Source organism: Mobula hypostoma, unplaced genomic scaffold (assembly GCF_963921235.1).
Source record: "Mobula hypostoma unplaced genomic scaffold, sMobHyp1.1 scaffold_36, whole genome shotgun sequence".
In the NCBI taxonomy this organism is placed as follows: domain Eukaryota; kingdom Metazoa; phylum Chordata; class Chondrichthyes; order Myliobatiformes; family Myliobatidae; genus Mobula; species Mobula hypostoma.
The window spans coordinates 6,072,305-6,342,304 of NW_026948187.1; the positions used below are offsets into that span (position 1 = coordinate 6,072,305).

General features: G+C 56.3%; 5 protein-coding genes across 6 annotated transcripts; all 5 read right to left on the minus strand.

The window, feature by feature from the left end:
• Positions 1-6,945: 6,945 nt before the first annotated feature.
• On the minus strand, positions 6,946-24,486 carry LOC134341596 (B-cell differentiation antigen CD72-like). Its single transcript, XM_063039457.1, has 8 exons — positions 23,973-24,486; positions 22,523-22,594; positions 21,168-21,287; positions 13,627-13,743; positions 12,686-13,057; positions 10,196-10,338; positions 7,680-7,744; positions 6,946-7,149 (listed from the first exon to the last, which is right to left on the minus strand). Exons 1-8 carry the CDS (start codon positions 24,037-24,039, stop codon positions 6,951-6,953), a joined length of 1,155 nt encoding a protein of 384 aa, XP_062895527.1. The 5' UTR covers positions 24,040-24,486; the 3' UTR covers positions 6,946-6,950.
• Positions 24,487-38,767: 14,281 nt separating this feature from the next.
• On the minus strand, positions 38,768-171,631 carry LOC134341645 (B-cell differentiation antigen CD72-like). Of its 2 annotated transcripts, none has more exons than XM_063039539.1 (8): positions 171,505-171,631; positions 60,975-61,040; positions 49,996-50,109; positions 46,840-46,956; positions 46,301-46,612; positions 40,805-40,947; positions 39,598-39,659; positions 38,768-39,029 (listed from the first exon to the last, which is right to left on the minus strand). In XM_063039539.1, the coding sequence occupies exons 1-8, from the start codon at positions 171,569-171,571 to the stop codon at positions 38,858-38,860; spliced, it is 1,053 nt and encodes a 350-aa protein (XP_062895609.1). In that variant the 5' UTR covers positions 171,572-171,631; the 3' UTR covers positions 38,768-38,857. The 2 variants fall into 2 exon arrangements, with proteins under 2 accessions (XP_062895609.1, XP_062895608.1); XM_063039538.1 differs by having other exon boundaries at positions 40,805-40,953.
• Positions 171,632-180,746: 9,115 nt separating this feature from the next.
• Positions 180,747-214,417, minus strand: LOC134341563 (mucin-2-like). Its single transcript, XM_063039429.1, has 6 exons — positions 214,345-214,417; positions 193,690-194,286; positions 188,274-188,558; positions 186,675-186,950; positions 181,824-186,443; positions 180,747-180,799 (listed from the first exon to the last, which is right to left on the minus strand). The coding sequence occupies exons 1-6, from the start codon at positions 214,415-214,417 to the stop codon at positions 180,753-180,755; spliced, it is 5,898 nt and encodes a 1,965-aa protein (XP_062895499.1). The 3' UTR covers positions 180,747-180,752.
• Positions 214,418-228,671: 14,254 nt separating this feature from the next.
• LOC134341565 (uncharacterized) lies at positions 228,672-229,707 on the minus strand. Its single transcript, XM_063039430.1, has one exon. The coding sequence runs from the start codon at positions 229,692-229,694 to the stop codon at positions 228,672-228,674; it is 1,023 nt and encodes a 340-aa protein (XP_062895500.1). The 5' UTR covers positions 229,695-229,707.
• A 5-nt stretch (positions 229,708-229,712) lies between these two features.
• On the minus strand, positions 229,713-268,752 carry LOC134341688 (synaptobrevin). The gene is made up of 5 exons (XM_063039614.1): positions 268,598-268,752; positions 252,561-252,696; positions 232,250-232,408; positions 230,449-230,500; positions 229,713-229,949 (listed from the first exon to the last, which is right to left on the minus strand). Coding segments are annotated over exons 1-5 (366 nt in total). The 5' UTR covers positions 268,600-268,752; the 3' UTR covers positions 229,713-229,932.
• Positions 268,753-270,000: the final 1,248 nt, after the last annotated feature.

The window sequence follows — 270,000 nt, forward strand, 5'->3', positions numbered from 1 at the left end:
AGAGAATTCCACAGATTCACCACTCTCTGTGTGAAGAAGTTTTTCCTCATCTCAGTCCTAAAAGGCTTCCCCTCTATCCTCAAACTGTGGCCCCTCGTTCTGGACTTCCCCAACATCGGGAACAATCTTCCTGCATCTAGCCTGTCCAATCCCTTTAGGATCTTATACGTTTCAATCAGATCCCCCCTCAATCTTCTAAATTCCAACGAGTACAAGCCCAGTTCATCCAGTCTTTCTTCATATGAAAGTCCTGCCATCCCAGGAATCAATCTGGTGAACCTTCTTTGTACTCCCTCAATGGCAAGGATGTCTTTCCTCAGATTAGGGGACCAAAACTGCACACAATACTCCAGGTGTGGTCTCACCAAGCTTTGTACAACTGCAGTAGTACCTCCCTGCTCCTGTACTCGAATCCTCTCGCTATAAATGCCAGCATACCATTCGCCTTTTTTCCGTCTGCCACTTCTCAGCCCAGTTTTGCTTCCTATCAATGTCCCACTGTAACCTCTGACAGCCCTCCACACTATCCACAAGATCTCCTACCCACTTCAGGCCCTGGGATCTTTGAATGTCACCATAACCTACAATCGACCGCAACAGAGCTTGCCTTCTGCCGTGTGAACACTAGGGGGCAGCACAGACAGCAGGCCGCGTCACTCCGCCCCCACGTTGTGTAGCTCCTTCATTTCCCTCTGCCAGCGAGCAACTCTCTCTGTGTACACCGGAACTGGAGTGGAACTAATATCCCAGCGGGAAGTTTGCTATTAGAAAGTGGGAGTGGCGGTGTTTAAACTCCAGCTTCAGGGGTATGAAAACCAGAATGCGTTAACAGATACCAGAGTGGTTGTTGGGATAGATATTGTTAAGACCTCAGACCAAGTCAGAAAGCAAAGGGTTGAGTCTGCTGGGACTCATGTTCTGAGCTGCGTACATTTCAATGCAGGAAGTATTGTACGAAAGGCAGATGAGCTCAGTGCAGGGGCCAACGACTGGAGTCATGATATTTTAGCCGTTAGTGAGAGCTGGTTTGAAGAAGGCCAGGTCCGTTAGCTCGATATTCCGGTTTGCCATTTCTTTTGTTTTTTTCTGTCGTGCTAATGCGGAAATATATTAGGGCGTGGGGCTGCTTTACAAGTCGTTGGAAATATGACGGGTGTGCTCAGTTCGGACAGACTGGAGAACTTGTCTAGGTGAGGCTTTAAAGGTGGAACTGAGTATTAAGAAATGTATGAACTCGTTCATGGGGCTACATTATCGACCACGGAACATTCCCGGGGGATCAGCGAAACAAATCTGTGGAGATATCGCAGACAGTTGCAATAAATATAAGGTCGTGACAGTGGTTGATTTTAACTTTCTAGATATTGACTCTGAGTCTCAGACTGTTAAAGAAGTAGTGGGATAGTTTGTCAAATGTTTTCATGAAAGTTACCTTAATAATAGGTAGAAAGCCCCCAACGAGAGAGTGCAATACTTGATCTCATCCGGCCGAATAGGACAAGGGAGGGGACAGAGATTTGTGTGTGGGACCGCTTTGCATCCAGTGATGGTAATGCTATTAGATACAAGGTAATTAGGGAAATGGATAGGTCTGACCTCGGCGTCAGTTTCGTATTCAGGTTTATATCAATGCGAGACGCAGATAGACCAGATAGCGTGTATCTTTCACCCCCAGGGTGAAAATATCTAATGCCAGAGGGCCCGGATTAAGGTGAGAGGGGGTAGGTTCAAAGGAGATGAGTTTGGCATTTTTTTTTTTAACAGAGATGGCTTTGTGATTGGAACGTGTTACCAGCGCTGGTGTTGGAGGGAGATTCATAGAAGCGTTCAAGTGGATCTTTAACAAGCATTTGAGTATGCAGAGAATGGAGAGAGATGGACATCGTGTCGGCAGAAGGAATCTGTTTAATTGGTATATCACAAACTTTGGGCCGATGACTCTGTTCTGTTGTGTGATTTATGTGTTCTGCTCTGTACACAGAGCAGAGTCTGATTTTAGCTCATCAGGTGGGAAGAGCAGGGGGTTGGGAAGAACACGGAACTTGAGGATTTATGGACAAACAAAGGAAACGAGCAGTTCACAGACGCCATAAACAGTGAACAAGACACACAACGACATCGTCTTCAAAGCGACACTGAAAGACCATAAGACCATAACACCATAAGACAAAGGAGCAGAAGTCGGCCATTCAGCCCATCGAGTCTGCTCCGCCATCTTATCATGAGCTGATCCATTCTCCCATTTAGTCCCACTCCCCCGCCTGATCACCATAACCTTTGATGCCCTGGCTACTCAGATACCTATCAATCTCTGCCTTAAATGCACCCAATGACTTCGCCTCCACTGCTGCCCGTGGCAACAAATTCCATTGATTCACCACCCTCTGGCGAAAACAACATCACATCTCTGTTCTGAATCGGCGCCCCTCAATTCTTAAGTCACGCCCTCTCATCCTAGACTCCCCCATCATGGGAAACAACTTTGCCACATCCACTCTGTCCATGCCTTTCAATATTCGAAATGTTTCTATGAGGTCTCCCCTCATTCTTCTAAACTCCAAGGAATAAAGTCCAAAAGCGGACAAACGTTCCTCATATGTTAACCCTCTCATTCCCGGAATCATTCCAATGAATCTTCTCTCTACCCTCTCCAAAGTCAGCACATCCTTTCTTAAATAAGGAGACCAAAACTGCCAGCAGTACTCCAAGTGAGGTGTTACCGGTGCCTGATACAGCCTCAACATCACATCCCTGCTCCTATAATCTATTCCTCTAGAAATTAATGCCAACATTGCATTCGCCTTCTTCACCACCGACTCAACCTGGAGGTTAACCATAAGGGTATCCTGCACGATGACTCTCAAGTCCCATGGCATCTCACAACTTTGAATTCTATCCACATTTAAATAATTGGCTGCCAGTTTATTTCTGCTATCAAAGTGCATAAACATACACTTTCTAACATTGTATTTCATTTGCCACTTCTTTGCCCATTCTTCCAATCTATCCAAGTCTCTCTGCAGACTTTATGTTTCCTCAGCCCTACCGGCCCCTCCGCCTACCTTTGTAGCATCAGCGAAGTTAGCCACAACCCCATCTATTCCATAATCCACATCCTTGTTGTACAAAGTAAAGAGAAGCGGCCCCATCAGGGACCCCTGCGGAACACCACTGCTAACCGACAGCCAGCCAGAATGGGATCCCTTTATTCGGACTCTCTGTTTCCTGCCAATCAGCCAACGCTCTATCCACGTATCCAGCTTTCCCGTATTTCTATGGTCTCTTCTTGTTCAGCAGCCTCATGTGCGGCAGCTGGTCAAAGGCCTTCAGAAAATCCAAATACACAACATCCACTGCATCTCCTTTGTCTAGCCTACTGGTAATTTCCTCAGAAAATTGCAATAAGTTTGTCAGGGAGGATTTTCCTTTAAGGAAATCATGCTGAGTTTTGCTTATCTTGTCATGTGCCTCCAGGTACTCTGTAACCTCATCCTTGACAATCGACTGCAACAACTTCCCAACCACCGATGTTAAGCTAACAGGTCTATAATTTCTTTTTTTGCTTCCTTGCCCCCTTCTTAAATAGCGGAGTGACATTTGCAATCTTCCAGTCCTGCGCAACCATGTCAGAATCTATCGACTTTTGAAAGATCATCGCTAATGCCTCCGCAATCTCCACAGCTACTTCCTGCAGAACAGAAGGGTGCATTCCATCTATTCCGGGAGATTTATCGACCCTTAGAGTATTCAACTTACTGAGTACTTTCTGTGTCGTAATTGTGACTGTGCACACTTCTCTTCCCTGCCACCCTTGAGTGTCCGGTATACTGCTGATGTCTTCCTCAGTGAAGACTGATGCAAAATACTCGTTCAGTTCTTACTCAATTATCTCCCTATCTCCCATTACAATTTCTCCAGCATCATTTTCTATAGGTCCTATATCTACTCTCACCTGTCTTTTACTCCTTACATACTTGAACAAGCGTTTGATATCCTCTTTGATATTATTTTCTAGCTTCCTTTCATAGTTCACAATTTCTCCATTCACAAATTCTTCGTTTCCATTTGTAAGCTTTTAAAACCTTCCCAATCCTCTGTCTTCCAACTAATTTTTGCTTCCTTGTATGCCCTCTCCTTTGTTTTAACTTTGGCTTTGACTTCTCTCGTCAACCACGTTTGCAGCCTTTTTCCATTCGAAAATTTCTTCTTTTTTGGAATATACCTGTCTTGCACCTTCCTCACTTCTTTCATAAACTCCAGCCACTGCTGCTCTGCCGTCCTTCCCGCTGGTGTCCCGTTCCAGTCATCGTTTGTCATTTCCTCTCTTATGCCACTGTAATTTCCTTTACTCCACTGAAATACCGACACATCAGATTTCAGCTTCTCTTTTTTAAATTTCACAGTGAACTCAATCATGTTATGATCACTGCCTCCTGAGAGCTCCTTCACCTCAATCTCTCTACACAATACCCAATCCAGTACAGTCGATCCCCTGGTGAGCTCAACAACAAGCTGTTCTAAAAATCCATCTCGCAGACATTCTACAAATTCTCTCTCTTGAGATCCAGTGCCGACCTAATTTTCCCAATCCACTCGCATGTTAAATTCCCCACAATTATCATAACACTGCCCTTCTGACAAGCCTTTTCTATTTCCTGTTGTAATTTGTAGTCCACATCACTGCAGCTGTTAGGAGGCCTGTATATAACTGCCATCAGGGTCCTTTTACCCCTGCGATTTCTCAGCTCAACCCATAAGATTCTGCACCTTCCGACCCTATATCACCTCTTTCTAATGATTTAATGCCATTTATTACCAATAAAGCCACGCCACCCCCTCTGCCTACCTTCCTATCCTTCCGATACACCATGTATCCTTGGACGTTCAGCTCCCAGAGACATACATCCTTTAGCCAGGTCTCAGTGATGGCCACAATATCATACCTGCCAATCTGTAGCGGCACGAGAAGAACATCCACCTTATTCCTTATGCTGAGTGCATTTAAGTACAACACCTTAAAACCAGTATTTGGTACTTTTGTTTTGATTTCACTGTAACTTTATTGCACTGCAACTCATCCCAATGCCTGCACATTTGCCCCATCACCTGCCTGTCTTTCCTGACATCTTTACTGCTCACTATCTTAGAGTTACTTCTGTTTCCCCTTCCTCCGCTCTATCATTCCGGTTCCCATCCCCTGCCAAAGGAGTTTAAACCCTCCCTCACAGCTCTATTAAACCTTCCCGCCAGAATACTGGTCCCCTTCGGGTTCAGGTACAAAACGTCCTTTTTGAACAGGTCATACATCCCACAGTAGAGATCCCAATGATCCCAGAATCCGAAGCCATGTCCCCTGCCCCACTCTCTCAGGCACGCATTCATCTGCCTGATTTTACTATTCTTCCCTCGCTAGCTCGTGGCACAGGTAGCAATCCTGAGATTACTACCCAGGAGGTCCTGCTTCTCAGCTTCCTTCCTAACTCCCAGAAATCTCTCTTTAGGACCTCCTCGATTTTACTATTTATGTCATTGGTACCAAGACAGCTGGCTGCTCGCCCTCTCCCTTCGGAATTTTCTGGAACTGATCATGACATCCCGTCCCCTGGCACTTAGGAGGAAAAACATAATTCCCCGGAGTGTGGTTAGCTGTCACCTTCCCTTTAAGACTCAGACTGCCAATTATTGCCGGTCAACATTGCTTCATGGAATGTCTGTCCATGAAGGCCTCGTGCCGAGCACTCAGTGCTCAACCGTAGGAGATCCAGTTCTAGTACTACTGTTTGTGATTTAGTCTCTGGACTTCTTCACTGTCCTCTTGTTTATTTCAAGTCTGAGTCGGAGTGTATTCTAGACCTTACTCGGCAATTGCCTTCACCATCATTCATACCTCTCTCGTTACAAAAGGGATTACTGCGTTAGGAGTGTGAGGAGATGTGGTCTCTCATTGAAGCCTCGTATCTTTCTCGGGATGTACGGTGGAGAGCATTCTGACTTGTCGCATGGCCGTCTGGTGTGGAGGCTGCAACGCAGAGGGTCGCCACGGACTACAGAAGGTTCTAGACTCAGCCAGCTCCATCACGGGCACAACCCACCCGTCCATCGAGGACATGTTCAGGAGGAATGTCTCGGGAAGACCGCATCCATCAGTGAGGGTCCTCTCCCGCCGGGAAATGCCCTGTGCTCATCGGTACCATCGGGGAGGGGTACAGGAGCCGGGAAACTCAACAATTTACAAGCAGTTGCTTCCCCTCCGACATCAGATTGCGAACGCTCCCTGAACAATTAAACACTCCCTCGGTATTCACCGTTTTTTTTGCAGTATTTATTAATTTTCCCAATTTACGTTAATTTTACATCTTTGCACCGCACTGAGGTCACGTTGTAGTTGTACAAAAGGTCGGTGAGGCCGCGCTGGGAGTTCGGTGTTCAGTTCTGGTCGCGCTGCTGTAGGAAAGATGTCACTGAGCTGGAAAGAGCGCAGAGGGAGATTTACGAGGATGTTGCCGGGACTCGAGGGTCTGAGTTATGGAGAGAAGGCAAGAAGGATGGGACTTTGTTCCTTGGAGCGTAGGTATGAAGCCAGGAGAGGCACAGATAGGGTGAAAATGCACAGTCTTTTTCCCCCTTCATGGTGAACTGAGGGCCAGCGTGCACAGAATTGAGGCGAGAGTGGGTGGAGGGAAACGACAGAAGAGAGGGAGAAAAGCTGAATGAGTTGGGGATAAGAGGGACAGAGAGAGAAGAGGGGTGGAAAGGGGGAATTAATGTGGGGAGCGGAGCCCGGAGGGGACAAGTGTGGTCCAGATGGGGAGAGGGGAAGTAGTGGGGGAGAATGGGGATGCGAGCAGAGGAGGCGATTGGGGTCGGTGTTAGGGCAGAGAGGGTGGGAGGGGATGAAAGGATGGGGGAGTGAGAGTGGGTTAAATTGAATGGGGGGAAGTGGGATGTAGTCATTTGATTAAATCCGGCCCCACGGGCTGTTGACAAAGACCTTGGATCACCTCAGCAATATCCGGGTATAAATATGCAGACTTCTCGCAGATGAATCCGTATTTACTTTTGCAATTGTAGCTCCTTGAATTCGAATAACACGTACTGCAGATGGGCGGTCTATAGTGCATCTTGAACAGAAGATTAGAGGCCACATTCCTATCAAAGAGGGTCAGACATTTCAAAAGAGACAAAACAGATCCAGCGACAACCGGAGACCAAACTAATCTCACTAATCCGCATTCTCTCCACAGACCCTTGTCAGCTTCTAAACTAGTCCCATGACACCACGCTCTCTCCGCATCCCCGGGTTTTTGGCCGTATGAATCCCACTACAGCGCTCTCCCCTGCAATCCCAAATCAGTTCACACACTGCACCACCCTCTCCCGAGAACACTGTGTCAGTCAGCAGAATAATCCCACTGACCCACTCTCCACACACCCCTGTGTCAGTCTCCAAATTTATCCCACTGACCCACTCTCTCCCCACAGATCTGTGTCAGTCTCCAAACTAATCCCACTGCCCGACTCCCTCCTCACGGCCCTGTGTCAGTCTCCAAACTTATCCCACCGACCCACACTCTCCCCACGGCCTCGTGTCTGACTGAAAACTAATCCCACTGTCCGACTCTCTCCCCACGGCCTCGTGTCACTCCCACACCACCGACCTGCAACAGTCCAAACCTCACCCGTCTCTGCATTTTCCAATCCAGTAAGTTCTGTCTGCATAGCCGATAGAGCTGGAAACAAAATCCTGTGAAATTAAATACCTTCGATTAATGTGCATGTAACGCCCTGGGAAATGTTCCACTGCTAATGTAATGGTTTCTCTGCAGCAGCGGTGTGTTTGGGTTATGACCAGAGATAACGGGGGCCTTGTGAATGTGTGGCGTCCCATGATGGGATGGGTTTTCTTTCTTGTGTGCCCGAGAGCGTGGGATTCGCGGGCTTTTGTTCGAGAAAAAATGCAAAGACAAGATGCCAGAACGGGGAACTCGTAGAATGCAGGTCTGAGCGGACTTGGAATGGGGTCGGGAGTGAACGACGCCCCGGGGGAAATCGATAGAGAACGAACGGACGGGATAACAATGAGCGACAAGGAGCACATTGGACTCTTTCGTTAAAATGGGACCTTTTTCTATTTGTTTTCGATGCTAACCAGACAGACAAATTAAGAATCATAAAGCTCAGTCGTTTAATTGCATATGGTGTACTGCTCGTTATTTCAGGGGATTGATTTGTAACCGGGCAACACATCACCCAACGTCCACACAAAAGAGATTTCTCAGTTGGGCCGGGCCCGAGGCAGTATTACCCCCGACCCCCAGACAAACGCATGCTGGTCGAACCTGAGAGTTGCATTTATCCTCTCTCCATGCCTGACCACGGGGAAAAGTGAAGACATGCACTGAGATGGAATCACCCAGTGTCTGATCCCGGGAGTGTGCAATGGGACGGTGTGGAGGGAACTTCACTCTGTGTCTGACCCTGAGTGTGTGATGGGTCGGTATGGAGGGAGATTCACTCCCTGTCTGACTCTGCGAGGGTGTGATGGCACTGTATGGAGGGAGATTCACTCTGTGACTGAACCCGGGAGTGTGTGATGGGACGGTATGGAGGGAGCTTCACTCCGTGTCTGACCCCGGGAGAGTGTGATGGGACAGTATGGAGGGAGATTCACTCCATGTCTGACCCCGGGAGTGTGTGATGGGATGGGATGGAGGGAGATTCACTCTGTGTCTGACCCCGGGAGTGTGTGATGGGACGGTGTGGAGGGAGATTCACTCTCTGTGTCTGACCCCGGGAGTGTGTGATGGGACGGTGTGGAGGGAGATTCACTCTGTGTCTGACCCCGGGAGTGTGTGATGGGACGGTGTGGAGGGAGATTCACTCTGTGTCTGACCGCGGGAATGTGTGATGGGACGGTGTGGAGGGAGATTCACTCTGTGTGTCTGACCACGGGAGTGTGTGATGGGACGGTGTGGAGGGAGATTCACTCTGTGTCTGACCCCGGGAGTGTGTGATGGGACCGTGTGGAGGGAGATTCACTCTGTGTCTGACCCCGGGAGTGTGTGATGGGACGGTGCGGATGGAGATTCACTCTGTGTCTGACCCCGGGAGTGTGTGATGGGTCGGTGTGGAGGGAGATTCACTCTGTGTCTGACCCCGGGAGTGTGTGATGGGACGGTGCGGATGGAGATTCACTCTGTGTCTGACCCCGGGAGTGTGTGATGGGTCGGTGTGGAGGGAGATTCACTCTGTGTCTGACCCCGGGAGTGTGTGATGGGACGGTGTGGAGGGAGCTTCACTCTGTGTCTGACCCTGTCCCCGGGAGTGTGTGATGGGACGGTGTGGAGGGAGCTTCACTCTGTGACTGAACCTGGGAGTGTGTGATGGGACGGTGTGGAGGGAGCTTCACTCTGTGACTGAACCTGGGAGTGTGTGATGGGACGGTGTGGAGGGACTTCATTCTGTCAGACTCAAAAACCTGTATAGTTGTACCGTGGAGAGCATTCTGACAGGCTGCATCACTGTCTGTTATGGAGGGGCTACTGCACAGGTCCGAAAGAAGCTGCAGAAGGTTGTAAATCTATTCGGCTCCATCTTGGGCACTCGCCGACAAAGTACCTAGAGCATCTTCGGGGAGCGGTGACTCAGAAAGGCAGCGTCCATTATTAAGGACGTCCACCACCCAGGGCATGGCCTTTTCTCACTGTCACCATCAGGTAAGAGGTACAGAGCCTGAAGACACACACTCAGCGATTCAGGAACAGCTTCTTCCCCTCTGCCATCCGATTTCTGAATGGACTTTGAAGCTTTGGACACTACCTCACTTTTTAAAAAATATACAGTATTCCTGTTTTACACTTTTATAATAATCTATTCAATATACGTAATTGATTTACTTATTTATTCGTTGTTCTCTCTCGCTCCCTGTCTCTCTCTGTCTCTCTCTCTCTCTATCCATCCCTCTCTGTCTCTCTCTGCTGGATTATGTATTGCATTGAACTGCCGTTGCTAAGTTAAATTTTTCACGTCACATGCCGGTGATAATAACCTGATTCTGATTCTGATTCTAGAGGGAGTTTCACTCTGTGTCTATCCCCGGGAGTGTGTGATGGGACGGCGTGGAATGATTGAATCTATGTTAGACCCGGGAGTGTGAGATTGTTGTTCATATCTCCTCTCACGGGGTGACACTTACCATTTCCCTGTCTGAATTTATTTCGAGGAGCCTTGCATAGAATTTTGAACACTGTTCCCTCGCTCCATCATAAGTATTCCCCACACTGGATCTGAAATAACACCGATCTTCATTCTCCATCCAGCCCTGAGGACACGATTGCTCTGCAAATCAGGAACAAAAAACACTGAATCTCCCTCCATACGTCCAATTGCACCGGTTGCGAGCTGAAGAAAGTCAACCTCCATCTACAACGTCCCATCCCAGATTCAGACAGCAGGTGTCGCTGCCTTCACACCGTCCCGTCACACACTCCCGGGGTCAGACACAGAGTGAATCTCCCTCCTCACCGTCCCGTCACACACTCCCGGGGTCAGACACTGAGTGAATCTCCCTCCGCACCGTCCCATCACACACTCCCGGGGTCAGACACAGAGTGAATCTCCCTCCACACCGTCCCATCGCACTCTCCCGGGGTCAGACACAGAGTGAATCTCCCTCCACACCGTCCCATCGCACTCTCCCGGGGTCAGACACAGAGTGAATCTCCCTCCACACCGTCCCATCACACACTCCCGGGGTCAGACACAGAGTGAATCTCCCTCCTCACCGTCCCATCACACACTCCCGGGGTCAGACACAGAGTGAATCTCCCTCCTCACCGTCCCATCACACATTCCCGGGGTCAGACACAGAATGAATCTCCCTCCACACAGTCTCATCACACACTCCCGGGGTCAGACAAAAAGTGAATCTCCCTCTTCACCGTCTCATCACACACTCCCGGGGTCAGACACAAAGTGAGTCTCCCTCCACACCATCCCATCGCACACTCCCGGGGTCAGACACAGAGTGAATATCCCTCCACGCCATCCCATCACACACTCCCGGGGTCAGACACACAGAGTGAAGCCCCCTCCACACCGTCCCATCACACAGTCGCGTGGTCAGAGACAGAGTGAAGCACCCTCCGCACCGTCCCATCACACTCTCCCGGGGTCAGACACAGAGTGAATCTCCCTCCACGCCGTCCCATCACACACTCCCAGGGTCAGGTACAAAGTGAATCTCCCTCCACACCGTCCCATAACACACTCCCGGGGTCAGACACAGAATGAAGCCCCCTCAACACCGTCCCATCACACACTCCCGGGGTCAGACACATAGAGTGAAACTCACTCCACACAGTTCCATCACACACTCCCGGGGCCAGACACAGAGTGAAGCTCCCTCCACAATGACCTTCACGCACTCCCGGGGTCAGACACTGAGTGAAACTGCCTCCACACCGTCCCTTCACATACTCATGGGGTCAGACACAGAGTGAATCTTCATCCACATAATCCCATCACACACTCCCGGGGTTAGACACAGAGTGAGTCTCACTCCACACCGTCCAATCACACACTCCCGGCGTCAGACACAGAGTGAAGCTCCCTCCACACGATCCCATCACACACTCCCGGGTCAGAAACAGAGTAAAGATTCCTCCACACCGTCACACCACACACTCCCGGGTTCAGACACACAGAGTGAAGCCCCCTCCACACCGTCCCATCACACACTCCCGCGGTCAGACACAGAGTGAATCTCCCTCCACACCGTCCCATCACACAATCCCGGGGTCGGACACAAAGTGAATCTCCCTCCACACCGTCCCATCACACACTCCCGGGGTCAGACACAGAATGAAGCCCCCTCAACACCGTCCCATCACACACTCCCGGGGTCAGACACATAGAGTGAAACTCACTCCACACAGTTCCATCACACACTCCCGGGGCCAGACACAGAGTGAAGCTCCCTCCACAATGACCTTCACGCACTCCCGGGGTCAGACACTGAGTGAAACTGCCTCCACACCGTCCCTTCACATACTCATGGGGTCAGACACAGAGTGAATCTTCATCCACATAATCCCATCACACACTCCCGGGGTTAGACACAGAGTGAGTCTCACTCCACACCGTCCAATCACACACTCCCGGCGTCAGACACAGAGTGAAGCTCCCTCCACACGATCCCATCACACACTCCCGGGTCAGAAACAGAGTAAAGATTCCTCCACACCGTCACACCACACACTCCCGGGTTCAGACACACAGAGTGAAGCCCCCTCCACACCGTCCCATCACACACTCCCGCGGTCAGACACAGAGTGAATCTCCCTCCACACCGTCCCATCACACAATCCCGGGGTCGGACACAAAGTGAATCTCCCTCCACACCGTCCCATCACACACTCCCGGGGTCAGACACAGAGTGAATCTGCCTCCACACCGTCCCATCACACACTCCCGGGGTCAGACACAGAGTGAATCTCACTCCACACCGCCCCATCACACAGTGCCGGGGTGGGAAACAGAGTGAAACTCCCTCCAGCCTATCCCATCACACACGCCCGGCATAAGAGACGGAGTGAAGCTCTCAACCTCCTCCCTCCCCCTCTCTCACCCCCCACCCCCATCCTCCTGTGATGAGAAGCATGAGCAGCGGGGGATGTCGTCTCACCTCTTCTGCTGGTGAGATACTGGCAAATCTGAACTTTGTTTTTGGAGATGGTTTTGTACATCGTTTCGAGCTGATTGAATTGACGATGGAGATCGGTGTGTGTTTGATTCAGCTCTGAGAGTTCGGAGTTGAGGACGGTAATGTTGTTTTCGAGATTGGATAGGTTGTTGTTGAGGGCGGAAATATTCTTCAGACAGTTTCTCTGGGAGAGGTCCATGCGGGAATTCTCAGATGTCCTGGATGCAAGGGTTGAGTTCAACTCACGGACTTGCTGCTGACATTGGCGTTGGGTCCTGTTCATCTCCTGATGTTGTTCCCAAAGTCTCCGGTAGTTTCGGTCGGAGGTGATCAGAGACTGACGAGTCCGTGATACTGAGGGTGATAGTAAGGGGTGTGTCAGTGACACGGTGTGAGGAGTGTCGGTGTCACAGTGAGGGTTGTGTGCGTCACAGTGAGCGGTGTATCAGTGTGACGGAGAGGGTTGTGTCGGTGTCACAGTGAGTGAAGTGTCGGTGTCACGGTAAACGGAGTGTCATTGTTCCGGTGTGGCGTGTGTAAGTGTGACGGTGAAGAGAGCGGCGGTGTCACAGTGAGGTGGAGTGTCCGTGACACACTGAGGGGCGTGACGATGTCACGGTGTGGGGCCTGTCGGTGTCACGGTGAAGGGCGTGACTGTGTCCCTGTGAGGGGAGAGTCAGTCTTATGATGTGGGGTGTGTCGGTGTAACTGTGGGGGACGTGTCGGTGTCACGGTGTGAAGCCTGTCGGTGTCACGGTAAAAGGCATACTGTGCCCCTGTGAGGAGAGAGTCTGTCTTATGATGTGGGGTGTGTTAGTGTCACTGTGTGGGACGTGTCGGTGTCACGGTGAGGTTATGCGCTAACATTTCATTCCAATCTGTTACTTTACGGTCTGACTCCACCCGGAGCCCGTTCGACTCACCATGGATCGAGAGCCCGGCCACTATCGCGATGAGGATGGACGTAACGAGGCAGAGTAGGCAGATCTTACGGTACGATCTGTTTCCGATTTTCTCTTTCGACTCCTGTTTATGTGGACCTGTAGAGAGAATATTCAGAGTGCGTGGATTCAGCCGTGACTCCCACTGGGACTCCCTTCCACCCACATACGCGCACTCTCCTTCCACCACAATCAACTCCCCCTCTCTCAATCTCATCTACTTTCAGCCGTCATCGCTGAGAGTCCAAATTCCTTGACTTGGGAAAGGCTGACAGGTGTCTGACGGATTCCAGAGATCAGTCAGATCTCCCCTGAGCCTCCTTCGCTCCAGAGAAAGCAACCCATGTGACAGACCACTCGCTGTAACTCATGCCATGGAAACCAGGCAGCATTCTGTTAAACCCTTCGGGGGCTACCCAACACCTTGATATCCTTCCGATGATGTGGTGACCAGAACAGTATACGGAACGCCTGATTCACACTGACTGGAGATTTTGTTCATAAAGTTGCAACATAACTCCTTGACATTTGTGTTCAATGCCCCGACTAATAAAGACAAGAATGCCTTAGGCCTTCTTGAAGGGCAGATCGTATCTAACAAGCCTGATAGAGTTCTTTGAGAAGGTGACCGGGCATATAGATGAGGGTAGCGATGTGGAGGTGATCTACATGGATTTTAGTAAGACATTTGACAAGGTTCCACACGGCAGGCTTATTGAGAAAGTCAGAAGGCATGGGATCCAGGGAGGTTTGGCCAGGTGGATGTTCAATTGGCTTGTCTACAGAAGGCAGAGGGTGGTGGTGGAGGGAGTACATTCAGATTGGAGGATTGTGACGAGTGGTGTCCCACAAGGATCGGTTCTGGGACCTCTACTTTTCGTGACTTTTATTAACGACCTAGATGTGGTTGTAGAAGGGTGGGTTGGCAAGTTTGCAGACGTCACAAAGGTTGGTGGTGTTATGGGTAGTGTAGAGGATTGTCGAAGATTGTAGAGGCACCTTGATAGGATGCAGAAGTGGGCTGAGAAGTGGCAGATGGAGTTCAACCCGGAGAAGTGTGAGGTGGGACACTTTGGAAGGACAAACTCCAAGGCAGAGTACAAAGTAAATGGCAGGATACTTGGTAGTGTGGAGGAGCAGAGGGATCTGGGGGTACATGTCCACAGATCCCTGAAAGTTGCCTCACAAGTGGATAGGGTAGTTAAGAAAGCTGATGGGGTTGTTAGCTTTCATAAGTCGAGGGATAGAGTTCAAGAGTCGCGATGTAATGATGCAGCTCTATAAAACTCTGGTTAGGCCACACTTGGAGTACTGTGTCCAGTTCTGGTCACATCACTATAGGAAGGATGTGGAAGCGTTGGAAAGGGTACAGAGGAGATTTACCAGGATGCTGCCTGGTTTAGAAAGTATGGATTATGATCAGAGTTTAAGAGAGCTAGGGCTTTACTCTTTGGAGAGAAGGAGGATGAGAGGAGACATGATAGAGGTGTACAAGATAATAACAGGAATAGATAGAGTGGATAGCCAGCGCCTCCTCCATAGGGAACTACTGCTCAATACAAGAGGACATGGCTTTAAGGTAAGGGGTGGGAAGTTCAAGGGGGATATTAGAGGAAGGTTTTTTACTCAGAGAGTGGTTGGTGCGTGGAATGCACTGCCTGAGTCAGTGGTGGAGGCAGATACACTAGTGAAATTTAAGAGACTACTGGACATGGTATATGGAGGAATTTAAGGTGGAGGTTTATAAGGGAGACAGGGTTTAAGGGTCGGCACAAAATTGTGGGCCGAAGGGCCTGTACTGTGTTGTGCTATTCTATGTTCTATGTTCTATCACCATCCCATCAAACTGTGCAGCCACGTTCAGGGAGCTATGAACATGAACCTCAAGTTCCTATGCCCATCTAGAGTAAGGTACAGCATTGTGGGCCAAAGGGCCTGTATTGTGCTAAGGTTTTAGCAATAGAGTGAGGAGGTCCTGGAGAGTGAGTATAGAGAGCTTGGTAGGAAGTTGAAAAGCAGGATCTCAAGGGTGGTAATCTCAGGATTGCTACCTGTGCTCGGTGCCAGTGAGGGTAGGAATAGGACGCTCTGGAGGAGGAACAAGTGGCTGAGGAACTGGTGTAGGGGGCAGGGTTTCACATTTCAGGATCATTGGGACCTCTTCTGGGGCAGGTGGGACCTCTACAAGCGAGATGGATTACACTTGATCTACAGGGGGACCAATATCCTTTCAGGGAGGTTTGTTAGTGCTGTTGGGGAGGCTTTAAACTAGATTTTCAGGGGGATGGGAACCAGAGTACAAGAGCTAACGGTCTGGCTGGGGTGAAAATAAATGAGGTTAAAAGTTCAAGCAAATAGAAAAGGTGTGAGTGGTGGTAAAAATCTTCTGAGGTGTAAGGTGGACGAGTTGAAGGCGTGGATTGACACGTGGAATTATGATGTTGTAGCAATTAGTGAAACTTGGCTACAGGAGGGGCAGGACTGGCAGCTTAATATTCCAGGGTTCCGATGTTTCAGATGTGATCGAGGCAGAGGAATGAAAGGTGGTGGAGTAGCATTGCTTGTTAGGGAAAACATTACATCAGTGCTCAGGCAGGACAGATTAGAGGGTTTGTCTACTGAGTCCTTATGGGTGGAGCAGAGAAACAGGAAAGGTAGGGCCACATTAGTGGGATTGTATTAGAGACCACCCAATAGTCAACGAGAATTGGAAGAGCAAATCTGCAGAGAGATAGCAGGCAACTGCCGGAAGCATAAAGTTGTGGTGGTAGGGGATTTCAATTTTCCATATATTGATTAGGATACCCATACTGTTAGGGGTCTAGATGGTTTAGAGTTTGTAAAATGTGTTCAGGAAAGTTTTCTAAATCAATATAGAGGGACCAACTAGAGGGGATGCAATATTGGATTTCCTGTTAGGAAACGAGTCAGGACAAGTGTCGGAAGTCTGTGTAGGGGAGCACTTTGGTTCCAGTAATCATAACACCATTAGTTTCAATTTGATCATGGACAAGGATAGATCTGGTCCTAGGGCTGAGGTTCTGAACTGGAAGAAGGCTAAATTTGAAGAAATGAGAAAGGATCTAAAAAGCGTGGATTGGGACAGGTTGTTCTCTGGAAAAGATGTGATCGGTAGGTGGGAAGCCTTCAAAGGAGAAATTCTGAGATTGCAGAGTTTGTATGTTCCTGTCGGGATTAAAGGCAAAGTGAATAGGAATAAGGAACCTTGGTTCTCAAGTGATATTTTAACTCTGATAAAGAAGAAGAGGGAGTTGTATGACATGTGTAGGAAACAGGGAGTAAATAAGGTGCTTGAGGAGTGTACGAAGTGCAAGAAAATACTTAAGAAAGAAATCAGGAGGGCTAAAAGAAGACATGAGGTTGCCTTGGCAGTCAAAGTGAAGGATAACCCAAAGAGCTTTTACAGGAATATTAAGAGCAAAAGGATTGTAAGGGATAAAATTGGTCCTCTTGAAGATCAGAGTGGTCGGCTATGTGTGGAACCAAAGGAAATGGGGGAGATCTGAAATAGTTTTTTTTTTTTTTTGCGTCTGTGTTTACTAAGGAAGCTGGCATGAAATCTATGGAATTAAGGGAAAAAAGCAGTGAGATCATGGAAACTGTACAGAATGAAAAGGAGGAGGTGCTTGCTGTCTTGAGGATAATTAAAGTGGACAAATCCCCGGGACCTGACAGGGTGTTCCCTCGGACCTTGAAGGAGACTAGTGTTGAAATTGCGGGGACCCTGGCAGAAATATTTAAAATGTCGCTGTCCACAGGTGAGGTGCCGGAGGATTAGAGAGTGGCTCATGTTGTTCCATTGTGTAAAAAAGGATAGAAAAGTAATCCGGGAAATTATAGGTCGGTAAGTTTAACGTCGGTAGTAGGTAAGTTATTGGAGGGAGTACTAAGAGACAGAATCTACAAGCATTTGGATAGACAGGAGCTTATTAGGAAGAGTCAACATGGCTTTGTGCGTGGTAGGTCATGTTTGACCAATCTATTGGAGTTTTTCGAAGAGGTTATCAGGAAAGTGGATGAAGGGAAGACAGTGGATATTGTCTAAATGGACTTCAGTAAGGCCTTTGACAAGGTCCCGCATGGGAGGTTAGTTAGGAAAATTCAGTCGCTAGGTATACATGGAGAGGTGGTAAGTTGGATTAGACATTGGCTCAATGGGAGAAGCCAGAGAGTGGTGGTAGAGAATTGCTTCTCTGAGTGGAGGCCTGTGACTAGTGGTGTGCCACAGGGATCAGTGCTGGGTCCATTGTTATGTGTCATCTCTATCAATGATCTGGATGATAATGTGGTAAATTGGATCAGCAAATTTGCTGATGATACAAAGATTGGAGTAGACAATGAGGAAGGTTGTCAGAGCCTGCAGAGGGACTTGGACCAGCTGGGAAAAATGGGCTGAAAAATTGCAGACGGAGTTTAATACAGACAAGTGTGAGGTATTGCACGTTGGAAGGACAAACCAAGGTAGAACAAACAGGGTTAATGGTAAGGCACTGAGGAGTGCAGTAGAACAGAGGGATCTGGGAATACAGATACAAAATTCCCTAAAAGTGTCGTCACAGGTAGATAGGGTCGTAAAGAGAGCTTTTGTTACATTGGCCTTTATTAATCAAAGTATTGAGTATAAGAGCTAAAATGTTATGATGAGGTTGTATAAGGCATTGGTGAGGCCGATTCTGGAGTATTGTGTTCCGTTTTGGTCACCAAATTACAGGAAGGATATAAATAAGGTTGAAAGAGTGCAGAGAAGGTTTACAAGGATGTTGCCGGGACTTGAGAAACTCAGTTTCAGAGAAAGGTTCAATAGGTTAGGACATCATTCCCTGGCGCGTAGAAGTGAGGAGAGATTTGATGGAGGTATATAAAATTATGATGGGTATGGATAGAGTGAATGCAAGCAGGCTTTTTCCACTGAGGCAAGGGGAGAGAAAAAAAACAGAGGTCGTGGGTTAATGGTCAGGGGGGAAAGTTTAAAGGGAATATTAAGGGGGTTTCTTTAACAGATTTGACATTGTGGCCCCTGCCCATCCCCCACATGAGTCATCTATTGTCGGCCCCCAACCAATACAGATTCTACTGCCCCTCCTACCCCTCCTCACAGTCCACAACCCTGCTCTCATGACTATATCCCTTCCCACACGAAACCACCACGGTGGGCTTCACAGCTCTACAGGTGAGAAGACAGCTGAAATGTCTCAACCCAAGCAAGGCTGCAGGACCGGATGGTGTCAGTACCAGAGTGCTCAAACCCTGTGCCCATCAGCTATGTAGAGTACTTCGCCATGTATTCAACCTGAGCCTGAGGCTCCGGAGGGTTCTTGTGCTGTGGAAGACGTCCTGCCTCGTCCCTGTGCCGAAGACGCCGAGCCCCAGCGGCCTCAGTGACTACAGACCGGTGGCATTGACTTCCCACATCATGAAGACCCTGGAGAGACTTGTTCTGGAGCTGCTCCGGCCTATGGTCAGGCCACACTTAGATCCCCTCCAGTTCGCCGACCTGCCCCGACTAGGAGTTGGGGATGCCATCGTCTACCTGCTGAACCGTGTCTACGCCCACCTGGACAAGCCAGCGAGCACTGTGAGGGTCATGTTTTTTGACTTCTCCAGTGCGTTCAACACCATCCGCCCTGCTCTGCTGGGGGAGAAGCTGACAACGATGCAGGTGGATGCTTTCCTGGTGTCATGGATTATTGATTACCTGACTGGCAGACCACAGTACGTGTGCTTGCAACACTGTGTGTCCGACAGAGTGGTCAGCAGCACTGGGGCTCCACAGGGGATTGTCTTGTCTCCCTTTCTCTTCGCCACTTACACCTCGGACTTCAACTACTGCACAGAATTATGTCATCTTCAGAAGTTTTCTGATGACTCTGCCATAGTTGGATGCATCAGCAAGGGAGATGAGGCTGAGTACAGGGCTATGGTAGGAAACTTTGTCACATGGTGTGAGCAGAATTATCTGCAGCTTAATGTGAAAAAGACTAAGGAGCTGGTGGTAGACCTGAGGGGAGCCAAGGTACCGGTGACCCCTGTTTCCATCCAGGGGGTCAGTGTGGACATGGTGGAGGATTACAAATGCCTGGGGATACGAATTGACAATAAACTGGACTGGTCAAAGAGCACTGAGGCTGTCTACAAGAAGGGTCAGAGCCGTCTCTATTTCCTTAGGAGACTGAGGTCCTTTAACATCTGCCGGACGATGCTGAGGATGTTCTACGAGTCTGTGGTGGCCAGTGCGATCATGTTTGCTGTTGTGTGCTGGGGCAGCAGGCTGAGGGTAGCAGACACCAACAGAATCAACAAACTATTTCGTAAGGCCAGTGATGTTGTGGGGAAGGAACTGGACTCTCTGATGTTGATATCTGAAAAGAGGATGCTGTCCAAGTTGCATCCCATCTTGGACAATGTCTCCCATCCACTACATAATGTACTGGGTGGGCACAGGAGTACATTCAGCCAGAGACTCATTCCACCGAGATGCAACACAGAGCGTCATAGGAAGTCATTCCTGCCCGTGGCCATCAAACTTTACAACTCCTCCCTTGGAGGGTCAGACACCCTGAGCCATTAGGCTGGTCCTGGACTTATTTCCTGGCATAATTTACATATTACTATTCAACTATTTATGGTTTCATTACTATTTATTTTTTATGGTGCAACTGTAACGAAAATCAATTTCCCCCGGGATCAACAGAGTATGACTATGACTATAACTATGACTATTTAAGAGCCGCGATGTAATGTTACAGCTATATAGGACCCCGGTCAGACCCCACTTGAGGTACAATGCCCAATTCGGGTCGCCTCACTATAGGAAGGACGTGGAAACCACAGAAAGGGTGCAGAGAAGATTACAAGGACGTTGCCTGGATTGGGGAGCGTGCCTTATGAGAACAGGTTGAGGGAACTCGTCCTTTTCTCCTTGGAGCGACGGAGGACGAGAGGTGTATAAGATAATGAGAGGCATTGATCCTGTGGATAGTCAGAGGCTTTTCCCCAGGGCTGAAATGGCTAACACGAGAGAGCATAGATTTAAAGTGCTTGGAAGTAGGTACAGAGGAGATGTCGGGGTACAATTTTTACGCAGAGAGTGGTGAGTGCGTGGTGCCGGCGGCGGTGGTGGAGGTGGAATCGATAGGGTCTTTTAAGGGACTCGCGGATGGCGAGACGGAGCTTAGAAAAATAGAAGGCTATGGGTAAACCAGGCAGGTCTCAGGTAAGGAGATGTTCGGCAAGGCTTTCTTGGCCGAAGGGCCTGTATTATGATGTATGCGTTCTATGTTTCTATGTTTGTAACCCACCCATTTACAATTTCGTCCAGATCATTGATGCATATTACAGACAGGGATTTAACTGGGGAGCCGAGTAACAACCTTTTATTACCCAGATGGTGCTCAGTCTGTGGGACGAGCCGACAGAGGGAGCAGATGCGTCAGAAACTCGGTCACGTGGGAGTATGACACGTGACCCCCCCTCCAAAAGACGTCATCTCTGCGAACTCTGACCTGTTTGCGCCGTGGTTGGCAGCCCGCCGGGTCCCGAGGCAATGGGAGGATCCTCGTCCTCATCGATGCGGGGTTCCTCTTTCCGAAAGTTCAGCTCTGAGTAGGTGGAGTTCAGACCGTCTGGGAGAGAGAGTCGGACAGGCAGATTAGGAAGAGAGTGAGAGCGGAGTACAATGGGGGAGGGTGTCGGAGAGAGAGAGCGAAGAGAGGGGGAGAAAAAAAGAGAAAGAGGTGCCAGTGAGGGGGAGAGAGATGGTGAGACAGCAAGAGAGCGATGGGAGACAGAGGAGAGACACAGGCAGACAGAAGAGGAGAGCGATGGACGGTATAGGGGAGACAGCGATGGGGGCGATGATGCGAGAGAAAGAATGGGGAGGGAGAACAGGGTGAGAAAGGCAGAGACAGTGGGAGAGAGAGGGGAGAGTCGGGAACAATGAGATGACAGAGAGTGGTATGAGAGAGTGCGAAAGAGAGGGGGATTGAGAAGGGCGAGTGAGAGGAAGAGAAAAATGGGAGAGGGATGAGGAAGAGATTTTGACAGAGAGAGGAAAGAGCAAGGGGTGAGAGCGTCGGGGAAAGGAAGGAAGGCGTGGATAGAGAGGAAGTGAAGGCGCAAGGGGAGATGAGCGGCAAATTTAGGGACAGAGAGAGGTGGGAAGGCCGGGAGGGGTGGACGGGGGGCGGGGATGAGCAGAGAGAGACGGGAGATCGCGAGGGGGAGACCGAGAGTGATAAAGACGGTGACTTTGATAGAGGAGAGATGGGAGGCAGAGGGGACAATGAGAGAGGGCGAAGAGAAGGAGTCAGTGGGAGACAGCAGGCAAAACAGGGAGAGAGGAGGGGAGAGAGGGAGAGAGAGGGAGAAAGGAGAGTGTGGGAGGAGGTGAGGGGAGGGAGAGAAGGGGAAAGAGGGAAAAGAGAGTGGGGTTAAGAAAAGGGAGAAAGTGGTTAAGGCTTTAGACCGCGCTCCCCCCTCACCGTCTCTCCCACTGTGTCCCTCCTCACCTACACGGTGTGCACTCATCTCCGCCTCCTCACCACCACCACTCCCACCTCCCGCCAAGAGAGCTTGCTCCTCGTTGCCCCTTCCTCCACACGGCACATCCAATGCTATCTCTCCTCACCGACCCTCGCACAGCACTCTCGCCTCAGACTAACCCATGGCGCTCCCTCAGTTCGGCCCCTCCCTCAAACATCCACACCCCTCCACCACCCCATCGTCTCTCCCACGCGTTCCCTCCGTCTGATGCTCAAACAGGGAATCATAAGGGTCAACTGCGCGTTTGCCCTGAGATCTCTCGACAGGATTGGACACATCAGCTGGACACAGTCAAACCAACAAAGATAAAACTGACCTCGATCTGTCCGGACCCGGGGCGCCGAGAGGGTCTTGACATTAAGTTCCGCGTACGATACATCAGGTTCAGCTGGGGACAGAACAGTGAGAGGCTGAAACAGGGTGAGGCTCCCTTCACACCGTCCCATCACACACTCCCGGGGTCAGACACAGAGTGAATCTCCCTCCACACCGTCCCATCACACACTCCCGGGGTCAGACACAGAGTGAATCTCCCTCCACACCGTCCCATCACACACTCCCGGGGTCAGACACACAGATTGAATCTCCCTCCACACCGTCCCATCACACAATCCCGGGGTCAGACACAGAGTGAATCTCCCTCCACACCGTCCCATCACACACTCCCGGGGTCAGTCACAGAGTGAATCTCCCTCCACACCGTCCCATCACACACTCCCGGGGTCAGACACAAAGTGAATGAATCTCCCTCCACACCGTCCCATCACACACTCCCGGGGTCAGACACACAGAGTTAATCTCCCTCCACACCGCCCCATCACACACTCCCGGTGTCAGGAACAGAGTGAATCTCCCTCCACACCGTCCCATCACACACTCCCGGGGTCAGACACAGAGTGAATCTCCCTCCACACCGTCTCATCAGACACTCCTGGGGTCATACACAGAGTGAATCTCCCTCCACACCGTCCCATCACACACTCCCGTGGTCAGACACAGAGTGAATCTCCCACCGCACCGTCCCATCACACAGTCACAGGGTCAGACACAGAGTGAATCTCCCTCCACACCGTCCCATCACACACTCCCGGGGTCAGACACAGAGTGAATCTCCCTCCACACCGTCCCATCACACACTCCCGGGGTCAGACACAGAGTGAATCTCCCTCCACACCGTCCCATCACACACTCCCGGGGTCAGACACAGAGTGAATCTCCCTCCTCACCGTCCCATCACACACTCCTAGGGTCAGACACAAAGTGAGGCGCCCTCCACACCGTCTCATCAGACACTCCCGGGGTCAGACACAGAGTGAATCTCCCACCGCACCGTCCCATCACACAGTCACAGGGTCAGACACAGAGTGAATCTCCCTCCACACCGTCCCATCACAAATTCCCAGGGTCAGACACAGAGTGAAGCTCCCTCCACACCGTCCCATCACACACGCTCGGGGTCAGACACACAGAGTGAATCTCCCTCCACACCGTCCCATCACACACTCCCGGGGTCAGACACAGAGTGAATGTCCCTCCACACCGTCCCATCACACACTCCCGGGGTCAGACACAGAGTGAATCTCCCTCCACACCGTCCCATCACACACTCCCGGGGTCAGACACAGAGTGAATCTCCCTCCACACCGTCCCATCACACACGCTCGGGGTCAGACATAGAGTGAAACTCGCTCCCTCTGTCCTATGCCGTACTCCCATGGTCAGACACAGAGCGAAGCTCCCTCCCTCCGTCTCTCTGCCCCCCTCACCTGGGGAAAGAGACTGTGCGTCCGTCTTTGTGAAATTCACATTCATGTAAGTCTCGCTGTCATCCATCCTGTCGAGGGTCCTCTGCGTCTCTGAGCTCAGAAAGGGGAAGCAACCGTTGTCAGAGGAAGCCCGTGTTGACAAGCGCGTCCGACCGAACAGTAACAAACAACAGATGAGCAGCTGAAAAGGAGAGGAACCGAGAACAGGTGGAGGAAGTGCGGGGAGGAGAGAGAATGAGCTATTTCGAGAAAGTGTTTAGAGCAGCGGGGAGGAGTAGTGAAAGTGGGGAGAAAGAGGGGGAAGGGAGAGAGAGAGGGGAGGAAGATGTTTAGTGGAGAGAGTGAAGCGGGTGACAGGGAGTATTGGGAGAGAGCGAACTGAGAGAGATAGAGACGGGGAAAGGAGGGAGGGAGAAAGGAGAGAAATAGAGAGGGGGAGATTCGGAGAGAGATTGGGAGAGAGACGGAGAAAAGAGAGGGCGAGCAAACGGGGTGAAGAGAGGGAGACAGAGATAGAATGAGAGGGAGCGGAGAGGAGGATAGGGAGGAGAGAGTGAGCGATATAGAAAGGAAAGGAGTGCAGGAAGGGGATGGATGAGGGAGAAGGAATGTTAACTATGGAGGGAGAGAGGAATCGGAGGGGCAGAGAGGGGAAAGGAAAGGAAGGAGGGAAGGAGAGGAAGTGGGCGGGAGATGGGAAGGAGGGAATGTCGGATGGATTTGTGTCACTCGTACCGAGCCTTTCTTGTCCGGGAGATTTGCACCCCCTGGTTGGTTCCTGGTTTACGTGTTGGACGCTCCCACAGCTCCGGACCATCGCCGGGGCTTCAGACACTCTGTCTGGGAGAAACCACGGCCCCGGGACGAAGCCCCATCATCCACGGAGGTGAATGAGCCCTCTCCCTCGGAGTGAGGTGAGCAGCTCCCCTCGAAACTCGTTCCTCGACTTCCTTGTTCCGTGGCACTCTCTCTCTCTCTCTCTCTCTCTCTCACACACACACACACACACACACACACACACACACACACACACACACACACTTTCTCTCTCAGCTCTTCCTCTCTCTCCATCTCCCCCTCTGTCTGCCCCACCGTCCTCCCTTCCCCTCCGCCTCATCCCGTCTCTCCCTTCCCTCCACTCCATTCTCTCCCACCTCCATCATTACCTGACCCTATTCTCTCACCCACATGCCCCGCACCGATTCTCCTCTCTAACACCCCCACTCCCACCCCACCCGTCGAATTGACCCAGAGATATCCGGGCCCGCCCAACTATTCCGCCCCGACCAGGAAGCTCCCCGCTTTTTCGGTTCTGTCCCTTCCGCCTTTCCAGCGATGGGGGGTCGGGGAGAGATTAGACACCATTTGGCCCGGACAGCCCGCTTCTCTCCACTGCTCCCTCCTGTCTCCAAATCTGCCAATAACCGCCATCCCCGCTCCCTCAGTCGTGTCTTCTCTCCACCCCCAACCCAAACCCTCCACACCAGCGGAACACACGCTCCCGGGGTCAGACACAGAGTTAATCCCCCTCCACACTGTCCCATCACACAGTCCCGGGGTCAGACACAAAGTGAATCTCCTTCCACACTGTCCCATCACACAGTCCCGGGGTCAGACACAGAGTAAATCTCCTTCCACACCGTCGTATCACACAATTCCGGGGTCAGACACAGAATGAAGCTCCGTCCATGCTGTCCCATCACAAACTCCCGGGGTCGGAGACAGAGTGAATCTCCCTCCACACCGTCCTATCACACACTCCCGGGGTTCAGACACAGAGTGAAGCTCCCTCCATACTGTCCCAGCACAAACTCCCGGGGTCAGACACAGAGTGAATTTCCTTCCACACCGTCCCATCACACACTCCCGGGGTCGGACACAGAGTGAATCTCCCTCCGCACTGTCCCATCACACACTCCCGGGGTCGGACACAGAGTGAATCTCCCTCCACACGGTCCCACCAGATACTCCAGGGGTCAGACACAGAGTGAATCTCCCTCCACACCGTCCCATCACACAATCCCGGGGTCAGACACAGAGTGAATCTCCCTCCACACTGTCCCATCACACAGTCCCGGGGTCAGGCACAGACTGAATCTCCCTCCACACCGTCGTATTACACAATTCCGGGGTCAGACACAGAGTGAATCTCCCTCCGCACCGTCCCATCACACACTCCCGGGGTCAAATACAGAGTGAATCTCCCCCCACACCGTCCCATCACAAACTCACGGGGTCAGACACAGAGTGAATTTCCCTCCGCACCGTCCCATCACACACTCCCGGGGTCGGACACAGAGTGAATCTCCCTCCGCACTGTCCCATCACACACTCCCGGGGTCGGACACAGAGTGAATCTCCCTCCACACTGTCCCATCACACACTCCCGGGGTCAGACACAGAGTGAATCTCCCTCCACACCGTCCCATCACACAATCCCGGGGTCAGACACAGAGTGAATCTCCCTCCACACCGTCCCATTACACACTCCCGGGGTCAGACACGGGTTGAATCTCCCTCCACACCGTCCCATCGCACACTCCCGGGAGTTAGACACATAGTGAATCTCCCTCCACACCGTCCCATCACAAACTCCCGGGGTCAGACAGAGTGAAGCTCCCTCCACAGCGCCTCATCACAAACTCACGGGGTCAGACACAGAGTGAATTTCCCTCCGCACCGTCCCATCACACACTCCCGGGGTCGGACACAGAGTGAAGCTCCCTCCACACAGTCCCATCACACACTTCCGGGGTCAGACACAGAGTGAATCTCCCTCCACACCGTACCATCACACACTCCCGGGGTCAGACACAGAGTGAATCTCCCTCCGCACCGTCCCATCACACACTCCCGGGGTCAGACACAGAGTGAATCTCCCTCCACACCGTCCCATCGCACATTCCCGGGGTCACACACAGAGTGAATCTCCCTCCACACCGTCCCATCGCACACTCCCGGGAGTTAGACACAGAGTGAAGCCCCCTCCACACCGTCCTGTTGTTTCACGTTCTTTGTCAATGAAAAGTATACTTTTCTCGGGGTGCAGGCTCATAGTTTTAAGGCCCTTGGAATATGGTACAAGGGGTTGCCGGAGGTATGTTTTTCACACAGACAGTGGTGGGTTGCCACAGAGCGAGAATACACTTCCAGCTATGGTGGTCGAGGAGGAATCAATGGGGTCTTTTAAGAAACACTTAGAAGGGAACTTTTTTCTATGATTTTGTTAATGGAATTGACCCCGACTCTTACTTTCCACAAAGCCATCTGTACCACAAAATCATTGACAAGCAATGAGATAAGTAGCAGTCCCAATACTGACTCCCTGACGAACACTGGTAGTCACTGACAGCCAACTAGAGAACGCCCCTTACATTCCCACTGGCTGCCTCCTGCCTGCCACACATATGTCAGAGTCATTCCTGTAACGCCATCGGGTTTTAGCTTGTTAAGCAGCCTCAGGCATGGCACTTTATCAAATGCCTTCTGGAATGCCCGTAAATGACATCAGCTGCCTGTGCTTTGTCCAATCTGCTGGTTACCTCCTCAAATAACTCGAACAGATTTGTCAGGCAAGATTTTCCACGACAGAAACCAAGCTGACTTATTCCGTCTGGGTAGCCTCCAACCTGAGGGCATGAACATCGACTTCTCTAACTTCCGCTAAGGCCCCACCTCCCCCTCGTACCCCATCTGTTACTTATTTTTATGCACAGATTCTTTCTCTCACTCTCCTTTTTCTCCCTCTGTCCCTCTGAATATACCTCTTGCCCATCCTCTGGGTCCTCCCCCCTTGTCTTTCTTCCCGGACCTCCTGTCCCATGATCTTCTCGTATCCCCTTTTGCCTATCACCTGTCCAGCTCTCGGCTCTATCCCTCCCCCTCCTGACTTCTCCTATCATTTTGCATCTCCCCCTCCCCCTCCAGCTTTCAAATCCCTTACTCACTCTTCCTTCAGTTAGTCCTGACGAAGGGTCTCGGCCTGAAACGTCGACTGCGCCTCTTCCTATAGATGCTACCTGGCCTGCTGCGTTCACCAGCAACTTTGATGTGTGTTGCTTGAATTTCCAGCATCTGCAGAATTCCTGTTGTTTGACTTTGACTTATTTTGTCATTAGTCACCAAGTGCCTCACAACCTCAAATTTATTAATAGACTCCAGCACTTCCCCAAACATTGACTTCGGGCTAACTGGCTGATAATTTCTTTTCTTTGGCCTTCCTCATTTCCTAAAGTGTGCAGTGAAAATTTGCAATCTTCTGGTCTACCGGGACCATGCCAGAATCAAGTGATTTTTGAAAGATCATGACCAATGAATCTGTTATCTCTTCAACAGCCTCTCTCAGGACTCTGGGATGTAGTCCATCTGGCCCAGGTGAATTCTCCACCTGAAGACCTTTGAGTTTGCCTGGCACTTTTAAACTTTGTAATCGCAGCGGCAATCACTCCTGCACCCTGACACGCACGGACCACTGGCAAACTGCTCGTGTCTTCCACAGTGAAGACTGATGGAAAGTAGCCATTAGGTTCATCTGCCATTTCCTTGTCCCCCGTTACTACCTCACCACACTCCAAGGCAGAGTACAAAGTAAACGGCAGGATACTTGGTAGTGTGGAGGAGCAGAGGGATCTGGGGGGTACATGTCCACAGATCCCTGAAAGTTGCCTCACAGGTGGATAGGGTAGTTAAGAAAGCTTATGGGGTGTTAGCTTTCATAAGTCGAGGGATAGAGTTTAAGAGTCGCGATGTAATGATGCAGCTCTATAAAACTCTGGTTAGGCCACACTTGGAGTATTGTGTCCAGTTCTGGTCACCTCACTAAAGGAAGGATGTGGAAGCATTGGAAAGGGTACAGAGGAGATTTACCAGGATGCTGCCTGGTTTAGAGAGTATGCATTATGATCAGAGATTAAGGGAGCTAGGGCTTAACTCTTTGGAGAGAAGGAGGATGAGAGGAGACATGATAGAGGTGTACACGATAATAAGAGGAATAGATAGAGTGGATAGCCAGCGCCTCTTCCCCAGGGCACCACTGCTCAATACAAGATGACATGGCTTTAAGGTAAGGGGTGGGAAGTTCAAGGGGGATATTAGAGGAAGGTTTTTTACTCAGAGAGTGGTTGGTGCGTGGAATGCACTGCCTGAGTCAGTGGTGGAGGCAGATACAATAGTGAAATTTAAGAGACTACTAGACAGGTATATGGAGGAATTTAAGGTGGGGGCTTATATGGGAGGCAGGGTTTGAGGGTCGGCACAACATTGTGGGCCGAAGGGCCTGTACTGTGCTGTACTATTCTATGTCGATGTCTATGTCTATTTTGCAGTGGTTCAATATTAACTCGCAACTCCCCATTACTCTTCATATAACTTAAAACAACTGTTAGTATCCTGCTTTATGTTATTGGCTTGTTTGCCCTCATATTTCATTATTTCCCTTCTTATAGGTTTTTAGTTGCCTTTTGTTGGATTTTAAAAGGGTCACAATCATCCAGCTTCGCACTCACTTTTGCTACCTTCTACGTCCTTTCCTTGACTTTGATGCAGTCCTTAACTTCCTTTGTCAACCACGGTTGCCCACCCCAGCCGTTTGAGAACAACTGCTTCTGTGGGACACATCCGCCCTGCGCCTTATGAACTATAGAACACAGAACATAGAATAGTACAGCACAGTACAGGCCTTTCGGCCCACAATGCTGTGCCGACCCTCAAACCCTGTCTCCCATATAACCCCCAACCTTAAATTTCTCCTTATACCTGTCTTAAACTTCACTAGTGTATCTGCCTCCACCACTGACTCAGGCAGGGTATTCCACGCACCAACCACTCTCTAAGTAAAAAAACCTTCCTCTAATTTCACCTTGAACTTCCCAACCCTTACGGCAAATCCATGTCCCCCGAACTATTCCCGGAAATTTCAGCCATCTCTGCTCTGCCGTCATCCCCCCCAGTATGCTCCTCCAATCCCCCTGGGCAATCTCCTCTCTCATGCCTCTGCAATTCCCTTTATTGCATTGTGCTACTGATACACGTGACTTACGCTTCAAATTGCAATAGGAATTCAATGATATTGTGATCACTGCCTCCTAAGGGTTCCTTTGCATTAAGCTCCCTAATTAGATATGCGTCATTACTCAACACCCAATCTGCGATAGCCTTTCCCAAGTAGTCTCAAGCACGAGCTGCTCAAAAAAGGCTTCTCCTGGGCATTGACCAAATTCCCTTTCTTGCGATTTGGCACCAACCTGATTTTCCCAATCCCTTGCATATTGAAGCCTCCCACCCCCGCCCATTACAGTTGTGTCATTACCCTTATTGGTTGTCGGTGCCTGCAGGTTTATGGCTGGGCAGTTTCTCCCTTTCTGCTATCGGGGACTATAGGAGTCGATCAGGACTTGAGACTTTTTTTTTACCGTGCCCATGGTCTGTTCTTTATCAAATTGTGGTATCGTTTTGCACTGCTGTAACTATATTTTATAATTATGTGGTTCTGTCAGTGTTAGTCTTTGGTTTGTCCTGTTTTTGTGTTATATTACTCTGGAGGAACATTGTATCATTTCTTAATGCATGCATTTCTAAGTGACAATCAACGAGGACTGAATGTCCTCATAATCTAATCTAATCTACATTCCTTTTTCAGCTCCCTTTGCAGTCTCAACCCCAAATCTTGGCTACAATTTGGAAGCCTGCATGTGATTCCCATCATGTTTTTTTTTTAACCCTGGCAGTTTCTTAACTCCACCCGCAGAGGTTCAACATTCTCTGACCCTACGTCACCCTTTTCTCAAAATGATTCTGGGACGATTCCGGAAGACGGGAAAATAGCAAGTGTCACTCTACTCTACAAGAAGGGAGAGTGATGCAGAAGAAAGGAAGTGATAGGCCTGTTGGCCTGTCCTCAGTGGTTGGGAAGATGTTGGCATTAGTTGTTATCGGTGAGGTTTCGGGTGACTTTGAGGCACATGATGGCATGGCCGCAGTCAGCGTGGTTCCTCAGAGGAAAATCTTGCCTGACAAATCTGTTGGAATTATTTGAGGAGATAATGTCCTGTTTTGATGTGTCCTACCAAAGTGTGAGGTGCTACATTTTGGTAGGATTAATCAAAACAGGACATACACGGTAAATAGAAACATAGAAACATAGAAAATAGGTGCAGGAGTAGGCCATTCGGCCCTTCGAGCCTGCACCGCCATTTATTATGATCATGGCTGATCATCCAACTCAGAACCCCGCCCCAGCCCTCCCTCCATACCCCCTGACCCCTGTAGCCACAAGGGCCATATCTAACTTCCTTTTAAACATAGCCAATGAACTGGCCTCAACTGTTTCCTGTGGCAGAGAATTCCACAGATTCACCACTCTCTGTGTGAAGAAGTTTTTCCTAATCTCGGTCCTAAAAGGCTTCCCCTTTATCCTCAAACTGTGGCCCCTCGTTCTGGACTTCCCCCACATCGGGAACAATCTTCCCGCATCTAGCCTGTCCAATCCCTTTAGGATCTTATATGTTTCAATCAGATCCCCCCTCAATCTTCTAAATTCCAACGAGTACAAGCCCAGTTCATCCAGTCTTTCTTCATATGAAAGACCTGCCATCCCAGGAATCAATCTGGTGAACCTTCTTTGTACTCCCTCTATGGCAAGAATGTCTTTCCTCAGATTAGGAGACCAAAACTGCACACAATACTCCAGGTGTGGTCTCACCAAGGCCTTGTACAACTGCAGTAGTACCTCCCTGCTCCTGTACTCGAATCCTCTCGCTATAAATGCCAGCATACCGTTCGCCTTTTTCACCGCCTGCTGTACCGGCATGCCCACTTTCAATGACTGGTGTATAATGACACCCAGGTCTCGTTGCACCTCCCCTTTTCCTAATCGGCCACCATTCAGATAATAATCTGTTTTCCTATTTTTGCCACCAAATAATCTGTTTTCCTATTTTTGCCACCAAATAATCTGTTTTCCTATTTTTGCCACCAATAATCTGTTTTCCTATTTTTGCCACCAAAAATAGGGCATTGAGGAATGCAGTAGAACAGAGGGATCTAGGAATAATGGTGCATAGTTCCCTGAAGAGGGAATCTCATGTGGATAGGGTGGTGAAGAAAGCTTTTGGTATGCTGGCCTTTATAAATCAGAGCATTGAGTATAGGAGTTGGGATGTAATGTTAAAATTGTACCAGGCTTTGGTGAGGCCAAATTTGGAGTATTGTGTACAGTTCTCGTCACCGAATTATGGGAAAGTAGAGAGCGTACAGAGAGGATTTACGAGAATTTTACCTGGGTTTCATCTCCTAAGTTAAAAGGTTGAACAAGTTAGGTCTTTATTCTTTGGAGCGTAGAAAGTTGAAGGGGGGACTTGATAGAGGTGTTTAAAATTATGAGGGGGAGAGATAGAGTTGACGTGGATAGGCTTTTTACACTGAGAGTGAGGGAGATTCAAACAAGAGGACATGAGTTGAGAGTTAAGGGGCAAGAGTTTAGGGGTAACACGAGGGGGGACTTCTTTACTCAGAGAGTGGTAGCTGTGTGGAACGAGCTTCCAGCAGAAGTGGTCGAGGCAGGTTCGTTTTTGTCATTTAAAACAAAATTGGACAGATATATGGACAGGAAAGGAATGGAGGGTTATGGGCTGAATGCAGGGAGATGGTCGGTGAGAGTAAGCGTTCGGCCGGACCAGAAAGGCCGAGATGCCCTGTTTCCGTGCGGTAGACGTTATATGGTTATATGGTTATATAGATTACAAGCAGGATAGACAAAGGAGAATCGGTTGCTGTCGTGTACTTTGATTTTCAGAAGACCTTTGACATGGTGCCACACGAGAGGCTGATTAACAAACTACGAGCCAATGTTATTACTGGAGAGATTCCAGCATGGTGTGGAGGAAGATTAGCTCAGCGTCTGACGCCGGGAGTGTGTCACCTCCATCCCATTCCCTCCCCCTCTCTCCCTCCACTCTCTACCCCTTCTCCTACCCCAATCCCCTCTCTGTCTCTCTTCCCCTTCCTCTCCCCCTCCCTCTCCCCTTTCCCATCTCATCTCTCTCTCTCTCTCTCTCTCTATCTATCTATCTATCTCTGTCCCCCTATCCCTGCCTGTCGTCCACTTTCTTGCCTCTCAGTCCCTGTCTAATCCCTCACTCCAGCGTCTCTCATCCCCTATGGACGTGAATCTACCGATCCCTCTGTTCCCCCTCACTGCCAAGAACCCTGCCCTTAACCCTGAATTCTGCCTTCAAGTTCGACCTCCCAAGGTGAACCCCCCTCACCCTTTACTTGAACGCCATCTGCCTCTTCCCTGCCCAGCTCTGTAACCCGTCAATGTCCCAGGACAACCCAACATACTTTGCCCAACACCAGCAGTTTTTGGTGTCATCTGCAAACTCACTACCCGACTCTTCCAGTCTTCTTACAGGTCAATTAAATAAAAAGGTAGGGTAGGGCGGCAATGTGGTGTCGTGGTTAGCATGACGCTTTACAGTTCTGGTGACCCGGGTTCAATTCCGGCTACTGCCGGTAAGGAGGTCTCCCTGCGACCGCGTGGGTTTCGTCTGGCTGACCCGGTTCCCTCCCACATTCCAAAGACGTGCCCGGTGGTCAGTTGGATGGTCATTGTAAACCGTCCCGCGATCAGACCAGGGTTGAATTGGGGAACATACATGAAAGTTGCTGGTGAACGCAGCATCTGTAGGAAGAGGTGCAGTCGACGTTTCAGGCCGAGACCCTTCGTCAGGACTAACTGAAGGAAGAGTGAGTAAGGGATTTGAAAGTTGGAGGGGGAGGGGGAGATCCAAAATGATAGGAGAAGACAGGAGGGTCAGAATGCAGGATCTCCCAGTGGCTACCCATTTTAATTCCACGTCCCATTCCCATTCTGACATGTCTATCCACGGCCTCCTCTACTGTAAAGATGAAGCCACACTCAGGGTGGAGGAACAACACCTTATATTCCGTCTGGGTAGCCTCCAACCTGATGGCATGAACATCGACTTCTCTAACTTCCGCTAATGCCCCACCTCCCCCTCGTACCCCATCCGTTATTTATTCATATACACACATTCTTTCTCTCACTCTCCTTTTTCTCCCTCTATCCCTCTGACTGTACCCCTTACCCATCCTCTGGGTTTTCCCACCTCCCCCTTTTCCTTCTCCCTGGGCCTCCTGTCCCATGATCCTCTCATACCCCCTTTGCCAATCACCTGTCCAACCCTTGGCTCCATCCCTCCCCCTCCTGTCTTCTCCTATCATTTTGGATCTCCCCATAACCCTCCCACTTTCAAATCTCTTACTAACTCTTCCTTCAGTTAGTCCTGACGAAGGGTCTCGGCCCGAAACGTCGACTGTACCTCTTCCTACAGATGCTGCCTGGCCTGCTGCGTTCACCAGCAACTTTGATGTGTGCAGCTTGAATTTCCAGCAGAATCCCTCGTGTTTGCACTGATGAGGGAAAGGGAGAAGTGGAGAGTCCGTCATCCCGCCCGACGCCGGCCCCCTAGGCCTGAGTCGACGTCGTAGTAGTGGCGTTGAGGATAATCGAAGCGATGATACTGATTCGGATCTGATGGTCAGGGGGGCACGGGTTGAGAAAGTTAGAGCTTAATCCGGATAAGCACAATTCACACAGCGAAACACGGCCGTGCTTTCGCAGTGAACGGCCCTGAGGTCGGAGGGACTCGGGGGAACAGGTACATGGTTCCCTGAAATGGCGGCGAAGAGCGCCCTTGGCACGCTGGCGGTCGTCGGTCAGAGCACTGAGTACGGGATATCGGGAAATCACCTCGCAGTCGTGGGGGGACGGCCGCACTACGTTCGTCTCTGGTCTCCCCCTTCTCTTCTCGGACCCCTGTCTCGCAGGCTGATGTCAGGACATGTCTCAGGGGCGTCGGATCCCGGTGGTGTGCCTGGCAGGGGGGCTGAAACGCCGAGCCGCAGTCGGGGGGTTGGGGGGGGGGCGCACATCGTCAATCTCTCTCACTGCCGCAGTCGGAGATTCGCGTCCGCTTGGAGAGGGCGTCGGTCCGGAGCGGATCAGAGCAGGCGGCCTCGGCGCCTCCCGTCCGCTAGCGCTCGCAGCTACAGCGATGAGGTGCGTCGAGGGGTTGGTCACGGCCGGAATCAACCCGTGCCTCAGACAGGAGCCGGGCTCGCTGCGGTCTCTCTGTCCGCACGGTCGGTCTCCAGCGGGTGCGATTTTACTTGCTCCCCCACTGGGCCTTGGACCAGCTGGTGAACAGCTGTACCTACGTCAGGCTGCGGGTGACCGGCTCGGAGCTCGGCCCCCTTTCATACACTCAGTTCTGGCCCACAGGCGCCAGACCCTGGGCCTCTGTACCTCCCTGCGCAGTTGGACCCGTCACCTCCTCGCCGGGAGACCGCAATCCGAAACAGCATCTCTCCCTCGACGGCAGTCAACACTGGCGCGCCTGAAGGTTGTCTGCTTAGCCGGCTGCCCTGCTCTCTCTATCTGTCCCCCCTACACCCATGCCTGTGTGGCTGGGACGCCGCCTGTCAGTTCACCGCCTCCGCGGCTGACGTCGGCAGAGCGTCAGACGGCGACGGGGAGATGCAAGCGAGCGAGACAGATCTCCCAAGTTGGCCAAATTCTCTCTTTCGGACGCCCTAACAGTTTCCCTGCTTGTGTCGGTGGTGCCGACGCGTGGCAAGAATTCTGTCTGTTCGACCTCCCCTCTTTAGGACCCGAAGGATGGCCGGGGCGGGCGGGTTGTTCTCATCGAAACCTTATGTTGAAAGGCCTGGACAGAGAGGATGTGGAAGGGATATTTCCCAAGGTGGGGGAGTCTAGGACATGAGGGCACAGCCTCGGGATAGAGGGGCGCCCTTTCAAAATACGGAGGCGGAGAAATTTCTTCAGGCAGGGGGTCGGGAATTAGTGGAATTCGTCGCCACACGTAGCTCGGCGTATTTTAGACAGAGATCGACAGGTTCTTGATTGGACACGGCATCGGGGGTTACGGGGAGGAGGAGGAGGAGGAGGGGGGAAAAAAGGATCAGCAATGATTGAATGGCGGAGCAGACTCGATGGGACTAATTCTGCTCCTGTGTCCTAGGTCTTTATGGTCTTACCATTCCAGCACCGGTGAGGTCGTTCCCCTACTCCACCCAACAAGATCCAATGGGGTATTCTGGTTATTGGCGTTGGCGCGTGACCAAGTGGTTGAGGCGTCGGTCTAGTGATCTGAAGGTCGCCGGTTCGAGCCTCGGCCGAGGCGGCGTGTTGAGTCCTTGAGCGAGGCACTTAACCACACACACGCACTGCTCTGCGACGACACCGCATGGGCCCTAGTGCCCTTCCCTTGGACAACATCGGTGTCGTGGAGAGGGGAGACTTGCAGCATGGGCAACTGCCGGTCTTCCATACAACCTTGCCCAGGCCTGCGCCCTGGAAAACCTTCCAAGGCGCAAATCCATGGTCTCATGAGACAAATGGATAATAATAATATTAATAATATTCACGTTACTGAGAGGAAAGGCTGCAGGTGTATTCTCCACTAGCTGTGTATTGCCTTTTCCGCTCCTGACAGTCGGACAGACGCCTGCCTCAACTCAGGGGTGATTGCCTCCCTGGATTGGGGAGCATGCCTTATGAGAATAGGTTGAGTGAACTCGAGCTTTTCTCCTCGGAGCGACGGAGGATGAGAGGTGACCTGACAGGGGTGTATAAGATGATGGGGGTCGTGTGGATAGTCAGAGGCTTATTCCCGGGGCTGTGATGAGCGGGCACAATTTTAAGGTAACACACCTCAAATTTGCCGGTGAACGCAGCAGGCCAGGCAGCATCTCCAGGAAGAGGTACGGTCGACGTTTCAGGCCGAGACCCTTCGTCAGGACTCACGGAAGGAAGAGCTAGTAAGAGATTTGAAAGCGGGAGGGGGAGGGGGAGATCCAAAATGATAGGAGAAGACAGGAGGGGAAGGGATGGAGCCAAGAGCTGGACAGGTGATTGGCAAAGGGAATATGAGAGGCTCATGGGACAGGAGGCCCTGGGAGAAGGAAAAGGGGGAGGGGTGAAAACCCAGAGGATGGGCAAGGGGTATAGTCAGAGGGACACAGGGAGAAAAAGGAGAGAGAGAGAAAGAATGTGTGTTTATAAATAAATAACGGATGGAGTACGGGGGGGAGGTGGGGCATTCGCGGAAGTTAGAGAAGTCAATGCTCATGCCATCAGGTTCGAGGTGCTTCGAAGTAGGTACAGAGGAGATGCCGGGGTAATTTTTCCAGGCGGAGAGTGGTGAGAGCGTGGAATGGGCTGCCGGGGGCCGTGGTAGAGGAGGATACGATAGGGTCTTTTAAGAGACTCCTGGGTAGGTACATAGAGCTCAGAAAAATAGAGGGCTATGGGTAACCCTAGGTAATTTCAAAGGTAAATACATGTCGACACAGGCCTGTATAGTGTTGTAGGTTTTCTTTGTTTCTATCCCATCTATCACCTCCTCGCGGTTTTTTTTTTCCCGGAATATCGGGTATACGTTCGTAAATGCGCTTTCAACTTTAAACTTGAAATTGCTTCGCCCCCCTGTAAAGGGATCTAGAATGCCTCCCATACAGATCGTGTCAGCGAGTCGCTAAACTGCACGTGGTAATTTGCAAAGGTCTCGGCCGCGTACAGTTCATATCGGGTTCAGACTTTCGCGCCCAAGTGTATTTGCCAGCGCGGCGCGGAGAGGGTGGCTTTGTCGATCTGGCGGGAGCAAAGAATCTGGGAACGGCGAGGGTGGAGCGCCGCGGGTGGGGCGTGAGACGAGGGGGCGGGGGACGGACACAGCCAGCCCTGAGACACCAGGGCAAGGTCATTTGATCCCAACCAATTGGATTATTGATCACGACTGAATCGCGGCCCGTGCATCGGTTCTTCGGCCCACTCGTCCAGTTCTGCCCCTCGCCGCCACGGGGCACAGGCAGCAATCCGGAGATTGCCACACGGGGCAAAAGAGGGGTGGGGAGGGGAGGCGGGAGATTGGATTCGGTCATCCGGACGCTCAGTCCTCGTTTATTGTCATTTAGAAACGCATGCGTTAAAAAAAAATGATACAATGTTCCTCCAGAAAGAGGGGAGAGGGGAGGGATAGAGGGGAGATAAAGAGGGGGAGAAGGGGAGGAGCAGAAGGGAGAGAGAGGGAGATAGAGGAGAGGAGAGAGCAGGGAAAGGGGGAGGGGAGGAAGTGGGGGAGACGGGGAGAGGGGGAAGAGAGGGGCAGAGAGAGAGGGAGTGGAGGGAGAGGGTGAGGGAGTAGAGGGAGAGGGGTGGAGGGGGGAGGATAGAGGGAAGGAGAGAGTAAGTGAGAGAGGAGGTAGGGGTGGAGAGAGGGGGAAGAAAGGGGCGAGGCAGGGAGGGGTGGGAGACATTGGAGAGAGGGGGAGAGAGGCGAGAGGAAGGTTGGGAGAGGCGGGGAGAGGGGATGAGGAGGGTAGAGGGGAGAAGAGGGAGGGGAATGAGAGAGAGGAGAGAGAGAAGGGAGAGAGTGGGAAAGAGAGAGTGGCAGAGACGGGGAGAGAGAGACGGAGGGGTGGAGAGGGGAAGATAGAGGGAAGAGGAGAGTAAATGAGGGAGGGGGTAGAGGTGGAGGGGAGAAAGAAAGGCGCGAGGCAGGGAGGGGTGGGAGACTTTGGAAAGAGGGTCGAGAGAGGGAGTGAGAGGGAGAGAGAGGGCAGAAAGGCAGGGTGAGGGGATGAGAGAGAGAGGGGAGAGGGAGGGGGAGAGGAGGTGGAGAGGTAGGGGAAAGAGAGGCGGATAGGGAGGAGGGGAGAGCAAGAGGGGAGGTGGAGAGAGGTGGAGAGGGAAAGACCGGGAGAGGGAGGGGAAAAGGGGGAGTGTGGGGGAGGGACGGGGAAGGGGGAAAGAGAGGAGAGATGGGGTGAGAGGGGAGCAGAATCTAATTCGGGCCTGGCGAATTTTGACAGAGTCCCCAGGTCTCACTTGGAATCGCAGGCTTCTTGCAGATGAAATAATTCTCCCCAGAGCAAACGGCAGGAGCAGAGTCGGATGCACAACTCTTGCAGACTGGTTCCACCATTTTGTACAGCAAACTGCATTCTGCTGTCCCACTGTAAAATGGAACAGGAAAGGTAACAGGCCATTTTCTCCTCACAGCCCCACACCAGTTCCCTTCAGCCCTGCATCAGTCCCCACCCGATCCCACACACCCCTCTCTCCCCCACAGCCACGTCTCGTCTCCAGACTCATCCCACTGCCCCGCTTTCAACCCACCGAGCCGCCGCTCTGTCCCAAGAATAATCCCACTGTCCCAAGCCCGCTGTCAGTTCCCAAACTGATTCCACTGCCCCACTACCTCACCAGAGCCCCGTGTCTGTTCCCAAACTAATCCCACCGCCCACTGTCTCGCTACAGCTCCGTGTCGGACACCACACTAAGCGCACTGGCCCGTTTTTTCCTCCGGAGCGTAGTGTCAGTCGCCAAACTAGTCCCACTCTCCACCTTCCATCCTGTATGAGCCATAAGACTAATACCACTGCCCTACCATCTCCCCGCAGCCCCACGTCAGTTCCCAAACGAATCGCACCGCCACACGCCCTCACCACAGCACCCTGCAGCTCTCCAACCTAAACACACAAGCACGCTCTCGCCACAGCCAATAGTCATTCCAAATCTCACCTGCCGAGGCATTTTCCAATCCAGTAATAGCCGTTTCCATTTACAGTGTTGACAACAAATTTCTGTTAAATAAAATTTCTTTCGTAAGTTCTCTGCATGGAACATTGCTTTTGGCTCCTGGAGTGTACAATGCGTTGGAGCAGAGGGAACTTCACACTCTTTCTGACCCCGGGGAGAGTGTGATGGGACGCTGTGGAGGGTGCTTCACTCTGTGTCTGACCCCAGGAGTGTGTGATGGGACGGTATGGAGGGAGCCTCACTCTGTGTCTCACCCCGGGAGTGTGTCATGGGACAGTGTGGAGGGAGATTCACCATGTGTCTGACCCCGGGAGTGTGTGATGGGACGGTGCGGGGGGAGCTTCACCTGGTGTCTAACCCTGGGAGTGTGTGATCGGATGGTGTTTGGGGAGATAGCTTGTCGCCCGTAAGTGTGTGATGGGACGGTGTGGAGGGAGATTTACTCTGTGTCTGACACCGGGAGTGTGTGATGGAACTGTGTGGAGGGAGATTCACTCCGTGTCTGACCCCGGGAGTGTGTGATGGGACGGTGTGGAGGGAGATTCACTCTGTGTCCGACCCCGGGAGTGTGTGATGGGACGGTGGGGAGGGAGATTCACTCTGTGTCTGGCCCTGGGAGTGTGTGATGGGACGGTGTGGAGGGAGATTCACTCTGTGTCTGGCCCTGGGAGTGTGTGATGGGACGGTCTGGAGGGAGATTCACTCTGTGTCTGACCCCGGGAATGTGCGATGGGACGGTGCATAGGGAGATTCACTCTGTGTGTCTGACCCCGGGAGTGTGTGATGGGACGGTGTGGAGGGAGATTCACTCTGTGTCTGACCCCGGGAGTGTGTGATGGGACAGTGTGGAGGGAGATTCACTCTGTGTCAGATCCCGGGAGTGTGTGATGGGACGGTGTGGAGGGAGATTCACTCTGTGTCTGATCCGGGAGTGTGTGATGGGACGGTGTGGAGGGAGATTCACTCTGTGTCTGACCCCGGGACTGTGTGATGGGACGGTGTGGAGGGAGATTCACTCTGTGTCTGATCCGGGAGTGTGTGATGGGACGGTGTGGAGGGAGATTCACTCTGTGTCTGACCCCGGGAGTGTGTGATGGGACGGTGTGGAGGGAGATTCACTCTGTGTGTCTGACCCCGGGAGTGTGTGATGGGACGGTGCGGAGGGAGATTCACTCTTTCAGGCATATACCTCTTCAGCCATGGAGCTAATTTCCAGCAGCGTTGAAGCATTGTTTGAACATTCTTGCTTCGCCTCAGCGTGAGATTTTGCCACCGTTGATATGAAATAGCAAGCGCCTGTCCTGTTGACCCATCCCTGGGAACACGTCTCTTCTGTAACTGGGGAACAGAGAACAGTCAGTGACGATATTGAGTTTTGCTGACCGAGGAACTCTGAACCCACAGGGAGACTTCTTGTCGTTTCTGACATAAATAGTCACGAGTACACTCACTGAAGGGAGATTACCCTGCAACCATCCATTCTTTGGAGATTCGCTCACTGTCAATAACTCGCTTCACACCCAAAGTTCAGCAACAGTTATTACCCCTCAATCATCAGGAAGGAGGTACAGGAGCCTCAGGACCCACACCACCAGGTTCAGGGACAGTATTACCCCTCAACCATCAGGAAGGACGTACAGGAGCCTCAGGACCCACACCAACAGGTTCAGGGACAGTTATCACCCCTCAACCATCAGGAAGTAGGTACAGGAGCCTCTGGTCCCACACCACCAGGTTCAGGGACAGTTATCACCCCTCAACCATCAGGAAGGAGGTACAGGAGCCTCAGGACCCACACCACCAGGTTCAGGGACAGTTATAACCCCTCAACCATCAGGAAGGAGGTACAGGAGCCTCAGTACCCACACCACTGGGTTCAGGAACAGCTATTATCCCTCAACCATCAGGAAGGACGTACAGGAGCCTCAGGCCTCGCACCACGAGGTTCGGAAAGAGTTACTACCCCTCAACAAGGCCTTGGTGAGATCACAACAGGAGTATTGTGTGCAGTTTTGATCGCCTAATCTGAGGGACATTCTTGCCATAGAGGGAGTACAAAGAAGGTTCACCAAATTGATTCCTGGGATGGCAGGACTTTCATATGATGGAAGACTGGATCGACTAGGCTTATACTCTCTGGAATTTAGAAGATTGAGGGGGGGGTCATACTGAAACGTATAAAATCCTAAAGGGATTGGACAGGCGAGATTCAGGAAGATTATTCCCGATGTTGGGGAAGTCCAGAACGAGGGGACACAGCTTGAAGATAAAGGGGAAGCCTTTCAGGACACAGATGAGGAAAAACTTCTTCACAGAGAGTGGTGAATCTGTAAAATTCTCTAACAGGAAATACTTGCGGCCAGTTCATTGGCTATATTTAAGAGGGAGTTAGATATGGCCGTTGTGGCTAAAAGGATCGGGGGTACGGAGAGAAGGCTGGTACAGGGTTCTCAGTTGGATGATCAGCCTTGATCATACCGAATGGCGGTGCAGGCTCGAAGGGCCGAATGGCCTACTCCTGCACCTATTTTCTATGTTTCCATGTTTCAACCATCTGGAAGGAGGTACTGGAGGCTCAGGACTCAAACCACCATGTTCGGGAACAGTTAGCACCCCTCAACCATCAGGAAGGAGGTACAGGAGCCTCAGGACTCACATCACCAGGTTCAGGAACAGCTATTATCCCTCAGCCATCAGGAAGGACGTACAGGAGCCTCAGGACCCACACCACCAGGTTCAGGAACAGCTATTATCCCTCAACCATTAGGAAGGACGTACAGGAGCCTCAGGACCCACACCACCAGGTTCAGGGACAGTTATCACCCCTCAACCATCAGGAAGAAGGTACAGGAGCCTCAGGACCCACACCACCAGGTTCAGGAACAGTTATCACCCCTCAACCATCAGGAAGGAGGTACAGGAGCCTCAGGACTCACACCACCAGGTTCAGGGACAGTTATCACCCCTCAACCATTAAGAAGGAGGTACAGGAGCCTCGGGACTCACACCACCAGGTTCAGGAACAGTTATCACCCCTCAACCATCAGGAAGGAGGTACAGGAGCCTCAGGACTCACACCACCAGGTTCAGGGACAGTTATCACCCCTCAACCATCAGGAAGGAGGTACAGGAGCCTCAGGACTCACACCACCAGGGTCAGGAACAGTTATCACCCCTCAACCATCAGGAAGGAGGTACAGGAGCCTCGGGACTCACACCACCAGGATCAGGGACAGTTATCACCCCTCAACCATCAGGAAGGAGGTACAGGAGCCTCGGGACTCACACCACCAGGTTCAGTAACAGTTATCACCCCTCAACCATCAGGAAGGAGGTACAGGAGCCTCAGGACTCACACCACCAGGTTCAGGGACAGTTATCACCCCTCAACCATCAGGAAGGAGGTACAGGAGCCTCAGGACTCACACCACCAGGTTCAGGGACAGTTATCACCCCTCAACCATCAGGAAGGAGGTACAGGAGCCTCAGGACCGACACCACCAGGTTCAGGGATAGTTATCACCCCTCAACCATCAGGAAGGAGGTACAGGAGCCTCAGGACTCACACCACCAGGTTCAGGGACAGTTATCACCCCTCAACCATCAGGAAGGAGGTACAGGAGCCTCAGGACCGACACCACCAGGTTCAGGGACAGTTATCACCCCTCAACCATTAGGAAGAAGGTACAGGAGCCTCAGGACTCTCACCACCAGGTTCAGGGACAGTTATCACCCCTCAACCATCAGGAAGGACGTACAGGAGCCTCAGGCCTCGCACCACGAGGTTCAGAAAGAGTTACTACCCCTCAACAAGGCCTTGGTGAGATCACAACAGGAGTATTGTGTGCAGTTTTGGTCCCCTAATCTGAGGAAAGACATCCTTGCCATAGAGGGAGATCAAAGAAGGTTCACCAAATTGATTCCTGGGATGGCAGGACTTTCATATGATGGAAGACTGGATCGACTAGGCTTATACTCTCTGCAATTTAGAAGATTGAGGGGGGATCTTATTGAAACGTATAAAATCCTAAAGGGATTGGACAGGCTAGATGCAGGAAGATTGTTCCCGATGTTGGGGAAGTCCAGAACGAGGGGACACAGCTTGAAGATAAAGGGGAAGCCTTTCAGGACACAGATGAGGAAAAACTTCTTCACAGAGAGTGGTGAATCTGTAAAATTCTCTAACAGGAAATACTTGCGGCCAGTTCATGGGCTATACTTAAGAGGGAGTTAGATATGGCCCTTGTGGCTAAAAGGATCGGGGGTACGGAGAGAAGGCTGGTACAGGGTTCTCAGTTGGATGATCAGCCTTGATCATACCGAATGGCGGTGCAGGCTCAAAGGGCTGAATGGCCTACTCCTGCACCTATTTTCTATGTTTCCATGTTTCAACCAACTGGAAGGAGGTACTGGAGGCTCAGGACTCAAACCACCATGTTCGGGAACAGTTAGCCCCCATCAACCATCAGGAAGGAGGTACAGGAGCCTCAGGCCTCACACCACCAGTTTCAGGGACAGTTATTACCCCTCAGCCATCAGGAAGGAGGTACAGGAGCCTCAGGACCCACTCCACCAGGTTCAGGGACAGTTATCACCCCTCAACCATCAGGAAGGAGGTACAGGAGCCCCAGGACCCACGCCACCAGGTTCAGGAATAGTTATTACCCCCTCAACCATCAGGAAGGAGGTACAGGAGCCTCAGGACTCACACCACCAGGTTCAGGGACAGTTATTACCCCTCAACCATCAGGAAGGGAGTACAGGAGCCTCAGGACCCGCACCACCAGGTTCAGGGACAGTTATCACCCTCAACCATCAGGAAGCAGGTACAGGAGCCTCAGGACTCACACCACCAGGTTCAGGGATCGTTGTTACCCCTCAACCATCAGGAAGGAGGTACAGGAGCCCCAGGACCCACGCCACCAGGTTCAGGAATAGTTATTACCCCCTCAACCATCAGGAAGGAGGTACAGGAGCCTCAGGACTCACACCACCAGGTTCAGGGACAGTTATTACCCCTCAACCATCAGGAAGGGAGTACAGGAGCCTCAGGACCCGCACCACCAGGTTCAGGGACAGTTATCACCCTCAACCATCAGGAAGCAGGTACAGGAGCCTCAGGACTCACACCACCAGGTTCAGGGATCGTTGTTACCCCTCAGCCATCAGGAAGGAGGTACAGGAGCCTCAGGACTCACACCAGCAGGTTCAGGAACAGTTATTACCCCTCAACCATCAGGAAGGAGGTACAGGAGCCTCAGGGCTCACACCACCAGGTTCAGGGACAGTTATCACCCCTCAACCATCAGGAAGGAGGTACAGGAGCCTCAGGACTCGCACCAGCAGGTTCAGGAACAGTTATTACCCCTCAACCATTAGGAAGAAGGTACAGGAGCCTCAGGCCTCGCAGCACGAGGTTCGGAAAGAGTTACTACCCCTCAACAAGGCCTTGGTGAGATCACAACAGGAGTATTGTGCGCAGTTTTTGTCCCCTAATCTGAGGAAACACATTCTTGCCATAGAGGGAGTACAAAGAAGGTTCACCAAATTGATTCCTGGGATGGCAGGACTTTCATATGATGGAAGACTGGATCGACTAGGCTTATACTCTCTGGAATTTAGAAGATTGAGGGGGGATCTTATTGAAACGTATAAAATCCTAAATGGATTGGACAGGCTAGATGCAGGAAGATTGTTCCCGATGTTGGGGAAGTCCAGAACGAGGGGACACAGCTGGAAGATAAAGGGGAAGCCTTTCAGGACACAGATAAGGAAAAACTTCTTCACAGAGAGTGGTGAATCTGTAAAATTCTCTAACAGGAAATACTTGCGGCCAGTTCATTGGCTATATTTAAGAGGGAGTTAGATATGGCCGTTGTGGCTGAAAGGATCTGGGGTACGGAGAGAAGGCTGGTACAGGGTTCTCAGTTGGATGATCAGCCTTGGTCATACCGAATGGCGGTGCAGGCTCGAAGGGCCGAATGGCCTACTCCTGCACCTATTTTCTATGTTTCCATGTTTCAACCATCTGGAAGGAGGTACTGGAGGCTCAGGACTCAATTCAAAAGTCCCATCAGACACTCCCGGGGTCAGACACAGAGTGAAGCTCCCTCCACACCGTCCCATCACACACTTCCGGGGTCAGACACAGAGTGAACCTCCCTCCACACCGTCCCATCACACACTCCCGGGGTCAGACACAGAGTGAATCTCCCTCCACACTGTCCCATCAGACACTCCCGGGGTCAGACACAGAGTGAACCTCCCTCCACACCGTCCCATCACACAGTCCTGGGGTCAGACACAGAGTGAATCTCCCTCCACACCGTCCCATCACACACTCCCGGGGTCAGACACAGAGTGAATCTCCCTCCACACCGTCCCATCACACACTCCCGGGGTCAGACACAGAGTGAAGCTCCCTCCACACAGTCCCATCACACCCTCCCGGGGTCAGACACAGAGTGAAGCTCCCTCCACACTGTCCTTCGCACGGTTCCGGGGTCAGACACAGAGTGAAGCTCTCTCCACACTGTCCTTTGCACGGTTCCAGGGTCAGACACAGAGTGATTATCCCTCCACACCGTCCCATCACACACTCCCGATGTCAAGCACAGAGTGATGCTTCCTCTCTCTATACCGCCCTGTGATGAAGAGCGGGTTAAAGAGGGGGATGATGCCTCACCTGTTCTGCTGGTCAACAATTCACAGATTCGAGCCTTGGTTTCGTTGACAGTTTTGAACTTAGTTTCCATCACGTTGAACTGCTGAAGGAGATCTTCGTTCCTTCGTTTAAGAACGGACAGTTGAGAGTTGAGCGCAGAAAGATTCTTGCGACTCAGCTGGATATACTCGGATGTCCCAGATTCAAAGGTCGAGTTCAACTCGTGGATCTGTTGAGGATATTGGCGCTGGGTCTTGTTCGGCTCCTGATCTTGTTTCGAAAGTCTCCAGTGGTTTCGTTCACAGATGACCAGAGACTGATAAGTCTGAAACACTGAGAGTTACAGTGAGGGTGTGTGTCAGTGACACGGTGTTGTCGGGGTGGGGCGGTGAGGTTAGTGTGCGTTTCACGTCGCGGGGCATCTTGGTGTCGCGTTGAGGGTTGCGTCGGAGTCGCGTGGAGGGGCGCGTCGGAGTTACCGCGGGGTTTTTTTTTGCGCCAAACTCCACCCCGCTCTGTTGGTTTCCGGTCTGACTCCGTCCGGAACCCGTTCAACTCACCATAGACCGAGAGCCCGACGACTGTCGCAATGAGGGCGAGTGTAACCAGGCCGAGCAGCCAGATCCTCCAGCTTGATCCACTTCCGACATTCTCTTTCAGTTCCTGCGTCTGCGGGTCTGTGGAGAGCCCGTTCAGCGTGCGTGTGTGTGTGTGTGTGTGAATTCAGCCGTGTCCCCACCTCCCGGGACTCCCTTCCACCCACCATCCGCGCTCGCTCCTTTCCGCCACGATCTTCCCCCCCGCCCCCACCCCTCCCGTCTCCCAGCCACGTCCCCACTTCTGGCCCTCAGCGCTGAGAGTCCAGGTGCTACCTGGTGGCGAAAGCGGGGGTCGGCGCCCCGCTGGTCGGCGACCCATGAAGGCAGTGACGAGGATGTCAGGCCGCCCGGTCTGCGGCACATGCGCGTTGGCCGCCCGGATTCGGAGCTGGCCCCACCCACAGAGGACAGGGGGCGGTGGGTGATGGGAATGTTCTGACTGGGGGGGGCGGGGGTCTGTGATGATTGGCGTTCCGTCGGGGTCCGGACCGGGACCGCCGGTGTCTGTGACGTGTACAGGTGATAATGTAGAGGGGCGGGTTCGGAGGACTGGTCAGTCCGCATCTGGAGGACTGAATTCGGTTCCGGTCGCCCCGTTACTCTGGGGAGGGAAGGGGGAGGGCAGACCCGACCGAGGTTTATAAGAGTCGGCAGCCGGGATGGTATTTGGAAAGCGTCGAGGTGGCTGATACCAGCGGGCAGGTGTTGAAAGGTGAGACGGGGTAAGGGCGCAGGGCATGTGCAAGGCGAAGTGCCGGGGGGCGGTGGCGACGGCAGAGACGACAGAGGCGTTAAGGAGGTGTGGGTTGCACTTCCGAAGGACAAACCAAAGTAGAACATCCAAGGAAAATGGTAGGGAACTGAGGAGTGCAGTACAACAGAGGGATCTGGGAATACAGACACAAAATTCCCTAAAAGTGGCGTCACAGGTAGATAGTGTCGTAAAGAGAGCTTTTGGTACATTGGCCTTTATTAATCAAAGTATTGAGTATAAGAGCTGGAATGTTATGATGAGGTTGTATAAGGCATTGTTGAGGCCGAATCTGGAGTATTGTGTTCAGTTTTGGTCCACCAAATTACAGGAAGGATATAAATAAGGTTGAAAGAGTGCAGTGAAGGTTTACAAGGATGTTGCCGGGATGTGAGAAACTCAGTTACAGAGAAAGGTTGAATAGGTTTGGACTTTATTCTCTGGAGCGTAGAGGAATGAGGGGAGATTTGATAGAGGTATATAAAATTATGATGGGTCTAGATAGAATGAATGCAAGCAGGCTTTTTCCACTGAGGCAAGGGGAGAAAAAAACCAGAGGACATGGGTTAAGGGTGTGGGGGGGGGAATTTAAAGGGAATATTGGGGGGGGGTTCTTCACACAGAGAGTGGTGGGAGTATGGAATGAGCTGCCAGACGAGGTGGTAAATGCGGGTTGCTTTTTAACATTTAAGAATAAATTGGGCAGATACATGGATGGGAGGTGTATGGAGGGATATGGTCCGTGTGCAGGTCAGTGGGACTAGGCAGAAAATGGTTCGGCACAGCCAAGAAGGGCCAAAAGGCCTGTTTCTGTGATGTAATGTTCTATGGTTCTATGGGAGTGCAGGGAACGGAGGTGGATGGGCCGTGTGCGTGCAAGCTAAGGGCTTGATAATATCATTAGTGGGGAGCTCAAAGCAGATTTTTTTTTAAATAAATTACAAGAAGATCAGAGAGACTGGACACTCTGGTGAAAGTGGAGTTACAGAGACCCTGGGGAGTGTTGTAGAACGGAGAGACCCAGGGGTACAGGGACAGGGTTCCCTGAAAGTGGAGTAACAGGTAGACAGGGACCCTGGGGAGTGTTGTGGAGCAGAGGGACCCAGGGGTACAGGGACACGGTTCCCTGAAAGTGGAGTCACAGGCAGACAGGGACCCTGGGGACTGTTGTAGAACAGAGGGACCCATTGGGTACAGGGACACGGTTCTCTGAAAGTGGAGTCACAGGTAGACAGGGACCCTGGGGAGTGTTGTAGAACAGACGGCCCCAGGGGTACAGGGACACGGTTCCCTGAAAGTGGAGTCACAGGCAGACAGGGACCCTGGGGAGTGTTGTAGAACAGACGGTCCCAGGGGTACAGGGACACGGTTCCCTGAAAGGGAAGTCACACTAGACAGTGACTCCGGGGAGTGTTGTAGAACGGAGTGACCCAGGGGTCCAGGGATACGGTTCCCTAAAAGTGGAGACACGGTTAATCAGGGACCCTGGGGAGTGTTGTAGAACAGAGGGACCCAGGGGTACGGGTACAAATTTCCCTGAAAATAGAGTCACAGGTAGACAAGGACCCTGGGGTGTGTTGTAGAACAGAGGGACCCAAGGGTACAGGGACACGGTTCCATGAAAGTGGAGCCACGGGTAGACGAGGACCCCGGGGAGTGCTGTGGAACAGAGGGACCCAGGGGTACAGGGACAGGGTTCCCGGAAAGTGGAGACACAGTTAAGCAGGGACCCTGGGAAGTGTTGTAGAACAGGTAGACAAGGAACCTGGGGAGTGTTGTAGAACAGCGGGACCCAGGGGTACAGGGACACGATTCCCTGAAAGTGGAGTCACGGGTAGACGGGACGGTGAAGAAGGCGTTCGACACGCTGGCCTTCATCAGTCAGGACACTGAGTACGGGAGTCGGGTGGTCACGTCCCAGGTTGTACGAGACGTCGACGAGGCCGCGCCGGGAGCACGGTGCTCGGTTTTGGTCGCCCCCGCTGTCGGAAAGATGCCGCCGAGCTGGAGAGAGTGCGGAGGGTGATTTACGAGGATGTCGCCGGGACCAGAGGGTCTGATCTTTGGAGACCGGTCGGGCAGGTGATGCGCAGCACCGTGGGACACAGATGGAGTAAATGCGCCCAGACCCCTCCCCCTCTCACCCAATCACCGCCACCCCCCCCCCCCCCCCCCCAGGGCTGGGGAAGCAAGATGGGACAGGTTTGCGTTGAAAAGGCAAAGAGATTTAATAGATCTCCCAGAGGTAGCCCTTTCGCCCGGAGGGTGATCCGGGGATGGGGAAGGGTACAGCCGGGGACGCGAACACACGTGGGGAGTTGACGCGTGCACCCTTCCCCAGTGACGTTGCGACGGTGAACTCTGACCTGTCCGGCAAGGGGCTGGCCGGTCCCCGCCTCCCGAGGAAGTGGGGAAACCCTCGTCGACGGAGGGGTCCGGATTCCTGAATTTCAGCTCCGAGTAGGTAGTTGACAGGTTGCCTGATAAAGGTAGATGGGAGGGGAAGGGAGCGGGGCGTGAGTTGGGGAGAGAGGGGTGGAAGATGGGGGAGGGGGAGAAAGAGGGGCGAGACAGGGGAAGAGAGAGCGGGACAGAGGAGGTGAGAGAGAGGGCGGAGTGGGAGGGGAGGGAGGGAAGAGCGAGAAGCGAGAGGGGCGAAGGGGAGGGGGTAGTGGAGAGAGAAGGGGAGGCAGGTTGAAGGGAGAAGGTGGGAGAGAGCGCGGGGAGAGGGAGGGGAGGAGGGAGAGGCCGGGGAAGAGAAGATGGAGAAGCGGAGTGTGGGGGGAGCAGTGGAGGAGAGGGGTAAGAGGGAGGGAGAGACGAGGGGGAAAGGTGGGAGAGTGGGGGGGGAGCGAGAAGCAAGAGGAGGGAGGGGAGAGAGAGAGGAGAGGGTGAGGAGAGAGAAGGGGAGGTATAGGGGCGAGACAGTGAGGGAGAGGAAGAGGGCAGACATGGAGGGTGGGAGAGATTGCGGGAAGAAAGAGAGTTTGATAGGAGAGGAGAGAGATCGGGGAGGGAGAGAATTCATCATATTGAACACTGAGGATCACAGAACACATGATATAAAATAGCATTGTACAGGCCATTCGGCCCACAATGTTGTGCCGACCCTTAAACCTATTCTAATACCAATCTAAGGCTTCCTCCTACATAACCATGTTTGTATCGCCCAAGGATCTCTGAAATGTCCCTGATGTATCTGCCACCCCTGACAGCGCGTTCCACACACCCACCCCTATCTGCGTAAAAAAAAAACGACCTCTGACATCCCCCCCTATGGTTTCCTCCAATCACCGAGAAATTGCGCCCCCGCTATTAGCCATTTCCACCCTCCCTCGGGGAAAAGTCTCTGGCCGTCCACTCGATCTACTCCTCTACTCATTTTCTACGCCTCTATCGCGTCAACCCTCAACCTCCTTCACCCCAAAGAGAAAAGCCCGAGGACGCTCAGCCGCTCCTCATTAAACATGCCCTCTAATGCAGGCAACATCATGGTCAATCTCCTCTGCACCCTCTCAAATCCAGGCAGCATCCCGGTGAATATCCTCTGCACTCTCTCTAATCCAGGCAGCATCCTGGTGAATCTCATCTGCACCCTCTCTAATCCAGACAGCATCCTGGTGAATCTCATCTGCACCCTCTCTAATCCAGACAGCGTCCTGATCAATCTCCTCTGCACCCTCTCTAATCCAGGCAGCATCTTGGTGAATATCCTCTGCACCCTCTCTAATCCAGGCAGCATCCTGGTGAATCTCCCCTGCACGCTCTCTAATCCAGGCAGCATCCTGGTGAATCTCCTCTCCACCCTCTCTAATCCAGGTAGCACCCTGTTGAATCTCCTCTGCACCCTCTCTAATCCAGACAGCGTCCCGGTGAATCTCCTCTGCACTCTCTCTAATCCAGGCAGCATCCTGGTGAATCTCCTCTCCACCCTCTCTAATCCGGACAGCATACTGGAGAATCTCCTCTGCACCCTCTCTAATCCAGGCAGCATCCTTGTGAATCTCCTCTGCAACCCATCTAATCCGGGCAGCATCTTTGTTAATCTCCTCTGCACCCTCTCTCACTCAGACAGCACCCTGGTGAATCTCCTCTGCACCCTCTCTAACCCAGGCAACATCCTGGTGAATCTCCTCTGCACCCTCTCTAATTCATGCAACATCCAGGTAAATCTCCTCTGCGCCCTCTTTCATCCAGACAGCGTCCTGATCAATCTCCTCTGCACCCTCTCTAATCCAGACAGCATCTTGGTGAATCTCATCTGCACCCTCTCTAATCCGGGAAGCATTCTGGTAAAGCTCCTCTGCACCCTCTCTAATCGGGACAGCATACTGGATAATCTCCTCTGCACCATCTGTAATCCAGGCAGCATCCTTGTGAATCTCCTCTGCACCCTCTCTCATCCAGACAGCATCCTGATCAATCCCCTCTGCACCCTCTCTAACTCAGACAGCATCCTGGTGAGTCTACTCTGCACTCTCTCGAATCCAGTCAGCATCCTGTTGAATCTCCTCTGCACCCTCTCTAATCCAGGTAGCGTCCCGGTGAATCTCCTCTGCACCCTCTCTAATCCAGGCAGCATCCTGGTGAATCTCCTCTCCACCCTCTCTAATCCAGGCAGCATCCTTGTGAATCTCCTCTGCACCCTCTCTAATCCAGGCAGCATCCTGGTGAATCTCCTCTCCACCCTCTCTAATCCAGGCAGCATCCTGGTGAATTTCCTCTGCACCCTCTCTAATCCAGGCAGCATCCCGGTGAATCTCCTCTGCACCCTCTCTAATCCAGGCAGCATCCTGGTGAATCTCCTCTCCACCCTCTCTAATCCGTGCAGCATTCTGGTAAAGCTCCTCTGCACCCTCCCTAATCCAGGCAGCATCCTGGTGAATCTCCTCTGCACCCTCTCTAATCCAGGCAGCGTCCCGGTGAATCTCCTCTGCACCCTTTCTAATCCAGACAGCATCCTGGTGAATCTCCTCTGCACCCTCTCCAATCCAGCCAACATCCTGGTAAATCTACTCTGCACCCTCTCTAATCCAGGCAGCAACCCGGTGAATCTACTCTGCACCCTCTCTAATCCAGGCAGCATCCTGGTGTATCTCCTCTGCATCCTCTCTAATCCAGGCAACATCCTGGTCAATCTCCTCAGCACCCGATCTAATCCAGGCAGCATCCTGGTGAATCTCCTCGTAACCCTCTCTAATCCAGGCAGTATCCGGTTGAATCTCCTCTGCACCCTCTCTAATCCAGGCAGCATCCCGGTGAATCTCCTCTGCACCCTCTCTAATCCAGGCAGCATCCTGGTGAATCTCCTCTCCACCCTCTCTAATCCGTGCAGCATTCTGGTAAAGCTCCTCTGCACCCTCCCTAATCCAGGCAGCATCCTGGTGAATCTCCTCTGCACCCTCTCTAATCCAGGCAGCGTCCCGGTGAATCTCCTCTGCACCCTCTCTAATCCAGGCAGCATCCTGGTGTATCTCCTCTGCATCCTCTCTAATCCAGGCAACATCCTGGTCAATCTCCTCAGCACCCGATCTAATGCAGGCAGCATCCTGGTGAATCTCCTCGTAACCCTCTCTAATCCAGGCAGTATCCGGTTGAATCTCCTCTGCACCCTCTCTAATCCAGGCAGCATCCTGGTGAATCTCCTCGTACCCCTCTCTAATCCGGGCATCATCCTGTTGAATCTTCTCTGCACACGCTCTAATCCAGGCAGCATCCTGGTGAATCTCCTCGTACCCCTCTCTAATCCGGGCATCATCCTGTTGAATCTTCTCTGCACACGCTCTAATCCAGGCAGCATCCTGGTGAATCTCCTCGTACCCCTCTCTAATCCAGGCTGCATCCTGGTCAATCTGCTCTGCACCCTCTCTAATCCAGGCAGCTTCCTGGTGGATCTCCTCTGCACCCTCTCTAATCCGGGCAGCATCCTGGTGAATCTCCTCTGCACCCTCTCTAATCTAGGCAGCATCCTGGTAAATCTCCTCTGCACCCTCTCTAATCCAGGCAGCATCCTGGTGAATCTCCTCTGCACCCTCTCTAATCCAGGCAGCATCCTGGTGAATCTCCTCTGCACCCTCTCTAATCCAGGCAGCATCCTGGTGAATCTCCTCTGCACCCTCTCTAATCTAGGCAGCATCCTGGTAAATCTCCTCTGCACCCTCTCTAATCCGGGCAGCATCCTGGTGAATCTCCTCTGCACCCTCTCTAATCCAGGCAGCATCCTGGTGAATCTCCTCTGCACCCTCTCTAATCTAGGCAGCATCCTGGTAAATCTCCTCTGCACCCTCTCTAATCCGGGCAGCATCCTGGTGAATCTCCTCTGCACCCTCTCTAATCCGGGCAGCATCCTGGTGAATCTCCTCTGCACCCTCTCTAATCTAGGCAGCATCCTGGTAAATCTCCTCTGCACCCTCTCTCACTCAGACAGCACCCTGATGAATCTCCGCTGCACCCTCCCTAATCCAGGCAGCATCCTGGTCAATCTCCTCTGCACCTTCTCTAATCCAGGCAGCATCCTGGTAAATCTCCTCTGCACCCTCTCTAATCCAGGCAGCATCCTGGTGAATCTCCTCTGCACCCTCTCTCACTCAGACAGCACCCTGGTGAATCTCCTCTGCACCCTCTCTCACTCAGACAGCACCCCGATGAATCTCCGCTGCACCCGCCCTAATCCAGGCAGCATCCTGGTGAATCTCCTCTCCACCCTCTCTAATCCGTGCAGCATTCTGGTAAAGCTCCTCTGCACCCTCCCTAATCCAGGCAGCATCCTGGTGAATCTCCTCTGCACCCTCTCTAATCCAGGCAGCGTCCCGGTGAATCTCCTCTGCACCCTTTCTAATCCAGACAGCATCCTGGTGAATCTCCTCTGCACCCTCTCCAATCCAGCCAACATCCTGGTAAATCTACTCTGCACCCTCTCTAATCCAGGCAGCAACCCGGTGAGTCTACTCTGCACCCTCTCTAATCCAGGCAGCATCCTGGTGTATCTCCTCTGCATCCTCTCTAATCCAGGCAACATCCTGGTCAATCTCCTCAGCACCCGATCTAATGCAGGCAGCATCCTGGTGAATCTCCTCGTAACCCTCTCTAATCCAGGCAGTATCCGGTTGAATCTCCTCTGCACCCTCTCTAATCCAGGCAGCATCCTGGTGAATCTCCTCGTACCCCTCTCTAATCCGGGCATCATCCTGTTGAATCTTCTCTGCACACGCTCTAATCCAGGCAGCATCCTGGTGAATCTCCTCGTACCCCTCTCTAATCCGGGCATCATCCTGTTGAATCTTCTCTGCACACGCTCTAATCCAGGCAGCATCCTGGTGAATCTCCTCGTACCCCTCTCTAATCCAGGCTGCATCCTGGTCAATCTGCTCTGCACCCTCTCTAATCCAGGCAGCATCCTGGTGAATCTCCTCTGCACCCTCTCTAATCCGGGCAGCATCCTGGTGAATCTCCTCTGCACCCTCTCTAATCCAGGCAGCATCCTGGTGAATCTCCTCTGCACCCTCTCTAATCCGGGCAGCATCCTGGTGAATCTCCTCTGCACCCTCTCTAATCTAGGCAGCATCCTGGTAAATCTCCTCTGCACCCTCTCTAATCCAGGCAGCATCCTGGTGAATCTCCTCTGCACCCTCTCTAATCCAGGCACCATCCTGGTGAATCTCCTCTGCACCCTCTCTAATCCAGGCAGCATCCTGGTGAATCTCCTCTGCACCCTCTCTAATCTAGGCAGCATCCTGGTAAATCTCCTCTGCACCCTCTCTAATCCGGGCAGCATCCTGGTGAATCTCCTCTGCACCCTCTCTAATCCGGGCAGCATCCTGGTGAATCTCCTCTGCACCCTCTCTAATCTAGGCAGCATCCTGGTAAATCTCCTCTGCACCCTCTCTAATCTAGGCAGCATCCTGGTAAATCTCCTCTGCACCCTCTCTAATCCAGGCAGCATCCTGGTGAATCTCCTCTGCACCCTCTCTAATCCAGGCAGCATCCTGGTAAATCTCCTCTGCACCCTCTCTAATCCAGGCAGCATCCTGGTGAATCTCCTCTGCACCCTCTCTCACTCAGACAGCACCCTGGTGAATCTCCTCTGCACCCTCTCTCACTCAGACAGCACCCTGGTGAATCTCCTCTGCACCCTCTCTCACTCAGACAGCACCCTGATGAATCTTCGCTGCACCCTCCCTAATCCAGGCAGCATCCTGGTAAATCTCCTCTGCACTCTCTCTAATCCAGGCAGTATCCTGGTGAATCTCCTCTGCACCCTCTCTCACTCAGACAGCATCCTGGTGAATCTCCTCTGCACCCACCCTAAAGCTCCCACATCCCTCCTATAATGAGGCGGCCAGAGCTGAACACAATACCCCAAGTGTGGGTCTGATCAGGGTTTTTTATTGACCTCCGATATTACCTCGCGGCTCTCCAACCAATGGAGGTCAACACACCGTATGCTGTCTTAACCACCCTGTCAACTTGATCGACGACACTGAGTGACCTGGGGACGCGGACCCCGAGATCCCTCTGTGTCTCCTCAATGCCCTTAACCCTGAACTCTGCCTCAAATCCGACCATCCCAAAGTAGTTTGGAGAGGGAGGGTGGGAGGGAGGGAATGTCGACTCAGACCATGAGAGGCCTGCGTCGGGCATTTTCATGCCTTACAAGGCGCATACTGGAAGTCCGTGTGGGGCGCCACTCGTCGCACAGACACGAGAGCAATGTGTGATTAAGTGACACAAACACGCAGCCACAGCTGAGGCTCGAACCAGCGACCTTCAGATCACCAGACGAACGCCTTAACCACTTGGACACGTGCCCAACACGAAGTGGGTTACGTCACACGAATCGGGTCTGAACTCCATCCGCCACATATCAGCCCATCCCGGCATCAAGTTGCAGCCGGCGGCAACCTCTCCACTATCCTCAACACTCGACCCTAATGCGCCACTTTGAGGGATCTGAGGACGCGGGGGCGCCCGAGGTCCCTGTCGTCCTCCACACTACCAGGAATCCCGTCGAGCCTCCCGTACTTCATCACGTCACACTCTTGCGACTGAAGTTGGCTTTGAGGTTGGCACGGCTCAAATTGTACACAGTACCCCCTCCTCGCGTTCCCCACCGCGGCCAACACAGGTACCGGTCTCCCTGCAGACAGACAGCGCACCCGCCCCTTCCCAACAACGCCTCACCTCACAGACCGAAATTCAGAGCTCCTTCCAGACCATTCCTGTTACACCACAACATCACGTCCTCAACAGACTGCGTCTCCCACTGCGTCCCCTCCTCACAGCCGTTCCCTCAGCGCGCCCTGCCAACACAGCGCTCGCTCCTCACCCCCTCCCACAGAGTTCCCTCATGGCCCCTCACACAGCGTTCCCTTATCACACCCCTCCCACACCGTTCCCACCTCCTCCCTCCCACACGGCTCCCTCCTCACCCCCTCCCACAGCGTTCCATCCTCACCCCCTCCCACAGTGTTCCCTCCTCACCCCCTCCCAGACCGTTCCTTCCTCAACCCCTCCCACCGCATTCCCTCCTCACCCCCGCCCACAGCGTTTCCTCCTTATCCCCTCCCACAGCGTTCCCTCCTCACTCCCGCCCACAGTGTTTCCTCCTCACCGTCCTCTCCCACAGTGTTCCCTCCTCACCCCCTCCCATACCGTTCCCTCCTCACCCCCTCCCACAGAGTTCCCTCCTCACCCCTTCCACAGCATTCCCTCCTCACCCTCTCACACAACATTCCCTCCACCCCCTCCCACAGCGTTCCCTCCTCACCCGCTCACACAGAGATCCCTCCTCACCCCCTCCCACACCGTTCCCTCCGTAATCCCTCCCACTGCATTCCCTCCTCACCCCCTCCCACAGCGTTCCCTCCTCAACCCCTCCCACACCGTTCCCTCCTCACCCTCTCCCACAGCTTTCCCTCCTCACTCCCGCCCACAGCCTTCCCTCCTCACCCGCTCCCACATTGTTCCCTCCTCAACCCCTCCCACACTGTCCCCACCTCACCCCCTCCCACAGTGTTCCTCCCAGTGTTCCCTCATCACCACTCCCACAGCCTTCCCACCTCAGCCCCTCCCACAGCGTTCCCTACTCACCCCCTCCCACAGCATTCCCTCCTCACTCCCTCCCACAGCGTTCCCACATCACTCCCTCCCAAAACGCTCCCTCCTCATCCCTTACCACAGCGTTCCCTCCTCACCCCCCACACCGTTCGCTCCTCCCCACTCCCATAACCGTCCCACAGTGTTCCCTCCTCACTCCCTTACACAGTGTTCCCTCCTCACCGTCCTCTCCCACAGTGTTCCCTCCTCACCCCCTCCCACAGCACTCCCTCCTCACCCCCTCCCGCAGTGTTCCCTCCTCACCCCCCACAGTGCTCCGTCCTCACTTCCTCCCACAACGTTCCCTCCTCACCCCCTCCCACACCGTTCCCTCCTCACACCCTCCCACACCGTTCCCTCCTCACCCCTCCCACAGTGTTCCCTCCTCACCCCCTCCCACAGTGTTCCCTCCTCACCCCCTCCCACAGTGTCCGCTCCTCACCCCCTCCCACACCTTTCCCTCCTCACCCTCTCCCACAGTGTTCCCTCCTCACCCCCCACAGTGCTCCCTCCTCACTTCCTCCAACAACGTTCCCTCCTCACCCCCTCCCACAGCATTCCCTCCTCACCCCCTCCCACAGTGTTCCTTCCTCACCGTCCTCTCCCAGTGTTCCCTCCTCACCCCCTCCCACAGCACTCCCTCCTCACCCCCTCCCACAGCATTCCCTCCTCACTTCCTCCCACAACGTTCCCTCCTCACCCCCTCCAAGTGTTCCCTCCTCACCCCCCACAGTGTTCCCTCCTCACCCCCCCCCCCACAGTGTCCGCTCCTCACCCCCTCCCGCAGTGTTCCCTCCTCACCCCCCACAGTGCTCCGTCCTCACTTCCTCCCACAACGTTCCCTCCTCACCCCCTCCCACACCGTTCCCTCCTCACACCCTCCCACACCGTTCCCTCCTCACCCCTCCCACAGTGTTCCCTCCTCACCCCCTCCCACAGTGTCCGCTCCTCACCCCCTCCCACACCTTTCCCTCCTCACCCTCTCCCACAGTGTTCCCTCCTCACCCCCTCCCACAGTGTTCCCTCCTCACCCCCCACAGTGCTCCCTCCTCACTTCCTCCAACAACGTTCCCTCCTCACCCCCTCCCACAGCATTCCCTCCTCACCCCCTCCCACAGTGTTCCTTCCTCACCGTCCTCTCCCAGTGTTCCCTCCTCACCCCCTCCCACAGCACTCCCTCCTCACCCCCTCCCACAGCATTCCCTCCTCACTTCCTCCCACAACGTTCCCTCCTCACCCCCTCCAAGTGTTCCCTCCTCACCCCCCACAGTGTTCCCTCCTCACCCCCCCCCACAGTGTCCGCTCCTCACCCCCTCCCACACCGTTCCCTCCTCACCCCTCCCACAGTGTTCCCTCCTCACCCCCTCCCACACCTTTCCCTCCTCACCCTCTCCCACAGTGTTCCCTCCTCACCCCCTCCCACAGTGTTCCCTCCTCACCCCCCACAGTGCTCCCTCCTCACTTCCTCCAACAACGTTCCCTCCTCACCCCCTCCCACAGCATTCCCTCCTCACCCCCTCCCGCAGTGTTCCTTCCTCACCGTCCTCTCCCAGTGTTCCCTCCTCACCCCCTCCCACAGCACTCCCTCCTCACCCCCTCCCACAGCATTCCCTCCTCACTTCCTCCCACAACTTTCCCTCCTCACCCCCTCCAAGTGTTCCCTCCTCACCCCCCCACAGTGTTCCCTCCTCACCCCCCCCCACAGTGTCCGCTCCTCACCCCCTCCCACACCTTTCCCTCCTCACCCCCTCCTACAGCATTCCCTCCTCACCCCCTTCTGCAGTGTTCCCTCCTCACCGTCCTCTCCCACAGCGTTCCCTCCTCACCCCCGCCCACAGCATTCCCTCCTCACCCCCTCCCACACCTTTCCCTCCTCACCCCTCCCACAGTGTTCCCTCCTCACCCCCTCCCACACCTTTCCCTCCTCACCCCCTCCCACACCTTTCCCTCCTCACCCTCTCCCACAGTTCCCTCCTCACCCCCTCCCACAGCGTTCCCTTCTCTCCCCCTCCCACAGTATTCCCTCCTCTCCCCCTCCCACAGTATTCCCTCCTCAACCCCTCCCACACCGTTCCCTCCTCACCCCCTCCCACACCACTCCCTCCTCACCCTCCCACAGTGTTCCCTCCTCAACGCCTCCCGCACAGTTCCCTCCTCAACCCCTCCCAAAGCGTTCCCTCCTCACCCCCTCCCACAGCGTTCCCTTCTCTCCCCCTCCCACATTCTTCCCTCCTCACCCCCTCCCAGCGTTCCCTCCTCACCCCCTCCCACACCACTCCCTCCTCACCCTCCCACAGTGTTCCCTCCTCAACCCCTCCCGCACCGTTCCCTCCTCAACCGCTCCCAAAGCGTTCCCTCTTCTCCCCCTCACACAGTGTTCCCTCATCACCACCTCCCAAAGCGTTCCCTCATCACCCACCCCCACGCGTTCCCTCATCACCCTCCCACAGTGTTCCCTCCTCACCCCCTCCCACACCGCTCCCTCCTCACCCTCCCACAGTGTTCCCTCCTCACCCCCTCCCACAGCGTTCCCTTCTCTCCCCCTCCCACATTCATCCCTCCTCACCCCCTCCCAAAGCGTTCCCTCCTCACACCCTCCCACACCACTCCCTCCTCGCCCTCCCACAGTGTTCCCTCCTCAACCCCTCCCGCACCGTTCCCTCCTCAACCGTTCCCAAAGCGTTCCCTCCTCTCCCCCCACACAGCGTTCCCTCATCACCACCTCCCAAAGCGTTCCCTCATCACCCACCCCCACGCGTTCCCTCCTCTCCCCCCCCACACCGTTCCCTCCTCACCCCCTCCCACACCGCTCCCTCCTCACCCTCCCAGTGTTCCCTCCTCAACCCCTCCCGCACCGTTCCCTCCTCACCCCCTCCCACACCGTTCCCTCCTCACCCCCTGCCACAACGTTCCCTCCTCTCCCCCTCACACAGCGTTCCCTCATCACTACCTTCCAAAGCGTTCCCTCATCACCCCCTCCCACACCGTTCCCTCCTCACCCTCCCACAGTGTTCCCTCCTCAACCTCTCCCGCACCGTTCACTCCTCACTCCCTCCCACAGCTGTCCCTCCTCATAATCGCACTTAGGGCGCAGTCTCGTCACCGCCCCACCCTTCGGGTGTCCCTGACGCATTCTGAAAGAGGGAATCGGTCGGGTGACGAGCGCCCCTTGCCCTGAGACCCTCTCGGCAGGACCGGACACGTCACCTGAAACACCGTCAAAGCAACAGAGACAAAACTCAAACTCTACCTGTAGGGATGCGAGGCTCAGGGACCGGCTTGAATTTCAGTTCCAGGTACGTCACGTTCGGTTCAGCTGCGGACAGAACAGTGAGGGTCAGTCAGAGAGTGAATCTTCCTCCACACCGTCCCATCACACACTCCCGGGGTCAGTCAGAGAGTGAATCTCCCTCCACACCGTCCCATCACACACTCCCGGGGTCAGACACAGAGTGAATCTCCCTCCACACCGTCCCATCACACACTCCCGTGGTCAGACACAAAGAGTGAATCTCCCTCCACACCGTCCCATCACACACTCCCGGGGTCAGAAACAGAGTGAATCTCCATCCGCACCGTCCCTTCACACAGTCCCGGGGTCAGACACACAGAGTGAATCTCCCTCCACACCGTCCCATCACACACTCCCGGGGTCAGACACAGAGTGAATCTCCCTCCACAACGTCCCATCACACACTCCCGGGGTCAGACACACAGAGTGAATCTCCCTCCACACCGTCCCATCACACACTCCCGGGGTCAGACACAGAGTGAATCTCCCTCCACACCGTCCCATCACACACTCCCGGGGTCAGACACAGAGTGAATCTCCCTCCACACCGTCCCATCACACACTCCCAGGGTCAGACACAGAGTGAAACTCCCTCCACACCGTCCCATCACACACTCCCAGGGTCAGACACAGAGTGAATCTCCATCTGCACCGTCCCATCACACACTCCCGGGGTCAGACACAGAGTGAATCTCCCTCCACACCGTCCCATCACACACTCCCGGGGTCAGACAGAAAGTAAATCTCCCTCCACACTGTCCCATCACACACTCCCGGGGTCAGACACAGAGTGAATATCCCTCCACACCGTCCCATCTCACGCTCCCGGGGTCAGACACAGTTTGGATCTGTTCCGATTTAGCTGGGATAAATCGAGGAAAATCTGCTGCATAAAGTCCGTGAGGTTGGAGTGGTTGCGAAGGGTCTCTTGGAGAATCTCGGGGTGTGGCCGGTCATCGTGAAGGCTCGTTTCGGAGTTCTGCCAGTTTGGACTGGGTTTGTTAGCGGCTGCTCACTGCGGCCGCTGCCGACTCGCCTGGAACCCGTCTCGCTCCGAAAACAGGTAGTCAATCACCGTGTTTTTTCGCAGACTAACATCGGGGCAACATCCCGCCTCCTTCGTCGTCGTGATTCTTGCTTGGTGTCGGAGCCGGGACGTTTTATTGGCCTCGACCCAGCCTGTCTAATAATCTTAAATTTCACGAGTGTATCTGCCTCCACCACTGACTCAGGCACCAACCACTCTCTGAGTAAAAAACCTTCCTCTAATATTCCCCTTGAACTTCCCACCCCTTACCTTAAAGCCATGTCCTCTTGTATTGAGCAGTGGTGCCCTGGGGAAGAGGCGCTGGCTATCCATTCTATCTATTCCTCTTATTATCTTGTACACCTCTATCATGTCTCCTCTCATCCTCCTTCTCTCCAAAGAGTAAAGCCCTAGCTCCCTTAATCTCTGATCATAATGCATACTCTCTGAACCAGGCAGCACCCTGGTAAATCTCCTCTGTACCCTTTCCAATGCTTCCACATCCTTCCTACAGTGAGGTGACCAGAACTGGACACAGTACTCCAAGTGTGGCCTAACCAGAGTTTTATAGAGCTGCATCATTACATCGCGACTCTTAAACTCTATCCCTCGACTTATGAAAGCTAACACCCCATAAGCTTTCTTAACTACCCTATCCACCTGTGAGGCAACTTTCAGGGATCTGTGGACATGTACCCCCAGATCCCTCTGCTCCTCCACACTACCAAGTATCCTGCCATTTACTTTGTACTCTGCCTTGGAGTTTGTCCTTCCAAAGTGTACCACCTCACACTTCTCCGGGTTGAACTCCATCCGCTACTTCTCAGCCCACTTCTGCATCCTATCAATGTCTCTCTGCAATCTTTGACAATCCCCTACACTATCCACAACACCACCAACCTTTGTGTCGTCTGCAAACTTGCCAACCAACCTTTCCTGGAATTTTGCGGCGTGGAATCGCTCTGGAAAAGTGCGCGGAGGCCTTGGAGGACCTGGTTGGGGCGGGGGGGGGGATGGTATTTTGGCTACCGGGAAACAGTTCGGGGAGGCAGAGTTTTATCTGGGGAATGATGAGTTGGTGCATCGTGCTCTCAGTAGGGGGATTCACGGTGGGGAGCATCTTTTCACAGATGGGGCTGGTGGCAACGCACCGTCCTCGGTCACGTCAGGCCTTTCGTCCCCAGCGAGGTTCTGCTTCCCCATTTCGCCCTCTTGGGACAACATGTAAGGTCGGAGATAACTGCCATCAGACACAGGTTTAAGAGGCGCGCCTCCCGTACCGTAATCTCTTTCCGGCGCCAGGTGTTCGTGTAGCTGGCACGGGAGGACGAGTCTGAGGGCCGGTTTACTGTCTGGCACAAGGGGGTAGACCATCGGCTGCGCTTGGAGCTCCGAGCGCCCACGCTGCCATGCGTGCGGGGAGGTGGGGTGGGGGCACTTTCGGAGGGACCGTCCCAACACGCGAAACCCCAGGGAGTCCGCTTTTGGCACCAAGTGCCCCCTATCGATCTTCACGCGCCTCTATCAGCCCCTGCGGCTCCGGTTGAGAGATCTTGAGGCTACGTGCAGGGGTGGTCCGGCAGGGGACGAGGGGTGGGGGGGGGGGAGCGCGGAGGAGCCTCCGAGAGGCAATAAAGCGAAGAGGAAACGTAAGACAAAATAAAACCTACAGCGCAATACAGGCCCTTGGTCCCGCAGAGAAATCCAGACACGCCGAGAACGCAGAGTTCGCGCCCACTCCTGCGTTCTGCGCCCAGCCACCCAGCTGCCCCCCGACCCCTCCACCCGAGAGGAGGGGCGGGAGGCCCGGGGGAGTGCGCGGGCGGACGGGTCGGTGGAAGCGGCGAGAGTGAAAGGGGAGACCTTCCGCCGAGAGGGCAGGGAATGTAGACGCGTGGAGAGTCCCCGGAAGGGGCGGGAACCTATGGTGGGAAGGGGGGGGGTCGGTCCTACACCTGAACCCCCAGATGTGGCCTCCACCCGCCCAGTCCTGTGTTGGGTGGACTGTTTGTGCGGGAAGGTTCGCGGAACTGAGACCGCCCTGGAGTCCTCCGCCCAGGGCTTAGTGCCTCCCGGGACGCAGGGGCCTCAAACAATGCCAGCGGAGCGGAGGCCAGCCTCTCCCACTCCCAGGATCGCGCTCCCGGTGAACGCCTGGAACCGGAGTTGGCCTGGCGCCCGGGGCCGTCTGGGAGGTCCGGCGGCAGCGACGACGACGTGAAGTGACGCGTCTGGTGAGACCGAAGCCGGAAGTGGGGTAGCGCAGATCGGGCACGTTGCGGCCACGGGAGGGTCGGGGTCGGGGTGCAGGAGTAGGCCGTTCGGCCCTTCGAGCCAGCACCGTCATTCACCGTGATCGTGGTTGATCATCCACAATCAGTACTCCGTTCCTGTCTTCTCCCCATATCCTTTGACTCCACTATCTTTAAAAGCTCTATCTGACTCTTCCTTGAAAGCATCCAGAGAACTGGCCTCCTCTGCCTTCTGGGGCAGAGCATTCCACAGATCCACAACTCTCCGGGTGAAAAAGTTTTTCCTCAACTCCGTTCTAAACGGCCTATCCCTTATTCTTAAACTGTGGTCTCTGGTTCTGGACTCATCCATCAGTGGGAACATGCTTCCTGCCTCCAGCGTGTCCAGTCCTTAGTAATCTTATATGTTTCAATCAGATCCCCTCTCATCCCTCTAATTTCCAGAGTACACAAGCCCAGTCGCTCCAATCTTTCAACATATGACAGTCCCACCATGCTGGGAATTAACCTTGTGAACCTACGCTGCACTCCCTCAATAGCAAGAATGTCCCCCCTCAAATTTGGAGACCAAAACTACACACAGTACTCCAGGCGTGGTCTCACCAGGGCCCTGTACAACTGCAGAAGGACCTCTTTGCTCTTAGACTCAACTCCCCTTGTTATGAAGGCCAGCATACCATTAGCTTTCTTCACTGCCCGCTACAGCAAGCGGTCTCTCCTTGTCCTCCTGGGGCTCCTTCCCGCCGCTGCCCTACCAGAGTGCCTTTGTCGACTCCCGGGCGCCAGGTGTAGCGGTCTTTGGCCAGCGGCCTCCCGACGAGTCACTGGGATATTGCATATGCCTTCAGGGGCACCTCCACATAGTCTTTGTCTGGGGCCTCCTTGCTATCCGGCGCCGCGGGACAGCTCGGAAAACAGCGTCGTTCTTTGGAAGGCGGCGGGCACGCGTCCCGCCCATCACAAGCCGAGATCCTTCGTGATCTCCGTGCCGGAGCTCTCGGCCCCTTCGTGGCACTTCTGTGGTCTTGCCACGCGGTGCCCGTGATCTCGCGAAGGCACGGCGGGAGGGACTGGTCACGCAGCCGGATGGGCCTGCGGTTCGGGGTCCGCGTTCCACGGCCAGACAGCAGAGACCGCTCTGTACGACTGCCATCTTAGTTCTCTCCGCACGCGTGTCCATCGCCTGCCAGAGGATGCACCCCAGCTTTCGCAGGTCTGTCTGAGACCCCTGGATCTGGACTGCGGGCGAAAGGGGAGGCAGCCTCCCAGGTCGGTGAAGGCGTTGAGCTGTGCGCCTTCGCTCTCGGTTCCTGGTTCCGCCGGGCCGGTATGCGGTGCGGGCTTGGGCGGCACTTGCGGCTCCTGCAGGCCGCACGGTCCGGCCGAACTCCCGTGCGGCCGCCGCGGGTCCCTTTCGCGGTGCGCAGTGCTCCGCAAAGCGGAATTCTCCTGCTACGGCTCCCAGCACTTTGGCCTTGGCCTTGAGGCGCCGCATGTCGAAGATGTGTCCTGTCGTGAATTGTTATCCCCGCCATCGGTCTGTGAGAGAGCAGAGAACAGCGGGCTGGACAGAGCAGGCGGGAGGACATAGCCCTGCTGGACACCATTAGTTACTAAGAAGGGGTCAGAGATATAACCATATAACAATTACAGCACGGAAACAGGCCATCTCGGCCCTTCTAGTCCGTGCCGAACTCCTACTCTCACCTAGTCCCGCCGACCTGCACTCAGCCCATAACCCTCCATTCCTTTCCTGTCCATATAGCTGTCCAGTTTAACCTTAAACGACAACATCGAACCTTCCTCAACCACTTCTGCTGTAAGCTTGTTCCACACAGCCACCACTCTCTGTGAAGAAGTTCCCCCTCATGTTACCCCTAAACTTTTGCCCCCTAACTCTCAACTCGTGTCCTCTTGTTTGAATCTCTCCCACTCTCAATGGAAAAAGCCTATCCACGTCAACTCTATCTACCCCTCTCATAATTTTAAACACCTCTATCAAGTCCCCCCTCAACCTTCTACGCTCCAAAGAATAAAGACACAACTTGTTCAACCTTTCTCTGTAACTTAGGTGCTGAAACCCAGGTAACATTCTAGTAAATCTCCTCTGTACTCTCTCAATTTTGTTGACATCTTTCCCATAATTCGGTGACCAGAACTGTACACAATACTCCAAATTTGGCCTCACCAATGCCTTGTACAATTTCAACACTACATCCCAACTCCTATACTCAATGCTCTGATTTATAAAGGCCAGCATATCAAAAGCTTTCTTCACCACCCTATCCACATGAGATTCCACCTTCAGGGAACTATGCACCATTATTCTTAGATCCCTCTGTTCTACTGCATTCTTCAATACCCTACCATTTACCATGTATGTCCTATTTTGATTCGTCTACCAAAATGCAGCATTGTGGTAAATTGGATCAGAAAATTTGCTGATGATACAAAGATTGGAGGTGTAGTAGACAGTGAGGAAGGTTTTCAGAGCCTGCAGAGGGACTTGGACCAGCTGGAAAAATGGGCTGAAAAATGGCAGATGGAGTTTAATACTGACAAGTGTGAGGTATTGCACGTTGGAAGGACAAACCAAGGTAGAACATACAGGGTTAATGGTAAGGCACTGAGGAGTGCAGTGGAACAGAGGGATCTGGAAATACAGATACAAAATTCCCTAAAAGTGGCGTCACAGGTAGATAGGGTCGTAAAGAGAGCTTTTGGTACATTGGCCTTTATTAATCAAAGTACTGAGTATAAGAGCTGGAATGTTAGGATGAGGTTGTATAAGGCATTGGTGAGGCCGAATCTGGAGTATTGTGTTCAGTTTTGGTCACCAAATTACAGGAAGGATATAAATAAGGTTGAAAGAGTGCAGAGAAGGTTTACAAGGATGTTGCCAGGACTTGAGAAAATCAGTTACAGAGAAAGGTTGAATAGGTTAGGACTTTATTCCCTGGAGAGTAGAAGAATGAGGGGAGATTTGATAGAGGTATATAAAATTATGATGGGTATAGATAGAGTGAATGCAAGCAGGATTTTTCCACTGAGGCAAGGGGAGAAAAAAACCAGAGGACATGGGTTAAGGGTGAGGGTGGGAAAAGTTTAAAGGGAACATTAAGGGGGGCTTCTTCACACAGAGAGTGGTGGGAGTATGGAATGAGCTGCCAGACGAGGTGGTAAATGCGGGTTCTTTTTTAACATTTAAGAAAAACGTGGACAGATACATGGATGGGAGGTGTATGGAGGGATATGGTCCGTGTGCAGGTCAGTGGGACTGGGCAGAAAATGGTTCGGCACAGCCAAGAAGGGCCAAAAGGCCTGTTTCTGTGCTGTAGTTTCTATGATTTCTATGGTTTCTCACTTTTGTCAGCATTAAACTCCATCTGCCATCTTTCAGCCCACTCTTCTAACTGGCCTCAATCTCTCTGCAAGCTTTGGAAAGTCGTTTTCGATGACCCATCATTCCACCGTGAAATGACCCGACAATGCTGACCAACCCGGGGGCAGCCAAAGTTGGCAAGGATGCGTCCAAAGGAATCGGCTGGCAGAGGGGAAGAAGCTGTTCCTAAACTGCTGAGTGTGTGTGCCTTCAGGCTTCTGTACCTCCTACCCGATGGTGACAGTGAGAAAAGGTTGCTTGAGGTTCCTTAATAATGGACGCTGCCTTTCTGAGACGCCGCTCCCTGAAGATGACCCGGGTACTTTGCAGGCTAGTACCCAAGATGGGGCTGACTAGATTTACAACCTTCTGCTCCTACTTCGATGCAATGGTTCTCTCAGGTGATGTAATGTCTTAGTTTGGAGAAATTCAGAAGTCGAATTTCCGATCCTCGATTTGATTTTGAGAAAAGGTGGGATTCATTTGCCCGCTGCTATAATCTGATTTGAGTTAATTAATATGGTTTCCTTCCGATATTTTTCTTCAAATGGATTTGAGTTGGTGGATTTGATGTTTTTCTTGTATGACGTATAGCTCCGGGATTGTGTTCCCAGTTGGGGTTTTTTTTTAGTTAGTTGGGTTTTTTCCCCTCTTAGTTATTAGGGGTTCTTTTTTTTTTCTTTTAAAAAAAATATTCTTAACTCTTCATTTTTTTTCTTATGATTATTGCTTGGCTCTGTTGGCATGTGGCCAAGTGGTTAAGGCGTCGGTCTAGTTATCTGAAGGTCGCCAGTTCGAGCCTTGGCTGAGGCAGCGTGTTGTGTCCTTGAGCAAGGCACCTAACCACACACATTGCTCTGCGACAACACCGGTGCCAAGCTGTATGGGTCCTAATGCCCTTCCCTTGGACAACATCGGTGGCGTGAAGAGGGGAGACTTGCAGCATGGGAAACTGCCGGTCTTCCATACAACCTTGACCAGGCCTGCGCCCTTGAAACCCCCAATGTTCCCTTTAAACTTTCCCCCCTCACCCTTAACCCATGTCCTCTGGTTTTTTTCTCCCCTTGCCTCAGTGGAAAAAGCCTGCTTGCATTCACTCTGTCTATACCCATCATAATTTTATATACCTCTATCAAATCTCCCCTCATTCTTCTACTCTCCAGGGAATAAAGTCCTAACCTATTCAACCTTTCTCTGTAACTGAGTTTCTCAAGTCCCGGCAACATCCTTGTAAACCTTCTCTGCACTCTTTCAACCTTATTTATATCCTTCCTTTAATTTGGTGACCAAAACTGAACACAATACTCCAGATTCGGCCTCACCAATGCCTTATACAACCTCATCATAACATTCCAGCTCTTATACTCAATACTTTGATTAATAAAGGCCAATGTACCAAAAGCTCTCTTTATGACCCTATCTACCTGTGACGCCATTTTTAGGGAATTTTGTATCTGTATTCCCAGATCCCTCTGTTCTACTGCACTCCTCAGTGCCTTACCATTAACCCTGTATGTTCTACCTTGGTTTGTCCTTCCAACGTGCAATACCTCACACTTGTCTGTATTAAACTCCATCTGCCATTTTTCAGCCCATTTTTCCAGCTGGTCCAAGTCCCTCTGCAGGCTCTGAAAACCTTCCTCACTGTCTACTACACCTCCAATCTTTGATATAATACTCTATATTAATATAATACTCTATATTAAAAAAAAAGTGAGTTAGTGTCCAAAGATTCGGTGTCCATTCAGAAATCGGATGGCAGAGGGGAAAGAAGCTGTTCCTGAATCGCTGAGTGTGTGGAGGTTTCTGTACCTCCTACCTGATGGTAACAGTGAGAAAAGGCCATGCCCTGGGTGCTGGAGGGTCCTTAATAATGGACGCAGCCTTTCTGAGACACCGCTCCCTGAAGATGTCCTGGGTACTTTGTAGGCTAGTGCCCAAGATGGAGCTGACTAGATTTACAACCTTCTGCAGCTTCTTTCGGTCCTGTGCAGTAGCCCCTCCATACCAGGCAGTGATGCAGCCGGTCAGAATGCCCTCCACGGTACAACTATAGAGGTTTGTGAGTGTATTTGTGGACGTGCCAAATCTCTTTCAAACTCCTAATAAAAGTACAGCCGCTGTCTTGCCTTCTTTATGACTACAGCGATATGTTGGGGCCCGGTTAGATCCTCAGAGATCTTGACGCCCGGGGACTTGAAGCTGGTCAGTCTCTCCGCTTCTGATCCCCCTGTGAGGATTGGTATGTGTTCCTTCGTCTTGCCCTTCCTGAAGTCCGCAATCAGCTCTTCGGTCTGACTGGCGTTGAGCGCCAGGCTGTCGCTGCGGTATCGCTCCACTAGGTGGCACCCCTGGCCCCCGAGCGCCCTCGCCGTCGTCGGCTCCCCACCAGGAGATTCCCGGTTCTGTTCCGGGCGCTTCTCCCAGACCCTGCCGGAGGGTTCTCGGCCCGAAGCGTCGGCTGTACTCTTCTCCGGCGCTGCTGCCTGGCCCGCTGAGTTCCTCCGGCATTTTTCTGTGTGTGTGCGCGGCTCGGACTTCCAGCGCCTGTAGATCTTCCCTGGATCCGTGTGACCAAAAGAAGAAGAAGAGGATCCGGTCCACTGTCCTCCTGTTGGATCTGAACCCCCGTTGGCCCTCTCTCTCCCTCTCTCAGATCAGGTCGAGGAGGTCAGAGGTCGCCCTGTCCGGTGTGGTGCGGGCCCCCGGTCTCCCCCGGCGATGCTCCGGAGAGAGATGCCTCCGTCGTTGTCACAGGATGTCCCGTCCCGTCCGGGCGGGTGATGTTTGCGCCCCTGGAGGCCTCCGGCGCACAGGCTTTCTCCCGGAACTCCCGAGTGATCTCTGTCGGCCTCTGCCTCCCTCCCTGGAGGCTGCCCGTTCCGGGCCGGGGGCCTTGCCGGCCTGCAAAGGGTCGGCCGCCTTCCTAGCTTCTACCACCGTGGTGAGGGAGGCGGGGAGGGGGGCGGATGTGGTGGATCATCAAGGGGCCTGCAAGTCCAGGCGCTCGGGCACGCCTTCGATGGGCCGGTCGCCGATCTGGGATAGCCCGGGTGAAAGCGTGGGGCGCGGCCGCCTTTGTCGGTGTGAGGAGAGCTCCGTCCAAGCAGCGGGCCGGTGCCTTCAGACCATCAAGGTACAAAAGAAAAACTCCTTCGCCCTGTGCTGGTCTTCACTCTGTCCTCGGCCTTCCGCCTTCGGCAGCTCAGCCTGGGCCTGACTGCCGCGGGGAGCTTCGGGCGGTCACGTCCGGAGGGTGAGGGCTGGTCGCTTGGAGGAGGCTCCCTGCTCCCGCCGGAGAAGGGTGACGATGCCGGAGTTGCGCTCGTCCAGCCAGATCTGATGCGTCCCCTTTTGGGGCGGGGGGTGCCCGAGAACGGCACCTGGCGGCCCGTCCGAGGACAGCCCGGCCCGCTGCTTCCCCGGGCAGTTCTTCCGCTCGTTACCCCCGTCCCAGCTTTGCCGATCGGTTCTTCCGCCTGCAGCGGTTGTCAGGGAGCCGTCGAATAAGTACGGCTTCGGCTGGGGGGGTCGCCCCCTGGCACCTCGCGGTCACGTGGTCGGTTCCCGGGGGGGGGGTGTCGTGGTCACGTGATCGGTCCCGGGAGACCCAGCGGTCACGTGATCGGTCCCCCGGGAGCCCAGCGGTCACCTGATCGGGCCCCCCCACCCCCACCCCCCACGGGCGCCGGCGCTGGGGGGCGCGGCCGCAACGGGATCGCCTTGTGCGAGATTCCCCGGAGCGGGGAGAAGGCTCCGGGTGAGGGTCGGCCCGATTCTCTGCGCAGAGGGCTCTCGCCGTCCGTGCGGAGACAGCGTGGCAGCTGGCCGAGTCGATGGTCGGCCGCAACCGGCTGCGCCCCACCACCGTCAGCAACTCGGAGGCTCGCCACAGAGCCGTCAACAATCGCCTGGGGTTAATGAGGCTGCCTCGGAAAGCCGAGACTCACATCCTTCTAAACAAATCCTCCGCACGCACCGTGACCCGAGGTCAGTCACAGACCAAACATCGCGCTACACCGTCCCATCACACACTCGCAGGGTTAGACACAGAGTGAATCTCCCTCCGCACCGTCCCATCACACACACCCGGGGTCAGACACAGAGTGAATCTCCCTCCACACCGTCCCATCACACACTCCCGGGGTCAGACACAGAGTGAATCTCCCAGCCCACCGTCCCATCACACACTCCCTGGGTCAGACACAGAGTGAATCTCCCTCCACACCGTCCCATCACACACTCCCGGGGTCAGACACAGAGTCAATCTCCCTCCACACCGTCCCATCACACATTCCAGGGATCAAACACAGAGTGAATCTCCCCCCACACCGTCCCATCACACACTCCCGGGATGAGACCGAGAGTGAACCTCCCTCCACACCGTCCCATCACACATTCCCGGGGTCAGACACAGAGTGAATCTCCCTCCACACAGTCCCATCACACACTCCCGGGGTCAGACACACAGAGTGAATCTCCCTCCACACCGTCCCATCACACACTCCCGGGGTCAGACACAGAGTGAACCTCCCTCCACACCATCCCATCACACACTCCCGGGGTCAGACACAGAGTGAATCTCCCTCCACACCGTCCCATCACACATTCCAGGGATCAAACACAGAGTGAATCTCCCCCCACACCGTCCCATCACACACTCCCGGGATAAGACCGAGAGTGAACCTCGCTCCACACCGTCCCATCACACACTCCCGAAGTCAGACACAGAGTGAATCTCCCTCCACAACATCCCATCACACACTCCTAGGGTCAGACACACAGAGTGAATCTCCCTCCACACCGTCCCATCACACACTCCCGGGGTCAGACACAGCGTGAATCTCCCTCCACACCCTCCCAACACACACTCCTGAGGTCAGACACAGAGTGAATCTCCCTCCACAACATCCCATCACACACTACCGGGGTCAGACACAGAGTGAATCTCCCTCCACACCGTCCCATCACACACTCCCAGGGCCCGACACAGACTGAATCTCCCTCCACGCCGTCCCATCACACACTCCCAGGGTTCAGACGCAGAGTGAATCTCCCTCCACACCGTCCCATCACACACTCCCGGGATAAGACCAAGAGTGAACCTCCCTCCACACCGTCCCATCACACACTCCCGGGATAAGACAGAGAGTGAACCTCCCTCCACACCGTCCCATCACACACTCCCGGGGTCAGACACAGAGTGAATCTCCCTCCACACCGTCCCATCACACACTCCTAGGGTCAGACACACAGAGTGAATCTCCCTCCACACCGTCCCATCACACACTCCCGGGGTCAGAAACAGAGTGAATCTCCTTCCACACCGTCCCATCACACACTCCCGGGATTGGACACAGAGTGAAGCTCCCTCTACACCGTCCCATCACACACTCCCGGAGGTCTGACACGGACTAAAGCTCCCTCCGCACGGTCCCATCACACACTCCCAGTACCAGACACAGAGTGAAACTACCTCCGCACCAGCCCATCACACACTCCCGGGGTCAGAAACAGAGTGAAACTAGCTCCACGCCATCGCATCACACACTCCGGGGGTCAGACACAGAGTGACGCTCCCTCCACACCGTCACATCACACACTCCCGGGGTCAGACACAGAGTGACGCTCCCTCCACACCGTCACATCACACACTCACGTGGTCAGACACAGAGTTAATCTGTCTCCACATCGTCCCATCACACACTCCCAGGGACAAACAGAAAGTGAAGCCCCCTCCACGCTGTCCCATCACACACTCATGTGGTCAGACACAGAGTGAATCTCCTTCCACACCGTCCCATCACAGACACACATGGGCAGACACAGAGTTAACCTCTTTCCACACTGTCCCATCACACACTCCCGGGGTCGGACACAGAGTGAATCTCCCTCCACAACATCACATCAAACATTCCTGTTCTCAGACACTAAGAGAATCTCCCCCCGCACCATCACATCACACACTCACGTGGTCAGACACAGAGTTAATCTGTCTCCACATCGTCCCATCGCACACTCCCAGGGACAGACAGAAAGTGAAGCTCCCGCCACACTGTCCCATCACACACTCATGAGGTCAGACACAGAGTGAATCTCCCTCCACACCGTCCCATCACACACTCCCGGGGTCAGACAGAAAGTGAAGCTCCCGCCACACTGTCCCATCACACACTCATGTGGTCAGACACAGAGTGAATCTCCTTCCACACAGTCCCATCACACACTCCCGGGATTGGACACAGAGTGAATCTCCCTCCACACCTTCCCATCACACACTCCCGGGGCCAGAGACAGAGTGAATCTCCCTCCACAACGTCCCATCACACACTCCCGGGGTCAGACACAGAGTGAATCTCCCTCCACACCATCTCATCACACACTCCCGGGGTCAGACACAGAGTGAAGCTCCCTCCGCACCGTCCCATTACACACTCCCGGAGTCAGACACACAGAGTGAATCTCCCTCCACACCGTCGCATCACACACTCCCGGGGTCAGACACACAGAGTGAATCTCCCTCCACACCGTCGCATCACCCACTCTTGGGGTCAGACACACAGAGTGAATCTCCCTCCACACCGTCGCATCACACACTCCCGGGGTCAGACACAGGGTGAATCTCCCTCCACACCGTCCCATCACACACTCCCGGGGTCAGACACAGACTGAATCTCCCTCCACACCGTCCCATCACACACTCCCGGGGTCAGACACAGAGTGAAGCTCCCTCCACACAGTCCCATCACACCCACCCGGGTTCAGACACAGAGCGAATCTCCCTCCAAACCGTCCCATCACACACTCTCGGGGTCACACACAGAGTGAATCTCCCTCCAAATCATCCCATCACACACTCCCGGGGTCAGACACAGAGTAAAACTACTTCCACACCATCACAGAACACACTCCGGGGGTCAGTCACAGAGTGAATCTCCCTCCACACCGTCCCTTCACACACTCCCGGCGTCAGACACAGAGTGAATCTCCCTCCACACCGTCCCATCACACACTCCTGGGGACAGACACAGAGTGAATCTCCTTCCGCACCGTCCCATCACACACTCACAGGGTCAGACAGAGAGTGAAGCTCCCTCCACACAGTCCCATCACACCCACCCGGGTTCAGGCACAGGGTGAAGCTCCCTCCACACCGTCCCATCAAACACTCCCGGGGACAGACACAGAGTGAATCTCCTTCCGCACCGTCCCATCGCACACTCACAGGGTCACACACAGAGTGAAGCTCCCTCCACACAGTCCCATCACACCCACCCGGGTTCGGACACAGAGCGTATCTCCCTCCAAACCGTCCCATCACACACTCTCGGGGTCAGACACAGAGTGAATCTCGAACCAAACCATCCCATCACACACTCCCGGGGTCAGACACAGAGTGAAACTACCTCCACGCCATCCCAGAACACACTCCGGGGGTCAGACACAGAGTGATGCTCCCTCCACACCGTCCCTTCACACACTCCCGGGTTCAGACACAGAGTGAATCTCCCTCCACACCGTTCCATCACACACTCCGGGGGTCATACACAGAGTGAAGCTCCCTCCACACAGTCCCATCACACACTCCCGGGGTCAGACACACAGAGTGAATCTCGCTCCAAACCGTCCCATCACACCCACCCGGGTTCAGAGACAGAGTGAATCTCCCTCCACACCGTCCCATCACACCCTCCCGGGGTCAGGCACAGGGTGAATCTCCTTCCACACAGTCCCACCACACCCTCCCGGGGTCAGACACACAGAGTGTGTCTCCATCCAAACAGTCCCATAACACACTCACAGGGTCAAGCACAAAGTGAAGCTCCCTCCACACAGTCCCATCACACACTCCTGGGGTCAGACACAGAGTGAAACTACCTCCACACCATCCCAGAAAACACTCCGGGGGTCAGACACAGAGTGAAGCTCCCTCCACACTGTCTAATAGCACACTCCCGCGGACAGACACAGAGTGAATCTCCTTCCGCACCATCCCATCACACACTCCCGGGGTCAGACACAGAGTAAATCTCCTTCCGCACCGGCCCATCACACACTCCCGGGGACAGACACAGAGTGAATCTCCCTCCACACTGTCCCATCACACACTCCCGGGGTCAGACACAGAGTGAATCTCCCTCCGCACCGTCCCATCACACACTCCCGGGGTGAGACACAGAGTGAATCTCCTTCCGCACCGGCCCATCACACACTCCCGGGGACAGACACAGAGTGAAGCTCCCTCCACACAGTCCCATCACACACTGCTGGGGTCAGATACAGAGTGAAACTACCTCCACACCATCCCAGAACACACTCCAGCGGACAGACACAGAGTGAATCTCCTTCCACACCGTCCCATCACACACTCCCGGGGTCAGACACAGAGTGAATCTCCCTCCACACCGTCCCATCACACACTGCCGGGATGAGATACAGAATGAATCTCCTTCCGCACCGCCCCATCACACACTCCCGGGGTCAGACACCGAGTGAATCTCCCTCCAACCGTCCCTTCACACATTCCCGGGGTCAGACACAGAGTGAATCTCCCTCCAAACCGTACCATCACACACTCCCGGGGTCAGAAACAGAGTGAATCTCCCTCCACACTGTCCCATCAAACACTCCCGGGGACAGACACAGAGTGAATCTCCTTCCGCACCGTCCCATCGCACACTCACAGGGTCACACACAGAGTGATGCTCCCTCCACACAGTCCCATCACACCCACCCGGGTTCAGACACAGAGCGTATCTCCCTCCAAACCGTCCCATCACACACTCTCGGGGGCAGACACAGAGTGAATCTCGAACCAAACCATCCCATCACACACTCCCGGGGTCAGACACAGAGTGAAACTACCTCCACACCATCCCAGAACACACTCCGGGGGTCAGACACAGAGTGATGCTCCCTCCACACAGTCCCATCACACCCACCCGGGTTCAGACACAGAGCGAATCTCCCTCCAAACCGTCCCATCACACACTCCCGGTGTCAGACACAGAGTGAATCTCCCTCCACACAGTCCCATCACACCCTCCCAGGGTCAGGCACAGGGTGAAGCTCCCTCCACACCGTCCCATCAAACACTCCCGGGGACAGACACAGAGTGAATCTCCCTCCACACCGTCCCATCACACACTCCCGGGATTGGACACAGAGTGAAGCTCCCTCTGCACCGTCCCATCACACACTCCCGGAGGTCTGACACGGACTAAAGCTCCCTCCGCACGGTCCCATCACACACTCCCAGTACCAGACACAGAGTGAAACTACCTCCGCACCAGCCCATCACACACTCCTGGGGTCAGAAACAGAGTGAAACTAGCTCCACGCCATCGCATCACACACTCCGGGGGTCAGACACAGAGTGACGCTCCCTCCACACCGTCACATCACACACTCCCGGGGTCAGACACAGAGTGGCGCTCCCTCCACACCGTCACATCACACACTCACGTGGTCAGACACAGAGTTAATCTGTCTCCACATCGTCCCATCACACACTCCCAGGGACAAACAGAAAGTGAAGCCCCCTCCACGCTGTCCCATCACACACTCATGTGGTCAGACACAGAGTGAATCTCGTTCCACATCGTCCCATCACAGACACACGTGGGCAGACACAGAGTTAACCTCTTTCCACACTGTCCCATCACACACTCCCGGGGTCGGACACAGAGTGAATCTCCCTCCACAACATCACATCAAACATTCCTGTTCTCAGACACTAAGAGAATCTCCCCCCGCACCATCACATCACACACTCACGTGGTCAGACACAGAGTTAATCTGTCTCCACATCGTCCCATCGCACACTCCCAGGGACAGACAGAAAGTGAAGCTCCCGCCACACTGTCCCATCACACACTCATGTGGTCAGACACAGAGTGAATCTCCCTCCACACCGTCCCATCACACACTCCCGGGGTCAGACAGAAAGTGAAGCTCCCGCCACACTGTCCCATCACACACTCATGTGGTCAGACACAGAGTGAATCTCCTTCCACACAGTCCCATCACACACTCCCGGGATTGGACACAGAGTGAATCTCCCTCCACACCTTCCCATCACACACTCCCGGGGCCAGAGACAGAGTGAATCTCCCTCCACAACGTCCCATCACACACTCCCGGGGTCAGACACAGAGTGAATCTCCCTCCACACCATCTCATCACACACTCCCGGGGTCAGACACAGAGTGAAGCTCCCTCCGCACCGTCCCATTACACACTCCCGGAGTCAGACACACAGAGTGAATCTCCCTCCACACCGTCGCATCACACACTCCCGGGGTCAGACACACAGAGTGAATCTCCCTCCACACCGTCGCATCACACACTCCCGGGGTCAGACACAGGGTGAATCTCCCTCCACACCGTCGCATCACACACTCTTGGGGTCAGACACACAGAGTGAATCTCCCTCCACACCGTCGCATCACACACTCCCGGGGTCAGACACAGGGTGAATCTCCCTCCACACCGTCCCATCACACACTCCCGGGGTCAGGCACAGGGTGAATCTCCCTCCACACCGTCCCATCACACACTCCCGGGGTCAGACACAGACTGAATCTCCCTCCACACCGTCCCATCACACACTCCCGGGGTCAGACACAGAGTGAAGCTCCCTCCACACAGTCCCATCACACCCACCCGGGTTCAGACACAGAGCGAATCTCCCTCCAAACCGTCCCATCACACACTCTCGGGGTCACACACAGAGTGAATCTCCCTCCAAATCATCCCATCACACACTCCCGGGGTCAGACACAGAGTGAAACTACTTCCACACCATCCCAGAACACACTCCGGGGGTCAGTCACAGAGTGAATCTCCCTCCACACCGTCCCTTCACACACTCCCGGGGTCAGACACAGAGTGCATCTCCCTCCACACCGTCCCATCACACACTCCCGGGGACAGACACAGAGTGAATCTCCTTCCGCACCGTCCCATCACACACTCACAGGGTCAGACAGAGAGTGAAGCTCCCTCCACACAGTCCCATCACACCCACCCGGGTTCAGACACAGAGCGAATCTCCCTCCAAACCGTCCCATCACACACTCCCGGTGTCAGACACAGAGTGAATCTCCCTCCACACAGTCCCATCACACCCTCCCGGGGTCAGGCACAGGGTGAAGCTCCCTCCACACCGTCCCATCAAACACTCCCGGGGACAGACACAGAGTGAATCTCCTTCCGCACCGTCCCATCGCACACTCACAGGGTCACACACAGAGTGAAGCTCCCTCCACACAGTCCCATCACACCCACCCGCGTTCGGACACAGAGCGTATCTCCCTCCAAACCGTCCCATCACACACTCTCGGGGTCAGACACAGAGTGAATCTCGAACCAAACCATCCCATCACACACTCCCGGGGTCAGACACAGAGTGAAACCACCTCCACACCATCCCAGAACACACTCCGGGGGTCAGACACAGAGTGATGCTCCCTCCACACCGTCCCTTCACACACTCCCGGGTTCAGACACAGAGTGAATCTCCCTCCACACCGTTCCATCACACACTCCGGGGGTCATACACAGAGTGAAGCTCCCTCCACACAGTCCCATCACACACTCCCGGGGTCAGACACACAGAGTGAATCTCGCTCCAAACCGTCCCATCACACCCACCCGGGTTCAGAGACAGAGTAAATCTCCCTCCACACCGTCCCATCACACCCTCCCGGGGTCAGGTACAGGGTGAATCTCCTTCCACACAGTCCCATCACACCCTCCCGGGGTCAGACACAGAGTGAAACTACCTCCACACCATCCCAGAACACACTCCGGGGGTCAGACACAGAGTGAAGCTCCCTCCACACCGTCTAATAGCACACTCCCGCGGACAGACACAGAGTGAATCTCCTTCCGCACCGTCCCATCACACACTCCCGGGGTCAGACACAGAGTAAATCTCCTTCCGCACCGGCCCATCACACACTCCCGGGGACAGACACAGAGTGAATCTCCCTCCACACTGTCCCATCACACACTCCCGGGGTCAGACACAGAGTGAATCTCCCTCCGCACCGTCCCATCACACACTCCCGGGGTGAGACACAGAGTGAATCTCCTTCCGCACCGGCCCATCACACACTCCCGGGGACAGACACAGAGTGAAGCTCCCTCCACACAGTCCCATCACACACTGCTGGGGTCAGATACAGAGTGAAACTACCTCCACACCATCCCAGAACACACTCCAGCGGACAGACACAGAGTGAATCTCCTTCCACACCGTCCCATCACACACTCCCGGGGTCAGACACAGAGTGAATCTCCCTCCACACCGTCCCATCACACACTGCCGAGATGAGATACAGAATGAATCTCCTTCCGCACCGTCCCATCACACACTCCCGGGGTCAGACACCGAGTGAATCTCCCTCCAACCGTCCCTTCACACATTCCCGGGGTCAGACACAGAGTGAATCTCCCTCCAAACCGTACCATCACACACTCCCGGGGTCAGAAACAGAGTGAATCTCCCTCCACACTGTCCCATCAAACACTCCCGGGGACAGACACAGAGTGAATCTCCTTCCGCACCGTCCCATCGCACACTCACAGGGTCACACACAGAGTGATGCTCCCTCCACACAGTCCCATCACACCCACCCGGGTTCAGACACAGAGCGTATCTCCCTCCAAACCGTCCCATCACACACTCTCGGGGGCAGACACAGAGTGAATCTCGAACCAAACCATCCCATCACACACTTCCGGGGTCAGACACAGAGTGAAACTACCTCCACACCATCCCAGAACACACTCCGGGGGTCAGACACAGAGTGATGCTCCCTCCACACAGTCCCATCACACCCACCCGGGTTCAGACACAGAGCGAATCTCCCTCCAAACCGTCCCATCACACACTCCCGGTGTCAGACACAGAGTGAATCTCCCTCCACACAGTCCCATCACACCCTCCCAGGGTCAGGCACAGGGTGAAGCTCCCTCCACACCGTCCCATCAAACACTCCCGGGGACAGACACAGAGTGAATCTCCCTCCACACCGTTCCATCACACACTCCGGGGGTCAGACACAGAGTGAAGCTCCCTCCACACAGTCCCATCACACAATCCCGGGGTCAGACACACAGAGTGAATCTCGCTCCAAACCGTCCCATCACACCCACCCGGGTTCAGAGACAGAGTGAATCTCCCTCCACACCGTCCCATCACACCCTCCCGGGGTCAGACACACAGAGTGTGTCTCCATCCAAACAGTCCCATAACACACTCACAGGGTCAAGCACAAAGTGAAGCTCCCTCCACACAGTCCCATCATACACTCCTGGGGTCAGACACAGAGTGAAACTACCTCCACACCATCCCAGAACACATTCCGGGGGTCAGACACAGAGTGAAGCTCCCTCCACACCGTCAAATAGCACACTCCCGCGGACAGACACAGAGTGAATCTCCTTCCGCACCGTCCCATCACACACTCCCGGGGTCAGACACAGAGTAAATCTCCTTCCGCACCGGCCCATCACACACTCCCGGGGACAGACACAGAGTGAATCTCCCTCCACACTGTCCCATCACACACTCCCGGGGTCAGACACAGAGTGAATCTCCCTCCGCACCGTCCCATCACACACTCCCGGGGTGAGACACAGAGTAAATCTCCTTCCGCACCGGCCCATCACACACTCCCGGGGACAGACACAGAGTGAAGCTCCCTCCACACAGTCCCATCACACACTGCTGGGGTCAGATACAGAGTGAAACTACCTCCACACCATCCCAGAACACACTCTGGGGGTCAGACACAGAGTGACTCTCCTTCCACACCGTCCCATCACACACTCCCGGGGTCAGATACAGAGTGAATCTCCCTCCCCACTGTCCCATCACTCACACCTGGGGTCAGACACAGAGTGAATCTCCCTCCGCACCGTCCCATCACAGACTGCCGGGATGAGATACAGAATGAATCTCCTTCCGCACCGTCCCATCACACACTCCCGGGGTCAGACACCGAGTGTATCTCCCTCCAACCGTCCCTTCACACATTCCCGGGGTCAGTCACAGAGTGAATCTCCCTCCAAACCGTACCATCACACACTCCCGGGGTCAGACACAGAGTGAATCTCCCTCCACACTGTCCCATCAAACACTCCTGGGGACAGACACAGAGTGAATCTCCTTCCGCACCGTCCCATCGCACACTCACAGGGTCACACACAGAGTGAAGCTCCCTCCACACAGTCCCATCACACCCACCCGGGTTCAGACACAGAGCGTATCTCCCTCCAAACCGTCCCATCACACACTCTCGGGGTCAGACACAGAGTAAATCTCCTTCCGCACCGGCCCATCACACACTCCCGGGGACAGACACAGAGTGAAGCTCCCTCCACACAGTCCCATCACACACTGCTGGGGTCAGATACAGAGTGAAACTACCTCCACACCATCCCAGAACACACTCCGGGGGTCAGACACAGAGTGAAGCTCCCTCCACACTGTCTAAAAACACACTCCCGGGGTCAGACACACAGAGTGAATCTCCCTCCACACCGTCGCATCACACACTCCCGGGGTCAGACACACAGAGTGAATCTCCCTCCACACCGTCGCATCACACACTCTTGGGGTCAGACACAGATTGAAGCTCCCTCCACACCATCCCATCACACACTCCCGGGGTCAGACACACAGAGTGAATCTCCCTCCACACCGTCCCATCACACACTCCCGGGGTCAGACACACAGAGTGAATCTCCCTCCACAACGTCCCATCACACACTCCCGGGGTGAGACACACAGAGTGAATCTCCCTCCACACCGTCCCATCACACACTCCCGGGGTCAGACACAGAGTGAAGCTCCCTCCACACAGTCCCATCACACCCACCCGGGTTCAGACACAGAGCGAATCTCCCTCCAAACCGTCCCATCACACACTCTCGGGGTCACACACAGAGTGAATCTCCCTCCAAATGATCCCATCACACACTCCCGGGGTCAGACACAGAGTGAAACTACTTCCACACCATCCCAGAACACACTCCGGGGGTCAATCACAGAGTCAATCTCCCTCCACACCGTCCCTTCACACACTCCGGGGGTCAGACACAGAGTGAAGCTCCCTCCACACCGTCTTATAGCACACTCCCGCGGACATACACAGAGTGAATCTCCTTCCGCACCGTCCCATCACACACTCCCGGGGTCAGACACAGAGTAAATCTCCTTCCGCACCGGCCCATCACACACTCCCGGGGACAGACACAGAGTGAATCTCCCTCCACACTGTCCCATCACACACTCCCGGGGTCAGACACAGAGTGAATCTCCCTCCGCACCGTCCCATCACACACTCCCGGGGTGAGACACAGAGTAAATCTCCTTCCGCACCGGCCCATCACACACTCCCGGGGACAGACACAGAGTGAAGTTCCCTCCACACAGTCCCATCACACACTGCTGGGGTCAGATACAGAGTGAAACTACCTCCACACCATCCCAGAACACACTCCGGGGGTCAGACACAGAGTGAAGCTTCCTCCACACTGTCTAATAACACGCTCCAGCGGACAGACACAGAGTGAATCTCCTTCCACACCGTCCCATCACACACTCCCGGGGTCAGATACAGAGTGAATCTCCCTCCACACCGTCCCTTCACACACTCCCGGGGTCAGACACAGAGAGGAGCTGGGCTGACTGAGCTGGGAGAAATCGAAGGAAAACTACTGGATAAAGTTCGTGGAATACTTTGTAGGTGGCTCTAAAAGTCTCTTGGACAACTGAGTGAGTGACGGCGTTGGCGTGGAAGCTCGGTGTGGAGTTTTTGCTGCCGGTTTGGACTGGGTTTGTTGGCGGCTGCTTACTGTGTAGCTCCCAGCTGCGGCCGCTGGCAACTCGCCAGTAAGCCGGTTCGCTCCAAAACCGGAGGCAAACGCTGTCGTTTTCCCCCCATTGACATCGGGGCAACGTTCCTCCTCCATTGTTTTCCTGATTTTTCGTCCGGTGTCGGTGCCGGTGCCGGAGCATCTGGAAGGACGTTTCGGCCTCTCCCGGCCTGGGTCTCTGCAAGTCCGACGGAGCCTTTCCTGGCGCCGAGCCAGCGAGGAACTGTCGACTGCAAACTTTCCCGGCCAGTTACTCGATTCGCTCCAGGACTTCTAACTGGCACCGCCGCAAAATTCTCGGACTGGAAAGAGCGCCAGCATGCCGGACCGGTCTCCAGGGAGTCGCGGGCCTTCGGGGAGTTACGCAAGGGCGGCTGCCTCCCCGGCCTCGGACAACGCCCTGTTTCGGTCGGTGAAGGTGGAACGTGGGGTGCAATGTATTTTGCGCCCTGGAATGACACTAGAAAAGTGTACGGAGGCAATGGAGGACCTTGTGGGGAAAGGTGGTATTCTGGCCACCGAGAAGGAGTTCGGAAAGGCGGTGTGCTATCTGGTGAATGAAGAGCTAGTGCACCGGGCCCTAAGCAGGGGAGTCACGGTGGACACCATCTTTTTACCTATGGAGCTGGTGACGGCCCCCACGCAACGTATCGTGCTTGGGCATGTTAAGCCTTTCATTCCAAATGAGGACTTGCTTCCCCCACTGGCCCGTTTAGGGCAAGTAAGGTCGGAGATTACTGCCATCCGACACAAATTTAAGAGACGCACCCTCCGCACCGTAATCTCTTTCCGGCGTCAGGTTTTCATGCAGCTGGAAAGGGAGGACGATGTTGAGGGCCGCTTTACTGTCCGGCACGAGGGAGTAGATTATCAGGTGTATTGGAGCTCCGAGCGCCCACGGTGCCATGCGTGCAGGGAGGTGGGGCACTTTCGGAGGGACTGTCCTGCCGCCCGGAACCCGAGGGAGCCCACTTCGGGCACCAGTGCCGCAGCTACCTCTGCCCCTGATCCTACTCCTGCGCGTGCGCCTGCACCTGCATCTGACCCTGCCCCAGCCCCTTACCCTGCCCCTACCCCTACTTCTACGGTTGGGTCGGTCCCTGCTCCTCTCCCTGTAGTTCAGGTGGGGGACGGGGTGGAGTCTGTGCGGAGTAAGAAGGCAAAGGGGAAATCCAAACATAGTAAGAAGCGGGCCTTTGAGGCCGCAGAGCTCACACCCATTTCGTCTGAAGTGGAGCGTGGGGCTCGGGGAGGTGCGCAAGCAGACGGGGCGATGGAAACAGAAGGCGCCGCCCCATCGGTGAAGCCTGCACCTGTGTGCTCCTCCAGCGTGAAGAGGAGAAGGGAACGTTCCCGCAAGAGGGCAGGGGATGTAGATGCGGGGGAGTCCCAGGAAGGGGTGGGAATCCGGGTAGGGGTTGGTTCTAAACCTGAGTCCTCAGATGTAGCCACCAGTCCTGGGGTAGATGGTGTGGTTGTGCAAAAAGCTTGTGATAGGCCTGTTTGCACAAATGAGGCAGCCCTGGAGGCCTCCACCCAGGACCTACAAGTCAGCGCCTCTCTGGAGGCCAGTGTACCGAATAGTGTAAGAGGAGACGAGGCAAAGCTCTCTCATTCTCAGCACCAGGCGGCTTATGAATCCCTTGGACCAAAGGTGCCGGGTTCCCCTCTATGCCTGCCCCCTAGGGAGGACGATATTCTGTGCACATCGACCCCAGCAATAAATGACTTGCAGGGAGTCCCTGGGGATTGTCTCTCCACTGTCGCAAATGTGGATGAGGCTGATGCGACGGTGGAGAAGGCAGGTAAGAGCGAGGTGCCCGCTGCGCGGTGTGGGTCGCAGGCGCAGCCATCTGTTGGAACATGCGGGGAGGCCGATGGGGAATCTGTCCGCAGTGACGGGTTGGAGGGGGACTCCTTCGATAGTGAAACAATGGACATCCTCACCCCTCCTGAGAAATCCCCATTGATACCTGTAGAGGAAATTAAGCATTTCATTCTCACCTCTGAGGGTGCCAAGCGCCGGCCTCAACTAGCCTCGCTTCGCTGGCCCAGCATGCCGAGGCTGGTGAGGTCCCTGCGAGTCATCCTCAGACGAAAGGGAAAGGGAAAGAGGAATGCGGTGGTGGGGAACGACAGACGGCAACTAAAATCTTTCCTGGATGACCTAGTAAGGGACATCAGAGGGAGAAGCAGCCTCGCTCCTACGGGGGATGGCGGGTCACAGGGTGTCGCTGGTACCGCTCGAGCCCGGAAAGCAAAAGGTATCCTTGCTTTCTTTCGGGACAGTGTGGTGGAGGGCGCCTCCGCTCTCACCGGAATGGGCACAGCTGCTGAGACCTAGTGTGCTCCCGCCATGAAGCTTACCATAGCTAGTCTCAATGTAAACGGCAGCAGGGGTCCTCTTCGCAGGCATAACAATCTCTCAGTCCTCAGGAATGGGCGGTATACGGTGAGTTTCCTGCAGGAAACCCATACCATCCCTGGGGACGAGTCTGCTTGGCTCCTGGAGTGGCGGGGCGGGGTCTACATGAGCCACCTCAGCTCCATTTCTAGCGGGGTGGCGATCCTGTTGGCCCCGACCTTCCAGCCAGTAATTGAAAGAGTCCAAGACGTTGTGCCCGGCCGTCTGCTCCACCTGGTTGTGCGCCTGGATGGCGTACCATTGCATTTTATCAATGTGTACGCTCCCAGGCGCGGTGTGATGCAGACGCGCCTATTCTGTCAGCTGTCCACCCTGCTGAGCTCCATCGATCCCGGGGACTGCGTAATCCTCGGGGGAGATTTCAATTGTACCCTCGAGGTGGAGGACCGTTCGGGCCTCCAACGCGACCCAGCATCAGCAAAAAAGTTAAAGGAGCTAGTCGGCTCCTTTGACTTGGTGGACAGCTGGCGGAATTTTCACCCCAACTCTAGCGCCTTCTCGAGAAGGTCTAGAGAAGGAGGTTCCAGGATAGACCGCATGTACATCTCTCGGGCCTACGCCTCCCGCGTGTCGGCGTCCTCCATGCGGCCAGTGTCGTGCTCGGATCATCACCTTGTGTGGATGGAATTTATTCCACTACACCCTCGGGTGGGATCCGGGTATTGGCATTTTAACAACCGGCTGCTGGAGGACAGCCGTTTCCGGGATTCGTTCCGAGCGTTCTGGGTCTCCTGGAAGGAGAGGCGGAGAGAGTTCTGCTCCCTACGGCTATGGTGGGATGTGGGCAAAGCCCACATCCGGTTTTTATGTCGGGAGTACACTAGGGGGTCGACCAAAGGGCGGGGCTCTGAGATTGAGCGGCTTGAGAGAGCGTTGCTTGACCTGGAGTCCCGCCTCGGTCCGACCACTGGAGACCAGCAGCTGTGGCAGGAATACCAGGAGAAGAAGGACGCACTAAGGGACTTGCAGCTTCAGCAGTCCCGAGGTGCGTACGTGAGGTCACGGATCCAAATGCTGCAGGATTTGGACCGTGGCTCACCCTTCTTCTACTCGTTGGAGAGGTGGCGGGGAGTTCAAAAGCAGCTAGTGGAATTGCTGGCTGCCGATGGCTCCTCCATCACGGACCCTGATGGAATTAACAACGAGGTCCGTTCATTCTATCGGTCCTTATTCTCGCCTGATCCGTCAAATGCGGAGGCGTGCAATGAGGTCTGGAAGGATTTGCCTAAGGTCAGTCCAGAGGATGCAGTGCGTCTGGATGCCCCCCTGACTCGGGAGGAGCTGTCCACTGCCCTTCGGCAACTCCGGAGGGGCAAGTCCCCTGGTTTGGATGGACTGAGTGTTGAGTTTTATCAGGCTTTTTGGGATGTCCTGGGGGATGATTACAGCCTTGTCCTAGGGGAGAGCCTAGCCACCGGAGAAATGCCCCTCTCATGGCGAAGAGCTGTTGTGGTCCTACTGCCCAAGAAGGGAGACCTCCGCCTGCTAAAGAACTGGCGGCCGGTCTCCCTCTTGTGCGCGGACTACAAGATCTTCGCCCGGGCAATGGCCAACCGTCTGGGTTCGGTAATTGGACAGGTGGTCCATCCTGACCAATCTTACACGGTCCCGGGCCGCTCCATCCAGGACAATGTCCACCTAGTACGGAACCTGATCCACCTGCTCCAGGAGACTGGGACCCCGGCAGCGTTTCTTTCTCTTGACCAGGAGAAGGCGTTTGACCGGGTGGACCACAGTTTCCTGCTGGGCACCCTGCAGGCTTTTGGGCTCGGACCACACTTTGTGGCCCGAGTTCGGCTCCTGTACTCTGCCGCAGAGTGCCTAGTTAAGATCAACGGATCACTGACAGGACCTATCCACTTCCGAAGAGGAGTGCGTCAAGGGTGCCCCATGTCCGGTCAACTGTATGCGATCTGTGTCGAGCCATTCCTCGGCCTTCTTCGGCGAAGGCTGACAGGTCTGGTTCTGCGCGAACCGGACATGAGGGTCGTCCTCTCGGCCTACGCCGATGACGTACTCCTCATGATGACAGAGCCCTGTGACCTGCGGAGGATGCGCAAGTGCCAAGATGTTTTCTCGGCGGCATCCTCCGCCAGGATCAACTGGGCGAAATGTTCCGGACTCTTAGTAGGCCAGTGGCAGGTGGACTCACTGCCGGAGGAGATGAGAGCTTTTGAGTGGAGCACCAGACGCCTTCTCTATCTGGGAGTCTACCTGAGTCCTTCTGGGGAGACCTGGCTGGCAAACTGGCAGGACCTGGAGACAAAGGTCATGGCCCGGCTAGGGCGCTGGTCAGGCCTTCTCAGGGTGCTTTCCTATCGAGGCAGGGTGGTGGTCATAAACCAGCTGGTGGCCTCCATGTTGTGGTACCGGATGGTCACCTTGGCCCCCCCTGCCCCTTTTGTTGCGAGAATGCAGAGGAAGCTGGTGGACTTCTTCTGGGGAAACAGGAAACACTGGGTCTCTGCAGCGGTTCTGAGTCTCCCAGTAGGAGAGGGCGGACAGTCGCTGGTGTGTGTACGCACACGACTGGCGGCTCTCCGCCTCAGGACTCTGCAGAGATTCCTGTACGCCCAGCACCCTCCCAGGTGGCACATGTTGGCGTCTTTCTTCCTCCGGAGGGGCTGCTGCCTTCACGAAGATATGCAGCTGCCTCCGGCAGGTGTCAGCCGTGCGGCTTTGCAGAGGCTGCCCGGCTTCTATCAGGACCTACTGAGAGTCTGGAACATGGTTGCCTCAGGCCGGGAATCCCCTCCTCTGGCAGAGGGCGGGGTCCTGGCCGACCCTTGCCCTGCCTCAGCGGATGTCGGTGCGGCTCAGGTGTGTGGATCGACTCAAGCTGAGCTGCTCGTCGGGCCCAGGCCCCGCAGCCTTACCCGAGAGACGAATCCACACAACTTGAGCCGTCTTTCATCGACACCCACAATCCCATTCAGGGATGCAGGCAGGAGGTACCTTTATGGGCTGCTGCTCCACACCCTCCACTTCCTAGCCTTTGTCCACCGTCCCGACACGCCATGGCGGTCGGTCTTTCCACCTGGAGGTGAGGGGGGTCCCCAATGGAAGTCCCTTTACAAGGGAGTCCTCCCCATGCACCTTGGGGATCTCGGCTGGAGAGTGCTGCATAAAGCGGTGCCCTGCAATAAGTTCTTCAGTCTGTACACGGATCTCCCAGCCGCGTGTCACTTCTGCGGGCTGGAGGAGACCGTGTACCACATGTACGTGGAGTGTGTGAGGCTGCAGCCCCTTTTCGCGTTTTTGCGTGGGCTGCTTCTCGCCTTCTGGTTGCATTTCAGTCCCACCCTATTTATATATGGTCATCCAGTAAGGAGGGGGGCACAGAGGGATGAGGATGTCCTTGTCAACTTGCTCCTGGGGCTGGCGAAAATTGCCATCCGTGGCTCCTGGAAAAGGGTGGCAGGAGGTTCTCCCCGGGCGGACTGCCTGGCTATGTTTAGGGGGTATGTTCGTGCCCGGGTGAACATTGAAAAGGAATACGCACAGTCCACGGCGACCGTAGAGGTGTTCCGGGACCGTTGGGCTCCGCGGGGTGTAAATGCCATCATTGATGAGGATGGCAATATATTGGTTTAAGATGTATTGTCTGTTTGTAGTGTAGTAAATATGTTAGTCACTGGGTTTGTAAATATTCTATAGCACCGACATTTGTAATAAAGAATTTTGTAAAAAGAAAAAAAAAAAAAGGGGTCAGACACAGAGTGAATCTCCTTCCGCACCGTCCCATCACACACTCACAGGGTCAGACACACAGTGAAGCTCCCTCCACACAGTCCCATCACACCCACCCGGGTTCAGACACAGAGCGAATCTCACTCCACACCGTCCCATCACACACTGCCGGGATGAGATACAGAATGAATCTCCTTCCGCACCGTCCCATCACACACTCCCGGGGTCAGACCCACAGTGAATCTCCCTCCAAACCGTCCCTTCACACACTCCCGGGGTCAGACACAGAGTGAATCTCCCTCCACACCGTCCCATCAAACACTCCCGGGGACAGACACAGAGTGAATCTCCTTCTCCACTGTCACATTGCACTCTCAGAGGGTCACACACAGAGTGAAGCTCCCTCCACACAGTCCCATCACACACTACCGGGGTCAGAAACAGAGTGAATCTCCCTCCACACCGTCCCATCACACACTCCGGGGGTCATACACAGAGTGAAGCTCCCTCCACACCGTCCCATCACACACTCCCGGGGACAGACACAGAGTAAATCTCCTTCCGCACCGTCCCATCACACCCACCCGGGTTCAGACAGAGAGGGAATCTCCCTCCAAATCGTCCCATCACACACTCCCGGTGTCAGACACAGAGTGAATCTCCCTCCAAACCATCCCATCACACACTCCCGGGGTCAGACACAGAGTGAAACTACCTCCACACCATCCCAGAACACACTCCGGGGGTCAGTCACAGAGTGAAGCTCCCTCCACACCGTCCCTTCACACACTCCCGGTGTCAGACACAGAGTGAATCTCCCTCCACACCGTCCCATCACACACTCCGGGGGTCAGACACAGAGTGAAGCTCCCTCCACACAGTCCCATCACACCCACCCGGGTTCAGACACAGAGCGAATCTCCCTCCAAACCGTCCCTTCACTCACTCCCGGGGTCAGACACAGAGTAAATCTCCCTCCAACCGTCCCTTCACACATTCCCGGGGTAAGACACAGAGTGAATCTCCCTCCAAACTGTCCCATCACACACTCCGGGGACAGACACAGAGTAAATCTCCTTCCGCACCGTCCCATCACACCCACCCGGATTCAGACAGAGAGCGAATCTCCCTCCACACCGTCAGATCACACACTTCCGGTGTCAGACACAGAGTGAATCTCCCTCCAAACCATCCCATCACACACTCACGGGGTCAGACACAGAGTGAAACTACCTCCACACCATCCCAGAACACACTCCGGGGGTCAGACACAGAGTGAAGCTCACTCCACACCGTCCCTTCACTCACTCCCGGGGTCAGACACAGAGTAAATCTCCCTCCAACAGTCCCTTCACACATTCCCGGGGTAAGACACAGAGTGAATCTCCCTCCAAACCGTCCCATCACACACTCCCGGTGTCAGAAACAGAGTGAATCTCCCTCCACACTGTCCCTCACACACTTCCGGGGTCAGAAACAGACTGAATCTCCCTCCACACCGTCCCATCACACACTCCCGGGGTCAGACACAGAGTGAAGCTCCCTCCACACAGTCCCATCACACCCACCCAGGTTCAGACACAGAGCGAATCTCCCTCCAAACCGTCCCATCACACACTCTCGGGGTCAGACACAGAGTGAATCTCCCTCCAAACCATCCCATCACACACTCCCGGGGTCAGACACAGAGTGAAACTACCTCCACACCATCCCAGAACACACTCCGGGGGTCAGACACAGAGTGAAGCTCCCTCCACACCGTCCCTTCACACACTCCCGGGGTCAGACACAGAGTGAATCTCACTCCACACCGTCCCATCACACACTCCGGGGGTCAGACACAGAGTTAAGCTCCCTCCACACCGTCCCATCACACACTCCCGGGGACAGACACAGAGTGAATCTCGTTCCGCACCGTCCCATCACACACTCACAGGGTCAGACACACAGTGAAGCTCCCTCCACACCGTCCCTTCATACAATCCCGGGGTCAGAGACAGAGTGAATCTCCCTCCACACCGTCCCATCACACACTCCCGGGGACAGACACAGAGTGCATCTCCTTCCGCACCGTCCCATCACACACTCACAGGGTCAGACACACAGTGAAGCTCCCTCCACACAGTCCCATCACACCCACCCGGGTTCAGACACAGAGCGAATCTCCCTCCACACCGTCCCATTACACACTGCCGGGATGAGATAAAGAATGAATCTCCTTCCGCACCGTCCCATCACACACTCCCGGGGTCAGACACAGAGTGATGCTCCCTCCACACCATCCCTCACACACTCCCGGGGTCAGTCACAGAGTGAATCTCCCTCCACACCGTCCCATCATACACTCCCGGGGACAGACACAGAGTGAATCTCCTTCCGCACCGTCCCATCACACCCACCCGGGTTCAGACAGAGAGCGAATCTCCCTCCAAACCGTCCCATCACACACTCCCGGTGTCAGACACAGAGTGAATCTCACTCCAAACCATCCCATCACACACTCCCGGGGTCAGACACACAGTGAATCTCCCTCCAAACCGTCCCATCACACACTCCCGGGGTCAGACACAGAGTTAAACTACCTCCACACCATCCCAGAACACACTCAGGGGGTCAGACACAGACCGAAGCTCCCTCCACACCATCCCTTCACACACTCCCGGGGTCAGACACAAAGTGAATCTCCCTCCACACGCTCCCAGCACACACTCCGGGGGTCAGACACAGAGTAAAGCTCCCTCCACACGCTCCCAGCACACACTCCCGGGGACAGACACAGAGTAAATCTCCTTCCACACCGTCCCATCACACACTCCCGGGGTCAGACACAGAGTGAATCTCCCTCCAAACAATCCCATCACACACTCCGGGGATCAGACACAGAGTGAAGCTCCCTCCACACCGTCCCTTCACACACTCCCGGGGTCAGACACAGAGTGAATCTCCCTCCACACGGTCCCATCACACACTCCGGGGGTCAGACACAGAGTGAAGCTCCCTCCACACGGTCCCATCACACACTCCCGGGGACAGACACAGAGTGAATCTCCTTCCGCACCGTCCCATCACACACTCACAGGGTCAGACACAGAGTGAAGCTCCCTCCACACAGTCCCATCACACCCACCCGGGTTCAGACACAGAGCGAATCTCCCTCCAAACCGTCCCATCACACACTCTCGGGGTCAGACACAGAGTGAATCTCCCTCCAAACCATCCCATCACACACTCCCAGGGTCAGACACAGAGTGAAACTACCTCCACACCATCCCAGAACACACTCCGGGGGTCAGACACAGAGTGATGGTCCCTCCACACCGTCCCTCACACACTCCCGGGGTCAGTCACAGAGTGAATCTCCCTCCACACCGTCCCATCATACACTCCAGGGGTCAGACACAGAGTGAAGCTCCCTCCACACCGTCCCATCATACACTCCCGGGGACAGACACAGAGTGAATCTCCTTCCGCACCGTCCCATCACACCCACCCGGTTTCAGACAGAGAGCGAATCTCCCTCCAAACCGTCCCATCACACACTCCCGGTGTCAGACACAGAGTGAATCTCACTCCAAACCATCCCATCACACACTCCCGGGGTCAGACACAGAGTGAAACTACCTCCACAACATCCCAGAACTCACTCCGGGGTTCAAACACAGAGTGAAGCTCCCTCCACACCGTCCCATCACACACTCCCGGGGACAGACACAGAGTGCATCTCCTTCCGCACCGTCCCATCACACACTCACAGGGTCAGACACACAGTGAAGCTCCCTCCACACAGTCCCATCACACCCACCCGGGTTCAGACACAGAGTGAATCTCCCTCCAAACCGTCCCATCACACACTCCCGGGGTCAGACACAGAGTGAATCTCCCTCCACACCGTCCCATCACACACTCCGGGGTTCAAACACAGAGTGAAGCTCCCTCCACACCGTCCCATCACACACTCCCGGGGACAGACACAGAGTGCATCTCCTTCCGCACCGTCCCATCACACACTCACAGGGTCAGACACACAGTGAAGCTCCCTCCACACAGTCCCATCACACCCACCCGGGTTCAGACACAGAGCGAGTCTCCCTCCACACCGTCCCATCACACACTGCCGGGATGAGATACAGAATGAATCTCCTTCCGCACCGTCCCATCACACACTCCCGGGGTCAGACACCGAGTGAATCTCCCTCCAAACCGTCCCATCACACACTGCCGGGATGAGATACAGAATGAATCTCCTTCCGCACCGTCCCATCACACACTCCTGGGGTCAGACACAGAGTGAATCTCCCTCCAAACCGTCCCATCACACACTCCCGGGGTCAGAAACAGAGTGAATCTCCCTCCACACTGTCCCATCACACACTCCCGGGGTCAGACACAGAGTGAATCTCCCTCCACACCGTCCCATCACACACTCCCGGGGTCAGACACAGAGTGAATCTCCCTCCACACCGTCCCATCACACCCACCCGAATTCAAACACAGAGTGAATCTCCCTCCAAACCGTCCCATCACACACGCCCGGGTTCAGAATCACAGTGAATCTCCCTCCAAACCGTCCCATCACACACTCCCGGGGTCAGAAACAGTGTGAAACTACCTCCACACCATCCCAGAACACACTCCACGGGTCAGACACAGAGTGAAGCTCCCTCCACACCGTCCCTTCACACACTCCCGGGATCAGACACAGAGTGAATCTCCCTCCACACCATCCCATCACACACACCCGGGGTCGGACACACAGTGAATCTGCCTCCACACCGTCCCAGCAGACACTCCGGGGGTCAGACACAGAGTGAAGCTCCCTCCACACCGTCCCATCAAACACTCCCGGGGACAGACACAGAGTGAATCTCCTTCCGCACCTTCCCATCGCACACTCACAGGGTCACACACAGAGTGATGCTCCCTCCACACAGTCCCTTCACACACTCCCGGGGTCAGACACAGAGTGAATCTCCCTCCACACCGTCCCATCACACACTCCCGGTGTCAGACACAGAGTGAATCTCCCTCCAAACCATCCCATCACACACTCCCGGGGTCAGACACAGAGTGAAAATACCTCCACAACATCCCAGAACACACTCCGGGTGTCAGAATCAGAGTGAAGCTCCCGACACACCGTCCCTTCACACACTCCCGGGGTCAGACACAGAGTGAATCTCCCTCCACACCGTCCCATCACACACTCTTGGGGTCAGACACAGAGTGAAGCTCCCTCCACACCGTCCCATCACACACTCCCGGGGACAGACACAGAGTGAATCTCCTTCCGCACCGTCCCATCGCACACTCACAGGGTCAGACACAGAGTGAAGCTCCCTCCACACAGTCCCATCACACACTCCCGGGGACAGACACAGAGTGAATCTCCTTCCGCACCGTCCCATCACACCCACCCGGGTTCAGACAGAGAGCGAATCTCCCTCCAAACCGTCCCATCGCACACTCCCGGTGTCAGACACAGAGTGAATCTCCCTCCACACCATCCCATCACACACTCCCGGTGTCAGACACAGAGTGAATCTCCCTCCAAACCATCCCATCACACACTCCCAGGGTCAGACACAGAGTGAAACTACCTCCACAACATCCCAGAACACACTCCGGGGGTCAGACACAGAGTGAAGCTCCCTCCACACCGTCCCTTCACACACTCTGGGGGTCAGACACAGAGTGAAGCTCCCTCCACACCGTCTAATAACACACTCCCGCGAACAGACACAGAGTGAATCTCCTTCCGCACCATCCCATCACACACTCCCGGTGTCAGACACAGAGTGAATCTCCCTCCACACCGTCCCATCACTCACTCCTGGGGTCAGACACAAAGTGAATCTCCCTCCACACTGTCCCATCACACACTCCCGGGGTCAGACACAGAGCGAATCTCCTTCCGCACCGGCCCATCCCACACTCCCGGGGACAGACACAGACTGAAGCTCCCTCCACACCATCCCATCACACACTCACAGGGTCAAACACAAAGTGAATCTCCCTCCACACAGTCCCATCACACACTCCTGGGGTCAGACACAGAGTGAATCTCCTTCCGCACCGTCCCATCACACACTCCCGGGGTCAGACACAGAGTGAATCTCCCTCCACACTGTCCCATCAATCACTCCTGGGGTCAGACACAGAGTGAATCTCCCTCCACACCGTCCCATCACACACTGCCGGGATGAGATACAGAATCAATCTCCTTCCGCACCGTCCCATCACACACTCCCGGGGTCAGACACCGAGTGAATCTCCCTCCTACCGTCCCTTCACACATTCCCGGGGTCAGACACCGAGTGAAGCTCCCTCCAACCGTCCCTTCACACGGCCCCAGGGTCAGACACAGAGTCAATCACCCTCCAAACCGTCCCATCACACACTCCCGGTGTCAGACACACAGTGAATCCCCCTCCACACCGTCCCATCACACACTCCCGGGGTCAGACACAGAGTGAATCTCCCTCCACACCGTCCCATCACACCCTCCCGGGGTCAGTCACAGGGTGAATCTCCCTCCACACAGTCCCATCACACCATCCCGGGGTCAGACACACAGAGTGAGTCTCCCTCCAAACCGTCCCATCACACACTCCTGGGGTCAGACACAGAGTGAAACTACCTCCACACCATCCCAGAATACACTCCGGGGGTCAGACACAGAGTGAAGCTCCCTCCACACCGTCTAATAACACACTCCCGCGAACAGACACAGAGTGAATCTCCTTCCGCACCGTCCCATCACACACTCCCGGTGTCAGACACAGAGTAAATCACCCTAAACACCCTCCCATCACACTCTTCCGGGGTCAGACACAGAGTGAATCTCCCTCCACACCGTCCCATCACTCACTCCTGGGGTCAGACACAAAGTGAATCTCCCTCTACACTGTCCCATCACACACTCCCGGGGTCAGACAGAGAGTGAAGCTCCCTCCACACCATCCCATCACACACTCCCGGGGACAGACACAGAGTGAATCTCCTTCCGCACCGTCCCATCGCACACTCACAGGGTCAGACACAGAGTGAATCCCCCTCCACACCGTCCCATCACACACTCCCGGGGTCAGACACAGAGTGAATCTCCCTCCACACCGTCCCATCACACCCTCCCGGGGTCAGTCACAGGGTGAATCTCCCTCCACACAGTCCCATCACACCATCCCGGGGTCAGACACACAGAGTGAGTCTCCCTCCAAACCGTCCCATCACACACTCCTGGGGTCAGACACAGAGTGAAACTACCTCACACCATCCCAGAATACACTCCGGGGGTCAGACACAGAGTGAAGCTCCCTCCACACCGTCTAATAACACACTCCCGCGAACAGACACAGAGTGAATCTCCTTCCGCACCGTCCCATCACACACTCCCGGTGTCAGACACAGAGTGAATCTCCCTAAACACCGTCCCATCACACACTTCCGGGGTCAGACACAGAGTGAATCTCCCTCCACACCGTCCCATAACTCACTCCTGGGGTCAGACACAAAGTGAATCTCCCTCTACACTGTCCCATCACACACTCCCGGGGTCAGACACAGAGTGAATCTCCTTCCGCACCGGCCCATCACACACTCCCGGGGACAGACACAGACTGAAGCTCCATCCACACCGTCCCATCACACACTCACAGGGTCAGACACAGAGTGAATCTCCCTCCACACCGTCCCATCACTCACTCCTGGGGTCAGACACAAAGTGAATCTCCCTCTACACTGTCGCATCACACACTCCCGGGGTCAGACACAGAGTGACTCTCCTTCCGCACCGGCCCATCACACACTCCCGGGGACAGACACAGACTGAAGCTCCATCCACACCGTCCCATCACACACTCACAGGGTCAAACACAAAGTGAATCTCCCTCCACACAGTCCCATCACACACTCCTGTGGTCAGATACAGAGTTAAACTACCTCCACACCATCCCAGAACAAACTCCGGGGGTCAGACACAGAGTGAAGCTCCCTCCACACTGTCTAAAAACACAGTACCCGCGGACAGACACAGAGTGAATCTCCTTCCGCACCGTCCCATCACTCACTCCCGGGGTCAGACACAGAGTGAATCTCCCTCCACACTGTCCCATCACTCACTCCTGGGGTCAGACACAGAGTGAATCTCCCTCCACACCGTCCCATCACACATTGCCGGGATGAGATACAGAATGAATCTCCTTCCGCACCGTCCCATCACACACTCCCGGGGTCAGACACCGAGTGAATCTCCCTCCATCCGTCCCTTCACACATTCCCGGGGTCAGACACCGAGTGAAGCTCCATCCAACCGTCCCATCACACACTCCCGGGGACAGACACAGAGTGCATCTCCTTCTGCACCGTCCCATCACACACTCCGGGGGTCAGACACAGAGTGAAGCTTCCTCCACACCGTCCCATCAAACACTCCCGGGGACAGACACAGAGTGAATGTCATTCCGCACCGTCCCGTCGCACACTCACAGTGTCAGACACAGAGTGATGCTCCCTCCACACCGTCCCTTCACACACTCCCGGGGTCAGACACAGAGTGAATCTCCCTCAACACCGTCCCATCACACATTCCGGGGGTCAGAAACAGAGTGAAGCTCCCTCCACACCATCCCATCACACACTCCCGGGGACAGACACAGAGTGAATCTCCTTCCGCACCGTCCCATCACACCCACCCGGGTTTAGACAGAGAGCGAATCTCCCTGCAAACCATCCCATCACACACTCCCGGGGTCAGACACAGAGTGAATCTCACTCCAAACCATCCCATCACACACTCCCGGGGTCAGACACACAGTGAATCTCCCTCCAAACCGTCCCATCACACACTCCCGGGGTCAGACACAGAGTTAAACTACCTCCACACCATCCCAGAACACACTCAGGGGGTCAGACACAGACCGAAGCTCCCTCCACACCATCCCTTCACACACTCCCGGGGTCAGACACAAAGTGAATCTCCCTCCACACGCTCCCAGCACACACTCCGGGGGTCAGACACAGAGTAAAGCTCCCTCCACACACTCCCGGGGACAGACACAGAGTAAATCTCCTTCCACACCGTCCCATCACACACTCCCGGGGTCAGACACAGAGTGAATCTCCCTCCAAACAATCCCATCACACACTCCGGGGATCAGACACAGAGTGAAGCTCCCTCCACACCGTCCCTTCACACACTCCCGGGGTCAGACACAGAGTGAATCTCCCTCCACACGGTCCCATCACACACTCCGGGGGTCAGACACAGACTGAAGCTCCCTCCACACGGTCCCATCACACACTCCCGGGGACAGACACAGAGTGAATCTCCTTCCGCACCGTCCCATCACACACTCACAGGGTCAGACACAGAGTGAAGCTCCCTCCACACAGTCCCATCACACCCACCCGGGTTCAGACACAGAGCGAATCTCCCTCCAAACCGTCCCATCACACACTCTCGGGGTCAGAGACAGAGTGAATCTCCCTCCAAACCATCCCATCACACACTCCCGGGGTCAGACACAGAGTGAAACTACCTCCACACCATCCCAGAACACACTCCGGGGGTCAGACACAGAGTGATGCTCCCTCCACACCGTCCCTCACACACTCCCGGGGTCAGTCACAGAGTGAATCTCCCTCCACACCGTCCCATCATACACTCCAGGGGTCAGACACAGAGTGAAGCTCCCTCCACACCGTCCCATCATACACTCCCGGGGACAGACACAGAGTGAATCTCCTTCCGCACCGTCCCATCACACCCACCCGGTTTCAGACAGAGAGCGAATCTCCCTCCAAACCGTCCCATCACACACTCCCGGTGTCAGACACAGAGTGAATCTCACTCCAAACCATCCCATCACACACTCCCGGGGTCAGACACAGAGTGAAACTACCTCCACAACATCCCAGAACTCACTCCGGGGTTCAAACACAGAGTGAAGCTCCCTCCACACCGTCCCATCACACACTCCCGGGGACAGACACAGAGTGCATCTCCTTCCGCACCGTCCCATCACACACTCACAGGGTCAGACACACAGTGAAGCTCCCTCCACACAGTCCCATCACACCCACCCGGGTTCAGACACAGAGCGAGTCTCCCTCCACACCGTCCCATCACACACTGCCGGGATGAGATACAGAATGAATCTCCTTCCGCACCGTCCCATCACACACTCCCGGGGTCAGACACCGAGTGAATCTCCCTCCACACCGTCCCATCACACACTGCCGGGATGAGATACAGAATGAATCTCCTTCCGCACCGTCCCATCACACACTCCTGGGGTCAGACACAGAGTGAATCTCCCTCCAAACCGTCCCATCACACACTCCCGGGGTCAGAAACAGAGTGAATCTCCCTCCACACTGTCCCATCACACACTCCCGGGGTCAGACACAGAGTGAATCTCCCTCCACACCGTCCCATCACACACTCCCGGGGTCAGACACAGAGTGAATCTCCCTCCACACCGTCCCATCACACCCACCCGAATTCAAACACAGAGTGAATCTCCCTCCAAACCGTCCCATCACACACGCCCGGGTTCAGAATCACAGTGAATCTCCCTCCAAACCGTCCCATCACACACTCCCGGGGTCAGAAACAGTGTGAAACTACCTCCACACCATCCCAGAACACACTCCAGGGGTCAGACACAGAGTGAAGCTCCCTCCACACCGTCCCTTCACACACTCCCGGGATCAGACACAGAGTGAATCTCCCTCCACACCATCCCATCACACACACCCGGGGTCGGACACACAGTGAATCTCCCTCCACACCGTCCCAGCAGACACTCCGGGGGTCAGACACAGAGTGAAGCTCCCTCCACACCGTCCCATCAAACACTCCCGGGGACAGACACAGAGTGAATCTCCTTCCGCACCTTCCCATCGCACACTCACAGGGTCACACACAGAGTGATGCTCCCTCCACACAGTCCCTTCACACACTCCCGGGGTCAGACACAGAGTGAATCTCCCTCCACACCGTCCCATCACACACTCCCGGTGTCAGACACAGAGTGAATCTCCCTCCAAACCATCCCATCACACACTCCCGGGGTCAGACACAGAGTGAAAATACCTCCACAACATCCCAGAACACACTCCGGGTGTCAGAATCAGAGTGAAGCTCCCGACACACCGTCCCTTCACACACTCCCGGGGTCAGACACAGAGTGAATCTCCCTCCACACCGTCCCATCACACACTCTTGGGGTCAGACACAGAGTGAAGCTCCCTCCACACCGTCCCATCACACACTCCCGGGGACAGACACAGAGTGAATCTCCTTCCGCACCGTCCCATCGCACACTCACAGGGTCAGACACAGAGTGAAGCTCCCTCCACACAGTCCCATCACACACTCCCGGGGACAGACACAGAGTGAATCTCCTTCCGCACCGTCCCATCACACCCACCCGGGTTCAGACAGAGAGCGAATCTCCCTCCAAACCGTCCCATCGCACACTCCCGGTGTCAGACACAGAGTGAATCTCCCTCCACACCATCCCATCACACACTCCCGGTGTCAGACACAGAGTGAATCTCCCTCCAAACCATCCCATCACACACTCCCAGGGTCAGACACAGAGTGAAACTACCTCCACAACATCCCAGAACACACTCCGGGGGTCAGACACAGAGTGAAGCTCCCTCCACACCGTCCCTTCACACACTCTGGGGGTCAGACACAGAGTGAAGCTCCCTCCACACCGTCTAATAACACACTCCCGCGAACAGACACAGAGTGAATCTCCTTCCGCACCATCCCATCACACACTCCCGGTGTCAGACACAGAGTGAATCTCCCTCCACACCGTCCCATCACTCACTCCTGGGGTCAGACACAAAGTGAATCTCCCTCCACACTGTCCCATCACACACTCCCGGGGTCAGACACAGAGCGAATCTCCTTCCGCACCGGCCCATCCCACACTCCCGGGGACAGACACAGACTGAAGCTCCCTCCACACCATCCCATCACACACTCACAGGGTCAAACACAAAGTGAATCTCCCTCCACACAGTCCCATCACACACTCCTGGGGTCAGACACAGAGTGAATCTCCTTCCGCACCGTCCCATCACACACTCCCGGGGTCAGACACAGAGTGAATCTCCCTCCACACTGTCCCATCAATCACTCCTGGGGTCATACACAGAGTGAATCTCCCTCCACACCGTCCCATCACACACTGCCGGGATGAGATACAGAATCAATCTCCTTCCGCACCGTCCCATCACACACTCCCGGGGTCAGACACCGAGTGAATCTCCCTCCTACCGTCCCTTCACACATTCCCGGGGTCAGACACCGAGTGAAGCTCCCTCCAACCGTCCCTTCACACGGCCCCAGGGTCAGACACAGAGTCAATCACCCTCCAAACCGTCCCATCACACTCTTCCGGGGTCAGACACAGAGTGAATCTCCCTCCACACCGTCCCATCACTCACTCCTGGGGTCAGACACAAAGTGAATCTCCCTCTACACTGTCCCATCACACACTCCCGGGGTCAGACAGAGAGTGAAGCTCCCTCCACACCATCCCATCACACACTCCCGGGGACAGACACAGAGTGAATCTCCTTCCGCACCGTCCCATCGCACACTCACAGGGTCAGACACAGAGTGAATCCCCCTCCACACCGTCCCATCACACACTCCCGGGGTCAGACACAGAGTGAATCTCCCTCCACACCGTCCCATCACACCCTCCCGGGGTCAGTCACAGGGTGAATCTCCCTCCACACAGTCCCATCACACCATCCCGGGGTCAGACACACAGAGTGAGTCTCCCTCCAAACCGTCCCATCACACACTCCTGGGGTCAGACACAGAGTGAAACTACCTCACACCATCCCAGAATACACTCCGGGGGTCAGACACAGAGTGAAGCTCCCTCCACACCGTCTAATAACACACTCCCGCGAACAGACACAGAGTGAATCTCCTTCCGCACCGTCCCATCACACACTCCCGGTGTCAGACACAGAGTGAATCTCCCTAAACACCGTCCCATCACACACTTCCGGGGTCAGACACAGAGTGAATCTCCCTCCACACCGTCCCATAACTCACTCCTGGGGTCAGACACAAAGTGAATCTCCCTCTACACTGTCCCATCACACACTCCCGGGGTCAGACACAGAGTGAATCTCCTTCCGCACCGGCCCATCACACACTCCCGGGGACAGACACAGACTGAAGCTCCATCCACACCGTCCCATCACACACTCACAGGGTCAGACACAGAGTGAATCTCCCTCCACACCGTCCCATCACTCACTCCTGGGGTCAGACACAAAGTGAATCTCCCTCTACACTGTCGCATCACACACTCCCGGGGTCAGACACAGAGTGACTCTCCTTCCGCACCGGCCCATCACACACTCCCGGGGACAGACACAGACTGAAGCTCCATCCACACCGTCCCATCACACACTCACAGGGTCAAACACAAAGTGAATCTCCCTCCACACAGTCCCATCACACACTCCTGTGGTCAGATACAGAGTTAAACTACCTCCACACCATCCCAGAACAAACTCCGGGGGTCAGACACAGAGTGAAGCTCCCTCCACACTGTCTAAAAACACAGTACCCGCGGACAGACACAGAGTGAATCTCCTTCCGCACCGTCCCATCACTCACTCCCGGGGTCAGACACAGAGTGAATCTCCCTCCACACTGTCCCATCACTCACTCCTGGGGTCAGACACAGAGTGAATCTCCCTCCACACCGTCCCATCACACATTGCCGGGATGAGATACAGAATGAATCTCCTTCCGCACCGTCCCATCACACACTCCCGGGGTCAGACACCGAGTGAATCTCCCTCCATCCGTCCCTTCACACATTCCCGGGGTCAGACACCGAGTGAAGCTCCATCCAACCGTCCCATCACACACTCCCGGGGACAGACACAGAGTGCATCTCCTTCTGCACCGTCCCATCACACACTCCGGGGGTCAGACACAGAGTGAAGCTTCCTCCACACCGTCCCATCAAACACTCCCGGGGACAGACACAGAGTGAATGTCATTCCGCACCGTCCCGTCGCACACTCACAGTGTCAGACACAGAGTGATGCTCCCTCCACACCGTCCCTTCACACACTCCCGGGGTCAGACACAGAGTGAATCTCCCTCAACACCGTCCCATCACACATTCCGGGGGTCAGAAACAGAGTGAAGCTCCCTCCACACCATCCCATCACACACTCCCGGGGACAGACACAGAGTGAATCTCCTTCCGCACCGTCCCATCACACCCACCCGGGTTTAGACAGAGAGCGAATCTCCCTGCAAACCATCCCATCACACACTCCCGGGGTCAGACACAGAGTGAATCTCACTCCAAACCATCCCATCACACACTCCCGGGGTCAGACACACAGTGAATCTCCCTCCAAACCGTCCCATCACACACTCCCGGGGTCAGACACAGAGTTAAACTACCTCCACACCATCCCAGAACACACTCAGGGGGTCAGACACAGACCGAAGCTCCCTCCACACCATCCCTTCACACACTCCCGGGGTCAGACACAAAGTGAATCTCCCTCCACACGCTCCCAGCACACACTCCGGGGGTCAGACACAGAGTAAAGCTCCCTCCACACACTCCCGGGGACAGACACAGAGTAAATCTCCTTCCACACCGTCCCATCACACACTCCCGGGGTCAGACACAGAGTGAATCTCCCTCCAAACAATCCCATCACACACTCCGGGGATCAGACACAGAGTGAAGCTCCCTCCACACCGTCCCTTCACACACTCCCGGGGTCAGACACAGAGTGAATCTCCCTCCACACGGTCCCATCACACACTCCGGGGGTCAGACACAGACTGAAGCTCCCTCCACACGGTCCCATCACACACTCCCGGGGACAGACACAGAGTGAATCTCCTTCCGCACCGTCCCATCACACACTCACAGGGTCAGACACAGAGTGAAGCTCCCTCCACACAGTCCCATCACACCCACCCGGGTTCAGACACAGAGCGAATCTCCCTCCAAACCGTCCCATCACACACTCTCGGGGTCAGAGACAGAGTGAATCTCCCTCCAAACCATCCCATCACACACTCCCGGGGTCAGACACAGAGTGAAACTACCTCCACACCATCCCAGAACACACTCCGGGGGTCAGACACAGAGTGATGCTCCCTCCACACCGTCCCTCACACACTCCCGGGGTCAGTCACAGAGTGAATCTCCCTCCACACCGTCCCATCATACACTCCAGGGGTCAGACACAGAGTGAAGCTCCCTCCACACCGTCCCATCATACACTCCCGGGGACAGACACAGAGTGAATCTCCTTCCGCACCGTCCCATCACACCCACCCGGTTTCAGACAGAGAGCGAATCTCCCTCCAAACCGTCCCATCACACACTCCCGGTGTCAGACACAGAGTGAATCTCACTCCAAACCATCCCATCACACACTCCCGGGGTCAGACACAGAGTGAAACTACCTCCACAACATCCCAGAACTCACTCCGGGGTTCAAACACAGAGTGAAGCTCCCTCCACACCGTCCCATCACACACTCCCGGGGACAGACACAGAGTGCATCTCCTTCCGCACCGTCCCATCACACACTCACAGGGTCAGACACACAGTGAAGCTCCCTCCACACAGTCCCATCACACCCACCCGGGTTCAGACACAGAGCGAGTCTCCCTCCACACCGTCCCATCACACACTGCCGGGATGAGATACAGAATGAATCTCCTTCCGCACCGTCCCATCACACACTCCCGGGGTCAGACACCGAGTGAATCTCCCTCCACACCGTCCCATCACACACTGCCGGGATGAGATACAGAATGAATCTCCTTCCGCACCGTCCCATCACACACTCCTGGGGTCAGACACAGAGTGAATCTCCCTCCAAACCGTCCCATCACACACTCCCGGGGTCAGAAACAGAGTGAATCTCCCTCCACACTGTCCCATCACACACTCCCGGGGTCAGACACAGAGTGAATCTCCCTCCACACCGTCCCATCACACACTCCCGGGGTCAGACACAGAGTGAATCTCCCTCCACACCGTCCCATCACACCCACCCGAATTCAAACACAGAGTGAATCTCCCTCCAAACCGTCCCATCACACACGCCCGGGTTCAGAATCACAGTGAATCTCCCTCCAAACCGTCCCATCACACACTCCCGGGGTCAGAAACAGTGTGAAACTACCTCCACACCATCCCAGAACACACTCCAGGGGTCAGACACAGAGTGAAGCTCCCTCCACACCGTCCCTTCACACACTCCCGGGATCAGACACAGAGTGAATCTCCCTCCACACCATCCCATCACACACACCCGGGGTCGGACACACAGTGAATCTCCCTCCACACCGTCCCAGCAGACACTCCGGGGGTCAGACACAGAGTGAAGCTCCCTCCACACCGTCCCATCAAACACTCCCGGGGACAGACACAGAGTGAATCTCCTTCCGCACCTTCCCATCGCACACTCACAGGGTCACACACAGAGTGATGCTCCCTCCACACAGTCCCTTCACACACTCCCGGGGTCAGACACAGAGTGAATCTCCCTCCACACCGTCCCATCACACACTCCCGGTGTCAGACACAGAGTGAATCTCCCTCCAAACCATCCCATCACACACTCCCGGGGTCAGACACAGAGTGAAAATACCTCCACAACATCCCAGAACACACTCCGGGTGTCAGAATCAGAGTGAAGCTCCCGACACACCGTCCCTTCACACACTCCCGGGGTCAGACACAGAGTGAATCTCCCTCCACACCGTCCCATCACACACTCTTGGGGTCAGACACAGAGTGAAGCTCCCTCCACACCGTCCCATCACACACTCCCGGGGACAGACACAGAGTGAATCTCCTTCCGCACCGTCCCATCGCACACTCACAGGGTCAGACACAGAGTGAAGCTCCCTCCACACAGTCCCATCACACACTCCCGGGGACAGACACAGAGTGAATCTCCTTCCGCACCGTCCCATCACACCCACCCGGGTTCAGACAGAGAGCGAATCTCCCTCCAAACCGTCCCATCGCACACTCCCGGTGTCAGACACAGAGTGAATCTCCCTCCACACCATCCCATCACACACTCCCGGTGTCAGACACAGAGTGAATCTCCCTCCAAACCATCCCATCACACACTCCCAGGGTCAGACACAGAGTGAAACTACCTCCACAACATCCCAGAACACACTCCGGGGGTCAGACACAGAGTGAAGCTCCCTCCACACCGTCCCTTCACACACTCTGGGGGTCAGACACAGAGTGAAGCTCCCTCCACACCGTCTAATAACACACTCCCGCGAACAGACACAGAGTGAATCTCCTTCCGCACCATCCCATCACACACTCCCGGTGTCAGACACAGAGTGAATCTCCCTCCACACCGTCCCATCACTCACTCCTGGGGTCAGACACAAAGTGAATCTCCCTCCACACTGTCCCATCACACACTCCCGGGGTCAGACACAGAGCGAATCTCCTTCCGCACCGGCCCATCCCACACTCCCGGGGACAGACACAGACTGAAGCTCCCTCCACACCATCCCATCACACACTCACAGGGTCAAACACAAAGTGAATCTCCCTCCACACAGTCCCATCACACACTCCTGGGGTCAGACACAGAGTGAATCTCCTTCCGCACCGTCCCATCACACACTCCCGGGGTCAGACACAGAGTGAATCTCCCTCCACACTGTCCCATCAATCACTCCTGGGGTCATACACAGAGTGAATCTCCCTCCACACCGTCCCATCACACACTGCCGGGATGAGATACAGAATCAATCTCCTTCCGCACCGTCCCATCACACACTCCCGGGGTCAGACACCGAGTGAATCTCCCTCCTACCGTCCCTTCACACATTCCCGGGGTCAGACACCGAGTGAAGCTCCCTCCAACCGTCCCTTCACACGGCCCCAGGGTCAGACACAGAGTCAATCACCCTCCAAACCGTCCCATCACACACTCCCGGTGTCAGACACAGAGTGAATCCCCCTCCACACCGTCCCATCACACACTCCCGGGGTCAGACACAGAGTGAATCTCCCTCCACACCGTCCCATCACACCCTCCCGGGGTCAGTCACAGGGTGAATCTCCCTCCACACAGTCCCATCACACCATCCCGGGGTCAGACACACAGAGTGAGTCTCCCTCCAAACCGTCCCATCACACACTCCTGGGGTCAGACACAGAGTGAAACTACCTCACACCATCCCAGAATACACTCCGGGGGTCAGACACAGAGTGAAGCTCCCTCCACACCGTCTAATAACACACTCCCGCGAACAGACACAGAGTGAATCTCCTTCCGCACCGTCCCATCACACACTCCCGGTGTCAGACACAGAGTGAATCTCCCTAAACACCGTCCCATCACACACTTCCGGGGTCAGACACAGAGTGAATCTCCCTCCACACCGTCCCATAACTCACTCCTGGGGTCAGACACAAAGTGAATCTCCCTCTACACTGTCCCATCACACACTCCCGGGGTCAGACACAGAGTGAATCTCCTTCCGCACCGGCCCATCACACACTCCCGGGGACAGACACAGACTGAAGCTCCATCCACACCGTCCCATCACACACTCACAGGGTCAGACACAGAGTGAATCTCCCTCCACACCGTCCCATCACTCACTCCTGGGGTCAGACACAAAGTGAATCTCCCTCTACACTGTCGCATCACACACTCCCGGGGTCAGACACAGAGTGACTCTCCTTCCGCACCGGCCCATCACACACTCCCGGGGACAGACACAGACTGAAGCTCCATCCACACCGTCCCATCACACACTCACAGGGTCAAACACAAAGTGAATCTCCCTCCACACAGTCCCATCACACACTCCTGTGGTCAGATACAGAGTTAAACTACCTCCACACCATCCCAGAACAAACTCCGGGGGTCAGACACAGAGTGAAGCTCCCTCCACACTGTCTAAAAACACAGTACCCGCGGACAGACACAGAGTGAATCTCCTTCCGCACCGTCCCATCACTCACTCCCGGGGTCAGACACAGAGTGAATCTCCCTCCACACTGTCCCATCACTCACTCCTGGGGTCAGACACAGAGTGAATCTCCCTCCACACCGTCCCATCACACATTGCCGGGATGAGATACAGAATGAATCTCCTTCCGCACCGTCCCATCACACACTCCCGGGGTCAGACACCGAGTGAATCTCCCTCCATCCGTCCCTTCACACATTCCCGGGGTCAGACACCGAGTGAAGCTCCATCCAACCGTCCCATCACACACTCCCGGGGACAGACACAGAGTGCATCTCCTTCTGCACCGTCCCATCACACACTCCGGGGGTCAGACACAGAGTGAAGCTTCCTCCACACCGTCCCATCAAACACTCCCGGGGACAGACACAGAGTGAATCTCATTCCGCACCGTCCCGTCGCACACTCACAGTGTCAGACACAGAGTGATGCTCCCTCCACACCGTCCCTTCACACACTCCCGGGGTCAGACACAGAGTGAATCTCCCTCAACACCGTCCCATCACACATTCCGGGGGTCAGAAACAGAGTGAAGCTCCCTCCACACCATCCCATCACACACTCCCGGGGACAGACACAGAGTGAATCTCCTTCCGCACCGTCCCATCACACCCACCCGGGTTTAGACAGAGAGCGAATCTCCCTGCAAACCATCCCATCACACACTCCCGGGGTCAGACACAGAGTGAAACTACCTCCACAACATCCCAGAACACACTCCGGGGGTCAGACACAGTGTGAAGCTCCCTCCACACCGTCCCTTCACACACTCGCGGGGACAGACACAGAGTGCATCTCCTTCCGCACCGTCCCATCACACACTCACAGGGTCAGACACACACTGAAGCTCCCTTCACACAGTCCCATCACACCCACCCGGGTTCAGACACAGAGCGAGTCTCCCTCCACACCATCCCATCACACACTGCCGGGATGAGATACAGAATGAATCTCCTTCCGCACCGTCCCATCACACACTCCCGGGGTCAGACACACAGTGAATCTCCCTCCAAACCGTCCCATCACACACTCCCGGGGTCAGAAACAGAGTGAATCTCCCTCCACACTGTCCCATCACACACTCCCGGGGTCAGACACAGAGTGAATCTCCCTCCACACCGTCCCATCACACACTCCCGGGGTCAGACACAGAGTGAATCTCCCTCCACACCGTCCCATCACACCCACCCGAATTCAGACACAGAGCGAATCTCCCTCCAAACCGTCCCATCACACACTCCCGGGGTCAGACACACAGTGAATCTCCCTCCAAACCGTCCCATCACACACTCCCGGGGTCAGACACAGAGTGAACCTCCCTCCAAACCGTCCCATCACACACTCCGGGGGTCAGACACAGAGTGAAGCTCCCTCCACACCATCCCATCACACACTCACAGGGTCAAACACAAAGTGAATCTCCCTCCACACAGTCCCATCACACACTCCTGGGGTCAGACACAGAGTGAATCTCCTTCCGCACCGTCCCATCACACACTCCCGGGGTCAGACACAGAGTGAATCTCCCTCCACACTGTCCCATCAATCACTCCTGGGGTCAGACACAGAGTGAATCTCCCTCCACACCGTCCCATCACACACTGCCGGGATGAGATACAGAATCAATCTCCTTCCGCACCGTCCCATCACACACTCCCGCGTTCAGACACCGAGTGAATCTCCCTCCTACCGTCCCTTCACACATTCCCGGGGTCAGACACCGAGTGAAGCTCCCTCCAACCGTCCCTTCACACGGCCCCAGGGTCAGACACAGAGTGAATCTCCCTCCACACCGTCCCATCACTCACTCCTGGGGTCAGACACAAAGTGAATCTCCCTCTACACTGTCCCATCACACACTCCCGGGGTCAGACACAGAGTGACTCTCCTTCCGCACCGGCCCATCACACACTCCCGGGGACAGACACAGACTGAAGCTCCATCCACACCGTCCCATCACACACTCACAGGGTCAAACACAAAGTGAATCTCCCTCCACACAGTCCCATCACACACTCCTGGGGTCAGATACAGAGTTAAACTACCTCCACACCATCCCAGAACACACTCCGGGGGTCAGACACAGAGTGAAGCTCCCTCCACACTGTCTAAAAACACAGTACCCGCGGACAGACACAGAGTGAATCTCCTTCCGCACCGTCCCATCACTCACTCCCGGGGTCAGACACAGAGTGAATCTCCCTCCACACTGTCCCATCACTCACTCCTGGGGTCAGACACAGAGTGAATCTCCCTCCACACCGTCCCATCACACATTGCCGGGATGAGATACAGAATGAATCTCCTTCCGCACCGTCCCATCACACACTCCCGGGGTCAGACACCGAGTGAATCTCCCTCCAACCGTCCCTTCACACATTCCCGGGGTCAGACACCGAGTGAAGCTCCCTCCAACCGTCCCATCACACACTCCCGGGGACAGACACAGAGTGCATCTACTTCTGCACCGTCCCATCACACACTCCGGGGGTCAGACACAGAGTGAAGCTCCCTCCACACGGTCCCATCACACACTCCCGGGGACAGACACAGAGTGAATCTCCTTCCGCACCGTCCCATCACACACTCACAGGGTCAGACACAGAGTGAAGCTCCCTCCACACAGTCCCATCACACCCACCCGGGTTCAGACACAGAGCGAATCTCCCTCCAAACCGTCCCATCACACACTCTCGGGGTCAGACACAGAGTGAATCTCCCTCCAAACCATCCCATCACACACTCCCGGGGTCAGACACAGAGTGAAACTACCTCCACACTATCCCAGAACACACTCCGGGGGTCAGACACAGAGTGATGCTCCCTCCACAGCGTCCCTCACACACTCCCGGGGTCAGTCACAGAGTGAATCTCCCTCCACACCGTCCCATCATACACTCCAGGGGTCAGACACAGAGTGAAGCTCCCTCCACACCGTCCCATCATACACTCCCGGGGACAGACACAGAGTGAATCTCCTTCCGCACCGTCCCATCACACCCACCCGGTTTCAGACAGAGAGCGAATCTCCCTCCAAACCGTCCCATCACACACTCCCGGTGTCAGACACAGAGTGAATCTCACTCCAAACCATCCCATCACACACTCCCGGGGTCAGACACAGAGTGAAACTACCTCCACAACATCCCAGAACTCACTCCGGGGTTCAAACACAGAGTGAAGCTCCCTCCACACCGTCCCATCACACACTCCCGGGGACAGACACAGAGTGCATCTCCTTCCGCACCGTCCCATCACACACTCACAGGGTCAGACACACAGTGAAGCTCCCTCCACACAGTCCCATCACACCCACCCGGGTTCAGACACAGAGCGAGTCTCCCTCCACACCGTCCCATCACACACTGCCGGGATGAGATACAGAATGAATCTCCTTCCGCACCGTCCCATCACACACTCCCGGGGTCAGACACCGAGTGAATCTCCCTCCACACCGTCCCATCACACACTGCCGGGATGAGATACAGAATGAATCTCCTTCCGCACCGTCCCAGCACACACTCCTGGGGTCAGACACAGAGTGAATCTCCCTCCAAACCGTCCCATCACACACTCCCGGGGTCAGAAACAGAGTGAATCTCCCTCCACACTGTCCCATCACACACTCCCGGGGTCAGACACAGAGTGAATCTCCCTCCACACCGTCCCATCACACACTCCCGGGGTCAGACACAGAGTGAATCTCCCTCCACACCGTCCCATCACACCCACCCGAATTCAAACACAGAGTGAATCTCCCTCCAAACCGTCCCATCACACACGCCCGGGTTCAGAAACACAGTGAATCTCCCTCCAAACCGTCCCATCACACACTCCCGGGGTCAGAAACAGTGTGAAACTACCTCCACACCATCCCAGAACACACTCCAGGGGTCAGACACAGAGTGAAGCTCCCTCCACACCGTCCCTTCACACACTCCCGGGATCAGACACAGAGTGAATCTCCCTCCACACCGTCCCATCACACATTCCGGGGGTCAGAAACAGAGGGAAGCTCCCTCCACACCATCCCATCACACACTCCCGGGGACAGACACAGAGTGAATCTCCTTCCGCACCGTCCCATCACACCCACCCGGGTTTAGACAGAGAGCGAATCTCCCTGCAAACCATCCCATCACACACTCCCGGGGTCAGACACAGAGTGAAACTACCTCCACAACATCCCAGAACACACTCCGGGGGTCAGACACAGTGTGAAGCTCCCTCCACACCGTCCCTTCACACACTCGCGGGGACAGACACAGAGTGCATCTCCTTCCGCACCGTCCCATCACACACTCACAGGGTCAGACACACAGTGAAGCTCCCTTCACACAGTCCCATCACACCCACCCGGGTTCAGACACAGAGCGAGTCTCCCTCCACACCATCCCATCACACACTGCCGGGATGAGATACAGAATGAATCTCCTTCCGCACCGTCCCATCACACACTCCCGGGGTCAGACACAGAGTGAATCTCCCTCCACACCGTCCCATCACACACTGCCGGGATGAGATACAGAATGAATCTCCTTCCGCACCGTCCCATCACACACTCCCGGGGTCAGACACAGAGTGAATCTCCCTCCAAACCGTCCCATCACACACTCCCGGGGTCAGAAACAGAGTGAATCTCCCTCCACACTGTCCCATCACACACTCCCGGGGTCAGACACAGAGTGAATCTCCCTCCACACCGTCCCATCACACACTCCCGGGGTCAGACACAGAGTGAATCTCCCTCCACACCGTCCCATCACACCCACCCGAATTCAGACACAGAGCGAATCTCCCTCCAAACCATCCCATCACACACTCGCGGGGTCAGACACACAGTGAATCTCCCTCCAAACCGTCCCATCACACACTCCCGGGGACAGACACAGAGTGAACCTCCCTCCAAACCGTCCCATCACACACTCCGGGGGTCAGACACAGAGTGAAGCTCCCTCCACACCATCCCATCACACACTCACAGGGTCAAACACAAAGTGAATCTCCCTCCACACAGTCCCATCACACACTCCTGGGGTCAGACACAGAGTGAATCTCCTTCCGCACCGTCCCATCACACACTCCCGGGGTCAGACACAGAGTGAATCTCCCTCCACACTGTCCCATCAATCACTCCTGGGGTCAGACACAGAGTGAATCTCCCTCCACACCGTCCCATCACACACTGCCGGGATGAGATACAGAATCAATCTCCTTCCGCACCGTCCCATCACACACTCCCGGGGTCAGACACCGAGTGAATCTCCCTCCTACCGTCCCTTCACACATTCCCGGGGTCAGACACCGAGTGAAGCTCCCTCCAACCGTCCCTTCACACGGCCCCAGGGTCAGACACAGAGTCAATCACCCTCCAAACCGTCCCATCACACACTCCCGGTGTCAGAAACACAGTAAATCCCCCTCCACACCGTCCCATCACACACTCCCGGGGTCAGACACAGAGTGAAGCTTCCTCCACACCGTCCCATCAAACACTCCCGGGGACAGACACAGACTGAATGTCATTCCGCACCGTCCCGTCGCACACTCACAGTGTCAGACACAGAGTGATGCTCCCTCCACACCGTCCCTTCACACACTCCCGGGGTCAGACACAGAGTGAATCTCACTCAACACCGTCCCATCACACATTCCGGGGGTCAGAAACAGAGTGAAGCTCCCTCCACACCATCCCATCACACACTCCCGGGGACAGACACAGAGTGAATCTCCTTCCGCACCGTCCCATCACACCCACCTGGGTTTAGACAGAGAGCGAATCTCCCTGCAAACCATCCCATCACACACTCTCGGGGTCAGACACAGAGTGAAACTACCTCCACAACATCCCAGAACACACTCCGGGGGTCAGACACAGTGTGAAGCTCCCTCCACACCGTCCCTTCACACACTCGCGGGGACAGACACAGAGTGCATCTCCTTCCGCACCGTCCCATCACACACTCACAGGGTCAGACACACAGTGAAGCTCCCTTCACACAGTCCCATCACACCCACCCGGGTTCAGACACAGAGCGAGTCTCCCTCCACACCATCCCATCACACACTGCCGGGATGAGATACAGAATGAATCTCCTTCCGCACCGTCCCATCACACACTCCCGGGGTCAGACACCGAGTGAATCTCCCTCCACACCGTCCCATCACACACTGCCGGAATGAGATACAGAATGAATCTCCTTCCGCACCGTCCCATCACACACTCCCGGGGTCAGACACAGAGTGAATCTCCCTCCAAACCGTCCCATCACACACTCCCGGGGTCAGAAACAGAGTGAATCTCCCTCCACACTGTCCCATCACACACTCCCGGGGTCAGACACAGAGTGAATCTCCCTCCACACCGTCCCATCACACACTCCCGGGGTCAGACACAGAGTTAATCTCCCTCCACACCGTCCCATCACACCCCCCCGAATTCAGACACAGAGCGAATCTCCCTCCAAACCGTCCCATCACACACTCCCGGGGTCAGACACACAGTGAATCTCCCTCCAAACCGTCCCATCACACACTCCGGGGGTCAGACACAGAGTGAAGCTCCCTCCACACCGTCCCTTCACACACTCCCGGCGTCAGACACAGAGTGAATCTCCCTCCACACCGTCCCATGACACACTCGCAGGGTCAGACACAAAGTGAAGCTCCCTCCACACAGTCCCATCACACACTCCCGGGGACAGACACAGAGTGAATCTCCTTCCGCACCGTCCCATCACACCCACCCGGGTTCAGACAGAGAGCGAATCTCCCTCCAAACTGTCCAATCGCACACTCCCGATTTCAGACACAGAGTGAATCTCCCTCCACACCGTCCCATCACACACTCCCGGTGTCAGACACAGAGTGAATCTCCCTCCAAACCATCCCATCACACACTCCCGGGGTCAGACACAGAGTGAAACTACCTCCACAACATCCCAGAACACACTCCGGGGGTCAGACACAGAGTGAAGCTCCCTCCACACCGTCCCATCACACACTCCCGGGGACAGACACAGAGTGAATCTCTTTCCGCACCGTCCCATCACACACTCGAAGGGTCAGACACAGAGTGAAGCTCCCTCCACACAGTCCCATCACACACTCCCGGGGACAGACACAGAGTGAATCTCCTTCCGCACCGTCCCATCACACCCACCCGGGTTCAGACAGAGAGCGAATCTCCCTCCAAACTGTCCCATCGCACACTCCCGGTTTCAGACACAGAGTGAATCTCCCTCCAAACCATCCGATCACACACTCCCGGTGTCAGACACAGAGTGAATCTCCCTCCAAACCATCCCATCACGCACTCCCGGGGTCAGACGCAGAGTGAAACTACCTCCACAACATCCCAGAACACACTCCGGGGGTCAGACACAGAGTGAATCTCCCTCCACACCGTCCCATCACACACTCCGGGGGTCAGACACAGAGTGAATCTCCCTCCACACCGTCCCATCACACACTCGCGGGGACAGACACAGAGTGAATCTCCTTCCGCACTGTCCCATCACACACTCACAGGGTCAGACACAGAGTGAAGCTCCCTCCACACAGTCCCATCACACACTGCCAGGGACAGACACAGAGTGAATCTCCTTCCGCACCGTCCCATCACACCCACCCGGGTTCAGACAGAGAGTGAATCTCCCTCCAAACCATCCCATCACGCACTCCCGGTGTCAGACACAGAGTGAATCTCCCTCCAAACCATCCCATCACACACTCCCAGGGTCAGACACAGAGTGAAGCTCCCTCCACACCGTCCCTTCACACACTCCCGGGGTCAGACACAGCGTGAATCTCGCACCACACCGTCGCATCACACACTCCCGGGGACAGACACAGAATGAATCTCCCGCCACACCGTCCCATCACACACTCCCGGGGTCAGACACACAGAGTGAATCTCCTTCCGCACCGTCCCATCACACACTCACAGGGTCAGACACAGAGTGAAGGTCCCTCCACACAGTCCCATCACACCCACCCGGGTTCAGACAGAGAGCGAATCTCCCTCCAAACCGTCCCATCACACACTCCCGGGGTCAGACACAGAGTGAAGCTCCCTCCAAACCGTCCCATCACACACTCCCGGGGTCAGACACAGAGTGAATCTCCCTCCACACCGTCCCTTCACACACTCCCGGGGTCAGACACAGAGTGAATCTCCCTCCACACCGTCCCATCACACACTGCCGGAGACAGACACAGAGTGAATCTCCCTCCACACCGTCCCATCACACACTCCCGGGGTCAGACACAGAGTGAATCTCCCTCCACAACGTCCCATCACACACTCACAGGGTCAGACACACAGTGAAGCTCCCTCCACACATTCCCATCACACCCACCCAGGTTCAGTCACAGAGCGAATCTCCCTCCAAACCGTCCCATCACACACTCCCGGTATCAGACACAGAGTGAATCTCCCTCCACACCGTCCCATCACACACTCCCGGGGTCAGACACAGAGTGAATCTCCCTCCACACCGTCCCATCACACCCTCCCGGGGTCAGACACACAGAGTGAGTCTTCCTCCAAACCGTCCCATCACACACTCACAGGGTCAAACACAAAGTGAAGCTCCCACCACACAGTCCCATCACACACTCTGGGGGTCAGACACAGAGTGAAGCTCCCTCCACACCGTCTAATAACACACTCCCGCGAACAGACACAGAGTGAATCTCCTTCCGCACCGTCCCATCACACTCTCCCGGGGTCAGACATAGAGTGAATCTCCTTCCACACCGGCCCATGCCACACTCCCGGGGACAGACACAGACTGAAGCTCCCTCCACACCGTCCCATCACACACTCACAGGGCCAAACACAAAGTGAATCTCCCTCCACACATTCCCATCACACACTCCTGGGGTCAGATACAGAGTGAAACTACCTCCACACCATCCCAGAACACACTCCGGGGGTCAGACACAGAGTGAAGCTCCCTCCACACTGTCTAAAAACACACTCCCGCGGACAGACACAGAGTGAATCTCCTTCCGCACCGTCCTATCACACACTCCCGGGGTCAGGGACAGAGTGAATCTCCCTCCACACTGTCCCATCACACACTCCCGGGGTCAGACACAGAGTGAATCTCCCTCCACACTGTCCCATCACTCACTCCTGGGGTCAGACACAGAGTGAATCTCCCTCCACACCGTCCCATCACACACTGCCGGGATGAGATACAGAATGAATGTCCTTCCGCACCATCCCATCACACACTCCCGGGGTCAGACACTGAGTGAATCTCCCTCCAACCGTCCCTTCACACGGCCCCAGGGTCAGACACAGAGTCAATCACCCTCCGCACCGTCCCATCACACACTCACAGTGTCAGACACACAGTGAAGCTCCCTCCAAACAGTCCCATCACACCCACCCGAGTTCAGACACAGAGCGAATCTCCCTCCAAACCGTCCCATCACACACTCCCGGGGTCAGACACAGAGTGAATCTCCCTCCACACCGTCCCATCACACCCTCCCGGGGTCAGTCACAGGATGAATCTCCCTCCACACCGTCCCATCACACACTCCCGGGGTGAGACAAAGAGTGAATCTCCCTCCACACCGTCCCATCACACACTCCCGGGGTCAGACACACAGAGTGAATCTCACTCCACACCGTCCCATCACACCCTCCCGGGGTCAGACACAGAGTGAATCTCCCTCCACACTGTCCCATCACTCACTCCTGGGGTCAGACACAGAGTGAATCTCCCTCCACACGGTCCCATCACACACTGCCGGGATGAGATACAGAATGAATTTCCTTCCGCACCGACCCATCACACACTCACGGGGTCAGACACAGAGTGAATCTCCCTCCAACCGTCCCATCACACACTCCCGGGGACAGACACAGAGTGCATCTCCTTCCACACCGTCCCATCACACACTCCCGGGGACAGACACAGAGTGAATGTCATTCCGCACCGTCCCGTCGCACACTCACAGTGTCAGACACAGAGTGATGCTCCCTCCACACCGTCCCTTCACACACTCCCGGGGTCAGACACAGAGTGAATCTCCCTCAACACCGTCCCATCACACATTCCGGGGGTCAGAAACAGAGTGAAGCTCCCTCCACACCATCCCATCACACACTCCCGGGGACAGACACAGAGTGAATCTCCTTCCGCACCGTCCCATCACACCCACCCGGGTTTAGACAGAGAGCGAATCTCCCTGCAAACCATCCCATCACACACTCCCGGGGTCAGACACAGAGTGAAACTACCTCCACAACATCCCAGAACACACTCCGGGGGTCAGACACAGAGTGAAGCTCCCTCCACACCGTCTATTCACACACTCGCGGGGACAGACACAGAGTGCATCTCCTTCCGCACCGTCCCATCACACACTCACAGGGTCAGACACACAGTGAAGCTCCCTCCACACAGTCCCATCACACCCACCCGGGTTCAGACACAGAGAGAGTCTCCCTCCACACCATCCCATCACACACTGCCGGGATGAGATACAGAATGAATCTCCTTCCGCACCGTCCCATCACACACTCCCGGGGTCAGACACCGAGTGAATCTCTCTCCACACCGTCCCATCACACACTGCCGGGATGAGATACAGAATGAATCTCCTTACGCACCGTCCCATCACACACTCCCGGGGTCAGACACAGAGTGAATCTCCCTCCAAACCGTCCCATCACACACTCCCGGGGTCAGACACCGAGTGAATCTCTCTCCACACCGTCCCATCACACACTGCCGGGATGAGATACAGAATGAATCTCCTTACGCACCGTCCCATCACACACTCCCGGGGTCAGACACAGAGTGAATCTCCCTCCAAACCGTCCCATCACACACTCCCCGGGTCAGAAACAGAGTGAATCTCCCTCCACACTGTCCCATCACACACTCCCGGGGTCAGACACAGAGTGAATCTCCCTCCACACCGTCCCATCACACACTCCCGGGGTCAGACACAGAGTGAATCTCCCTCCACACCGTCCCATCACACCCACCCGAATTCAGACACAGAGCGAATCTCCCTCCAAACCGTCCCATCACACACTCCCGGGGTCAGACACACATTGAATCTCCCTCCAAACCGTCCCATCACACACTCCCGGGGTCAGACACAGAGTGAACCTCCCTCCACACCGTCCCATCACACACTCCGGGGGTCAGACACAGAGTGAAGCTCCCTCCACACCGTCCCTTCACACACTCCCGGCGTCAGACACAGAGTGAATCTCCCTCCACACCGTCCCATTACACACTCGCAGGGTCAGACACAGAGTGAAGCTCCCTCCACACAGTCCCATCACACACTCCCGGGGACAGACACAGAGTGAATCTCCTTCCGCACCGTCCCATCACACCCACCCGGGTTCAGACAGAGAGCGAATCTCCCTCCAAACTGTCCCATCGCACACTCCCGATTTCAGACACAGAGTGAATCTCCCTCCACACCGTCCCATCACACACTCCCGGTGTCAGACACAGAGTGAATCTCCCTCCAAACCATCCCATCACACACTCCCGGGGTCAGACACAGAGTGAAACTACCTCCACAACATCCCAGAACACACTCCGGGGGTCAGACACAGAGTAAAGCTCCCGACACACCGTCCCTTCACACACTCCCGGGGTCAGACACAGAGTGAATCTCCCTCCACACCGTCCCATCACACACTCCGGGGGTCAGACCCAGAGTGAAGCTCCCTCCACACCGTCCCATCACACACTCCCGGGGACAGACACAGAGTGAATCTCTTTCCGCACCGTCCCATCACACACTGCCGGGATGAGATACAGAATGAATCTCCTTCCGCACCGTCCCATCACACACTCCCGGGGTCAGACACCGAGTGAATCTCCCTCCACACCGTCCCATCACACACTGACGGGATGAGATACAGAATGAATCTCCTTCCGCACCGTCCCATCACACACTCCCGGGGTCAGACACAGAGTGAATCTCCCTCCAAACCGTCCCATCACACACTCCCGGGGTCAGAAACAGAGTGAATCTCCCTCCACACTGTCCCATCACACACTCCCGGGGTCAGACACAGAGTGAATCTCCCTCCACACCGTCCCATCACACACTCCCGGGGTCTGACACAGAGTGAATCTCCCTCCACACCGTCCCATCACACCCACCCGAATTCAGACACAGAGCGAATCTCCCTCCAAACCGTCCCATCACACACTCCCGGGGTCAGACACAGAGTGAATCTCCCTCCACACCGTCCCATCACACACTCCCGGGGACAGACACAGAGTGAAGCTCCCTCCACACCGTCCCATCACACACTCCCGGGGACAGACACAGAGTGAATCTCTTTCTGCACCGTCCCATCACACACTCGCAGGGTCAGACACAGAGTGAAGCTCCCTCCACACAGTCCCATCACACACTCCCGGGGACAGACACAGAGTGAATCTCCTTCCGCACCGTACCATCACACCCACCCGGGTTCAGACAGAGAGCGAATCACCCTCCAAACTGTCCCATCGCACACTCCCGGTTTCAGACACAGAGTGAATCTCCCTCCACACCATCCCATCACACACTCCCGGTGTCAGACACAGAGTGAATCTCCCTCCAAACCATCCCATCACGCACTCCCGGGGTCAGACGCAGAGTGAAACTACCTCCACAACATCCCAGAACACACTCCGGGGGTGAGATACAGAGTGAATCTCCCTCCACACTGTCCCATCACACACTCCGGGGGTCAGACACAGAGTGAATCTCCCTCCACACCGTCCCATCACACACTCCCGGGGACAGACACAGAGTGAATCTCCTTCCGCACTGTCCCATCACACACTCACAGGGTCAGACACAGAGTGAATCTCCTTCCGCACCGTCCCATCACACCCACCCGGGTTCAGACAGAGAGTGAATCTCCCTCCAAACCATCCCATCACGCACTCCCGGTGTCAGACACAGAGTGAATCTCCCTCCAAACCATCCCATCACACACTCCCAGGGTCAGACACAGAGTGAAGCTCCCTCCACACCGTCCCTTCACACACTCCCGGGGTCAGACACAGAGTGAATCTCCCACCACACCATCCCATCACACACTCCCGGGGACAGACACAGAATGAATCTCCCGCCACACCGTCCCATCACACACTCCCGGGGTCAGACACACAGAGTGAATCTCCTTCCGCACCGTCCCATCACACACTCACAGGGTCAGACACAGAGTGAATCTCCCTCCACACAGTCCCATCACACCCACCCGGGTTCAGACAGAGAGCGAATCTCCCTCCAAACTGTCCCATCGCACACTCCCGATTTCAGACACAGAGTGAATCTCCCTCCACACCGTCCCATCACACACTCCCGGTGTCAGACACAGAGTGAATCTCCCTCCAAACCATCCCATCACACACTCCCGGGGTCAGACACAGAGTGAAACTACCTCCACAACATCCCAGAACACACTCCGGGGGTCAGACACAGAGTAAAGCTCCCGACACACCGTCCCTTCACACACTCCCGGGGTCAGACACAGAGTGAATCTCACTCCACACCGTCCCATCACACACTCCGGGGGTCAGACCCAGAGTGAAGCTCCCTCCACACCGTCCCATCACACACTCCCGGGGACAGACACAGAGTGAATCTCTTTCCGCACCGTCCCATCACACACTGCCGGGATGAGATACAGAATGAATCTCCCTCCACACCGTCCCTTCACACACTCCCGGGGTCAGACACAGAGTGAATCTCCCTCAACACCGTCCCATCACACATTCCGGGGGTCAGAAACAGAGTGAAGCTCCCTCCACACCATCCCATCACACACTCCCGGGGACAGACACAGAGTGAATCTCCTTCCGCACCGTCCCATCACACCCACCCGGGTTTAGACAGAGAGCGAATCTCCCTGCAAACCATCCCATCACACACTCCCGGGGTCAGACACAGAGTGAAACTACCTCCACAACATCCCAGAACACACTCCGGGGGTCAGACACAGAGTGAAGCTCCCTCCACACCGTCTATTCACACACTCGCGGGGACAGACACAGAGTGCATCTCCTTCCGCACCGTCCCATCACACACTCACAGGGTCAGACACACAGTGAAGCTCCCTCCACACAGTCCCATCACACCCACCCGGGTTCAGACACAGAGAGAGTCTCCCTCCACACCATCCCATCACACACTGCCGGGATGAGATACAGAATGAATCTCCTTCCGCACCGTCCCATCACACACTCCCGGGGTCAGACACCGAGTGAATCTCTCTCCACACCGTCCCATCACACACTGCCGGGATGAGATACAGAATGAATCTCCTTACGCACCGTCCCATCACACACTCCCGGGGTCAGACACAGAGTGAATCTCCCTCCAAACCGTCCCATCACACACTCCCGGGGTCAGAAACAGAGTGAATCTCCCTCCACACTGTCCCATCACACACTCCCGGGGTCAGACACAGAGTGAATCTCCCTCCACACCGTCCCATCACACACTCCCGGGGTCAGACACAGAGTGAATCTCCCTCCACACCGTCCCATCACACCCACCCGAATTCAGACACAGAGCGAATCTCCCTCCAAACCGTCCCATCACACACTCCCGGGGTCAGACACAGATTGAATCTCCCTCCAAACCGTCCCATCACACACTCCCGGGGTCAGACACAGAGTGAACCTCCCTCCAAACCGTCCCATCACACACTCCGGGGGTCAGACACAGAGTGAAGCTCCCTCCACACCGTCCCTTCACACACTCCCGGCGTCAGACACAGAGTGAATCTCCCTCCACACCGTCCCATTACACACTCGCAGGGTCAGACACAGAGTGAAGCTCCCTCCACACAGTCCCATCACACACTCCCGGGGACAGACACAGATTGAATCTCCTTCCGCACCGTCCCATCACACCCACCCGGGTTCAGACAGAGAGCGAATCTCCCTCCAAACTGTCCCATCGCACACTCCCGATTTCAGACACAGAGTGAATCTCCCTCCACACCGTCCCATCACACACTCCCGGTGTCAGACACAGAGTGAATCTCCCTCCAAACCATCCCATCACACACTCCCGGGGTCAGACACAGAGTGAAACTACCTCCACAACATCCCAGAACACACTCCGGGGGTCAGACACAGAGTAAAGCTCCCGACACACCGTCCCTTCACACACTCCCGGGGTCAGACACAGAGTGAATCTCCCTCCACACCGTCCCATCACACACTCCGGGGGTCAGACCCAGAGTGAAGCTCCCTCCACACCGTCCCATCACACACTCCCGGGGACAGACACAGAGTGAATCTCTTTCCGCACCGTCCCATCACACACTGCCGGGATGAGATACAGAATGAATCTCCTTCCGCACCGTCCCATCACACACTCCCGGGGTCAGACACCGAGTGAATCTCCCTCCACACCGTCCCATCACACACTGACGGGATGAGATACAGAATGAATCTCCTTCCGCACCGTCCCATCACACACTCCCGGGGTCAGACACAGAGTGAATCTCCCTCCAAACCGTCCCATCACACACTCCCGGGGTCAGAAACAGAGTGAATCTCCCTCCACACTGTCCCATCACACACTCCCGGGGTCAGACACAGAGTGAATCTCCCTCCACACCGTCCCATCACACACTCCCGGGGTCTGACACAGAGTGAATCTCCCTCCACACCGTCCCATCACACCCACCCGAATTCAGACACAGAGCGAATCTCCCTCCAAACCGTCCCATCACACACTCCCGGGATCAGACACACAGTGAATCTCCCTCCAAACCGTCCCATCACACACTCCCGGGGTCAGACACAGAGTGAACCTCCCTCCAAACCGTCCCATCACACAATCCGGGGGTCAGACACAGAGTGAAGCTCCCTCCACACCGTCCCTTCACACACTCCCGGCGTCAGACACAGAGTGAATCTCCCTCCACACCGTCCCATCACACACTCGCAGGGTCAGACACAGAGTGAAGCTCCCTCCACACAGTCCCATCACACACTCCCGGGGACAGACACAGAGTGAATCTCCTTCCGCACCGTCCCATCACACCCACCCGGGTTCAGACAGAGAGCGAATCTCCCTCCAAACTGTCCCATCGCACACTCCCGATTTCAGACACAGAGTGAATCTCCCTCCACACCGTCCCATCACACACTCCCGGTGTCAGACACAGAGTGAATCTCCCTCCAAACCATCCCATCACACACTCCCGGGGTCAGACACAGAGTGAAACTACCTCCACAACATCCCAGAACACACTCCGGGGGTCAGACACAGAGTAAAGCTCCCGACACACCGTCCCTTCACACACTCCCGGGGTCAGACACAGAGTGAATCTCCCTCCACACCGTCCCATCACACACTCCGGGGGTCAGACACAGAGTGAATCTCCCTCCACACCGTCCCATCACACACTCCCGGGGACAGACACAGAGTGAAGCTCCCTCCACACCGTCCCATCACACACTCCCGGGGACAGACACAGAGTGAATCTCTTTCTGCACCGTCCCATCACACACTCGCAGGGTCAGACACAGAGTGAAGCTCCCTCCACACAGTCCCATCACACACTCCCGGGGACAGACACAGAGTGAATCTCCTTCCGCACCGTACCATCACACCCACCCGGGTTCAGACAGAGAGCGAATCACCCTCCACACTGTCCCATCGCACACTCCCGGTTTCAGACACAGAGTGAATCTCCCTCCACACCATCCCATCACACACTCCCGGTGTCAGACACAGAGTGAATCTCCCTCCAAACCATCCCATCACGCACTCCCGGGGTCAGACGCAGAGTGAAACTACCTCCACAACATCCCAGAACACACTCCGGGGGTGAGATACAGAGTGAATCTCCCTCCACACTGTCCCATCACACACTCCGGGGGTCAGACACAGAGTGAATCTCCCTCCACACCGTCCCATCACACACTCCCGGGGACAGACACAGAGTGAATCTCCTTCCGCACTGTCCCATCACACACTCACAGGGTCAGACACAGAGTGAATCTCCTTCCGCACCGTCCCATCACACACACCCGGGTTCAGACAGAGAGTGAATCTCCCTCCAAACCATCCCATCACGCACTCCCGGTGTCAGACACAGAGTGAATCTCCCTCCAAACCATCCCATCACACACTCCCAGGGTCAGACACAGAGTGAAGCTCCCTCCACACCGTCCCTTCACACACTCCCGGGGTCAGACACAGAGTGAATCTCCCACCACACCATCCCATCACACACTCCCGGGGACAGACACAGAATGAATCTCCCGCCACACCGTCCCATCACACACTCCCGGGGTCAGACACACAGAGTGAATCTCCTTCCGCACCGTCCCATCACACACTCACAGGGTCAGACACAGAGTGAATCTCCCTCCACACAGTCCCATCACACCCACCCGGGTTCAGACAGAGAGCGAATCTCCCTCCACACCGTCCCATCACACACTCCCGGGGTCAGACACAGAGTGAAGCTCCCTCCAAACCGTCCCATCACACACTCCCGGGGTCAGACACAGAGTGAATCTCCCTCCACTCCGTCCCTTCACACACTCCCGGGGTCAGACACAGAGTGAATCTCCCTCCACACCGTCCCATCACACACTCCCGGAGACAGACACAGAGTGCATCTCCTTCCGCACCGTCCCATCACACACTCACAGGGTCAGACTCACAGTGAAGCTCCCTCCACACATTCCCATCACACCCACCCAGGTTCAGTCACAGAGCGAATCTCCCTCCAAACCGTCCCATCACACACTCCCGGTATCAGACACAGAGTGAATCTCCCTCCACACCGTCCCATTACACACTCCCGGGGTCAGACACAGAGTGAATCTCCCTCCACACCGTCCCATCACACCCACCCGGGGTCAGGCACAGGGTGAATCTCCCTCCACACAGTCCCATCACACCCTCCCGGGGTCAGACACACAGAGTGAGTCTTCCTCCAAACCGTCCCATCACACACTCACAGGGTCAAACACAAAGTGAAGCTCCCTCCACACAGTCCCATCACACACTCTGGGGGTCAGACACAGAGTGAAGCTCCCTCCACACCGTCTAATAACACACTCCCGCGAACAAACACAGAGTGAATCTCCTTCCGCACCGTCCCATCACACACTCCCGGGGTCAGACATAGAGTGAATCTCCTTCCACACCGGCCCATCCCACACTCCCGGGGACAGACACAGACTGAAGCTCCCTCCACACCGTCCCATCACACACTCACAGGGCCAAACACAAAGTGAATCTCCCTCCACACATTCCCATCACACACTCCTGGGGTCAGATACAGAGTGAAACTACCTCCACACCGTCCCATCACACACTCCCGCGGACAGACACAGAGTGAATCTCCTTCCGCACCGTCCCATCACACACTCCCGGGGTCAGACACAGAGTGAATCTCCCTCCACACTATCCCATCACTCACTCCTGGGGTCAGACACAGAGTGAATCTCCCTCCACACCGTCCCATCACACACTGCCGGGATGAGATACAGAATGAATGTCCTTCCGCACCATCCCATCACACTCTCCCGTGGTCAGACACTGAGTGAATCTCCCTCCAACCGTCCCTTCACACGGCCCCAGGGTCAGACACAGAGTCAATCACCCTCCGCACCGTCCCATCACACACTCACAGTGTCAGACACACAGTGAAGCTCCCTCCAAACAGTCCCATCACACCCACCCAAGTTCAGACACAGAGCGAATCTCCCTCCAAACCGTCCCATCACACACTCCCGGGGTCAGACACAGAGTGAATCTCCCTCCACACAGTCCCATCACACCCTCCCGGGGTCAGTCACAGGATGAATCTCCCTCCACACCGTCCCATCACACACTCCCGGGGTGAGACACAGAGTGAATCTCCCTCCACACCGTCCCATCACACACTCCCGGGGTCAGACACACAGAGTGAATCTCACTCCACACCGTCCCATCACACCCTCCCGGGGTCAGACACAGAGTGAATCTCCCTCCACACTGTCCCATCACTCACTCCTGGGGTCAGACACAGAGTGAATCTCCCTCCACACCGTCCCATCACACACTGCCGGGATGAGATACAGAATGAATTTCCTTCCGCACCGTCCCATCACACACTTCCGGGGTCAGACACAGAGTGAATCTCCCTCCAACCGTCCCTTCACACACTCCCGGGGACAGACACAGAGTACATCTCCTTCCGCACCGTCCCATCACACACTCACAGTGTCAGACACAGAGTGAAGCTCCCTGCACACAGTCCCATCACACCTACCTGGGTTCAGACACAGAGCGAATCTCCCTCCAAACCGTCCCAACACACACTCCCGGGGTCAGACACAGAGTGAATCTCCCTCCAACCCGTCCCATCACACACTCCGGGGGTCAGACACAGAGTGAAGCTCCCTCCACACCGTCCCATCAAACACTCCCGGGGACAGACACAGAGTGAATGTCATTCCGCACCGTCCCGTCGCACACTCACAGGGTCACACAGAGAGTGAAGCTCCCTCCACACAATCCCATCACACCCACCCGGGTTCAGACACAGAGCGAATCTCCCTCCAAACCGTCCCATCACGCACGCTCGGGGTCAGACACAGAGTGATGCTCCCTCCACACCGTCGCTTCACACACTCCCGGGGTCAGACACAGAGTGAATCTCCCTCAACACCGTCCCATCACACACTCCGGGGGTCAGACACAGAGTGAAGCTCCCTCCACACCATCCCATCACACACTCCCGGGGTCGGACACACAGTGAATCTCCCTCCACACCGTCCCAGCAGACACTCCGGGGGTCAGACACAGAGTGAAGCTCCCTCCACACCGTCCCATCAAACACTCCCGGGGACAGACACAGAGTGAATCTCCTTCCGCACCGTCCCATCGCACAGTCACAGGGTCACACACAGAGTGATGCTCCCTCCACACAGTCCCTTCACACACTCCCGGGGTCAGACACAGACTGAATCTCCCTCCACACTGTCCCATCACTCACTCCTGGGGTCAGACACAGAGTGAATCTCCCTCCACACCGGCCCATCACACACTGCCGGGATGAGATACAGAATGAATGTCTTTCCGCACCGTCCCATCACACACTCCCGGGGTCAGACACTGAGTGAATCTCCCTCCAACCGTCCCTTCACACAGCCCCAGGGTCAGACACAGAGTCAATCACCCTCCGCACCGTCCCATCACACACTCACAGTGTCAGACACACAGTGAAGCTCCCTCCAAACAGTCCCATCACACCCACCCGAGTTCAGACACTGAGCGAATCTCCCTCCAAACCGTCCCATCACACACTCCCGGGGTCAGACACAGAGTGAATATCCCTCCACACCGTCCCATCACACACTCCCGGTGTCAGACACAGAGTGAATCTCCCTCCAAACCATCCCATCACACACTCCCGGGGTCAGACACAGAGTGAAACTACCTCCACAACATCCCAGAACACACTCCGGGGGTCAGACACAGAGTGAAGCTCCCGACACACCGTCCCTTCACACACTCCCGGCGTCAGACACAGAGTGAATCTCCCTCCACACCGTCCCATCACACACTCGCAGGGTCAGACACAGAGTGAAGCTCCCTCCACACAGTCCCATCACACACTCCCGGGGACAGACACAGAGTGATTCTCCTTCCGCACCGTCCCATCACACCCACCCGGGTTCAGACAGAGAGCGAATCTCCCTCCAAACTGTCCCATCGCACACTCCCGGTTTCAGACACAGAGTGAATCTCCCTCCACACCGTCCCATCACACACTCACGGTGTCAGACACAGAGTGAATCTCCCTCCAAACCAGCCCATCACACACTCCCGGGGTCAGACACAGAGTGAAACTACCTCCACAACATCCCAGAACACACTCCGGGGGTCAGACACAGAGTAAAGCTCCCGACACACCGTCACTTCACACACTCCCGGGGTCAGACACAGAGTGAATCTCCCTCCACACCGTCCCATCACACACTCCGGGGGTCAGACACAGAGTGAAGCTCCCTCCACACCGTCCCATCACACACTCCCGGGGACAGACACAGAGTGAATCTCTTTCCGCACCGTCCCATCACACACTCGCAGGGTGAGACACAGAGTGAAGCTCCCTCCACACAGTCCCATCACACACTCCCGGGGACAGACACAGAGTGAATCTCCTTCCGCACCGTCCCATCACACCCACCCGGGTTCAGACATAGACCGAATCTCCCTCCAAACTGTCCCATCGCACACTCCCGGTTTCAGACACAGAGTGAATCTCCCTCCAAACTATCCCATCACACACTCCCGGTGTCAGACACAGAGTGAATCTCCCTCCAAACCATCCCATCATGCACTCCCGGGGTCAGACGCAGAGTGAAACTACCTCCACAACATCCCAGAACACACTCCGGGGGTCAGACACAGAGTGAAGCTCCCGACACACCGTCCCTTCACACACTCCCGGCGTCAGACACAGAGTGAATCTCCCTCCACACCGTCCCATCACACACTCGCAGGGTCAGACACAGAGTGAAGCTCCCTCCACACAGTCCCATCACACACTCCCGGGGACAGACACAGAGTGATTCTCCTTCCGCACCGTCCCATCACACCCACCCGGGTTCAGACAGAGAGCGAATCTCCCTCCAAACTGTCCCATCGCACACTCCCGGTTTCAGACACAGAGTGAATCTCCCTCCACACCGTCCCATCACACACTCACGGTGTCAGACACAGAGTGAATCTCCCTCCAAACCAGCCCATCACACACTCCCGGGGTCAGACACAGAGTGAAACTACCTCCACAACATCCCAGAACACACTCCGGGGGTCAGACACAGAGTAAAGCTCCCGACACACCGTCACTTCACACACTCCCGGGGTCAGACACAGAGTGAATCTCCCTCCACACCGTCCCATCACACACTCCGGGGGTCAGACACAGAGTGAAGCTCCCTCCACACCGTCCCATCACACACTCCCGGGGACAGACACAGAGTGAATCTCTTTCCGCACCGTCCCATCACACACTCGCAGGGTGAGACACAGAGTGAAGCTCCCTCCACACAGTCCCATCACACACTCCCGGGGACAGACACAGAGTGAATCTCCTTCCGCACCGTCCCATCACACCCACCCGGGTTCAGACATAGACCGAATCTCCCTCCAAACTGTCCCATCGCACACTCCCGGTTTCAGACACAGAGTGAATCTCCCTCCAAACTATCCCATCACACACTCCCGGTGTCAGACACAGAGTGAATCTCCCTCCAAACCATCCCATCATGCACTCCCGGGGTCAGACGCAGAGTGAAACTACCTCCACAACATCCCAGAACACACTCCGGGGGTCAGACACAGAGTGAAACTCCCGACACACCGTCCCTTCACACACTCCCGGGGTCAGACGCAGAGTGAATCTCCCTCCACACCGTCCCATCACACACTCCGGGGGTCAGACACAGAGTGAATCTCCCTCCACACCGTCCCATCACACACTCCCGGGGACAGACACAGAGTGAATCTCCTTCCGCACTGTCCCATCACACACTCACAGGGTCAGACACAGAGTGAAGCTCCCTCCACACAGTCCCATCACACTCTCCCAGGGACAGACACAGAGTGAATCTCCTTCCCCACCGTCCCATCACACATACCCGGGTTCAGACAGAGAGCGAATCTCCCTCCAAACCGTCCCATCGCACACTCCCGGTGTCAGACACAGAGTGAATCTCCCTCCAAACCATCCCATCACGCACTCCCGGTGTCAGACACAGAGTGAATCTCCCTCCAAACCATCCCATCACACACTCCCAGGGTCAGACACAGAGTGAAGCTCCCTCCACACCGTCCCTTCACACACTCCCGGGGTCAGACACAGAGTGAATCTCCCACCACACCGTCCCATCACACACTCCCGGGGACAGACACAGAATGAATCTCCCGCCACACCGTCCCATCACACACTCCCGGGGTCAGACACACTGAGTGAATCTCCTTCCGCACCGTCCCATCACACACTCACAGGGTCAGACACAGAGTGAAGGTCCCTCCACACAGTCCCATCACACCCACCCGGGTTCAGACAGAGAGCGAATCTCCCTCCAAACCGTCCCATCACACACTCCCGGGGTCAGACACAGAGTGAAGCTCCCTCCAAACCGTCCCATCACACACTCCCGGGGTCAGATACAGAGTGAAACTACCTCCACACCATCCCAGAACACACTCCGGGGGTCAAACACAGAGTGAAACTACCTCCACACCATCCCAGAACACACTCCGGGGGTCAGACACAGAGTGAAGCTCCCTCCACACCGTCCCATCACACACTCCCGGAGACAGACACAGAGTGCATCTCCTTCCGCACCGTCCCATCACACACTCACAGGGTCAGACACACAGTGAAGCTCCCTCCACACATTCCCATCACACCCACCCAGGTTCAGTCACAGAGCGAATCTCCCTCCAAACCGTCCCATCACACACTCCCGGTATTAGACACAGAGTGAATCTCCCTCCACACCGTCCCATCACACACTCCCGGGGTCAGACACAGAGTGAATCTCCCTCCACACCGTCCCATCACACCCACCCGGGGTCAGGCACAGGGTGAATCTCCCTCCACACAGTCCCATCACACACTCCCGGGGTCAGACACACAGAGTGAGTCTTCCTCCAAACGGTCCCATCACACACTCACAGGGTCAAACACAAAGTGAAGCTCCCTCCACACAGTCCCATCACACACTCCTGGGGTCAGACACAGAGTGAAGCTCCCTCCACACCGTCCCATCACACACTCCCGGGGTCAGACATAGAGTGAATCTCCTTCCACACCGGCCCATCCCACACTCCTGGGGACAGACACAGACTGAAGCTCCCTCCACACCGTCCCATCACACACTCACAGGGTCAAACACAAAGTGAATCTCCCTCCACACAGTCCCATCACACACTCCTGGGGTCAGATACAGAGTGAAACTACCTCCACACCATCCCAGAACAAACTCCGGGGGTCAGACACAGAGTGAAGCTCCCTCCACACTGTCTAAAAACACACTCCCGGGGTCAGACACAGAGTGAATCTCCCTCCACACCATCCCATCACACACTCCCGTGGACAGACACAGAGTGAATCTCCTTCCGCACCGTCCCATCACACACTCCCGGGGTCAGACACAGAGTGAATCTCCCTCCACACTGTCCCATCACTCACTCCTGGGGTCAGACACCGAGTGAATCTCCCTCCAACCGTCCCTTCACAGATTCCCGGGGTCAGACACCGAGTGAAGCTCCCTCCAACCGTCCCTTCACACGGCCCCAGGGTCAGACACAGAGTCAATCACCCTCCGCACCGTCCCATCACACACTCACAGTTTCAGACACACAGTGAAGCTCCCTCCACACAGTCCCATCACACCCACCCGAGTTCAGACACAGAGCGAATCTCCCTCCAAACCGTCCCATCACACACTCCCGGGGTCAGGCACAGAGTGAATCTCCCTCCATACTATCCCATCACACACTCCCGGGGACAGACACAGAGTACATCTCCTTCCGCACCGTCCCATCACACACTCACAGTGTCAGACACAGAGTGAATCTCCCTCAACACCGTCCCATCACACACTCCGGCGGTCAGACACAGAGTGAAGCTCCCTCCACACCATCCCATCACACACTCCCGGGGACAGACACAGAGTGAATCTCCTTCCGCACCGTCCCAGCACACCCACCCGGGTTCAGACAGTGAGCGAATCTCCCTGCAAACCATCCCATCACACACTCCCGGGGTCAGACACAGAGTGAAACTACCTCCACAACATCCCAGAACACACCCCGGGGGTCAGACACAGTGTGAAGCTCCCTCCACACCGTCCCTTCACACACTCCCGGGGTCAGACACAGAGTGAAGCTCCCTCCACACCGTCCCATCACACACTCCCGGGGACAGACACAGAGTGCATCTCCTTCCGCACCGTCCCATCACACACTCACAGGGTCAGACACACAGTGAAGCTCCCTCCACACCGTCCCTTCACACACTCCCGGGGTCAGACACAGAGTGAATCTCCCACCACACCGTCCCATCACACACTCCCGGGGACAGACACAGAGTGAATCTCCCTCCACACCGTCCCATCACACACTCCCGGGGTCAGACACACAGAGTGAATCTCCTTCCGCACCGTCCCATCACACACTCCCGGGGTCAGACACAGAGTGAATCTCCCTCCACAGCGTCCCATCACACACTCCCGGGGTCAGACACAGAGTGAAGGTCCCTCCACACAGTCCCATCACACCCACCCGGGTTCAGACAGAGAGCGAATCTCCCTCCAAACCGTCCCATCACACACTCCCGGGGTCAGACACAGGGTGAATCTCCCTCCAGACAGTCCCATCACACCCTCCCGGGGTCAGACACCCAGTGTGAGTCTTCCTCCAAACCGTCCCATCACACACTCACAGGGTCAAACACAAAGTGAAGCTCCCTCCACACAGTCCCATCACACACTCTGGGGGTCAGACACAGAGTGAAGCTCCCTCCACACCGTCTAATAACACACTCCCGCGAACAGACACAGAGTGAATCTCCTTCCACACCGGCCCATCCCACACTCCCGGGGACAGACACAGACTGAAGCTCCCTCCACACCGTCCCATCACACACTCACAGGGTCAAACACAAAGTGAATCTCCCTCCACACAGTCCCATCACACACTCCTGGGGTCAGATACAGAGTGAAACTACCTCCACACCATCCCAGAACACACTCCGGGGGTCAGACACAGAGTGAAGCTCCCTCCACACCGTCCCTTCACACACTCCCGGGGTCAGACACAGAGTGAATCTCCCTCCACACTGTCCCATCACTCACTCCTGGGGTCAGGCACAGAGTGAATCTCCCTCCACACCGTCCCATCACACACTGCCGGGATGAGATACAGAATGAATGTGCTTCCGCACCGTCCCATCACACACTCCCGGGGTCAGACACCGAGTGAATCTCCCTCCAACCGTCCCTTCACACATTCCCGGGGTCAGACACCGAGTGAATCTCCCTCCAACCGTCCCTTCACATATTCCGGGGGTCAGACACCGAGTGAATCTCCCTCCAACCGTCCCTTCACACATTCCCGGGGTCAGACACCGAGTGAATCTCCCTCCAACCGTCCCTTCACACATTCCCGGGGTCAGACACCGAGTGAAGCTCCCTCCAACCGTCCCTTCACACGGCCCCAGGGTCAGACACAGAGTCAATCACCCTCCGCACCGTCCCATCACACACTCACAGTGTCAGACACACAGTGAAGCTCCCTCCACACAGTCCCATCACACCCTCCCGGGGTCAGTCACAGGGTGAATCTCCCTCCACACAGTCCCATCACACCCTCCCGGGGTCAGACACACAGAGTGAGTCTCCCTCCAAACCGTCCCATCACACACTCACAGGGTCAAACACAAAGTGAAGCTCCCTCCACACAGTCCCATCACACACTCCTGGGGTCAGATACAGAGTTAAACTACCTCCACACCATCCCAGAACACACTCCGGGGGTCAGACACAGAGTGAAGCTCCCTCCACACCGTCCCATCACACACTCCCGGGGTCAGACACAGAGTGAATCTCCCTCCAAACCATCCCATCACACACTCCCGGGGTCAGACACAGAGTGAAACTACCTCCACAACATCCCAGAACACACTCCGGGGGTCAGACACAGAGTGAAGCTCCCGACACACCGTCCCTTCAAACACGCCCGGGGTCAGACACAGAGTGAATCTCCCTCCACACCGTCCCATCACACACTCCCGGGGACAGACTCAGAGTGAATCTCCTTCCGCACTGTCCCATCACACACTCACAGGGTCAGACACAGAGTGAATCTCCCTCCACACCGTCCCATCACACACTCCGGGGGTCAGACACAGAGTGAAGCTCCCTCCACACCGTCCCATCACACACTCCCGGGGACAGACTCAGAGTGAATCTCCTTCCGCACTGTCCCATCACACACTCACAGGGTCAGACACAGAGTGAATCTCCTTCCGCACCGTCCCATCACACCCACCCGGGTTCAGACAGAGAGCGAATCTCCCTCCAAACAGTCCCATCGCACACTCCCGGTGTCAGACACAGAGTGAATCTCCCTCCAAACCATCCCATCACACACTCCCAGGGTCAGACACAGAGTGAAGCTCCCTCCACACCGTCCCTTCACACACTCCCGGGGTCAGACACAGAGTGAATCTCCCACCACACCGTCCCATCACACACTCCCGGGGACAGACACAGAGTGAATCTCCCTCCACACCTTCCCATCACACACTCCCGGGGTCAGACACACAGAGTGAATCTCCTTCCGCACCGTCCCATCACACACTCACAGGGTCAGACACACAGTGAAGCTCCCTCCACACATTCCCATCACACCCACCCGGGTTCAGTCACAGAACGAATCTCCCTCCAAACCGTCCCATCACACACTCCCGGGGTCAGGCACAGGGTGAATCTCCCTCCACACAGTCCCATCACACCCTCCCGGGGTCAGACACACAGAGTGAGTCTTCCTCCACACCGTCCCATCACACACTCCCGGGGACAGACACAGAGTGAATCTCCTTCCGCACTTCCCCATCACACACTCAGAGGGTCAGACACAGAGTGAAGCTCCCCCCACACAGTCCCATCACACACTCCCGGGGACAGACACAGAGTGAATCTCCTTCCGCACCGTCCCATCACACCCACCCGGGTTCAGATAGAGAGCGAATCTCCCTCCAAACCGTCCCATCGCACACTCCCGGTCTCAGACACAGAGTGAAGCTCCCTCCAAACCGTCCCTTCACACACTCCCGGGGTCAGACACAGAGTGAATCTCCCACCACACCGTCCCATCACACACTCCCGGGGACAGACACAGAGTGAATCTCCCTCCACACCGTCCCATAACACACTCCCGGGGTCAGACACACAGAGTGAATCTCCTTCCGCACCGTCCAATCACACACTCACAGGGTCAGACACAGAGTGAAGGTCCCTCCACCCAGTCCCATCACACCCACCCGGCTTCAGACAGAGAGCGAATCTCCCTCCAAACCGTCCCATCACACACTCCCGGGGTCAGACACAGAGTGAAGCTCCCTCCAAACCGTCCCATCACACACTCCCGGGGTCAGACACAGAGAGAAACTACCTCCACACCATCCCAGAACACACTCCCGGGGTCAGACACAGAGTGAATCTCCCTCCACACCGTCCCTTCACACACTCCCGGGGTCAGACACAGAGTGAATCTCCCTCCACACCGACCCATCACACACTCCCGGGGTCAGACACAGAGTGAAACTACCTCTACACCATCCCAGAACACACTCCGGGGGTCAGACACAGAGTGAAGCTCCCTCCACACCGTCCCTTCACACACTCCCGGGGTCAGACACAGAGTGAAACTACCTCCACAACATCCCAGAACACACTCCGGGGGTCAGACACAGAGTGAAGCTCCCGACACACCGTCCCTTCACACACTCCCGGGGTCAGACACAGAGTGAATTTCCATCCACACCGTCCCATCACACACTCCGGGGGTCAGACACAGACTGAAGCTCCCCCCACACCGTCCCATCACACACTCCCGGGGACAGACACAGAGTGAATCTCCTTCCGCACTGTCCCATCACACACTCACAGGGTCAGACACAGAGTGAAGCTCCCTCCACACAGTCCCATCACACACTCCCGGGGACAGACACAGAGTGAATCTCCTTCCGCACCGTCCCATCACACCCACCCGGGTTCAGACAGAGAGCGAATCTCCCTCCAAACCGTCCCATCGCACACTCCCGGTGTCAGACACAGAGTGAATCTCCCTCCAAACCATCCCATCACACACTCCCGGTGTCAGACACAGAGTGAATCTCCCTCCAAACCATCCCATCACACACTCCCAGGGTCAGACACAGAGTGAAGCTCCCTCCACACCGTCCCTTCACACACTCCCGGGGTCAGACACAGAGTGAATCTCCCACCACACCGTCCCATCACACACTCCCGGGGACAGACACAGAGTGAATCTCCCTCCACACCGTCCCATCACACACTCCCAGGGTCAGACACACAGAGTGAATCTCCTTCCGCACCGTCCCATCACACACTCACAGGGTCAGACACAGAGTGAAGGTCCCTCCACACAGTCCCATCACACACACCCGGGTTCAGACAGAGAGCGAATCTCCCTCCAAACCGTCCCATCACACACTCCCGGGGTCAGACACAGAGTGAAGCTCCCTCCAAACCGTCCCATCACACACTCCCGGGGTCAGACACAGAGTGAAACTACCTCCACACCATCCCAGAACACACTCCGGGGGTCAGACACAGAGTGAAGCTCCCTCCACACCGTCCCATCACACACTCCCGGGGTCAGACACAGAGTGAAACTACCTCCACACCATCCCAGAACACACTCCGGGGGTCAGACACAGAGTGAAGCTCCCTCCACACCGTCCCATCACACACTCACAGGGTCAGACACACAGTGAAGCTCCCTCCACACATTCCCATCACACCCACCCAGGTTCAGTCACAGAGCGAATCTCCCTCCAAACCGTCCCATCACACACTCCCGGTATTAGACACAGAGTGAATCTCCCTCCACACCGTCCCATCACACACTCCCGGGGTCAGACACAGAGTGAATCTCCCTCCACACCGTCCCATCACGCACTCTGGGGGTCAGACACAGAGTGAAGCTCCCTCCACACCGTCTAATAACACACTCCCGCGATCAGACACAGAGTGAATCTCTTTCCGCACCGTCCCATCACACACTCCCGGTGTCAGACACAGAGTGAATCTTCCTCCACACCGTCCCATCACACACTCCCGGGGACAGACACAGAGTGAATCTCCCTCCACACCGTCCCATCACTCACTCCTGGGGTTAGACACAAAGTGAATCTCCCTCTACACTGTCCCATCACACACTCCCGGGGTCAGACACAGAGTGAATCTCCCTCCACACCGTCCCATCACACACTCCCGGGGTCAGACACAGAGTGAAGCTCCCTCCACACCATCCCATCACACACTCCCGGGGACAGACACAGAGTGAATCTCCTTCCGCACCGTCCCATCACACCCACCCGGGTTCAGACAGAGAGCGAATCTCCCTGCAAACCATCCCATCACACACTCCCGGGGTCAGACACAGAGTGAAACTACCTCCACAACATCCCAAAACACACTCCGGGGGTCAGACACAGTGTGAAGCTCCCTCCACACCGTCACTTCACACACTCCCGGGTTCAGACACAGAGTGAATCTCCCTCCACACCGTCCCTTCACACACTCCCGGGGTCAGACACAGAGTGAATCTCCCACCACACCGTCCCATCACACACTCCCGGGGACAGACACAGAGTGAATCTCCCTCCACACCTTCCCATCACACACTCCCGGGGTCAGACACACAGAGTGAATCTCCTTCCGCACCGTCCCATCACACACTCACAGGGTCAGACACAGAGTGAAGGTCCCTCCACACAGTCCCATCACACCCACCCGGGTTCAGACAGAGAGCGAATCTCCCTCCAAACCGTCCCATCACACACTCCCGGGGTCAGACACAGAGTGAAGCTCCCTCCAAACCGTCCCATCGCACACTCCCTGTGTCAGACACAGAGTGAAGCTCCCTCCAAACCGTCCCTTCACACACTCCCGGGGTCAGACACAGAGTGAATCTCCCACCACACCGTCCCATCACACACTCCCGGGGACAGACACAGAGTGAATCTCCCTCCACACCGTCCCATCACACACTCCCGGGGTCAGACACACAGAGTGAATCTCCTTCCGCACCGTCCCATCACACACTCACAGGGTCAGACACAGAGTGAAGGTCCCTCCACACAGTCCCATCACACCCACCCGGGTTCAGACAGAGAGCGAATCTCCCTCCAAACCGTCCCATCACACACTCCTGGGGTCAGACACAGAGTGAAGCTCCCTCCAAACCGTCCCATCACACACTCCCGGGGTCAGACACAGAGTGAAACTACCTCCACACCATCCCAGAACACACTCCGGGGGTCAGACACAGAGTGAGGCTCCCTCCACACCGTCCCTTCACACACTCCCGGGGTCAGACACCGAGTGAATCTCCCTCCAACCGTCCCTTCACACATTCCCGGGGTCAGACACCGAGTGAATCTCCCTCCAACCGTCCCTTCACACATTCCCGGGGTCAGACACCGAGTGAATCTCCCTCCAACCGTCCCTTCACACATTCCCGGGGTCAGACACCGAGTGAATCTCCCTCCAACCGTCCCTTCACACATTCCCGGGGTCAGACACCGAGTGAAGCTCCCTCCAACCGTCCCTTCACACGGCCCCAGGGTCAGACACAGAGTCAATCACCCTCCGCACCGTCCCATCACACACTCACAGTGTCAGACACACAGTGAAGCTCCCTCCACACAGTCCCATCACACCCTCCCGGGGTCAGTCACAGGGTGAATCTCCCTCCACACAGTCCCATCACACCCTCCCGGGGTCAGACACACAGAGTGAGTCTCCCTCCAAACCGTCCCATCACACACTCACAGAGTCAAACACAAAGTGAAGCTCCCTCCACACAGTCCCATCACACACTCCTGGGGTCAGATACAGAGTTAAACTACCTCCACACCATCCCAGAACACACTCCGGGGGTCAGACACAGAGTGAAGCTCCCTACACACCGTCCCATCACACACTCCCGGGGTCAGACACAGAGTGAATCTCCCTCCAAACCATCCCATCACACACTCCCGGGGTCAGACACAGAGTGAAACTACCTCCACAACATCCCAGAACACACTCCGGGGGTCAGACACAGAGTGAAGCTCCCGACACACCGTCCCTTCAAACACGCCCGGGGTCAGACACAGAGTGAATCTCCCTCCACACCGTCCCATCACACACTCCCGGGGACAGACTCAGAGTGAATCTCCTTCCGCACTGTCCCATCACACACTCACAGGGTCAGACACAGAGTGAATCTCCCTCCACACCGTCCCATCACACACTCCGGGGGTCAGACACAGAGTGAAGCTCCCTCCACACCGTCCCATCACACACTCCCGGGGACAGACTCAGAGTGAATCTCCTTCCGCACTGTCCCATCACACACTCACAGGGTCAGACACAGAGTGAATCTCCTTCCGCACCGTCCCATCACACCCACCCGGGTTCAGACAGAGAGCGAATCTCCCTCCAAACAGTCCCATCGCACACTCCCGGTGTCAGACACAGAGTGAATCTCCCTCCAAACCATCCCATCACACACTCCCAGGGTCAGACACAGAGTGAAGCTCCCTCCACACCGTCCCTTCACACACTCCCGGGGTCAGACACAGAGTGAATCTCCCACCACACCGTCCCATCACACACTCCCGGGGACAGACACAGAGTGAATCTCCCTCCACACCTTCCCATCACACACTCCCGGGGTCAGACACACAGAGTGAATCTCCTTCCGCACCGTCCCATCACACACTCACAGGGTCAGACACAGAGTGAAGGTCCCTCCACACAGTCCCATCACACCCACCCGGGTTCAGACAGAGAGCGAATCTCCCTCCAAACCGTCCCATCACACACTCCCGGGGTCAGACACAGAGTGAAGCTGCCTCCAAACCGTCCCATCACACACTCCCGGGGTCAGACACAGAGTGAAACTACCTCCACACCATCCAAGAACACACTCCCGGGGTCAGACACAGAGTGAAGCTCCCTCCACACCGTCCCTTCACACACTCCCGGGGTCAGACACAGAGTGAAGCTCCCTCCACACCGTCCCTTCACACACTCCCGGGGTCAGACACAGAGTGAATCTCCCTCCACACCGTCCCATCACACACTCCCGGAGACAGACACAGAGTGCATCTCCTTCCGCACCGTCCCATCACACACTCACAGGGTCAGACACACAGTGAAGCTCCCTCCACACATTCCCATCACACCCACCCGGGTTCAGTCACAGAACGAATCTCCCTCCAAACCGTCCCATCACACACTCCCGGTATCAGACACAGAGTGAATCTCCCTCTACACCGTCCCATCACACACTCCCGGGGTCAGGCACAGGGTGAATCTCCCTCCACACAGTCCCATCACACCCTCCCGGGGTCAGACACACAGAGTGAGTCTTCCTCCACACCGTCCCATCACACACTCCCGGGGACAGACACAGAGTGAATCTCCTTCCGCACTTTCCCATCACACACTCAGAGGGTCAGACACAGAGTGAAGCTCCCCCCACACAGTCCCATCACACACTCCCGGGGACAGACACAGAGTGAATCTCCTTCCGCACCGTCCCATCACACCCACCCGGGTTCAGATAGAGAGCGAATCTCCCTCCAAACCGTCCCATCGCACACTCCCGGTCTCAGACACAGAGTGAAGCTCCCTCCAAACCGTCCCTTCACACACTCCCGGGGTCAGACACAGAGTGAATCTCCCACCACACCGTCCCATCACACACTCCCGGGGACAGACACAGAGTGAATCTCCCTCCACACCGTCCCATAACACACTCCCGGGGTCAGACACACAGAGTGAATCTCCTTCCGCACCGTCCAATCACACACTCACAGGGTCAGACACAGAGTGAAGGTCCCTCCACCCAGTCCCATCACACCCACCCGGCTTCAGACAGAGAGCGAATCTCCCTCCAAACCGTCCCATCACACACTCCCGGGGTCAGACACAGAGTGAAGCTCCCTCCAAACCGTCCCATCACACACTCCCGGGGTCAGACACAGAGAGAAACTACCTCCACACCATCCCAGAACACACTCCCGGGGTCAGACACAGAGTGAATCTCCCTCCACACCGTCCCTTCACACACTCCCGGGGTCAGACACAGAGTGAATCTCCCTCCACACCGACCCATCACACACTCCCGGGGTCAGACACAGAGTGAAACTACCTCTACACCATCCCAGAACACACTCCGGGGGTCAGACACAGAGTGAAGCTCCCTCCACACCGTCCCTTCACACACTCCCGGGGTCAGACACAGAGTGAAACTACCTCCACAACATCCCAGAACACACTCCGGGGGTCAGACACAGAGTGAAGCTCCCGACACACCGTCCCTTCACACACTCCCGGGGTCAGACACAGAGTGAATTTCCATCCACACCGTCCCATCACACACTCCGGGGGTCAGACACAGACTGAAGCTCCCCCCACACCGTCCCATCACACACTCCCGGGGACAGACACAGAGTGAATCTCCATCCGCACTGTCCCATCACACACTCCCAGGGTCAGACACAGAGTGAAGCTCCCTCCACACAGTCCCATCACACACTCCCGGGGACAGACACAGAGTGAATCTCCTTCCGCACCGTCCCATCACACCCACCCGGGTTCAGACAGAGAGCGAATCTCCCTCCAAACCGTCCCATCGCACACTCCCGGTGTCAGACACAGAGTGAATCTCCCTCCAAACCATCCCATCACACACTCCCGGTTTCAGACACAGAGTGAATCTCCCTCCAAACCATCCCATCACACACTCCCAGGGTCAGACACAGAGTGAAGCTCCCTCCACACCGTCCCTTCACACACTCCCGGGGTCAGACACAGAGTGAATCTCCCACCACACCGTCCCATCACACACTCCCGGGGACAGACACAGAGTGAATCTCCCTCCACACCGTCCCATCACACACTCCCAGGGTCAGACACACAGAGTGAATCTCCTTCCGCACCGTCCCATCACACACTCACAGGGTCAGACACAGAGTGAAGGTCCCTCCACACAGTCCCATCACACCCACCCGGGTTCAGACAGAGAGCGAATCTCCCTCCAAACCGTCCCATCACACACTCCCGGGGTCAGACACAGAGTGAAGCTCCCTCCAAACCGTCCCATCACACACTCCCGGGGTCAGACACAGAGTGAAACTACCTCCACACCATCCCAGAACACACTCCGGGGGTCAGACACAGAGTGAAGCTCCCTCCACACCGTCCCATCACACACTCCCGGGGTCAGACACAGAGTGAAACTACCTCCACACCGTCCCAGAACACACTCCGGGGGTCAGACACAGAGTGAAGCTCCCTCCACACCGTCCCATCACACACTCACAGGGTCAGACACACAGTGAAGCTCCCTCCACACATTCCCATCACACCCACCCAGGTTCAGTCACAGAGCGAATCTCCCTCCAAACCGTCCCATCACACACTCCCGGTATTAGACACAGAGTGAATCTCCCTCCACACCGTCCCATCACACACTCCCGGGGTCAGACACAGAGTGAATCTACCTCCACACCGTCCCATCACGCACTCTGGGGGTCAGACACAGAGTGAAGCTCCCTCCACACCGTCTAATAACACACTCCCGCGATCAGACACAGAGTGAATCTCTTTCCGCACCGTCCCATCACACACTCCCGGTGTCAGACACAGAGTGAATCTTCCTCCACACCGTCCCATCACACACTCCCGGGGACAGACACAGAGTGAATCTCCCTCCACACCGTCCCATCACTCACTCCTGGGGTTAGACACAAAGTGAATCTCCCTCTACACTGTCCCATCACACACTCCCGGGGTCAGACACAGAGTGAAACTACCTCCACACCGTCCCATCACACACTCCCGGGGTCAGACACAGAGTGAAGCTCCCTCCACACCATCCCATCACACACTCCCGGGGACAGACACAGAGTGAATCTCCTTCCGCACCGTCCCATCACACCCACCCGGGTTCAGACAGAGAGCGAATCTCCCTGCAAACCATCCCATCACACACTCCCGGGGTCAGACACAGAGTGAAACTACCTCCACAACATCCCAAAACACACTCCGGGGGTCAGACACAGTGTGAAGCTCCCTCCACACCGTCACTTCACACACTCCCGGGGACAGACACAGAGTGAATCTCCTTCCGCACTTTCCCATCACACACTCACAGGGTCAGACACAGAGTGAAGCTCCCTCCACACAGTCCCATCACACACTCCCGGGGACAGACACAGAGTGAATCTCCTTCCGCACCGTCCCATCACACCCACCCGGGTTCAGACAGAGAGCGAATCTCCCTCCAAACCGTCCCATCGCACACTCCCTGTGTCAGACACAGAGTGAAGCTCCCTCCAAACCGTCCCTTCACACACTCCCGGGGTCAGACACAGAGTGAATCTCCCACCACACCGTCCCATCACACACTCCCGGGGACAGACACAGAGTGAATCTCCCTCCACACCGTCCCATCACACACTCCCGGGGTCAGACACACAGAGTGAATCTCCTTCCGCACCGTCCCATCACACACTCACAGGGTCAGACACAGAGTGAAGGTCCCTCCACACAGTCCCATCACACCCACCCGGGTTCAGACAGAGAGCGAATCTCCCTCCAAACCGTCCCATCACACACTCCTGGGGTCAGACACAGAGTGAAGCTCCCTCCAAACCGTCCCATCACACACTCCCGGGGTCAGACACAGAGTGAAACTACCTCCACACCATCCCAGAACACACTCCGGGGGTCAGACACAGAGTGAGGCTCCCTCCACACCGTCCCTTCACACACTCCCGGGGTCAGACACAGAGTGAATCTCCCTCAACACCGTCCCATCACACACTCCTGGGGTCAGACACAGAGTGAAACTACCTCCACACCATCCCAGAACACACTCTGGGGGTCAGACACAGAGTGAAGCTCCCTCCACACCGTCCCTTCACACACTCCCGGGGTCAGACACAGAGTGAATCTCCCTCCACACCGTCCCATCACACTCTCCCGGAGACAGACACAGAGTGCATCTCCTTCCGCACCGTCCCATCACACACTCGCAGGGTCAGGCACAGAGTGAATCTCCTTCCGCACCGTCCCATCGCACACTCCCTGTGTCAGACACAGAGTGAATCTCCCGCCAAACCATCCCATCACACACTCCCGGTGTCAGACACAGAGTGAATCTCCCTCCAAGCCATCCCATCACAATCCCGGGGTCAGACACAGAGTGAAACTACCTCCACAACATCCCAGAACACACTCCGGGGGTCAGACACAGAGTGAAGCTCCCGACACACCGTCCCTTCACACACTCCCGGGGTCAGACACAGAGTGAATTTCCCTCCACACTGTCCCATCACACACTCCGGGGGTCAGACACAGAGTGAAGCTCCCTCCACACCGTCCCATCACACACTCCCGGGGACAGACACAGAGTGAATCTCCTTCCGCACTGTCCCATCACACACTCACAGGGTCAGTCACAGAGTGAAGCTCCCTCCACACAGTCCCATCACACACTCCCGGGGACAGACACAGAGTGAATCTCCTTCCGCACCGTCCCATCACACCCACCCGGGTACAGACAGAGAGCAAATCTCCCTCCAAACCGTCCCATCGCACACTCCCGGTGTCAGACACAGAGTGAATCTCCCTCCAAACCATCCCATCACACACTCCCGGTGTCAGACACAGAGTGAATCTCCCTCCACACCGTCCCATCACACACTCCCAGGGTCAGACACACAGAGTGAATCTCCTTCCGCACCGTCCCATCACACACTCACAGGGTCAGACACAGAGTGAAGGTACCTCCACACAGTCCCATCACACCCACCCGGGTTCAGACAGAGAGCGAATCTCCCTCGAAACCGTCCCATCACACACTACCAGGGTCAGACACAGAGTGAAGCTCCCTCCACACCGTCCCTTCACACACTCCCGGGGTCAGACACAGAGTGAATCTCCCACCACACCGTCCCATCACACACTCCCGGGGACAGACACAGAGTGAATCTCCCTCCACACCGTCCCATCACACACTCCCAGGGTCAGACACACAGAGTGAATCTCCTTCCGCACCGTCCCATCACACACTCACAGGGTCAGACACAGAGTGAAGGTACCTCCACACAGTCCCATCACACCCACCCGGGTTCAGACAGAGAGCGAATCTCCCTCGAAACCGTCCCATCACACACTCCCGGGGTCAGACACACAGAGTGTGTCTTCCTCCAAACCGACCCATCACACACTCACAGGGTCAAACACAAAGTGAAGCTCCCTCCACACAGTCCCATCACGCACTCTGGGGGTCAGTCACAGAGTGAAGCTCCCTCCACACCGTCTAATAGCACACTCCCGCGATCAGACACAGAGTGAATCTCTTTCCGCACCGTCCCATCACACACTCCCGGTGTCAGACACAGAGTGAATCTCCCTCCACACCGTCCCATCACACACTCCCGGGGACAGACACAGAGTGAATCTCCCTCCACACCGTCCCATCACTCACTCCTGGGGTTAGACACAAAGTGAATCTCCCTCTACACTGTCCCATCACACACTCCCGGGGTCAGACACAGAGCGAATCTCCCTGCAAACCATCCCATCACACACTCCCGGGGTCAGACACAGAGTGAAACTACCTCCACAACATCCCAAAACACACTCCGGGGGTCAGACACAGTGTGAAGCTCCCTCCACACCGTCCCTTCACACACTCCCGGGGTCAGACACAGAGTGAATCTCCCTCCAAACCGTCCCATCACTCACTCCCGGGGTCAGACACAGAGTGAAATTACCTCCACACCATCCCAGAACACACTCCAGGGTTCAAACACAGAGTGAAGCTCCCTCCACACCGTCCCATCACACACTCCCGGGGACAGACACAGAGTGCATCTCCTTCCGCACCGTCCCATCACAGACTCACAGGGTCAGACACACAGTGAAGCTCCCTCCACACAGTCCCATCACACCCACCCGGGTTCAGACACAGAGCGAGTCTCCCTCCACACCAACCCTTCACACACTGCCGGGATGAGATACAGAATGAATCTCCTTCCGCACCGTCCCATCACACACTCCCGGGGTCAGACACCGAGTGAATCTCCCTCCAATCCGTCCCATCACACACTGCCGGGATGAGATACAGAATGAATCTCCTTCCGCACCGTCCCATCACACACTCCCGGGGTCAGACACAGAGTGAATCTCCCTCCAAACCGTCCCATCACACACTCCCGGGGTCAGAAACAGAGTGAATCTCCCTCCACACTGTCCCATCACACACTCCCGGGGTCAGAAACAGTGTGAAACTACCTCCACACCATCCCAGAACACACTCCGGGGGTCAGTTACAGAGTGAAACTCCCTCCACACCGTCCCTTCACACACTCCCGGGGTGAGAAACAGAGTGAATCTCCCTCCACACCATCCCATCACACACACACGGGGTCGGACACACAGTGAATCTCCCTCCACACCGTCCCAGCAGACACTCCGGGGGTCAGACACAGAGTGAAGCTCCCTCCACACCGTCCCATCAAACACTCCCGGGGACAGACACAGAGTGAATCTCCTTCCGCACCGTCCCATCGCACACTCACAGGGTCACACACACAGTGATGCTCCCTCCACACAGTCCCTTCACACACTCCCGGGGTCAGACACAGAGTGAATCTCCCTCCACACGGTCCCATCACACACTCTGGGGGTCAGACACAGAGTGAAGCTCCCTCCACACCGTCCCATCACACACTCCCGTGGACAGACACAGAGTGAATCTCTTTCCGCACCGTCCCATCACACACTCGCAGGGTCAGACACAGAGTGAAGCTCCCTCCACACAGTCCCATCACACACTCCCGGGGACAGACACAGAGTGAATCTCCTTCCGCACCGTCCCATCACACCCACCCGGGTTCAGACAGAGAGCGAATCTCCCTCCAAACCGTCCCATCGCACACTCCCTGTGTCAGACACAGAGTGAATCTCCCTCCAAACCATCCCATCACACACTCCCGGTGTCAGACACAGAGTGAATCTCCCTCCAAACCATCCCATCACACACTCCCGGGGTCAGACACAGAGTGAAGCTCCCTCCACACCGTCCCTTCACACACTCCCGGGGTCAGACACAGAGTGAATCTCCCACCACACCGTCCCATCACACACTCCCGGGGACAGACACAGAGTGAATCTCCCTCCACACCGTCCCATCACACACTCCCGGGGTCAGACACACAGAGTGAATCTCCTTCCGCACCGTCCCATCACACACTCACAGGGTCAGACACAGAGTGAAGGTCCCTCCACACAGTCCCATCACACCCACCCGGGTTCAGACAGAGAGCGAATCTCCCTCCAAACCGTCCCATCACACACTCCCGGGGTCAGACACAGAGTGAAGCTCCCTCCAAACCGTCCCATCACACACTCCCGGGGTCAGACACAGAGTGAAACTACCTCCACACCATCCCAGAACACACTCGGGGGGTCAGACACAGAGTGAAGCTCCCTCCACTCCGTCCCTTCACACACTCCCGGGGTCAGACACAGAGTGAAACTCCCTCCACACCGTCCCATCACACACTCCCGGAGACAGACACAGAGTGCATCTCCCTCCACACCGTCCCATGACACACTCACAGGGTCAGACACACAGTGAAGCTCCCTCCACACATTCCCATCACACCCACCCGGGTTCAGTAACAGAGCGAATCTCCCTCCAAACCGTCCCATCACACACTCCCGGTATCAGACACAGAGTGAATCTCCCTCCACACCGTCCCATCACACACTCCCGGGGTCAGACACAGAGTGAATCTCCCTCCACACCGTCCCATCACACCCACCCGGGGTCAGGCACAGTGTGAATCTCCCTCCACACAGTCCCATCACACCCTCCCGGGGTCAGACACACAGAGTGAGTCTTCCTCCAAACCGTCCCATCACACACTCACAGGGTCAAACACAAAGTGAAGCTCCCTCCACACAGTCCCATCACAAACTCTGGGGGTCAGACACAGAGTGAAGCTCCCTCCACACCGTCCCTTCACACACTCCCGGGGTCAGACACAGAGTGAATCTCCAACCACACCGTCCCATCACACACTCCCGGGGACAGACACAGAGTGAATCTCCCTCCACACCGTCCCATCACACACTCCGGGGGTCAGACACAGAGTGAATCTCCCTCCACACTGTCCCATCACTCACCCCTGGGGTCAGACACAGAGTGAATCTCCCTCCACACCGTCCCATCACACACTGCCGGGATGAGATACAGAATCAATCTCCTTCCGAACCGTCCCATCACACACTCCCAGGGTCAGACACCGAGTGAATCTCCCTCCAACCGTCCCATCACACGGCCCCAGGGTCAGACACAGAGTCAATCACCCTCCGCACCGTCCCAACACACACTCACAGTGTCAGACACACAGTGAAGCTCCCTCCACACAGTCCCATCACACCCACCCGGGTTCAGACACAGAGCGAATCTCCCTCCAAACCGTCCCATCACACACTCCCGGTGTCAGACACAGAGTGAATCTCCCTCCACACCGTCCCATCACACACTCCCGGGGTCAGACACAGAGTGAATCTCCCTCCACACCGTCCCATCACACCCTCCCGGGGTCAGTCACAGGGTGAATCTCCCTCCACGCAGTCCCATCACACCCTCCCGGGGTCAGACACACAGAGTGAGTCTCCCTCCAAACCGTCCCATCACACACTCACAGGGTCAAACACAAAGTGAAGCTCCCTCCACACAGTCCCATCACACACTCCTGGGGTCAGACACAGAGTGAAACTACCTCCACACCATCCCAGAATACACTCCGGGGGTCAGACACAGAGTGAAGCTCCCTCCACACCGTCTAATAACACACTCCCGCGAACAGACACAGAGTGAATCTCCTTCCGCACCGTCCCATCACACACTCACAGTGTCAGACACACAGTGAAGCTCCCTCCACACAGTCCCATCACACCCACCCGGGTTCAGACACAGAGCGAATCTCCCTCCAAACCGTCCCATCTCACACTCCCGGTGTCAGACACAGAGTGAATCTCCCTCCACACCGTCCCATCACACACTCCCGGGGTCAGACACAGAGTGAATCTCCCTCCACACCGTCCCATCACACCCTCCCGGGGTCAGGCACAGGGTGAATCTCCCTCCACACAGTCCCATCACACCCTCCCGAGGTCAGACACACAGAGTGAGTCTCCCTCCAAACCGTCCCATCACACACTCACAGGGTCAAACACAAAGTGAAGCTCCCTCCACACCTTCTAATAACACACTCCCGCGGACAGACATAGAGTGAATCTCTTTCCGCACCGTCCCATCACACACTCCCGGGGTCAGACACAGAGTGAATCTCCCTCCACAGCGTCCAATCACACACTCTCGGGGTCAGACACACAGAGTGAATCTCCCTCCACACCGTCCCATACACACTCCCGGGGTCAGACACACAGAGTGAATCTCCCTCCACACTATCCCATTACACACTCCCGGGGTCAGACACAGAGTGAATCTCCTTCCGCACCGGCCCGTCACACACTCCCGGGCTCAGACACAGAGTGAATCTCCCTCCACACCGTCCAATCACACACTCTCGGGGTCAGACACACAGAGTGAATCTCCCTCCACACCGTCCCATACACACTCCCGGGGTCAGACACACAGAGTGAATCTCCCTCCACACTATCCCATTACACACTCCAGGGGTCAGACACAGAGTGAATCTCCTTCCGCACCGGCCCGTCACACACTCCCGGGGACAGACACAGAGTGAATCTCCTTCCGCACCGTCCCATCACACACTCACAGGGTCAAACACAAAGTGAAGCTCCCTCCACACAGTCCCATCACACACTCCTGGGGTCAGATACAGAGTGAAACTACCTCCACACCATCCCATCACACACTCTCGGGGTCAGACACAGAGTGAATCTCCTTCCGCACCGTCCCATTACACACTCCCGGGGTCAGACACAGAGTGAATCTCCCTCCACACGGTCCCATCACTCACTCCTGGGGTCAGACACAGAGTGAATCTCCCTCCACACCGTCCCATCACACACTGCCGGGATGAGATACAGAATGAATCTCCTTCCGCACCGTCCCATCACACACTCCCGGGGTCAGACACCAAGTGAATCTCCCTCCAACCGTCCCTTCACACATTCCCGGGGTCAGACACAGACTGAATCTCCCTCCAAACCGTCCCATCACACACTCCCGGGGCCAGACACAGAGTGAATCTCCTTCCGCACCGTCCCATCACACACTCCCAGGGTCAGACACAGAGTGAATCTCCCTCCACACTGTCCCATCACTCACTCCTGGGGTCAGACACAGAGTGAATCTCCCTCCACACCGTCCCATCACACACTGCCGGGATGAGATACAGAATGAATCTCCTTCCGCACCGTCCCATCACACACTCCCGGGGTCAGACACTGAGTGAATCTCCCTCCAACCGTCCCTTCACACATTCCCGGGGTCAGACACAGACTGAATCTCCCTCCAAACCGTCCCATCACACACTCCCGGGGTCAGAAACAGATTGAATCTCCCTCCACACTGTCCCATCACACACTCCCGCGGTCAGACACAGAGTGAATCTCCCTCCACACCGTCCCATCACACACTCCCGGGGTCAGACAAACAGTGAATCCCCCTCCAAACCGTCCCATCACACACTCCCGGGGTCAGACACAGAGTGAAACTACCTCCACACCGTCCCAGAACACACTCCGCGGGTCAGACACAGAGTGAAGCTCCCTCCACACCGTCCCTTCACACACTCCCGGGGTCAGACACAGAGTGAATCTCCCTCCACACCATTCCATCACACACTCCGGGGGTCAGACACAGAGTGAAGCTCCCTCCACACCGTCCCATCACACACTCCCGGGGACAGACACAGAGTGAATGTCCTTCCGCACTGTCCCATCGCACACTCACAGGGTCACACACAGAGTGAAGCTCCCTCCACACGGTCCCATCACACCCACTCGGGTTCAGACACAGAGCGAATCTCCCTCCAAACCGTCCCATCACACACTCTCGGGGTCAGACAGAGAGTGAATCTCCCTCCAAGCCATCCCATCACACACTCCCGGGGTCAGACACAGAGTGAAACTACCTCCACACCATCCCAGAACACACTCCGGGGGTCAAACACAGAGTGAAGCTCCCTCCACACCGTCCCATCACACACTCCCAGGGACAGACCCAGAGTGAATCTCCTTCCGCACCGTCCCATCACACACTCACAGGGTCAGACACAGAGTGAAGCTCCCTCCACACAATCCCATCACACCCACCCGGGTTCAGACACAGAGCGAATCTCCCTCCAAACCGTCCCATCACACACTCCCGGGGTCAGACACAGAGTGAATCTCCCTCCAAACCGTCCCATCACACACTCCCGGGGTCAGACACAGAGCGAATCTCCCTCCAAACCGTCCCATCACACACTCCCGGGGTCAGACACAGAGTGAAGCTCCCTCCACACCGTCCCTTCACACACTCCCGGTGTCAGACACAGAGTGAATCTCCCTCCACACCGTCCCATCACACCATCCCGGGGTCAGGCACAGGGTGAATCTCCTTCCACACAGTCCCATCACACCCTCCCGGGGTCAGACACACAGTGTGAGTCTCCCTCCAAACAGTCCCATCACACACTCACAGGGTCAAACATGAAGTGAAGCTCCCTCCACACCGTCCCATCACACACTCCCGCGGACAGACACAGAGTGAATCTCCCTCCACACCGTCCCATCACACACTCCCGCGGACAGACACAGAGTGAATCTCGTTCCGCACTGTCCCATAACACACTCCCGGGGTCAGACACAGAGTGAATCTCCCTCCACACTGTCCCATCACTCACTCCTGGGGTCAGACACAAAGTGAATCTCCCTCCACACTGTCACATCACACACTCCCGGGGTCAGACACAGAGTGAATCTCCTTCCGCAGCGGCCCATCACACCCACCCGGATTCAGACACAGAGCGAATCTCCCTCCAAACCGTCCCATCACACACTCCCGGGGTCAGACAAACAGTGAATCTCCCTCCAAACCGTCCCATCACACACTCCCGGGGTCAGACACAGAGTGAAACTACCTCCACACCATCCCAGAACACACTCCGGGGGTCAGACACAGAGTGAAGCTCCCTCCAGACCGTCCCTTCACACACTCCCGGGGTCAGACACAGAGTGAATCTTCCTCCACACCATCCCATCACACACTCCGGGGGTCAGACACAGAGTGAAGCTCCCTCCACACCGTCCCATCACACACTCCCGGGGACAGACACAGAGTGAATGTCCTTCCGCACCGTCCCATCGCACACTCACAGGGTCAGACACAGAGTGAAGCTCCCTCCTCAAAGTCCCATCACACCCACCCGGGTTCAGACACAGAGCGAACCTCCCTCCAAACCGTCCCATCACACACTCTCGGGGTCAGACACAGAGTGAAACTACCTCCACACCATCCCAGAACACACTCCGGGGGTCAGACACAGAGTGATGCTCCGTCCACACCGTCCCTTCACACACTCCCGGGGTCAGACACAGAGTGAATCTCCCTCCACACCGTCCCATCACACACTCAGGGGGTCAGACACAGATTAAAGCTCCCTCCACACCGTCCCATCACACACTCCCGGGGTCAGACAAACCGTGTATCTCCCTCCAAACCGTCCCATCACACACTCCCGGGGTCAGACACAGAGTGAAACTACCTCCACACCATCCCAGAACACACTCCCGGGGACAGACACAGAGTGAATCTCCTTCCGCACTATCCCATCACACACTCACAGGGTCAGACACAGAGTGAAGCTCCCTCCACACTGTCCCATCACTCACTCCTGGGGTCAGACACAAAGTGAATCTCCCCCGACACTGTCCCATCACACACTCCCGGGGTCAGACACAGAGTGAATCTCCTTCCGCACCGGCCCATCACACACTCACAGGGTCAAACACAAGGTGAAGCTCCCTCCACACCGTCCCATCACACACTCTTGGGGTCAGATACAGAGTGAAACTACCTCCACACCATCCCAGAACACACTCCGGGTGTCAGACACAGAGTGAAGCTCCCTCCACACTGTCTAAAAACACACTCCCGTGGACAGACACAGAGTGAATCTCCTTCCGCACCGTCTCATTACACACTCCCGGGGTCAGACACAGAGTGAATCTCCCTCCACACTGTCCCATCATTCACTCCTGGGGTCAGACACAGACTGAATCTCCCTCCACACCGTCCCATCACACACTGCTGGGATGAGATACAGAATGAATCTCCTTCCGCACCGTCCCATCACACACTCCCATGGTCAGACACCGAGTGAATCTCCCTCCAACCGTCCCTTCACACAATCCCGGGGTCAGACACCGAGTGAAGCTCCCTCCAACCGTCCCTTCACACGGCCCCAGGGTCAGACACAGAGTGAATCACCCTCTGCACCGTCCCATCACACACTCCCGGGGTCAGACACAGAGTGAATTTCCTTCCCCACTGTCCCATCACACACTCCTGGGGTCAGACACAGAGTGAATCTCCCTCCGCACTGTCCCATCACACACTTACTTTGACAGACAACATGTGAATCTGCCTCCGCACTATCACATTACACACTCACGTGGTCAGACGCAGAAGGAATCTCCCTCCACACCGTCCCATCACACACACACGTGGTAAGACACAGAGGGAATCTCCCTCCACACCGTCCCATCAGACACTCCTGGGGTCAGACACAGAGTGAATCTCCCTACACACCGACCCATCACACACACCCGGGGTCAGACACAGAGTGAAGCCCCCTCCACACCGTCCCATCACACACTCCCGGGGTTCAGACACAGAGTGAAGCCCCCTACATACCGCCCGATCACAAACTCCAGGGGTCAGACACAGAGTGAATCTCCCTCCACACCTTCCCATCACACACTCACGTGGTCAGACATGGAGTGAATCTCCCTCGACACCGTCCCATCACACACGGCCAGGGTAAAACACAGAGTAAATCTCCCTCCACACTGTTTCATCACACACTCCCGGGGTCAGACACAGAGTGAATCTTCCTGCACACCGTCCCACCACGCATTCCCGGGGTCAGACACAGAGTAATTCTCCCTCCATACCGTCCCATCAAACACTCCCGGGGTCAGACACAGAGTGAACCTCCCTCCACACCGTCCCATCAAACACTCAAGGGGTTCAGACACAGAGTGAAGCCCCCTCCACACCGTCCCATCACACACTCCCGGGGTCATTCACAGAGTGAATCTCTCTCCACAACATCACATCAAACATTCCTGATCTCAGACATCGAGTGAATCTCCCTACGCACCATCATATCACACACTCACGTGTCAGACACAGAGGTAATCTGTCTCCACATCGTCCCATCACACAGTCATGTGGTCAGACACAGAGTGAAGCTCCCTCCACACCGTCCCACCACACACTCCTGGGGTCAGACACAGAGTGAAGCTCCCTCCACACCGTCCCATCTCACACTCCCGGGGTCAGAGACAGACTGAATCTCCCTCCACAACATCACATGAAACATTCCTGTTCTCAGACACCGTGTGAATCTCCCTCCGCACTATCACATCACACACTCCCGGGTTCAGACACAAAGTGAATCTCCCTCAACACCGTCCCATCACACACTCCCGGGGTCAGACACAGAGTGAATTTCCCTCCACACCGTCCCATCACACACTCCCGGGGTCAGACACAGAGTGAATATCCCTCCACACCGTCCCATCACATACTCCCGGGGTCAGTCACAGAGTGAATTTCCCTCCACACCGTCCCATCACACACTCCTGGGGTCAAACACAGAGTAAATCTCCCTCCACACCGTCCCATCACGCACTCCTGGGGTCGGACACAGAATGAATATACCTCCGCACCACACTATCACACACTTCCTGGATCAGACACATAGAGTAAATCTCCCTCCACACTGTCCCATCACACACTCCCGGGGACAGACACAGAGTGAATCTCCTTCCGCACCGTCCCATCACACACTCCTGGGGTCAGACACAGAGTGAATCTCCCTCCACACTGTCCCATCACTCACTCCTGGGGTCAGACACCGAGTGAATCTCCTTCCGCACCGGCCCATCACACACTCCCGGGGACAGACACAGAGTGAATCTCCCTCCGCACCACCCTATCATACACTGCCGGGATCAGACACACAGAGTAAATCTCCCTCCACACTGTCCCATCACACACTCCCGGGGACAGTCACACAGAGTGAATCTCACTCCACACTGTCCCAGCACATACTCCCGGGGTCAGACACAGAGTGAATCTCCCTCCACACCGTCCCATCACACACTGCCGGGATGAGACACAGAGTGAATCACCCTCCGCACCGTCCCATCACACACTCCCGGGGTCAGACACAGAGTGAATCTCCCTCCACACCGTCCCATCAGACACTCCTGGGGTCAGACACAGAGTGAATCTCCTTCCGCACCGTCCCATCACACACTCCTGGGGTCAGACACAGAGTGAATCTCCCTCCACACTGTCCCATCACTCACTCCTGGGGTCAGACACAGAGTGAATCTCCCTCCGCACCGTCCCATCACACATTCCCGTGGTTCAGACACAGAGTGAATCTCCCTCCACACCGTCCCATCACACACTCCCGGGGTCAGACACACAGAGTGAATCTCCCTCCACACCGTCCCATCACACACTCCCAGGGTCAGATACACAGAGTGAAACTCCCTCCACACCGTCCCATCACACACTCCGGGCGTCAGACACAGAGTGAATCTCCCTCGACACCGTCCCATCACACACGGCCAGGGTAAAACACAGAGTAAATCTCCCTCCACACTGTTTCATCACGCACTCCCGGGGTCAGACACAGAGTGAACCTCCCTCCACACCGTCCCATCAAACACTCAAGGGGTTCAGACACAGAGTTAAGCCCCCTCCACACTGTCCCATCACACACTCCCGGGGTCAGGCACATGGTGAATCTCCCTCCACAACATCACATCAAACATTCCTGTTCTCAGACATCGAGTGAATCTCCCTACGCACCATCATATCACACACTCACGTGGTCAGACACAGAGGTAATCTGTCTCCACATCGTCCCATCACACAGTCATGTGGTCAGACACAGAGTGAAGCTCCCTCCACACCGTCCCATCTCACACTCCCGGGGTCAGACACAGACTGAATCTCCCTCCACAACTTCACATGAAACATTCCTGTTCTCAGACACCGAGTGAATCTCCCTCCGCACCATCACATCACACACTCCCGGGGTCAGACACTGAGTGAATTTCCCTCCACACCATCCCATCACACACTCCTGGGGTCAAACACAGAGTAAACCTCCCTCCACACCGTCCCATCACGCACTCCTGGGGTCGGACACAGAGTGAATATACCTCCGCACCACCCTATCACACACTTCCTGGATCAGACACATAGAGTAAATCTCCCTCCACACTGTCCCATCACACACTCCCGGGGACAGACACACAGAGTGAATCGCCCTCCACACTGTCCCATCACACACTCCCGGGGTCAGACACAGACTGAATCTACCTCCACACCGTCCCATCTCACACTGCCGGGATGAGATACAGAGTGAATCTCCTTCCGCACTGTCCCATCACACACTCCCGGGGTCAGACCCCGAGTGAATCTCCCTGCAACCGTCCCTTCACACGGCCCCAGGGTCAGACACAGAGTGAATCTCCCTCCCCACTGTCCCATCACACACTCCCGGGGTCAGACACAGAGTGAATCTCCCTCCACACCGTCCCATCACACACTCACGTGGTGAGACATGGAGTGAATCTTCCTCCACTCTGTCCCATTACACACTCCCGGGGTCAGACACAGAGTGAATCTCCTTGCACGCCGTCCCATCACACACTCCCGGGGTCAGACACACAGAGTGAATCTCCCTCCGCACCGTCTCATCACACACTCCCGGGGTCAGAAACAGAGTGAATCTCCCTCCAAACCGTCCCATCACACACTGACGTGGTGAGACATGGAGTGAATCTTCCTCCACTCTGTCCCATCACACACTCCCGGGTCAGACACAGAGTGAATCTCCTTGCACGCCGTCCCATCACACACTCCCGGGGTCAGACACAGAGTGAATCTCCCTCCACACCGTCCCATCACACACTCCCGGGGTCAGACACACAGAGTGAATCTCCCTCCAAACCGTCCCATCAGACACTTCTGGGGTCAGACACAGAGTGAAGCTCCCATTCACACCGTCCCACTACGCACTCCCGGGGTCAGACACAGAGTGAATCTCCCTCCACACCGTCCCATCACACACTCCCGGGGTCAGACACAGAGTGAATCTCCCTCCACACCGTCCCATCACACACTCCCGGGGCCCGCCACAGAGTGAATCTCCCTCCACACCGTCCCATCACACACTCCCGGGGTCAGACACAGAGTGAATCTTCCTCCACACCATCTCAACACACACTCACGTGGTCAGACACAGAGTGAATCTCCCTCCGCACCGTCCCATCACACACTCCCGGGGTCAGATACAGAGTGAAGTTCCCTCCACACCGTCCCACCACGCACTCCCGGGGTCAGACACAGAGTGAATCTCCCTCCACACCGTCCCATCACACACTTCCGGGGTCAGACACAGAGTGAATCTCCCTCCACACCGTCCCATCACACACTCCCGGGGCCCGCCACAGAGTGAATCTCCCTCCACACCGTCCCATCACACACTCCCGGGGTCAGACACAGAGTGAATCTTCCTCCACACCATCTCAACACACACTCACGTGGTCAGACACAGAGTGAATCTCCCTCCGCACCGTCCCATCACACACTCCCGGGGTCAGATACAGAGTGAAGTTCCCTCCACACCGTTCCACCACGCACTCCCGGGGTCAGACACAGAGTGAATCTCCCTCCACACCATCCCATCACACACACACGGTGTCGGACACACAGTGAATCTCCCTCCACACCGTCCCAGCAGACACTCCGGGGGTCAGACACAGAGTGAAGCTCCCTCCACACCGTCCCATCAAACACTCCCGGGGACAGACACAGAGTGAATCTCCTTCCGCACCGTCCCATCGCACACTCACAGGGTCACACACACAGTGATGCTCCCTCCACACAGTCCCTTCACACACTCCCGGGGTCAGACACAGAGTGAATCTCCCTCCACACTGTCCCATCACACACTCTGGGGGTCAGACACAGAGTGAAGCTCCCTCCACACCGTCCCATCACACACTCCCGTGGACAGACACAGAGTGAATCTCTTTCCGCACCGTCCCATCACACACTCGCAGGGTCAGACACAGAGTGAAGCTCCCTCCACACAGTCCCATCACACACTCCCGGGGACAGACACAGAGTGAATCTCCTTCCGCACCGTCCCATCACACCCACCCGGGTTCAGACAGAGAGCGAATCTCCCTCCAAACCGTCCCATCGCACACTCCCTGTGTCAGACACAGAGTGAATCTCCCTCCAAACCATCCCATCACACACTCCCGGTGTCAGACACAGAGTGAATCTCCCTCCAAACCATCCCATCACACACTCCCGGGGTCAGACACAGAGTGAAGCTCCCTCCACACCGTCCCTTCACACACTCCCGGGGTCAGACACAGAGTGAATCTCCCACCACACCGTCCCATCACACACTCCCGGGGACAGACACAGAGTGAATCTCCCTCCACACCGTCCCATCACACACTCCCGGGGTCAGACACACAGAGTGAATCTCCTTCCGCACCGTCCCATCACACACTCACAGGGTCAGACACAGAGTGAAGGTCCCTCCACACAGTCCCATCACACCCACCCGGGTTCAGACAGAGAGCGAATCTCCCTCCAAACCGTCCCATCACACACTCCCGGGGTCAGACACAGAGTGAAGCTCCCTCCAAACCGTCCCATCACACACTCCCGGGGTCAGACACAGAGTGAAACTACCTCCACACCATCCCAGAACACACTCGGGGGGTCAGACACAGAGTGAAGCTCCCTCCACTCCGTCCCTTCACACACTCCCGGGGTCAGACACAGAGTGAAACTCCCTCCACACCGTCCCATCACACACTCCCGGAGACAGACACAGAGTGCATCTCCCTCCACACCGTCCCATGACACACTCACAGGGTCAGACACACAGTGAAGCTCCCTCCACACATTCCCATCACACCCACCCGGGTTCAGTAACAGAGCGAATCTCCCTCCAAACCGTCCCATCACACACTCCCGGTATCAGACACAGAGTGAATCTCCCTCCACACCGTCCCATCACACACTCCCGGGGTCAGACACAGAGTGAATCTCCCTCCACACCGTCCCATCACACCCACCCGGGGTCAGGCACAGTGTGAATCTCCCTCCACACAGTCCCATCACACCCTCCCGGGGTCAGACACACAGAGTGAGTCTTCCTCCAAACCGTCCCATCACACACTCACAGGGTCAAACACAAAGTGAAGCTCCCTCCACACAGTCCCATCACAAACTCTGGGGGTCAGACACAGAGTGAAGCTCCCTCCACACCGTCCCTTCACACACTCCCGGGGTCAGACACAGAGTGAATCTCCAACCACACCGTCCCATCACACACTCCCGGGGACAGACACAGAGTGAATCTCCCTCCACACCGTCCCATCACACACTCCGGGGGTCAGACACAGAGTGAATCTCCCTCCACACTGTCCCATCACTCACCCCTGGGGTCAGACACAGAGTGAATCTCCCTCCACACCGTCCCATCACACACTGCCGGGATGAGATACAGAATCAATCTCCTTCCGAACCGTCCCATCACACACTCCCAGGGTCAGACACCGAGTGAATCTCCCTCCAACCGTCCCATCACACGGCCCCAGGGTCAGACACAGAGTCAATCACCCTCCGCACCGTCCCAACACACACTCACAGTGTCAGACACACAGTGAAGCTCCCTCCACACAGTCCCATCACACCCACCCGGGTTCAGACACAGAGCGAATCTCCCTCCAAACCGTCCCATCACACACTCCCGGTGTCAGACACAGAGTGAATCTCCCTCCACACCGTCCCATCACACACTCCCGGGGTCAGACACAGAGTGAATCTCCCTCCACACCGTCCCATCACACCCTCCCGGGGTCAGTCACAGGGTGAATCTCCCTCCACGCAGTCCCATCACACCCTCCCGGGGTCAGACACACAGAGTGAGTCTCCCTCCAAACCGTCCCATCACACACTCACAGGGTCAAACACAAAGTGAAGCTCCCTCCACACAGTCCCATCACACACTCCTGGGGTCAGACACAGAGTGAAACTACCTCCACACCATCCCAGAATACACTCCGGGGGTCAGACACAGAGTGAAGCTCCCTCCACACCGTCTAATAACACACTCCCGCGAACAGACACAGAGTGAATCTCCTTCCGCACCGTCCCATCACACACTCACAGTGTCAGACACACAGTGAAGCTCCCTCCACACAGTCCCATCACACCCACCCGGGTTCAGACACAGAGCGAATCTCCCTCCAAACCGTCCCATCTCACACTCCCGGTGTCAGACACAGAGTGAATCTCCCTCCACACCGTCCCATCACACACTCCCGGGGTCAGACACAGAGTGAATCTCCCTCCACACCGTCCCATCACACCCTCCCGGGGTCAGGCACAGGGTGAATCTCCCTCCACACAGTCCCATCACACCCTCCCGAGGTCAGACACACAGAGTGAGTCTCCCTCCAAACCGTCCCATCACACACTCACAGGGTCAAACACAAAGTGAAGCTCCCTCCACACCTTCTAATAACACACTCCCGCGGACAGACATAGAGTGAATCTCTTTCCGCACCGTCCCATCACACACTCCCGGGGTCAGACACAGAGTGAATCTCCCTCCACAGCGTCCAATCACACACTCTCGGGGTCAGACACACAGAGTGAATCTCCCTCCACACCGTCCCATACACACTCCCGGGGTCAGACACACAGAGTGAATCTCCCTCCACACTATCCCATTACACACTCCCGGGGTCAGACACAGAGTGAATCTCCTTCCGCACCGGCCCGTCACACACTCCCGGGCTCAGACACAGAGTGAATCTCCCTCCACACCGTCCAATCACACACTCTCGGGGTCAGACACACAGAGTGAATCTCCCTCCACACCGTCCCATACACACTCCCGGGGTCAGACACACAGAGTGAATCTCCCTCCACACTATCCCATTACACACTCCAGGGGTCAGACACAGAGTGAATCTCCTTCCGCACCGGCCCGTCACACACTCCCGGGGACAGACACAGAGTGAATCTCCTTCCGCACCGTCCCATCACACACTCACAGGGTCAAACACAAAGTGAAGCTCCCTCCACACAGTCCCATCACACACTCCTGGGGTCAGATACAGAGTGAAACTACCTCCACACCATCCCATCACACACTCTCGGGGTCAGACACAGAGTGAATCTCCTTCCGCACCGTCCCATTACACACTCCCGGGGTCAGACACAGAGTGAATCTCCCTCCACACGGTCCCATCACTCACTCCTGGGGTCAGACACAGAGTGAATCTCCCTCCACACCGTCCCATCACACACTGCCGGGATGAGATACAGAATGAATCTCCTTCCGCACCGTCCCATCACACACTCCCGGGGTCAGACACCAAGTGAATCTCCCTCCAACCGTCCCTTCACACATTCCCGGGGTCAGACACAGACTGAATCTCCCTCCAAACCGTCCCATCACACACTCCCGGGGCCAGACACAGAGTGAATCTCCTTCCGCACCGTCCCATCACACACTCCCAGGGTCAGACACAGAGTGAATCTCCCTCCACACTGTCCCATCACTCACTCCTGGGGTCAGACACAGAGTGAATCTCCCTCCACACCGTCCCATCACACACTGCCGGGATGAGATACAGAATGAATCTCCTTCCGCACCGTCCCATCACACACTCCCGGGGTCAGACACTGAGTGAATCTCCCTCCAACCGTCCCTTCACACATTCCCGGGGTCAGACACAGACTGAATCTCCCTCCAAACCGTCCCATCACACACTCCCGGGGTCAGAAACAGATTGAATCTCCCTCCACACTGTCCCATCACACACTCCCGCGGTCAGACACAGAGTGAATCTCCCTCCACACCGTCCCATCACACACTCCCGGGGTCAGACAAACAGTGAATCCCCCTCCAAACCGTCCCATCACACACTCCCGGGGTCAGACACAGAGTGAAACTACCTCCACACCGTCCCAGAACACACTCCGCGGGTCAGACACAGAGTGAAGCTCCCTCCACACCGTCCCTTCACACACTCCCGGGGTCAGACACAGAGTGAATCTCCCTCCACACCATTCCATCACACACTCCGGGGGTCAGACACAGAGTGAAGCTCCCTCCACACCGTCCCATCACACACTCCCGGGGACAGACACAGAGTGAATGTCCTTCCGCACTGTCCCATCGCACACTCACAGGGTCACACACAGAGTGAAGCTCCCTCCACACGGTCCCATCACACCCACTCGGGTTCAGACACAGAGCGAATCTCCCTCCAAACCGTCCCATCACACACTCTCGGGGTCAGACAGAGAGTGAATCTCCCTCCAAGCCATCCCATCACACACTCCCGGGGTCAGACACAGAGTGAAACTACCTCCACACCATCCCAGAACACACTCCGGGGGTCAAACACAGAGTGAAGCTCCCTCCACACCGTCCCATCACACACTCCCAGGGACAGACACAGAGTGAATCTCCTTCCGCACCGTCCCATCACACACTCACAGGGTCAGACACAGAGTGAAGCTCCCTCCACACAATCCCATCACACCCACCCGGGTTCAGACACAGAGCGAATCTCCCTCCAAACCGTCCCATCACACACTCCCGGGGTCAGACACAGAGTGAATCTCCCTCCAAACCGTCCCATCACACACTCCCGGGGTCAGACACAGAGCGAATCTCCCTCCAAACCGTCCCATCACACACTCCCGGGGTCAGACACAGAGTGAAGCTCCCTCCACACCGTCCCTTCACACACTCCCGGTGTCAGACACAGAGTGAATCTCCCTCCACACCGTCCCATCACACCATCCCGGGGTCAGGCACAGGGTGAATCTCCTTCCACACAGTCCCATCACACCCTCCCGGGGTCAGACACACAGTGTGAGTCTCCCTCCAAACAGTCCCATCACACACTCACAGGGTCAAACATGAAGTGAAGCTCCCTCCACACCGTCCCATCACACACTCCCGCGGACAGACACAGAGTGAATCTCCCTCCACACCGTCCCATCACACACTCCCGCGGACAGACACAGAGTGAATCTCGTTCCGCACTGTCCCATAACACACTCCCGGGGTCAGACACAGAGTGAATCTCCCTCCACACTGTCCCATCACTCACTCCTGGGGTCAGACACAAAGTGAATCTCCCTCCACACTGTCACATCACACACTCCCGGGGTCAGACACAGAGTGAATCTCCTTCCGCAGCGGCCCATCACACCCACCCGGATTCAGACACAGAGCGAATCTCCCTCCAAACCGTCCCATCACACACTCCCGGGGTCAGACAAACAGTGAATCTCCCTCCAAACCGTCCCATCACACACTCCCGGGGTCAGACACAGAGTGAAACTACCTCCACACCATCCCAGAACACACTCCGGGGGTCAGACACAGAGTGAAGCTCCCTCCAGACCGTCCCTTCACACACTCCCGGGGTCAGACACAGAGTGAATCTTCCTCCACACCATCCCATCACACACTCCGGGGGTCAGACACAGAGTGAAGCTCCCTCCACACCGTCCCATCACACACTCCCGGGGACAGACACAGAGTGAATGTCCTTCCGCACCGTCCCATCGCACACTCACAGGGTCAGACACAGAGTGAAGCTCCCTCCTCAAAGTCCCATCACACCCACCCGGGTTCAGACACAGAGCGAACCTCCCTCCAAACCGTCCCATCACACACTCTCGGGGTCAGACACAGAGTGAAACTACCTCCACACCATCCCAGAACACACTCCGGGGGTCAGACACAGAGTGATGCTCCGTCCACACCGTCCCTTCACACACTCCCGGGGTCAGACACAGAGTGAATCTCCCTCCACACCGTCCCATCACACACTCAGGGGGTCAGACACAGATTAAAGCTCCCTCCACACCGTCCCATCACACACTCCCGGGGTCAGACAAACCGTGTATCTCCCTCCAAACCGTCCCATCACACACTCCCGGGGTCAGACACAGAGTGAAACTACCTCCACACCATCCCAGAACACACTCCCGGGGACAGACACAGAGTGAATCTCCTTCCGCACTATCCCATCACACACTCACAGGGTCAGACACAGAGTGAAGCTCCCTCCACACTGTCCCATCACTCACTCCTGGGGTCAGACACAAAGTGAATCTCCCCCGACACTGTCCCATCACACACTCCCGGGGTCAGACACAGAGTGAATCTCCTTCCGCACCGGCCCATCACACACTCACAGGGTCAAACACAAGGTGAAGCTCCCTCCACACCGTCCCATCACACACTCTTGGGGTCAGATACAGAGTGAAACTACCTCCACACCATCCCAGAACACACTCCGGGTGTCAGACACAGAGTGAAGCTCCCTCCACACTGTCTAAAAACACACTCCCGTGGACAGACACAGAGTGAATCTCCTTCCGCACCGTCTCATTACACACTCCCGGGGTCAGACACAGAGTGAATCTCCCTCCACACTGTCCCATCATTCACTCCTGGGGTCAGACACAGACTGAATCTCCCTCCACACCGTCCCATCACACACTGCTGGGATGAGATACAGAATGAATCTCCTTCCGCACCGTCCCATCACACACTCCCATGGTCAGACACCGAGTGAATCTCCCTCCAACCGTCCCTTCACACAATCCCGGGGTCAGACACCGAGTGAAGCTCCCTCCAACCGTCCCTTCACACGGCCCCAGGGTCAGACACAGAGTGAATCACCCTCTGCACCGTCCCATCACACACTCCCGGGGTCAGACACAGAGTGAATTTCCTTCCCCACTGTCCCATCACACACTCCTGGGGTCAGACACAGAGTGAATCTCCCTCCGCACTGTCCCATCACACACTTACTTTGACAGACAACATGTGAATCTGCCTCCGCACTATCACATTACACACTCACGTGGTCAGACGCAGAAGGAATCTCCCTCCACACCGTCCCATCACACACACACGTGGTAAGACACAGAGGGAATCTCCCTCCACACCGTCCCATCAGACACTCCTGGGGTCAGACACAGAGTGAATCTCCCTACACACCGACCCATCACACACACCCGGGGTCAGACACAGAGTGAAGCCCCCTCCACACCGTCCCATCACACACTCCCGGGGTTCAGACACAGAGTGAAGCCCCCTACATACCGCCCGATCACAAACTCCAGGGGTCAGACACAGAGTGAATCTCCCTCCACACCTTCCCATCACACACTCACGTGGTCAGACATGGAGTGAATCTCCCTCGACACCGTCCCATCACACACGGCCAGGGTAAAACACAGAGTAAATCTCCCTCCACACTGTTTCATCACACACTCCCGGGGTCAGACACAGAGTGAATCTTCCTGCACACCGTCCCACCACGCATTCCCGGGGTCAGACACAGAGTAATTCTCCCTCCATACCGTCCCATCAAACACTCCCGGGGTCAGACACAGAGTGAACCTCCCTCCACACCGTCCCATCAAACACTCAAGGGGTTCAGACACAGAGTGAAGCCCCCTCCACACCGTCCCATCACACACTCCCGGGGTCATTCACAGAGTGAATCTCTCTCCACAACATCACATCAAACATTCCTGATCTCAGACATCGAGTGAATCTCCCTACGCACCATCATATCACACACTCACGTGTCAGACACAGAGGTAATCTGTCTCCACATCGTCCCATCACACAGTCATGTGGTCAGACACAGAGTGAAGCTCCCTCCACACCGTCCCACCACACACTCCTGGGGTCAGACACAGAGTGAAGCTCCCTCCACACCGTCCCATCTCACACTCCCGGGGTCAGAGACAGACTGAATCTCCCTCCACAACATCACATGAAACATTCCTGTTCTCAGACACCGTGTGAATCTCCCTCCGCACTATCACATCACACACTCCCGGGTTCAGACACAAAGTGAATCTCCCTCAACACCGTCCCATCACACACTCCCGGGGTCAGACACAGAGTGAATTTCCCTCCACACCGTCCCATCACACACTCCCGGGGTCAGACACAGAGTGAATATCCCTCCACACCGTCCCATCACATACTCCCGGGGTCAGTCACAGAGTGAATTTCCCTCCACACCGTCCCATCACACACTCCTGGGGTCAAACACAGAGTAAATCTCCCTCCACACCGTCCCATCACGCACTCCTGGGGTCGGACACAGAATGAATATACCTCCGCACCACACTATCACACACTTCCTGGATCAGACACATAGAGTAAATCTCCCTCCACACTGTCCCATCACACACTCCCGGGGACAGACACAGAGTGAATCTCCTTCCGCACCGTCCCATCACACACTCCTGGGGTCAGACACAGAGTGAATCTCCCTCCACACTGTCCCATCACTCACTCCTGGGGTCAGACACCGAGTGAATCTCCTTCCGCACCGGCCCATCACACACTCCCGGGGACAGACACAGAGTGAATCTCCCTCCGCACCACCCTATCATACACTGCCGGGATCAGACACACAGAGTAAATCTCCCTCCACACTGTCCCATCACACACTCCCGGGGACAGTCACACAGAGTGAATCTCACTCCACACTGTCCCAGCACATACTCCCGGGGTCAGACACAGAGTGAATCTCCCTCCACACCGTCCCATCACACACTGCCGGGATGAGACACAGAGTGAATCACCCTCCGCACCGTCCCATCACACACTCCCGGGGTCAGACACAGAGTGAATCTCCCTCCACACCGTCCCATCAGACACTCCTGGGGTCAGACACAGAGTGAATCTCCTTCCGCACCGTCCCATCACACACTCCTGGGGTCAGACACAGAGTGAATCTCCCTCCACACTGTCCCATCACTCACTCCTGGGGTCAGACACAGAGTGAATCTCCCTCCGCACCGTCCCATCACACATTCCCGTGGTTCAGACACAGAGTGAATCTCCCTCCACACCGTCCCATCACACACTCCCGGGGTCAGACACACAGAGTGAATCTCCCTCCACACCGTCCCATCACACACTCCCAGGGTCAGATACACAGAGTGAAACTCCCTCCACACCGTCCCATCACACACTCCGGGCGTCAGACACAGAGTGAATCTCCCTCGACACCGTCCCATCACACACGGCCAGGGTAAAACACAGAGTAAATCTCCCTCCACACTGTTTCATCACGCACTCCCGGGGTCAGACACAGAGTGAACCTCCCTCCACACCGTCCCATCAAACACTCAAGGGGTTCAGACACAGAGTTAAGCCCCCTCCACACTGTCCCATCACACACTCCCGGGGTCAGGCACATGGTGAATCTCCCTCCACAACATCACATCAAACATTCCTGTTCTCAGACATCGAGTGAATCTCCCTACGCACCATCATATCACACACTCACGTGGTCAGACACAGAGGTAATCTGTCTCCACATCGTCCCATCACACAGTCATGTGGTCAGACACAGAGTGAAGCTCCCTCCACACCGTCCCATCTCACACTCCCGGGGTCAGACACAGACTGAATCTCCCTCCACAACTTCACATGAAACATTCCTGTTCTCAGACACCGAGTGAATCTCCCTCCGCACCATCACATCACACACTCCCGGGGTCAGACACTGAGTGAATTTCCCTCCACACCATCCCATCACACACTCCTGGGGTCAAACACAGAGTAAACCTCCCTCCACACCGTCCCATCACGCACTCCTGGGGTCGGACACAGAGTGAATATACCTCCGCACCACCCTATCACACACTTCCTGGATCAGACACATAGAGTAAATCTCCCTCCACACTGTCCCATCACACACTCCCGGGGACAGACACACAGAGTGAATCGCCCTCCACACTGTCCCATCACACACTCCCGGGGTCAGACACAGACTGAATCTACCTCCACACCGTCCCATCTCACACTGCCGGGATGAGATACAGAGTGAATCTCCTTCCGCACTGTCCCATCACACACTCCCGGGGTCAGACCCCGAGTGAATCTCCCTGCAACCGTCCCTTCACACGGCCCCAGGGTCAGACACAGAGTGAATCTCCCTCCCCACTGTCCCATCACACACTCCCGGGGTCAGACACAGAGTGAATCTCCCTCCACACCGTCCCATCACACACTCACGTGGTGAGACATGGAGTGAATCTTCCTCCACTCTGTCCCATTACACACTCCCGGGGTCAGACACAGAGTGAATCTCCTTGCACGCCGTCCCATCACACACTCCCGGGGTCAGACACACAGAGTGAATCTCCCTCCGCACCGTCTCATCACACACTCCCGGGGTCAGAAACAGAGTGAATCTCCCTCCAAACCGTCCCATCACACACTGACGTGGTGAGACATGGAGTGAATCTTCCTCCACTCTGTCCCATCACACACTCCCGGGTCAGACACAGAGTGAATCTCCTTGCACGCCGTCCCATCACACACTCCCGGGGTCAGACACAGAGTGAATCTCCCTCCACACCGTCCCATCACACACTCCCGGGGTCAGACACACAGAGTGAATCTCCCTCCAAACCGTCCCATCAGACACTTCTGGGGTCAGACACAGAGTGAAGCTCCCATTCACACCGTCCCACTACGCACTCCCGGGGTCAGACACAGAGTGAATCTCCCTCCACACCGTCCCATCACACACTCCCGGGGTCAGACACAGAGTGAATCTCCCTCCACACCGTCCCATCACACACTCCCGGGGCCCGCCACAGAGTGAATCTCCCTCCACACCGTCCCATCACACACTCCCGGGGTCAGACACAGAGTGAATCTTCCTCCACACCATCTCAACACACACTCACGTGGTCAGACACAGAGTGAATCTCCCTCCGCACCGTCCCATCACACACTCCCGGGGTCAGATACAGAGTGAAGTTCCCTCCACACCGTCCCACCACGCACTCCCGGGGTCAGACACAGAGTGAATCTCCCTCCACACCGTCCCATCACACACTTCCGGGGTCAGACACAGAGTGAATCTCCCTCCACACCGTCCCATCACACACTCCCGGGGCCCGCCACAGAGTGAATCTCCCTCCACACCGTCCCATCACACACTCCCGGGGTCAGACACAGAGTGAATCTTCCTCCACACCATCTCAACACACACTCACGTGGTCAGACACAGAGTGAATCTCCCTCCGCACCGTCCCATCACACACTCCCGGGGTCAGATACAGAGTGAAGTTCCCTCCACACCGTTCCACCACGCACTCCCGGGGTCAGACACAGAGTGAATCTCCCTCCACACCGTCCCATCACACACTCCCGGGGTCAGACACTGAGTGAATCTCCCTCCACACTGTCCCATCACACACTCCCGGTGTCAGACCCAGAGTGAATCTCCCTCCGCACCATCCTATCACACACTCCCGGGGTCAGACACAGAGCGTGAATCTCCCTCCACACCGTCCCATCACACACTCCCGGGGTCAGACACAGAGTGAATCTCCCTCCACACCGTCCCATCACACACTCCCGGTGTCAGACCCAGAGTGAATCTCCCTCCGCACCATCCCATCACACACTCCTGGGGTCAGACGCAGAGTGAAGCTCCTTTCCGCCCACCCTGTCTCTGACCCGCTCACTCACCCCTGGATGGCATCTGGGAGCCCCTCGCTGCAAATTTCAGGTTGGCGTAGGTCTTTTTGTCTGCCATGGTGCCTGCAAGTCCCAGGGGCCTCTGATCTCAGTCTGCAGCCGGCAGGGCAGAGGAAGCCAGTGCCAGTTAGGGAGGTCGACTGAAACCAACAAACACCAGGTGTCGAACTGACTGAGAGGGGAACCGAGAGCAGGGGCAGGAAGTGCGGAGGGAGGGGCAGGAAGGGTGACGGTGGGGGCTGGGACGTGGGGGGGAGGAAGGCTGAACGGCGGTGTTGTAGAGTGTGAGAGGGGGGGAAGGTGCGAGAGGGAGGGGCTGTGTGGTCGAGGAGAGAGGTGGTGCGGGCGGGCAGAGAGCAGCAGAGAGAGGGGGGAAAGAGGGTTGTGTGTGAGGTTGGAGACAGAGAGAGGAGCGAGCGAGGGCGGGGGAGCTGGGGGGGGGAGAGTGGTGAGAGGGAGTGGGTAACGAGGGGACAGGGAGAGAGCCGGGCAGAGGCCGGGGAAGGGAGTGGGGAGAGACAGGGGAGTGAGCAGGAGAGACAGAGAGGTAGAGTGGTGGGGGAGAGAGGGATCAGAGTGAGAGGGCGTGCTGGGTGAACGAGTGGGTCGAGAGAATGTGTCTGACCCCAGGAGTGTGTGATGGGACGGTGCGGAGGGAGATTCACTCTGTGTCTGACCCCGGGAGTGTGTGATGGGACGGTGTGGAGGGAGATTCACTCTGTGTCCGACCCGGGGAGTGTGTGATGGGACAGTGTGGAGGGAGATTCACTCTGTGTCTGACCCCGGGAGTGTGTGATGGGACGGTGTGGTGGGAGATTCACTCTGTGTGTCTGACCCCAGGAGTGTGTGATGGGACAGTGTGGAGGGAGATTCACTCTGTGTCTGACCCTGGGAGTGTGTGATGGGACGGTGTGGAGGGAGATTCACTCTGTGTGTCTGACCCCGGGAGTGTGTGATGGGACGGTGTGGTGGGAGATTCACTCTGTGTCTGACCCCGGGAGTGTGTGATGGGACGGTGTGGTGGGAGATTCACTCTGTGTCTGACCCCGGGAGTGTGTGATGGGACGGTGTGGAGGGAGATTCACTCTGTGTCTGACCCCGGGAGTGTGTGATGGGACGGTGTGGAGGGAGATTCACTCTGTGTCTGACCCCGGGAGTGTGTGATGGGACGGTGTGGAGGGAGCTTCACTCTGTGTCTGACCCCGGGAGTGTGTGATGGGACGGTGTGGAGGGAGATTCACTCTGTGCCTGACCCCGGGAGTGTGTGATGGGACGGTGTGGAGGGAGATTCACTCTGTGTCTGACCCCGGGAGTGTGTGATGGGACGGTGTGGAGGGAGATTCACTCTGTGTGTCTGACCCCGGGAGTGTGTGATGGGACGTTGTGGAGGGAGATTCACTCTGTGTTTGATCCTAGAGCTGCCGATTCCCATCCCTCTCTGGGGATTGGACTCCGGAACGCTGTAACCTGAAATCGCGGCGAACTTTCACTCCGTTCCCGCGGCGCCCGAGAGTTTTAATTTCAATTTTAGAGCAGCTTAATTTTTATTTTGATTTGTTTTACCTGATTTTTGATATTTATTGAGCTTGGTTTATCACAATGACATTTGTAACTTTTTCAAATTCTGTAGTTTCCATTGTATTTAATTGAGAGTTACCGCCGGTGTCTATACAAGGCTTTGGAAGCCCCCCTGGAATGCTGGGATATTCCTCCTCCATGACTCCACTGAATTTGGGGTGCTTTTCCGGAATGGGCAGATTATGTCTGCTCTTCCGCTGCGGCCCCCACCCCAGCAACCCTCCCCCAGGTTCACTCCTCCCCGTCTGCTTAACCCCCGCCCTCTCCTATATCTCCCCCCCCGTCTCCCTCACCCCCTCCCTCCCCTACACCCCTCCCCATCTCCATCACCCCCTCCCTCCCCTACACCCCTCCCCATCTCCATCACCCCCTCCCTCCCCTGCACCCCTCCCAGTATCCGTCACCCCCTCCGTTCCCTACGCCCCTCACCGTCTCCGTCACACCCTCCCTCCCCTACACACCTCCCCGTCTCCGTCACCCCCTCCCTCCCCTACACCCCTCCCCGTCTCCGTCACTCCCTCCCTCCCCTACACCACTCCCCGTTTCCATCAGCACCTCCCTCCCCTACGCCCTTCCCCGTCTCCGTCACCCCCTCCCTCCCCTACGCTCCTCCCCGTCTCCGTCACCCCCTCCCTCCCCTACACCCCTCCCCGTCTCCGTTACCCCCTCCCTCCCCTGCACCCCTCCCCGTCTCCGTCACCCCCTCTCTCCCCTACGCCCCTCCCCGTCTCCGTCACCCCCTCCCTCCCCTACACCCCTCCCCGTCTCCGTCACCCCCTCCCTCCCCTACACCCCTCCCCGTCTCCGTCACCCCCTCCCTCCCACACACCCCTCCCCGTCCCCGTCACCCCCTCCCTCCCCTACACCCCTCCCCGTCTCCGTCACCCCCTCCCTCCCCTACACCCCTCCCCGTCTCGGTCACCCCCTCCCTCCCACACACCCCTCCCCTACACCCCTCCCCGTCTGTGTCACCCCTCCCTCCTCTACACCCCTCCCCGTTTCCATCACCACCTCCCTCCCCTACACCCCTCCCCGTCTCCATCACCCCCTCCCTCCCCCGACAGCCCTCCTCGTCTCTGTCACCCCCTCCCTCCCCTACGCCCCTCCCCTTCTCCCTCTACACCTCCCTCCCCTACACCCCTCCTGTCTCTGTCACCCCCTCCCTCCCCTACACCCCTCCCCGTCTCTGTCACCTCCTCCCTCCCCTACACCCCTCCCCGTCTCCGTCACCCCCTCCCTCCCCTACGCCCCTCACCGTCTCCGTCACCACCTCCCTCACCTACGCCCCTCACCGTCTCCGTCACCACCTCCCTCCCCTACACCCCTCCCAGTCTCCGTCACCCCCTCCCTCGCCTACACCCCTCCCCATCTCCGTCGACCCCTCCCTCCCCTACACTCCTCCCCATCTCCGTCACCCCCTCCCCTACGCCCCTCACCATCTCCGTCACCCCCTCCCTCCGCTGTACCCATCCCCATCCGCAACCCCTCTCCCTCCCCGTCCCCCTCCCCTACCCATCGCCATCTCCATCACCATCCTTTCCTCCTCCCCTCCCCCGCACTCATCTCCTTCCCTCCTCGTCTCCTTCTCCCCTCCCCTGCCCCGCAAACCCTTTCCCTCCCATCCCCTCCAGCTCTCCTCCACATCCCCTCCACCTCCCTCTCCCCCTCCCTACCCATCACGATCCTTTCCTCCGCCCATCCCCCTCCCCCCCCTCCACGTCCCAGCCCGCCCCCCCTCCTCCCGCCAATCCTTCTTCCACCCCGGCCTTCCCCAGCGCCGTAATTCCCCTCCACTCCCAACCCCTCCCGTCGGCCAGCGTGACTCCGTGTCCACACTACGTTAAATATTTGTTTGATATTTATTGAGCTTTACATTATTCCGGTAGAAATGTGAAACATTCATTGCGTCTAATCATTTGCACAGTTAATTGTCGCGATGGTCCGCTGGTGTAGGTAGAGGGCTTTCTGCCTTGCCTCTGGAATGCTGGGATATCCGTCCTCCATCATTCTTGCAGGTTAAGCCTCTCTCACCATCTCCGACCTCCTTCCTGTCCTGCGTCTCTCCACGTCTCCGTCACCCCCTCCCTCCCCCACATGCCTCCCCGTCTCCGTCACCCCCTCCCTCCCCGTCTCCGTCACCCACTCCCTCCCCAACACCCCTCCACATCTTCATCACCCCTCACTTCCCTACACCCCTCCCCGTGTCCGTCACCCCTTCCCTCCCCTACACCCCTCCCCGTCTCCGTCACCCCTCCCTCCCCGTCTCCCTCACCCCCTCCCTCCACTACACCCCTCCCCGTCTCCGTCACCCCCTCCCTCCCCAACACCCCTCCCGTCTCCGTCAACCCGCTCCCCTACACCCCTCCTCGCTTTCGTCACCCCTCCCTCCCCTACAACCCTCCCCGTCTCCGTCACCCCCTCCCTCCCCTACACCCCTCCCCGTCTCCGTCACTCCTCCCTCTCCTACACCCCTTCTGTCTCTGTGACCCCCTCCCTCACATACACGCCTCCCCATCTCTGTCACCCCCTCCCTCCCCTTCACTCCCCATTGTCTCTGTCACCCCCACAATCTCCATCACCCCCTCCCAACACTACACCCCTCCCCGTCTCCGTCACCCCTCCCTCCCCTACACCCCTCCCCGTCTCCGTCACTCCTCCCTCTCCTACACCCCTTCTGTCTCTGTGACCCCCTCCCTCACATACACGCCTCCCCATCTCTGTCACCCCCTCCCTCCCCTTCACTCCCCATCGTCTCTGTCACCCCCACAATCTCCATCACCCCCTCCCAACACTACACCCCTCCCAACACTACACCCCTCTCCGTCTCCGTCACCCCTCCCTCCCCTACACCCCTCCCCGTCTCCTTCACCCCCTCCCTCCCCTACACCCCTCCCCGTCTCCGTCACCCCTTCCCTCCCCTACACCCCTCCCCGTCTCCGTCACCCCCTCCCTGCCCTACACCCCTCCCCGTCTCCGTCACCCCCTCCCTCCCCTACACCCCTCCCCGTCTCCGTCACCCCTTCCCTCCCCTACAACCCTCCCCGTCTCCGTCACCCCCTCCCTCCCCTACACCCCTCCCCGTCTCCGTCACCTCCTCCCAATACTACACCCCTCCCCGTCTCCGTCACCTCCTCCCAGCACTACACCCTCCCCATTTCTGTCACCCCTCCCCGTCTCCGTCACCCCTCCCCGTCTCCGTCACCCCTTCCCTCCCCTACACCCTTCCCCGTCTCCGTCACCCCCTCCCTCCCCTTCACTCCCCATCGTCTCTGTCACCCCCACAATCTCCATCACCCCCTCCCAACACTACACCCCTCCCAACACTGCACCCCTCCCCGTCTCCGTCACCCCTTCCCTCCCCTACACCCTCCCCGTCTCCGTCACCCCCTCCCTCCCCTACACCCCTCCCCGTCTCCGTCACCTCCTCCCAATACTACACCCCTCCCCGTCTCCGTCACCTCCTCCCAGCACTACACCCTCCCCATTTCTGTCACCCCTCCCCGTCTCCGTCACCCCTCCCCGTCTCCGTCACCCCCTCCCTCCCCTACACCCTTCCCCGTCTCCGTCACCCCCTCCCTCCCCGACACTCCTCCTGCGCCACGCCCCTCCCCGTTCCTGTAACACCACCTCCCTCAGCGCCCGTTCTTCCGCCCGCTCTATTTTTAGCAGGCGAATTTCCGTTTCAAGTGTCTGGTCGATGCTGGTGGAGCTTTTGGGTTGCTCCAGTAAGTTGTAAGAACATTCATAACGTTTAAATATTTGCATAGTTTATAGTTGAGATATCTGTACTGGGGTATATATTGATGTATGGGAGGTGGGGCGGGGGGCTTTCTGTCCCCAATGGAATGATGGGATATCCGGCTGCCATCATCCCTCTTCTGCCCACATGTTTTGCGGTCCAGGGAGTACTATACCTCACAGATACAGGCCTTTCGGCCCTCGTAGTCCCCGCGGGACCCGTCTTCTGCCTATTTACGTCCACCTGTGCCGGGCTCGAACCATCCCATCCAAAACTTCCCTTCAGTGTTGAAATCGGACGGGTGTCCGCCACTGCCGGGGGTGTCCGCCACACCCGCTGGGGCGAAGGAGCTCCCCGGAAGTATTGACCCCCAAACCCACGCTGTTGAGGTCGAATCTCACACACCTCCTCAGTGGGGAAACAACGTTTATTATTCATCCTCTCTATGCCCGTCGCCGTTTTTTTTCTAATACAGATCTCTCCTCATTGTCTTGCGCTGCCGTCAACAAGGGTCCTGCCCTGTAACTCAGACTGTCGAAGCCCGGCAGCTTCCGTGCGAATCCGCCCACACACACACACACACACACACACGCACACCACCCCGCATCGCGGTTATCGCCCAAGTAGCGGGAAGGGCCGAGCGGCCTCAAGTTCCCGGGCGTCGGCGTCTCCGGGGATCCGGCTCCGGGCCCAAACACGCTGACGCCGAGGAGCGGGTCACCCCAGACGCCGCAGCAAGTCTCTGCCAACGCATCTGTGTTCGCGTCCTGACTGGTTGGATCGCCGCCCGGCACGGGGCCCCCACTGTTATACGGGGCCCCCACTGTCGTACAGGGCCGCAAGGGACTTGCCGCCACGAAGGGGCCTCATCGTCCAGAGTCGGGGCCTCAAGAAGGCGGCCTCCGTCATTGAGGACCCCCGTTGAGGACCGCCGGGGAGCCGAAGGACCGGCTCTACCCCCACAGAACAACGCAATTAACCGCCTCAGCCGCCGGAACGCCGACTCTCCGTGATTTTTATAAATGATCTGGATGAGGAAGTGGAGGGATGGGTTAGTAAGTTTGCTGATGACAGAAAGGTTTGGGGGGGTGTTGTGGATAGTGGGGAGGGCTGTCAGAGGTTACAGCGGGACACTGACGGGATGCAAAACGGGGCTGAGAAGTGGCAGCTGGAGTTCAACCCAGATAAGTGTGAAGTGGTTCATTTTTGGTAGGTCAGATATGATGGCAGAATATAGTATTAATGGTAAGACTCTTGGCAGTGTGGAGGATCAGAGGGATCTCGGGGTCCGAGTCCATAGGACACTCAAAACAGCTGCGCAGGTTGACTCTGTGGTTAAGAAGGTGTACGGTGTATTGGCCCTCATCAACTGTGGGATTGAGTTTAGGAGCCGAGAGGTAATGTTGCAGCTATTTAGGACCCTGGTCAGACCCCACTTGGAGTACTGTGCTCAGTTCTGGTCACCTCACTACGGGAAGGACGTGGAAACCATGGAAAGGGTGCAGAGGAGATTTACAAGGATGTTGCCTGGATTGGGGAGCCTTCCCTATGAAAACAGGTTGAGTGAACTCGGCCTTTTCTCCTTGGAGCGACGGAGGATGAGAGGTGACCTGATAGAGGTGTATAAGATGATGAGAGGCATTGATCGTGTGGATAGTCAGAGGCTTTTTCCCCAGGGCTGAAATGGCTGCCGCAACAGGGCACAGTTTTAAGGTGCTTGGAAGTAGGTGCAGAGGAGATGTCAGGGGTAAGTTATTTTTTTCACAGTGAGTGGTGAGTGCGTGGAATGGGCTGACGGCCACGGTGGTGGAGGCGGATACGATAGGGTCTTTTAAGAGACTCTTAGGTACGTGGAGCGCAGAAAAATAGAGGGCTATGCGCTCGGGGAAATATAGTCAATCTCTAGATTAGGTTGCATGGTCAGCACAACAATGTGGGCCGAAGGGCCTGTACAGTGCGGTGGATTTCTATGTTCTAACCCACAAACACTAACGTTATGTTACACTCTTTTAACATTATTTTTATGTATGATATATATATATATCTATATATGCTATTTCTCCCTGTAACTTATAGTATCCTTATGTATTGCACGCTATCGAAAAACAGTAAACATTCTGTTTCCCACCCCACCCCCCGTAGTCTTTTTCCGAGCCCACCACCTCCCCGCAACCCCAGCCACCGCTCCCCTCCCGCCGGCCCCTGAGACGCGCCAACCGTCCGGGGTCTGCCGGCACTCTGTGCGCGTCGTTACAAGCGGGCTGGGGGGTCGGGGGCAGTCGTGAGCAGTGAGCCGCACCTCGCACCCCGTCCCTGCACCCCACCCCACCCTTTCCCGAGGCAGCTATATGGGGTAGTCAGCAGTCACTGCCCCTTTCCCACAGTCACCCCGGATACGATAAAGCACCTACACCCCCCCGCCCCCGCCCCCGCTTCAGCACTCTCGCCCTCTCCCGTCCCGAGCGGCGCCAGGAGGTGCACCCTCCTACCGTTCCACCCTCCCCTCCCGTCCCACGTCACCCCGTCGCCCTCACCCCTCTTTATCCCAACCTTTCTCCCCCTACTCTATCCCCATTCTCTCTTCCCCTGCCCGTTCTCTCTCTCTTCCACCCCTCTCCCCGCCACCTCCCTCTCATTTCCCAGCCCCACCTCGCTCACCCCTCTCTCCCTCTCTCAACCCCCTCACCCCTCCCCCTTCTCCCCCTCGCCCTCAACCCCCCTCCATTCCCACACTCTCTCTCTCCCCCCCACTCTCCATCTCCCTCCCCCTGTTGCGCACTCTCTCCCCCTCCCACTCTTTCTCCCCTCCCTTACCCCTCTCTCTCTCTCCCCCTTCTTTCTCCGTCTCCCTCCCCCCTCTCTTTCGCCCCTCTCCCTTCCCCTTCTCTGAACCCCCCGTCTCCTCTCACTCCCTCCCATTCTCACTCCTCTTGGCCTCCTTACCCTCCCGCCCTCTTCCCCCCCACCCCGCTTCCCACTCCCACCTCGCCTCACTGCCCCCAAGCCCTTCCCCCTCCCCCACGTCCGTTCCCCGTTCCCAGTCTCCCCCCTTCCCACTCCGCCGCTCTCCCCCCGGCCCCGCTCCCTCAGCCTCCCAATCATCGGAACAACTCGTCCGTCCTCCGTTCCCCCTCGCAGTGCGCCCCGTCCTCGCCTCTCGCCCCCACCCCCCGTCTCCCGCAGGACCCATGCAGAAAGGGCGAGCGAGGCACAGAGGGGCGGTGGGGAGGGAGGGGGGGAGACAGGAAGAGAGGGAGAGGGACGGGGTAAGGGGGGAGGAGCGGAGAAGGAAAGGATTTGGGAGGGAAGGACGCGGAGGAAGGGAGCGAGTGGGGGTAAGGAGAGGGAGGTGCGGGAGGGGGAGAGGGGAGACGGGGATCGGGTGGAAGAGAAGGGAGAAAAGAGGCGGGTGGGGGGAGGGAAGGACGGGGCAGGAGGAAGAGAGGGAGGGGCAGGGAGAAGAGTGGGACTGGGGAAAGTCAGGACAGAATTCAGAGAACACATTCTACTCCTCCCGTCCCCCTTTCCAACCCCGACTTCACCCGTCCCGCCTGCCCCTCCCTGAACCCCGAGATACCCACTTTCATCCCCCACCATCTCACTCTCCCGCCTCCCCCCCCCCGCCCCACACACACACACAGCCCACCTCGCCATCTCTCCGACCCCACCTCCCTCCCCACGAACCCCGGGACAGAGCGGCTGGTGTGGGGGGGGGGAGGGAGGGGGTGGTATCTCCAAGGGGCAGATGTCTCCCCTCCGCTCCGATCTCCGACGCCCCTCTGCAGCTGTCCCGCGGCCTCCAGTACCGCCGCCGCCACCCCTCCCCGCCCCTCAGTGCTTGCGGAGGGCGTGAGATTCCGCTGTTGGCGGGGCGCGGTGACCCCCACCCCACCCCCTCCCCGTCGCTGCCCCCATCCCGAGCTCAGAGCCGGAAGAAGCGGGAGCAGGCGTTCCAGATTAGGGGCTTTCCTGTGGAGTAGAAACAGAGATTCAGTCCGCCAACCCTAATCCTAACCCCGCTGCCCCCCCCCCCCCGGAATTAACCCATCTCCCTCACTCTCCCTGATAGACTAGTTCCCCCAACCGCAAAGGTGTGGGGGTTAACCCCGTCTTTTATCCCCTCTCTCCCTATGGAATTAACCCCTTCCTCACCCGGTATTAACCCCTTCCCCAATTCCTCTGACAGAGCCTTACCCGGCCTGGGAAGGGAGGCGGGCGGCGGATGGGGTGGGGGTTATTATTTCTCCGTCACCCGAGATTAACCCCATCGGACCACCTCTGACGGACTCGTGACCACCCCTCCGCCCCCCGCACCCACCCACCCCCGGCCGGGAAGACGGTATTTACCTTCTCTCCCCTCGGGGAATTAACCCCTTCCGACTGACACTTCCAGCGGTCGGCAGCGGTGGTGGGGAAGAGGGAGGTGAGGGAGGGGATTAACTTCCTCTTCCTCGTATTAACCCCCTCTCCATCCCGCATTAACCCCTCCCTCGCCCGCGATTAACCCAATCCCAGCACCCCTTGACCCGGCTCTAAGGGGTATTAACCCCCTCTCTGCCCACGGGCAAAAAAAACGCTCCCGTAATTAACGGCACCCCCCCCCAATTAACCCCCCCCACCACCACCTAGCAATTAACCCTTTCTCTCCCATCATTAACTCTCTCTCGCTCCTGTAAGTAAACCATTCCCGTCCATCAGTAACCCATTGCCTCCCGTACTGAAGTGGGCCTCTTCCTTAATAAACCCTCTCTCTTGCAATTAATCCGTTCCGGGGATTAACTCTGTAGTTGCCGCGGCTTCTTTTTAAATTTCCACAGCTGAACTCCTCTCCCATAATTAATTCCCTCTCTCTCTCTCTCTCTCCTCATTTAAATAAATTCGCTCGATAGTTAACCCGCTCCCCACCGCCCCCACCCAAAAAGCCGGTGGCAGGGTTAACCCCTTCCCCGCCCGGACGCCCGATTCACCCAGCAACACCGGCAGTGTCTCTCACCTGACGGTAACCGTGCCCTGGCGCAGACGGACTGGCTGACCCCGCGGGCGTAGCGGGTCCTGAGGCAGACATGCTGCCGGCTGCCCCTCTTCAGGTGTCGGAAGGTGACGCGGTGAATGCGGGGCGGCAGCCACACCTCCGTCCACTGGCCCGAGCCCTGCACGGACTGCCTCAGCAGGTAGCCCTCGACCCGGCCGTGGCCCCGCGACGGGGTCCACGACGCCACCATGGAGGTGGGCGCCAGCTCGGTCAACCGCAGCCCCGAGGGGCGGGGCGGCGCCGTGCGCTGGGAGGCCGTGCCGGTCGGAGGGGAGGGAGCGAGGGACGGCGAGGGTGGAAGGGCGGTAGCGCGTTTTGCCTGCCACCCGAGAGGCCCTCTGGTCGGAGTGACCGTCCCGGGGCGCCCGACGTCTGGATCGCTCGCCGGCTGGGTCCCGGCGGCTCCCAGACCTGGATCGTCCGGTGGCGGGGCGAGTGGGTCTTTCGTTGCTTGGACGGGGGCGGGCCCGGGCTCACTCTGCGTTTGGGTGGCCCCAGCGTCTGGATAGATCTCAGTCCCCCCGGCTGCCCGCTGCTCCGCCGATCGGGTCTCGGCATCCGGCTGCCCCGGCAGTGGGGCTCCGCCGGGCCGAGTATCTGGATTGCCCGCAGGTTGGCTGGAGCTGGCCACCAGATCAGTGGGCCTGACTTTTGGATCTCCCGATGGCTGGGAGACTCCCACATCTGGATCTTCGGCCGGCCGGGATACAACACCCGGAGACCCCGTGCGCTGGGTGGGCCCTCCGTCCGGGCCTTGCCTTCTCCGGATGGGCCTAGCATCTGGGCTCTCCGTTGGCTCCGTCCCTGCGCGCCGGACCTCCGCGCTGGGGGGTTCCGTGGACCGTCGGTCTGCGGGCTCCGGTGTCCCGGCTCCGAGTTGCGCGTCGCAGGGGAAGCCGGCCGGGGTCGGCTGGGCGGCCGTCCCGGCCTCCGGGGTCGGCCCTCCCGCATCCGCAGAGGCCACTGTTTGGGTCTCCCGGGACCGAGCTCCTGGACGCACTTCCGTGGAGCCGAGACGTGGAGTGGTGGCTTGTCCGGGCCCATCCCTCGGCAACGGCTGGGCCTCTGCGGGCCCGGAGGTTTGGGCTGCCCCCGACCCATGATCTGGCTTCGTCACTGACTGGCCCGGCGTTGACGCGTCTTTGGGCAGTGGTGGAGTTTCGGTAGGTTTGAGACTGGGGGGCGCTCTAGGCCCGTCACCTTGACTATTCGCCCTTGGCGTTGCTGTGGGACCAAATTCTGTGGACCCATTATGTCGTTGGTCAGCTTCCGTAGACCGAATATCTGGACGTTCTCCTGGCTGGGTAGAAACATCTGGATGCTCTACTGATTGAGTTTCAGTTGATCCAACATATGGGCCTTCTGCACCTTGGCTATCTGTAGGCCCGGGTAGTGGTGTTTTTGTAGACCCGAAATTCGGACGTCCCACCGGTCGCGTAGGGTCGACGTGCGACGCCGTCGCCGGCTGGGTCTCCGCAGCCGCAAAATCTGGATGTTCCACCCGTCGCACAGGTTCGACGTCTGCGTGCGTCGCTGGTCGGTCTACTATCGGCGCCGCGTCGGTCACTCGCAGTTTCCGGGCCTCTCCCGTCCCAGCCTCTGGCAGCGCCGCCTCGGTCGGCCCAGCGGCTGGCTGGGGCTCCGGAGTGGCCACGGCGGGGCGGCCAGCCGGTTGGGTCGGACCAACAGTTGGAGATGTCACCAGGAGGGTTACCGCAGACCCGACACCTTGGACTTCTATAGGCGCGCCTGTTGGGACGGGTCGGCCTTCCCCAGTTGGCTGGCTCGCCGTGGACCTCACATCTGGATTTTCCGAATCTTGTGCCTCCGTGGGACGGATATCCGCATGTCCCGAACTTTGGGCATCGGTGGACTTGCCATCCGAACTTCCCGATCCGTGGATTCCGGTAGACGGAGCACCTCTGGACCCAGCTTGGGTTATTCCAGCATCGGGGTGTCCGGTCGGTTGGACAGGAACATCTGGGCGGGTTCCTGTAGAGCCGGCGCCAGAGTGAGTTGCCGCAGGGTGAACAGCTGGACGTCCGGACGGCTGGGTGGGAACATCTGGACGCAGCGCGGGCTGGGTTGCTGCGTGTGCAACATCTGGCCGGGTGCCTGTTGAGCTGACGCCCGGACGTTCAGTGGGCCGGGTAGGAAGCACGTCTGGATCTCCCGCTGGTCGGCTAGCTCCGGCCCCTGAAGGCCCCGCTAGCTGGGATTGTGTGGATCCGACAGCCGGGCTCCCCAGTCCGTGGTGATCTGTCGGACCCGCGTCTGTTGGCCCGGCTGGCAGAGTCGGTGAAACATCCGAACGGTCCTCTGGAGAGACGGCACCTGGTTGCCCGGCTGGTTGGGTGGTCGCCTCTGGAAGTTCTGCTGGTTGGCCTTCTGTACGTCCGGCATCTGACCGACTCTCTGTAGACCCGGCCTCTGCAATTCCCAATGTTTTGGTTTCTTGTGTCGCCCCAACATCTGGATGGCTTCCCGTGGACGCGACATCTGGAATTCGCAATGTTTTGGTTTCCTGGGTCGCACCAACATCTGGCTGGGTTCCCGTGGACCCGACATCTGGAATTCCCAATGTTTTGATTTCTTGCGTCGCCCCAGCATCTACTTGTATTCCTGTGGACCCGACATCTGGAATTCCCAATGTTCTGGTTTCCTGGGTCGCACCAACATCTGGATAGATTCCCGTGGACCCGACATCTGGAAATACCAATGTTTTGGTTTCTGGGGTCGCCCCAACATCTGCTTGTGTTCCCGTGGACCCGACATCTGGAAATCCCAATGTTTTGGTTTCCTGGGTCGCACCAACATCTGGATGGATTCCCGTGGACCCGACATCTGGAATTCCAGATGTTTTGGTTTCCTGGGTCGTCCTAACATCTGGCTGGGTTCCCTTGGACCCGATATCTGGAATTCCCAATGTTTTGGTTTCTGGGGTTGCCCTGACATCTAGTTGGATTCCCGTGGACACGACATCTGGAATTCCCAATGTTTTGGTTTCTGGGATTGCCCTAACATCTGGATGGATTCCCGTGGACACGATATCTGGAATTCCCAATGTTTTGGTTTCCTTGGTCGCCCTAATATCTGGATGGATTCCCGTGGACCCGACATCTAGCACTCCCAATGTTTTGGATTCTGGGGTTTCCCCAACATCCGGATGGATTCCCGTGGACACGACATCTGGAGTTCCCAATGTTTTGGATTCCTGGGTCGCACCAACATCTGGATGGGTTCCCGTGGATCCGACATCTGGAATTCCCAATGTTTTGGTTTCCTGGGTCGCCCCAACATCTGGATGGATTCCCGTGGACCCGACATCTGGCATTCCCAATGTTTTGGTTTCTGGGGTTGCCCTGACATCTAGTTGGATTCCCGTGGACACGACATCTGGAATTCCCAATGTTTTGGTTTCTGGGATTGCCCTAACATCTGGATGGATTCCGGTGGACACGATATCTGGAATTCCCAATGTTTTGGTTTCCTTGGTCGCCCTAACATCTGGATGGATTCCCGTGGACCCGATATCTGGAATTCCCGATGTTTTTGTTTCCTGGGTCGCCCCAACATCTGGATGGATTCCCGTGGACACGACATCTGGAATTCCCAATGTTTTGGTTTCTGGGATTGCCCTAACATCTGGATGGATTCCCGTGGACACGATATCTGGAATTCCCAATGTTTTGGTTTCCTTGGTCGCCCTAATATCTGGATGGATTCCCGTGGACCCGACATCTGGCACTCCCAATGTTTTGGATTCTGGGGTTTCCCCAACATCTGGATGGATTCCCGTGGACACGACATCTGGAGTTCCCAATGTTTTGGATTCCTGGGTCGCACCAACATCTGGATGGGTTCCCGTGGATCCGACATCTGGAATTCCCAATGTTTTGGTTTCCTGGGTCGCCCCAACATCTGGATGGATTCCCGTGGACATGACATCTGGAATTCCCGATGTTTTGGTCTCTGGGTTTGCCCTAACATCAGGTTTGGTTCCCGTGGACATGACATCTGGAATTCCCGATGTTTTGGTTTCTGCAGTTGCCCTAAGATCGGGATGGATTCCCGTGGACACGACATCTGGAATTCCCGATGTTTTGGTTTCCTGGGTCGCACCAACATCTGGATGGGTTCCCGTGGACCTGACATTTGGAATTGCCAACGTTTTGGTTTCTGGAGTCGCCCCAACATCTGGGTGCGCAACCGGCCGGGTTGGAACATCTGTCTGCGCCCCTGAATCATCGACGGGGCGGGTAGGCCCAGCAATCCCCGGTGGCTGGGTGGCCGGGCGTCCAGCCCGGCGGGCGTCTTCAGAAGCAACGCCTGCGGGCTCCGGCCGGGGCGCCGCGCTCCCCGCGTCTGGCGGCCCTCCCGTCCTGGCCGCGGGCCCCACGGGAGCGGGTGTCAGGCCGGCAGGGGCAGGCGGGGACGAGGATGGAGTGACGGCGCGGGGCTCGGAACCCCGCGCGCCGGGCCGAGGCGGCGTCCGGGAAAGGTCAGCGGTCCACCCAGGGGTGGTGGCATAGGAAGATCCCGCAACCCAAGGCAGCTGGAATCCGGTGGTATTCAGTCCATCTGCAGGGGGTCGTGAAGAGGGAAGATTAGTTGGCCTCTGTGGCTACCTCCGTCCCTCCTCGTCCCTGCCACCTCCGTCAGTCCGTCCCTCCAACCCCGTCCTCCCCGTCTCCCCCCACCGCCCCGCACAAGTGCCCGTCTCCATCACCCTCTCCCTCCCATCTCCGTAATCCGCTCACCCCACCCCCGTCATCCACCCTCCCCACTCCACTACCCGACGTCCCTCGTTACCTGGGAGGGTTTGCCCCCGCAAGGCGAAGGTCCGCTTCTGCCCCGAGGCGTACAAGGCGGAGAGGGTGACGAGGTACTCGGTCTGCGGGCTCAGCCCCTCGAGCAGCACCCCCTTCTGGGTCCGGTCGAGCCGGAGAGTGTGCACCTCGCCCCGCCCCTCCAGCGGCCCGTAGATGACCCCGTAGCCGGTGACGCCGTCCGGGTTGGAGGTCCAGTCGAGTCCCAGGCTGTGGGGGGAGAGGGGGAAAAGAGAGAGCTCGATGGGGCCGTTCTCCTCTGGGGCGGGTAAGTGGGGGGAGAGGAGAGAGAGAGGGGGCGGGGGAAGAGGCGGTAGATGTTAGGAAGCCATTGTTGTTCCTCTCTCCCACTCCAGCATCTCCTCCCCCCTGTCCCCTCTCTCCAACAATTTCTCTGGCCTCATCTCACTCTCTCTTTTCCCTCGCTGTCTCCCCCACCTCCCTCTCTCTCCTAAGTGAGGTGGTACACTTTGGAAGGACAAATCCAAGGCAGAGTACAAAGTAAATGGCAGGATACTTGGTAATGTGGAGGAGCAGAGGGATCTCGGGGTACATGTCCGCAGATCCCTGAAAGTTGCCTCACAGGTGGATAGGGTAGTTAAGAAAGCTTATGGGGTGTTAGCTTTCCATAAGTCGAGGGATAGAGTTTAAGGGTCGCGATGTAATGATGCAGCTCTATAAAACTCTGGTTAGGCCACACTTGGAGTACTGTGTCCAGTTCTGGTCGCCTCACTATAGGAAGGATGTGGAAGCATTGGAAAGGGTACCGAGGAGATTTACCAGGATGCTGCCTGGTTTAGAGAGTATGGATTATGATCAGAGATTAAGGGAGCTAGGGCTTTACTCTTTGGAGAGAAGGAGGATGAGAGGGGACCTGATAGAGGTTTACAAGATATTAAATAGTCATAGTCATACTTTATTGATCCCGGGGGAAATTGGTTTTCGTTACAGTTGCACCATAAATAATAAATAGTAATGGATCCATAAATAGTTAAAAAGTAACATGTAAGTTATGCCAGTAAATTATGAAATAAGTCCAGGACCAGCCTATTGGCTCAGGGTGTCTGACCCTCCAAGGGAGGAGTTGTAAAGTTTGATGACCACAGGCAGGAATGACTTCCTATGACGCTCTGTGCTGCATCTCGGTGGAATGAGTCTCTGGCTGAATTGATAGAGGAATAGATAGAGTGGACAGCCAGCGCCTCTTCCCCAGGGCACCACTGCTCAGTACAAGGGGACATGGCTTTAAGGTGAGGGGTGGGAAGTTCAAGGGGAAGGTTTTTTATTCAGAGAGTGGTCGGTGCGTGGAATGCACTGCCTGAGTCAGTGGTGGAGGCAGATACACTCGTGATGTTTAAGAGACTACTGGACAGGTATATGGAGGAATTTAAGGTGGGGGTTTATATGGGAGGCAGGGCTTGAGGGTCGGCACAACATTGTGGGCAGAAGGGCCTCTACTGTTTTATGTTCTATGTCCCCATCCCCCGTTGCTACCTCTTTCTCTCCACCGCTCCACCGCCCCCCCCCCGCCCGGTTTATCCGCACCACCCTACCCCCATCCTCACCGCAGCTTTCCCAGTACCTTTGGGGGTTCTCCCCTCGGCTTCCAGCTGCCCCCAGCCCCGTCCACGGACACTGAGCCGGAACCGGTAGAGGGTGTCGGGCTGCAGCCCCCTGACGGTGACGGAGCGGGCATCCCAGGAGAGAACGCGGCTCTGCCGGGGGTAGCTCTCACCCGGCGACCCCCCCTCGGGGGCGAACTCCAGCAGGTAGGCGTCGTCCTGCGAGACGGCGAACTTCGGCCAGGTCAGCGCCGCGGCACGGGGGCCGACCGGGACGAACTCCAGCCGGCCCGGGCCCAGTAACCCTGCGGGGCGGGGTGGGGGGGGGGGGAGGGAAGGGATTGAGAGGAAGAGGGCGATGAGCGGGGCAAAGGTGAGGGAGGAGAGGGGGGGGACGGGTGGACAGTGGGGAGGGGGCTTAAGAGTGGCGATGGGTGAGGAGGAGGGGCGGGGAGGTGGATGGGCTGAGAGGCGGGGGAAGGGGATCGGCGGGGAGCATCTGGAGGTGGGCCGACGGGGAGGGAGGAGGTGAAGGGAGACGGGGGCGGGGAAGCACCTGTAGGGCAGCGAGGGGAGCGGAGGGACGTGGAGGGTGTGTAGGGGAGGTGAGTGAAGGGGAGGGATGTGGAGGGAGTGTCGGGGAGGGGAGGGATGTGGAGAGTGTGAAGAATAGGGACGTGGAGGGACTGTAAGTGAGAGGAGGGACGTTGAGGGTGTGTAGCGGGCGGGTGTGGCTGCGTAGCGCGGGGGAAGTGGAGGGAAGGTGCGTGAATGGAGTGTAAGAAGAGGGACGAGGAGGGTGTGTAGTGGAGAGATGTGGAGGGTATATAGGGGAGGGTATACGGAGGGAGTGCAGGGGAGGGGATGGATGTGGAGGCGTGAAATTATGTAGTGGAGGAGAACTAGAAGGGAGGGACGTGGAGTGTGTGTAGGGGAGGAGGGGGATGTGGAGGGTGTGAGAGGAGGAGGGGGATGTGGAGGGTGTGAGGGGAGGGACGTGGAGCGTGTGAGGGGAGGAGGGGGATGTGGAGGGTGTGAGGGGAGGGACGTGGAGCGTGTGAGGGGAGGGGAGGGACGCGGAGGCTGTGTAGGGGAGGGACGAGGAGGGTATGTAGTGGAGAGATGTGGAGGGTATATAGGGGAGGGTGTGTGGGGGAGGGGATGGATGTGGAGGCGTGAAATTATGTAGTGGAGGAGAACTAGAAGGGAGGGACGTGGAGGAAGTGTTGGGGAGGCGAGGGGTGTTATGTAGTGGAGGGGAACTAGAGGGGAGGGACGTGTAGGGTGTGTAGGGGAGGGGACTGACGCGGAGGATGTGAGGGGAGGGATGTGGAGGTTATGCAGTGGAGAGATGTGGAGGTTATATAGGGGAGGGGATATGGAGGGTGTGTGGGGGAGGGGATGGATGTGGAGGCGTGTGATTATGTAGCGGAGGGAAACTAGAGGGGAGAGACGTGGAGGATGTGTAGGGCAGACAAAGGGCGTGGAGGGTGTGAGGGGAGAGACGTGGAGGATGTGTAGGGCAGACAAAGGGCGTGGAGGGTGTGAGGGGAGAGACGTGGAGGATGTGTAGGGCAGACAAAGGGCGTGGAGGGTGTGAGGGGAGAGACGTGGAGGATGTGTAGGGCAGACAAAGGGCGTGGAGGGTGTGAGGGGAGAGACGTGGAGGATGTGTAGGGCAGACAAAGGGCGTGGAGGGTGTGAGGGGAGAGACGTGGAGGATGTGTAGGGCAGACAAAGGGCGTGGAGGGTGTGAGGGGAGAGACGTGGAGGATGTGTAGGGCAGACAAAGGGCGTGGAGGGTGTGAGGGGAGAGACGTGGAGGATGTGTAGGGCAGACAAAGGGCGTGGAGGGTGTGAGGGGAGAGACGTGGAGGGTGTGTAGGGCAGACAAAGGGCGTGGAGGGTGTGAGGGGAGAGACGTGGAGGATGTGTAGGGCAGACAAAGGGCGTGGAGGGTGTGAGGGGAGAGACGTGGAGGATGTGTAGGGCAGACAAAGGGCGTGGAGGGTGTGAGGGGAGAGACGTGGAGGATGTGTAGGGCAGACAAAGGGCGTGGAGGGTGTGAGGGGAGAGACGTGGAGGATGTGTAGGGCAGACAAAGGGCGTGGAGGGTGTGAGGGGAGAGACGTGGAGGATGTGTAGGGCAGACAAAGGGCGTGGAGGGTGTGAGGGGAGAGACGTGGAGGATGTGTAGGGCAGACAAAGGGCGTGGAGGGTGTGAGGGGAGAGACGTGGAGGATGTGTAGGGCAGACAAAGGGCGTGGAGGGTGTGAGGGGAGAGACGTGGAGGATGTGTAGGGCAGACAAAGGGCGTGGAGGGTGTGAGGGGAGAGACGTGGAGGATGTGTAGGGCAGACAAAGGGCGTGGAGGGTGTGAGGGGAGAGACGTGGAGGATGTGTAGGGCAGACAAAGGGCGTGGAGGGTGTGAGGGGAGAGACGTGGAGGGTGTGTAGGGCAGACAAAGGGCGTGGAGGGTGTGAGGGGAGAGACGTGGAGGATGTGTAGGGCAGACAAAGGGCGTGGAGGGTGTGAGGGGAGAGACGTGGAGGATGTGTAGGGCAGACAAAGGGCGTGGAGGGTGTGAGGGGAGGGACGTGGAGGATGTGTAGGGCAGACAAAGGGCGTGGAGGGTGTGAGGGGAGAGACGTGGAGGATGTGTAGGGCAGACAAAGGGCGTGGAGGGTGTGAGGGGAGAGACGTGGAGGATGTGTAGGGCAGACAAAGGGCGTGGAGGGTGTGAGGGGAGAGACGTGGAGGATGTGTAGGGCAGACAAAGGGCGTGGAGGGTGTGAGGGGAGAGACGTGGAGGATGTGTAGGGCAGACAAAGGGCGTGGAGGGTGTGAGGGGAGGGACGTGGAGGGTGTGTAGGGCAGACAAAGGGCGTGGAGGGTGTGAGGGGAGGGACGTGGAGGGTGTGTAGGGGAGGGGAATGACATGGAGGATGTGAGGGGAGGAAAGTGGAGGGTGTCTTGGGGAGGGAAGAGATGTGGAGAGTATATAGGAGAGGTGAGGGCTGTTGAGGGTGTTTGCGGAGAGGAGGGATGTGAAGGGTGTGTAAGGGAGGGGAGGGATGTGAAAGGTGTGTAGGGACGGGGAGGGTGTGTAGGGACGGGGAGGGTGTGTAGGGGAGGGGAGGGATGTGAAGGGTGTGTAGGAACGTGGAGGGTGTGTAGGGGAGGGGAATGACGTGGAGGATGTGAGGGGAGGGTGTGTAGGGGAAGGGAATGACGCGAAGGGTGTGAGGGGAGGAACGTGGAGGGTGTGTAGGGGAGTGGAGGGACATGGAGGGTGTGTAGGGGAGGAACGTGGAGGGTGTCTTGGGGAGGGAAGAGATGTGGAGAGTATGTAGGAGAGGTGAGGGATGTGGAGGGTGTGTAGGGGAGGGGAGGGATGTGAAGGGTGTGTAGGGGAGGGGAGGGATGTGAAGGGTGTGTAGGGATGGGGAGGGTGTGTAGGGGAGGGGAGGGATGTGAAGGGTGTGTAGGGACGGGGAGGGTGTGTAGGGGAGGGGAGGGATGTGAAGGGTGTGTAGGGGAGGGGAGGGATGTGAAGGGTGTGTAGGGACGGGGAGGGTGTGTAGGGGAGGGGAGGGATGTGAAGGGTGTGTAGGGACGGAGAGGGTGTGTAGGGGAGGGGAGGGATGTGAAGGGTGTGTAGGGGAGGGGAGGGATGTGAAGGGTGTGTAGGGATGTGAAGGGTGTGTAGGGGAGGGGAGGGATGTGAAAGGTGTGTAGGGACGGGGAGGGTGTGTAGGGGAGGGCAGGGATGTGAAGGGTGTGTAGGGGAGGGGAGGGATGTGAAAGGTGTGTAGGGACGGGGAGGGTGTGTAGGGGAGGGGAGGGATGTGAAGGGTGTGTAGGGGAGGGGAGGGATGTGAAAGGTGTGTAGGGACGGGGAGGGTGTGTAGGGGAGGGGAGGGATGTGAAGGGTGTGTCGGGACGGGGAGGGTGTGTAGGGGACAGGAGGGATGTGAAGGGTGTGTAGGGGAGGGGAGGGATGTGAAGGGTGTGTAGGGGAGGGGAGGGATGTGAAGGGTGTGTCGGGACGGGGAGGGTGTGTAGGGGAGGGGAACGCGAGTGGTGTGGTTAACTCTAAGTGTGCAGGGCCGAAAGCAAGGGGAGGTGTCAGAGAGCGGTTGCAGTGAATCGGCGCGGAGAGGTCCGGGGGCGGTGCGTGCGAGGTGGAGGGAAGGAGGGAGGGGATGTGTAGACCGAGGGGGAAGTTATTGTTCGGCACATCCATGGTCCCCACGCCCCGGGGCCGGGGGGGGGGGGAGGGAGGGGAGGCTATGTACGGTGGACCAGAGGGAGAGGGGAGCGCCCCGGGGCCGGGGGGCGGGGGGAGGGAGGGGAGGCTATGTACGTTGGACCAGAGGGAGAGGGGAGCGCCCCGGGGCCGGGGGGGGGGAGGGGAGGCTATGTACGGTGGACCAGAGGGAGAGGGGAGCGCCCCGGGGCCGGGGGGCGGGGGGAGGGAGGGGAGGCTATGTACGTTGGACCAGAGGGAGAGGGGAGCGCCCCGGGGCCGGGGGGGGAGGGGAGGCTATGTACGGTGGACCAGAGGGAGAGGGGAGCGCCCCGGGGCCGGGGGGCGGGGGGAGGGAGGGGAGGCTATGTACGTTGGACCAGAGGGAGAGGGGAGCGCCCCGGGGCCGGGGGGGGAGGGGAGGCTATGTACGGTGGACCAGAGGGAGAGGGGAGCGCCCCGGGGCCGGGGGGCGGGAGGGGAGGCTATGTACGTTGGACCAGAGGGAGAGGGGAGCGCCCCGGGGCCGGAGGGGGGGGGGAGGGAGGGGAGGCTATGTACGGTGGACCAGAGGGAGAGGGGAGCGCCCTGGGTGGCTGACGGACTAGATTAGAGGCGGGGAGGTGTGAAACAGGGGTCGGTGTCGTGGCGTGGTCTAACAGGGCGGAGGGAATTCCTGAGGTGGGGGGAAGATGCGGGACGCTGAGGGGACTGAGGCGGTGTGGGGGCTGCGGAAGGGTTTTTTTTTAAATATATAGGCATCCGTTAGTCTCATGAGATTTGTGCCTTGGAGGGTTTCCAGGTCGCAGGCCTGTGCAGGGTTGTATGGAAGACTAGCAGTTGCCCATGCTGCATGTCTCCCCTCCCCACGGGAGAAAGGGAAGGGCACTAGGACCTACGCGGTGTAGCAATGTGTGTGGTTAAGTGCCTTGCTCAAGGACCCAATACGCCGCCTCGGCCAGGGCTCGAACTAGCGACCTTCAGCTCACCAGTCGAACGCCTTAACCACTTGGCCAGGCGGAAGGGTACGGCTGAGGAGAAGTCTCGGGGCGGTGCATTTACCGGGACGGCTGTCGGGGGAGGAGTAAGAATGATGGGGAGGATCGGAGGGAGGTGACGGATCCCGGACAGGAGCGGACCGCGTGTGGGGCGCCGCGCTCGCCACCTCCCCTGGGTCGCCACTCACCGGCCAGTGTGCGGCAGATGCGCCCAGCCACCGCCGGCAGCTCGTCGGCCTCGGCCAGGATGAGGAACTGCCCGGCGGGCGGGCTGGCCACCGCCCGGAGGTCGCCGGCCCGGCGCCGGCCTGTGCTCACCACGAAGACCAGCACCCCGTCCCGCCGCAGCCGTCCGCCGGCCACCGCCATTGGCTCCGAGGACAGGCCGTCCGTCACCCAGATCAGCACCCGGGCGCGGGGCAGCCTCAGCCCCTCTCCGGTGGCCCCTGCCTCCGAGAACTCCTTCGCGGCGAGATTTAGCGCCTGCGCGGCGTTGGTGTCGCCCAGCGACTGCCGCAGGTCCCGGAGTGCGTCGAGCGCCTTCCCGGGCAGGGTACCAGCCGCCAGCGGCAGCTCCAACACCGGCCGCTCGCCCACCTGGAGGAGGCCCACCCTCAGTCCTCCGGACACCCCGTCGGTCAGCCGCCGGGCCAGCTCCGAGAGCAGCTCCGTCGCCCGGCGGAACTCGTGCGGCCCCACGCTGCCCGAGCCGTCGATGGCCAGCATCACATCGACCGGCAGGCCCGGAGGAGGGGAGCAGGTGTGCAGGGAGGCCGGCGACCCAGCTGGGAGGGATGGCGGAGAGTTCCGGGTTAGATTGCAAGGGAGTTCGAGGTAGGGATCAGAAATTGGAGGGAGGATTGGAGTTGAGGTGGGATTTGGAGGTTGGAAGGGTTTTGAGGGATTGCAGGACGAGGGAGGGAGGGTTCCGAGGTAGGTCGAGGGAGTTGGAGGGCGAGAAATTGAGAGGCCGATTGGACGTGAGGTTGGGGAGGGAGTTTGAATTTGGGGAAGGAGAGAGGGGGGTTTCGAGGGAAATTGGGAGGGCGGAGGCAATGGGATTTGAGCAGGGAATTGGAGGTTGGGGAGGGTTGAGGGGAGGAGGGAGGGACGCTTTCGGGGTGATTGGAAGGGGACATTGAGGAAGGAATTGGAGGTTGCGGGGGGGGAGAGTTGGTTGGGAGAGGGGAGGAGAGGGTTGGTGATGGTAAGAGGGTTTGGCAGAGGGAGGAGGGGGTCGCGCAGGGAGGTGGGGGAGAGGGTGGGATTTCGGGAAGGCATGGGAGGAGTGAAGAGAGAGAGAGAGAGAGAGAGAGAGAAAGAAATGAGAATCGGAATCCCGACGGTGCCCAACCGAACCGCTCCCACGACCCTGAGAGGGAGAGCAGACCCCCTTACGTGGACTCACGCCGGACCCCGGACCCCCGATTCCTCCCCTCACCCCTTAACGGACCGGCAGAGAGACCCAGACCGCACCCCCGTCCTCCCCCCACCCCCGCCGATCGCCCTCCCCTTCCCGCCCCGCCCTCAGCCTCTCCACCCCCAACCACGGGCCGTCGGACACCGAGGACCCCGACACTGCCTCCATAGGCCCTGAATTCCCATCTCTCCCCCTCCACCACCACCACTCCGCCGGCCAGCGGGACAGAACCGTGTGACCCGACTCCCAGAGTGCAGGGGTGGGTGTGTAGATGGGGCGGGGGTGGGGGCGGAAAAGGAGTTAGAGGAGATCGGGAGAGTGGGCGGGTGGGGGGGGGTGGGCGGAGGCGGACGGAGATGAGAGCAGGGGTAGAGAGCGGGGTGGTCGGCGGAGGCGGAGGAGGAAGAGGGAGTCGTGGGTGGTGGGGGAAACATCGTTAGAGAAAGAGAGAGCGGCGGGGGAGGGGGTTCGTTCGCTGGAGACCGAGAGGGGTTTCCGAAGGCGGAGAGAGAGGGGGGGAGGGGATTGAGGGAGGAAATAGAGTAGGGAGGTGGGGGGAGGTAGATTGAGGAGGAAGATAGAGATGATTTCGAGGCAAGCTGGGGAGGTGGGGGTTAGTTGGAGGGAGGTGATAGGAAGGGAGAGGGCGGGAGAGGTGAGCCGTCGAAGTGAATGCGTGAACGGGGACAGGGGACTACTAAGGTCCTTGGGCCCACGATGGTGTGCCGACCTTTTAAACCAGCCCTAAGACCGACCTAACCCTTCGCGCCCCCACCCCCGTAGGTCTGTCTGGGAAGTCCTTCAAATGTCGTGACTGCGCCGCCCCCTACCACACCACCGCCGGCCAGGCGTTTCCCGCAATCAACCAAAAAAGAAGTACACCAACTACCTCTGATATTTTCCTCCAGTCGCCTTAAAATTATGCACCTCGCCCCCTCACCCATTTCCGCCCCGGGGAAAGGTCTCTGACAGCCCCCCGCTTGCGCGCTGTCGTCCTTCTTCCGCTCCAGAGGGTCAGGCCTGAAACTTTCCTCATGAGAAACTTGAGACCACCGGGGGCCATTGTCCCTTGAACTCCGGCCCGACGAACATTCGCCATTGCCCATCCAAGAGCGAGCACCGGGCACAGAGCAACGGGCACGGCTCCCGTCCTTGGGGACCAGACTTTCTCCCGAGCCACGATGTTGTCCTAAAAGTATTATTATTAAAAATAATAATAATAATAGGCATCCGTTAGTCTCGTGAGACCATGGATTTGCGACTTGGAAGGTTTCCGGGGTGCAGGCCTGGGCAAGGGTAGTATGGAAGACGGGCAGTTGCCCATGCCGCAAGTCTCCCCTCTCCACGCCACCGATGTTGCCCAAGGGAAGGGCACTAGGACCCATACAGTGTCGTCGCAGAGCAATGAGTGGTTAAGTGCCTTGCTCAAGGACACAAACACGCTGCCTCAGCCAAGGCTCGAACTGGCGACCTTCAGATCACTAGACGAACGCCTTAACCACTTGGCCACGGGCCAACACTAAAAGAATTAAATTAGTTGGAAACTACCAGGAAAATGCGTACCGTAGCTCGGGTGGTCGGGGTCGAGTTGCCGGCCGGCTCTTTCGCAATTTGGTTGCAAACGTCCCGACACCCTACGAGCAGGCGCCGTCTGCTCCCCTCGTGGCGTGACCGCCGGCTGCTTGACGCCTGTCAGTCAGCTGACGGGCGGCCATCATTGGTCTTCAGGGGAGGCAGCTGGTCGCTGACTGGATGTGCGCCGCCCTCCGGGACTTTGCCCGCCGCCCCCCACCCCCGGCCCGCGAATCGGACCGAGAGGTCTGCCCGCGTGTTTGTCCGCGGAAGGCCTGTGCCGCGTGTTCTCTTCCGCGCTGCGTGTCCGCTTGGACGCCCCATCAGGTCGATTTTGGGCCCCTCCCGGATCGTTCGCGGGTAGAGACGAGGGAGAGTTGGTCGCGGCGCTTTCGACGGCAGATGGCTGGTGGGGTACAGCAAGGCTCAGGGCGGGCAGTGACTAGTGGGGTACCGCAAGGCTCAGTGCTGGGACCCCAGTTGTTTACAATATATATTAATGACTTGGATGAGGGAATTAAACGCAGCATCTCCAAGTTTGCGGATGACACGGAGCTGGGCGGCAGTGTTAGCTGTGAGGAGGATGCTAAGAGGATGCAGGGTGACTTGGATAGGTTGGGTGAGTGGGCAAGTTCATGGCAGATGCAGTTTAATGTGGATAAATGTGAGCTTATCCACTTTGGTGGTAAGAACAGGAAAACAGATTATTATCTGAATGGTGGCCGATTAGGAAAAGAGGAGGTGCAACGAGACCTGGGTGTCATTATACACCAGTCATTGAAAGTGGGCATGCAGGTACAGCAGGCGGTGTAAAAGGCGAATGGTATGCTGGCATTTATAGCGAGAGGATTCGAGTACAGGAGCAGGGAGGTACTACTGCAGTTGTACAAGGCCTTGGTGAGACCACACCTGGAGTATTGTGTGCAGTTTTGGTCCCCTAATCTGAGGAAAGACATTCTTGCCATAGAGGGAGTACAAAGAAGGTTCACCAGATTGATTCCTGGGATGGCAGGACTTTCATATGAGGAAAGACTGGATCGACTAGGCTTATACTCGCTGGAATTTAGAAGATTGAGGAGGGATCTTAGTGAAACGTATAAAATCCTAAAGGGATTGGACAGGCTAGATGCAGGAAGATTGCTCCCGATGTTGGGGAAGTCCAGAACGAGGGGTCACAGTTTGAGGATAGAGGGGAAGCCTTTTAGGACCGAGATGAGGAAAAACTTCTTCACACAGAGAGTGGTGAATCTGTGGAATTCTCTGCCACAGGAAACAGTTGAGGCCAGTTCATTGGCTATATTTAAGAGGGAGTTAGATATGGCCCTTGTGGCTACGGGGATCAGGAGGTATGGAGGGAAGGCAGGTACAGGGTTCTGAGTTGGATGATCAGCCATGATCATACTGAATGGCGGTGCAGGCTCGAAGGGCCGAATGGCCTACTCCTGCACCTATTTTCTATGTTTCTATGACCACGAAGCCCTTTCGACTGTCGTAAAAAAAAACCCCGTCTGGGGTTCACTCACGCCCACTGGACTGGCCGGTATGTGACTCCAGGCCCACAGCAAAACGTGGCTGACCCGTGAGTGGCCCCGGCAAGGCCGTGCGGGTGGATCCAACCGCGAGAAGTAAACCAAGAGGCGACCCCAACCGGGTGGGTCCGTCCACATAAAATCTCGCGCTGAAAGCTCCGGGAGAGGCCGCCGCCGAGGAGGGAGCGAAATACCGAGCCAGGACCAATGTGGTCTGCCGGATCCAGTGCGGGAGGGGTGGGCGGGGCGGGGGGGGCGGCAGCGAACCGGGAGAAACCCTCCGCAAAGGATCCCCTGGCATCAGACGGCTGTGGAGCGACACGTCCCGCCCCCGCAACCCCGTCTCGACCCATGAAGATGGGAGAGGGGCACGAATTCGACTGAGTGGGGGAAGGTGGGGTCAAAGAGGACTTGACTTGAACAAAAACAACAGGAATTCTGCAGATGCTGGAAATTCAAGCAACACACATCAAAGTTGCTGGTGAACGCAGCAGGCCAAGCAGCATCTCTAGGAAGAGGTGCAGTCGACGTTTCAGGCCGAGACCCTTCGTCAGGACTAACTGAAGGAAGAGTGAGTAAGGGATTTGAAAGTTGGAGGGGGAGGGGGAGACGCAAAATGATAGGAGAAGACGGGAGGGGGAGGGATAGAGCCGAGAGCTGGACAGGTGATAGGCAGAAGGGGATACGAGAGGATCATGGGACAGGAGGTCCCGGAAGAAAGACAAGGGGCGGCGGGGGAAGAGGATGGGCAAGAGGTATATTCAGAGGGACAGAGGGAGAAAAAGGAGAGAGAGAGAAAGAATGTGTGCATAAAAATGAGTAACAGATGGGGTACGAGGGGGAGGTGGGGCCTTAGCGGAAGTTAGAGAAGTCGATGTTCATGCCATCAGGTTGGAGGCTACCCAGACGGAATATAAGGTGTTGTTCCTCCAACCTGAGTGTGGCTTCATCTTTACAGTAGAGGAGGCCGTGGATAGACATGTCAGAATGGGAATGGGATGTGGAATTAAAATGTGTGGCCACTGGGAGATCCTGCTTTCTCTGGCGGACAGAGCGTGGGTGTTCAGCAAAGCGGTCTCCCAGTCTGCGTCACTTGATTTGACTTGACTTGACTTGACTTGACTTGAACCCCCCGCGGGAAGTTCCGCACAAGAGACGCGCGGACCCCGAGCCTTTTCACGGGGTCCGGGCGAAGCCACAGGCCACCCTCCGCGCCACGCACAGCCAATCAGCGACGGGGCCTCCCCCCTACCCCCCGCGTCACAGCGGGTCGACCAATCAGTTGGTCGAAAGGCCAAGCCATTCGGACCACGCACTGCGTGAACACGCCCCCTGTGTGTGTGTGGGGGGGGGGGAGAAAGTGCCTGTTTTGCGCTGGTCCCATCTCAGGTCAAACGCGTGGTCCTCTGCGGCTGGGCATTTCCTCGCCGCGGCAGAAAGGCCACTCCTGTCTATACCCCCGTGATGACCAGGTCTCCACGGACCCCTGGGAGCTGATACCTGGTACCCCCGATGGCTGCGCCGTCACCCTCGCACCCTACTCCCCCCGCGTGGCCAGAAGTCGGCGCCCGTCGTGGAGGACCACAGCAGCCCCCGCTCCCCCATTCCATCACCTAGATCCTGGCCTCTGCCCGTTCTGACCGACCGTCAAGGAGTGGGTACGGGACGGGTGGTCCTGGAGACACCGTTGCGTGCAACAGCTCGGCCCGTTTGCCCTCGCTGACCCCCCCGACAGTGTGCCCTTCTGGACCGAGATGTCAGGATGTTGCGCCCGGGGCCTGTTGGGGCGAATCCCCCTACTCCGGGTGTCACGGCCCCAGATCACAACCGGGGATTTCTCCGGCTGCAACCTTCCACGCGGTTTCTCCCTGCTCCTTCGAGCCCTTGATCTTTCTCCAACAAGAATTTTCTCTTCTCTCTTCCTGATAGAAACATATAGAAAACCTACAGGCCCACAAAGTTGTGCCGAACATGTCCCTACCTTAGAAATTACTCGGTTTACCCACAGCCCTCTATTTTTCTAAGCTCCGTGTACCTATCCAAAAGTCTCTTAAAAAACCCTATCGTATCCGCCTCCACCACCGTCGCCGGCAGCCCATTCCACGCACTCACCACTCTCTGAGTCAAAACACATACCCCTGACATCTCCTCTGTACCCTTTCATTCCTGGAATCATCCTTGTGAACCTCCTCTGGACCCTCTCCGACGCCAGCACATCTTTCCTAAGACGAGGGACCCAAAACGGTTCACCATACCCCAAGGTGAGGCCCCAACCTGTCCCTTAGAAAGCCTCAGCATCACATCCCCGCTCTTGTACTCTCGACCTCTTGAAATGAAATGCTAACATGGCATTTGCCTTCCTCACCACCGACCCGACCTGCAAGTCAACCTCTGAGATCCAAAGTGCATCTCAGATTTTTGGATGTTCTCCCCGTTCAGAAAATAGTCCGCACGTTTATTTCTACTATCAATGTGCATATTCACCTCGACCACCGTCACCCCATTCCACGCACTCAAAACTCTCTGAGATAAAAACTTACCCCTGACATCTCCCCTGTACCTACTTCCAAGCACCTTAAAACTGTGCCCTCTCGTGGCTACCATTTCAGCCCTGGGGAAAAGCCTCTGACTATCCACACGATCAATGCCTCTCATCATCTTATACACCTCTATCAGGTCTCCTCTCATCCTCCGTCGCTCCAAGGAGAAAAAGCCGAGTTCGCTCAAACTATTCTCATAAGGCACGCTCCCCAATCCAGGCAACATCCTTGTAAATCTCCTCTGCACCCTTTCTATGGTTTCCACGTCCTTCCTGTAGTGAGGCGACCAGAACTGAGCACAGTACTCGAAGTGGGGTCTGACCGGGGTCTGACCAGGGTCCTATATAGCTGCAACATTATCTCTCGGCTCCTAAATTCAATTCCACGATTGTTGAAGTCCAATGCACCCTACGCCTTCTCAACCACAGAGTCAACCTGCGCTGCTGCTTTGTGCGTCCTGTGGACTCGGACCCCAAGACCCCTCTGATCCTCCACACTGCCAAGGGTCTTACCATTAATGCTATATTCTGATGTTACTGTGTGTTCGAGATTACCACATCACTTGCTCCTGTTCCTTGTCCAGTATGGCTATGTCTGGTTGGTTGGCCACTACCCGCCTACCAGTCCGTATTTGGACGTCCCGCGGGATCGTAAACTCTGTCCTTCTCCACCACCGACTCGGGAGTGTCCACGCCGCGCCGTGTTGTGCCGTGTTCCGCGAGTGCTGCCCCCTGCCGGCGCCTCGCACCCTGCGACTGCGCGCCGGGGTGTCCTTCTGCGGGTTTCCGTGCGCAGCCTGCGTCTCGGGTCTTGTCCGGCGCCGTGGAGAGACACCCCCATCCCCCGCTTCAATCGCTCCGGTGCTCCGCGCCCGGTCCTGTGCAGGCCGCAGTCGGCGCCTCTGTGACTTCCCTCAGCCAAAGGTAGGGCTCTCTTATGTCAGCCTCCTCTCCCCCACCCCTCTCTCTCTGCCTCCCCCCCCCCTCTTTCCCTCTCTCAGTCTCTCTCTCCTCTCTCTCTCTCCCCCCTCTCTTTTTCTCTCTCACTCTCTCTCTCTCTTCTCTCTCTCCTCTATCTCTCTCTGCCCCCTCTCTTTCTTTCTCAATCTGTTTATTAGTTTCATAAAAATAAACATAACATGGTAGGAGTACAAAGTTATTGGGAATACATTGTTATAATTAGCATAAGGGATGATAAGGCCAGGTAACACTCAAATGATAAAACTCCCAATCATATCGGATTCAAATGAACCACCATAAAACAAAGAAAAATATCTAAAAAAAGAATCATGAAAAAGGGGAAAAAAACCAAAAAAAAACTAATCTAAACAGAATTAATCAACTAAACTAAAAAAAAGACATGGGCTGCTTTGTAACATCGTAAAAAAAAGGAGATCTTAAGAGTCGACGGCTCCGTTCCTGTCAACCAATACTACAAAAACTACAATAGGTTTGGAAATGGTCAAATTACATCATATGAAAATGTTGAATAAATAGCCTCCACGTCTTTTCGAATTTAACAGAGGGGTCATAAACGACACTTCTAATTTTTTTTTTCCAAATTTAAACACAGCATAGGTTGAGTGAACCAATGAAATATGGTGGGAGGATTGATTTCTTTCCAATTCAGCAAAATGGATCTTCTAGCCATCAGTGTAAGAAATGCAATCACCCGACGAGCTGATGAGGTTAAATGATTTGATTCCTCCCCCCCCTCTCTCTCTCTCTCTCCCTCCTTCTGCGTACCACTACCTCTGTAACTCTCTCTCTCTCTCACACGCACTCTCTTTCTCGCTGTCTCTCCTCCCTCTCTGTCTCTCACACACACACACTTTCTCTCTCTCACACACACACCCTTTCTCTCTCTCTTACACACACTCTCTTTCTCTCGTCTCCACTCTCTTTCTTACACGCACTCTCTCTTTCTTGCTGTCTCGCCTCCCTCTCTTCCTCTCTCACACACACACTCTTTCTCGCTCTCACACACACACTCTTTCTCTCTCTCATTCTCTCTCTCCTACACACACTCTCTCTTTCTCTCGTCTCCACTCTCTCTCTTACACTCTCCCTGTCTCCCCTCCCCTTCTCTCTGTCTCACACACACTCTCTCTCATTCTCTCTCTCACTCTCTCAATCTCTCTCTCACACTCTCTCCCCTCTCTATCTCTCAATCTCTCTCTCTCTCTCACACTCTCTCTTTCTCGTCTCCACTCTCTCTCTTACACTCTCCCTGTCTCCCCTCCCCTTCTCTCTCTCTCACACACACTCTCTCTCACTCTCTCAATCTCTCTCTCACACTCTCTCCCCTCTCTATCTCTCAATCTCTCTCTCTCTCACACACTCTCTTGTCTTTCTCTCTCTCTCTCTCTACCTCTAACACACTCTCTCTGTCTCGCTCTCAAGATGCAATACGGAGCCGCGCTGGCCGATAACATTAAGGAGGACGCAAAAGATTCCTTCAGATAATGTAAAGAGGAAAAGGGAGGCGAGAGAGGATATCGGTCCTCGGGGAAGCGATGCTGGAGAGGTAGTAATGTTGGGGGGGGGCGGTGGGGGAGACAAGGAAATGGCGGATGAATTGAATAGGTATAACCCGTCAGCCTTCACTGTTGGAAGACCCTTCCACTACACCGGAATTTCGGGAGTGTCGGGGGAGGGGGCAGACGTGTGTGAAGTTGCCACGACTGGGGAGAAGGTGCTTGCGGAACCGAAAGACCTGAAGCTGGACTAGCCCCCTGGATAACGCGGTCGACACCCCCAGGTGCTGAAAGAAGCGGCGGAAGGGATTCCGGGGGGGGGGGGCGTGAGCTTTCGACAATCAATGGCCCCGGGGGACGGGAAAATTGCAAATGTCACCCCGCTCCTCAAGAAGGGCGAGGAGACAGAAGAAAGGACATTGTAGAAAAATAGCGCGCTAAGGGTAACACTAAGTAATTTCTAAAGTAAGTACATGCTTACAAACAGAGCCCACTGCCAAGAAGGCCCACCAGCGCCTTTACTTCCTGAGAAAACTAAAGAAATTTGGCCTGTCCCCTAAAACCCTCACTAATTTTTATAGATGCACCGTAGAAAGCATTCTTCCAGGGTGCATCACAACCTGGTATGGAAGTTGTCCTGTCCAAGACCGGAAGAAGCTGCAGAAGATCGTGAACACGGCGCAGCACATCACACAAACCAATCTTCCGTCCGTGGACTCACTTTACACCGCACGCTGTCGGAGCAGTGCTGCCAGGATAATCAAGGACACGACCCACCCAGCCGACACACTTTTTGTCCCTCTTCCCTCCGGGAGAAGGCTCAGGAGCTTGAAGACTCGTACGGCCCAGATTTGGGATCAGCTTCTCTCCAGCTGTGATAAGACTGCTGAACGGATCCTGACCCGGATCTGGGCCGTCCCCTCCAAATATCCGGACCTGCCTCTCGGTTTTTTTGCACTACCTTACTTTACAATTTTCTATTTATGATTTATAATTTAAATTTTTAATATTTACTAATTTTTACTGTTTTTAATATTTAATATTTGTACTCCAGGGAGCGGGAAGCGCAGAATCAAATATCGCTGTGATGATTGTACGTTCTTGTATCAATTGTTTGGCGACAATAAAGTATGAAGTATAAGTATGCTCCACTGAGGGCCGAAGGGCCTGTATTGCGCTATCGGTTTTCTATATTTCTATCGCCTATCGCCTCCCCCTTCCCTTTCTCCTGTCGTCCTCCCGCCTTTCCGGCTGAATTCCTTCACCTCCCGCCCTTTACCTTTCCCCACTTCACCTGTCACCTCTGGCTGTCGCCCGTCTTGTTTCCCTCACCTTCATTTATATACATGGTAGCTCCCCCCACCTCATCTTACCACCCCCCTTCCTTTCCAGTGCTGAAGATGGCTATCGGCCCGATACAGACAGCTGTTTGTTAATTTCCGTTGTTTTATTGTCCGCTGTGTGATTGTTTTCGACGTAAATGGTCCCTGTCTACATAGAACATAGAATAGTACAGCACAGTACAGGCCCTTCGGCCCTCAATGTTGTGCCGACCCTCAAACCCTGCCTCCCATGTAAAAACCCCCCACCTTAAATTCCTCCATATACCTGTCTAGTTGTCTCTTAAACTTCACGAGTGTATCTGCCTCCACCACTGACTCAGGCAGTGCATTCCACGCACCAACCACTCTCTGAGTGAAAATCATTCCTCTAATATCCCCATTGAACTTCCAACCCCTTACCTTAAAGCCATGTCCTCTTCTATTGGACAGTGGTGCCCTGGGGAAGAGGCGCTGGCTATCCACTCTACCTATTCCGTTATTATCTTGCACACCTCTATCACGTCTCCTCTCATCCTCCTTCTCTCCAAAAAGAAAAGCCCGAGTTCCCTTAATCTCTGATCATAATGCATACTCTCTAAACCAGGCAGCATCCTGGTAAATCTCCTCTGTACCCTTTCCAATGCTTCCACATCCTTCCTATAGTGAGGCGGCCAGAACTGGACACAGTACTCCAAGTGTGGCCTAACCAGAGTTTTATAGAGCTGCATCATTACCTCGCGACTCTTAAACTCTATCCCTCGACTTATGAAATCTAACACCCCATAAGCTTTCTTAACTACCCTATCCACCTGTGAGGCAGCTTTCAGGGATCTGTGGACATGTACCCCCAAATCCCTCTGCTCCTCCACACTACCAAGTATCCTGCCATTTACTTTGTACTCTGCCTTGGAGTTTGTCCTTCCAAAGTGTCCCACCTCACACTTCTCCGGGTTGAACTCCATCTGCCACTTCTCAGCCCACTTCTGCATCCCATCAATGTCTCTCTGCAATCTTCGACAATCCTCTGTGGACGAGAAGAACCACGGGGCTTCTTACTCTGAAATAACGTGGACGAATGTACACCCGGTGGCGCGCCTCCACGGCCGCTCGCCAAGGCAACCCTGCGGCAGCCACTCCACGCGTGAAAGCGCATTGGCGGGAGAGCGGCATCGATCATCAGAGAACCTCTCCCCTCACCACAACCACCACCACCACCCAGGTCACGCTGTCTTCTCGCTACGGGGGCCTCAGGACTCACGCCGCCTGGTTGAGGAATCGTTCTCGGCACTCAACCATCATGCTCTTAAAGAAATGACGGCTAAGTCCCTCTGTCCCTCGACACTCCCCACGGACCGCTTCCCCCGGCAGCTCCTTCCACAGACGGACCACCATTGAATAAAAAACTTGCTCGATGGTGGAAAAGTGGGGGGAAAAAGTTGCCCCTCGGGTTCCTATGAAATCTTTTCCCCCTCTCAGCTTAAACCTGTGCGCTCTGGTTCTCGATTCCCCGACCCTGGGGGAAAAGTCTGTGCATATTCACCCCGTCAGTGCCCATCGTGGTTTTACACACCTCTGTAAGGTCACCCCTACGCTCACAAGGAATAAAGTCCCGACCTGCCCCGACCTCTCCTCCGTAACTCAGTCCCTCGAGTCCCGGCGACATCCTCGTAAATCTTCCCCCGCACTCTTTCCAGCTCGGCGGCATCTTTCCCACAGCGGGGGCGACCGAAACCGAACACCGAGCTCCCAGCGCGACCTCACCGACAGCTTCGTGTCGGGGAGTCAAACCAAAGGACAGCGCGGAAACGGGCCGTTCGGCCCGTCTAGTCCGTGCCGGACCGCTTAAACGGCCCAGTCCCGTCCACCTGCACCGGGACCACAGTCCGCCGTCCCCGTAGCCCTCCCAACGTCTCTCAAACGTGGAAAACCAGCTCGGATCCACCACCTGGGCCGACAGTTCGTTCCACACTCTCACCCAACGCTTCCCCCGCACCCCGAGTGAAGTGTGCCCTCACATGGTCCCCTTAATCTTCTCACCTTTGGCCCTTGACCCATGACCTCTAGTCGCAGTCCCGCCCAGCCTCAGAGGAAAGTAAAGCCTGCTCGCATTTGCCCGATCTGTGCCCCCCACAATTCTGTACGCCCCTGTCAAACCTCCACTCAAACACTTGCCCCCCCCCCCCGCTTCACCGAAATGTTCGCACGACCAATAATCCTTCCAAGGACTCTTCGTCTCGTGATCTCGATGTTTATTGTGTATTTATGTCGGATTATTATTTCTTTCTTTTTCTATTTGCGCAGTTTTGTTGTCTTCTGCATCCTGGTTGGCCGCCCGAATTGGGCGGCCTTTCGTTGATTACTCTTCTCTAGATTTTTTTTATAGGCATCCTTTAGTCTCGTGAGACCGTGGATTTGCGCCTTGGAAGGTTTCCAGGGAACAGGCCTGGGCAAGGGTTGTATGGAAGACCGGCAGTTGCCCGTACTGCAAGTCTCCCCTCTCCACGCCACCGATGTTGTCAAACGGAAGGGCACTAGGACCCATGCAGTGTCGTCGCAGAGCAATGTATGGTCAAGTGCCTTGCTCAAGGGACACAACACGCTGCCCCAGCCAAGGCTCGTACTGGCGACCTTCAGATCACTAGACCGACACCTTAACCACTTGGCCACTGTAGAGTACACACTACAGAGTATGCCCACAAGAAAATTAACCTCATGTGACATATATATGTATATACCCCGATGAGAACTTTTACTCGGGACTTTGTAAAGCAGGCGGGCGTGGTCAAGAGGTTCAGACGTTGCCCAGACCAAACAAACACCAGAACGGGGCAGAAATGCGATCTTTTGATCGTGGATTCGCTGGCGCTGGACGGGGCGGTCTGAGTATCTCGGGGACCGGGATTCTGGCGCGCAGCCGTCCCTGGATTCGGCGGAGGGCCGCTCGGGTGAGCGTCAGTTCTGTGCGCGAAAGCGCCTCGCCAGGGAGGACGGCCGGACTGCTTTTTTCAGGCTGACAGGGGAGGCGAGGGTAAACCCGCGTGACATTGCGCGTTTGCCAACAGCGGCGGGCAGAAGAGCGTCTCCGAACGCGCGACGCGTCGGGCCGGGAGGTGGACGGGCCACGGAGGCGGGAAAGACCCGGGCCGGGCACTGGGTTGGCCACGCTGTTGGGTCCAGGGGGTACCCGGTCAAATGGCCATAGAACCAGAGAACACCACAGCACAGAAAACAGGCCATTCGGCCCTTCTAGTCTGTGCCGAAACATTATTCCGCTAGCCCCTTTGACCCGCATCCAGTCCATAACCCTCCAGATCTCTCCCATCCATCTACCGATCCAATTTATTCTGAAAACTTAAGAGTGAGCCCGCATTTACCACATCAGATGGCAGCTCGTTCCACACTCCCACAGTTCCCACTAAACCTTTCCCCTTTCACCCTAAAGCCACGTCCTCTTGTATTTATCTCTCCTAATCCAAGTGGAAAGAGCCTACTCGCATTTATTCTGTCTATACCCTTCGTAATTTTGTACACCTCAATCAAATCCACCACCCCCCCACCATTCTTCTACACTCCAAGGAATAAAGTCCTAACCTGTTCGATCTTTCCCTGTAAACTCAACTCCTGAAGACCCGGCCGCATCCTAGTAAATTTTCTCTGCACTCTTTCAATCTTACTGATATCCTTTCTATCATCAGCTAACCAGATCTGCACACAATACTCCAAATTCTGGCCTCACCAATGTCTTATACTACCTCCCCATATCATCCCAACTCCTATACGTGCCGATTTCCCCCCACCACCAGCACAAATCGGTTTTCCCTTCATCTTCCCAACTGTATGGTACATACATTATTTCTACTTTATATAGGCTGTGTATTTATCATATCGTTCCTGTTTTTACTATATGTTAGTGCTATTTATTTTGGGTTTTATGTGCTGCTTGGTACGATTTGCTAGGTTATTTTCTGGGTCTGGGAACGCTCAAAATTTCTTCCCGTATAAATTAACGGTAATCGCTTCTTCACTTCACGCCATTTCGGCTTCCTGGGAACGCTCTACCTTAGACACCAGAGGGAAGGAAAGGCGTCGTCTAGTCCAGGAGGAGGTGAGGGCAGTCGTGGGGGAGATGAGAGCCTGCAAGGCGGTGGGAATGAAGCAACAGGGAGCTTGGACAAGATGGGAGAATGCGGTTGAGAGGAAAGTGACCTGGGCTGATCTTTGGAAAGCCGAACCACACCGCATCCAATTTCTCATCCAGGGAGTGTACGATGTGCTTCCAAGCCCATCAAACCCGCACACATGGGACAAGGCAGTCATCTGCGTGCCCACTGTGCTCCAAGCGAGGGACCCTGGAGCACATCCTCAGCGGCTGTGCAAGGGCTCTTGGTGAGGCATGATCAGGTCCTGAAGACCATCGCTGAAGCCGGAGTTGGGTGGGCGAAGCGGTCCCGACCCTCCAAGCAGACCATTGCCTTTGTCAGAGCTGGGGAGCAGCCAGTACCTGCCAAAATATCTGCGGGCATCCTGACCTCTGCAAGGGACTGGCAGCTGTTGGTGGACCTCGAAGGGCAGTTGAAGTTCCCCAACCATATCGCAGCCACCACCCTGCGACCAGACATTGTCCTAGTGTCTGAGTCGACTAAGCAAGTGGTGCTGCTGGAGCTGACAGTCCCATGGGAAGATAGCTCAGAGGAGGCCTTTGAAAGGAAGCTCTCCAAGTACGCAGGACTGGTCAGCAACTGTCAGCAGGCTGGATGGAGAGCGAGGTGTCTCCCAGTGGAGGTTGGCTGTAGGGGATTCGTAGCCCATTCTTTAGTTAGAGCCTTCAGCATTTTGGGCATCGAGGGAGTGAGGAAGAGGAGAGCCATCCGCAGTACCACCGATGCGGCAGAGAGGGCCTCAAGATGGCTGTGGCTCACAAGAGGGGAGCCACGGAGTCATAAGTAGCTAGCCATCTGGACACAAGCTGGGGTCTGACCAGCCCCCGGCTGGGGTCACCTGGAGGAGGTTGTATGATGTTGAAAGACCCGAAACACCCGATGATTCCAGGAACATCACTGAAGATGCGTCCGGAAGCATCAATAGATCTATGCACAGAGTTAATCTGAACCCCCAGATCCTTTTGTTCCTCCGCTCTCCGCAGATCAAAGGCCACCGGGCGCTCTTTCTCAGTAGCTGCTACGCGTTAATCTGCACTCTGATATGGCATGGAACCGGCCCTTCGGCCCATAAGGCTCTGGCTAGCCAAACGCAGGATTTCCCTGGCGTTAAATGGACCTATTGAGTAACCAAACGGCCACCTTAACTAATCCTTCCCCTCTCCCCCACCCCCCCCACACACACACACACACCCACCTACGCAACGTCCACGTCCTTCCATTTGCCTCACATTCATGTCCCGGTCTGAGCGTCTCGGCCGCGCCCCTGACGGTTTTCGGTTAAACCGCCACCCCTGGTTGGGCCCTTCCAGCCACCCGCCACTCTCCGTGTGCGACGGGGTCCTGAATTACCCCTGTGAACTGTGCTTTTGAAGAGAGAGAGAGAGAGAGAGAGAGAGAGAGAGAGAGAGACGAAGACTAACTTTTGGATTGTCGCTTTAAGGCGCGGGGAGGAACTGAGACTAACTTGTCTGCTGGGTTGGAGAGAGAGATAGAACTCTGAGCAGCTCGTAAGTCGCTGTGGTGACAAAGGAAGGAGGAGTTATTTGAGAGATAGTTGGTACTCAGTCCGGTGAGATAAATACGAGGTCAGATGATAGACCTCAGACACGTGTTTTTGGACACTGACTGAGCTTTGTTCTGCCCGCGGAAAAAGCGGGTTTTTGGAGGATCGATCAGTGGCTCTTGCAGTGTGAAAAGGGAGTGACCGGTGGGGAGTTGTCCATGTGTCCAACTCTCGCCTGGGTTGATGATTCCACCACAGAAAAACGGTGCCCTTTGTTGTGGTCACGGTCGGTGACTTTTAAAGGATTTCGGAGGGCAACGGGAAGATCGACAACATCAGCTCGTCTGAAGACTCAAATCTCTCCCTTGCTCCATCACTACTCAACTCAATACCACGAACCGAACTGAACTTTACTCATCATCGTAAGACTGTGTCCATTTACCCCGAGATTTGAAGAAGCTTGTTTTTTCACATATATTTCCACACTTACTGATATACTTACTTGTATATATAATCATTGCTAACCTGTTTGATTTATCTACATTTATATTACTGTATTGCGCAGTTACGAATAAATATTAAACAAAAACAACAGGAATTCTGCAGATGCTGGAAATTCAAGCAACACACATCAAAGTTGCTGGTGAACGCAGCAGGCCAGGCAGCATCTCTAGGAAGAGGCGCAGTCAACGTTTCAGGCCGAGACCCTTCGTCACGAATAAATATTATTAGTTAATAGCAATACTGGACTCTAAAGTGTTTTACATCTCTGCTGGTTCTTTAAACCGTCACGGGGTACGTGACATGTGTTTTAAAAATAAAGTGCTTGCTCCTCGCCTCTCCTTTAAAACTACGCCCGCTCACCTGAAGTGCACGCCCTCGGCTGACAGACGTCCCCTCCCCCAAACCCACCCCCGGGGGAGAAAGCTCCTGGCTTTCGACTCTATCTGGGCCTTTGATAAACCTCTGTCGGGTCTCCCCACGCCCAGCCTCCGGAGAAAACAGCCCAAGTTTGCCCCCGCCTCTCGTGATGGCTCGTTCCCGAGAATCCGCGGTGAACCTCTCCTGCACACACCCCCCCACCCCCACCCCCCGAAGCCTGGACACCCTCCCGATAGTGGGGCGACCAGAACAGAACGCAATGAGACACAGAAAACCTACAGCACAATACAGGCTCTTCGGCCCAGAACACTGTGCCCAACATGTCCTTACCTGAGAAATTACCTAGGGTCACCCACAGCCCTCTGAGCTCCATGTACCTGTCCAGGAGTCTCTTAAAAGACCCTGTCGTTTCCGCCTCCATCACCGTCGCCAGCAGCCCATACCACGCACTCACCACTCCCTGCGTAAAAAACGTACCCCCGACATCTCCTCTGTACCTACTTCCAAGCACCTTAAAACTGTGCCCTCTCCTGTTAGCCACTTCAGCCCTGGGGAAAAAGCCTCTGACTACCCACACGATCAATGCCTCTCATCATCTTATACACCTCTATCAGGTCACCTCTCGTCCTCCGTCCCTCCAGGGAGAAAAGGCCGAGTTCACTCAACCTATTCTCATAAGGCACGCTCCCCAATCCAGGCCACATCCTTGTAAATCTCCTCTACACCCTCACTATGGTTTCCACATCCTGCCTGTAGTGAGGTGACCAGAACTGAGCACAGTACTCCAAGTGGGGTCTGACCGGGGTATAATATATAGCTGCAACATCACCTCTCGGCTCCTGAACTCAATCCCACGGTTGATGAAGGCCTTCTGAACCACCAGACAAGCTGAGCGGCGGCTTTGAGCGTCCTGTGGACTCGGACCCCAAGGTCCCTCTGATCCTCCACACGGCCAAGAGGATCTGCAGGGCTGTGCCCCAGATGCGGCCTAGCTAGAGTCGCAACGTGACCCCCCACCCCCCCCCCCCGGCGAGTGAAACGGCAAGCGTGACTTCGCATCTACCCTGTCAGCCACGCACGGGGAGCGGCGAACTTGGAGCCCAGAAGGTCCCGGAGAGCCCTGCTGTTGTTCGACCTCGTTCTACCAGGGCGAGCTTCTCGCCCGGACCCGGGTGCGCGGACAAACCCGGCGTGATTCCTCTGGGAGGCCTGTCAGCGGTCTCCACCATCCCGGGACGCACAGGTGGAGGAGGCGGCCCGTATCTTTCTCCGCCGGGGGTGGGGATGTTTAGAAAAACACAAAAGGGGCATGCATTTAGGGTGAGGGTGGGTCATTTCAAAGGAGGTGCAAGTTTTGTACGCAGAGATTGGTGGGGACCTACAATGTGCAACCTGGGGCAGGTTATGTTCGGGACTCCCGGGAGTTCGAGCCCCGGCCGAGCTGCGCCCTTCACCGCGCACTGACGATGTCCTGATGGAAAGGTCGACTGTACCTCTTCCTAGAGATGTTGCCTGGCCTGCTGCGTTCAACCAGCAACTTTGAAAATGTCCGCCCAGCTGAAAATGGGTGCCGGCAAAATGCTGGTGGGGTGGGGGGGGGGAGGTTTAACCTCGCGATAGACCGGCGGCCGATCGTACTCTCAGTCGCTTCACGCCACGGAAACCGACCACAGGGACTTTAACTTTTAAAAAGTTCGGTTTCCCCCCTGAGTTTTCCTAGCCCAGTCACGGGACGATCTTGCCCCCTGATTTAACCGACAGTGTGCGGACTGTGGGAAATCGGACGCGCCGGGTCACGCTGGAGGGCGTCCAGCCTCCTCACAGGAGTCGGCGGCGGGAATTGAACCCTTGTCTCAGGCGTTGTGAGGCGAGGTGCTAAAACCACTACGCCACCGTGACCCCGCCCATCTCTCTCTCTCTCTCTCTCTCTTTCTCTCTCTATCTATCTATCTATCTCTATCTCTCTATCTCTCTCTTTCTCTCTATCTATCTCTATCTCTCTCTCTATCTATCTACCTCTATCTCTCTCTCTCTATCTGTCTATCTCTATCTCTCTCTCTCTCACCCTCCCCCCTCGCTCTCTCTCTATCTCTATCTCTCTCTCTCTCTCTCTATCTATCTCTATCTCTCGCTCTATCTATCTATCTCTATCTCTCTCTATCTATCTATCTCTCTCTCTCTATCTCTCTCTCTCTCTCTCTCTCTCTCTCTCTCTCTATCTCTCTCTCTCACACACACACACACACACACACACACACACACACACACACGTTGGTGTGTCCCCTCCAGTTTCCCGGACCACGAACGGGAGTTTGAAAGCAGAAATAGACTGCAGCTTAACATCCTGGCCTTCCGAACTGCCGAAGGCGAGCGTGTTGTACGCTCTCTTCCCCTCGGCTTGTTCTCTCTCTCTCAGTGCTCGTTCCCTCTCTCATTTCTGCATGAAAACAGGCGGCGGGACCAGGCTCCTGGCTACATGTCACAACAATGAACCAATTACCAGAAGCCCGCCCCTCCCGGCGGCCTCCGGGGAGAATATATAAAAAACAAAGCAAAGTTTGCCCGGCGGCTCTCTCAGGGTCGGGCAGAGAATAGTCTGTCTGGGCCGCCAGGACAAACTTGTCTGCCGTCGGCGAGCTTTTCCTGGCGGGGGGCGGGGGCGGCGGGCTGTTGCTGTGCACTGGGGCGGGGGGAAGTTTATTCACTCTGGGAGCCCGTCCAGAATGAATTAAGTCAAGAGTCTGGGATTAAATCCTTGTTTTGGGACGCACGCCAGGGTCTGGGAGATCGACGTCCAGCGCAGGCCAAACGAAGCAGAGGTTTCAGACTAACAGGAGGGGGGAGAGGCGGCGGCGGGGGACCGGGGGGGGGGGGGAAGGTCCCGAGACTCATTCGGCAAACGCCGCTCCCTCACCCCCCTAACCCAGGGGTCGGCGGGGGCGGGGGGAAGCCGGGGCTGATTCACCAACACCCCCGCCCCACTCCGCTCGGGTTAACTCCGCGCTCCACGTCCGACCAGAAACACTTTTAAAACCGCAGCCGCAGGAACCTCACATCTGCTCCGCGTTAGCGGCAGAAGATGGTGCGGAGGGAGGGGGGGGGGAAGGAGGGACAGAAGTAGGGAAAGGGGGAGGAGGAGAGACGGGGAAAAAAAGAGAGAGAGACAGAGACGGGGAGAGAGCGGGGGCAGAAGGAGAGGAACGGACAGAGTGTCGGGGGGTGGGTGAGGGAATGAGGGGGGAGCGGGGGAGACGAAGGGAAAAGGGGGGGAAAGGAGGTGAGGGGGTAGAGAGAAAGAGAAGGTGGGAGAGAGGAGAAAGAGAGGGCGCACGGAGTGAGAGAGGGGGTGGGATTGGACAGTGAGGGGTAGAAAGAGGGAGGACAAGAGGTTGTGGAGGGGAGGGGAGGAGGGAGTGGAGCGGGGTGTCGGTTGCCTACCTGACAGATCCGGACCGGAGATGCCCGACCCCAAGAGGAGTAGGATGAAGTTTAAACAGACGCCGCACTCCATGCTGCGGTTGAACACGCTCTGTTGTCTCTGTCTCTCTCTCTCTCTCTCTCCCTCCCGCTGGATTTATCTCTCGCTCTCTCTCTCTCTCTATCTTCTCCAGCCCTTAATCCTCTGCGGTCTCGGACAAGCCCGACCTCACCCCTCAGCCCCCGCGCTGGCTCCGGCGCAGGGACTTTCCCGCGTACTCGGACTGTAGCCGCGAATACCACAGGCATTATATATCAATATAACATCACGGCCCGGGCCGAGGGCTCCCTCCGGCGCAGGCGGTTAACTCTCTCATCCCTCGGGCTCGCCGCCCGGCGCTGCTCGGTCTCAGACCCCGCTCTCTCCCCCTCAGGCTCTCCTCCCCACCCTCCCCCCTCACGTTCACCCCTCTCTCTCTCTCTCTCCACTCTGCCCATCTCCTTCCCTCCTCTCTCCCCCATCACCTTCTCTACCCTCTCCCTCCCACTCCCCACTCCTCTCACTCCCTCCCTCTCTACTCTCCCCTCTGCTCGTCTCCCCCCTCAATTTCCCATCTCTATCTCTCTACACTCTGCCCCTCTCTCACCCCAAGCCCTTCCCTCCTCTCTCCCCCATCACCTTCTGCACCCTCTCCCTCCCACTCCCCACCCCTCTCTCTCCTCTCCCCTCCGCTCATCTCGCCCGCTCTCTCTTCCTCCATCTCCCGCCACACTCTCCCCACTCTGCCCCTCACGCCACCTCGTCTCCTTCCGTCTCTACCCCTCTCCCTCCTCCTCTTGCCCCTCTCCTCCCTCGCTCCCCCATCTCTCTACTACCCCCACTGCTCATCTCCCCGCCTCTCGATTTCCCATCTCTCTATCCCCATTTGACTCAACTCCAAACCCCCTCTCTTCCTCCTTCTCCCTCCATCCTCTCTTTCACGTCTTGCTCCCCCGCCCTCTCCTCGACTTCTTTCGCCTCTACCCCCACCCTCTCCCTCAGTTCCTCCATCCCTCCTCACTTTCCTCCCCCCTCTCTCATTCAAATCTCCTTCCCGCCACTTCCTTTCCCTTCTCCCCATTCTCTCGCCAGGCGCTGGCCTCCGGGTGATTAAAAAAAGACTCCCTCATTGACCCTCCCACTTTTTCCACGTCCTCATCATCTCTCCTCCCTTGCTCTCTCACTGTTCCACCCCTCTCTGCTTTCTCTCTCTCTCTTTCTCTCACAGACACACACACACACACAATCCCCCTCTCTCTCCGATTCCATGACATCACCCATTCCGGTTCTAGGAATTTCGCCTGAGGGAACCCAGATCCAACAACGTATGACGGACATCTGTCCCACCACAATCCTCGCTCAGCCAGTTCTCTCCAGCCCCCACCCCGCCCGATTCTTCACTCACTTCTCCTGTCTGACCCCGGGAGTGTGTGATGGGACTGTGTGGAGAGAGAGTCACTCTCTGTGTCTGACCCCGGGAGTGTGTGATGGGACGGTGTGGAGGGAGATTCACTCTGTGTCTGACCCCGGGAGTGTGTGATGGACGGTGAGGAGGGAGATTGACTCTGTGTCTGACCCCGGGAATGTGTGATGGGACGGCGTGGAGGGAGATTCACTCCGTGTGTCTGACCCCGGGAGGGTGTGATGGGACTGTGCGGAGGGAGAGTCACTCTCTGTGTCTGACCCCGGGAGTGTGTGATGGGACGGTGTGGAGGGAGATTCACTCTGTGTGTCTGACCCCGGGAGTGTGTGATGGGACGGTGTGGATGGAGATTCACTCTGTGTCTGACCACGGGAGTGTGTGATGGGACGGTGTGGAGGGAGATTCACTCTGTGTGTCTGATCCCGGGAGTGTGCGATGGGACGGTGTGGAGGGAGATTCACTCTGTGTGTCTGATCCCGGGAGTGTGTGATGGGACGGTGTGGAGGGAGATTCACTCTGTGTGTCTGATCCCGGGAGTGTGTGATGGGACGGTGTGGAGGGAGATTCACTCTGTGTGTCTGATCCCGGGAGTGTGTGATGGGACGGTGTGGAGGGAGATTCACTCTGTGTCTGACCCCGGGAGTGTGTGATGGGACGGTGTGGAGGGAGATTCACTCTGTGTCTGACCCCGGGAGTGTGTGATGGGACGGTGTGGAGGGAGATTCACTCTGTGTGTCTGATCCCGGGAGTGTGTGATGGGACGGTGTGGAGGGAGATTCACTCTGTGTGTCTGATCCCGGGAGTGTGTGATGGGACGGTGTGGAGGGAGATTCACTCTGTGTGTCTGATCCCGGGAGTGTGTGATGGGACGGTGTGGAGGGAGATTCACTCTGTGTGTCTGATCCCGGGACTGTGTGATGGGACGGTGTGGAGGGAGATTCACTCTGTGTCTGACCCCGGGAGTGTGTGATGGGACGGTGTGGAGGGAGATTCACTCTGTGTCTGACCCCGGGAGTGTGTGATGGGACGGTGTGGAGGGTGATTCACTCTGTGTGTCTGACCCCGGAGGGTGTGATGGGACGGTGTGGAGGGAGATTCACTCTGTGTCTGACCTCGGGAGTGTGTGATGGGACGGTGTGGAGGGAGATTCACTCTGTGTCTGACCCCGGGAGTGTGTGATGGGACGGTGTGGAGGGAGATTCACTCTGAGTCTGACCCCGGGAGTGTGTGATGGGACGGTGCGGAGGGAGCTTCGCTCTGTGCCTGAACCCAGGAATCTGTGATGGGACGGTGCGGAGGGAGATTCACTCTGTGTCTGACCCCGGGAGTGTGTGATGGAACAGTGGGGAGGGAGATTCACTCTGTGTCTGACCCCGGGAGTGTGTGATGGGACGGCGTGGAGGGAGATTCACTCTGTGTGTCTGACCCCGGGACTGTGTGATGGGACGGTGTGGAGGGGGATTCACTCTGTGTGTCTGACCCTGGGAGTGTGTGATGGGATTCTGCGGGCTGGAGGAGACCGTGTACCACATGTACGTGGAGTGTGTGAGGCTGCAGCCCCTTTTCGCGTTTTTGCGTGGGCTGCTTCTCGCCTTCTGGTTGCATTTCAGTCCCACCCTATTTATATATGGTCATCCAGTAAGGAGGGGGGCACAGAGGGATGAGGATGTCCTTGTCAACTTGCTCCTGGGGCTGGCGAAAATTGCCATCCGTGGCTCCTGGAAAAGGGTGGCAGGAGGTTCTCCCCGGGCGGACTGCCTGGCTATGTTTAGGGGGTATGTTCGTGCCCGGGTGAACATTGAAAAGGAATACGCACAGTCCACGGCGACCGTAGAGGTGTTCCGGGACCGTTGGGCTCCGCGGGGTGTAAATGCCATCATTGATGAGGATGGCAATATATTGGTTTAAGATGTATTGTCTGTATGTAGTGTAGTAAATATGTTAGTCACTGGGTTTGTAAAGATTGTATAGCACCGACATTTGTAATAAAGAATTTTGTAAAAAAAAAAAAAAAAAAAATGTGTCTGTCCCCGGGAGTGTGGAATGGGACGGTGTGGAGGGACATTCACTCTGTGTGTCTGACCCCGGCAGTGTGTGAAGGGACGGTGTGGAGGGAGATTCACTCTGTGTCTGACCCTGGGAGTGTGGAATGGGACGGTGTGGAGGGACATTCACTCTGTGTGTCTGACCCCGGGAGTGTGTGATGGGACGGTGTGGAGGGAGATTCACTCTATGTCTGATCCCGGGAGTGTGTGATGGGACGGTGTGGAGGGAGATTCACTCTGTGTGTCTGACCCCGGGAGTGTGTGATGGGACGGTGTGGAGGGAGATTCACTCTGTGTCTGACCGCGGGAGTGTGTGATGGGACGGTGTGGAGTGAGATTCACTCTGTGTGTCTGACCCCGGGAGTGTGTGATGGGACGGTGTGGATGGAGATTCACTCTGTGTCTGACCCCGGGAGTGTGTGATGGGACGGTGTGGAGGGAGATTCACTCTGTGTCTGACCCCGGGAGTCTGTGATGGAACAGTGTGGAGGGAGATTCACTCTGTGTCTGACCGCGGGACTGTGTGATGGGGCAGTGTGCAGGGAGATTCACTCTGTGTCTGACCCCAGGGGTGTGTGATGGGACAGTGTGGAGGGAGATTCACTCTGTGTCTGACCCCGGGAGTGTGTGATGGGACGATGCGGAGGGTGATTCACTCTGTGTGTCTGACCCCGGGAGTGTGTGATCAGACGGTGTGGAGGGAGATTCACTCTGTGTCTGTCCCCGGGAGTGTGTGATGGGACGGTGTGGAGGGAGATTCACTCTGTGTCTGTCCCCGGGAGTGTGTGATGGGACGGTGTGGAGGGACATTCACTCTGTGTGTCTGACCCCGGGAGTGTGTGATGGGACGGTGTGGAGGGAGATTCACTCTATGTCTGACCCCGGGAGTGTGTGATGGGACGGTGTGGAGGGAGATTCACTCTGTGTGTCTGACCCCGGGAGTGTGTGATGGGACGGTGTGTAGGGAGATTCACTCTGTGTCTGACCCCGGGAGTGTGTGATGGGACGGTGCGGAGTGAGATTCACTCTGTGTGTCTGACCCCGGGAGTGTGTGATGGGACGATGCGGCGGGAGATTCAGTCTGTGTCTGACCCCGGGAGTGTGTGATGGGACAGTGTGGAGGGAGATTCACTCTGTGTCTGACCCCGGGGGTGTGTGATGGGACAGTGTGGAGGGAGATTCACTCTGAGTCTGACCCCGGGAGTGTGTGATGGGACAGTGTGGAGGGAGATTCACTCTGTGTCTGACCCCGGGAGTGTGTGATGGGACGGTGTGGAGGGAGATTCACTCTGTGTCTGACCCCGGGAGTGTGTGATGGGACGGTGTGGAGAGAGCTTCACTCTGTGTGTCTGACCCCAGGAGTGTGTGATGGGACGGTGCGGAGGGAGATTCACTCTGTGTCTGACCCCGGGAGTGTGTGATGGGACGGTGCGGAGGGAGATTCACTCTGTGTGTCTGACCCCGGGAGTGTGTGATGGGACGATGCGGCGGGAGATTCAGTCTGTGTCTGACCCCGGGAGTGTGTGATGGGACAGTGTGGAGGGAGATTCACTCTGTGTCTGACCCCGGGAGTGTGTGATGGGACAGTGTGGAGGGAGATTCACTCTGTGTCTGACCCCGGGAGTGTGTGATGGGACAGTGTGGAGGGAGATTCACTCTGTGTCTGACCCCGGGAGTGTGTGATGGTGCGGTGTGGAGGGAGATTCACTCTGTGTCTGACCCCGGGAGTGTGTGATGGGACGGTGCGGAGGGAGATTCACTCTGTGTCTGACCCCGGGAGTGTGTGATGGGACGGTGCGGAGGGAGATTCACTCTGTGTGTCTGACCCCGGGATTGTGTGATGGGACGGTGCGGAGGGAGATTCACTCTGTGTGTCTGACCCCGGGAGTGTGTGATGGGACGGTGTGGAGGGAGATTCACTCTGTGTCTGACCCCGGGAGTGTGTGATGGGACGGTGTGGAGGGAGATTCACTCCGTGTCCGACCCCGGGACTGTGTGATCGGACAGTGTGGAGGGAGATTCACTCTGTGTCTGACCCCGGGAGTGTGTGATGGGACGGTTTGGATGGAGATTCACTCTGTGTCTGACCCCGGGAGTGTGTGATGGGACGGTGCAGAGTGAGATTCACTCTGTGTGTCTGACCCCGGGAGTCTGTGATGGGACGATGCGGCGGGAGATTCAGTCTGTGTCTGACCCCGGGAGTGTGTGATGGGACAGTGTGGAGGGAGATTCACTCTGTGTCTGACCGCGGGAGTGTGTGATGGGACAGTGTGGAGGGAGATTCACTCTGTGTCTGACCCCGGGAGTGTGTGATGGGACGGTGTGGAGGGAGCTTCACTCTGTGTGTCTGACCCCGGGAGTGTGTGATGGGACGGTGCGGAGGGAGATTCACTCTGTGTCTGACCCCGGGATTGTGTGATGGGACGGTGCGGAGGGAGATTCACTCTGTGTGTCTGACCCCGGGATTGTGTGATGGGACGGTGCGGAGGGAGATTCACTCTGTGTGTCTGACCCCGGGGGTGTGTGATAGGACGGTCTGGAGGGAGATTCACTCTGTGTCTGACCCCAGGAGTGTGTGATGGGACGGTGTGGAGGGAGATTCACTCTGTGTGTCTGACCCCGGGAGTGTGTGATGGGACTGTGTGGAGGGAGATTCACTCTGTGTCTGACCCCGGGAGTGTGTGATGGGACGGTGTGGAGGGAGATTCACTCTGTGTCTGACCCCGGGAGTGTGTGATGGGACGGTGTGGAGGGAGATTCACTCTGTGTCTGACCCCGGGAGTCTGTGATGGAACAGTGTGGAGGGAGATTCACTCTGTGTCTGACCGCGGGAGTGTGTGATGGGACAGTGTGGAGGGAGATTCACTCTGTGTCTGACCCCAGGAGTGTGTGATGGGACTGTGTGGAGGGAGATTCACTCTGTGTCTGACCCCGGGAGTGTGTGATGGGACGGTGTGGAGGGAGATTCACTCTGTGTCTGACCCCGGGAGTCTGTGATGGAACAGTGTGGAGGGAGATTCACTCTGTGTCTGACCCCGGGAGTCTGTGATGGAACAGTGTGGAGGGAGATTCACTCTGTGTCTGACCCCGGGAGTGTGTGATGGGACGGTGCGGAGGGAGATTCACTCTGTGTCTGACCCCGGGAGTGTGTGATGGGTCGGTGTGGATGGAGATTCACTCTGTGTCTGACCCCAGGAGTGTGTGATGGGACTGTGTGGAGGGAGATTCACTCTGTGTCTGACCCCGGGAGTGTGTGATGGGACGATGCGGAGGGAGATTCACTCTGTGTGTCTGACCCCGGGAGTGTGTGATGGGACGGTGTGGAGGGTGATTCACTCTGTGTGTCTGACCCCAGGAGTGTGTGATGGGACGGTGTGGAGGGAGATTCACTCTGTGTCTGTCCCCGGGAGTGTGTGATGCGACGGTGTGGAGGGAGATTCACTCTGTGTCTGACCCCGGGAGTGTGTGATGGGACGGTGTGGAGGGAGATTCACTCTGTGTCTGACCCCGGGAGTGTGTGATGGGACAGTGTGGAGGGAGATTCACTCTGTGTCTGACCGCGGGAGTGTGTGATGGGACAGTGTGGAGGGAGATTCACTCTGTGTCTGACCCCGGGAGTGTGTGATGGGACGGTGTGGAGGGAGCTTCACTCTGTGTGTCTGACCCCGGGAGTGTGTGATGGGACGGTGCGGAGGGAGATTCACTCTGTGTGTCTGACCCCGGGATTGTGTGATGGGACGGTGCGGAGGGAGATTCACTCTGTGTGTCTGACCACGGGAGTGTGTGATGGGACGGTGTGGAGGGAGATTCACTCTGTGTCTGACCCCGGGATTGTGTGATGGGACGGTGTGGAGGGAGATTCACTCTGTGAGTCTGACCCCGGGAGTGTGTGATGGGACGGTGTGGAGGGAGATTCACTCTGTGTCTGACCCTGGGAGTGTGTGATGGGACGGTGTGGAGGGAGATTCACTCTGTGTGTCTGACCCCGGGAGTGTGTGATGGGACGGTGTGGATGGAGATTCACTCTGTGTCTGACCCCGGGAGTGTGTGATGGGACGGTGTGGAGGGAGATTCACTCTGTGTCTGACCCCGGGAGTGTGTGATGGGACGGTGTGGAGGGAGATTCACTCTGTGTCTGACCCCGGGAGTCTGTGATGGAACAGTGTGGAGGGAGATTCACTCTGTGTCTGACCGCGGGAGTGTGTGATGGGACAGTGTGGAGGGAGATTCACTCTGTGTCTGACCCCAGGAGTGTGTGATGGGACTGTGTGGAGGGAGATTCACTCTGTGTCTGACCCCGGGAGTGTGTGATGGGACGGTGTGGAGGGAGATTCACTCTGTGTCTGACCCCGGGAGTCTGTGATGGAACAGTGTGGAGGGAGATTCACTCTGTGTCTGACCGCGGGAGTGTGTGATGGGACAGTGTGGAGGGAGATTCACTCTGTGTCTGACCCCAGGAGTGTGTGATGGGACTGTGTGGAGGGAGATTCACTCTGTGTCTGACCCCGGGAGTGTGTGATGGGACGATGCGGAGGGAGATTCACTCTGTGTGTCTGACCCCGGGAGTGTGTGATGGGACGGTGTGGAGGGTGATTCACTCTGTGTGTCTGACCCCAGGAGTGTGTGATGGGACGGTGTGGAGGGAGATTCACTCTGTGTCTGTCCCCGGGAGTGTGTGATGCGACGGTGTGGAGGGAGATTCACTCTGTGTGTCTGACCCCGGGAGTGTGTGATGGGACGGTGTGGAGGGAGTTTCACTCTGTGTCTGACCCCGTGAGTGTGTGATGGGACGGTGTGGAGGGAGATTCACTCTGTGTGTCTGACCCCGGGAGTGTGTGATGGGACGGTGTGGAGGGAGATTCACTCTGTGTCTGTCCCCGGGAGTGTGTGATGGGACGGTGTGGAGTGAGATTCACTCTGTGTGTCTGACCCCGGGAGTGTGTGATGGGACGGTGTGGAGGGAGATTCACTCTGTGTCTGACCCCGGGAGTGTGTGATGGGACGGTGTGGAGGGAAATTCACTCTGTGTCTGACCCCGGGAGTCTGTGATGGAACAGTGTGGAGGGAGATTCACTCTGTGTCTGACCGCGGGAGTGTGTGATGGGACAGTGTGGAGGGAGATTCACTCTGTGTCTGACCCCAGGAGTGTGTGATGGGACTGTGTGGAGGGAGATTCACTCTGTGTCTGACCCCGGGAGTGTGTGATGGGACGATGCGGAGGGAGATTCACTCTGTGTGTCTGACCCCGGGAGTGTGTGATGGGACGGTGTGGAGGGAGTTTCACTCTGTGTCTGACCCCGTGAGTGTGTGATGGGACGGTGTGGAGTGAGATTCACTCTGTGTGTCTGACCCCGGGAGTGTGTGATGGGACGGTGTGGAGGGAGATTCACTCTGTGTCTGACCCCGGGAGTGTGTGATGGGACGGTGTGGAGGGAGATTCACTCTGTGTCTGTCCCCGGGAGTGTGTGATGGGACGGTGTGGAGTGAGATTCACTCTGTGTGTCTGACCCCGGGAGTGTGTGATGGGACGGTGTGGAGGGAGATTCACTCTGTGTCTGACCCCGGGAGTGTGTGATGGGACGGTGTGGAGGGAAATTCACTCTGTGTCTGACCCCGGGAGTCTGTGATGGAACAGTGTGGAGGGAGATTCACTCTGTGTCTGACCGCGGGAGTGTGTGATGGGACAGTGTGGAGGGAGATTCACTCTGTGTCTGACCCCAGGAGTGTGTGATGGGACTGTGTGGAGGGAGATTCACTCTGTGTCTGACCCCGGGAGTGTGTGATGGGACGATGCGGAGGGAGATTCACTCTGTGTGTCTGACCCCGGGAGTGTGTGATGGGACGGTGTGGAGGGAGTTTCACTCTGTGTCTGACCCCGTGAGTGTGTGATGGGACGGTGTGGAGTGAGATTCACTCTGTGTGTCTGACCCCGGGAGTGTGTGATGGGACGGTGTGGAGGGAGATTCACTCTGTGTCTGACCCCGGGAGTGTGTGATGGGACGGTGTGGAGGGAGATTCACTCTGTGTCTGACCCCGGGAGTGTGTTATGGGACGGTGTGGAGTGAGATTCACTCTGTGTGTCTGACCCCGGGAGTGTGTGATGGGACGATGCAGCGGGAGATTCAGTCTGTGTCTGACCCCGGGAGTGTGTGATGGGACGGTGTGGAGGGAGATTCACTCTGTGTCTGACCCTGGGAGCGTGCGGGGGAGGGCCTCCCCCTGTGACGGGGCTGATGGGGTAGAGGCTCTCGGCCTCGCGATATACCTCGTCGTGCACCCCTCGCACCTTCTCGGCTGCCCTCCCTGCACCGGTGTGACACTCCGTTCTGCGTTCTCTCGCTCCTCGCTCCAGCCCGAGGCGCCGGTGTCACGATCGGACCCGCGGGGACGGTGCACAAGACCCGTTTCTCGCCGGCTCTCTGTCCGTGCGGGGGGTGAGGGGGGTGGAGAGACTGAACGACCGCGGGCGAGGCCCACTTGACCTTCTGAACTCCGCCCGTCGTGTTAGAGGCCCCGGGGACGTCAACCGCACCACACCACCCCCCACCCCCACCCCCCATCCCTGACTAGTGGTCTTCCCCCAGATCGATCCATTGATTCGCATCCGTACTATCGGCTTCCCAGTCCCAGTCGGTGCGCCCGAGGAGGCCCCGGGTTCATAACCCCCCATTCACCCACATCGCCTCCCCACCCCCCAGAACTGACTGGCATCCCCCTCTATCGATCCCGAAGCGCAGAGTTGCTCGTTGTGCAGAAGGGCGGGCGGTCCGCCGCCTCGAAGACCCACGACCCTCCGGGGGCAATCGCCGTTGTCGGGGTACTCCCTCCCCGCCACCGATCCAAACCGGCCGGACGAGCGGAGGTGGGCTTGAGACAGCGGACTCCCGGGTCCCTGGGCGCCAGTGATTTGTCAGTAATCCCCCCGCTGCGGGAAGTAGGCTGCGCGACAAATTCTTTCCCGTCAGAGGACTTAATCCCACAACTTTATATGAGATCTTCCAACTACTCCTCTTCTGTGACAGTCCTCATTGACAGACTCCCTCTGTAACAGGGGTAATGGGGGAGAGACTCCCTCTGTAACAGGGGTAATGGGGGAGAGACTCCCTCTGTAATGGGGTAATGGGGGAGAGACTCCCTCTGTAACAGGGGTAATGGGGGAGAGACTCCCTCTGTAACAGGGGTAATGGGGGAGAGACTCCCTCTGTAACAGGGGTAATGGGGGAGAGATTCCCTCTGTAACAGGGGTAATGGGGGAGAGACTCCCTCAGTAACAGGGGTAATGGGGGAGAGACTCCTTCTGTTAACAGATGTAATGGGGATACTCCCTGTGTAACAGGGGTAATGGGGAGAGACTCCCTCTGTAACAGGGGTAATGGGGGAGAGACTCCCTCTGTAATGGGGTAATGGGGGAGAGACTCCCACTGTAACAGGGATAATGGGGATACTCCCTGTGTAACAGGGGTAATGGGGGAGAGACTCCCTCTGTAATGGGGTAATGGGGGAGAGACTCCCACTGTAACAGGGATAATGGGGATACTCCCTGTGTAACAGGGGTAATGGGGAGAGACTCCACTGTAATAGGGATAATGGGGGAGAGACTCCCTCTGTAACAGGGGTAATGGGGGAGATACTCCCTCAGTAACAGGAGTAATGGAGGAGAGACTCCCTCAGTAACAGGGGTAATGGGGGAGAAACTCCCTCTGTAACAGGGGTAATGGGGAGAGATTCCCTCTGTAACAGAGGTAATGGGGAGAAACTCCCTCAGTAACAGGGGTAATGGGGGAGAGACTCCCTCTGTTAACAGTGGTAATGGGGATACTCCCTGTGTAACAGGGGTAATGGGGAGAGACTCCCTCTGTAACAGGGGTAATGGGGGAGAGACTCCCTCTGTAACGGGGTAATGGGGGAGAGACTCCCTCTGTTAACAGGGATAATGGGGGAGAGACTCCCTCAGTATCAGGGGTAATGGGGGAGAGACTCCTTCTGTTAACAGGGGTAATGGGGATACTCCCTGTGTAACAGGGGTAATGGGGAGAGACTCGTTCTGTAATAGGGATAATGGGGGAGAGACTCCCTCTGTAACAGGGGTAATGTGGGAGAGACTCCCTCTGTAACAGGGGTAATGGGGGAGAGACTCCCTCTGTAACAGGGGTAATGGGGGAGAGACTCCCTGTGTAACAGGGGTAATGGGGAGAGACTCCCTCTGTAACAGGGATAATGGGGGAGAGACTCCCTCTGTAACAGGGGTAATGGGGGAGAGACTCCCTCAGTAACAGGGGTAATGGGGATACTCCCTGTGTAACAGGGGTAATGGGGAGAGACTCCCTCTGTAACAGGGGTAATGGGGGAGAGACTCCCTCTGTAACGGGGTAATGGGGGAGAGACTCCCTCTGTTAACAGGGGTAATGGGGAGAGACTCCCTCTGTACCAGGGGTAATGGGAGAGAGACTCGAACTGTAGCAGGGTTAATGGGTGAGAGACTCCCTCTGTAATAGAGGTGATGGGGAGAGACTCCCTCTGCAATAGGGGTAATGGGGAGAGACTCACTCTGTAACAGGGATAATGGGGGAGAGACTCCCTCTGTAACGGGGTAATGGGGAATGACCCCTCTGTAACAGTGGTAATGGGGAAAGACCCCTCAGTAACAGGGGTAATGGGGAGAGACTCCCTCGGTAACAGGGGTAATGGGGGAGAGACTCCCTCTGTTAACAGGGGTAATGGGGATACTCCCTGTGTAACAGGGGTAATGGGGAGAGACTCCCTCTGTAACAGGGATAATGGGGGAGAGACTCCCTCTGTAACGGGATAATGGGGGAGAGACTCCCTCTGTAACGGGATAATGGGGGAGAGACTCCCTCTGTAACAGTGGTAATGGGGGAGAGACTCCTTCTGTTAACAGGGGTAGTGGGGATACTCCCTGTGTAACAGGGGTAATGGGGAGAGACTCCCTCTGTAACAGGGGTAATGGGGGAGAGACTCCCTCTGTAACAGGGATAATGGGGATACTCCCTGTGTAACAGGGGTAATGCGGAGAGACTCCTTCTGTAATAGGGATAATGGGGGAGAGACTCCCTCTGTAACAGGGGTAATGGGGGAAAGACTCCCTCAGTAACAGGGGTAATGGGGGAAAGACTCCCTCTGTTAACAGGGGTAATGGGGATACTCCCTGTGTAACAGGGGTAATGGGAAGAGACTCCCTCTGTAACAGGGGTAATGGGGGAGAGACTCCCTCTGTAATGGGGGAGAGACTCCCTCTGTTAACAGGGGTAATGGGGATACTCCCTGTGTAACAGGGGTAATGGGGAGAGACTCCCTCTGTAACAGGGATAATGGGGGAGAGACTCCCTCTGTAACAGGGGTAATGGGGGAGAGACTCCCTCAGTAACAGGGGTAATGGGGGAGAGACTCCTTCTGTTAACAGGGGTAGTGGGGATACTCCCTGTGTAACAGGGGTAATGGGGGAGAGACTCCCTCTGTAATGGGGTAATGGGGGAGAGACTCCCTCTGTAACAGGGATAATGGGGATACTCCCTGTGTAACAGGGGTAATGGGGAGAGACTCCTTCTGTAATAGGGATAATGGGGGAGAGACTCCCTCTGTAACAGGGGTAATGGGGGAAAGACTCCCTCAGTAACAGGGGTAATGGGGGAAAGACTCCCTCTGTTAACAGGGGTAATGGGGATACTCCCTGTGTAACAGGGGTAATGGGAAGAGACTCCCTCTGTAACAGGGGTAATGGGGGAGAGACTCCCTCTGTAATGGGGTAATGGGGGAGAGACTCCCTCTGTTAACAGGGGTAATGGGGATACTCCCTGTGTAACAGGGGTAATGGGGGAGAGACTCCCTCTGTAACAGGGGTAATGGGGGAGAGACTCCCTCTGTTAACAGGGGTAATGGGGATACTCCCTGTGTAACAGGGGTAATGGGGAGAGACTCCCTCTGTAACAGGGATAATGGGGGAGAGACTCCCTCTGTAACAGGGGTAATGGGGGAGAGACTCCCTCAGTAACAGGGGTAATGGGGGAGAGACTCCTTCTGTTAACAGGGGTAGTGGGGATACTCCCTGTGTAACAGGGGTAATGGGGGAGAGACTCCCTCTGTAATGGGGTAATGGGGGAGAGACTCCCTCTGTAACAGGGATAATGGGGGAGAGACTCCCTCTGTAACAGGGGTAATGGGGGAAAGACTCCCTCAGTAACAGGGGTAATGGGGGAGAGACTCCCTCTGTAACGGGGTAATGGGGGAGAGACTCCCTCTGTTAACAGGGGTAATGGGGATACTCCCTGTGTAACAGGGGTAATGGGGAGAGACTCCCTCTGTAACAGGGATAATGGGGGAGAGACTCCCTCTGTAACAGGGGTAATGGGGAGAGACTCCCTCTGTAACAGGGGTAATGGGAGAGAGACTCCCTCTGTAACATGGGTAATGGGGGAGAGACTCCCTCTGTAACAGGGGTAATGGGGAGAGACTCCCTCTGTAACATGGGTAATGGGGGAGAGACTCCCTCTGTAACAGGGGTAATGGGGAGAGACTCCCTCTGTAACAGGGGTAATGGGGGAGAGACTCCCCCAGTAACAGGGGATCCGTTCAGAGAGACACCTCTTTCTCCCTTAGCGAGGGAGCCTGTGGTCCGTCGAATTGTCGGGTGAGGTGCGATTCCGCTGTTTGAAAAGTCACTCGTTCTACGGTCCACTCTTCCAGTCTTGCAGGCGCCGGCGAAGTGCAAGAATTTCAGGAGGTAAATCGCAGCCGTTTCTCCGAGCAGGGATGGGGCAATCGGGTTTACCGGATGGTCACGAGACAGAGAGAAACAGAGACTGCCAGGCAGGTGAAACGAACCTCATAATATACATGCGTCCTTTAATTTAATCACTTTCTCTTTGAGTTTATATAGTTTTAACACCTCTTGTGTGTGAATTATTGTGAAACGTACCCAGGGTAAAAGGGGTTCCCGCTTCCGTTTTCGCGTATCTCTCCCCGCTCCCCATCCCCACCTCCCTCCCCCCACCCACCACACCTCAACAAATCCCTCCCGAGTTTCGGGGGAGGCGGGGTGTTCACATCGGGGTGGGGCTGGGGAAGGTAGAAGAAGGTGGGGGTGCTGGTGGGGACGGGAAGTCCGCGGGCTGGCGAGGCGCTCACGGAGACCATCGGACGACGGCGGGACGGAGTGCTCGTGGGATCTTCCTGACCGCAGGTGGGCGGGGACAGAGAGAGAAGGGGAAGGAAGGGGAGGCGAGAGAGTGGGGAGAGAGAGGGAAGAAAGAGAGGGGGGAAGAGGAGGGACAGAGGGGGAGAGAGGGGTGAGAGAGGGGAGAAAGAGGGGGGAGAGAGAGGGGAGAGAAGGGGAGAGAGAGGGGGGAAAGGGGAGAGAGAGGGGGAGAGAGAGGGGGGAGAGGGGAGAGAGAGTTGGGAGAGAGGGAGAGAGAGGGGGAGAGAGTGGGGAGAGGGGGAGAGAGAGTTGGGAGAGGGGGGAGAGAGAGAGGGGAGAGAGGAGGGAGAGAGGGGCTAGAGAAGCGAAAGGGGGGAGAGTGGTGGGGGGAGAGAGAGTTGGGGAGAGGGGGGAGAGAGAGGGGAGAGAGAAGGGGGAAGAGGGGGGAGAGAGAGGGGGAGAGAGGTGGAGGGGGGAGAGGGGGAGAGAGAGGGGATAGAGAAACGAGAGGAGGGAGAGAGAGTGGGGAGATAGGAGGAGAGAGGGGCAGAGAGGGGGGAGACAGAGTTGGGAGAGAGCAAGAGAGAGGGGGGAGAGAGGAGGGAGAGAGGGGCTAGAGAAGCGAAAGAGGGGGGAGAGAGAGGGGAGAGAGAGGGGATAGAGAAACGAAAGAAGGGGGAGAGAGAGAGGGAGGGAGAGGGTTGAAGTCATGAGACGTGCCGAGGTGTGGGATCTCTACGAGCGGAGGCAACGCAAATAAAGAGATGGGAGATCTACGCACGGACCGAGTACAGTATTATGCACAGAGAGAACCCATTGGTCAGACAAAGACTACAGCGGACGTGGGGGCAACCTCGTGGGAGGGACGGAGAGGCTTTCGGAGCCCTGGGAGGGGGGAGAGAGGGGCAAGGGAGAGACTCGTGGAGGGGGAGTTATTCACTCGGGGTATTCAGGTGAAGAAGTAAACTGTTTTCGGGGGGAGAAAAGGGGGGAGATGGGGAGAGAGGGGGTGAGGGGTGGAGGGAGAGGGAAAGAGAGAGAGAAGGGGAGAGGGGGGAGAAAGAGAGGGAGGGACAGAGAGAAGGGGAGGGAGAGAGAGGAGGAGAGAGAGAGGGGGACAGAGAGGGGAGAGAGAATGGAGAGAGGCATTAGTGAAGACATATATTCCCTTCCTCCCTCCCTGCTCCTTCTCTCCGTCCCTCCCCATGCGTCCTTCTCCCTCCCGTCCACAGCTGGCAGACTCTCCTCACCGCCTCCCTCCCCTCCCCTCCCTCCTTCCCCCCACCCCAAGCCCCACTCGCCCCACAACCATCCACCCCCCCTCTGCTCCCCGCATCCCCTCTGCCCCATAACGCTTGGCAATGGCGATGGTTGCTCCAGTGGCCCCCGAGGGGCCCCTCTTTCCCTCCCTCACCCTCCCTCTCTCTCGCCCTCACACCCCCCCCCCACGGTCTTTTACACTCACTGATAACAATGATAACGATGATTGCACAGATTGCTCCCAGCATGATCATCATCTGCGGGACAGGGTGGTTGGGGGTGGAGGGAAGAGGAATCACAGATTAGTCCCGGATCAGGTCGAGACCCCCTTCCCACCCCACTCGAACTGCCACAGAGGCAGGGGGTAGGAGAGGTGGAGATAGTGGGGTTGGAGGCGCGAAGTGAGGGTGGGACGGGGACGGGGACAAGGGAGAGGGATGGTGGAGGAGTTCGGACAGACAGTGGGTGGGTTCCAAAACAGAGGGAGTGACGGAGGGGCCCGAGGGAGAGGGGGCTGATGGGATTGAGGGAGAGTGGGAGGTGTCTGAGGGAGAGGGGCTGACAGAGGGGTCGGAGGGACCGTAGGAGGTGTCTGAGGGAGAGGGGGTGACGGAGGGGATTGAGGGAGAATAGGAGGTATCTGAGGGAGAGGGGGCTGACAGAGGGGTCCGAAGGAGAGGGGGTGATGGAGGAGATTGAGGGAGAGTGGGAGCTGTCCAAGGGAGACAGGGTGACAGAGGGGTCCGAGGGAGAGTGGGAGGTGTCCGAGGGAGAGGGGGCTGATGGAGGGGATTGAGGGAGAGGGGGTGACAGAGGGGTTGGAGGGACCGTAGGAGGTGTCTGAGGGAGAGGGGGTGACAGAGGGGATTGAGGGAGAATAGGAGGTATCCGAGGGAGAGGGGGGTGATGGAGGGGTCCAAAGGAGAGGGGGTGATGGAGGGGATTGAGGGAGAGTGGGAGGTGTCTGAGGGAAAGGGGGTGACAGAGCGAATTGAGGGAGAGTGGGAGGTGACTGAGGCAGAGGGGGTGATGGAGGGGATTGAGGGAGAGTGGGAGGTGTCTGAGGGAGAGGGGGTGACAGAGAGGTCTGAGGCAGAGTGGGAGGTGCCCGAGGGAGAGGGGATGACGGAGGTGACTGAGGGAGAGGGGGTGATGGAGGGGATTGAGGGAGAGTGGGAGGTGTCTGAGGGAGATGGGGTGACAGAGGGGCCTGAGGCAGAGTGGGAGGTGCCCGAGGGTGAGGGGATGACGGAGGTGACTGAGGGAGAGGGGGTGATGGAGGGGATTGAGGGAGAGTGGGAGGTGCCCGAGGGAGAAGGGATGACGGAGGTGACTGAGGGAGAGGGGGTGATGGAGGGGATTGAGGGAGAGTGGGAGGTGTCTGAGGGAGAGGGGGTGACAGAGAGGTCTGAGGCAGAGTGGGAGGTGCCCGAGGGAGAGGGGATGACGGAGGTGACTGAGGGAGAGGGGGTGATGGAGGGGATTGAGGGAGAGTGGGAGGTGTCTGAGGGAGAGGGGGTGACAGAGGGGCCTGAGGCAGAGTGGGAGGTGCCCGAGGGTGAGGGGATGACGGAGGTGACTGAGGGAGAGGGGGTGATGGAGGGGATTGAGGGAGAGTGGGAGGTGCCCGAGGGAGAAGGGATGACGGAGGTGACTGAGGGAGAGGGGGTGATGGAGGGGATTGAGGGAGAGTGGGAGGTGTCTGAGGGAGAGGGGGTGACAGAGAGGTCTGAGGCAGAGTGGGAGGTGTCCGAGGGAGAGGGGGGGTGACGGAGGGGATTGAGGGAGAGTTGGAGGTGTCTGAGGGAGAGGTGCTGACAGAGGGGAGGGAGGGTGGACAGAGGGACGGGAGCCCAGACGGAGTGGAGGGAGGGTGGACGGAGAGATGGGAGCCCGGACAGACGTGAAATGAGGCTGGACGGAGGGACGGAAGCCCGGACGGATGGGAGGGAGGGTGGACGGAGGTGTGGGGGCCCAGCTGGGAGTGGGGAGGGGGGTCTCTTTACCTTACAGTTCTTCCACCAGTATTTTCTCTTCAGCTTGGCAGCACTGCTCTCAAACTGCGAGGCGCCCGCCTGCAGAGCGTCGGCCCGATCGTCCAGTTCGGACAACTTCTGGTCTCGCTCCAGAACCTTGTCCACATTCACCCGCATGATGTCCACTACCTGCGGGTGGGGGGGTATGTATTTAACATTGCCACGGTATCTCTCCCCTAAACCCTGACCCGTCTCCGTCACCATTCCCTCCCCTACACCCCTCCCCGTCTCCGTCACTCCCTCCCTCCCCTACACCCCTCCCCGTCTCCATCACCCCCTCCCTCCCCTACACCCTCCCCGTCTCCGTCACCCCCTCCCTCCCCTACACCCCCCCCGTCTCTATCACCCCCTCCCTCCCCTACACTCCTCCCCGTCTCCGTCACTCCATCCCTCCCCTACACTCCTCCCCATCTCCCTCACCCCCTCCCTCCCCTACACCCCTCCCCGTCTCTATCACCCCCTCCATCCCCTACACCCCTCCCCGTCTCCGTCACTCCCTCCCTCCCCTACACCCCTCCCCGTCTCCATCACCCCCTCCCTCCCCTACACCCTCCCCGTCTCCGTCACCCCCTCCCTCCCCTACACCCCCCCCGTCTCTATCACCCCCTCCCTCCCCTACACTCCTCCCCGTCTCCGTCACTCCCTCCCTCCCCTACACTCCTCCCCATCTCCCTCACCCCCTCCCTCCCCTACACCCCTCCCCGTCTCTATCACCCCCTCCATCCCCTACACCCCTCCCCGTCTCCGTCACCCCCTCCCTCCCCTACACTCCTCCCCGTCTCCGTCACCCCCTCCCTCCCCTACACCCTCCCCGTCTCCGTCACCCCCTCCCTCCCCTACACCCCTCCCGGTCTCCCTCACCCCCTCCCTCCCCTACACCCCCCCGTCTCTATCACCCCCTCCCACCCCTACACCCCTCCCCATCTCCCTCACCCCCTCCCTCCCCTACACCCCTCCCCGTCTCTATCACCCCCTCCATCCCCTACACCCCTCCCCGTCTCCGTCACCCCCTCCCTCCCCTACACTCCTCCCCGTCTCTATCACCCCCTCCCTCCCCTACACTCCTCCCCGTCTCCGTCACTCCCTCCCTCCCCTACACCCTCCCCGTCTCCGTCACCCCCTCCCTCCCCTACACCCCTCCCCGTCTCCGTCACCCCCTCCCTCCCCTACACCCTCCCCGTCTCCGTCACTCCCTCCCTCCCCTACACCCCTCCCCATCTCCGTCACTCCCTCCCTCCCCTACACCCCTCCCCGTCTCCGTCACCCCCTCCCTCCCCTACACCCTCCCCGTCTCCGTCACCCCCTCCCTCCCCTACACCCCCCCGTCTCTATCACCCCCTCTCTCCCCTACACCCCCCCGTCTCTATCACCCCCTCCCTCCCTCCCCTACACTCCTCCCCATCTCCCTCACCCCCTCCCTCCCCTACACCCCTCCCCGTCTCTATCACCCCCTCCCTCCCCTACACCCCTCCCCGTCTCCGTCACTCCCTCCCTCCCCTACACCCCTCCCCGTCTCCATCACCCCCTCCCTCCCCTACACCCTCCCCGTCTCCGTCACCCCCTCCCTCCCCTACACCCCCCCCGTCTCTATCACCCCCTCCCTCCCCTACACTCCTCCCCGTCTCCGTCACTCCCTCCCTCCCCTACACTCCTCCCCATCTCCCTCACCCCCTCCCTCCCCTACACCCCTCCCCGTCTCTATCACCCCCTCCATCCCCTACACCCCTCCCCGTCTCCGTCACCCCCTCCCTCCCCTACACTCCTCCCCGTCTCCATCAACCCCTTCCTCCCCTACACTCCTCCCCGTCTCTGTCACCCCCTCCCTCCCCTACACCCCTCCCCGTCTCCGTCACCCCCTCCCTCCCCTACACCGCTCCCCGTCTCTGTCACCCCCTCCCTCCCCTACACCCCTCCCCGTCTCCGTCACCCCCTCCCTCCCCTACACGCCTCCCTGTCTCCGTCACCCCCTCCCTCCCCTAAACCCCTCCCCGTCTCCGTCACCCCCTCCATCCCCTACACCCCTCCCCGTCTCCATCACCCCCTCCCTCCCCTACACCCTCCCCGTCTCCATCACCCCCTCCCTCCCCTACACCCCTCCCCGTCTCCGTCACCCCCTCCCTCCCCTACACTCCTCCCCGTCTCCATCACCCCCTCCATCCCCAACACTCCTCCCCATCTCCGTCACCCCCTCCCTCCCTTACACCCCTCCCTGTCTCCGTCACCCCTCCCTCCCCTACACGCCTCCCCGTCTCCGTCACCCCCTCCCTCCCCTACACGCCTCCCCGTCTCCCTCACCCCCTCCCTCCCCTACACCCCTCCCTGTCTCCGTCACCCCCTCCCTCCCCTACACGCCTCCCCGTCTCCGTCACCATTCCCTCCCCTACACCCCTCCCCATCTCCATCACCCCCTCCCTCCCCTACACCCCTCCCCGTCTCCGTCACTCCCTCCTTCCCCTACATCCCAACCGTCTCCCTCACCCCCTCCCTCCCCTACACCCCTCCCCGTCTCCGTCACCCCCTCCCTCCCCTACACCCCTCCCCATCTCCGTCACCCCCTCCCTCCCCTACACCCCTCCCCGTCTCCATCACCCCCTCCATCCCCAACACCCCTCCCCGTCTCCATCACCCCCTCCCTCCCCTACACCCCTCCCCGTCTCCGTCACCCCCTCCCTCCCCTACACTCCTCCCCGTCTCCATCACCCCCTCCCTCCCCTACACCCCTCCCCGTCTCTGTCACCCCCTCCCTCCCTTACACCCCTCCCTGTCTCCGTCACCATTCCCTCCCCTACACCCCTCCCCGTCTCCGTCACTCCCTCCTTCCCCTACATCCCACCCGTCTCTGTCACCCCCTCCCTCCCCTACACCCCTCCCCGTCTCCGTCACTCCCTCCTTCCCCTACATCCCAACCGTCTCCCTCACCCCCTCCCTCTCCTTCACTCCTCCCCATCTCCATCACACCCTCTCTCCCCATCTCCGTCACCCCCTCCATCCCCAACACCCCTCCCCGTCTCCGTCACCCCCTCCCTCCCTTACACCCCTCCCTGTCTCCGTCACCATTCCCTCCCCTACACCCCTCCCCGTCTCCGTCACTCCCTCCTTCCCCTACACCCCTCCCTGTCTCCGTCACCCTTCCCTCCCCTACACCCCTCCCCGTCTCCATCACACCCTCCCTCCCCTACACCCCTCCCCGTCTCCGTCACACCCTCTCTCCCCATCTCCATCACACCCTCTCTCCCCATCTCCGTCACCCCCTCCATCCCCAACACCCCTCCCCGTCTCCATCACCCCCTCCCTCCCCTACACCCCTCCCCATCTCCGTCACCCCCTCCCTCCCCTACACCCCTCCCCGTCTCCATCACCCCCTCCCTCCCCTACACCCCTCCCCGTCTCCGCCACCCATCCCTGCCCTACTCCCCTCCTCAACTCTGTCACCCACATCCAACCCGACACCCTCCCCATCTCCATCACCCCCTCCCTCCCCTACACCACTCCCCGTCTCCGTCAGCCCCTCCCTCCCCTACCCCCCTCCCCGTCTCCGTCACTGCCCCCCTCCCCTACACCCCTCCCCATCTCCGTCACCCCCTCCATCCCCTACAACCCTCCCCGTCTCCGTCACCCCCTCCTTCCCCTACATCCCACCCATCTCCATCACCCTTCTCTCCCCTACACCTCTCCTTGTCTCCGTCACCCCCTCCATCCCCTACAGCCCTCCCCGTCTGTCACCCCCTCCCTCCCCTACACCCCTCCCTGTCTCTGTCACACCCTCCCTCCCCTACACCCCTCCCCGTCTCCGTCACCCCCTCCCACCCATACACCCATCCCCGTCTCTGTCACCACTTCCCTCCCCTACCCCACTCCCCGTCTCCGTCACTCCCCCCCTCCCCTACACCCCTCCCCATCTCCGTCACCCCCTCCATCCCCTACACCCCTCCCCATCTCCGTCACCCCCTCCCTCCCATACACCCCTCCCCGTCTCCCTCACCCCCTCCCTCCCCTACACCCCTCCCCGTCTCCCTCACCCCCTCCCTCCACTACACCCCTCCCCGCCTCCATCAACCCCTCCCTCCCCTACACCCCTCCTCATCTCCGTCACCCCCTCCCTCCGCTACACCCCTCCCCGTCTCCGTCACCCCCTCCCTCCCCTACACCCCTCCCCATCTCCGTCAGCCCCTCCCTCCCCTAGACCCCTCCCCGTCTCTGTCACCCCTCCCTCCCCTACGCCCCTCCCCGTCTCCCTCACCCCCTCCCTCCCCTACGCCCCTCCCCGTCTCCGTCACCCCCTCCCTCCCCTACACCCCTCCCCGTCTCCGTCACCCCCTCCGTGAGGCTGCTTATCATGCTACGAGCCCGTGGTGTTACATGGATAAGGCAGTGGCTGATCGGCAGGAGGCAAAGAGTGGGAATAAAGGGAGCCTTTCTTGGTTGGCTGCTGGTGACTAGTGGTGTTCCACAGGATCTCTGTTGGGATCAGTTCTTATTACGTTATATGTCAATGACTTCGATGACGGAATTGATGGCTTCGTGGACAACTCATAGTCATACTTTATTGATCCCGGGGGAAAATTGGTTTTCGTTACAGTTGCACCATAAATAATAAATAGTAATAACACCATAATAGTTAAATAGTAATATGTAAATTAAGCCAGGAAATAAGTCTGGGAGCAGACAATCGGCTCAGAGTGTCTGGCCCTCCAAGGGAGGAGTTGTAAAGTTTGATGGCCACAGGCAGGAATGACTTCCTATGACGCTCTGTGTTGCATCTCGGTGGAATGAGTCTCTGGCTGAATGTACTCCTGTGCCCACCCAGTACATTATGTAGTGGATGGGAGACATTGTCCAAGATGGCATGCAACTTAGACAGCATCCTCTTTTCAGACACCACCGTCAGAGAGTCCAGTTCCATCCCCACAACATCACTGGCCTTACGGATGAGTTGCGAGTGAGATCGATATAGGTAGAGAAATAGACAGATAAATAAATAGACAGACAGATAAATAGAGAGATAGATGGACAGACAGATGGATAGATAGATAGTTAGACAGATAGATAGATAGTTAGATAGATAGATGGATAGAGAGATAGATGGATAGATAGATAGAGAGATAGATGGATAGATAGATAGAGAGATAGATGGATAGATAGATAGATAGATAGAGAGATAGATGGATAGATAGATTGATAGGCATACTTTATTGATCCCGAGGGAAACTGGGTTTCGTTACAGTTGCACCAACCAAGAATAGAGTATAAATATAGCAATATAAAACCATAAATAATTAAATAGTAATATGTAAATTATGCCAGGAAATAAGTCCAGGACCAGCCTATTGGCTCAGGGTGTCTGACCCTCCAAGGGAGGAGTTGTAAAGTTTGATGGCCACAGGCAGGAATGACTTCCTATGACGCTCTGTGCTGCATCTCGGTGGAATGAGTCTCTGGCTGAATGTACTCCTGTGCCCACCCAGTACATTATGTAGTGGATGGGAGACATTGTCCAAGATGGCATGCAACTTGGACAGCATCCGCTTTCCAGACGACATGAAGACAAGAGGAGGGGCAGGTAGTTTTTAGGAGCATGGGCAAAGAAGTGGCAGATGGAATGTGTATGCTCATGCTTCTTGGAAGGATGAACAGACTATTTTCTAAACGGAGAGAAAATTCAAAAGTCTGAGCTGCAAATGCAGTTGAGAGTCCTTGTGCAGAGTGAGTCGGTGGTGAGGAATGCAAATGCAATGTTAGCAATCATTTCCAGAGGAGAAGAATATAAAGGCAAGGATGTAATGTTCTGATTGAAAGAGCACTGGAGAGGCCTCACTTGGACAATTGTGAGCAGGTTTGGGCCGCTTCTCTGAGGAAGGGTGTGCTGAAACAGGACAGGACTCAGACTAAGTTCACAAAAATGATTCCAGGATTAAAAGACTTGCCACTTGGTGGCTCTGGGGCAGTACTGGCTGGAGAGGATGTTTCCTGTAGTGGAGGGAGTCTAGGACCAGAGGACACAGATAGAGTGGATATGGAGAGGATGTTTCCTATAGTGGGGGAGTCGAGGACCAGAGGACACAGATAGAGTGGATGTGGAGAGGATGTTTCCTGTACTGGGAGAGTCTAGGACCAGAGGACACAGAGAGAGTGGATGTGGAGAGGATGTTTCCTGTAATGGGGGGAGACTAGGACCAGAACACACAGATAGAGTGGATGTGGAGAGGATGTTTCCTGTACTGGGGGGAGTCTGGGACCAGAGGACACAGATAGAGTGGATGTGGAGAGGATGTTTCCTATAGCGGGGGAGTCTCGGACCAGACAACACAGATATAGTGGACGTGGAGAGGATGTTTTCTATAGTAAGGGAAACTAGGACCAGAGGACACAGATAGAGTGGGTGTGGAGAGGATGTTTCCTACTGTGGACGAGTTGCAGACCAGAGGACACAGATAGAGTGGATGTGGAAAGGATGTTTCCTATAGTGGGGGAGTCTAGGACCAGAGGACGCAGATAGAGTGGATGTGGAGAGGGTGTTTCCTATAGTTGGGGTGTCTAGGACCAGAGGACACAGATAGAACGGATGTGGAGAGGATGTTTTCTGCAGTTGGGGAGACTAGGACCAGAGGACAAAGATAGAGTGGATATGCAGAAGATGTTTCATATAGTGGGAGCGTCTAGGACCAGAGGACACAGATAGAGTGGATGTGGAGAGGATGTTTCCTATAGTGGGAGCGTCTAGGACCAGAGGACACAGATAGTGTGGATGTGGAGAGGATGTTTCCCATAATTCTGGAGTCTAGGACCAAAGGACACAGATAGAGTGGATGTGGAGAGGATTTTTCCTATAGTGGAGGAGTCTAGGACCAGAGGACACAGACAGTGTGGATGTGGAGAGGAAGTTTCCTGTAGTGGGGGAGACAAGGACCATAGGACACAGATAGAGTGGATGTGGAGAGGATGTTTCCTGTAGTGGGGGAGTCTAGGACCAGAGGGCACAGATAGAGTGGATGAGGAGAGGATGTTTCCTGCACTGGGGGAGTCTAGGACCAGAGGACACAGATAGAGTGGATGTGGAGAGGCAGTCTATGACCAGAGGACACAGATAGAGTGGATGTGGAGAGGATTTTTCCTATAGTGGAGGAGTCTAGGACCAGAGGACACAGACAGAGTGGATGTGGAGAGGAAGTTTCCTGTAGTGGGGGAGACAAGGACCATAGGACACAGATAGAGTGGATGTGGAGATGATGTTTCCTTTCGTGGGGGAGTCATGGTCAAGAGGACACAGATAGAGTGGATGTGGAGAGGATGTTTCCTGTACTGGGGGAGTCTAGGACCAGAGGACACAGATAGAATGGATGTGGGGCGGATGTTTCCTACAGTGGGGAGAGTCTAGGACCAGAGGACACAGATAGAGTGGATGTGGAGAGGATGTTTCCTGTACTGGGGGAGTCTATGACCAGAGGACACAGATAGAGTGGATGTGGAGAGGATGTTTCCTTTTGTGGGGGAGTCTAGGACCAGAGGTCACAGATAGAGTGGATGTGGAGATGATGTTTCCTTTCGTTGGGGAGTCATGGTCAAGAGGACACAGATAGAGTGGATGTGGAGAGGATGTTTCCTGTCGTTGGGGGAGTCTAGGACCAGAGGACTCAGATAGAGTGGATATGGAGAGCATGTTTCCTGTAGTGGGGGGAGTCTCAGACCAGAGGACACAGATAGAGTGGATGTGGAGAGTGTGGTTCCTGTAGTGGGGGCGTCTAGGACCAGAGGACACAGATAGAGTGGATGTGGAGAGGATGTTTCCTATAGTGGAAGAGTTGCAAACCAGAGGACACAGATAGAGTGGATGTGGAGAAAATGTTTCCTTTTCTGGGGGAGTCTAGGACCAGAGGACACAGATAGAGTGGATGTGGAGACGGTGTTTCCTGTAGTGGGGGAGTCTCGGACCAGAGGACACAGATAGAGTGGATGAGGAGAGGATGTTTCCTGTAGTGGGTTAGTCTAGGACCAGAGGACACGGATAGAGTGGATGTGGAGAGGATGTTTCCTATAGTGGGGGAGTCTAGGACCAGAGGACACACATAGAGTGGGTGTGGAGAGGATGTTTCCTGTACTGGGGGAGTCTATGACCAGAGGACACAGATAGAGTGGATGAGGAGAGGATGTTTCCTGTACTGGGGGAGTCTAGGACCAGAGGACACAGATAGAGTGGATGTGGAGAGGATGTTTCCTATAGTGGAAGAGTTGCAGACCAGAGGACACAGATAGAGTGGATGTGGAGAAAATGTTTCCAGGAGTGGGGGAGTCTGGGACCAAAGGACACAGATAGCGTGGATGTGGAGAGGATGTTTCCTATAGTGGGAGCGCCTAAGACCAGAGGAAACAGATAGAGTGGATGTGGAGATGATGTTTCCTTTCGTGGGGGAGTCATGGTCAAGAGGACACAGATAGAGTGGATGTGGAGAGGATGTTTCCTGTCGTAGGGGGAGTCTAGGACCAGAGGACTCAGATAGAGTGGATATGGAGAGCATGTTTCCTGTAGTGGGGGGAGTCTCAGACCAGAGGACACAGATAGAGTGGATGTGGAGAGTGTGGTTCCTGTAGTGGGGGCGTCTAGGACCAGAGGACACAGATAGAGTGGATGTGGAGAGGATGTTTCCTGTACTGGGGGAGTCTAGGACCAGAGGGCAGAGATAGAGTGGATGTGGGGAATGTTTCCTATTGTGGGGGCGTCTAGGAACAGACGACACAGATGGAGTGGATCTGGGGAGGATGTTTCCTATTGTCGGGGAGTCTAGGAACAGAGGACACAGATAGAGTGGATGTGGAGAGCATGTTTCCTGTAGTGGGGGGAGTCTAGGACCCGAGGACACAGATAGAGTGGATGTGGAGAGGATGCTTCCTATAGTGCGGGAGTCTCGGACCACAGGACACAGATAGAGTGGATGTGGAGAGTATGGTTCCTGTAGTGGAGGCGTCTAGGACCAAAGGACACAGATAGAGTGGATGTGGAGAGGATGTTTTCATTTGTGGGAGAGTCCAGGACCAGAGGACACACATAGAGTGGATGAGGAGAGGATGTTTCCTGTACTGGGGGAGTCTAGGACTAGAGGACACAGATAGAGTGGATGTGGAGAGGATGTTTGCTATAGTGGACGAGTTGCAGACCAGAGGACACAGATAGAATGGATGTGGAGAAGATGTTTTCTTTTGTGGGAGAGTCCAGGACCAGAGGGCACAGATGGAGTGGATGAGGAGAGGATGTTTCCTGTACTGGGGGAGTCTAGGACCAGAGGAAACAAATAGAGTGGATGTGGAGAGCATGTTCCCTATAGTGGAAGAGTTGCGAACCAGAGGACACAGATAGATTGGATGTGGAGAAAATGTTTCCTTTTCTGGGGGAGTCTAGGACCAGAGGACACAGATAGAGTGGATGTGGAGAGGGTGTTTCCTGTAGTGGGGGAGTCTCGGACCAGAGGACACAGACAGAGTGGATGAGGAGAGGATGTTTCCTGTAGTGGGGGAGTCTAGGACCAGAGAACACAGATAGAGTGGATGTGGAGAGGATGTTTCCTATAGTGGGGAGAGTCTAGGACCAGAGGACACACATAGAGTGGATGTGGAGAGGATGTTTCCTGTACTGGCGGAGTCTATGACCAGAGGACACAGACAGAGTGGATGTGGAGAGGAAGTTTCCTGTAGTGGGGGAGACAAGGACCATAGGACACAGATAGAGTGGATGTGGAGAGGATGTTTCCTGTAGTGGAGGAGTCGTGGACCAGATGTCACAGATAGAGTGGATGTGGAGATGATGTTTCCTTTCGTGGGGGAGTCATGGTCAAGAGGACACAGATAGAGTGGATGTGGAGAGGATGTTTCCTGTACTGGGGGAGTCTATGACCAGAGGACACAGATAGAGTGGATGTGGAGAGGATGTTTCCTTTTGTGGGGGAGTCTAGGACCAGAGGTCACAGATAGAGTGGATGTGGAGATGATGTTTCCTTTCGTTGGGGAGTCATGGTCAAGAGGACACAGATAGAGTGGATGTGGAGAGGATGTTTCCTGTCGTTGGGGGAGTCTAGGACCAGAGGACTCAGATAGAGTGGATATGGAGAGCATGTTTCCTGTAGTGGGGGGAGTCTCGGACCAGAGGACACAGATAGAGTGGATGTGGACAGTGTGGTTCCTGTAGTGGGGGCGTCTAGGACCAGAGGACACAGATAGAGTGGATGTGGAGAGGATGTTTCCTATAGTGGAAGAGTTGCAAACCAGAGGACACAGATAGAGTGGATGTGGAGAAAATGTTTCCTTTTCTGGGGGAGTCTAGGACCAGAGGACACAGATAGAGTGGATGTGGAGACGGTGTTTCCTGTAGTGGGGGAGTCTCGGACCAGAGGACACAGATAGAGTGGATGAGGAGAGGATGTTTCCTGTAGTGGGTTAGTCTAGGACCAGAGGACACGGATAGAGTGGATGTGGAGAGGATGTTTCCTATAGTGGGGATAGTCTAGGACCAGAGGACACACATAGAGTGGGTGTGGAGAGGATGTTTCCTGTACTGGGGGAGTCTATGACCAGAGGACACAGATAGAGTGGATGTGGAGAGGATGTTTCCTATAGTGGAAGAGTTGCAGACCAGAGGACACAGATAGAGTGGATGTGGAGAAAATGTTTCCAGGAGTGGGGGAGTCTGGGACCAAAGGACACAGATAGCGTGGATGTGGAGAGGATGTTTCCTATAGTGGGAGCGCCTAAGACCAGAGGAAACAGATAGAGTGGATGTGGAGATGATGTTTCCTTTCGTGGGGGAGTCATGGTCAAGAGGACACAGATAGAGTGGATGTGGAGAGGATGTTTCCTGTCGTAGGGGGAGTCTAGGACCAGAGGACTCAGATAGAGTGGATATGGAGAGCATGTTTCCTGTAGTGGGGGGAGTCTCAGACCAGAGGACACAGATAGAGTGGATGTGGAGAGTGTGGTTCCTGTAGTGGGGGCGTCTAGGACCAGAGGACACAGATAGAGTGGATGTGGAGAGGATGTTTCCTGTACTGGGGGAGTCTAGGACCAGAGGGCAGAGATAGAGTGGATGTGGGGAATGTTTCCTATTGTGGGGGCGTCTAGGAACAGACGACACAGATAGAGTGGATCTGGGGAGGATGTTTCCTATTGTCGGGGAGTCTAGGAACAGAGGACACAGATAGAGTGGATGTGGAGAGCATGTTTCCTGTAGTGGGGGGAGTCTAGGACCCGAGGACACAGATAGAGTGGATGTGGAGAGGATGTTTCCTATAGTGCGGGAGTCTGGACCACAGGACACAGATAGAGTGGATGTGGAGAGGATGTTTCCTGTAGTGGGGGAGTCTAGGACCAGAGGACACAGATAGAGTGGATGTGGAGAGGATGTTTCCTGTTGTGGGGAGTCTAGGACCAGAGGACACAGATAGAGTGGATGTGGAGAGGATGTTTCCTGTACTGGGGGAGTCTAGGACTAGAGGACACAGATAGAGTGGATGTGGAGAGGATGTTTCCTATAGTGGGGAGTCTCAGACCAGAGGACACAGATAGAGTGGATGTGGAGAGGATGTTTTCTTTTGTGGGAGAGTCCAGGACCAGAGGGCACAGATGGAGTGGATGAGGAGAGGATGTTTCCTGTACTGGGGGAGTCTAGGACCAGAGGAAACAAATAGAGTGGATGTGGAGAGCATGTTCCCTATAGTGGAAGAGTTGCGAACCAGAGGACACAGATAGATTGGATGTGGAGAAAATGTTTCCTTTTCTGGGGGAGTCTAGGACCAGAGGACACAGATAGAGTGGATGTGGAGAGGGTGTTTCCTGTAGTGGGGGAGTCTCGGACCAGAGGACACAGACAGAGTGGATGAGGAGAGGATGTTTCCTGTAGTGGGGGAGTCTAGGACCAGAGAACACAGATAGAGTGGATGTGGAGAGGATGTTTCCTATAGTGGGGAGAGTCTAGGACCAGAGGACACAGATGGAGTGGATGAGGAGAGGATGTTTCCTGTACTGGGGGAGTCTAGGACCAGAGGACACAAATAGAGTGGATGTGAAGAGGATGTTCCCTATAGTGGAAGAGTTGCGAACCAGAGGACACAGATAGAGTGGATGTGGAGAAAATGTTTCCTTTTCTGGGGGAGTCTAGGACCAGAGGACACAGATAGAGTGGATGTGGAGAGGGTGTTTCCTTTTGTGGGGGAGTCTAGGACCAGAGGTCACAGATAGAGTGGATGTGGAGATGATGTTTCCTTTCGTTGGGGAGTCATGGTCAAGAGGACACAGATAGAGTGGATGTGGAGAGGATGTTTCCTGTCGTTGGGGGAGTCTAGGACCAGAGGACTCAGATAGAGTGGATATGGAGAGCATGTTTCCTGCAGTGGGGGGAGTCTCGGACCAGAGGACACAGATAGAGTGGATGTGGAGAGTGTGGTTCCTGTAGTGGGGGCGTCTAGGACCAGAGGACACAGATAGAGTGGATGTGGAGAGGATGTTTCCTATAGTGGAAGAGTTGCAAACCAGAGGACACAGATAGAGTGGATGTGGAGAAAATGTTTCCTTTTCTGGGGGAGTCTAGGACCAGAGGACACAGATAGAGTGGATGTGGAGACGGTGTTTCCTGTAGTGGGGGAGTCTCGGACCAGAGGACACAGATAGAGTGGATGAGGAGAGGATGTTTCCTGTAGTGGGTTAGTCTAGGACCAGAGGACACGGATAGAGTGGATGTGGAGAGGATGTTTCCTATAGTGGGGATAGTCTAGGACCAGAGGACACAGATAGAGTGGATGAGGAGAGGATGTTTCCTGCACTGGGGGAGTCTAGGACCAGAGGACACAGATAGAGTGGATGAGGAGAGGATGTTTCCTGCACTGGGGGAGTCTAGGACCAGAGGACACAGATAGAGTGGATGTGGAGAGGCAGTCTATGACCAGAGGACACAGATAGAGTGGATGTGGAGAGGATTTTTCCTATAGTGGAGGAGTCTAGGACCAGAGGACACAGACAGAGTGGATGTGGAGAGGAAGTTTCCTGTAGTGGGGGAGACAAGGACCATAGGACACAGATAGAGTGGATGTGGAGAGGATGTTTCCTGTAGTGGAGGAGTCGTTGACCAGATGTCACAGATAGAGTGGATGTGGAGATGATGTTTCCTTTCGTGGGGGAGTCATGGTCAAGAGGACACAGATAGAGTGGATGTGGAGAGGATGTTTCCTATAGTGGGGCAGTCTCGGACCAGAGGACACAGATAGAGCGGATGTGGAGAAGATATTTCCTGTAGTGAGGGAGTCTCGGACCAGAGGACACAGATAGAGTGGATGTGGAGAGGATGTTTCCTATAGTGGGGGAGTCTAGGACCAGAGGACACAGATAGAGTGGATGTGGACAGGATGTTTCCTGTAGTGGGGGAGTCTGGGACCACAAGACACAGACAGAGTGCATGTGGAGAGGATGTTTCCTGTGGTCGGGGAGTCTAGGACCAGAGGACACAGACAGGCTGGATGTGGAGAAGATGTTTCCAGGAGTGGGAGTGTCTTGGACCAGAGGACACAGATAGAGTGGATGTGGAGAAGATGTTTCCCATAGTTGGGGAGTCTAGGACCAGAGGACACAGATAGAGTGGATGTGGAGAGGATGTTTCCTGTAGTTGGGGAGTCTAGGACCAGAGGACACAGATAGAGTGGATGTGGAGAGGATGTTTCCTGTAGTGGGGGAGTCTAGGACCAGAGGACACAGATAGAGTGGATGTGGAGAGGATGTTTCCTGTAGTGGGGGGAGTCTAGGACCCGAGGACACAGATAGAGTGGATGTGGAGAGGATGCTTCCTATAGTGCGGGAGTCTCGGACCACAGGACACAGATAGAGTGGATGTGGAGAGTATGGTTCCTGTAGTGGAGGCGTCTAGGACCAAAGGACACAGATAGAGTGGATGTGGAGAGGATGTTTTCATTTGTGGGAGAGTCCAGGACCAGAGGACACACATAGAGTGGATGAGGAGAGGATGTTTCCTGTACTGGGGGAGTCTAGGACTAGAGGACACAGATAGAGTGGATGTGGAGAGGATGTTTGCTATAGTGGACGAGTTGCAGACCAGAGGACACAGATAGAATGGATGTGGAGAAGATGTTTTCTTTTGTGGGAGAGTCCAGGACCAGAGGGCACAGATGGAGTGGATGAGGAGAGGATGTTTCCTGTACTGGGGGAGTCTAGGACCAGAGGAAACAAATAGAGTGGATGTGGAGAGCATGTTCCCTATAGTGGAAGAGTTGCGAACCAGAGGACACAGATAGATTGGATGTGGAGAAAATGTTTCCTTTTCTGGGGGAGTCTAGGACCAGAGGACACAGATAGAGTGGATGTGGAGAGGGTGTTTCCTGTAGTGGGGGAGTCTCGGACCAGAGGACACAGACAGAGTGGATGAGGAGAGGATGTTTCCTGTAGTGGGGGAGTCTAGGACCAGAGAACACAGATAGAGTGGATGTGGAGAGGATGTTTCCTATAGTGGGGAGAGTCTAGGACCAGAGGACACACATAGAGTGGATGTGGAGAGGATGTTTCCTGTACTGGCGGAGTCTATGACCAGAGGACACAGACAGAGTGGATGTGGAGAGGATTTTTCCTATAGTGGAGGAGTCTAGGACCAGAGGACACAGACAGAGTGGATGTGGAGAGGAAGTTTCCTGTAGTGGGGGAGACAAGGACCATAGGACACAGATAGAGTGGATGTGGAGAGGATGTTTCCTGTAGTGGAGGAGTCGTGGACCAGATGTCACAGATAGAGTGGATGTGGAGATGATGTTTCCTTTCGTGGGGGAGTCATGGTCAAGAGGACACAGATAGAGTGGATGTGGAGAGGATGTTTCCTGTACTGGGGGAGTCTATGACCAGAGGACACAGATAGAGTGGATGTGGAGAGGATGTTTCCTTTTGTGGGGGAGTCTAGGACCAGAGGTCACAGATAGAGTGGATGTGGAGATGATGTTTCCTTTCGTTGGGGAGTCATGGTCAAGAGGACACAGATAGAGTGGATGTGGAGAGGATGTTTCCTGTCATTGGGGGAGTCTAGGACCAGAGGACTCAGATAGAGTGGATATGGAGAGCATGTTTCCTGTAGTGGGGGGAGTCTCGGACCAGAGGACACAGATAGAGTGGATGTGGAGAGTGTGGTTCCTGTAGTGGGGGCGTCTAGGACCAGAGGACACAGATAGAGTGGATGTGGAGAGGATGTTTCCTATAGTGGAAGAGTTGCAAACCAGAGGACACAGATAGAGTGGATGTGGAGAAAATGTTTCCTTTTCTGGGGGAGTCTAGGACCAGAGGACACAGATAGAGTGGATGTGGAGACGGTGTTTCCTGTAGTGGGGGAGTCTCGGACCAGAGGACACAGATAGAGTGGATGAGGAGAGGATGTTTCCTGTAGTGGGTTAGTCTAGGACCAGAGGACACGGATAGAGTGGATGTGGAGAGGATGTTTCCTATAGTGGGGATAGTCTAGGACCAGAGGACACACATAGAGTGGGTGTGGAGAGGATGTTTCCTGTACTGGGGGAGTCTATGACCAGAGGACACAGATAGAGTGGATGAGGAGAGGATGTTTCCTGTACTGGGGGAGTCTAGGACCAGAGGACACAGATAGAGTGGATATGGAGAGCATGTTTCCTGTAGTGGGGGGAGTCTCAGACCAGAGGACACAGATAGAGTGGATGTGGAGAGTGTGGTTCCTGTAGTGGGGGCGTCTAGGACCAGAGGACACAGATAGAGTGGATGTGGAGAGGATGTTTCCTGTACTGGGGGAGTCTAGGACCAGAGGGCAGAGATAGAGTGGATGTGGGGAATGTTTCCTATTGTGGGGGCGTCTAGGAACAGACGACACAGATAGAGTGGATCTGGGGAGGATGTTTCCTATTGTCGGGGAGTCTAGGAACAGAGGACACAGATAGAGTGGATGTGGAGAGCATGTTTCCTGTAGTGGGGGGAGTCTAGGACCCGAGGACACAGATAGAGTGGATGTGGAGAGGATGCTTCCTATAGTGCGGGAGTCTCGGACCACAGGACACAGATAGAGTGGATGTGGAGAGTATGGTTCCTGTAGTGGAGGCGTCTAGGACCAAAGGACACAGATAGAGTGGATGTGGAGAGGATGTTTTCATTTGTGGGAGAGTCCAGGACCAGAGGACACACATAGAGTGGATGAGGAGAGGATGTTTCCTGTACTGGGGGAGTCTTGGACTAGAGGACACAGATAGAGTGGATGTGGAGAGGATGTTTGCTATAGTGGACGAGTTGCAGACCAGAGGACACAGATAGAATGGATGTGGAGAAGATGTTTTCTTTTGTGGGAGAGTCCAGGACCAGAGGGCACAGATGGAGTGGATGAGGAGAGGATGTTTCCTGTACTGGGGGAGTCTAGGACCAGAGGAAACAAATAGAGTGGATGTGGAGAGCATGTTCCCTATAGTGGAAGAGTTGCGAACCAGAGGACACAGATAGATTGGATGTGGAGAAAATGTTTCCTTTTCTGGGGGAGTCTAGGACCAGAGGACACAGATAGAGTGGATGTGGAGAGGGTGTTTCCTGTAGTGGGGGAGTCTTGGACCAGAGGACACAGACAGAGTGGATGAGGAGAGGATGTTTCCTGTAGTGGGGGAGTCTAGGACCAGAGAACACAGATAGAGTGGATGTGGAGAGGATGTTTCCTATAGTGGGGAGAGTCTAGGACCAGAGGACACAGATGGAGTGGATGAGGAGAGGATGTTTCCTGTACTGGGGGAGTCTAGGACCAGAGGACACAAATAGAGTGGATGTGAAGAGGATGTTCCCTATAGTGGAAGAGTTGCGAACCAGAGGACACAGATAGAGTGGATGTGGAGAAAATGTTTCCTTTTCTGGGGGAGTCTAGGACCAGAGGACACAGATAGAGTGGACGTGGAGAGGGTGTTTCCTTTTGTGGGGGAGTCTAGGACCAGAGGTCACAGATAGAGTGGATGTGGAGATGATGTTTCCTTTCGTTGGGGAGTCATGGTCAAGAGGACACAGATAGAGTGGATGTGGAGAGGATGTTTCCTGTCGTTGGGGGAGTCTAGGACCAGAGGACTCAGATAGAGTGGATATGGAGAGCATGTTTCCTGTAGTGGGGGGAGTCTCGGACCAGAGGACACAGATAGAGTGGATGTGGAGAGTGTGGTTCCTGTAGTGGGGGCGTCTAGGACCAGAGGACACAGATAGAGTGGATGTGGAGAGGATGTTTCCTATAGTGGAAGAGTTGCAAACCAGAGGACACAGATAGAGTGGATGTGGAGAAAATGTTTCCTTTTCTGGGGGAGTCTAGGACCAGAGGACACAGATAGAGTGGATGTGGAGACGGTGTTTCCTGTAGTGGGGGAGTCTCGGACCAGAGGACACAGATAGAGTGGATGAGGAGAGGATGTTTCCTGTAGTGGGTTAGTCTAGGACCAGAGGACACAGATAGAGTGGATGAGGAGAGGATGTTTCCTGCACTGGGGGAGTCTAGGACCAGAGGACACAGATAGAGTGGATGAGGAGAGGATGTTTCCTGCACTGGGGGAGTCTAGGACCAGAGGACACAGATAGAGTGGATGTGGAGAGGCAGTCTATGACCAGAGGACACAGATAGAGTGGATGTGGAGAGGATTTTTCCTATAGTGGAGGAGTCTAGGACCAGAGGACACAGACAGAGTGGATGTGGAGAGGAAGTTTCCTGTAGTGGGGGAGACAAGGACCATAGGACACAGATAGAGTGGATGTGGAGAGGATGTTTCCTGTAGTGGAGGAGTCGTTGACCAGATGTCACAGATAGAGTGGATGTGGAGATGATGTTTCCTTTCGTGGGGGAGTCATGGTCAAGAGGACACAGATAGAGTGGATGTGGAGAGGATGTTTCCTATAGTGGGGCAGTCTCGGACCAGAGGACACAGATAGAGCGGATGTGGAGAAGATATTTCCTGTAGTGAGGGAGTCTCGGACCAGAGGACACAGATAGAGTGGATGTGGAGAGGATGTTTCCTATAGTGGGGGAGTCTAGGACCAGAGGACACAGATAGACTGGATGTGGACAGGATGTTTCCTGTAGTGGGGGAGTCTGGGACCACAAGACACAGACAGAGTGCATGTGGAGAGGATGTTTCCTGTGGTCGGGGAGTCTAGGACCAGAGGACACAGACAGGCTGGATGTGGAGAAGATGTTTCCAGGAGTGGGGGAGTCTTGGACCAGAGGACACAGATAGAGTGGATGTGGAGAAGATGTTTCCCATAGTTGGGGAGTCTAGGACCAGAGGACACAGATAGAGTGGATGTGGAGAGGATGTTTCCTGTAGTTGGGGAGTCTAGGACCAGAGGACACAGATAGAGTGGATGTGGAGAGGATGTTTCCTGTAGTGGGGGAGTCTAGGACCAGAGGACACAGATAGAGTGGATGTGGAGAGGATGTTTCCTGTAGTTGGGGAGTCTAGGACCAGAGGACACAGATAGAGTGGATGTGGAGAGGATGTTTCCTGTAGTGGGGGAGTCTAGGACCAGAGGACACAGATAGAGTGGGTGTGGAGAGGATGTTTCCTGTAGTGGGGGAGTCTAGGACCAGAGGACACAGATAGAGTGGGTGTGGAGAGGATGTTTCCTATAGTGGGGGGAGTCTAGGACCAGAGGACACAGATAGAGTGGATGTGGAGAGGATGTTTCCTGTAGTGGGGGAGTCTCGGACCAGAGGACACAGATAGAGTGGATGTGGAGAGGATATTTCCTATCGTGGGGGAGTCTCGGACCAGAGGACACAGATAGAGTGGATGTGGAGAGGATGTTTCTTATAGTGGGGGGAGTCTAGGACCAGAGGACACAGATAGAGTGGATGTGGAGAGGATGTTTCCTATACTGGAGGGAGTCTAGGACCAGAGGACACAGATAGAGTGGATGTGGAAAGGATGTTTCCTATAGTGGGGGAGTCTCGGACCAGAGGACACAGATAGAGTGGATGTGGAGAGCATGTTTCCTATAGTGGGGCAGTCTCGGACCAGAGGACACAGATAGAGTGGATGTGGAGAAGATGTTTCCTATAGTGGGGGAGTCTACGACCAGAGGACACAGATAGAGTGGATGTGGACAGGATGTTTCCTGTAGTGGGGGAGTCTGGGACCACAAGACACAGACAGAGTGCATGTGGAGAGGATGTTTCCTGTGGTCGGGGAGTCTAGGACCAGAGGACATAGATAGAGTGGATGTGGAGAGGATGTTTCCATTAGTGGGGCAGTCTAGGACCAGAGGACACAGACAGGGTGGATGTGCAGAAGATGTTTCCAGGAGTGGGGGAGTCTTGGACCAGAGGACACAGATAGAGTGGATGTGGAGAAGATGTTTCCCATAGTTGGGGAGTCTAGGACCAGAGGACACAGATAGAGTGGATGTGGAGAGGATGTTTCCTGTAGTTGGGGAGTCTAGGACCAGAGGACACAGATAGAGTGGATGTGGAGAGGATGTTTCCTGTAGTGGGGGAGTCTAGGACCAGAGGACACAGATAGAGTGGATGCGGAGAGGATGTTTCCTATAGTAGCGGAGTCTAGGACCAGAGGACACAAAGAGTGGATGTGGAGAGGATGTTTCCTGTAGTGGGGGGAGTCTAGGACCAGAGGACACAGATAGAGTGGATGTGGAGAGGATGTTTCCTATAGTGGGGGAGTCTAGGACCAGAGGACACAGATAGAGTGGATGTGGAGAGGATGTTTCCTGTAGTGGGGGAGTCTAGGACCAGAGGACACAGATAGAGTGGATGTGGAGAGGATGATTCATGCAGTGGGGGAGTCTAGGACCAGAGGACACAGATAGAGTGGATGTGGAGAGGATGTTTCCTGTAGTGGGGGAGTCTAGGACCAGAGGACACAGATAGAGTGGATGTGGAGAGGATGTTACCTATAGTGGGGGAGTCTAGGACCAGAGGACACAGCCTCAGAATAGAGGGACATCCATTTAGAAAGGAGATTGGAGGAATTTCTTTAGCAGGAGGGTGGGTGAATGTGTGGAATTCGTTGCCACAGACGGCTGCGGAGGGCAAGTCGTTGGGTGTATTTAAAACGGAGGTCGACAGGTTCTTGATCAGTTAGGGGCGTCAAAGGTCACGGGGAGAAGGCAGGAGAATGGCGTTGAGAGGGATAGTAAATCAGCCGCGATGGAATGGCGGGGCAGACTCGATGGGCTGAACGGCCTGATAATTATCCCTATGTTTTCCAGTCTTCTGGCTGTACACCCATACCTGTGACCACGACCCACACCCTCCCTCCCTCCTCACCTCCTCAACCTGAGCCTGTGTCTGTTGGAGCCTCCTGTTACTTGTTGTATTCGGAGGGGGACCTGGGGGTCCCGTAGGTTGTCCGGGAGCCCCACCCTGTGCATCAGGGGCAGGAGGTCCTGACGATGGAGCAGACCTGGGGGATTAAAACAGAGGCTCAGAGTGAAACTTCCATCACACACTCCCGGGGTCAGACACAGAGTGAATCTCCCTCCACACCGTCCCATCACACACTCCCGGGGTCAGACACAGAGTGAATCTCCCTCCACACCGTCCCATCACACACTCCCGGGGTCAGACACAGAGTGAATCTCCCTCCATACCGTCCCATCACACACTCCCGGGGTCAGACACACAGAGTGAATCTCCCTCCACACCGTCCCATCACACACTCCCGGGGTCAGACACAGAGTGAATCTCCATCCACACCGTCCCATCACACACTCCCGTGGTCAGACACACAGAGTGAATCTCCCTCCACACCGTCCCATCACACACTCCCGGGGTCAGACACAGAGTGAATCTCCATCCACACCGTCCCATCACACACTCCCGGGGTCAGACACACAGAGTGAATCTCCCTCCACACCGTCCCATCACACACTCCCGGGGTCAGACACAGAGTGAATCTCCCTCCAAACCGTCCCATCACACACTCCCGGAGTCAGACACAGAGTGAATCTCCCTCCACACCGTCCCATCACACACTCCCGGGGTCAGACACAGAGTGAAGCTCCCTCCGCACCGTCCCATCACACACTCCCGGGGTCAGACACAGAGTGAATCTCCCTCCACACCGTCCCATCACACACTCCCGGGGTCAGACACAGAGTGAATCTCCCTCCACAGCGTCCCATCACACACTCCCGGGGTCAGACACACAGAGTGAATCTTCCTCCGCACCGTCCCATCACACACTCCCGGGGTCAGACACAGAGTGAATCTCCCTCCGCACCGTCCCATCTCACACTCCCGGGGTCAGACACACAGAGTGAATCTCACTCCACACCGTCCCATCACACACTCCCGCGGTCAGACACAGAGTGAATCTCCCTCCATACCGTCCCATCACACACTCCCGGGGACAGACACAGAGTGAATCTCCATCCACACCGTCCCATCATAGACCCCCTGGGTCAGACACAGAGTGAATCTCCCTTCACACCGTCCCATCACACACTCCCGGGGTCAGACACAGAGTGAATCTCCCTCCACACCGTCCCATCACACACTCCCGGGGTCAGTCACAGAGTGAATCTCCCTCCACACCGTCCCATCACACACTCCCGGGGTCAGACACAGAGTGAATCTCCCTCCACACCGTCCCATCACACACTCCCGGGGTCAGAAACAGAGTGAATCTCCCTCCACACCGTCCCATCACACACTCCCGGGGTCAGACACAGAGTGAATCTCCCTCCACACAGTCCCATCACACACTTCTGGGGTCGAACGGAAGGAGTGACAGAGGGAAGGGAGGGAGAGGGGGCAGAATCGATTGAGTGAGGGATTAAGGTAGTCAGACAGATGGAGAAAGAGAGCAGAGAGGGCCAGCGTGAAAAAGAGTGCGACAGAGAGATAGAGAGAGGTGGAGAAAAAGAGAGAGGGAAAGGGGGAGAGAGAGGCAAGAAGGGAGGCAGTGTGAGAAAAGAGGACGAGTGAGAAACACAGAGGGGGAGAAGAGAGGGGGAAGATAGCGGAGTCAAGGGATATGGGGAGAGGGCAGGAACAGGGTACTGATTGTGGATGATCAGCCATGATCACAGTGAATGGCAGTGCTGGCTCGAAGGGCTGAATGGCCTACTCCTGCACCTATTGTCTATTGTCTTTTAAATACACCCAATGACTTGGCCTCCAACGAATTCCACAGATTCACCAGCCTCTGGCTAACGAAATTCCTCCTTGTCTCCGTTCTAAACAGACATCCCTCCATTCTGAGGCTGTGTCCTCTGGTCCCAGACTCCCCCCACTATAGGAAACATCCTCTCCACATCCACTCTATCTGTGTCCTCTGGTCCGAGACTCCCCCAGTATAGGAAACATGCTCTCCACATCCACTCTATCTGTATCCTCTGGTCCTAGACTCCCCCCACTACAGGAAACATCCTCTCCACATCCACTCCATCTGTGTCCTCTGGTCCTAGACTCCCCCCACTACAGGAAACATCCGCTCCACATCCACTCTATCTGTGTCCTCTGGTCCTGGACTCTCCCACTATCGGAAACATCCTCTCCACATCCACTCTACCTGTGTCCTCTGGTCCTAGACTCCCCCACTATAGGAAACATCCTCTCCACATCCACTCTATCTGTGTCCTCTGGTCCGAGACTACCCGACTACAGTAAACAACCTCTCCACATCCACTCAATCTGTGTCCTCTGGTCCTGGACTCTCCCACTATAGGAAACATCTTCTCCACATCCACTCTATCTGTGTCCTCTGGTCCTAGACTCCCCCACTACAGGAAACATCCTCTCCACATCCACTCTATCTGTGTCCTCTAGTCCTAGACTCCCCCACTACAGGAAAGATCCTCTCCACATCCACTCTATCTGTGTCCTCTGGTCCTAGACTCCCCCACTATAGGAAACATCCTCTCCACATCCACTCTATCTGTGTCCTCTGGTCCGAGACTACCCGACTACAGTAAACATCCTCTCCACATCCACTCTATCTGTGTCCTCTGGTCCTGGACTCTCCCACTATCGGAAACATCCTCTCCACATCCACTCTACCTGTGTCCTCTGGTCCTAGACTCCCCCACTATAGGAAACATCCTCTCCACATCCACTCTATCTGTGTCCTCTGGTCCGAGACTACCCGACTACAGTAAACAACCTCTCCACATCCACTCAATCTGTGTCCTCTGGTCCTGGACTCTCCCACTATAGGAAACATCTTCTCCACATCCACTCTATCTGTGTCCTCTGGTCCGAGACTACCCGACTACAGTAAACAGCCTCTCCACATCCACTCTATCTGTGTCCTCTGGTCCTAGACTCCCCCACTACAGGAAACATCCTCTCCACATCCACTCTATCTGTGTCCTCTGGTCCTAGACTCACCCACTACAAGAAACATCCTCTCCACATCCACTCTATCTGTGTCCTCTGGTCCTAGACTCCCCCAATATAGGAAACATCCTCTCCACACCCACTCTATCTGTGTCCTCTGGTCCTAGACTCCCCGACTACTGGAAAGATCCTCCCCACATCCACTCTATCTGTGTCCTCTGGTCCTAGACTCCCCCACTATAGGAAACATCCTCTACACACCCACTCTATCTGTGTCCTCTGGTCCTAGACTCCTCCACTACAGGAAACATCCTCTCCACATCCACTCTATCTGTGTCCTCTGGTCCTAGACTCCCCCCACTATAGGAAACATCCTCTCCACACCCACTCTATCTGTGTCCTCTGGTCCTAGACTCCCCGACTACAGGAAACATCCTCTCCATATCCACTCTATCTGTGTCCTCTGGTCCTAGACTCCCCCACTACAGGAAACATCCTCTCCGCATCCACTCTATCTGTGTCCTCTGGTCATAGACTCCCCCACTATAGGAAACATCCTCTGCACACCCACTCTATCTGTGTCCTCTGGTCCTAGACTCCCCCACTACAGGAAACATCCTCTCCGTATCCACTCTATCTGTGTCCTCTGGTCCCAGACTCCCCCACTACAGGAAACATCCTCTCCACTTCCACTCTATCTGTGTCCTCTGGTCCTAGACTCCCCCCACTATAGGAAACATCCTCTCCACACCCACTCTATCTGTGTCCTCTGGTCCTAGACTCCCCGACTACAGGAAACATCCTCTCCATATCCACTCTATCTGTGTCCTCTGGTCCTAGACTCCCCCACTACAGGAAACATCCTCTCTGCATCCACTCTATCTGTGTCCTCTGGTCCTACACTCCCCCACTACAGGAAACATCCTCTCCACATCCACTCTATCTGTATCCTCTGGTCCTAGACTCCCCCCACTACAGGAAACATCCGCTCCACATCCACTCTATCTGTGTCCTCTGGTCCTAGGCTCCCCCACTACAGGAAACATCCTCTCCACATCCACTCTATCTCTGTCCTCTGGTCCTAGACTCCCCCATTATAGGAAACATCCTCTCCACATCCACTCTATCTGTGTCCTCTGGTCCTAGACTCCCCCACTATAGGAAACATCCTCTCCACATCCACTCTATCTGTGTCCTCTGGTCCTAGACTCCCCCACTACAGGAAACATCCTCTCCACATCCACTCTATCTGTGTCCTCTGGTCCTAGACTCCCCCACTACAGGAAACATCCTCTCCACATCCACTATATCTGTGTCCTCTGGTCCTAGACTCCCCCACTATAGGAAACATCCTCTCCACATCCACTCTATCTGTGTCCTCTGGCCCTAGACTCCCCCACTATAGTAAATATCCTCTCCACATCCACTCTATTTGTGTCCTCTGGTCGTACACTCCCCCACGATATGAAACATCCTCTCTACATCCACTCTATCGGTGCCATCTGGTCCTAGACTCCTCCACTATAGGAAGCATCCTCTCCACATCCACTCTATCTGTGTCCTCTGGTCCTGGACTCTCCCACTATAGGAAACATCCTCTCCACATCCACTCTATCTGCGTCCTCTGGTCCTAGACTCCCCCACTATAGGAAACATCCTCTCCACATCCACTCTATCTGTGTCCTCTGGTCCTAGACTCCCCCACTATAGGAAACATCCTCTCCATATCCACTCTATCTGTGTCCTCTGGTCCGAGACTACCCGACTACAGTAAACATCCTCTCCACATCCACTCTATCTGTGTCCTCTGGTCCTGGACTCTCCCACTATCGGAAACATCCTCTCCACATCCACTCTATCTGTGTCCTCTGGTCCTAGACTCCCCCACTATAGGAAACATCCTCTCCACATCCACTCTATCTGTGTCCTCTGGTCCGAGACTACCCGACTACAGTAAACATCCTCTCCACATCCACTCAATCTGTGTCCTCTGGTCCTGGACTCTCCCACCATAGGAAACATCTTCTCCACATCCACTCTATCTGTGTCCTCTGGTCCTAGACTCCCCCACTACAGGAAACATCCTCTCCACATCCACTCTATCTGTGTCCTCTGGTCCGAGACTACCCGACTACAGTAAACAGCCTCTCCACATCCACTCTATCTGTGTCCTCTGGTCCTAGACTCCCCCACTACAGGAAACATCCTCTCCACATCCGTCTATCTGTGTCCTCTGGTCCTAGACTCACCCACTACAGGAAACATCCTCTCCACATCCACTCTATCTGTGTCCTCTGGTCCTGGACTCCCCCACTATGGGAAACATCCTCTCCACATCCACTCTATCTGTGTCCTCTGGTCCTAGACTCCCCCAATATAGGAAACATCCTCTCCACACCCACTCTATCTGTGTCCTCTGGTCCTAGACTCCCCGACTACAGGAAAGATCCTCCCCACATCCACTCTATCTGTGTCCTCTGGTCCTAGACTCCCCCACTATAGGAAACATCCTCTGCACACCCACTCTATCTGTGTCCTCTGGTCCTAGACTCCCCCACTACAGGAAACATCCTCTCCACATCCACTCTATCTGTGTCCTCTGGTCCTAGACTCCCCCCACTATAGGAAACATCCTCTCCACACCCACTCTATCTGTGTCCTCTGGTCCTAGGCTCCCCGACTACAGGAAACATCCTCTCCGCATCCACTCTATCTGTGTCCTCTGGTCCTAGACTCCCCCACTATTGGAAACATCCTCTCCATATCCACTCTATCTGTGTCCTCTGGTCCTAGACTCCCCCCACTATAGGAAACATCCTCTCCACATCCACTCTATCTGTGTCCTCTGGTCCTACACTCCCCCACTACAGGAAACATCCTCTCCACATCCACTCTATCTGTGTCCTCTGGTCCTACACTCCCCCACTACAGGAAACATCCTCTCCACATCCACTCTATCTGTGTCCTCTGGTCCTAGACTCCCCCCATTATAGGAAATATCCTCTCCACATCCACTTTATCTGTGTTCTCTGGTCCTAGACTCCCCCACTACAGGAAACATCCTCTCCACATGCACTCTATCTGTGTCCTCTGGTCCTAGACTCCCCCACTATAGGAAACATCCTCTCCACATCCACTTTATCTGTGTCCTCTGGTCCTAGACTCCCCCACTACAGGAAACATCCTCTCCACATGCACTCTATCTGTGTCCTCTGGTCCTAGACTCCCCCACTATAGGAAACATCCTCTCCACATCCACTCTATCTGTGTCCTCTGGTCCTAGACTCCCCCACTACAGGAAACATCCTCTCCACATCCACTCTATTTGTGTCCTCTGGTCCGAGACTCCCCCACTACAGGAAACATCCTCTCCACATCCAATCTATCTGTGTCCTCTGGTCCTACACTCCCCGACTACAGGAAAGATCCTCTCCACATCCACTCTATCTGCGTCCTCTGGTCCTAGACTCCCCCACTATAGGAAACATCCTCTCCACATCCACTCTATTTGTGTCCTCTGGTCCGAGACTCCCCCACTACAGGAAACATCCTCTCCGCATCCACTCCATCTGTGTCCTCTGGTCCTAGACTCCCCCATTATAGGAAACATCCTCTCCACATCCACTCTATCTGTGTCCTCTGGTCCTGGACTCCCCCAGTATGGGAAACATCCTCTCCACATCCACTCTATCTGTGCCCTCTCGTCCGAGACTCCCCCACTATAGGAAACATCCTCTCCACATCCACTCTATCTGTGTCCTCTGGTCCTAGACTCCCCCACTACAGTAAACATCCTCTCCACATCCACTCTATCTTTGTCCTCTGGTCCTGGACTCCCCAACTACAGGAAAGATCCTCTCCACATCCACTCTATCTGTGTCCTCTAGTCCTAGACTCCCCCACTACAGGAAACATCCTCTCCACATCCACTCTATTTGTGTCCTCTGGTCCGAGACTCCCCCACAAGAGGAAGCATCCTCTCCACATCCACTCTATCTGTGTCCTCTGGTCCTAGACTCCCCCACAAGAGGAAGCATCCTCTCCACATCCACTCTATCTGTGTCCTCTGGTCCTAGACTCCCCCACAAGAGGAAGCATCCTCTCCACATCCACTCTATCTGTGTCCTCTGGTCCTAGACTCCCCCACTACAGGAAATATCCTCTCCACATCCACTCTATCTGTGCCCTCTGGTCCTAGACTCCCCCACTACAGGAAACATCCTCTCCACATCCACTCTATCTGTGTCCTCTGGTCCTAGACTCCCCCACTACAGGAAACATCTGCAAGGGAAAGGCAATGAGGCATTTGACTGAGGGTAATTAGTCAGGGGAGAGGGAGATGGCGGGTGAGAAATGGGGGGAAAGAGAAATGAGATGTGGAGTTGTAGAGGTGGGAGAGAGAGGGAGGGAGAGAGGAATGGAGAGAGGGAGGGGAGGGAAAGAGGGACGGAGAGAGGGAGAAAGAGGGAGGGAGAGAGAGTGAGGGAGAGAGGAATGGAGAGAGGGAGGGGAGGGAGAGAGAGGGAGAGAGGAAGGGAGCGAGGGGGAGAGGGAGACGGGGACACAGGGAGGGAGGGGAGGGAGATAGGGAGAGATGGACGGAGATAGAGGGGGGAGGGAGGGAGAGAAGGAGAGAGGAAGGGAGGGAGGGAGGGAGAGAGGGACGGAGAGAGGGAGGGGAAAGGAGAGAGGGAGGGAGAGAGTGAGGGAGGGAGGTAGGGAGGAAGGCAGGGAGAGAGGGAGAGAGGGACGGAGTGAGAGAGGGGGAGGGAGGGAGAGAGTGAGAGAGGAAGGGAGGAAGGGAGGGAGGGAGAGAGTGAGAGAGAGAGAGGGTGGGAGGGAGGGAGAGAGGGAGAGAGAGAGGGTGGGAGGGAGGGAGAGAGGGAGACAGAGAGAGGGAGACAGGGAGAGAGGGAGAGAGGGAGGGAGGGACGGAGAGAGGAAGGGAGAGAGAGGAAGGGAGAGAGAGGGACGGAGAGAGGGAGGGAGGGAGGGACGGAGAGAGGAAGGGAGAGAGAGGAAGGGAGAGAGAGGGATGGAGAGAGGGAGGGGAGGGAGAGAGGGAGGGTGGGAGAGAGGGACGGAGAGGAGGGGAAGGAGAGAGGGAGGGAGAGAGTGAGGGAGAGAGGAAGGGAGGAAGGCAGGGAGAGAGGGAGGGAGAGGGAGGGAGAGAGGGACGGAGAGAGGGAGGGGGAGGGAGAGAGGAAGGGAGGAAGGGAGGGAGAGATGGATGGAGAGAGGGAGGGAGAGAGGAAGGGAGGGAGGGAGGGAGGGACGGAGGGAGAGAGAGAGAGAGAAGGAGGGAGGGAGGGAGAGAGGGAGAGAGAGAGGGAGGCAGGGAGAGAGGCAGGGAGGGAGGGAGAGAGGGAGAGAGAGAGAGAGAGAAGGAGGGAGGGAGGGAGAGAGGGAGAGAGAGAGGGAGGCAGGGAGATAGGCAGGGAGGGAGGGAGGGAGAGAGGGAGAGAGAGAGAGAGATGGAGGGAGGGAGAGAGGGAGATATTGAGAGAGAGAGGAGACAGATAGAGAGAGAGAACAAGAGAGAGGAGGGAGAAAGAGGGGAGAATGGAGGAGTGAGTGGGAGGGGGTAAAACAGAAAGAGGGAGGAGGTAGAGAGAGGGGGGAAGTGCAATGAGACGGGAAACAGGGAGGGATTCGAGATACACCGTGTGAGAAAGGGGAAGAGAGACACACACACACACACACAGGAGAGAGAGTGGGTCAGTTGGGGATCGAGAGTGAAATAGAGAGAGTCAAAGCGAGAAATGAAGATCAGATAACAGAAAGAAAATGGGAATTTAGAAGATTGAGGGGGTACCTGATTGAAACGTATAAGATCCTAAAGGGATTGGACAGGCTCGATGCAGGAAGATTGTTCCCGATGTTGGGGAAGTCCAGAACGAGGGGCCACAGTTTGAGGATAGAGGGGAAGCCTTTTAGGAAAAACTTCTTCACACAGAGAATGGTGAATCTGTGGAATTCTCTGCCACAGGAAACAGTTGAGGCCAGTTCATTAGCTATATTGAAGAGGGAGTTAGATATGGCCCTTGTGGCTACGGGGGTCAGGGGGTATGGAGGGAAGGCTGAGGCGGGGATCTGAGTTGGATGATCAGCCATGATCATACTGAATGGCGGTGCAGGCTGGAAGGGCCGAATGGTCTACTCCTGCACCTGTTTTCTATGTTTCTATGGGACGAGGGCAGGGGTGAGTGTTTGAGAGAGGGGGGAGAAAAATAAGAGTCAAAATGAGATGGATGGAGAGGGTGGTGGACGGAGTGAGTGTGAGAGAGAGAGAGAGAAAGAGGCAAACGGGAAACTAAGGAGGAGAGGAGGGGAGATGAAGGAATGGAGAGGGGGGGAGAGAGAGAGATGGCGAGAATGTGAGAGGGAGAGAAAGAGTGGGGGAGTGGGAGAGTGACTCGGAGAGAGAGTTAGAGAGAGAGTATGTGAGGTAGAAGAGGGAACGAGAGGGGAAGAGTGAGTAGGGAGAGAGTGAAATGGGGGGGAGAGTGAGGGAAGGGTATGTAGAGAGAAGGAGAGAGGGGAAGAGAGTGAGGGGGGAGACGGGGAGAGAGAGGAGGAGAGATATAGAGAGAGAGGAGTGAGATAGATGGATGAAGGAGACAGAGAATGAGGTAGAGGAGGGAAAAAGGAGAGAGGGGGTAAAACAGAAAGGGGGGAGGCAGAGAGAGAGGGGGGAGTGCAACGAGACGGGGAACAGGGGGAGTCGAGATGCACGGGGTGAGGAAGGGAAAGAGAGACACACACAGGCGAGAGAGTGGGTCAGTTGGGGATCGAGAGCGGAATAGAGTGAGCCAAAGTGTGTGTGAGAGAGAGGGACGGGGGGCATGGCAGAGAGCAGGTGGGACAGAAAGAGAGAGGGGGGTGAGGGTGGAGGGCGTGGGGCATGAGGGTAAGGGCGAGGGGGTGACCGCCGGGGCGAGAGAGTGAGGCCTCGGACCGGCGGTGAGCAGGGAGTCGAGGCGGAGGGACGGAGCGAGGAGGAAAAGAACGGAAGGGGGAGGCGAGGGGAGGCAGAGCACGAGAGGGGCTGGGAGAGGGAGAGGTGGGGAGACGAAAGGAGGGAGAGAGGGAGATAAGGAGGGATTGGGAGATGGAAGGAGACAGAGATGGGAGGGAGAGAAGGGGGGGAGATAGACAGACAGAGAGACTCTCCACCCACACACACCCCGTGGTGGGATTCAGGGTTGGTGTAAACGTTTTGAGTGAATTTCGGACAGGTACAGGGACGGGAGGGGCGGGGGGACTGTGGCCCGGGCGCGGGATGTCGGGATCAGGCAGGTTAATGGGTTGACACTGGCGAGACGGGCCGAGTGGCCTGTCTTTGCTCTGCGGCACCACGCAGGAACGCACCCAGTGAGACGCACGCGTGCACACACAGAGCGAAGCTGACCCAGAAAGAGACAGGTGCAGAGGGAGACACACAGACAGAGAGAGGGACAGGCAGACAGAGAGAGAGAGGGACGGACAGAGAGACAGAGAGACAGAGAGGGACAGAGAGACAGAGAGAGAGGGACAGACAGAGAGAGAGAGAGAGGGACAGACAGAGAGAGAGAGGGACAGAGAGAGAGAGGGACAGACAGAGAGACAGAGAGGGACAGAGGGACAGACAGAGAGAGAGAGAGAGAGAGGGAGGGACAGACAGAGAGAGAGGGGGGACAGGCAGATAGACAGAGAGAGAGGGGGGGACAGGCAGATAGACAGAGAGAGAGAGAGACAGACAGACAGAGAGAGGGACAGACAGACACAGAGACAGAGAGGGACAGACAGACAGAGAGAGGGACAGAGAGGGACAGACAGAGAGACAGAGAGGGACAGACAGAGAGAGAGAGGGACAGAGAGAGAGACAGAGAGAGAGAGGGACAGACAGAGAGACAGAGAGGGACAGAGAGAGAGAGAGAGAGAGAGGGACAGACAGACAGAAAGAGAGGGACAGACAGAGAGACAGAGACAGAGAGGGACTGACAGAGAGAGAGGGACGGGCAGACAGAGAGAGAGAGGGACAGACAGAGAGACAGAGAGGGACAGAGAGAGAGAGAGAGAGGGACAGACAGACAGAGAAAGAGAGGGACAGACAGAGAGACAGAGACAGAGAGGGACGGGCAGACAGAGAGAGAGAGGGACGGACAGAGAGACAGAGAGGGACAGAGAGAGAGACAGAGAGAGAGGGACAGACAGAGAGAGAGAGAGAGGGACAGACAGAGAGAGAGAGGGACAGAGAGAGAGACAGAGAGAGAGAGGGACAGACAGAGAGACAGAGAGGGACAGAGAGAGAGACAGAGAGAGAGGGACAGACAGAGAGAGAGAGAGAGAGGGACAGACAGAGAGAGAGAGAGAGAGAGGGACAGAGAGAGAGACAGAGAGAGAGGGACAGACAGAGAGACAGAGAGGGACAGACAGAGAGACAGAGAGAGAGAGGGACAGACAGAGAGACAGAGAGGGACAGACAGGGAGAGAGAGGGACAGAGAGAGAGACAGAGAGAGAGGGACAGACAGAGAGAGAGAGAGAGAGAGAGGGACAGACAGAGAGGGACAGAGAGAGAGGGGGGGACAGGCAGATAGACAGAGAGAGAGAGGGACAGACAGACAGAGAGAGGGACAGACAGACACAGAGACAGAGAGGGACAGACAGACAGAGAGAGGGACAGAGAGGGACAGACAGAGAGACAGAGAGGGACAGAGAGAGAGAGAGAGGGACAGACAGACAGAGAAAGAGAGGGACAGACAGAGAGACAGAGACAGAGAGGGACTGACAGAGAGAGAGGGACGGGCAGACAGAGAGAGAGAGGGACAGACAGAGAGACAGAGAGGGACAGAGAGAGAGAGAGAGAGAGAGGGACAGACAGACAGAGAAAGAGAGGGACAGACAGAGAGACAGAGACAGAGAGGGACAGACAGAGAGAGAGGGACGGGCAGACAGAGAGAGAGAGGGACAGACCGAGAGACAGAGAGGGACAGAGAGAGAGAAAGAGAGAGAGAGAGAGGGACAGACAGACAGAGAAAGAGAGGGACAGACAGAGAGACAGAGACAGAGAGGGACAGACAGAGAGAGAGGGACGGGCAGACAGAGAGAGACTCACACAGAAACATAACGATACATAGGCAGAAAGAGACACTCACAGAGGGAGATGAAGACACACACAAATACACACAGAGATACACCTAAATGGACACATGGAGACAGAGACAGACAGACACAGATTCTCACGGGCAGAGAGACAGAGAGAACGAGAGAGACACACACATAGATTCAGACAGGCAGAGAGAGAGACACACACACACACACTGATACAGAGGGAGGCAGGTACTGAGGGAAGGGAAGATTAGGTGAGGGAGAAGTGTCAGGAATCCTCTCTTTCTCTCTGACACTCCTGCACAGCTGAATCCATCTGCAAAATGTCTGACCTGGTGCGTAGGTTCCTGCGTGAGACTGTCCCGTTTGCACACACCCACTCCCTCCCCCTGACCAATGCTGCCCCCTCTCCCTCCCGACACCCGCACCCTCCGCTTCCCACCGGGCCCCTCCTCCCGCGGATAGCAGGGTGGGGGGGGAGAGAGGGGGGAGAGAGGGGAGAGAGGGGGAGAGAGAGGGGAGAGAGGGGAGAGAGGGGAGAGAGGGGGGAGAGAGGGGGAGAGAGGGGAGAGAGGGGGAGAGAGGGGAGAAAGGGGAGAAGGGGGAGAGAGGGGGAGAGAGGGGGAGAGGGGAGAAAGGGGAGAGGGGGGAGAGAGGGGAGAGGGGGGGAGAGCGAGGGGGAAGAGAGGGGGAGAGAGGGGGGAGAGAGGGGGGAGGAGAGGGGGAGAGAGGGAGGAGAGAGGGGGACAGAGACGGGGAAGAGAGGGGGAGAGAGAGGGGGAAGAGAGGGGGAGAGAGGGGGAGAGAGGGAGGAGAGAGGGGGACAGAGACGGGGAAGTGAGGGGAAGAGAGAGGGGGAAGAGAGGGGCAGAGAGAGGGGGAAGAGAGGGGGAGAGAGGGGGAGAGAGAGGGGGAAGAGAGGGGGAGAGAGGGGGAGAGAGGGAGGAGAGAGGGGGACAGAGACGGGGAAGAGAGGGGGAGAGAGGGGGAGGAGAGGGGGAGAGAGGGAGGAGAGAGGGGGACAGAGACGGGGAAGAGAGGGGGAGAGAGAGGGGGAAGAGAGGGGGAGAGAGGGGGAGAGAGAGGGGGAAGAGAGGGGGAGAGAGGGAGGAGAGAGGGGGACAGAGACGGGGAAGTGAGGGGAAGAGAGAGGGGGAAGAGAGGGGCAGAGAGAGGGGGAAGAGAGGGGGAGAGAGGGGGAGAGAGAGCGGGAAGAGAGGGGGAGAGAGGGGGAGAGAGGGAGGAGAGAGGGGGACAGAGACGGGGAAGAGAGGGGGAGAGAGGGGGAGAGAGAGGGGGAAGAGAGGGGGAAGAGAGGGGGAAGAGAGGGGGAGAGGGGAGAGGGGGAGAGAGGGGGAGAGGGGAGCAAGAGGGGAGACAGGGGGCGACAGGGGGAGAAAGGAGAGGGGGGAGAGAGGGGGAGAGAGGGGAGAGAGGGGGAAGAGAGGGGGAGAGGGGAGAGGGGGAGGGGAGAGAGGGGGGAGAGGGGGAGAGAGGGAAGAGAGGGGGAGAGAGGGGAGAGAGGGTGGAGAGGGGGGAGAGAGGGTGAGAGAGAGGGGAGAGAGGGGAGAGAGGGGGAGAGGGGAGCAAGACGGGGGAGAGAGGGGAGAGAGGGGGGAGAGAGGGGGAGAGAGGGGGAGAGAGGGGAGCGAGGGGGGAGAGAGAGAAAGTAAAGGGGGAGGGGTGAGGTGAGGCAGGAAAGGGGAGAGACGGGGAGTGGGGAGGATGGGGAAGGACAGGGGGAGGGGAAAGAGTGGGGAGGGGGGAGCTACAGATGGAGGGAGGTGAGTCGACTAGTGGACGGGTGGGGTTAGGGAGGGAAACTATCATTGCTGAATACTGGTATCAAGCAGAGAAACCCCCTCCCCATCAGTTCCAACCCCAGCAACCGCGCCCCCCCCACTTCTCCATCACCCCTTCCCTCTCCCTCCCCAACTCTCTTTCTCTCCTCGGCCTCTCCCTCTCTCCGTAATTCCCCCCCTCACCTTCTTATCTCTCCCCTCCCCTCTATCTCTTTCCTTCCTTCATTTTGTTTCCCTTCTGCCAAGCCTCTCTCTTTCCCGTCTTCTTCTCCCTCCACCTGCCCCCTCCTTCTGTCCATCGGGCTCTCCCCTACCCCCTTCTCTCCGCTGATCTGCCTCTCCATCTGCGCCCCCCACCCCTCTCCCTTCCCCCCTTTCGTCTCCGCCATCTCTACCCCCTCACATCTCTCTTTCCCACCTTCTGCCTCTCCTCAACCTCTCCCCCTCTCACCCCTCCTTCATCAACCCTCCACCTTTCCATCTCTCCTCCCCGTCTCCATCTTTCCCCTCCCTACCCTATCTCCCCTCCCCCTTCATCTCTCCCCTCTCCCCTTCTCTCACTATCCATCTCTCCCCTCTATCTCACCATCTTTCCTCCACCTCCACTCCCTCCCGTCCCTATCCCTTCCCTCAATCTCCCCCTCTTTCTCCATCTCTCCCCTCTCCCTCCCCAGGCCTCCTCCCATCCCTCCCTCTCTCCTCTCCCCCTACCCCACTCGCCTTCCCTCCCATCTCTTCCCCATCTCTACCCTCCCCCTCTACCTGCCTTTCACCTCCTTTCTCCCCTCCCCTACTCTTCCGTCTCCATCTCTCCATCCCTCCCCTCCCCTCTTCTCAATCTCTCTCCCCTTCCCCTCTTCATCTGTCCCCCTCCCCTTCTTCCTTTCCTCTCTTCTCAATTTCTCTCCCCTCCCCCTCTACCTTTCCTTCTCTCTCTCCAATTCTCCCCCTCCCTACCCTTCCGTCTCCATCTCTCTATCCCTCCCCTCCCCTCCTTCATCTCTCCCCCTCTTCTCAATCTCTCCCCCCTCCCCTCTTCTCAATCTCTCCCCCCTCCCCTCTTCATCTCTCCCCTCCCCTTCTTCATCTCTCCCTTCTTCTCAATCTCTTCCTCCATCCCTCCACCTCCTCCCGTCCCTATCCCTCCCCTCCTCTCCCATCACTCAATCTCCCCTCTCCCTCCGTCCGTCTCCCCCCCTTCCCGATCTCTTCCCTGTTCTCTCTCCCTCCATCCCTCCACCTCCTCCCGTCCCTATCCCTCCCCTCCTCTCCCATCACTCAATCTCCCCTCTCCCTCCGTCCGTCTCCCCCCCTTCCCGATCTCTTCCCCGTTCTCTCTCCCTCCATCCCTCCACCTCCTCCCGTCCCTATCCGTCCCCTCCTCTCCCATCACTCAATCTCCCCTCTCCCTCCGTCCGTCTCCCCCCCTTCCCGATCTCTTCCCTGTTCTCTCTCCCTCCATCCCTCCACCTCCTCCCGTCCCTATCCCTCCCCTCCTCTCCCATCACTCAATCTCCCCTCTCCCTCCGTCCGTCTCCCCCCCTTCCCGATCTCTTCCCCGTTCTCTCTCCCTCCATCCCTCCACCTCCTCCCGTCCCTATCCGTCCCCTCCTCTCCCATCACTCAATCTCCCCTCTCCCTCCGTCCGTCTCCCCCCCTTCCCGATCTCTTCCCTGTTCTCTCTCCCTCCATCCCTCCACCTCCTCCCGTCCCTATCTCTCCCCTCCTCTCCCATCACTCAATCTCCCCTCTCCCTCCGTCCGTCTCCCCCCTCCCTTCCCGATCTCTTCCCCGTTCTCTCTCCCTCCATCCCTCCACCTCCTCCCGTCCCTATCTCTCCCCTCCTCTCCCATCACTCAATCTCCCCTCTCCCTCCGTCCGTCTCCCCCCTCCCTTCCCGATCTCTTCCCCGTTCTCTCTCCCTCCATCCCTCCACCTCCTCCCGTCCCTATCTCTCCCCTCCTCTCCCATCACTCAATCTCCCCTCTCCCTCCGTCCGTCTCCCCCCTCCCTTCCCGATCTCGCCCCTCCCCCTCGCCATCTCGCCCCTCTCCCCTTCATCTCTCTCTCCCCCCTTCCCTCCCTCCAGCTTCCCCGGCCGGCCATCGCCCCGCCGCTCGCTCACTCACATCTCTCACGGGTGGGTGTCTGAGCCGAGACGGGGCACCGCAGACCGGGGACGGGACCGGGACCGGGAGCGGGAGCGGGAGCGGGGCGGCTGTGACCGGCAGCGGATCAGACGGCGTCAGGGCCGCCGCAGCGCTGCAGATGAAACAACCCCCAGCAGCGCACCGAGCCAGCCAATCGGCGGCCAGAGCCGGGCCGCGGGGAGGGGCCGGGCGCCCTTTAAATGCACCGACCTCCTCCTCCCAGCCCCCCTCCGCTGCCCTCCCGTCTCCCAGCCCGGGCCCTGCGGCTCGGCTCGGCTCTCGCCGCACGGACCGACACTCCCCACCGGCCGTCTGCCCGTCCACCACCCCGCTGCATCATATCCATCCCCCCGTCTCCCCCCTCCCCTGCATCCCCCTACCCCGTCTCCCCCCTCCCCTGCATCCCCCCACCCCGTCTCCCCCTCCCCTCCATCCCCACTCCCCTCCATCCCCCCACCCCGTCTCCCCCCTCCCCTCCATCCCCACTCCCCGTCTCCCCCCTCCCCTCCATCCCCCTACCCCGTCTCCCCCCTCCCCTCCATCCCCACTCCCCTCCATTCCTCCACCCCGTCTCCCCCCTCCCCTCCATCCCCCCACCCCGTCTCCCCCTCCCCTCCATCCCCCCACCCCGTCTCCCCCTCCCCTCCATCCCCACTCCCCTCCATCCCCCACCCCGTCTCCCCCTCCCCTCCATCCCCCCACCCCGTCTCCCCCCTCCCCTCCATCCCCACTCCCCTCCATTCCTCCACCCCGTCTCCCCCTCCCCTCCATCCCCCTCCCCTCCATCCCCCCACCCCGTCTCCCCCTCCCCTCCATCCCCCCACCCCGTCTCCCCCTCCCCTCCATCCCCACTCCCCTCCATCCCCCCACCCCGTCTCCCCCTCCCCTCCATCCCCCCACCCCGTCTCCCCCTCCCCTCCATCCCCCTACCCCGTCTCCCCCCTCCCCTCCATCCCCACTCCCCTCCATCCCCCCACCCCGTCTCCCCCTCCCCTCCATCCCCACTCCCCTCCATCCCCCTCCCCTCCATCCCCCCACCCCGTCTCCCCCTCCCCTCCATCCCCAACCCCGTCTCCCCCTCCCCTCCATCCCCCCACCCCGTCTCCCCCTCCCCTCCATCCCCACTCCCCTCCATTCCCCCACCCCGTCTCCCCCCTCCCCTCCATCCCGCCACCCCGTCTCCCCCCTCCCCTCCATCCCCACTCCCCTCCATCCCCCCACCCCGTCTCCCCCCTCCCCTCCATCCCCCCACCCCGTCTCCCCCTCCCCTCCATCCCCCACCCCGTCTCCCCCTCCTCCCTCCCCTCGATCCCCACACCCCGTCTCCCCTCCCCTCCATACCCCCACCCCGTCTCCCCTCTCCCCTCCATACCCCCACCCCG

Coding starts and splice junctions, on each gene's coding strand:
- LOC134341565 (XM_063039430.1), bottom strand. CDS start 229,694: ATGACTTCAACCCTCTCCCTCCCTCTCTCTCTCCCCCTTCTTTCGTTT.
- LOC134341596 (XM_063039457.1), bottom strand. CDS start 24,039: ATGGATGACAGCGAGACTTACATGAATGTGAATTTCACAAAGACGGAC. Junction 22,595..23,972: donor CGCACAGTCTCTTTCCCCAG/GTGAGGGGGGCA, acceptor TTCTGTCCCCAG/CTGAACCTGATGTATCGTAC. Junction 7,150..7,679: donor ATTGGAAAATGCAGAGACGG/GTGAGGTTTGGA, acceptor CCTCTTTGATAG/GAATGTGGCCTCTAATCTTC.
- LOC134341688 (XM_063039614.1), bottom strand. Junction 232,409..252,560: donor CACAGGCTCAGGTTGAGGAG/GTGAGGAGGGAG, acceptor CCCCACCCGCAG/GTAGTGGACATCATGCGGGT. Junction 230,501..232,249: donor ACTGGTGGAAGAACTGTAAG/GTAAAGAGACCC, acceptor CCTGTCCCGCAG/ATGATGATCATGCTGGGAGC.
- LOC134341563 (XM_063039429.1), bottom strand. CDS start 214,417: ATGGAGTGCGGCGTCTGTTTAAACTTCATCCTACTCCTCTTGGGGTCG. Junction 188,559..193,689: donor CATCTGCCGCACACTGGCCG/GTGAGTGGCGAC, acceptor CCCGCCCCGCAG/GGTTACTGGGCCCGGGCCGG. Junction 186,951..188,273: donor CGAGGGGAGAACCCCCAAAG/GTACTGGGAAAG, acceptor TACCCGCCCCAG/AGGAGAACGGCCCCATCGAG.
- LOC134341645 (XM_063039538.1), bottom strand. CDS start 171,571: ATGGCAGACAAAAAGACCTACGCCAACCTGAAATTTGCAGCGAGGGGC. Junction 39,660..40,804: donor TTAGCTCCATGGCTGAAGAG/GTATATGCCTGA, acceptor TTTATTTAACAG/AAATTTGTTGTCAACACTGT. Junction 39,030..39,597: donor ATTGGAAAATGCCTCGGCAG/GTGAGATTTGGA, acceptor TCCATTTTACAG/TGGGACAGCAGAATGCAGTT.